Consider the following 257,090-nt stretch of genomic DNA (forward strand, 5'->3'; position numbering starts at 1 on the left):
TTAGCCAGGCTTCCCACAGTGTTTTTTAATTGGCGAGCTAGCCTAGAGTTAGCTTTGCTACCCGGCTAGCTTTGCATTTTTCGACGTAGCCGTTGCTGTTTTTCGTTACCTGCTGTTTGTTTTTGGGCCGGCTAGCCTAGAGTTAGCGCTGGTTTTGCCGTTGATCCTTGGTTTTGCAGTGTCCCTTGGTTAAATTTCTAGCCGGCTTCGAATTTATCTTCATAGCCATTAGAGGTTTTCATTGCTGCCTCCTGGTTACCCTGGCTGCTCACTGCATGCTTTTTTGATCAGCCAGACTGCGGTTAGTGCCGGTTTTGCCGTGTTCCTTGGTTTGTATATTATTGGTCGGGTTCACAGTTATCAGCATAGCCGTTACCGCTTTTTCATTGAAGCTTCTTGGTTAGCCTGGCTGCTTACCCAAGGTTTTTGATAGACTAGCCTGGAGTTAGCGCCAGTTTTACAGTGTCCCTTGGTTAAATTTCTAGCCGGCATTTATCGCCATAGCCAGTGGAAGGTTTTGTTGCTGCCTCCTGGATAGCTTGGCTGCTCACTGCATGCTTTTTGATCAGCTAGACTGCCGTTAGCGCTGCTTTTGCCGTGTTCCTTAGTTTGTTTATACCCGCACAGTGCACAGTTGTCAGCATAGCCGTTACCGCTTTTTCGTTGTAGCTTCTCGGTTAGCCTAGCTGCTTACCGAAGGTTTTTGATAGATTAGCCTGGAGTTAGCGCCAGTTTTGCAGTGTCCTTTGGTTACATTTCTAGCCGGCTTCGCATTTATCGCCATAGCAATTGGAGGTTTTCGTTGCTGCCTCCTGGTTAGCCTGGCTGCTTACTGGATGCTTTTGGGGTGGTCGCCCTACCTTTTTTAAACTGAGACTTTGGTTGCCTTTTGTTGATCAGTCCTGGTTAGCCGCCGTTAGCTCTTTGTGTTTTTTTTTGCCAGTTAGCCCTTTTTTGTAGCACAAAAACTAACAAAACTTAGCTTAAAACAGTCATAACCTCTTCGACTATTCAACACGTACAATATGGGTTTTGGTGTTCCTCTGATGACATCACAGTTTTCAAGATGCATTATTTCGGGAAAATAGTCGGGATATACCGATTGTATGCAAAAAAAGGTGTACTATTTCCTCCCATTATGCATGTTGAAGAATTTGGAAATACCTTTAACCTTCGTTCTCGTTTGTAATTGGTGACTTCATGAAATCATGGCGAAGCAGCAAGAAACGGGTTAAAAATTTCAATAGTATCAGGATCATAAAAAAAACAAGGCAGCTTAGTATATGAACTGAAAACGCAAGTGAACCCCCCAAAAAACCCATAGAACCAAAACTACAAGAGGAACCAGTCCTTTTCTAAAACAAATGAATCATTTCTCATACAGAACAGCAGGAAAATGTGCCATGAAGATTGTAAAATGTAGCATGCACGGGCACACTGGAACACATGGAAATTTAGCAAAGCCTACCGTGTTTATTTGTGTATAACGCGCAAGCCTAATTTTCCAGAGGGATAAACGTTTGCAATGGGAATCGAACCCAGGTCGCGGAGGTGAAAGCCCCAGTGGTATAGATCACATATGAAAAGGCAGTTGATTTTGATCACATCATCACAAGTATACTTGAAAACAAATACGCGTGTATTGTTTACGTTGTTCTTGATGTGGATGTTGTACAGCTAATTTCTGGTACCCTGACTAAAGATAGTGTGATAATAAGATAAAGCCCAATGCCTTTTAGTATTTGATGAATTTCACTGGTGGTTAGACTTTGGTGCTCCTACCGCCGCAACCCGGGTTCTAATCCCAATATGGCGAGTTAGTGGTGGCACAACGAAATAAACATTCGTCTCTGGTACCATGACTAAATGGAGTGTGATGATGAGATAAACACAATGCCTATTAGTATTTGAATAGTATCACGGGTGGTTAGACTTTTGTGCTCCTACCGCCGCAACCCGGGTTCTAATTCCAATACGGTGATGTGGTGGTAGCACAACGAAATAAACATTCGTCTCTGGTACCTTGACTAAAGGTAGTGTGATAATGAGATAAAGCCCAATGCCTTTTAGTATTTGATGAATATCACTGGTGGTTAGACTTTGGTGCTCTCATCTCTGACCGATAACGGATAATGGATAATGAATAACGAAGATAGAACAATAACCCTTAAAAAACCCAAAACCCCCTCCGCAACCCGGGTTCTAATCCCAATACGGTGAGTAAGTTGTGGCAAAACAAAATAAAAATTTGTCTCTGGTACCCTGACTAAACATGGGATGATAATAAGATGAAGCCCAATGCCTTTTAGTATTATCACTGGTTGCTAAACTTCAGAGCTCCCACCACCGCAACCTGGGTTCTAATCCCAATACAGTGAGTTAGTGGTGGCACAACGAAATAAACATTTGTCTCTGGTACCTTGACTAAAGGGAATGTGATAATGAGATAAAACCTAATGCCTTTGAGTATTTCATCAATATCACTGGCGATCAGAGTGAAACACTCTCACCACAGTGACCCGGGCTCTAATCCCATTTCACGCACCAAAACTTGGACAAATTTTTAGGTAAAAAAGGGGACTTATACACGAATAAATAGGGTACTTTTGCCATGTGTACAGTACTTTTTAGTCCCCGCCCCCTTCCTCAAAGTGACACCGGTCTAAAAATACACCGAGTTGGTGGTCAGAGAAAATGCATCTCGAGGAGGTAAAAAGGACTAAGTAACCGACAAGCTGGTGGTTGGCCTGGCTAAACCTGCCGAGTTAAGTGGGAGCGACTAGTCTTCCCTTCGGCTCCGGCACTTGATGACGAAGAGGAACGAGTGAGAGGAAGACGAGAGGTGACCGATGAGAGAAAGAGGTGGAGTGGAGACGGGACGAGGATTATTTCTTTTGAGGCGTGGAGAGCTTCTGCATGCCTCGGATCTTGTCCAGGAGCTCTGAGATGAAGTCCTGCGCCAGAGGAGCACTCCATTAGAAATCGCATAGGGATCATTTCCCATTGTACTTGTGCTTGAGGGTTTTCTTACCTCAGTAGGTTTAAAGCAGTCTACCAGTAAGTCCTGTGAGAGAGACAGAAAAGGTTTTTATTCGATACAGTATTTCCTCGCTGTATTGCACTTTACTTTGGTGGGTTTGATCTGTTGGAGTAAACCAGGGGTGTCCAACAGGCGGCCCGCGAGACGACGCAGAGGGAAGCGCAAGAGAAAAATGAGCTCCACTTGATGTTGCCAAAGCCAGGTGCCTCTCACAAATACACTGTACTTGTATTTATTTCTCTCTCTCTGTCGCTCTCTCTCCCTCTCTCTCTCACCCCTTTTCTCCCACTCTCTGTCTCTGTCACTCTCCGTGTCTCTCCTTTTCTCTTCCATTGTTGCTCTTTGTCTCTTTCTCTCTCTCTCTTTAACTTCTTTTGCTCTAACTTCTTTTTTTCCTTTTTCTCTCTTTTCTCTTTCTCTCTTCCCACCCTTGGCGCTTTCTTTTCTCTTTTCTCTCCTTCTGTATTTCTCTTTCTCTTTGGATTTCTTTCTTCCTCTCCCTTTCTTTTCCCCCTCTCTCACTACTTTTTATCTCTTTTGTTTCTGACGCTCTCTCCTTTTCTCTTTCTTTGTCCCACCCTCTCTCTCTTTTCCCTCCCTCTTTCTCTTATTTCTTTATCTTTCTTTTTCTTTCTCTTTAATCTACTAGTCCGGCCCCCGACAGAATGTTTGTCCTATCGTGTGGCCCCAGAGTTCAAATGAGTTTGACACCCCTTTCGATAATTGTATTTCCAACATTTTACTGCCAATGAAGGCCTTATTTTTAAAATAATACATACAATGGCTTTTAAGACTTTTCAAGGACCCTCGGGGAATTCTGTTAAAAAGTATGAAAAATAAAATAAAAATAAAAATAATAAAATAATAAATACATAAATAAATAAGGGCAGCACGGCGGCGTAGCGGTTAGCGCGTGTGCGGCACAGTTCTGAGGTCATGGGTTCAAGTCCAGCTTGTGTGTGGAGTTTGCATGTTCTCCCCGTGCTTGCGTGGGTTTCCTCCGGGCACTCCGGTTTCCTCCCACATTCCAAAAACATGCATGTCAGGTTAATTGGCCGGTCCAAATTGTCCCTAGGTGTGAATGAGCGAGCGAATTGTCTGTCCCTGTGTGCCCTGTGACTGGCTGGCAACCAGTTCAGGGTGTCCCCTGCCCACTGCCCGAAGATGGCTGGGATGGGCTCCAGCCCCCCCGCGACCCTAATGAGGATAAGCGGCTGATGAGATGAGATGAGATGAGTACTTGATTCTTATCAAAGATTTTGGTGCTCCTACCGCCGCAACCCGGGTTCTAACCCCAATATGGCGAGTTGGTGGAGGCACAAGGAAATAAACATCCGTGCATGTTAAAGAATTTGGGAATACCTTTAACTCTCGTTTTCATTTCCCCTTTAATTGGTGACTACATGATATCATGGCGAAGCAGCAAGAAACGGGTTAAAAATTTCAATTTTTAATAAAAAATTAAAAAAAACACCAAAAAGAACCAAAGTCTATTAATAAAAATAAAATGAAATCAAACCCACCTTGACCCTGGCGGCCCGCTCGACGTCACTGGGCATATCCAACAGTTCGTCCACGTCGATCTCCAGTTCCGGGATGGCCTCCTCCTGGGAAAAAACAAGTCATCGAGTTAGCTTTCCCCCAAAATAAAACGTTTCATGGACTCGAAAAGAAGCAGCAAGCAAAATGAAATCAGTCCTTCTAATTACACACTGCATGCGGTGAGGTTGAACGTTGCCTTTGACCTGTTTTTCTTTGCACTGAAGTACCGAATGTGACCTGAAGGGGGAGACATTTTTTTTCACTAGGAGCAACGGTAGTGAAACAAAGGACGTTTAGAGCAGGGGTGTCAAACTCATTTTAACTCTTTCTCTTTGGATGTATTTATTTCTCTTTTTTTACCCCTCTCTCACTATTTCATATTTTTAATCTATTTTGTTTCTCCCATTCTGCCTCTCTCTCTCTCTCTCTCTCTCTCTTCCTCCCTCTTTTTCTCTATTTCTCTCTCTTTCATTTTTCCCCTCTTTCTCTCTCTGTGTATTTTTACCTTATTTTGCTCTCTCTTCCTTTTTTCCTTTTCTCTCTCTTCTCTCTCCATCTATTGCTTTACCTCTTTCCCTCTTTCTCTCATTCTCTCTTTATCTCATTCTATTTCTCTTTAGATTTCTTTGTCTCTCTCTTTTTCCTTCTTCCCCCCCTCACTATTTATTTTTTATCTCTTTTGTTTCTCCGATTCTCTCTCTCTCATTCCGTCCCTTTTTCTCTCACTCTCTCTCCCTCTCTCTCTCTTTTACTCACTCTCTGTCTCTCTTTTTCTCTTTCTTTGTTCCCCTTTGTCCCTTTCTCTCTGTGTGTCTTTTTATCTTTTTTTGCTCTATCTTCCTGATTTCCTTTTCCCTCGCTTTTCTCTCTTTCTTTCCCCTTCTCTCTTTCTCTCCTTCTCTTTTCTCTCATTCTCTCTTTATCTCTTTCTATTTCTCTTTAGATTTATTTTTGTCTCTCTTTATTTCCCCCTCTCTCGCTATTTCTTTTACTATCTTTTGATTCTCCCATTCTCTCTCTCTCTCTCACTTGCTCCCTTTCTCTCTTTCTTTGTCCCACCCCCTCTCTTTTTCTCTCCCTCCCTTTCTCTCTTTTCCTTTCCTTCTAATCTACTAGTCTGTCCCCTGAAAGAATGTCTGTTCTACCGTGTGGCCCCCGAATTAAAATGACTTTGACACCCCTGATTTAAGCATCACGTCATAGAGGCTTAGGGACCACGTAACAATACATGGGATTCAATTTCAGTTGAACTGTGATTGGGTCCAGGCTAAGAAACACTTTACTTTAGAAAGAGATAGTTTAAGACACTAAACAGAGTAATAAAAATATATTAATTCTTGAAAAGTACCATCTATCGGCCAATAAAATCAAGCAATGATTTACCCAGCCATAAGGCATTGAATGGCCAATTTAAATTGTATTCATCATTTGTTATCTTTTGCCCTAAAGTGATGTCTGTTTCCAGGAATCAGTTGTCCCCCCCGTCCAGAGTTGCCCACACCAGCTGTCCCTGCAGCTGCCTGCCTCCCACAAACAAACCCCGCACTGCTCCTCGTCCGTTACACAATCCCGTCTTTTACCCATATATCACAAACACTAGGACTGCGACGAATCAGGGGTCGGCAACCTATGGCACGCGTGCCAGCAGTGGCATGCGAAGGGTTAACCTGTCGTGTCCAGCACGGTCGCCGTGGCGACCGGCTGGCCCCGCCCCCTGGGCACCGGCTGTAGTAAATCAGCTAATTTGCATGTGTGCTACTTAAGGGTGGGTTGTGGGTATTGCGGGTGCTGGTTCATTGCGTTTTCGGTTCTGTCTGTCTTGAGGAAATCTGTGTTTGCACGTTTTGAGTTAAAACCTGTTTTGTGAGTATTCCCTGGTCTTAGTTCCTGTTTGCCTGTAAAGCCTGTTTTTGTTCGTTTTGTCCCTGAGTTTTGGACGACTTTTATTTTGCTAAATAAAAGTACTAATCGTTAACGCAAACGAGTTCCGTTCTGGTCCGGTCCGCGTGACATAACCAGTGGCACGCGAGCGCACGGCAAAATAATAATCGTGCGCATTTTTAGGTGAAATTTAGACATTTTCAGTTGCGCGCTGTGTTATTCAGAGGCTTTACGGTAGCTACGTGTGTTGCAGAGGAGGAAAGATCTGTGTTTTAACCCACCCACAGAAACACCGGCTCGCGATAAATGAACGAATCACAACAGCTACTCCAGCAAAAAAAATCTCGTTCTTTTCAGCCAGCGTGGATAGATGACTGAGGCTTTGTGCAAAAAAATTACTGTGCTGTTTGTGCATTATGCCTCGAGAGCGTTGTACCTTGCACGTCAAGTGTTAAGTCATTACGAAACATGAACATGCATTCAAGGACGAGTCTGGAAAGGCGGAGACATTAAACCGCATGGCGTTCAGGTACGGCAAACAAACACAAACCCTGAAAACATTTGTCACTGTGACAAACGCCACCACTGAAGCAAGCTATCACGTTGCTCACTGCATGGCAAAGCACGGAAAACCATTTATTGATGTGATGGCGAATATATAAAAGGTGTGTGTGAGTGTTTCAAGTTTTGATAGTTTCTGAAATAAGATTTTATTGATGAATGATATTGAAGCTGTCCATATCACTTGATTTTGATTGTAGTTCATTGTCGATGAAGAATAGTTGAAGTCATGATGTCTACAGGCCTTTCCTCATGTTGCTCACAGTCATTTTTTAGTTTGTTGATGAACAAGAATAGTGGAAGATAAATTGGTCAGTTATACGATTTCAATGTATATCCATGTTGTATATTCGGACTGGTGCAAAATGACAGCTCTGTTGGATACAAAAAAAAATTGTTGTGCGAGTCATTAATCTTAGTGTGGCACACTGATTTACAAGGACATTTAAAAGTGGCACTCCACACCGAAAAGGTTGCTCTGCGGCGTTGACTAAAATCGATATTTGAAATAGTCGACGGTGAATTCCATTGTTGACAATTAACCTCAGACACGTTTTTCCAAAAGAGTGAGGCATCTTACACGATTACAATCTCTGCCAAGTGCCGTTCGAGTGGGAACATACAAAAATGGCGTGTCAACAGCAAGTATGCGTACCGAAACTTCTAAAGTGTGGGAGCATATTAGCCTGGACACAGCCAATAGACCTTGCGTATCATGGCAGTACCTTGATGATGCATGAACATTCGACGAGTCTGACTCGCCTCTGTAAGATTCAAGTAACATTCAAGCAAAGATGGTTTTGATGACATGCATTGTACATTCGGTACGCGTATGTTTTGCTAAAAAAAGAGATTTGGAACGTTATGCCAGACTGTGCCTGACAAACATATTTGAAATAAAAATATTTGAAAAAAAACCCCAAACATTAGTTGTTCAAACATCAAAAACGTCAGTTGTAAAAACTGTACGATTTTAAACTGTTTAAATCATTAAGTACTTTTGTTACAGATTTTTGCAGTTAACAACTGAATGTACTACACAAAATGCACATATTTGTAATATTTGCAACTAACAATAACAGACGCTCTCCTACTTGCGACCATTTGACTAACGAAAATCGGTAGATACAAACATTTTTTTTCGGGATGTCAAAAAATATCCGGACATTGCTGTAAGTTAGATTTTGTATTGTGTATTTGTTTTTTTTCCGAGTACGGGGTATTACTGTAGCGCTTCTTTCCACTGGCGTGTGGTGGCGCTGTAAGAGGTCACCCAGCTTCCACCCCGAAGATGAAATCTCTTCCTAGTTCGTGTGTAAATATTTTATACTGTATCTCCAGCGCGCTAACAACTTTGCCATTTTTATTGTTTAATATCCCGTGCATCCATTCAATATGGTTGGTGTAAAGTGTAAATAAGAGGCGAGCTGTTTCTTTCGCAACGAAAGTGAAATAAGAAAGCTTGATGCGGTTGAGAAAATGGTGGGAATGCTTTTTTCGGCCACTTTTTACTACGGCGGAGGACTTCTTGACTCATCAACTATTAAAATACTGTATTTTCCGCACTATAGGGCGCACCGGGTTATAAGGCGCACACCGAAAAAATAGTTTTTGGTCTTATATTTTCCATACATAAGGCGCACCGGATTATAAGGCGCTACAATGGGAACGTCGACAAAACAGTCAGATGGTTCAGTCCAACCGATTACCCCCTTAATATTCCCGAAGCTTGCAAAGAAGCAAATACGTGTCGTAGACACGTGCGGATGCGGTGTTCGTACGATGTCACTCAAATATCATTCGGAAGGTTAAAGTCTTGGGATTCAAGAAATGCCAACCATTCCTTAGTTTCTATTTTCTTTTTCGCTCGCAACTTGACCGTGCATATGACAATAAACACTTGGAATTGAGTTGAATTCACTCAACTCATCACAGCAACATCGAGATAGTTCTAAAACAAGATACCGGGAAAATATAAAGCCGCATAACTCAACGAAGTTCTCACGTTCAATAATGATACGCAATCATGGTCTTTTTTGGCCATCTAGCCAATCCGAGGCTCCGAATAACTTCAGCCAATAGCGATCGATTTAACGGATGATTGACACATCTTTTCCGGCCAATTGCAGGGTTTGTTTCAGCCCTCTAGCCAATCCGAGGCTCCGAATAACTTTAGCCAATAGCGATCGATTCAAATGATGATTGACACATTGGTTAGCCAATGAAACGCCGGTATATATATATCCCAGCATACACCGCGGACTACTTCACGTTTGGGGGAAAATCGAGTCGGCGGCTGTTGCGTAAGTTGCGAGACCTTGCGAATTAATATTGAGCCATATATAAGGCGCACTGTATTATAAGGCGCATGGTCAGCTTTTGAAAAAAATGAAGACTTTTAGGTGCGCCTTATAGTGCGGAAAATACGGTAGTTGTTAGCTGCAGCCATGATTAAGACACATTCTCTCTCAAGCACACAGAGCTAAGTTGTTAACACCAAAATTAAAATGTCCTTCTGCAGAAGAGAGAAAATAACTTCTGCCTCGTTCCTGTCCGTCCACTCGAATGCATCGAGCGCGCTTGCTCAAAAACAACCGAGTTTGGAATCAATTGGCCAAGCCTGTGTAAAATCTAGGAGGCGGGTGGGTTGGAAAAAGAGAGGGAAAGAAACATCCTCCAGGGAAGGTTCCTAAAACATTCCCCCACCCCGACTGAATTTTTGTCTGCTCTCCGCAGGCGTCCTTTGTGCTGTTTTCATGAATGCTGCCAGAAAATGTGCAGCTTCAGCTTTTTCCCCAAAAAACCTCCACGTTTTGGATCCCGGAGTGATAAGACCCCATAAATATTAACTCATTCAACGCCGTAACGTTTAAATGTATTTTCAGAAGAATAGTCCACGTCGTCATTTGTTTTGTTATTATAATGTGTTTGGCCTAGCTCATCAGTGGGAATTAAGCCTCTGTTTCAGTAAGAGGGGGAAAAAAAAATCACCATTAGAGGCCAGGAGTGGCTTTGATCAGCTCTTTGTCCACACATCAAGGAAGCCCTTACTTAAGAGTGTTGCCTCCTGTATCCATATTATTCTGTATCTCCAGCGCGCTAAGAACTGTTACAGTTTTACTGTTGAATATCTCGTGCATCCACTCAATATGGTTGGTGTAACGTGTAAAGAATAGGCGAGTCGTTTCATTTGAAATGAAAGTGGAATAAGAAAGCTTGATGCGGTTGGGAAAAAGGTCGGAACACTTTTTTTGGCCACTTTTTACCATGGAGGAGGACCTCTTGAAGCGCATCTTCCAAAAGTAAGTTAAACTCAACTATATTTATCTTTATAGAGCATATTATTTAATGAAATGTTTATTTCATAGTACAAAACAAATGCAGGTTACTTATATCCCATGCATCCATTCAATAAGGTTGGTATAACTTGTAAAGAAGAGGCGAGCCGTTTCTTTTGAAATGAAAGCGGAACAAGAAAGCTTGATGCGGTGGAGAAAAAGGTCGGATCGCTATTTTTCAGCCACTTTTTATCACGGAGGAGGACCTCTTAAAGCACATCTTCCAAAAGTAAGTTAAACTCAACTTTATTTATCTTTAAAGTAATATTTTATGAAATGTTTATTTTTTTAGTAAAAAACAATACAGGTTACTTATACAAGGTTACTTATATAGACTTTAAACATACAAAATAAAGCATTGAAGCAACTTACAAACAAAATCAACTTACGATTGATCTCGTTTGTAAGTAGGGCAGCGTCTGTATGTATATGTATATGTATAGGTATGTGTATATATATATAATGTATATCAAAACATTGAATACGCTTTAAGCAGCGCCTGAAATAACGTCTGCCCGGATACCCGGGGCGTGCATCTTTTACGTCGGGCGTACAACTTACAAAACGTCTCCGCCCGGATGGCCGACAACTTTTTCAAGAAAAGAAAAAAAACCAAAAGATTTCTTTTTACATCAAACGTTCGCTTTATTCCGATTTCGAAATCTTCGTTCGGTTTGCAAATTTAGGTTTGGTTGGGAATTTGCATACTCGGTAGCCAATCAGAAGCCTGCATCGAATAACTTCATGCTTCCGGACTTTCCCGAGCGTCATAAGGTCGTGCATTTGCATATCATTTTCCAGAATAGACGCACAGAGAACACAAAAAAATGGAGAAGTGGTTAGGACTCAAGCCAAAACCTCAGCCCTAAAAGAAAGATTCAAAAGAAGCTAACAAAATGTATGGCGCTACAAAACGTAAACGTAAATTAAAAGCATCGTGGAAAGAGGAGTTCACGTGGCTTGTAGCAGACGACGCAACGCAAACATGGCATGAATGAAGATGAGTAAATACAGGTACATACTGATGGCAGATGGAAAACAATGATGTCATATACATGCAATTAATGTTATAGGTAGATTTATCTCATCTCATCTCATTAGCTGTACCGCTTATCCTCATTAGGGTCGCGGGGGGGCTGGAGCCCATCCCAGCCATCTCCGGGCTGTGGGCAGGGGACACCCTGAACTGGTTGCCAGCCAATCGCAGGGCACACAGGGACAGACAACTCATCCGCTCATTCACACCTAGGGACAATTTGGACCGGCCAATCCACCTGAAATGCATGTTTTTGGAACGTGGGAGGAAACCGGAGTGCCCGGAGGAAACCCACGCAAGCACGGGGAGAACATACAAACTCCGCACAGGAAGTCTGGAGCTGGATTTGAACCCACGACAGGTTCCCATGACATGAACTGTGCCGCACAAGCGCTAACCACTGCGCCGCCGTGCTGCCCAGGTAGATTTATAATAAACTTAATTTTAAAGAGTCGTTCTATTATATATTCCGATTATCAAACCTTAATCCTTTGCAATAATGGTTTTTTTGCTTTTTGCGATGAGTCATAATTGTGTGTGCAAGCAACTTTTCAGAGTTGTCTGCCCTGGTGTCCGCTAACTTTTTGTCAAGAGTTCCAGACACTGCTCTCAGCAATTAAAAAGCCTGCCTTTTAATTTCTAACTTCGTCTGAGTAATTTTTCAGCACCATCGACCCATTATGGGATTAAAAACTAGTGATTACGCCAACACGGACGCAGACACGCCGTCTATGGTGTTGTCTGGAGGCAGCCGAAACCAGAACCAAATGCGGCAGCGCGAAAGCAGTTGTGTCAGTGGGTTCCTGGAACGCCATTACTTTTAACGAGTACTGTAACGCGTTATTAATGTCATGATTACCCAAGTGGAGCCACCTGGGGTAATCATGTGGCGCGCTGGAATGTGCTTCCTGATTGGTTAATGCTCCCTTTTTAAACGCGTTACGCGGAGAACTCTTTGTCGGAGGATTACTTCTGTACCCCGTAAGACTCTCCCGATTACATGTGCCTTCTTGTTTACCTGATTCTGCCTGCCTGCCTCCGATCCGACCTGCCTCCGATCCGACCTGCTTTCGTCCCACGCTACGAGCTTCTCTTCAGTCCTGAATTGTACGAACGCTCTGGGGTCTCCTGCTCTGTTCTGGTCTTCCCTGACAATTAATACAATTTTGTAGCTTAACTGTTGTTACAACATGGTGCTTTATTTTTCAATTACAATCTCTTCTAGAATAGAATATACCTTTAATGTCATTGTTACAAAATGGGTTGACCATATTGTATTCTAATACTTTTATATTTTATGAATACTTTTTTAACTACGATGTTATTTGTCATTTGTATATCATATCCAGGGTTGGGTAGGGTTACTTTAACTGGATTACTTTCAATTACTTTTGGATTACTCCAATACCAAATATGCTAATAAAAGACAAAAGAAACTAAATAGGAATAAAATTACTAAATTTTGTGCAGGCTTGGGGAGTAAGGGAATACATGGAACGGCAAAAATGATGTCGGCAAGCTGTTTGGATTTATTTTCATTTTGTTTCTGTCGCATTTTATGTTCGTTTTGCCGGAGATCAAAGAGATCAAAGCCATGAGAGAAAGCTTACCACGTGTTGTGAGTCATAATTTTATTCATGTTTAGGTTTCTTTGTCTTTTATTAGCATATTTGGTATGGGAGTCATCCAAAAGTAATTGAAAGTAATCCAGTTAAAGTAACCCTACCCAACCCTGATCATATCACATATTGTGACAACGAAATTGGACGTGGCACTCCAGTTTCATATTTAACAGTGAGGATAAAAGAAAACAAAGATAAAGGAACAAAGAAGATTAAGGTTATAATTTACACAATATTTACACGAGAAATGTGGGCATGTAGGATGTTCCATTAAGCAAAAATAGGCAAAGTGAGCATAGGCGTAGGCTCAGAGTCCTGACAGCCTGGTGGAAGAAACTGTCCTTGAGCCTGCTTGTTCTTGCTCTGAGACACAGCAGTCTTTTCTCTGATAGCAGCAGGTTGCAAAGGCTGTGCAATCGCTGGGTGGGGTTACCTGCGATCCTTGTGGCTTTTAAGGGTGATCCGGGAGTTGTACATGCCCAGAGGGGGTCTTTTCCACAGTTATCTTGATAACCAGTTGTAATTGTAACCAATGTTCCCTCTAATCTTCCACGGGTCTGCGCGTTCACAAAAAGTCGGTGAGCAACGATTGAAACAACAGTGAGCAACAGCAATCCCAAGTGCGGCAACTAAGTCATTATCAAACATGTCCAAAACTTGACATCAAGTTACATTTTGCTGAGTTTCCGGCAATGCAAAATGATTTTTCTCTTTTGAATGAATTGACTCATGTACCATTGCAAACGTTGTACGGCCTACAAACATCATTTGATCTTACAATTCTTTCACAAGATATCCATTTCTTTTTTTTTTACTGATATATTTTGTCGCATAATATTAACATTTTTGGGGTCTTATTTAGTCGGTTGTAAGATACAGAACTGTATTTAATTAAATTTTTTAGGGGAAGTACAATGTTGGCAACGAGATTGACTTGATATAATTGGAAGTTATTTGAATGCAACACAAACTTTTTTTTCTTTTCCCCTGTTTTTTTCTCCTTTTTTTAAATTCCTTTTTAAAAAAAATTTATTGTGTTTATTTTTTCATAGTTGTTACTTTTTTCTTGCTTTTTTCCTTTATTTGTTTATTTCCTGATCTTTGTTTCTCTCTTTTTCTCTCTCTTTCTTTTGTTTCTTTCTCAGCTTTTCACTACTTTTTCATTTTGGTATTTTTTTCCTCTATTCCCCCCCTTCCTTTAAGTCATTTTGTATATAATTTTACGTAATATTTGGTCATGTAAGGATAAAAGAAGCAAAAATAACCCGTAGAGCCGTTTGAGGCCCGAAAGAGCCGGTTCTTTTTAGTGAGCCGAGCCCAAGAAGCCGGTTCTCGAAAAACTCTGCTGACTTTACTCAACTTCGTTCTACTTCGACCTTGACTTCAAAATACCGCATTTAGAACACAACGTCAGGAACCCGTGTATTTTTTACCTACGTCCACTGTAACTTTGACTTTATTTGCTTCTTAATTAGCAATTTCGAGCCCTGATTTTTGTGAGCTGGCTAGATTTTCTTGTGCGCGGAAAAGCTCTGGGCAATTGCGCATACACGCAGCTTAGAGGGACCATTGATTGTAACTGTATCTAACTTCCAGTAATGCACGAAACACTGTGTCCTTTGTGTGTGTGTACGAGTTAGTACGTGAGAAGCAAAAATAAACCACCCGATAAGATTTCTCTCAGCAGGTAGCGCACAGCCGCTCCAAGCTTGCACAGCTGAAAAACAGCAAAGTACAAAAACGTCATGTACCACAAGCTACATTCAGACTTGACTCATAAAGTGGGTCAACGCGAATGTTGCGCAGGCCCGTTTCGTCACACGGGTGATGAAGCAAGCGAGGTTTTTGCGGCCAACGCTTTTTGCCTTAGCTGGAAAATCCTCCTCATGAGTCAGTAGGATTTAGTGCAACTCCCAAAGGGCCTTAATGTCGTTAACTTCAATGGGTTTCCAAATGGGAAAATCCCAAATGACACTCAGAAGCAGTGTTCCCTCTAAGCTGCGCGCGTGCGCAATTGCGCACTGCTCGCACAATCTCGGCGCACAAGAAAATCTAGCCAGCGCACAAAAATGAGGGCTCAAAATTACTAATTAAGAAGCGACTTAAGTCAAAGTTACAGTGCATGAAGGTCAAAATACACGGGTTCCCCTGACGTTGTGTCCTAAATGCGGTATTTTGAAGTTTAGGTCGAAGTAGAACGAAGTTGAGTAAAGTCAGTAGAGTTTTTTCGAGAACCGGCTTTTTCGGCTCGGCTCACTAAAAGGAACCGGCTCTTCTGGGTCCTAAACGGCTCTTCGGGTTGTTTTTGCTTCTTTAATCCCAACATGACCAAATATTATGTAAAATTATACACAGAATGACTTAAAGGAAGGGGGGAATAGAACAAAAAAGAAAAAAATACCAAAACGAAAAAGTAGTGAAAAGCTGAGAAAAAAAGAAACAAAAGGAAGAGAAAAAAAGAAGGAAAAATTTAGAAAAAAAGCCCGAAAAAAGAAAAGAAAGAAATGTAGGAAAAAAGTAAATAGAGAACAAAAAGAAAAAGTAACAGCTCGGAAAAAATAAACACAATGAGATTTTTTTAAAGGAATTAAAAAAAAAAGTAGAAAATAAACACGGAAAAAAGAAGAAAAAGTTTGTGTTGCATTCAAATAATTTCCAATTATATCAAGTGAATCTTGTTGCCAACATTGTACTTCCACTAAAAATGTGATTAGGTACAGTTCTGTATCTTACAACCGACTGAATAAGCCCCCAAAAATGTTAATATTATAAATTATAAAATATATCAGGAAATAAAAAGAAATTGTTATCTTGTGAAAGAATTGAAAGAACAAACGACGTTTGTAGGCCGTACAACCTTTCCAATAGTACATGAGTCAATTCATTCAAAAGAGAAAAATAATTTTGCATTGCCGAAAACTCATCAAAATGTAACTTGATGTCAAGTTTTGGTCATGTTTGATAATGAATTATCTTGCCACACTTGGGATTGCTGTTGCTCACTGTTGTTTCAAGCGTTGCTCACCGACTTATGTAGAAAGTTATTTCTCATTTAGCTTCACAATTTTTGGATCTTATTTTTCAAAATCACTTAATTTTCACATACTATTAAGAATATTATTAATACAATTCGTATGCGATACTGTGCCGAAGGTCTACAGTCGCAGAGTGAGACATGCAATTCTCTTGCCTCATGGCAGAGGGCGATAGTAAGACCAATGATTCTGTCTACGCACACTCTAGCCCCAGACATAAGAACAAATTATTATATTAGCAAGCTAACAGCAAGTCAATCCATCCAGTTTTTTCTTTCCTCGAATGGACTTGTCTTTTCGTATTTGAGTATTACTAATCTCTTGATACTTTTATTCGACTGAAGATCGCGGAGGCAAGGAAAACACGTGTGTTGAAGCGAACGATTTGACGAAAGACAATAAACAAAAGAATACTCCTAGCAAGAAAAAGGGCTTTTCTGCCAAAATTGACCAAATTATATTCCTCATAACGCTATGAGGAGGATGATAATGGATTGGACCTCGAGAAGGCATTATAACTATGGCGGGACAGCAAACCACGATGAATATATGAACTGAAAAATCAGAAGTGATAACTTGCTTTGTAATTAACTGTGATGATTAAAACTGCATGAATATATAGATGAATATTTCAGCACTATTATTTTGTATAATGTACAATATTGTGAACGGAAAATTTTGAAGTGATAACTGCTTTGTATTACCAATTAACTGTGATGATACGGTATTGCTTTTTTGGGGGAAGCTGTTGACAAATATATTTGGCCAGTTGACTGTAACTGAAAGTTGAATAACTGGGGGTTGGAATGGGCCTAATCTCCCACCAGACAGGAAGTGATGGCAACAGGCTGACAGGAAGTGAGAAAGAGCCCAAACAGTCGGCCACGTGGCGCTCAGACAATGAACTTCATCTCAATTTCCGGCCGATTCTTTCCACTTTGTTCATCCCTACATTTTGTTAGCTAAAAGAAACACGGAACGTAAATAGACTGTGAGTTTTATCCAACACTTTCTAGTGTCAAACTTGTTTTAGCTGGGGGCCACAAATGCTATAAAAAAAAATCTCACAGGGGCCGGACTAGTAAGTTTAAGAGAAAGAGAGAGGGAGAAAAAGAGAGAGAAAGAGAGGGAGGGAAAGAGAGAGCGATAAACAGATAAGGAGAACGAGGGAGACAGAGAAACAGTGAGAGAAAAAGAGAGAGCAGAATAGAGATATGAATGGAGAAGAAGGGGGAAATGAATATAGAGAGAAAAAGAAAGTGAAAAAAAGAGAAAGATAAAAAGAATAAGAGAAGTGAAATGACAGAAAGAAAAGGAGTCAGCAGGAGAAAAAGAGACAAAGTGAGGTGAGAGAGAGAGAGAGAGAGAGGTTGAAAAAGGGAAAGAAAGAGGGTGAGAAAGAAAGAAAAATAGAAAGAAAGAGAATTAAAGAGAGAAAATAGAAAGAAAGCAAGACAGAGAAAAAAAGGAGTTAGAGAGTGAGAGAGAAATAGAGAAAAAGAGAGAAAAAGAGAGAGTGAATAGGAGAAAGAAAAAGAGGGAGAAATAAATAAAAAAGAAGTGAGTCAGAGAGAAATGGAGAAATACAATTGTTTTGCAAGTGTTAACATCCGGTGGAAATAATCAAAACTACAGCTCATTTTCCTCTTGCGCTTCTCTCACTGAGAAGAGAGTCGCGATGTCTGAAAAACTCAATAACAGCAGAGCGCTGATCAGAACAACTTCTCCAAACAATGCCTGCCGTTCTGCGTCAGAGTTCTGTTATCAACAGAAGTAAACAAAACAGCCTGACCTGAAGCCCACTCGGTGAAAATCTTCATTGCACTCGATAAATGTAACTTGTATTTAATCGTATAAAATCCTTTATAGTCAAATGTATAAAATCCTTCAAAACTAATGCCATCCGCCGTTAATCACAAAGAAATGCAATGGAAAAGTGAGGCCACCAGAGAGCCGTGTCAGCATCATTTTTAAGCAGGACTGTTGAGAAACTTGGCCACAATTTCAAACATTTTAAGCACTTCACCCAAAATCCAAGAACTTTTCAACCTTAGAAAACACAACATTAACATTCAAGCATTTTCAAGGAATTTCAAGCACCCTGAAAAAAATTGACTGCCTTAAAATTTTTCTGTCAACTTTCTTCACAAATAACATGAAATTTCAGGTTTGCCTCGCGCTCAGTCCTACAAATCAAGTTACCGTATTTTCCGCACTATAAGGTGCAGCTAAAAGCCTTTATTTTTTGCAAAAGCTGACCATGCGCCTTATAATACAGTGCGCCTTATATATGGATCAATATTAAGTCGCAAAGTCTTGCAACTAAAGCAGACAGCCGCCAACTAGATTTTCCCCCGAAGGCGAAGTCGTCCGCGGTGTATGCTGGGATTTATATACCGGCGTTTCATTTCCTAACCAATGTGTCAATCATCATTTGAATCAGTCACTATTGGCTAAAGTTATTTGAAGGTAAAGGGGGCGTATCCTTTTTATCATTTACAGGCTCGCATAGGCTAAGGGGGCGAAACAAAGCCTGCAATTAGCCGAAAAAGATGAATGTGAATCACACGTTGGGTTGCACTACGGCATAGAGAAAACATGTTTTACTATTCTGTATTTGTAAATATTTGACTCTCCTGGATTTACTACACTCACGGTTGTAAGAAGACCATGGTTACGTATCATTATTGAACGTGATGGCTGCAAGAGAACTTAGGTGAGCTTTGCGGCTTTATATTTTCCCGGTATCTTGTTTTAGAACGATTTTGATGTTTCTGTGATGAGTTTATTTTCAAACTAAATTCAATTCCAAGTGTTTATTGTCATATGCTCAGTAAAGTTGCGAGCGAAAACGAAAATAGAAACTAAGGAATGGTTGGCATTTCTTGAATCCCAAGACTTTAACCTTCCGAATGATATTTGAAACGATGCATTTGAGCGACATCGTACGGACACTGTTTCCGTACATGTCTGAGACACGTATTTGCTTTTTTGCAAGCTTTGGGAATGTTAAGGGGGTAATAAGTTGGACTGAACTATCTGACTGTTTTGTCCACGTTCCCATTGTAGCGCCTTATAATCCGGTGCGCCTTATGTATGGAAAATATAGGACCAAAAACTATATTTTGGGGGTGCGCCCTATAACCCGGTGCGCCTTATAGTGCGGAAAATACAGTAATTAGTCTGGGTCGGGTTGGTCGGGCTTCAAGACCCGCGGGCCAGGATCGAGTCCGATTTTTTTAGACATCCGAAACAGAGCAGCGAACTCTTCGTAGTCTGTCCGAAACGCCCAACCCCCCTTCTGCAATCCCAGACAGCTTTCACACGAGCTATTTCGGTTCCACTCAGCTCACGCGTCATTTGGTGGCTTTATGGTCTTAAAATAATAATAATAACAAAAACCGAGACTACACAAAGTCCACATTCACTGGTATGCCTGCCTGCAAGCGCCTCCCAGTATTATCAGAAAAGATGGCCTCCATGGCCTTATAAATTCAATGGAAGGACCCTAAGCAATATCAAACCATGAATTCAAAGCATCTCAGTAAAACAGGGGTGTCCAACTCATTTGAACTCGGGGGGCCACACGATAGAACAAACATTCTGTCGGGGGCCGGACTAGTAGATTAAAGAGAAAGAAAAAGAGAGAGAAAGAAATAAGAGAAAGAGGGAGGGAAAAGGAGAGAGGGCGGGACAGAAAACAAAAAAAAGGGAGAGGGGGAGAGAGCGTGAGAAACAAAAGATAAAAAGTCGTGAGAGAGGGGAAAAAGAAAGGGAGAGGGAGAAAGAAATCCAAAGAGAAATAGAATGACAAAAGGAGAGAAAAGAGAAAAGTAAGTGCAAAGGGTAGGAAGAGAGAAAGAGAAAAGAGAGAAAAGGAAAAAAGGAAGTTAGAGCAAAAGAGGTTAAAAGACACAGAGAGAAAGAGACAAAGAGCAACAAAGGAAGAGAAAAAGAGAGACGCAGAGAGTGAAAGAGACAGAGACAGAGAGTGGGAGAAAAATGTTGGAAAAGAGAGAGAGAGACACACATTCTCTCTCGCTCTCACTATTTCTCACATTCTCTCTCTCTCACTTTTTCTCACATTCTCCCTCTCTCTTACTATTTCTCACATTCTCTCACACACACCATTTCTCACATTCTCTCTCTCTCACACTATTTCTCACCAATTCTCACATTCTCTCTCGCTCACTATTTCTCACATTCTCTCTCTCTCTCTCTCTCTCTCACTATTTCTCACATTCTTTCTCTCTCTCTTTCTATCACTCTCTCGCTCTTTTCTTCGTATCCCTCGCTTTCTCTCATTTTTCTTTCTCTCTCACACTATTTCTCACATTCTCTCTCTCTCTCTCTCTCTCACCATTTCTCACATTCTCTCTCTCACTTTTTCTCACATTCTCTCTCTCTCTCTCTCTCTCTCTCTCTCTCTCTCTCTCACACCATCTTTCACATTCTCTTTCTCTCTCTCACACCATTTCTCACACTCTCACTATTTCTCACATTCTCTCTCTCTCACTATTTCTCACATTCTCTCTCTCTCTCACTATTTCTCACATTCTCTCTCTCTCTCACTATTTCTCACATTCTCTCTCTCTCTCACACACCATTTCTCACACTCTCTCTCTCTCTCTCTCTCTCTCTCTCTCTCTCTCTCTCTCTCTCACCATTTCTCACATTCTCTCTCGCTCACTATTTCTCACATTCTCTCTCTCTCTCTCTCTCACTATTTCTCACATTCTTTCTCTCTCTCTTTCTATCACTCTCTCGCTCTTTTCTTCGTATCCCTCGCTTTCTCTCATTTTTCTTTCTCTCTCACACTATTTCTCACATTCTCTCCTCTTACTATTTCTCATATTCTCTCTCTCTCTCACACACCATTTCTCACACTCTCTCTCTCTCTCTCTCTCTCTCTCTCTCACACCATTTCTCACATTCTCTCTCGCTCACTATTTCTCACATTCTCTCTCTCTCTCTCTCTCACTATTTCTCACATTCTTTCTCTCTCTCTTTCTATCACTCTCTCGCTCTTTTCTTCGTATCCCTCGCTTTCTCTCATTTTTCTTTCTCTCTCACACTATTTCTCACATTCTCTCCTCTTACTATTTCTCACATTCTCTCTCTCTCTCACACCATTTCTCACATTCTCTCTCTCTCTCTCTCTCTCACACTATTTCTCACATTCTCTCTCTCTCTCACTATTTCTCACATTCTTTCTCTCTCTCTCACACTATTTCTCACATTCTCTCTCCCTCTTTCTATCACTCTCTCTCGTTTCTTTGTATCCCTCTCTTTCTCTCATTTTTCTCTCTGTTTTTCTTTCTCCCCATTTAACTAGTCGGGCCCCGAGAGAATGTTTGTTCTATCGCGTGGCCGAGTTTAAATGAGTTTGACGACCCTGATACAGAGCATAGAAGGCGCTAAATAATACACACGGTCCCTTTAAATCCTAGCACTTGGCTTACAGGCCGAGCGACACCAAACAAAATGACAAGCTCGTCGAGTTAAGCCAGTACTTGAAATGCAACACTGGAAAGAGTGAAGTCATCGCTGTGAAGCTAGCTTGGCTCCATAAAGGAATATCGCCACCTTCGTATTTGCAATCCGGTGGTAAAGTGGATGTACAATTTGACTCGTAGACAGGGTTGGGTAAGGTTACTTGAACTGAATTACTTTCAATGACTTTTGGATTACTCCAATACCAAAAATGCTAATAAGAGACAAATAAAAGAATAATAAATATACAATAATAAAAGACAGGCCCGCTAAGAGATCGAATCAGGCCCACAAGACGACGCTGAAGGAAGCACCAGAGAAAAACGAGCTGCAGGTTAAAACATGTGCGCTTGATGTTACCAAAGCCGGGTGTCTCTCACAAACGTTGTACTTGTATTTCTTTCTAGCTCTCAGTCTCTCTTCCTCCCTTTTTCTCTCACTGTCTTTTTCTTTCTTTGTTCCTCTTTGTCTCTTTCTCTATCAGTCTTTTTTCCCTTTCTCTCTCTCTCTCTCGCTCTCTTGCTTCCCCCTTCACTTTATCCCCTTCTCTCTTTCTCTCCTTCCATTTCTCTTTGGATTTATTTTTCTCGCCATTTCTTTGCCCCTCTCCCACTATTTCTCACATTCTCTCTCTCTCTCTCTCTCTCTCTCTCTCTCACAGACACCATCTCTCACATTCTCTCTTTCTCTCTCTCTCTTTCACACACACCATCTCTCACATTCTCTCTCTCTCTCTCTTTCACACACACCATCTCTCACATTCTCTCTCTCTCTTTCACACACCCTCTCTCTCTCTCTCTCTCACACACACACCATCTCTCACATTCTCTCTCTCTCTCTTTCACACACACCATCTCTCACATTCTCTCTCTCTTTCACACACACCATCTCTCACATTCTCTTTCTCTCTCTCTTTCACACACACCATCTCTCACATACTCTCTCTCTCTCTCTTTCACGCACACCCTCTCTCTCTCTCACACACACACCATCTCTCACATTCTCTCTCTCTCTCTCTCTCTTTCACACACACCATCTCTCTCTCTCTCTCTCTCTCTCTCTCTCTCTCTCTCAATAAATTAAATATGAATACAATGACTAAATTGTGTGCAGGCTTGGGGAGTAACGGAATACATAAAACGGCAAAAATGATGTTGGCAAGCTGTTTGGATTTATTTTCATTTTGTCTCTGTCGCGTTTTATGTTCGTTTTGCCGGAGTTTAAAGAGATCAAAGCCAGGAGAGGAAGCTTACCACGTGTTGTGAGTCATCATTTTATTATATTATAGAGAGATAGATAAAGATTTATAGAGAGATATAGAGAGAGAGAGAGTGAGATATAGAGAGAGAGATGGATATATATAGAGATATACAGATAGAGCTATAGAGAGAGATATAGAGATATAAAGATATATATATATATATATATATATATATATATATAGGAGAGAGAGAGCGAGAGAGAGAGATAGACATTGAGATAGAGAGATAGAGATAGATAGATAGAGATAGATAGAAAGATAGATAGATATTGAGATAAATGGACATTTAGACAGACAGACATAAGACATTGAGATAGATATTGAGATAAATACATATAGAGAAAGACAGACATAGACATCGAGATAGACAGACAGATATTAAGATAGATAGACAGATAGATAGACATTGAGATTGATAGACTTAGAGATACATAGATATACATTGAGATAGAGAGATAGATACATCATATGATACTGATACTTTTTAGGCCATCAGAGAAGGCCTTGCAGGTCCTGACAGCCCACCACTGACAAAAAGTTCCCCAGCCATAGTTTGGAAACTCGCCGAACGGAGTGTCTTATACAGGAAACACGAGGAAATGGCCACGCATTCCACTTCATGACTCACATCCCTCGTTCTTAGTCTTTACATGACTCCTCAAATTTTTCATCCTCAGAAACTGGCTCACACCTTGAGTCAGGTTTCAAAACATACTCCACGCTGACTCCGAATCAAACTGTGTGAGCCCCACGAGGCCTCGTGTAACTTGTTAACGCAAATGTGAGCGACTGTGTGAAAAGGGGGCAGCGAGGGGGGGTCGCTCGCTGAGACAAACCGGGGTCTTTGATTTCCTGCCGTGCAATAACCACTTTTGAGTCACAGGGTTACAGGGTTTCTACAGCTTAAGCCACCGGTGTCGAGCAGGCGGCAAGGAAAAACTCAAAAACCCCAACATGAGGAAAATGAAGAAAGAGAAGAAGAAAGGGAAAAAGAGAGACAGAGAGTGAAAGAGACAGAGACAGAGTGGGAGAAAAGTGGAAGGGATTGAATCCGGCCCGCGAGACAACACTCAGAGAAGCGCAAGAGAAAAACAAGCGGCAGGTTGAAATATGTCAGCTTGATGTTGCCAAAGCCAGGTGCCTCGAACAAAGACACTGTACTTGTATTTATTTATCTCTCTCTTTCTTTTGAAATGAAATAAAATGATCTGCATTTATATAGCGCTTTTCAAGTCAATGACTTCCGAAAGCGCTTTACAATGTGCTTCACATTTCCCAAGAGCGGCCATGATCTGTGCAGCCATGTAAGGCGCTAACCTGCTTATTGGGGGTAATTGGGGGTTCAATGTCTTACCCAAGGACACTTCGACATGTAACATGGACAAGCTGGGATTCGAACTGGGATCCCTTAATCGTAAGACTATCGCTCTACCTCCTGAGCTACTGCCGCCCTTCCACCCCTTTTCTCCCACTCTGTCTCTTTCACTCTCTATGTCTCTCTTTTTCTCTTTCTTCTTCTCTTTCTTCATTTTCCTCATGTTGGGGTTTTTGAGTTTTTCCTTGTCCTCATGTTGCTTTCAGATCAGGGGATGGTCTAATAATAGTCTGATATAATAGTCTGTGCAATAACCTGTGCAGCCCTTTCATACTCGTGATTAAGGGCTATACAAATAAAAATGACTTGACTGTTCATATTTTGCTCTTTGTCTCTTTCTCTCTCTGTGTCTTTGAACCTCTTTTGCTCTAACTTCCTTTTTTTCCTTTTCTCTCTTCATCCCCATCGCACTTTCTTTTCTCTTTTCTCTCCTTCTGTCTTTCTATTTCTCTTTGGATTTCTTTCTTCCTCTCCCTTTCTTTTCCCCCTCTCGCATGACTTTTTATCTTTTGTTTCTCACGCTATCTCCCTCTCTCTCTTTTTCTTTCTTTGTCCCGCCCTCTCTCCCTTTCCCTCCTTCTTTCTCTTATTTCTTTATCTCTCTTTTTTTTTCTCTTTAATCTACTAGTCCGGCCCCTGACAGAGTGTTTGTTCTATCGTGTGGCCCCCGAGTTAAAATGAGTTTGACACCCCTGGCTTAAGGCAAGTTCAATTCAGGACTTTTAGCCAGTGTTCATTTTACCTGTGAAAAGTGATGGGTCCCGGGGACCCGTATGCTCAAAAATCTATGGGTCCCAGCAGAGATCTACGGGTCCCCAAAATTTAGTCTTATCGAGGTTGAAATAGTAAATCGGCGACAAATATATAATATAAATCTATATATTCATTCAGTTTTAATCATCACAGTTAATTGGTAATACAAAGCAGTTATCACTTCAGATTTTTCAGTTCACAACAATATTGTACATTATACAAAATAATATTGCTGAAATAATTATATTAATCTATATTTTCATTCAGTTTTAATCATCACAGTTAATTGGTAATAAAAAATACATCTTTTATTGAAGATACTGTGGATGCGTACAAATACTAAATAAAAATACTCTATCTAAAACTAATTAGGCACAGTGCTCTGACAATAGAGACATAAATCCAGCTGAGAGACGGGCACTGGAAAAGCTGCGCTCAATCATGGACAATTCATCACATCCACTACACAGCATCATCTCCAGACAGGAGAACAGCTTCAGCGACAGACTGCTGTCACAGTCAGGCTCAATGGCAGCAGTCGAACAGTTAATAAAATAAATATGATGTGCATTTTGGGAAGTACATTCGGTGGTCAACTGCAAAGTCTGTCACATAAGTACTTAGAGATTCTCGCCAGTTCGAGATCAAATGTATGTCATCAAAACTGTATTAACTTTAATTTGACTTGATTCTTACCGAGGCGAGTCAGACTCGGTTTTATTCAACTGTCCAACTGTTCTCCTTGAATGTTCGTGCATCACAGAGGTAAAGCCATGATATGCAAGGTCTGATTTGCAAACTGCAGCACGGCGGTGCGGTGTTTAGCGCGTGTGCGGCACAGTTCTGAGGTCACGGGTTCAAATCCAGCTACCAAACTTTCTGTGCGGAGTTTGCATGTTCTCCCCGTGCTTGCGTGGGTTTCCTCCGGGCACTCCGGTTTCCTCCCACATTCAAAAAACATGCATGTCAGGTTAATTGGCCGGTCCAAATTGTCTCTAGGTGTGAATGAGCAAGCAAATTGTCTGTCCCTGTGTGCCCTGTGATTGGCTGGCAACCAGTTCAGGGTGTCCCCTGCCCACTGCCCGAAGATAGCTGGGATGGGCTCCAGCACCCCCGCGACCCTACTGAGGATAAGCGGTACAGATAATGGATGGATGGATTCTCAAACTTCGCAATCAAGTGTTTTTATGTGCTAAAATGTCCCCAAACTTTTGATGTTTCGGTACACGTACTTGGTGGTAAGGCCGTCATTTTTGTATGTTGTCGCTTGAGACAGAGACGCTATTACAAATTATATTCATGTAAAGATGCCTCACTCTGTTGGAAAAATGTGTCTGGCGACAATGGAATTTATTGTCGAGTATATCTCTTCCCAATCTTTGTCAACAATGTGTTTCTATGTAGATCACAGGTGTCAAACAGGCGGCCCGCGGGCCGGATCAGGCCCGCTAAGGGATTGAATCCGGCCCGCGAGACAACACTCGGAGAAGCGCAAGAGAAAAACAAGTTGAAATATGTCAACTTAATGTTGCCAAAGGCAGGTGCCTCTCACAAAGGCACTGTACTTTTATTTATTCCTCTCTCTCTCTCTCTCTCTCCCTCTCTCTCTTTTTTTTCCTTTCTCTTCTTTCTTTCTTTCTCTTCTTTTTTTCTCTACTTTCTTTTCTTTCTCTTTTTTCTTTTCTTTCTTTCTCTTCTTTCTTTCCCTTCTTTCTTTCTCTTCTTTATTTTTTTTTCTCTTCTTTCTCTTTTTTTCTCTTCTTTCATTCTCTTCTTTTATCATCTTCTTTCTCTTCTTTCTTTTATTTCTCTTATTTCTTTCTCTTTCTTTCTCTTCTTTCTTTTCATTCTCTTATTTCTTTCTCTTCTTTCTTTTTCTCTTTCTCTTTCTTTCTGTTCTCTTCTGTTCTCTTCTTTTTAATCTACTAGTCCGGCCCCCAACAGAATGTTTGTTCTATCGTGTGGCCCCCGAGTTAAAATGAGTTTGACACCCCTGATGTAGATAGTTTTGGTCTTTGTGAGACAAATTTTGTATTTGAGGCTTGCATAATTAAGAGATTAAAATCAACAAGCTTCTTGTGACCTGGAAAACGTTAATTATTTCTGCTAAGAGGAAGCAAAATGTAATTATTGTGGTAATTATTCATCGTCTACATTGTAGACTTATGAGAGGGTGACCTAAAGGCAACAAAGTAAGTCATGAAATCGTTCTTTGTGTTGAATTTGTTTAAAACAGAGGTGTCAAACAGGCGGCCCGCGGGCCAGATCAGGCCCGCTAAGGGATTGAATCCGGCCCGCGAGACAAGACTCAGAGAAGCGCAAGAGAAAAACAAGCTGCAGGTTGAAATATGTCAACATGATGTTGACAAAGCCAGGTGCCTCTCACAAAGGCACTGTACTTGTATTTATTTCTCTCTCTCTTCCTTTCTCTTCTTTCTTTTCTTTCTCTTCTTTCTTTTCTTTCTTTCTCTTCTTTTCTTTCTCTTCTTTCTTTCTCTTCGTTTTTTCTTTTCTTTCTCTTCTTTCTTTTCTTTCATTCTCTTCTTTCTTTCTTTCTCTTTCTTTCTCTTTCTTTCTCTTCTTTCTCTTCTTCCTTTCTCTTTGTTTTTTCTTTTCTTTCTTTCTTTTCTTTCTTTCTCTTCTTTAATTCTCTTCTTTCTTTCTTTCTCTTCTTTCTTTCTCTTCTTTCTTCCTCTCTTTCTCTATCTTTTTCTTTTTCTCTTTCTTTTTCTCTTTCTCATTCTCTCTCTTTCTTTCTTTTCTCTTCCCTTCTCTTTAATCTACTAGTCCGGCCCCCAACAGAATTTTTGTTCTATCGTGTGGCCCTCGAATTAAAATGAGTTTGACACCCCTGGTTTAAAACGTATTCACGCGAAGAAAAGAAAGAGACAAAAGTCGCGTTAGCAAAACTTGGCATGCGAGTTTAGCATTGGATGACATCTTTTGTTTAACTTCCGCGAAAGAATTCATTCTTGTTCCCCCTACGGATAATTTTTCTCATTTTAAGCATTATTTTTCTAATTTCACTCATGTTTTTTGTTTGTTTGTTTTTACAAAAACAGTGAACTTGCTCTTCAGTTCTTTGGTATATATTTTAATTTATGAAATTTCCCATTTAATTTTCCAACTGTCCTGTTCCACCGACATATAATATGGCTCATTTTAACTATTGTACTATGTTTTTGGACTTGTTTCTTTTGTTTTAAAAAAGGAAAATATTACCGTATTTTCCGCACTATAAAGCGCACATGAAATCCGATTTTTTTTTTTTAAAGCTGACTATGCGCCTTATAATATGGTGCACCTTATATATGGATCAATATTGAATTGCAAGGTCTCGCAACTAAGAGATGCAGCCACCGACTCCATTTTTCGCGTAGAAGAAGAAGTGCGCTGTGCATACTGGGAAATATTAAACAACGATTCTCTTTTATTTGTGCGTTTGTATAAAGACCCTAAAATGGCTTCTATTAAGAGACACGCTTACAACGCAGAGTTTAATCTCAAGGCGATCAGTCACGCAGTAGAACACGGAAATAGAGCAGCAGCAAGAGAGTTTAACATTAATGAATCAATGGTGCGGAAGTGGAGGAAGCATGAGGATGAGCTGTTTACATTTTACATCTTACAGTTATTTTGTTATTGCTTTATTGTTATTGTTTTGCACTTGTTATTGTTTTTGCACATTACGAGTGTCACTATATTGCGATTGCACTAACGTTTAATTTACCATAACAGTATCAGACGGTTTTTTGCGTGTTGACTAAATGGAGGAAAAGTAAAATGTTATGCCTTGCTGTTGTTCAAAGATGTTAAAGATGTGTCACGAAAATGCTTTACCTCAGAGAAAATAATAAAACAGCTGTTTATTCATTTTGGGAGTGAATGGAGTTGTGGAAAGCTTGTTTGTTAACTATTAATAAAGTTTGACTGACCTATCTGACTGTTTTGTTGACATTCCCTTTAGCGCGGCACCATCTAATGGTTGCATAACGTAACTACAGCCTCTACTGTAGCCAAGTCAAGTCAAGTCACATTTATTTATATAGCCCTTAATCCCAAAAATGTCTCGAAGGACTGCACAGGATTACAATTACAAAATTGCACAATTACCTGATCTTAAACCAGCATGCACTTATAGCGCCTTATAATGCGTTGCGCCTTATGTATGGAAAACGTTTTAAAATATATCATTCATTGAAGGTGCGCCTTGTAACACGGTGCGCCTTATAGTGCGGAAAATACGGTACTCACAATTGGAAACTATTAATAAAAACAACTGAAATAGAATAAATAAATAATACTTGAAATATCTGTTGGGGTTGGTCATTTTGATCAGCCTAACTTTTATTATCATTTATTTTAATGATAGTGAAGTGTACAAACAATGCCCCCATCTGACTCCACTAACTACGAACGCCCATGCACAGGAAGTGATCAGACTCTCCAGCTGTGTTGGGGTCTGGCATACCTCCCACCACCAGAGGGCCCCTACTGGACTTTTGAAGTGGACGCAGATGTGTGCAATTATCACAATCCTGTGCCCAATCATCTTGTTTAGATCGCCAGAGGACAATGGCGACCAGCAAGGCTGAAACCCACAGCCTGGTCTCCCCAGCCGGGAAACATGGCAAAACCAAGCCATGGTTCTCCTTTTCTCTATCTCTCGGCTGAGGGATGCAACAAAAGGGTTTGAGAGACTTGTCTGTGGAGGGTTTTGTTTTTCCCTATGCGGTCATGCTACTTTGTCAGACCCCAAGTTAGGGAAGAAAGAGTTTCACAACAAACCGTTTGGTGCTGGGCACATAATAATTCATTTCCTGAAAATTCATTTAAATGACTTGATTATCTTAATCGGGTTTATGGATCAATCATTTCATTATAGCCACCGATGTTTTTCTCCCTGTTTCTGTTTACTAAGACTATGAGGGCGTGTGTCAACAATGTCCTTTTAATTATTTTGTTTGATTCATTTTTTTCTCATGTAGGTTTAAAATGTGTATTTCTAATCTCAGAGTTTTCTTTGCTTCTTTGTTTCCCAGGATGGATCGTAGTTTTTTCTTTTTTGTCTCTGCCCAGTTGGGATTGCAATAAAAACATGAGCAAGGTAGAGAGAGACGGGCTAAGAGGAAACTCAAACCTTGAATTCTCTCTCCCAAATGCAATTGAGAAAATACCAAAAGTCTTTGTCTGAATTTCTCCTACGCTCAGGCAATATTATTAAGCTCTCCCAGACGCAAACGCTCGCTTTAGATCTAACACTCATCATTAAAATAAATGTAGTTTATTCGTATCAAACAGTGCATTATTTATTTGTAAGACTCTACTATTTTCCTTCTTTGCTGATCAATCAGTATCCATATCAATGAACTGAAAAATCGATAATTTAAGCTAAATATAAAATATATTTACAGTATTGTTTCATTCCTGATAAATGCTAGACACAATATGAGGCTATGTCAAATAAATTTGGGTAGAAAACCGTTAGCAGTACCTGCTGGCCAAATTGGTATTCACCAAATTAGATTTCTAAAATCTCATCAGCTGCACCGCTTATCCTCAGTAGGGTCGCGGGGGTGCTGGAGCCCATCCCAGCAATCATCGGGCAGTGGGCAGGGGACACCCTGAACTGGTTGCCAGCCAATCGCACGGCACACGGGGACCAGACAACTCACTCGCTCATTCACACCTAAGGACAATTTGGACCAGCCAATTCACCTGAAATGCATGTTTTTGGAATGTGGGAGGAAACCGGAGTGCCCGGAGGAAACCCACGCAAGCACGGGGAGAACATACAAACTCCGCACAGGAAGTCTGGAGCTGGATTTGAACCCACGACAGGTTCCCATGACTTGAACTGTGCCGCACATGCGCTAACCACTGCGCTGCCGTGCTGCCGATTTCTAAAATAAATAAAGCAATTACTCGACGGACGAAAAGAAAAATATTCTGAAAATAAAAAGTTGAGCGCCCATATCTACCATTGGAAGAAGAAAATTTCACTTTGAGAGTTGATGATTTTACTTATTTTACTAAATGCATTGTGAACTTCTAATTGGAATTTTCTTAGAGTTAAAAAAACAAAATTTAGGTTCAAATGCTCTTAAGTCCCAATCATTTCGGAAAAATATTTTCACGTGCAATAATAAGTTACAATGTATCCGAAGCTGAATGAATAATTCGAGGCATTCTCGGAGATTCGTAGAACATCAACTTCTGGTTGCTATGGTGCTAATCCAGTGAATGAGCAGGTGGCGGGCAGCGATGCCAGCGCAATTGCCCAACGCTGGCACTCTTTCAAAGAAATGATATGAATAAGGAACATTACCCATGCATTTTGGAATCATGTCAAAGCTTTTCTCTCCCAGTATAAAAAGCAGAAATGACCTCAGTCAGATGCTAATACAACGTTGCTGACACCTCTTCAGCATGTGAGTTGCTTACAAAATGACGATGTCAAAATGATTTACCCACCACAAAAAAATGGAGTTTTAAGAGCAGTCTAGCATTAAAATGGATCCCAAATAGTGGAATTGAATGCTCAATAATATCCCAATGCACGCTTAAATCAATCACATACATTTCATCAAAAAAACAAAAACAAGAAACACATAAAATAGTAAACACAATGACTCAATTACCGTAAATTCCGGACTATAAGCCGCTACTTTTTTCCCTAACTTTCAACCCTGCGGCTTATTCAGTGATGCGGCCAATTTATGTAATTTCTCTAACGGCCGCTCGAGTGTTGCTACCATTAACTGCCCTGTCAAAGCTATATTATTATTATCAAAGGTTTGAAAACTCTCTCGGTGTACCGTCTTTCTTTGTAAATATGTGTAACCCATGTATAATATGTATTTGCAACTGTATATTTTTGTAATGTATTTATTTTAGACACTTATTCTGATATGTTTTGCACGGGTGAACAAAAATGAGGGGCGGAACAAACGCGAGGTGCCGAGTTTAAGTGGGGACCGCTAAAGGTGAGGGACAAACAAGGAAAGAAGAGGGGGTAAAAAGTTGGTTAAAGAAAAAGGAGTTGCGTGAGTAAATGTGTTCATCTGATATATTTTTCCCATCCTTACCTTAGGAAATATACACTTCCTTGGATTACTTTCACGGGACCCGGACTCTGCAGGTCTGCATCAAACCTTAAGTACCGGTATCATTTTCCGTTCATTTTGCGGGCTGTGATTTTTGGACTGTGGACTTTAATGAAGGACATTTAGTTTCAATCGCGGGACTCGAAGTCGGGTTTGGGTTAATTTTGTGTTTGTGTTACATGTTTAAATGTGGGCGCATGCGGCTTATATACAGGTGCGGCTTGTGTATGTACAAAATCGGTTTTCCTCTTAAAACGTGGTGGGTGCGGCTTATAATCAGGTGCGCTCTATCGTCCGGAATTTACGGTAAATAGTCTTTTTTTAATTACTAATGTTTTGGTGCAGTAATGCTCTTGCAGGAAATAAGTTTAACTGTACTACTATAATCAAAATTCCCTAATTTATCCCAAAAGTAAATTAATTAACAGTATGTTTTCTTTATTAGTAAGGCGTATTGATCTACTCCAATGTCATGTTTTACAATATATAAATGCGGATATTACATTTCATTTAGAATTTTAATCATATCATAATAATTAAATGATCAGCAAAAAGTAAAAACAAATGAAATTACACCTTACATAAACAACATTTGGAGTTCTCCATTTTGCTACTGCTTCTAAGCAACATTGATGTCTATCCTGAAGTGCTGCATTAGAGTGCTAGATGGCAGCTCACACTAAAACAATGCACTGAAAACTGCTCTGAACATTGACAAATGTAAGATCACCCAGAGTGACTCGGTTAAAAATGTAGGTGTCATATTTGACCCCGATCTGTCCTTTCAAACACACGTGAAGGATATTACTAGAACAGCTTTTTCCATCTTCGAAACATTGCTAAAATTCGTCCTATGCTGTCTCAGTCAGCTGCAGGGATTATAATTCACGCGTTTGTTACTTCCTGTCTCGATTACTGTAATGCACTACTCTCCGGTCTCCCGAAGTCCAGAATCAAGAGCCTTCAGCTGGTACAAAATGCTGCAGCGAGGCTATTAACTAGGACAAAAAAGTCCGATCACATCACGCCGATTTTGGCTAACCTGCATTGGCTCCCTGTTAGCCTAAGATGTGATTTCAAGGTTCTTTTAGTATTATACAAAATCATACATGGACTTGCTCCTTTATATCTTTCAAATTGAATCTCCCCCTATGTTCCGGTCTGGAGCCTTCGCTCTGAAAACGCTGGTCTACTAGTGATCCCAAGAGCCAAGAAGAGATCCGCAGGTTCGAGAGCGTTCTCCATCCGGGAACCGGTGCTGTGGAATGCTCTTACCCCTGAGATCCGATCTGCAACCTCAGTGGAAATGTTTAAATCTAAGGTGAAAACACACTTCTATTCTGTAGCATATGAATAAACTATACTTTATGTTGATAATATGTGTATCGTTTACCCTCATGTAGGTTAATAGTCTGTAATAATAGTTTGCAATGGTCTTTGATTTGTGGAGCCCTTTGAGACTCTTTGTGATTAAGGGCTATACAAATAAACATGACTTGACTTGAATACCGTAAATTCCGGACTATAGAGCGCACCTGATTATAAGCTGCACCCACCACAAGAGGATAACCGCTTTTGTACTTACACAAGCCGCACCAGTATATAAGCCGCATGCGCCCACATTAAACCATGTAACACAATCAAAAAAGTAACCCAAACCCGACTTTAAGTCCCGCGATTGTAACTGAATATAAAATACACAGTCCGAAAACCACAGCTGGCAAATGAACGGCGAATGATACCGGTACTTAAGGTTTGATGCAGACCTGCAGAGTCCGGGTCCCGTTGAAAGTAATCCAAGGAAAAAAAGTCTATATTTCCAAAGGTAAGGGTGGGAAAAAAAGATATCCACTATCGTCCACTGCGTCCAAAAACACGTCTCACCTTTACTCCACTTCCCGTCAGCCCCCTTTGTTTTCGCCCCTTCTTTTTGATTCGCCCGTGGAAAACATATCAGAATAAGTCTCTAAAATAAATACATTACAAAAATATACAGTTGCAAATACATACTATACATGGTTACACATATTTACAAAGAAAGACGGTACACTGAGAGAGTTTTCAAAGATTTAATGATAATATTATAACTTTCATCCCAAACCGTGACTGTGACAGGTAGCAACACGCTACTAGCAACACGCTCGAAAAACAGTAAACGGTAAAAAAATATACCGTACTTGTAAATATCACGGTAAACAGTCCTCAGCTTTCTCCTTATAACTGACGCCATCAAAGTCATTTTCCTCAGTATCGGAAAGAAAGTTTGTCAAACAGACGTCGTCCCACGCTCCCTTATTCCAAAACACGCTTGCAAAGTAAAGTTTACGTGCAATAGCTCTGTTTCCTTCTTTATCGGATTGCTCGATTGCTTTTAGCTTGAAAGCTGCGTCATGTGCCTTTCTTTTTGCAATTTGCATGATGAAGTTTAGGCTAATTTAATTTGTGCACAAGCTAAGAAGTTGCAGTCTTCCTCGGCGCATATATTCCACCGGTCTAAATCTTACCTTTTGAACTCGAGCGCCGCTGGCGGCTGTTAGAAAAATGACATAAATTGGCCGCATCACTGAATAAGCCGCAGGGTTGAATGTTTGGGAAAAAAGTAGCGGCTCATAGTCCGGAATTTACCAGTATTACCTCAGTGATCCACCGGTAGATCTCAATTTACCTAATAAGCACACTTGCACGAATACATAGACGCAACGTGGCCAATGAAAGGAGAGGAAGGCAACCGCGCCAGGGTTCTCCTGGTATCCGCCACAAGCTGGAGTGGCCTCTTTGGTTATACAGCTTCGCAGCACGTGCTTGGTTTTTCCCCCCGGGGGCCAGGGGGGGCCCGACGTGTCCACGTGATTGAAGCAATGAGTATTTCACTGCTTGTGAAATGAAGCCACAGGCTACTTCTTTGAAGAGACAAATGGCGTACAGCCACATGAGGACAATTGCTTGTTCTCATCGACATGTTGGCCTGAGTTGGCGTAGACCTGAATTTTCCTCGAACTTGAACCCTTTTTAGGTCAAGTCAAGTCAAGTCATTTTTATTTGTATGGCCCTCAAGAGTCTCAAAGGGCTTCACAGGTTAATACACAGACTATTTTTTCAGACTATTATTACACCATCCCCCGATCTGGAACCAACATGAGGGCGAGGAAAAACTCAAAAAACCCCAACAAGAGGAAAATGAAGAAACCTTGAGAAGGGTCATAATTTCGCATGACTCCAGCCATAATCAAACCAAGATTCTTTACCCAAACCGTATTTATCATTTTCTGGTATTTAGAACCATTGTCCAAGCCTGGATGACCCACACAAATGTCATTGTTCAGTCAACAGGGTTGGGTAGGGTTACTTTAACTTGATTACTTTCAAATACTTTTAGATTACTCCAATGCCAAATATGCTAATAAAAGACAAAATAAACTAAATATGGATAAAATGATGACTCACAACACGTGGTAAGCTTTCTCTCCTGGCTTTGATCTCCTTGAAAATGCTTGAATTTTAATGTTGCGTTTTCAAAGATTGAAAAGTTCTTGGATTTTGGGTGAAGTGCTTAAAATGTTTGAAATTGTGGTCAAGTTTCTCAACATTCCTGCTTAAAAAATGATGCTGACATTCCTCTCTGCTGGCCTCACTTTTCCACTGCATTTCTTCGTGATTAACGGCAGATAGCATTAGTTTTGAAGGATTTTATACATTTTACTATAAAGGATTTTATACGATTAAATTTAAGTTACATTTATTGACTGCAATGAAGATTTTCACTGAGTGGGCTACAGGGTTGGGTAGGGTTACTTTAACTGTATTACTTTCAATTATTTTTGGATTACTCCAATACCAAATATGCTAATAAAAGACAAAAGAAACAAAATATGAATAAAATGATGACTCACAACACGTGGTAAGCTTTCTCTCCTGGCTTTGATCTCTGGAAAAACGGACATAAAATGCGACAGAAACAAAATGAAAATAAATCCAAACAGCTTGCCAACATCATTTTTGCCGTTCCATGTATTCCGTTACTCCCCAAGCCTGCACAAAATTGAGTAATTTTATTCATATTTAGTTTCTTTTGTCTTTTATTAGAATATTTGGTATTGGAGTAATCCAAAAGTAATTGAAAGTAATCCAGTTAAAGCACAGGTGTCAAACAGGCGGCCCGTGGGCCAGATCAGGCCTGCTAAGGGATTGAATCCGGCCCGCGAGACAACACTCAGGGAAGCGCAAGAGAAAAACAAGCTACAAGTTGAAATATGTCAACTTGATGTTGCCAAAGCCAGGTGCCTCGAACAAAGACACTGTACTTGTATTTATCTCTCTCTCTCTCTCTCTCTCTCTTTCTTTTCCACCCCTTTTCTCCCACTCTGTCTCTTTCACTCTCTGTGTCTCTTTTTCTCTTCTTTTTTTCCTCTTTGTCTTTTTCTCTCTGTGTCTTTTAACCTCTTTTGCTCTAACTTCCTTTTTTCCTTTTCTCTTTTATCTTTCTTCATACCCTTGGCGCTTTTTCTCTCTTTCTGTCGTTCTATTTCTTTCTTCCTCTCCCTTTCTTTTTCCCCTCTCTTACTTTTTCTCTTTTGTTTCTCTCTCCCTCGCTCTCTTTATCCCCCTCTCTCTCTTATTTCTTTACCTCTTTTTCTTTCTCTTTAATCTACTAGTCCGGCCCCCGACAGAATGTTTGTTCTATCGTGTGGCCCCCGAGTTAAAATGAGTTTGACACCCCTGAGTTAAAGTAACCCTACCCAACCCTGCTAATGGACCAATTCTGGGACGGGCTCTGAATATGAGAAAACTGAATCCAATCGGCTTCCAAGTACAATCAGACAAGGCCTTATTCCCCAATCTGTATTGGGCAAGAAACAAAACATATCTTCCACGCTTCTGTCCGAACATTACGATGTGACTAGACTTTTATTCCCGCCTGTCTGACTCAAGCGAGCGCGTATTAAATCCATTATTGGCAGACTGTCAAAGCACATTGATCCTCGAATCCTCTGCGGATCACTTAATCTCCTTAAATAGCGGTTAGAGTTTCCCTTCAGTCATTTTCTGAATGGAGCAACAACTCTACGTAAAATTCTAGGTAAACCCTAAAGGAAGATGGACTATTTCTTCTTCTGTATTTGCCCTCATGTAGGTTAATAGTCTGTAATAACAGTTTGCAATGGTCTTTGATTTGTGGAGCCCTTTGAGACGCTTTGTCATTAAGGGCTATACAAATAAACATGACTTGACTTGAATACCTTAAATTCCGGACTATAGAGCGCACCTGATTATAAGCCGCACCCACCACATTTCAAGAGGATAACCGCTTTTGGACTTACACAAGCCGCACCTGTATATAAGCCGCGTGCGCCCATATTAAACCATGTAACACAATCACAAAAGTAACCCGAACCCGACTTTAAGTCCCGCGATTGCAACTGAATATAAAATACACAGTCCGAAAACCACAGCCGGCAAATGAACGGAAAATGATACCGGTACTTTCAGATTCAGATTCAGATTCAGATCTACTTTATTGTCATTCTAGTACACGTGTATACAGAACGAAATGTCGATGCATCTGACCCCCACAGTTTCCTTGAATGTACAGATATAAATAAAGTTGTATTGTATTTTGGCTACGTATAGTATTTTACCATAGTGCCGATAGTGCAAGAAGAGTAGCTAACCAGATGTGCAAAATGGGCAGTCAGGTTAACAAGTCAGGTACACAGTAACATTAACACTGTAACAATAACGCTGTAATTACAATAGTGCAGAGAGCAATGTGCAAGGAGTGGCAAGCTATTAAAAACTGCCAGTAGTGCAAAAAGTCAGATTAGCAGCCGTTTAGATTTAAGTTAACTATATGTTAGATTGACCATTTAACAGTCTAATGGCCAGGGGGACTAGACTATTGCGGAGCCTGGTGGTCCTGCACCGCACACTGCAGTACCTCTTCCCAGAGGCTAGCAGAGTGAACAGTCCATGATGGGGGTGAGAGGGGTCCCCGGTAATGTTCTTAGCATGGGATAGGCAGCGCTTCTGGCCAATGTCCTGAATGGAGGGAAGTGTAGTCCCGATTATTTTCTCTGCTGTCCTCGTTACCCTCCTCACACTACCCCAGTCGGTAGCGCTGCAGCCTCCACACCACACAGAGATACAGCTGGTCAGGATACTCTCTATGGTGCCCCTTAAGGTTTGATGCAGACCTGCAGAGTCAGGGTCCCGTTGAAAGTAATCCAAGAAAAGAGAGTCTACAAACTCAATTCCAATGAAGTTGGGAAAGTGTGTTAATTGCAAATAAAAATTGATCCAAGTAAATTGCAAATTCTTTTCAACCCATATTTAAATGAATGCACAGCAAAGACAACATATTTATTGTCTTCACTCATAAACTTTATTGTTTTGGGAGAAAATCATCAACTCTGTAATTTGATGACAGCAACACGTGCCAAAATAGTTGGGACAGGTGTCAATAACTACTCAGAAAGTGGATGAATGGAAATCAACCAACTATTTGCAGGTGAACAGATGAATTAGCAACAGGTGAGAGTTGTTACTGGGTATAAAAAAGGGAGACCCGAACAAGCTAAGTCATTCACATGCAAGGATGGGGCGAGGTTCACCTCTTTGTGAACAACTGCGTGAGCAAATTGTTGAACAGTTTAAAAACAACATTCCTCAAAGTACAATTGCAAGGAATTTAGGGATATCATCATCTACAGTCCATAATATTGTGAAAAGGTTCAGGGAATCTGGAGAAATCACTGTGCGTAAACGGCATGGCCGTAAACCATTATTGAATGCCCGTGACCTCCGAGCCCTCAAGCGGCACTGCATTAAGAACCGACATCAATGTGTAAAGGACATCACCACATGGGCTCAGGAACACTTTGGAAAACCACTGTCAGTCAATACAGTTCGACGCTATATCCGTAAGTGTGGGTTAAAACTTTATGTTGCAAAGCGTAAGCCATTCATCAACAACATCCAGAAACGCCGCAGGGTTCTCTGGGCCCGAGCCCATCTAAAATGGACTGATACAAAGTGGAAAAGTGTTCTGTGGTCTGATGAGTCAGTTTTCCAAATTGTGTTTGGAAATTGTGGACGTCGTGTCCTCCGGTCCAAAGAAGAACAGAACCACCCAGACTGTTATGCACGCAAAGTGCAAAAGCCAGCATCTGTGATGGTATGGGGGTGCATGAGTGGCCAAGGAATGGGTAACCTGCACATCTGTGAAGGCACCATTAATGCAGAAAAGTACATTCAGGTTTTGGAACAAAGTATGTTGCCATCCAAACAGAATCTTTACCATGGGCGCCCTTGCTTCTTCCAGCAGGATAATGCCAAGCCACACACTGCACGTCTCACGACAGCGTGGCTTCGTAGTAAGAGGGTGCGGGTGCTTGACTGGCCTGCCTGCAGTCCTGACCTGTCTCCCATTGAAAATGTGTGGCGCATTATAAAGCGCAGAATAAGACAAAGGAGACCCCGGACTGTTGAACAGCTGAAGCTGTACATAAAGCAAGAATGGGAAAGGATTCCACTATCAACGATTCAACAACTAGTCTCCTCACTTCCTAAACGTTTATTGAGTGTTATTAAAAGGAAAGGTGATGTAACACAATGGTGAAGAAGCCCCTTTCCCAACTACTTTGGCACTTGTTGCAATTATAAAATTCTAAGTTTATCATTATTTGCTTATGGAAATAAAGTTTATGAGTTTGAACATGGATAATCTTGTCTTTGTGGTGTATTCATTTAAATATGGGTTAGAAAAGGTTTGCAAGTCATTCTATTCTAATTTTACTGACATTTTAAACTTTTTCCCAACTTCAATGGAATTGACTTTTGTATATTTCCAAAGGTAAGGGTGGGAAAAATAGATATCCACTATTGTCCGCTGCGTCCAAAAACACGTCTCACCTTTACTCCACTTCCCGTCAGCCCCCCTTGTTTTGCCCCTTCTTTTGATTCGCCCGTGGAAAACATATCAGAATAAGTCTCTAAAATAAATACATTACAAAAATATACAGTTGCAAATACATATTATACATGGTTACACATATTTACAAAGAAAGACGGTACACCGAGAGAGTTTTCAAAGCTTCAATAATAATATAACTTTCATCCCAAACCGTGACTGTGACAGGTAGCAACACGCTACTAGCAACACGCTCGCAAAACAGAAAACAGTGAAAAAATATACCGTACTTGTAAATATCACGGTAAACCGTCCTCAGCTTTCTCCTTATAACTGACGCCATCAAAGTCATTTTCCTCAGTATCAGAAAGAAGGTTTGTCAAACAAACGTCGTCCCACGCTCCCTTATTCCAAAACACGCTTGCAAAGTAAAGTTTACGTGCAATAGCTCTGTTTCCTTCTTTATCGGATTGCTCGATTGACGAGTGTGTTCGGATCAACATCCGGGTCGACAACATCCGAGTGAGCAGTTCCGTTGAGGTTTTTGTTACAGTAAAACAAATAAAACCGAATATTCTGGGCTAGTGAGTGCAGAACAAGGCTTTACCAGTGTGCTTTCAAAATGTCTGATAATCATTTATATACCAGAGGGACGGAGGATGGCGGGCTGTGGCAAGAACAAAACATAACTCAGTGGAAAATTATCAAATTCCAAGCGTCACACCAGTCTTTGGTCTAGCCGAATATTGCAGGTAATCTGATAAGACTCAATGCAAGACCCCTCCAACACTAAATGAAAACACCACTTTGAACAATGTAGATACTGAAGGATTTTATACATTTGACTATAAAGGATTTTATACGATCGAATACAAATTACGGGGCGGCAGTAGCTTAGGCGGTAGAGCGCTCGTCTTGGGATCAAGGGATCCCAGTTCAAATCCCGGCTCGTCCGTGTTACATGTCGAAGTGTCCTTGGGTAAGACACTGAACCCCTAACACCCCCAATTAGCAGGTTAGCGCCTTACATGGCTGCAAGGCCGCTATTGGGAAATGTGGAGCACATTGTAAAGCGCTTTGGGAAGTCATTGATTTGAAAAGCACTATATAAATGGAGATCATTTCATTTTCATTTCATTTCATTACATTTAATGCAAAAGATATTCACTGGCTGGGCTGTGGTGCGAAGTCAGGGCACCCTGGTAGAAAATGTTGTTTACAGGAACGGCGGGAACGGGACGTAAGGCTGATAAGATAATCAGCACATCCGGACGCAGAAAGGCCCTGATGACGTAGAAACGCCGGTGTTGTTTTGAGTATTCCAGACATCGCGACGCTCTTCGACGAGATTGTGAAGCCCAGGAGGGGCTTCCTTGGCATGCCCATGGGAGGAGCCGGCACGCCATTATGCGGGGAGAAGATGGCCAGTAGGAGAAAGCTAACGTACTTGAGAAAAAGGCTTTACAGAGACTCAAACGTCACTAATTCGGCCGTTTTCGATGAAGTACACTTAGTTAAATCTAGCCCCGTGTGAAAATGTCGGCTTTTCTGTTCATCTTTTCCATCAAGAAACGAGCGCGCATTGTTGGGTGAATTGGATAACTAATTCGAACAATTTGGTAAACGGTACATTTTGATATTAATTCCCAAAAATACCGTAAAAAGACTAGACGAGTGGATACATTGAGACATCAAGTAAATGAAATAAGCATAATATAATAAGGATGATAATAATAAGGATAATAGTGGGATGTTGTTAATTACCAATCAACAAATGAAGAAGATATAAATGACTGGAATAATAAAAAAGGTATTCCTGAAAACTCATACAACCATTACTAAATATGTAGTCCATGAAGTGGTGGTCATCATGGAAATATAGTATTTTATTTATATATATATATATATATATATATATATATATAGCCCTGGTCGCTGATTGGCTCCTTGCCACTTTTTAAACCCCCCGGCTCCCTGTTACCGGCGTCAGACCGTTTGTGAACCTATGCTCCCAGCTAGGCAAGCTCATACCTTCCGACATTTTCCTGCCCTGTTTTCTCCTGCCTGATACCTGTTTCTGGACCCGTTTCTGCCCTGCTCTGCCATCCGACCACCGACCTGTTTTGCCCCGTTTCCTGCCGACCTCTTTTCTGAACTCGATACCGCCCTTGCTCTCCTGTCCCGGCTAGGGACCAGTATCTCTGCTGCCTACGATTATCCCCGCTCGACACGGAAGTGCCACTTCCGCGTTCCAGCCACCTGCGACCCGTGTCTGCACTGCTTTCGTTCTTTATCAATAAAACTGAGTAAAAGAACGCTACTGGGTCCTGTCCCCGTCTCTGGCTTGTGACAAAATATAGATTAAATGGTTATTTATTCAGTGTTAAAGTTGATTTGGGAAATTTCTATTCCAAAATGCTGAATTTTTACATCATATTTACAATATTAATACAATTAGTATGCAACGTATTACTGTGCTGAGTGTCTGCAGACGCAGGGAGAGACATGCAATGCTCTTGCCTCATGGCAGAGGGCGATAGTGAGACCAAGGATTCGGATTTGGCGCACAACAACAGAATTAGCGAGAGTCTTAGCAAGCTAACAGCTAACTTATCTCTTGACACTTTCATTCAAGACACATCGAAATGTTGACCCCTCACCGATTTAGTGACACATTGAAATATTAAAATGATCCTATACGAAAGAAGAACATTCTCTCTCTCTCTCTCTCTCTTCCCCTCTCTCTCTCTCTCTCTTCCTCCCTTCTACTCTCTCTCTTTTCCTCCCTTTTCTCTGTCCGTCTTTCTTCCTCCCTTTTTCTCTGTCTCTTTCTTCCTCCCTTTTTTCTCTCTCTCTTGCTCTTCCTCCCTTTCTCTTTCTCTTGCTTGCTCTCTTCCTCTCTTTTTCTCTGTCTCTTCCTTTTTTTCTCTCTTTCCCGCTCCCTCTTCCTCCCTTTCTCTCTCTTTCTTTCCCTCTCTTCCTCCCTTTTTCTCTGTCTCTCCCTTTTTTTCTCTCTTTCTCACTCTTTCTTCCTCCCTTTCTCTCTCTCTCTCTCTCTCTCTCTCTCCCTCTTCCTCCCTTTTTCTTTCTCTCTCTCTCTCTCTCTCCCTCTCTCATCCATTTTTATCTCTCTCGCTCTCTCTCTTCCTCCCTTTCTCTCTCTATTCCTCCCATTTTTTCTCTCTTCCTCCGTTTATCTCTCTCTTCCTCCCATTTTATCTCTCTCTCTCTTCCTCCCTTTCTCTCTCTCTTCCCCCGTTTTCTCTCTGTCTCTCTCTTACTCCTTTTCTCTCGCTCTTTCTCTTCCTCCCATTTTTTATCTCTCTCTCGGTCTCTCTTTCTTCCTCCTTTTTTCTCTCTCACTCTCTCTCTTCCTCCCTTTTACTCTCTCTCTCCCTCCCTTTCTCTCTCTCTCTCCCTCATTGTCTTACTTTCTCTCTCTCTCTGTCTCTCTTTCTCTTCCTCATTTTCTTACTCTCTCTCTGTCTCTCTTTCTCTTCCTCATTTTCTTACTCTCTCTCTCTCTTCCTCATTTTCTTAGTCTCTTTCTCATTTTCTTTCTCACTCTCTCTCTCTCTCTCTCTCTCACAAAAAGAGTCCGACCGAAAAATTTAACATCAAAGTAAAGTCTAAAGACGAAAATTAAAGACGACCCACAGCGCATTGGCATCATCTGCTGGACACCCGTGGTAACAACAGGTCCCCTGCAAATTCATAGAAGGTCCTAGCAGCCACGCCATCTTCCCAACCCGTTAAGCATTCTTCACGCTAGGAATAGCATGTGGGTCATTGGCAGCTCAGTAAGAGTTGACGTGAACTTCCGAGCTTACCCGCAAGTGAGGGTTACGACACCGGGTGCCTTTCATTGGATTCACGTATAACATCAAAGAGGAATGCTTTAGAACAGGGGTGTCAAACTCATTTCAACTCGGGGGCCACACGATAGAACAAACATTCTGTCGGGGGCCGGACTAGTACATTAAAAAGAAAGAAAGAGAGATAAAGAAATAAGAGAAAGAGGGAGAGAAAAGGAGAGAGGGTGGGACAAAGAAAGAAAAAGAGAGAGAGGGAGCGAGCGTGAGAAACAAAAGATAAAAAGTCGCGAGAGAGGGGGAAAAGAAAGGGAGAGGAAGAAAGAAATCCAAAGAGAAATAGAAAGACGGAAGGAGAGAAAAGAGAAAAGAAAGAGCGAAGGGTATGAAGGGAGAAAGAGAAGAGAGAAAAGGAAAAAAAGAAGTTAGAGCAAAAGAGGTCAAAAGACACAGAGAGAAAGAAACAACAAAGAGCAACAAAGGAAGAAAAAAAGAGAAACACAGAGAGTGAAAGAGACAGAGACAGAGAGTCGGAGAAAAGGGGTGGAAAGGAAAGAGAGAGAGAGAGAGAAATAAATACAAGTACAGTGTCTTTGTTCGAGGCACCTGGCTTTGGCAACATCAAGTGGACATATTTCATCCTGCAGCTTGTTTTTCTCTTGCGCTTCTCTTAGTGTTGTCTTGCGGGCCGGATTCAATCCCTTAGCGGGCCTGATCTGGCCCGCGGGCCGCCAGTTGGACACCTGTGCTTTAGAACCTCGCTCTTTAACTAGTCTGATTTCATGCTTATCACAGCCGTTTTTGTTAGTGTAGCGTGAAAACGGTGAAAGTCAGAGAGGCCCGTTTCAAGTAAAGTCCGAATTCCAACCAAAACCCTAAAAAGATATACAGTGGAACCTCGGTTCTCGACCATAATCCGTTCCAGAGCCCTGTTCGAAAACCGATTTGTTCGATCACAGAAATCATTTTTCCATTAAAAATAATGTAAATCGTTTTAATCCGTTCCAACACCCTGAACGTTTACCTTGAATGTTTAACGTAAACATGAAGCTAACCCAGGCTAATCGTACGTTCGCGTTATCGTAATCTTATGAATAGGATTTCTTAGCTTTGTGGTGGTCAGCAGAAGGCCCTCGCACACCTCCTTCATATTTGGCTACTATTTCTTTCTTAAATGCAATAGTTGTACGCACTACTTTTCTTTTTTCACCTGTAGCAACTTTGCTGCTGGCACTGACTTTCGCTCAGCATCGCACCCTAGCGTACGCACTCACGCATTACCGGCGTTTGAACTCCGATTTTTTGACCGAACAGCGAAGCAAGAATTTCTCGAAATTTTTGGTCGGACACCGATTTGTTCGAGCTGAGAGGCGTTCGAAAACGAGGTTTCACTGTTGAAAGAAGAGTGTTTAAGAAATGCACGTACTTGTACATGCATCATGAACGAGCTAAGGTTGCAATCGTGGTTTTAAACCAGGAGATGGCATCAGTGAGTAGAAAAGTTCTAAATTCCGGACGGCACATTCAAGGAGTTTAAATGACCCTCAGTTCTTTTTTCTTGCCATTATTTTACCAAGACATAGGCCCGTGTCCCAGTAAAGTCTGATGCCCGTTTTAGGGTCCCAACCCACAGGTTTAGAACCACTGCTTTAGAGCCCCTAGCTTCTATGCGTTGATTGGTTGAAGATTGGCATGTCTTGGACCCATAACAGAGGGAAACTCATATTCACACACTGGGTGGCTTTTACACAGGTGTCCTTTATCGCAGTGGTCCCCAAACTTTTCTGACGATAATCTTGAGCCCCAGCCCAATAAAAAATATTAGTGATAATAACAATAATGGCAATAACAATAATAACAACAATAATAGCCTTAATCCATTGTGTAGTATTCAGCATTCACCCCGCCGTGGTCCAGGTTCAAATCCTGTTGCATTCAAATGTGCTCAAGGATATTTTTCGCCCAATCAACTATTGCTCAAATATAGTATTAACTACTGTAAGATTTTGTATAAAATGTGCACCCAAACTTTGAGTTATTTATAAAATGTGCAGTAGAAGCAAAAAAATAAGGCAACTAATTGAGATTTCCCAGGAAATGTGCAAGTTTTCATCCTAGGGCGAGTACTTTGGATTTTTGTTTTTATTTAGTCTCATTTGACTCGTTTAATTCATCACAATACAGACGACAACGCTCAGAGAAGCGAAAGAGAAAAAGGAGCTGCTGGTTGAAATATGTACACTTGATGTTGCCAAAGCCAGGTGCCTCTCACAAACGATGTACTTGTATTTCGTTCCCTCTCTCTCTTTTCCTCCATTTCTCTTTCTCTGTCTACCTCCCTCTATCCATTTTCTCTCACTCTATATCTCTCTTTCAGTCTCTTTCTTTGTTCCTCTGTCTCTTTCTCCCTCTGTGTCTTTTACCTTTTTTGCTTTCTCTTCATTATTTCCTTTTCCCTTTTTCTCACCTTCTCTTCTCTCTCTTTCTCTCTTTCTAGTTCTCTTTGGATTTCTTTCTTACTCTTTCTTTCTCCTCTCACTATTTCTCTATCTCTTCTGTTTCTCACATTCTCTCTCTCTCTCTCTCTCTCTCTCTCCCTCCTTCCCTTTTCTCTCACTCTATCTCTCTCTATTTCAACCTCTGTCTCTCCTTTTCTCTGTTCCACTTTGTCTCTTTCTCTCTCTTTTTACCTTCTTTTGCTTTCTCTTCCTTTTTTCCTCTCTCTCTCTCGCTTACTTCTCACTTTCTCCCCTTCTCTCTTTTTCTCTCCTCTTTTTCTCTTTGAATTTCTTTCTTCATCTCTCTTCCTTTTCCCCTCCCTCACTATTTCTCTTTTTATCTCTTTTGTTTCTCACATTATCTCTCTCTCTCTCCATCTTTCTTTGTCTCACCCCATTTTTCTCTCCCTCTCTTTCTCTTATTCATTTTTCTCTCTTTTTCTTTCTCTTTAATCTACTAGTCCGGCCCCCGAGAGAATGTTTGTTCCATCGTGTGGCCCCCGAGTTAAAATGAGTTTGACACCCCTGGTTTATATAAATATGTTTAAGGCTTGTATAAGTAACCTGTATTGTTTTGTCCTGAAAAATAAACATTTAATAAAATATTATGCTCTATAAAGTGAAGTTCAACTTACTATAGGAAGATGGGCTTCAAGAGTTAGGCAACTTCCTCCTCCGTGGTAAAAAGTGGCCGAAAAAAAGCAATCCAACCATGTTCTCAACCGCATCGAGCTTTCTTATTCCACTTTCGTTTACACCAGCCATATTGAAGGGATGCACGAGATATTAAACAATGAAAATGTCAACGTTCTTAGCGCTCAGGAAGAGGAAGTTGATTCCTTCTTCGGGGTGGATGCTGGGTGAGCTGTCACAGCGCCACATGCCGATAGTGGTGGAGAGAAGCACTACAGTACTGTCCTGTTTTCTGGCATAGCTTTTAAGCCTGCCGTGTTCTTTCATAGTACAGTGGAACCTAGGTTTTCGAACGCCTCTCAGTTCCAACAAATCGGTTCTCGACCAAAAATTTTGAGAAATTCTTGCTTCGCTTTTCGTTCAAAAAAATCGGAGTTCGAACGCCGGTACGCTAGGGGCGATGCTGAGCGGCGTACGAGTGTAGATTGCCCCCACCCCTCGTGAAGAACTGTTGTCACGGCAACGCGGACTCCTTTTCTGCTTTCGTTTCAAAAAGAGGTGAAGAGAGTGTTTTAACCCCTAATTATGCCTCGGAAGAAGGTTGGTGCAAGCAGCAAAGTTGCTACAGGTGAAAAAAGAGGAGTAGTGTGTACAACTATTGCATTTAAGAAAGAAATAATAGCAAAATATGAAGAAGGTGTGCGAGTTTCCCTTCTTTCAGGAATAGAGCATGGCTTCTGCCGACCGGTAAGAAATCCTATTCATAATTCTTTTCTTTATCCTTTAACCGCTCACCACTTGTTGTGGAGACCCGGGTGCTAAATGACGTGTAAACGACCTGATTTTTTTATTTTTACACGTTCACGTTAGCGTAATCTTTCGTACGGAAGATTACGATAACGCGAACGTACGATTAGCCTGGGTTAGCTTCATGTTTACGTTCATGGTAAGCATTCAGGGTGTTGGAACAGATTAAAACGATTTTACTTTACTTTTAATGGGAAAAACGATTTTCGTGATCGAACAAATCGGTTTTCGAACAGGGTTCTGGAATGGATTATGGTCGAGAACCCAGGTTCCACTGTATCTTTTTAGCATGGTGTTTGTTAACTACAGTAATCACACAGTGAATGTATACATGTCAACATCATCGGTAAAAGTTCTGTTTAAAACAATTCGGAGTATCAGTGTTGCTGGTTTACTTGATCGTACAGAATACAAAACTGCTGTTAGATTAATACCAAATGACTTAAGGCAGGGGTGTCAAACTCATTTGAACTCGGGGGCCACACGATAGAACAAACATTCTCTCGGGGGCCTAACTAGTAGATTAGAGAGAAAGAAAAAGAGAGTTAAAGAAATAGGAGAAAGAGAGAGGGAAAATGAGAGGGGGCGGGACAAAGAAAGAAAAACAGAGAGAGGGAGAACGCGTGAGAAACAAAAGATAAAAAGTCGTGAGAGAGGGGGAAAAGAAAGTGAGAGGAAGAAAGAAATCCAAAGAGAAATAGACAAGAGGAGAGAAAAGAGAAAATAAAGCGCGAAGGGTAGGAAGAGAGAAAGAGAAAAGAGGGAAAAGGAAAAAAGGAAGTTAGAGCAAAAGAAGTTAAAGAGACACAGAGAGAGAAAGAGACAAAGAGCAACGAAGGAAGAGAAAAAGAGAGATACAGAGAGTGAAAGAGACAGAGAGTTGGAGGGAGAAGAGGTGTGGAAGAGAGGGAGAGAGAGAGAGAGAGAGAGAGAGAGAGAGAGAGAGAGAGAGAGAGAGAGAAAGAAGGAGAGAGCGTGAGAAACAAAGGAGATACAAAAGAGAAGTCGTGAGAGAGGGGGAAAGAAAGGGAGAAGAAGAAAGAAATCCAAAGAGAAATAGAGAGACAGAAGGAGAGAAAAGAGAAAAGAAAGCACAAAAGGTAGGAAGAGAGAAAGAGAAAAGGAAAAAATGAAGTTAGAGCAAAAGAAGTTAAATGACACAGAGACAAAGAGACAAAGCGCAACAAAGGAAGAGAAAAAGAGGGACACAGAGAGTGAAAGAGACAGAGAGTGGGAGAAAAGGTATGAAAGAGAGAGAGAGAGAGAGAGAGAGAGAGAGAGAGAGACAGGGGAGAGATAAATAAATACAAGTAGTGTCTTTGTGAGAGGCACCTGGCTTTGGCAACATCAAGAGGACATATTTCAACCTGCAGCTTGTTTTACTCTTGCGCTTCTCTGACTGTTGTCTCGCGGGCCGGATTCAATCCCTTTGCGGGCCTGACCTGGCCCGCGGGCCGCCTGTTTGACACCTGTGACTTAAGGGCTCGGTACTGCTCTGTGGCCCGAAGGTTGCGGACTAATGCTTGAGCGTCAACTCCCTCTAATGTTCAGGATATTTCCTGTTCTTAAAGGCGCGGTGTGTCATTTGAGGTATCCCTAAAAAGTTACAAGTAGGATATCTTCCCTATTAAGTATGTGTCAACAATCCCCAACTGAGTTTAAAGAGCTTTTATCATTTTTAGCCCACTGAGCCTAGCTGCTCTGGGACTGGCTACACATGAGGTAGGAGGAAAGGGGAGAATGGAGGGTGGTTTAAAGAGTGACTTTATGCTTGTTTTGCAGGTTTTTGTTAGTGTAGCAAGACAATGGTACTAGTAAGAAAAGTCCAAACGCCCAAAAAGATGATAAAGGAAGAGTTTATTCCAGCGCGTCTGAGATATGCATGTACGTCTGTCAGGTTTTCAATGTAAATCTCTTGAATTTCTGTCTCAAGGTAATTAGCTTGTTTTTATATAATAATAATAATAATAATAATAATAATAATAATAATTTCCTTGTATTGTCATTCTGTGTAACAATGTACACAGAACGAAATGTCGATTACACCTGACCCGTTGTAGCGAGCCGATGCAGCCGCAGCCAACAGAGGGCGCCGCCGACCACTAAATATAAAAATAATGTTTCTCATACACACACACACACATAAAGTAACGTTTCAACAATGAGTGTAATTATATCTCTTGTACGTTTATTAATCTTGTACTCTTTTATTTTGAAGTCATGTTCTTGTGTGTACTGATTTCTCTGACGCAAAATAAACCACTCCCTCTCTCTGTTTGGACCTCATCCAGGACGGACGTAAGTTCTTTTCTGCCATCATCATGTAGAATTAAACTATATACATGTATTATATCTGTGCAAATATAGCCACCAAATAGTCTTAATAATGTCGATCTCTGACAAAGACGCTGCCCGACTTAAGAAAGAGATAGGTTCCGGACAATCGTTCGTAAATTGAATTTGTTCCTAAGTTGCTTCAGTGCTATATTTTGTATGTTTAAGGTTTGTATGTTTGTAAGTATGTTTAAGGCTTCTATGAGTAACCTGTATTGTTTTGTACTAAAAAAAAAATGTACATTTAGTAAAATGTATCACTTGGGAAATTTTAGAAAAAAAACATTTCATAAAATAAAGTAAAGTTAAACTTACTTTTGGAAGATGAGCTTCAAAAATTAGGGTAAAAAGTGGCTGAAAAAAAGCGATCCAACCATTTTCTCAACCGCATCAAGCTTTCTTATTCCACTTTCCTTTCAGAAGAAATGGCTCACCTCTTCTTTGTACTTTACACCAACTATATTGACTGGATGCATGGGATATTAAACAATAGAAATGTCAAAGAAAGTTCTTAGCACGCTGGAAATAGTATAGAATATTTACACACAAACTAGGAAGAGGATATTTTTACTTTTCAACCGCATCAAGCTTTCTTATTCCACTGTCGTTTCAAAAGAAACGTCTCGCCTCTTCTTTACACTTAACATCAACCATATTAAACGGATGCAGGAGATATTAGACAATGAAAATATTAAAGGTTTGTCGCGCTGGAGATACAGTATAGAATGTTTACACACAAACTAGGAAGTAGGAGCCAAATTTCTTCTTCGGGGTGGATGCTGGGTGACCTCTCACAGCGCCACACGCCGGTAGTGGCGGAAAGAAGCACTACAATAATGTCCTCTACTCGGAAAAAGGTGCACACACTACAAAATCTACCTTAAAGCAATGTCCGGCTATTTATCGACATCCCGAAACAAATATTCGTAGCTCGAATGGTCGTAAGTAGGGGAGCATCTGTACTCATGAATGAGCTCACTGAAGCTGCGATCATGACACAAAACCAGGAGATGGCGGCAGAGATGAACACATTTTCAAATTCCGGACAGCACCTTTGAAGCATCAACCTTCAACTTGTTTTTTTCATGTGTTGCTTGGGGCGGCATTAGGTCAGGAGGTAGAGCGCTCGTCTTGGGATCAAGAGATCGCAGGTTCGAGTCCCGGCTCCTCCGTGTTATATGTCGAAGTGTCCAAGACACTGAATCCCTAATGCCTCCAATAAGCAGGCCGGCGCCTTGCATGGCCGCAGGGCCGCTATTAGTGCAGTGTTCTCGTTTGCCCGCGTCCCGGCGTCCTAGACGCATCATTTTTGTTGGGGACGCATAGTCTCAAATCAACCTTTTTGCCACAAAATTTTCATTATTACCCGATTACTTCTTTTAAACAAAGATTTACTGCACTCCAAACTTTTCTTCAGGCAGATCCCGCCATTGTTGTTTTGGTCTCGCGGTTCGAGTTTTCGTCTGCACGCCGATCTCGGCCAATCAGATCTCGTTGTGTAGTGAAAGGAAGTCTGTCTTTTTTTTAGAGAACCGGCTTTTTTGGCTCAACTCATGTTGGAGAAATTGCAGGTTCGATAATCGAGAGAAAAGTCTTCTCATATGTGGATAAGGAAAATGGACAGGAGCCAGCCTCGACGGAGGGAGATACAACTTTTATTGATGCGTCAATGAAGATCTCGGAGAGCTGGGAACATGACAGTGTTTTTAAAGCTGGTAGCGACGATTAAGCTTCGATTACACCCCAAAAGGCGGTCCTGTATCACGTATCAAGTACAGAGCGTCCCGTCCCTTGCACGCTATCTTCAAGGAAACTTAATGTCTGCCAAGAGTATCTTCAAGGATGTCTACCCGACCTTTTCCCACAACTGTAAGCAAGTCTTTCTACATTTCTACATGTATGCAAATCTATTCTACAAATGCAAGTGTATTTACCACAACACTCATTAAAAAGAGCCAGCTCTCAAATGGCTCACTTGCTTTGATGATTGATATTACGAATTATGTTGTATAAAGAAGTTAAGAAAAAAAGGAAGTATAAAAGGAGAAAATTTTAAAAAAGACAGGTTTGTGGTTGTCCCTTTAATCGGTATATTACAACAATAATTTGATGCAGAAAATGAATTAATAATTTGATGATTAAAACTGAATGAATATATAGATTCATATTATATATATTTGTCGCCGATTTACGATTTCAACCTCGATAACACTAAATTTTGGGGACTCATAGATCTCTGTTGGGCAGCACGGCTGTGGTTAGCGCGTGTGCGGCACAGTTCCAAGGTCTTGGGAACCTCCTGTGTGGGTTCAAATCCAGCTACTGGACTTACTGTGCGGAGTTTGTATGTTCTCCCCGTGCTTGCGTGGGTTTCCTCCGGGCACTCCGGTTTCCTCCCACATTCCAAAGACATGCATTTCAGGGGGATTGGCCGGTCCAAATTGTCCCTAGGTGTGAACGAGCGAGCGAGTTGTCTGTCCCTGTGTGCCCTGAGATTGGCTGGCGTTCAGGGTGTCCCCCTGCCCACTGCCCGATGATTGCTGGGATGGGCTCCAGCACCCCCGTGACCCTATTGAGGATAAGCGGTGCAGCTAATGAGATGAGATGAGATCTCTGTTGGGACCCTTAGATTTTTGAGCATGCGAGTCACTTTTCAGAAAAATGAACACTGTTGGTGTGTGTGCGAATGGGTAAGTGTGAAGCACATTGTAAAGCGCTATGGGAGGTCTTCATTGGCTTGAAAAGCGCTATAGAAATGCAGATCATTTGCCATGTTTTGGACCCATCACTAGGGAGAATCAGAATCCTAGCCCTGGGCGGCTTTTAGACAGGTGTGCTTTAAAGCTTTTTCAACCAATCAGATCGCAGAGCTGCCTCCCCTTCTTTGGGGCTTGCCTATAAAGCCGACTTGAGCTATGAATAGCCAACCTGTAGTTGCACACGATTGCTAAATTACGTTTCATTCATTTCTTTTGCTCTGTGGGACCATGCAATGTTGATAGGTTCATGCACATGAATCCATGCATCCTAAAGGCTCAAAAAGCCATGAGATTTTTGAAAAAAATATATCACTTTTGCAGGAATGAAGCGATCTTTAGGTAATTAGAGGTACCGTACCTCGCAGTCGTAGAGGTCCGTCAGTTGGTCGATGATCCACTCTTCCAGATTGAGTCTTTTCCTCAGTTCCTTTCGGTCGTATTTAACGGTGACGCGTCCCTGCTTGCGAACCGGGGTCTCGGGCTCCCCTTGTGCGCCGGCCGGCGTCTGGAAATACACCCGGGGCTGAGGGCTGGTCTCCGGGCTGGTCACGGCCGCCATGCTCGCTCGGTTCTGGGGTGGCCAGGCGGCGAGAGATCCGATGCAACCCCCACCGGAGGTGCAAAAAGTGGGGGGTGGAGGGGAGATCGACACTCGATTTTACCCTCTTGAAATAAAAAAAGGAGAAAAAAAGAAATCAGTCCTGCTGGAATGATCCTTTGTTGTCCGGGCTGCGGAAAGAAAACACGCACACGGACAAAGGGTAAACCGGCTTATTGGCCTATTTACAGCATGCAAACTCGGCTTATATAAAAAGGAAGGCAGTCAACTCTTCTTTATCCGGTACAAAGAGAAATCCAACCTCGCTCTTTTTTTTCTCAGTCTCTCTCTCTTCTTCTCTCTCTCGCTTCCTTTCCACGCGTCCGTGGAAATGCGCCTTGTAGTTCCCTGGATGGACAAGAGAGCAACAAACGTTACGTAGCCCGGGGACTTTTTTGGAGTGTGTCTTCTTTAAAAGTCAGTCCACACCCACTTGTATGCATCCTGAAGCCCTTTTTAATCCCCGCCCACTTTTATGCAAATAATCGAGAGTCGCTTTGCAGTTTGCATCCACCCCTTGCAAAAAGGACGATCTTTAACTTCGAATTTCCTAATCTAAGGGCCAAATTTAACACATACGTGAAACTAAATGCAGTTGAAATGTACTGTAACTACTCTTTCACGTAAAGCATCCATATCCATCCATTTTCTGCACCGCTTATCCTCAGTAGGGTCGCGGGGGTGCCAGAGCCCATCTCAGCGATCTTTGAGTAATAGGCAAGGGACACCCTGAACTGGCTGCCAGCCAATCAGAGGGCACATAGAGACAGACAACACACTTGATGATTCACACCTAGGGACAATTTGGGACATGTGGAAGAAAAAAAACAGAGTCCCCAGAGGAAACCCAAATAAGCACAGGGAGATCATGCAAACACCCCCCTCTTTCTCTCCTTCTCTTTTCCCTCCTTCTCTCTTTCTATTTCTCTTTGAATGTATTTCTTTCTATATCTTTCCCCCCTCTCTCTATTTCTCTTTTTACCCTCTCTCTGTCACTCTCTCTCTTCCTCCTTTTCTTTCTCTCTCTATCTCTCTCAGTCTCCCTACTGTCTTCCTCCCTTTATCTCTCACTTGCTATCTCTCTCTCCCTTTCACTTTCTGTCTTGCTTTTTCTCTTTCTTTGTTCCTCTTTGTCTCTTTGTGTCTTTTTACCTTCTTTTGCTCACTCTTTCGCTTTCTCTTGCTTTACCTTCCTCACATTCTCTCCTTCTCTTTTCCCTCCTTCCCTCTTTCTATTTCTCTTTGAATTTCTTTCTTTCTCTGTTTCCCCCTCTCACTATTTCTCTTTCTATCCCCGTCTCTCTCTCTTTCTCTCTCTCTTTCTCTCTCTCTCTTTCTCTCTCTCTTTCTTTGTGTTGCCTTCTCTCTTTTTATTTCACTCTCTTTCTATTATTTCTTTCTCTCTGATCTACTAGTCCAGCCCCGAGTTAAAATGAGTTTGACACCCCTGGTTTTGGGGCAGCACGGCGGCACAGTTCATGTAATGGGAACCTGTCGTGGGTTCAAATCCAGCTCCAGACTTCCTGTGCGGAGTTTGTATGTTCTCCCCGTGCTTGCGTGGGTTTCCTCCGGGCACTCCGGTTTCCTCCCACATTCTAAAAACATGCATTTCAGGTAAATTGGCCGGTCCAAATTGTCCCTATGTGTGAATGAGTTGTCTGTCCCTGTGTGCCCTGCGATTGGCTGGCAACCGGTTCAGGGTGTCCCCTGTCCACTGCCTGGAGATGGCTGGGATGGGCTCCAGCCCCCTGCGACCCTAATGAGGATAAGCGGTACGGCTAATGAGATGAGATGAGATTTTTTGCTCATTTTTTAAATCAATGTTGTTTTTTTTCAATGAATGATTTTTTTTTAACCAGTAGGAGGCGCCAAATAATACACACTGTACCAATAAATAGGAAGCTTGACTAGCTCACAATGTGAACTTTTTGAAAGGGCACCAAAAGATAGTTTTACCACAGCTATTGTCTATATTTCACATTTCAGGTCATAAATCAAACTCGCCCGAGTCTGTATAGCTTCCTTGCTAACAAGACAAAAATACGTGAATTATTCATCGGGTTGGTCTGAAATTTACGGTTGGCTGAGCTTAAACCTTGACTCTGATTCTGGGACAGAAATCCTGCTCTTTTTAGACAACACACATCGTTTCCCATCTATTGAAAATGAATCATTTCGCTTGGATGTTGCTGTGTATTATTTATGGATTTCTCAAAATTGCTTGCATTGACTGTTTACTTATTTGTTTAGTGTTTTTTTTTGTCTAGATATCGGGTGAAAAGCTATATGAAATATGTGTGAGGAATGTTCTTTCTCTCTTCCTTTTGTCTTTTCTTTCTTTCTCTCTTTCTCTTTTTCTTTCTTTCTTTTTCTTTCTCTCTATCTTTTGTTCTGTCTTTCTTTAGTTTTCTCTTGCTCTTTTTCTCTCTTTCTTCCTTCCATCCTGCAGCCCTTTGAGACACCTTGTGATTAAGGGCGGCACAAATAAACATGACTTGACTTGACTCATTCAGTGGTTTTTGAGTTTTTCCTTGCTCTCGTGTAGGTTTTAGATCAGGGGATGGTGTCATAATAGTCTGTGGTTTGCAATAATTTGTGATCTGTGCAGCCCTTTGAGACTCTTTGTGATTAAGGGCGTCACAAATAAACATGACTTGACTTGACTCATGCTGAGGCTTTTGAGTTTTTCCTTGCCCTCATGTAGGTTTTAGATCAGGGGATGGTGTCATAATAGTCTGTGGTTTGCAATAATCTGTGGTCTGTGCAGCCCTTTGAGACTCTTTATGATTAAGGGCATCACAAATAAACATGACTTGACTTGACTCAACCAGTGGTTTTTGAGTTTTTCCTTGCCCTCATGTAGGTTTTAGATCAGGGGATTGTGTCAAAATAGTCTGTGGTTTGCAATAATCTGTGGTCTGTGCAGCCCTTTGAGACTCTTTGTGATTAAGGGCGTCACAAATAAACATGACTTGACTTCTATCTGTGTAAGGCCACTTTAAGCGAATCAAAATCAATATTTTTAACTCATAATAAACACACCACCTTGTTTTTACCTAAATCTTACTTTTATTCAAGAAAAGCAGAGCTTTTCTGAAAATATATTTCATAATTCCACTTTTCGTTCATACAAAGAATATAAAAAAACAAAGCATCATGGGTCTTAAATTCATGGCCCTGGGGCCAATTTCAGAACCCAGGATGATAGTGTAAGGCCCCTACTTTCGTTAAAGGGACAGGGTGTATTATTTGCCCGCTAGATATCACTGTATTTTGTCGTGCTACCGGAAACAAGAGCTAAAAGCATAATGAAATGAAATGATCTGCATTTATATAGCGCTTTTCAAGTCAATGACTTCCCAAAGCGCTTTACAATGTGCTTCACATTTCCCAATAGCGGCCTTGCAGCCATGTAAGACGCTAACCTGCTTATTGGGGGTATTAGGGGTTCAGTGTCTTACCCAAGGACACTTCGACATGTAACACGGACAAGCCGGGATTCGAACTGGTATCACTTGATCCCAAGACGAGCGCTCTACCTCCTGAGCTACTGCCGCCCTAACAGAAGAAGACAAAATACGGAGACTCAAAGTAACCAAAACACACCTTACTACTTTGGAAAAGAAGATTAGTAAGAAAGTGAAATGGAAAAGAAATATAAATAAAAGAAAAAAAGAAAAAAAAAAAGAAAAGAGTAAAAGGAAAAAAAATGACAAAAACTAAAACTCGATTAAAAAAAATGATAGGAAAAATGAAAAAAGAAAAGACAAAGAAAAAAAAATTAAAAGAAAAAAGAGAACATTTTATTTTTTCCCCATTTTTGTCGTTTTTTGTCCTTTCTTTGTCACAATTTTCCTTTTTTTTTCCCTCTACTTTTCTATTTATTCCTATTTTCCTTTTTTGCCTCATGTTTTCCTTCATTTTTATTTTCTCATTTTTAGGTTTTTGGTCACTTTCAGTCTCAGTAGTTTGTAATCTTCCTTTCCTCCAGGTACTCCGGTTTCCTCCCACTTTCCAAAAACGACGTTTCAGGTTAATTGGTTGGTGAAAATTGTCCCTAAATGTGAATAAGCGAGTGACTTGTCTTTCTCCGTGTGCCCTGTGACTGGCTGGCAACCAATTCAGGGTGTCCCCTGCCCACTGCCCGAAGATAGCTGGGATGGGCTCCAGCACCCCCGCGACCCTACTGAGGATAAGCGGGTCGTGTGAAAAATTGTTTGTGTTGTTAAAATTTCAAAAAAGCGGTAGATTTTTTTTTATTTTTAATCAATCGGTAGTCTCACGCGCATTACTGTATTAGCCAGGGTTGGGTAGGGTTACTTTAACTTGATTACTTTCAATGACTTTTGGATGACTCCAATACCAAATATGCTAATAAAAGACAAAAGAAACTAAATATGAATACAATGATGACTCACAACACGTGGTAAGCTTTCTCTCCTGGCTTTGATCTCTTTGATCTCCGGCAAAACTAACATGAAATAGAATAGAATAGATTATGCCTTTATTGTCATTGTTACGACATGGGATATGCTGTGACAACGAAATTGGACGACTCCAGTTCCACATTTACAGTGAGGATAAGGAAACAAAGAGATAAAGGGACAAAGAACTAACTGTCTTTGTTGTAAGTAGGCTTTGTTTTCCTTCGGGGGGGTTAGGGGGGTTGAGGGACAAACAGAGTTGGTGGATACAACCGGAATGTTTGATCTTACATTACACATAGTCCAGTGTTTTTCCCGAATTGCTCAGTCCACATATTGAATGGATTTGGGAGTCCAGTACATAAACATGCCCGATTAAAGGCGCCATCGACCAAGCTCCGTTGGGGTGTGCAAAATGCGACAGAAACAAAATGAAAATAATTCCAAACAGCTTGCCAACATCGTTTTTTGCCGTTCCATGTGTTCCGTTACTCCCCAATCCTGCACAAAATTGAGTCATTTTATTCATATTTAGTTTCTTTTGTCTTTTATTAGCATATTTGGTATTGGAGTAATCCAAAAGTCATTGAAAGTAATCCAGTTAAAGTAACCCTACCCAACCCTGGTATTAGCGTCTAAAATCCGAAATTTTAGCAATAGGGATTGCAACGCCGTCAAAGGACGCTAGATGTCAGCGTATTCTCAATGATGACTAGTTTCCAATGATAGAAGGAATATTGTATCCTTGTATGTGTGTGGGCAGTCGAAAACAGAATCTATTTTATGTCTCCACACACAATATGTCTTTGTGGCCCCCCATTTGGCTCCATTGGGAGGAAAAATCTTCCTGTTGCTGCACTCCTACTAAAGGAAGTAGGTGAAGGTCTTTCAGGCAATTATGTTTCATTATCTCTCCTTTCTTATCAGCAAATACTTCACTATCAGGCTTGTAGGGAACTCTTAAAATGGAAGACTTTGCTTCTTTGACTTGATTTCATTGCCGAAAACTTGAACTGGGTTTTATGCTACAAAGTTCTAGCTGTTTTAGAAATATATACCGTATTTTCCGCACTATAAGGCGCACCGGGTTATAGGGCGCACCCCCCAAAAAATAGTTTTCGGTCCTATATTTTCCATACACAAGGCGCAACGGATTATAAGGCGCTACAATGGGAACATCGACAAAACAGTCAGATAGTTCAGTCAAACTTATTACCCCCTTAACATTCCGAAAGCTTGCAAAGAAGCAAATACGTGTCTCAGACGTGTACGGAAACAGTGTCTGTACGATGACTCGGGAAAATATAAAGCCGCATAGCTCACCAAAGTTCTCTTGCAGCCATCACGTTCAATAATGATACGTAACCATGGTCTTCTTACAACCGTGAGTGTAGTAAATCCAGGAGAGTCAAATATTTACAAATACAGAATAGTAAAAAGAATTTTCTCTATGCCGTAGTGCAACCCAACGTGTGATTCACATTCATCTTTTTTGGCCAATTGCAGGCTTTGTTTCACCCCTTTAGCCTATGCGAGCCTGTAAATGATAAAAAGGATCCGCCCCCTTTACCTCCAAATAACTTTAGTCAATAGTGACTGATTCAAATGATGATTGACACATTGGTTAGGAAATGAAACGCCGCTATATAAATCCCAGCATACACCGCGGACGACTTCGCCTTCGGGGGAAAATCTAGTCGGCGGCTGCTTGCCTTAGTAGCAAGACTTAATATTGATCCATACATAAGGCGCACTGTATAATAAGGCGCAAAAAAAATCAAAGCTTTTAGGTGCGCCTTATAGTGCGGAAAATACGGTACTCAGTAGATGTGGGTAATACAGGGATTCTCGTTTCGATGGGATCCAAGTAAAAATGAGTATCGATCGATACCGATCTGATACTTTTTGCCTGAAAATATCATGACTATTGAATAATCCTCAGACCTCAGAACTGTGCCGCACATGCGTTAACCACTGCGCTGCCGTTTTAGACATTGATATTTGGTGATTAGGTCTATTTTTTAGAACGGGCAAGCGGGCCCGTGATAATGGCGACCCAGGGTATAACGGTTTTTGTTGTTGATTACTTTTAACTGACCATACCCATTGTTTACTCCAGATTACTACCGTCCGTCATGGTGTTGTCTCGTGGTTAGGGCAGGTATCTGCAAAGGGTCAATAGATATAATTAAAATTTTAAAATGAATAATTTTCCAGTACGGTAGCCATTTGTAAAAAATAAGTAAAGAAAGTTAAGAACTTTTACTGTTGAACATATGCCACGGCTTGTAAATTGGGTTTGTTCTTTGGTTTCAATGTATAATTTACTCAATAAATGAAAAAAGGTTTTTACTTTTTGGGTTTTGACTATTGTGGCTACTTTTTAGAATGCGATCCAACCGAAAAACAAGGGTTGACTATAGAAGGATTTTATACATTTTATTACAAAGGATTTTATACGATTAAATACAAGTTACATTTATCGAATGGGCAGCACGGCAGCGCGTGTGCAACACAGTTCATGTCTTGGGAACCTCCTGCGTGGGTTCAAATCCAGCTCCAGACTTGCTGTGCGGAGTTTGTATGTTCTCCCCGTGCTTGCGTGGGTTTCCTCCAGGGCACTCTGGTTTCCCCTCACATTCCAAAAACATGCATTTCAGGTGAATTGGCCGGTCCAAATTGTCCCTAGGTGTAAATGAGCGAGTGAGTTATCTGTCCCCGTGTGCCCTGCGATTGGCTGGCAACCAGTTCAGGGTGTCCCCTGCCCACTGCCCGATGATTGCTGGGATGGGCTCCAGCACCCCCACGACCCTACTGAGGATAAGCGGTGTAGCTAATGAGATGAGATGAGACATTTATCGAATGCAATTAAGATTTTCACTGAGTGAGCTTCAGGTCACGTTGTTCCAAATTCCGAATGTTTTGGCTGGGGAATTTTGATAACAGGACTCTGACGAAGGACGTCAGGCATTGTTTTGATAAACGCTCTGCTGTTTGGAGTTTCTCCAGACATCGAGGCGAGGGGATGGGCCCCACGTGGGGTTTTCCCTGGCACGCCCATGGGAGGAGCCAGCACACCAGCTTGCGGAGAGATGTGGGTCGAGAAAAAAAAAAGGAAGATCGAGAGAGGAGGCTTGACAGCGACTTGAGCGACACTAATTCAGCTAATTCGATGGAGTTCACTTTGTTAAATAATCTAAGAAATTAAATCCGCCCCCGTGTGAATATGCCGGTCTCTTGTCCATATTTCCATCAAGAAACGAGTGCGCATTGTTAGGAGAACGTAGGTTGTGTTTGGTTAATGGAGTCAGATAACTAATTTGAACAATTTGGTAAACGGTACATTTGAATATTTAATTCCTAGCACTATATTCTCAACAGTTTTCCCCCAGTGAGGTTTCATTAGCAATGATGTAGGAGAGTGAGGTTAAAAGAGAAAGAAAAGCAGAAGAACTAAAGAGGTGGTTGGTCTATTGCAGGGATGTCAAACTCATTTTAACTCGGGGGGCCACACGATAGAACAAACATTCTGTCGGGGGCCGGACTAGTAGATTCAAGAGAAAGAAAAAGAGAGATAAAGAAATAAGAGAAAGAGGGAGGGAAGAGGAGATATGGCGGGACAAAGAAAGAAAAAGAGAGAGAGGGAGAGAGCGTGAGAAACAAAAGACAAAAAGTCATGCGAGAGGGGGAAAAGAAAGGGAGAAGAAGAAAGAAAACCAAAGAGAAATAGAAAGACAGAAGGAGAGAAAAGAGAACAGAAAGCGCAAAGGGTATGAAGAGAAAAAGAGAAGAGAAAAGGAAAAAAGGAAGTGAGAGCAAAAGAGGTTAAGACACAGAGAGAGAAAGAGACAAAGGGCAACAAAGGATGAGGAAAAAGAGAGACACAAAGAGTGACAGAGACAGTGGGAGAAAAGGGGTGGAAAAAGAGAGAGAGAGAGAGAGAGAGGGAGAGAGAGCGCTATACAGAGAGATGGAGATGGAAACAAAGAGAGAGAGAAAAAGAGAGAGAGAGAGAGAGACGCACAGAGAGAGCTATACAGAGAGACGGAGATGGAAACAAAGAGAAAGAGGGAGAGAGAGAGAGAGACGCACAGAGAGAGCTGTACAGAGAGACGGAGATGGAAACAAAAAGAGAGAGAGAGAGAGAGAGAGAGAGACTCAGAGAGAGAGAGGGGCACAGAGAGAGAGATAGACACAAAGAGAGAGAGATAGATAGAAAGAGAGATAGAGAGGGAGAGAGATACAAAGAGAAAGAGGGACGCAGAGAGAGGGAGATAGATACAAAGAGAGAGAGAAAGAGAGACACAGAAAGAGACGCACAGAAAGAGAGTGGGACACAGAGAGAGAGAGATGGATACAAAGAGAGAGATAGAGAGAAAGAAATACAAGTACAGTGTCTTTGTTCGAGGCACCTGGCTTTGGCAACATCAAGTTGACATATTTCAACCCGCAGCTTGTTTTTCTCTTGCGCTTCTCTGAGTGTTGTCTCGCGGGCCGGATTCAAACCCTTAGCGGGCCTGATCTGGCCCGCGGGCCGCCTGTTTGACACCTGTGGTCTATTGAAAGCGCAGGTGCTTGCTCTTCAACACAAAAACATTGTATGTGTGTCTCACAGCAACACACTCTCCTTGCTTATGCACGTGGCATTTTAGGGTTGAGAGCAGTGTTCCTATCTAGCCAGCGCACAAAAATGAGGGCTCAAAATTACTTATTAAGAATAGAATATGCCTTTACAGTGCATGAAGGTAAAAATACACGGGTTCCCCTGACGTTGTGTCCTAAATGCGGTATTTTGAAGTCGAGTCCAAGTAGAACGAAGTTGAGTAAAGTTAGTAGAGTTTGTTGAGAACCGGCTTCTTCGGCTCGGCTCACTAAAAGGAACCGGCTCTTTCGGGTCCTAAACGGCTCTTCAGGTTGTTTTTGCTTCTTTAATCCCAACATGACCAAATATTATGTAAAACAATGCACAAAATGGACTTAAAGGAAGTCGGAATAGAACAAAAAAGAAAAAAATACCAAAATGAAAAAGTAGTGAAAAGCTGAGAAAAAAAGAAACAAAAGGAAGAAAAAAAAGAAGGAAAAATTTAGAAAAAAAGAAAAGAAAGAAATGTAGGAAAAAAGTAAATAGAGAACAAAAAGAAAAAAGTTACAGCTCGGAAAAAATAAACACAATGAGATTTTTTTAAAGAATTAAAAAAAAAATAGAAAAAAAAACACAGAAAAAAGAATAAAAAGTTTGTGTTGCATTCAAATAATTTCCAATTATATCAAGTGATTCTTGTTGCCAACATTGAACTTCCACTAAAAATGTGATTAAGTGCAGTTCTGTATCTTACAACCGACTAAACGAGCCCCCAAAAACGTTAATATTATGCGACAAAATATATCAGGAAAAGAAATAGATATCTTGTGAAAGAATTGTAAGAACAAACAACGTTTGTAGGCCGTACAACCTTTGCAATAGTCTCATCTCATCTCATTAGCCGTACCGCTTATCCTCATTAGGGTCGCGGGAGGGCTGGAGCCCATCCCAGCCATCTCCGGGCAGTGGGCAGGGGACACCCTGAACTGGTTGCCAGCCAGTTGCAGGACACACAGGGACAGACAACTCATTCGCTCATTCACACCTAGGGACAATTTGGACCGGCCAATTCACCTGAAATGCATGTTTTTGGAACGTGGGAGGAAACCGGAGTGCCCGGAGGAAACCCACGCAAGCACGGGGAGAACATACAAACTCCGCACAGGAAGTCTGGAGCTGGATTTGAACCCACGACAGGTTCCCATGACATGAACTGTGCCGCACAAGCGCTAACCACTGCGCCGCCGTGCTGCCCATCCTTTGCAATCGTACATGAGTCAATTCATTCAAAAGTGTTTTTTCTTTTTTTGCATTGCCGGAAACTCAGCAAAATGTAACTTGATGTCAAGTTTTGGACATGTTTGATCATTAATTATCTTGCCACACTTGGGATTACGGTTGCTCACTGTTGTTTCAAGCGTTGCTCACCGTCTTTGTGTGAACGCTCAGACCCGTGGAAAATTACAGGGAACATTGGTAGAGAGAATGCAAATACGCTTCGTGGCCGGCGCCATATGTTTGCAGCACGTCCTTGTCGGGTCAAAGAAAAAGTCCAGTAAGTCAGCGGGCAGTGGCATAGCAGACATTCCAGCCGGGTGTATCTGGGAAGGGTTGATACGAGCGGCCTGGAAAAAAAACTCCCCAGTGAGTGTTTTATGTGAGGTCCGGCTATAATGTTGCCCGGCAGCAGGATTTAGACAGACCCGAACCTCCTGCACCTGTTCCACCTACAATTCCCGAATCGTATACCATAGTATGCACCCAAAACCCCCAAATGGGACAGAAATTCGAAAGTGTGCCTTAAACAGTGGAACCTCGGTTTTCGACCATAATCCGTTCCGGAACCCTGTTCGAAAACCGATTTGTTCGATCACCGAAATCATTTTTCCCATTAAAAGTAATGTAAATCGTTTTAATCCGTTCCGACACCCTTGAATGTTTACCTCGAATGTTTAACGTAAACATAAAGCTAACCCAGGCTAATCGTACGTCCGCGTTATCGTAATCTTCCGTACGAAAGATTACGCTAACATGAACGTGTAAAAATAAAAAAATCAGGTGGTTTACAAGTCATTTAGCACCCAGGTCGCCACAACAAGTGGTGAGCGGTTCATTGGAAAGGGGGCTGCGTTCCAACACCCTGAAAGTTGGGCTCCGTTCCAACACCCGATAAAGCTAACCCAGGCTAATCGTACGTCCGCGTTATCGTAATCTTCCGTACGAAAGATTACGCTAACATGAACGTGTAAAAATAAAAAAAAAGGATAAAGAAAAGAATTATGGATAGGATTTCTTACCTTTGTGGTGGTCAGCAGAAGGCAAAGGTGGACGGCCGTTGCTTGCTTATAGCACTAACTCTCTTAGCCGCATCACTAGATTTCACAGCCTCCTTATTCTTTAGTATCGTACTGATCGTAGATTTAGCCATGCTGTATTCCCTAGCAAGATCAGACACTTGCACACCTCCTTCATATTTGGCTATTATTTCTTTCTTAAACGCAATAGTTGTACGCACTACTTTTCTTTTTTCACCTGTAGCAACTTTGCTGCTTGCACTGACTTTCTTCAGAGGCATAATAAGGGGCTAAAACACCCGTACGCCGCTCAGCATTGCACCCTAGCGTACGCAACCTAGCGTACGCAACCTAGCGTACGCAACCTAGCGTACGCACTCACGCGTTACCGGCGTTCGAACTCCAATTTTTTGGACCGAACAGCGAAGCGAAGCAAGAATTTCTCGAAATTTTTGGTCGGACTCCGAACTGAGAGGCGTTCGAAAACCGAGGTTCCACTCTAATCAGTTGCAGCTAATACAACCCCTCACAAAAAGTATGGAATCACCAGTCCTGGTGATGGATTTAAACTGTAAATAAGTTATTCTACTGCTGCATACTGAGCTCTATTCTTGCTTAGTGTGTCATTCTCGCCTAGTTCAATAGTAGTAAAATTGTTGATACGATAACATGATGTTGTAAGTCCAAACAGGTGTTGATACGATAAGATGTTGTTGTGAAAACAGATCTCAAACTGTTTTTTTGTCAGTCGCCCTCCCTTTAGCAGAAGAAACATGTAAATTAGGGCGTTCCTAATACAATAAAAAGGCAAGGACGAAATATACATTTTCAGAGTGTCTAGTAGACTGCAATAGGCAGACTATGGTCATCTCTCCTTGCAAGTAAGTCAAATTCACATCTCTGTGTTTTCTTTGAGTGCAGGTTTTTATTACAAGTGTTGGGGTTAACCTAACACCTGGGCAAGCCTTCACTCAGACATTTTATTCTGTAGAAAAAAACTCAGATCACAGATATGAAATAATCATGAGGTCATTCCAAAGTGTAATTTATTGGCATTCAGAAACACTAAAAGAAATTAGGAAAAACATTGCAATGGTCAATAAATGTTACTTTTATCGAGCAAGTGCAGGGAAATAGATATAGAAACACCCCATTCTAAGGGAAAAAAATTGGAATCAGTGTATTTTGAATAAAAAATAAGGACACACCCAGTGAAGGATTTTATACATTTGACTATAAAGGATTTTATACAATTGAATACAAGTTACATTTATTGAGTTTAATGCAAGATATTCACTGACTGGGCTTCAGTTTAATGACAGGTCACGCTGTTCCAAATGCAGAATATTTTGACTAGGGAATTTTGATAACAGGACTCTGTCGGAGGCGTTGTTTTGAGAACAAGGGCCTGATGACGTAGAAACGCTAGGTGTTGTTTTGGTTTGTCCAGACGTAGCGGCGCTCTTCTCAGAGATGGTGGAGCCCAGAGGGCTTCGTTGGCGCGCCCATGGGAGGAGTCGGCACGCCATTGCGCGGGGAGAAGATGGCCAATAAGGAGAGAAGTAAAAGACTTCAGAAGAAGGCTTCCCAGAGACTGCAACGACACTAATTCGCCCATTCTCGATGGAGTAAAATTGTTAAAGAAATTAAATCTGTCCCCGTGTGAAAATGTTGGCTTTCTTGTTCATCTTTTCCATCAAGAAACGAGCGTGCATTAATTGTTGGGTGAATGTAGGTTGTGTTTGGTTAATGGAGTCAGATAACTAATTCGAACAATTTGGTAAACGATACATTTCGATATTTAATTCCCAACACCAGTCAATTTCCTTTCCTTATTTAGGTACCTGGCTTAGATTACGTCTTCTCATTAGTCAGCAGTTAAAAACAGTGTAGTTATCACACCTTGGAGGGCTCCTGGACTAAGTGAATTGGCAAGAATCATGGTTCCAACAAGACATATGTATCTTGAGACCAAAGACCGGATCGTCAGACTTCTTGAAGAAGGTAACTCTACTCATATGGTTGCCAAAGATGTGGGCTGTTCACAGTCAATTGTATTAAAGATATGGACCAAGCCCCCTGGGCTTCACCATCTCATAGACGAGCGTTCCGATGTCTAGGGCCAACAAAACAACACAGCGTCATCAGGGCCTTTCTGCGTCAACAGCGTCTGGGAGTGCAGATTATCTTATCAGCAGTACATCCCGTTCCTGCCGTTCCTGTAAACAACATCTTCCACCAGCCTGCCCTGACCTTGTACTACAGCCCAGTCACTGAATATCTTTTGCATTAAATGTACCGTATTTTCCGCACTATAGGGCGCACCGGGTTATAGGGCGCACCCCCAAAAAATAGTTTTTGGTCCTATATCTTCCATAGATAAGGCGCACCGGATTATTAGGCGCTACAATGGGAACGTCGACAAAACAGTCAGATAGTTCAATCAAATTTATGACCCCCTTAATGTTCCGAAAGCTTGCAAAGAAGCAAGACACGTGCGGATGCGGTGTCCGTACGATGTCACTCAAATGCATCGTTCCAAATATCCTTCGGAAGGTTAAAGTCTTGGGATTCAAGAAATGCCAACCATTCCTTAGTTTCTATTTTCTTTTTCGCTCGCAACTTTATTGTGCATATGACAATAAACACTTGGAGTTGAGTTTAATTTAAAAAAAGACCCATCACAGAAACATCTGGATCACTCTGAAACAAGATACTGGGAAAATATATAGCCGTAGAAGCTCACCAAAGTCGTTGTGTTCAATAATAATGTGCAACCATGGTCCTCTTATATCCGTGAGTGTAGTAAATCCAGGAGAATAAAATATTTACAAATACAGAATAGTAAAACATGCTTTCTCTATGCCGTAGACAACCAACCAAACTTGCTAATCACATTCATCTTTTTCGGCCAATTGCAGGCTTTGTTTTGCCCCTTTAGCCTATGCAAGCCCCTAAATGATAAAAAGGATCCGCCCCCTTTACCTCCGAATAACTTTAGCCAATAGTGATCGATTCAAATGATGATTGACACACTGGTTAGCCAATAAAACGCCGGTATATAAATCACATCATACACCGCGGACTACTTCATGTTCGGGGGAAAATCTAGTCGGCGGCTGTTGCATTAGTTGCAAGACTTTGCGACACACCATTGAGCCATATATAAGGCGCACTGTATTATAAGGCGCATGGTCAGCTTTTGAAAAAAATTAAGACTTTTAGGTGCGCCTTATAGTGCGGAAAATACAGTAATTTGTATTCAATCGTATAAATTCCTTTATAGTCAAATGTAGAAAATCCTTTATATATATATATATATATATATATATATATATATATACACACACACACATACAGTACATACATATATACATGTTTTTTAAATGTGGGTAGAAACTGAGAAAAATCCACCCGGGTAAAAGGGAGAACAGGCAAGCTCCACACTAGGAGGCCGGTAGTTGGAATTTAACCTCGGGCCCCTGAATTGTGAGGAAGACACGTTAACCTTTCATCATTCGCCACGTCGCACAAATTTGTGGTTTAACGGATCACTATTTATGTAAAGGAATCTGAAATTGTAATCAATTACAAGCAAAAAAAAAAAAAGGAATTATACTATGATACATGTACCGTAAATTCCGGACTATAAGCCGCTACTTTTTTCCCAAAACTTTCAACCCTGCGGCTTATTCAGTGATGCGGCCGATTCATGTAATTTTTCTAACGGCCGCCAGCGGCGCTCGAGTACGAAAGGTAAGATTAAGACCAGTGGAATATATGCGCCGAGGAAGACTGCAACTTCTTAGCTTGTGCACAAATTAAATTAGAGTAAACATATCCTCATCATGCAAATTGCAATAAAAGGCACATGACGCAACCTTCAAATTAATCGCAATCGAACAGTCCGATATAGAAGAAAATTTTACTATGCGAGTGTGGGACGACGTCTACATGATAAGGTCCCTTTCCCATATTGGAGGAGGACGACTTTGATGACGTCAGTTATAAGGAGGAAAATAAGGACGGTTTACCGTGCTTGTCTGAAGTACGGTAGGTTTTTTTTAACAGAGTTGTTTACTGTGTTGAGAGCGTGTTACTAGTAGCGTTTTGCTACCCTTCACAGGCACAGTTTGGGATGAAAGTTATAATATTATTATTGTTAAAGCTTTGAAAACTCTCTCGGTGTACCGTCTTTCTTTGTAAATATGTGTAACCATGTATAATATGTATTTGCAACTGTGTATTTTTTTGTAATGTATTTATTTTAGAGACTTATTCTGATATGTTTTCCACGGGCGAATCAAAAGTAAGGGGCGAAAACAACGGGGGCTGACGGGAAGTGGAGTAAAGGTGAGACGTGTTTGTGGACGCGGCCGACAATAGTGGATATATATTTTTCCCACCCTTACCTTTGGAAATATACACTTTTTTCCTTGGATTACTTTCAACGGGCACCTGGACTCTGCAGGTCTGCATTAAATCTTAACTACCGGTATCATTTTCCGTTTAATTTGCTGACTGTTTTTTGGACTTAATCGGATATTGGTTAATTTCGTATTTGAATTGCGTTTTTTCAATGTGGGCGCATGCGGCTAATACACAGGTGCGGCTTGTGTATGTACGAAATCGATTTTCCCCCCGAAATGTGGTGGGTGGGGCTTAGGTGCGCTCTATAGTCCGGAATTTACGGTAATTCAAGGATTGGAATAAATATCGAGTGGAACATTTATATGAGTAATTCGCGGAGTAAATTTGATTAAAGCAAAAAAAAGGGCCTTTAAAATTATACTTAAACTTATATTCATCATTTCGTGTTTTAGCAATCAGAGTTGGATCATGTAACATACATTGAATTATTTTCGATACAGAATTTTTTTTCACCCATCTCAAATATCTTTGATTTTTCACAGGCACAGTATTCTCTCTTTTTTTTTTTTAGCTAAGTCTCCGTGGTTTGTGTTCTTACTTCGGTTTTTAAGCACTCGATTGAGGTTGCACTAAATCAGGGGTCTTCAACTTGGACAACCCGAGTTGCTTGCGGACTGAAAACATATCGTGGGTCATTGTGATTTTCTAGGAAATTTGATTTGTAACTGGCATGAGATTAAGAGGTCGACGGAGCCTATTCTCACTTCTAATAATTACAACTTGGTAATAACATAGTAACATAGTAGTAACATGGTTTTCGGAATGTATATTAAACTGGTAGCCCTTTTGCGCTGATTAGTAAGAAAAGTAGTTTCCAGCTTCAAAAAAGATTGGAGACCACTGCAGTACATAGAACAGTGACATCTAGTGGTCACATATTACACTTTATCCCTTTAAGGATCGATCGAATATTAACTGTACAGACGCTCCCCTACTTACCACCATTCGACTTACGAATAACGGTAGATACGAATATTTTTTGGGGGGATGTCATAAAATATCCGGACCTAGTTATATTTTGTATCGTGTGCACCTTTTACCAAGTACAGGACACTCCTGTAGTGCTTCTTTCCACCACTACCGGCGTGTGGCGCTGTGAGAGGTCACCCAGTATCCACCCCGAAGAAGAAATTTGGCTCCTACTTCCTAGTTTGTGTGTAAACATTCTATACTGTATCTCCAGCGCGACAAACCTTTAATATTTTCATTGTCTAATATCTCCTGCATCCGTTTAATATGGTTGATGTTAAGTGTAAAGAAGAGGCGAAACGTTTCTTTTGAAACGACAGTGGAATAAGAAAGCTTGATGCGGTTGAGGAAATAGTTGGATCGCTTTTTTCGACCACTTTTTACCACAGGGGAGGAGGTTGCCTAATGTAGCGACCCTCTTTCATGCACGACACAAGGTTTCACAGTCTCTGGGTTTATTGCCTGCATTCAGTAAACAAAACAATACAAAAGTCAGGGGCATCTGTTCACGACTGCAATTATCTTCAGCGCTTACAAATTCACTAAAGCTACGGCAAGCAGACAACATGCGAGCACATTAATAATGAAACTTCCATAATAACAATGAACATAACTTTCCCACGTACCTGCATTCAGTAAACAAAACAATACAAAAGTCAGGGGCATCTGTTCACGACTGCAATTATCTAAAATATTAAAGATACAAAAAACGGGTCATCACTTAACAGGCCGCACCTTGTGGCGTGTTTGCATCAAAACACGTTGCATCATCGTTTCAAGCTGTATTGCTTTACTTCTTATTTAGTGCTTTTTTTTAATATACATCATTTAGCACAACTTATATATCTTTATATACAAAAATAATTTGCGAAAGCAGCTCATATGTCTGGCAAAATATGCAGTTTTTATCCAACTGATATTGGCACATCTTACCTACAGCGCTTACAAATTCACTAAAGCTACGGCAAGCGCTGAAGCCCATAAAGTGCCAAACGAAAAAGACAGTCGCAGACGCCCATGACTTAACAACTGAATGAGGTACCGGAATATTAACAGTAATACAACAAAAACACAGATTTTGTGAGAATTCAAAAAAACATTCAAAACTATCAAATTTTAACTCTGTTACACTAACTCTTGAAGCCCATCTTCCAAAAGTGAGTTGAACTCAACTTTATTTATCTTTATAGAGCATATTATTTTATGAAATGTTTTTTTTTTTCAGTACAAAACAATACAGGTTAAGTGTACAAGCCTCAAACATACTTATATGATCCTTTAACACACAAAATATAGCACTGAAGCAACTTACGAACAAATTCAACTTACGAACAGTCGTCCGGGTCCTATCTCGTTCGTAAGTAGGGGCAGCGTCTGTATTGTTTTTCTCCAGCCCTAAAGATATTAGTTTGTATTTTTCTCGGTCGCACTACTCATTACAGTGACATCAAGAGGTTAAATAATACACACTGTCCCTTTAAGTCTTTTTTGCATTTTATATATTTCCAGATGTGAATCACGAATCAGTTTATTGCCCACGGAATTCTGCTCAATGAAAGCAGATGTAGAATGTCGATTCTACTGTAAGCAGGCAGGGATTGAACATTTTGTGCACTCTGCAGGAAAGTCAGGGGGAAATGTTTATGACTTTTTAAGAAAACGACGTGGCAAAATCCACGTTTTGCGCGCAGTGAGTAATATTTTGGAAAGGGGGTGTTTTGCGGATAGGTTTGCAAGAAACACGCGACACCTCCCTCCGCCGATGAGTCCTTCGCGAACGAAATGGCTCTTTGAAGTGATCGACGAGAGCCGGCTCCTCATCAATAATGAGCCGGTTGCGTTTGAAACTCTTTCTTTCTCTCTCTTACTGCACATTTTCCTCTCTCAATATATTTCACTCTTTCCTTCCCTTGTTTAATATCTTTGTCTTTTTCATTATCTCTATATTTCTCTCTCTTGCTATCTCCCTGTCTTTCTCTCGCCCTCTATCTTTCTTTCCCTCGCACTCTTTCCTTTTCTCGATCACCAACTTGTTCTCCCTTTCTCTCTCCAACACTAACTTTTTATTCCTTTCTCTCTCTCATTCACGCTTTCCATCTTTCTCTGCCTTTATCTTGCTATCACTCTTTTCACCTTTCTCTCCCTTTCTTTTGCTACTTCTCTTTCCATCTTTTTTTCTCTCTCTGTCTCAATGTTTCCATCTTTCTCTCTCTCTCTCTCTTTCCATCTTTTTTTCTCTCTCTTTCTGTGTCACTCTTTCCATTATTTTTCTCTCTCTTTCTGTCTCACTTTTTACATCTTCTTTTCTCTCTGTGTCTCACTCTTTCCATATTTCTCTCTCTCTTTCTGTCTCACTCTTTCCATCTTTTTTTCTCTCTCTCTTTCTGTTTCACTATTTTCATCTTTCTCTCTCTTTCTGTTTCACTCTTTCCATCTTTTTCTCTCTCTCTTTCTGTTTCTCTCTTTCCATCTTTTTCTCTCTCTCTGTCTCAATGTTTCCATCTTTCTCTCTCTCTCTCTCTTTCCATCTTTTTTTCTCTCTCTTTCTGTCTCACTTTTTACATCTTCTTTTTTCTCTGTGTCTCACTCTTTCCATATTTCTCTCTCTCTTTCTGTCTCACTCTTTCCATCTTTTTCTCTTTCTCTTTCTGTTTCTCTCTTTCATCTTTTTCTCTCTCTCTTTCTGTTTCACTCTTTCCATCTTTTTCTCTCTCTCTTTCTGTTTCACTCTTTCCATCTTTTTCTCTCTCTCTTTCTGTTTCACTCTTTCCATCCTTCTCTCTCTCTTTATGTCTCACTCTTTCCATCCTTCTTTCTCTCTTTATGTCTCACTCTTTCCATCCTTCTCGCTCTCTCTCTCTCTTTCCATCTTTTTTTCTCTCTCTTTCTGTGTCACTCTTTCCATTATTTTTCTCTCTCTTTCTGTCTCACTTTTTACATCTTCTTTTCTCTCTGTGTCTCACTCTTTCCATATTTCTCTCTCTCTTTCTGTCTCACTCTTTCCATCTTTTTTTTCTTTCTCTCTTTCTGTTTCACTATTTTCATCTTTCTCTCTCTTTCTGTTTCACTCTTTCCATCTTTTTCTCTCTCTCTTTCTGTTTCACTCTTTCCATCTTTTTCTCTCTCTATTTCTGTTTCACTCTTTCCATCTTTTTCTCTCTCTGTCTCAATGTTTCCATCTTTCTCTCTCTCTCTCCCTTTCCATCTTTTTTTCTCTCTCTTTCTGTGTCACTCTTTCCATTATTTTTCTCTCTCTTTCTGTCTCACTTTTTACATCTTCTTTTCTCTCTGTGTCTCACTCTTTCCATATTTCTCTCTCTCTTTCTGTCTCACTCTTTCCATCTTTTTTTCTCTCTCTCTTTCTGTTTCACTATTTTCATCTTTCTCTCTCTTTCTGTTTCACTCTTTCCATCTTTTTCTCTCTCTCTCTTTCGGTTTCACTCTTTCCATCTTTTTCTCTCTCTCTTTCTGTTTCACTCTTTCCATCTTTTTCTCTCTCTCTGTCTCAATGTTTCCATCTTTCTCTCTCTCTCTCTCTCTTTCCATCTTTTTTTCTCTCTCTTTCTGTGTCACTCTTTCCATTATTTTTCTCTCTCTTTCTGTCTCACTCTTTCCATTATTTTTCTCTCTCTTTCTGTCTCACTTTTTACATCTTCTTTTCTCTCTGTGTCTCAGTCTTTCCATATTTCTCTCTCTCTTTCTGTCTCACTCTTTCCATCTTTTTCTCTCCCCCTTATGTTTCACTCTTTCCATCTTTTTCTCTCTCTCTTTCTGTTTCTCTCTTTCCATCTTTTTCTCTCTCTCTTTCTGTTTCACTCTTTCCATCTTATTCTCTCTCTCTTTCTGTTTCAGTCTTTCCATCTTTTTCTCTCTCTCTTTCTGTTTCACTTTTTCCATCTTTTTCTCTCTCTCTTTCTGTTTCACTCTTTCCATTCTTCTCTCTCTCTTTGTGTCTCACTCTTTCCATCCTTCTCTCTCTCTTTATGTCTCACTCTTTCAAACTTTCTTGCTCTCTTTGTGTCTCAATGTTTTCATCTTTTTGTCTCTCTCTCTCTAAGGCGATGGTGACTGGTGAATATGCACAATTTAAATTAGGTAGAATTTCCTTGTAGATTGTAACAAAAAGGGCTATTATAATATAATAATAATAATAATAATAATAATAATAATAATTTCCTTGTATTGTCATTCTGTGTAACAATGTACACAGAACGAAATGTCGATTGCACCTGACCCGTTGTAGCGAGCCAATGCAGCCGCAGCCAACAGAGGGCGCCGCCGACCACTTTTTAAGTCTTAGGAATGACTCGGAATAGTAGTAGCATAATATATATATTTTTGAAATATGAATCTATTGGTGCAAAATGCTTCATTATTATTGGTAATACTCTATATTTGAATCTAATCCAAGGACAAATAAACTCCTTTATAAATCCTGATTTGTGTGTGTGTGGTTCATAAACGGCTGCACCAATTTTCGTGAAAATCTACAAAACATTTGCTTTTGTGTGGCCGGCTTTCATGGGGTCTCTTACACCCTCCGATGGCCAAATTGGGTAATGCAGCTCCTGACCACTGACCACTCCAAGCAGCTGAATACAATCTTTTATGGTCCCTGCAAGGCAGGGCCAGTTGGTTGCCGATTAAAAAACAAATTCTGATGAGTTGTTTGGGAACAAAAAAAGCTGGCTCTTTTCAATGAGCCGAAAAAGCCGGTTCTCAAAAAAGAGCCGTAATTCCTATCACTATTTTGTTGCTCTTGTCTTCTACATTTTTCAAGCCTCTAAAAGGCAAGCTGGAGGAGATGAAGAGAAGAAGAGAGGGGGAGCAGATGAGGGGGAGAGAAGAAAAAGAAAGAGGGAGGAAGCTGAGAAAGTAAGGGATGTTCAACCAGTTGTGATGGGAAATCCGGCTCTTTTTAGAGAACCGGCTCTTTTAATTCTGTTCACTAAAAAGTGCCGGCTCTTTTGGCTCCCCCTCAGCTCTTGAGATTTTGTTTTTAATAATGTATTACCAACAATTATGAAACATTATTAACTATATCCGTTTGAAAAAAAATACTAAATGAGAGAGAGAGACAGAGAGAGAAAATGTATATAGAGAGAAAAACAAAAAGAGACAAGAGAAAGACAAAATGAGAAGGAAAAAGGATGACAGAGAAAGAGAGAGAGTAAGATGGAGAGAAAAGGAGCAAGAGAGAGAAAAAGAGAAGGGGACAGGGAGAAGAGAGAGAGAAACATAAAGAGTATGAGAGAGACAGAGAGAAAGAGAAGGAAAGAGAGAAAGGGAGACAGTGGAGGAAAGGGAAAGAAAGAGAAAATGAGAAGGAAAGAGAGCAAGACAGGAAATTAGCGAGTGAAGGAAACAGTGATAACGAGGAAGAAAGAGAAATAGGGGAGAGAGAAGCAGAGAAAAGCAGAGAAAGAGAGACAGTGAGAAGAGAGCAATAAAGAAACAGATTGAAGGTGAGCGGGAGAGGAAAAAAACAGACAAGGTAAGAGAGAGAAAGACCAGGAAAGAAAGAGAGAAAAAGAATGAAGGATACGGATAGAGAAGAGAGCGAAAGGCAGAAAAAGAAACGCGGAAAGAGAAAAACAAGAGAGAGAAAATGAGGAGGAAAGAGTAAGACAGATCATTAAAGAGTGAATGAAACAGAGAGAGAGAGAGAGAGAAAGAGAAAGAGAGATGGGGAGGGATAGAAAAACAAAAAAGAGACAAGGAAAGGAAAGACAAAATAAAGGAAAAAGAGGATGACAGAGAAAGAGAGACCAAGATGGAGAGAAAAGGAGAAAGAGAGAGAAAGAGGGAAAGGGACAGGGAGAAGAGAGTGAGAAACATAGAGTATGAGAGAAAGAGAGAGAGAGAAAGTGAGAAAGGGAGACAGAGGATGAAAGGGAAAGAGAAAATGAGAAAGAAAAAGAATAAAACAGAAATTTAGCGAGTGAAGGAAACAGAGATAAAGAGAAAGAAAGAGAGATAGGGGAGAGAGAAGGAGAGGAGAAGAGAGAAAGAGAGACAGTGAGAAGAGAGCGATAAGGAGAAGGAGAAAGAAAGAGGAAGATAAAAGGTGAGTGAGCGAGAGAGTAATAAACAGAAAAGGTACAAGAGAGAAAGAAAGAAAGAAAAAGAATGAGGGATAAGAATAGAGAAAGAGAGAAAAGCAGAAAAAGAAACTCGGAAATAGAAAGACAAGTGACAGAGAAGTAGAGAGAAAATAAGAAGGACAGATCATTAAAGAGTGAAGGAAACAGAGATGGAGAGAAAGAGTGAGAAAGACGGGAGAGAGAGTAAAACAAAAAGCGACAAGGAAAGGGAAAGACAAAATGAGCAGGAAAAAGAGGGTGACAAAGAGAGAGAGAGTAAGATGGAGAGAGAAAAAGGGAAAGGGACAGGGACAAGAGAGAGAGAAACACAAAAAGTATGAGAGAAAAAGAGAGAGAGAGAAGGAAAGAGAGAAGGGAGATGGAGGAGGAAAGGAAAAGAGAAAACGAGAAGGAAAGAAAGTAAGACAGAAAATTAGCGAGTGAAGGAAACAGAGATAAAGAGAAAGAAAGAGAGATAGATGGAAAGAGAAAGAGAGACAGTGAGAAGAGAGCAATAATGAGAAGGAGAAAGAAAGAGGAAGATAAAAGGTGAGTGAGCGAGAGAGAAAAAAAAACAGACAAGGTACGAGAGAGAAAGGCCAGGAAAGAAAGAAAGAAAGGAAAAAGAATGAGCGATAAGGATAGAGAAAGAGAGAAAAGCAGAAAAAAAAACAGAAAGCGAAAGACAAGAGACAGAGAAATAGAGAGAAAATAAGAAGGAAAGAAAGAGAGAAGGGAGACGGAGGAGGAAAGGAAAAGAGAGAAAATGTGAAGGAAAGAAAGTAAGACAGAAAATTAGCGAGTGAAGGAAACAGAGATAAGGAGAAAGTAAGAGAGATAGGGGGAGAGAAGGACATAAAGAGAAAGAGAGACAGTGAGTAGAGAGCGATAATGAGAAGGAGAAAAAAAGAGGAAGATAAAAGGTGAGTGAGCAAGAGAGTAAAAAAACAGAAAAGGTATGAGAGAGAAAGGCCAAGAAAGAAAGAAAGAAAGAAAGAAAGAAAGAAAGAAAGAAAGAAAAAGAATGAGGGATAAGGATAAAGAAAGAGAGAAAAAAGCAGAAAAAGAAACGTGGAAAGAGAAAGACAAGAGACAGAGAAATAGAGAGAAAATAAGAAGGACAGATAATTAAAGAGTGAAGGAAACAGAGATAAAGAGAAAGAAAGAGAGATAGATGGAAAGAGAAAGAGAGACAGTGAGAAGAGAGCGATAATGAGAAGGAGAAAGAAAGAGGAATATAAAAGGTGAGTGAGCGAGAGAGAAAAAAACAGACAAGGTAAGAGAGATAAAGACCAGAAAAGAAGAAGAGAAAAAGAATGAGGGATAAGGATAAAGAAAGAGAGAAAAAAGCAGAAAAAGAAACGTGGAAAGAGAAAGACAAGTGACAGAGAAATAGAGAGAAAATAAGAAGGACAGATCATTAAAGAGTGAAGGAAACAGAGATGGAGAGAAAGAGTGAGAGAGTTAGGGAGAGAGAGAGAAAATAAAACTGAAAGAGAGCCTTTCGGAAGGGAGCTCACTTCAAAGAGCCGGTTCACAGAGCCACTCCGTTCCCAAAAGGCACACCAATACTCTCAACTTCAGTCTTACTTTCTCTCGTATTTTTTTCAAGCCTCTAAAAAGCACGCTGGGAGGAGATGAAGAGAAAAAGGAGGAGGAGGAAAGGAAGAGAAAAAAAATAGAGAGGGAGGAAGCTGAGAAAGTCGGGAGCAGATGGGAGGACGGAAGGAAAGGATCTCTCCGTGGGCTTAAAGGATCCCCACGCCAAGAAACCCCAAAAGCCTTCCCACTTACTGTCAAGTTTCTCGGCATCCGCGTGGGGTCTGCCGCGTGGCGTGTACACCCTCCGTCACCCTTCGGATCCAAACTCGTCATGTCGCTCCTCGGAAGTCCCGCAGAACGCCCGTGACCCGCTTCGGAACACTCGGGACCGTCTTGACGCGCGCCCCGGAAGAGAGGAGACCGAGGAGGAAGCGAACGTCGAAGAGAGGCGTCGATAACCCGGGTCAGAGGCGTCGATAACCCGGGCTAGAGGCGTCGACAACCGGGCAGGATTCATTCGCCATGGCCGGGGCCAAACCGGGAGTCCACGCGCTGCAACTCAAACCCGTGTCCGTCCACGAAGCTCTCAAGAAGGGGGGAAAGTTCATTAAATGGGACGAGGTGAGGAAAAAAAAGTTTTTTGTTGTTTTAGGTGTTAGAAGTTCTTGGTTCTGTGCTTCAAAATGGCAGCGTGGGGTCATTAGTGACAGGTTGTGAAGTGCAGGTGTGTAAGTGTACATATCCGATGTTGGGCGCGTTATTGAAATAAATACATAAATAAATAAAGCAATTCGTTACAGTTACTTCTTTCTAAACTCACCAAAAGTATCGCATTACTGAATGCAAATGTCTAGTTACAAATGAATGTACAAGTAATCCCTCGGTTATCGCGGTTAATGGGGACCAAAACCACCCGCGAAAAGTGAAAATCCGCGAAGTAGCGACGCCCCTTCAATTATTAATTATTTTTAAAATTATTTTTAATTATTTTTTAAAATAATTATTATTTTAATTATTTTATTTTATTATGATTATTCTTTAGACCCGCAAATCTTTGAACCCGCGAAGTAGCGAGGTCCCACTGTATACGTACATTGCCGTCCTCTAAAACTGCTTAAAAATAGCAAGCGTACATACACAATATTGGGCACGTTGCTGAAAAAAGTAATTAGTTATTGTCACTAGTTTATATTTTGGTTTCTTTTTCTCTTTTTTTTTCCCATTTACATACCTGTCAACCTCCACGGCTGCATGCCCGTACAAACTGGCGTATTCTCCCGCACAAAATACAAAATAATCTTACACCATATTTTTTTTTCGGAATGATGCATGATGGGAAATCCCCAGGCGGCAGTTGCATGCGAACATTAGCATCAAACCGCTCGCTTCGTTTGCCACAAAAAAACGATACAGAGATAGAGGCTACTGCGGCGAACTCGTTTGACTTGATTCTTCCTTTTTTTCTTAACTAATTTATACAACACAATAATTCTTAATATAATGCATCAAAGCAAGTGAGCCGTTTGAGAGCCGGCTCTCTTTAATGAGTTGAGCCGAAAAAGCCGGTTCTCTAAAAAGAGACGGACTTCCTTTCACTACACAACTACCACGGAATGATGCATGATGGGAAATCCCCAGGTGGCATGCGCACAGTAGCATCAAACCGCTCGCTTCGTTTGCAATGAAAAAAACGATACCGAGATAGAGGCTACCGCGGCGAACTCGTTTGACTTGATTGATTTGCCGTTTGGTGATAGTCGGTGTATACCGGATGGTACCCATAATTGACAAATTTGCGTTTTTCCGTACAGATTTTCTTGTACGTCGTACACGTCTTAAAATGCATAATAAACGTACTTTGTACGCCAAAAACATACAGGTTGACGGGTATGGTTACTAAAAAAAGTAATTGGTCACGGCCACTAGTTTATATAGTTTTATTACTTTATCTCTCAATTTTTTTCTTACATTTTATATACTTTATCAGCAAAAGGCTTGGGAAAAAACTGTCTTGGTTTATTCACCTTCAGTCTCCATAATATGTATTCTTTTTTATGCTTTTTGGCACTCGTTTTCAGTTGCACTACACTAAACAACAACTCCTTGTGGTCAAATATTAAACACTGTCCCTTTCAACGAAAGTAGACCATAGAAACACGACATTAGTGCATACCTGTCAACCTGTACGTTTTTGCCGTACAAAGTACGTTTATTATGCATTTTAAGACGTGTACGACGTACAAGAAAATCTGTATGGAAAAACGCAAATTTGTCAATTATGGGTACCATCCGGTATACACAGACTATCACGAAACAGCAAATCAATCAAGTCTAACGAGTTCGCCGCGGTAGCCTCTATCTCGGTATCGTTTTTTTCGTTGCAAACGAAGCGAGCGGTTTGATGCTACTGGGCGCGTGCGTCTGCCGCCTGGGGATTTCCCATCATGCATCATTCCGTGGTAGTTGTGTAGTGAACGGAAGTCCGTCTCTTTTTAGAGAACCGGCTTTTTCGGCTCAACACATTAAAGAGGAGCCGGCTATCAAACGGCTCACTTGCTTTGATGCATTATATTCCGAATTATTATGTTGTATAAAGTAGTTGAGAAAAAAAAGGAAGTATGAAAGGAGAAAATGAAACAAAGACAGGTTTGTGGTTATCCCTTTAATCAGTATAATACCAACTATAATTGAATGCAGGAAATGAATGAATAATTTGAATAAAAAAATGTATTATATCCTTCTACAGTGAACGTTACCATGAGCCGGTTTATAGAGCCGTTTCGTTTGCAAAGCTACTTAATTTTTGAACTTTTTTTTTATAATAAACCTCATTCATGTTGAGCAACTCAGTATCTGACAACAATATAACAATATATATGATTTAAAAAAAACTCATATACAATATAACATGTTAAACTTCATAAACACGTTTGAAAAAAAAATATGGTGTAAGATCATTTTGTAAGGCAAAATACGAATGTTTGTAAGGGCATGGAGCCCTGGAGCTTGAAAAGCACGTTACTGAAAAAAGTAATTGGTTATCGTCACTACTTTATATTTTTTGATTTTTTTTCTCTTTTTTTCCATTACATTTACTTTATGAGCAAAAGGCTTGGCATAAAACTGTTGTTTTCTTCACCTTCTTTCTCCATAATATGTATTCTTTTTTTGTGGTTTTCGGCACTCTTCTTAGTTGCATTACAAAAAACAACAACACGTAGTGGCCAAATATTACACACTTTTAGCGAAAGTAGACCTTACAAACACAACTTGAGTGCCATGTCTGATCCCCTTGCAAACAATGGAAACAATTTTGAACAATATTCACGACGATCTAAATAACAATACGGAAGCTCCCCTTCTTGCGACCATTCGACTTACCAAAAACGGTAGATATGAACGTTTTTTTTCGGGATGTCGTAAAATATCCAGACATTGCTGTAAGTTAGGTTTTGTATTGTGTGCACCTTTTTCTAAGTAGAGGACACTACTGTAGTGCTCCTTTCTGCCACTACCGGCGCGTGGCGCTGTGAGAGGTCACCCAGCTTCCACTCCGAAGAAATTCAGCTCCTACTTCCTAGTTCGTGTGTAAACATTCGATACTCCATCTCCAGCGCGCTAAGAACTTTGACATTTTTATTGTTTTATAACCATTCAATATGATTCGTGTAGAGTGTAAAGAAGAGGTGAGACGTTTCTTTTGAAATGAAAGTGGAATAAGAAAGCTTGATGCGGTTGAAAAAAATGGTCGGAACGATTTTTTTCGGCCACCCTTTACCACGGAGGGGGAAGTTGGCTAACTCTTGAAGCTCATCTTCCAAAAGTAAGTTAAACTCCACTTTATTTATCTTTATAGAGCATATTATTTTATGAACTCTTTATTTTTTAGAACAAAAATATACAGGTTACTTATACAAGCCTTAAACATACAGAATATAGCACTGGAGCAACTTACAAATTCAACTTACAATCGTCCGGAACCGATGTCGATCGTAAGTAGGGCAGCATTTGTAAAGACAATTGAATTTATCCATCCATCCATTATCTGCACCGCTTGTCCTCAGTAGGGTCGCGGGGGTGCCGGAGCCCATCCCAGCTATCTTCGGGCAGTGAGCAGGGGACACCCTAAACTGGTTGCCAGCCAGTCGCAGAGCACACAGGGACAGACAATACGCTCGCTCATTCACACCTAGGGACAATTTGAACCGGACAATTAACCTAACATGCATGTTTTTGGAATGTGGGAGGAAACCTGATTTGATTTAAATCAATTAACACACTCCCATGCATATGAACATGCAAACATACACAAAATGAATGTTGAAGATGTTCCTGGTTGGAAAACAGCCAATACAGCAGGGGTTTCAAACTCAATTGAGTAAGGGGCCGCTGGAGCTCAAGTCTTGTTGAGGTTGGGCCCAAAGAAAAAAAGAAAAGCTCTGATAATAAGATGTGAGTAGATACGGTAGGGAGAATATCATTATATCATTTGGGAGAAGTTCAGCTTTCTAGAACTCTGTGCTTGAGACTTTGCCACCATTACTGTTTCGAGTAGTGCTTTGTTGGTACATGTATTTAGTGTTGTGCTGCTGGCAAATTGAGTGTTAAAGGTAACAAAGATGGTTGACGATCGGAGGATTTTTTACTTCATGATCTGCTTTTAATAAGTAGCGGAGTATTTCACCACGTTGTAACGACAGTTTAGTTTTGTTTTAGAGTTTTTGCTTTCCAGGAACATGTTCCTTTGTAACGTGTTACTCCCAACACTGCATACATGACAAGAAAGTTCCTATACAGTTGCAAAATGGCAGCAGTTCGTGAACGTGTTCGTTCTGTGCTCCATTCTCGTCGAGCCGGTTCTCCTCAGTCTCATGTTCATTCCACCCCCACTTTCTTCATCTGCTTTATTGGGGGAGAGCTGAGATGATCCTCTTACCCACGTGAGTGAATACATTGATTTCACAGGTACAAGAACCTATCGATTGATCGAAAACTGATTCATTGACCACTATAGTTAAAATCCACAAAACGAATTGGTTTGAATTTCAGAAGCTTTTAATCAGTTCATGGATTGCTTAACTGCATGTGTCGTCTGGTTACCAATGAGGACGCAACTCTGGACAGCCTTCTCCACTGTTGACTATCCGTGGCCTGTTCTTGGGTTGTGGCAAAGTTGGAAGCAGTGTATTCCTTAATGTCAGGGTTGGGTAGGGTTACTTTAACTGGATTACTTTCAATTACTTTTGGATTACTCCAATACCAAATATGCTAATAAAAGACAAAAGAAACTAAATATGAATACAATCACTAAATTTTGTGCAGGCTTGGGGAGTAACGGAATACATGGAACAGCAAAAATGATGTTGGCAAGCTTATCTCATCTCATTAGCTGCACTGCTTATCCTCAGTAGGGTCGCGGGGGTGCTGGAACCCATCCCAGCAATCATCGGGCAGTGGGCAGGGGACACCCTGAACTGGTTGCCAGCCAATCGCAGGGCACACAGGGACAGTCAACTCGCTCGCTCATTCACACCTAGGGACAATTTGGACCGGCCAATCCACCTGAAATGCATGTCTTTGGAATGTGGGAGGAAACCAGAGTGCCCGGAGGAAACCCACGCAAGCATGGGGAGAACATACAAACTCCGCACAGGAAGGCCGGTAGCTGGATTTGAACCCACACAGGAGGTTCCCAAGACCTTAGAACTGTGCCGCACACGCGCTAACCACTGCGCCGCCGTGCTGATGTTGGCAAGCTGTTTGGATTTCTTTTCATTTTGTTTCTGTCGCATTTTATGTTAGTTTTGCCGGAGATCAAAGCCAGGAGAGAAAGCTTACCACGTGTTGTGAGTCATAATTTTATTCATATTTAGTTTCTTTTGTCTTTTGTTAGCATATTTGGTATTGGAGTAATCCAAAAGTAATTGAAAGTAATCCAGTTAAAGTAACCCTACCCAACCCTGCTTAATGTACATGCCTCTTCAGACGTTTTTTTTGGGTTGAAACAGATAGCATGGATTTCCTCAGTATCTCACTGTTATTCACGGCCCCTTCATGATGGTTTATCTTTTTGTCCAACGGGAATCAAACGTCGGAAGCAAGGGTGTAGTGTTGCCATGGATGGAGGGGATTCCTCCCCAGCAATATCGAGCTATCATTGTCCTCACCTGCCATGCTTATCTTTGTAAAATGCACACCTCTAATATTTGATTCAAAAACGTAATAAACTTTAGTTTCATTTTTTCTCAAACCAAGCATTTTAAGTGACAAACGTTGGTGCATATACCAGCCTTTTTTCAGGTAGAGGTCCTCAGAATACTGTTAAATGGTCAATCTAATATATAGTTAACTTAAATCTAAACGGCTGCTAATCTGACTTTTTGCACTACTGGCAGTTTTTTATAGCTTGCCACTCCTTGCACATTGCTCTCAGCACTATTGTAATTACAGCGTTATTGTTACAGTGTTAATGTTACTGTGTACCTGACTTGTTAACCTGACTGCCCATTTTGCACATCTGGTTAGCTACTCTTCTTGCACTATCGGCACTATGGTAAAATACTATACGTAGCCAAAATACAATACAACTTTATTTATATCTGTACATTCAAGGAAACTGTGGGGGTCAGATGCATCGACATTTCGTTCTGTATACACGTGTACCAGTATCAGAAATTATTTTCCCCCCATTTTATTAACACTCCACTTATTGAAACATAAATATTTTGTTTGTTTGTTGTACATGATTCAATTGTTTGTTTGTTTGTACATGATTCAGATTGAATCGTTTCTTGTACATGATTCAATTGTTTGTTTGTTTGTACATGATTCAAATTGAATCGTTTCTCCGGCGCCGTCACGAATGGCAGCCACTCCAGCAGCTCCCGTGTTATTTTCGATTGTTCTCAGTTATTTTCGATTGTTCTCAGCTTAGGGATGCTGCTGGAAAAGTGAATTTCCCTTCGGGGATGAATAAAGTATCTATCTATCTATCTATCTATCTAGAATGACAATAAAGTAGATCTGAATCTGAATCTGAATTTGAATATGGTGTTATTAGGCCTTCAGAAATTAGGAACATGATATCAAAGGAATGGTAGTTTGCCATTAAATAAAGCAACCATCAAGGGAATATGTTGGGATAAAAAAAAACATGATTTTGCAGGGGGATTTTATATACAGTGGGACCTCGCTACATCGCGGTTCCACGTTCTTGTTTTCAGAGCTTCGTGGGCATAAAATAAATAAATAAAATAGAATAATAATTTTATTTATTTTTATGTATTTATTATTATTTTTTTTTTTCAAGCATATTTGAAGGGGCGTCGCTACTTAGCGGATTTTCACTTTTCGCAGGTGGTTTTGGTCCCCGTTAACCGGGTCTAAAAATAAAATAATTAAAAAAAAAAAAAATATATATATATATATATATATATATATATATATATATATATATATATATTTATTTTTTAAGCATTTTTGAAGGGGCGTCGCTACTTCGCGGATTTTCTCTTTTCGCAGGTGGTTTTGGACCCCATTAACTGCGATAACCGAGGGATTACTGTAGTAATATAATCTATACTGATGATCTTTTCAATCAAAAAATATATACATTTAATCAAAATGTCAGTTTCTCTTGGCCTTCATTGATTCATGAAACATTTTCATCATGACTGTATTGCGTTATTCTCAGACGTCCAGTCAAGTCATGTTTATTTGTACTGTATAGCCCTTAATCACAAAGAGTCTCAAAGGGCTGCACGGACCACAGATTATTGCAAACCACAGATTATTATTACACCATCCCCTGATCTAAAACCTACATGAGGGCAAGGAAAAGCTCGAAAACCTCAACATGAGGAAAATGAAGAAACCTTGAGTAGGGACCGCACATGATGACCAGTCTGCAATGGATGTTGCAATCACAAATAATACACAGATATTGTCAACATAAAATATAGGTTATTCATATGCTATAGAATAAGTGTGTTTTAAGCCTAGATTTAAACAGAGATGTTTTTTTTCTTAGACTATTTGAAAGAAAAGCATTCTTGTTCTAAAATTTGCTTGACTTGTATTTGTTGTCAGCAACCCTGGCATGCGGCAATTTGGGTCATTCTGCCTTCAGGCAGAACTAAAAGGTGTAGCACTCTGTCAATAATTAACTGGGCGGCTGACTGATACATTGCCTTATGCCCTCCCTGACCTTCTCTTTGGTTTATAAAATAAATCTACAAAAGGTCACCATATCATAAATGATTATTTGAAATGTTTCTTTTTAGTGGTGACTGTTTTTGGTCTTTATAGCCAGCAGGTTATATTTTTCTGGATAAATGCGGAGGTGGAAAAAAAGGGTGTGGGTTGCCACAGCGACGGGCAAAGTTCGTTGTTGGCAACTTGTGAGGGCCGGTGGCGTTTGCAATGTGCAAGCAGCAAAAAGTGTGATACAGACGCTGCCCGACCTATGAACGAGTTAGGTTCCGGACGATGGTTCGTAAATTGAATTTGTTCGCAAGTTACTTCAGTAACCTGTATTGTTTTGTCCTAAAAAATAGACCTTTCATAACATAATATGCTCTATAAAGATAAATAAAGTGAGGGTTAACTTACTTTTGGGAGATGCGCTTCAAAAGGTCCTACTCTGTGGTAGAAAGTGACCGGATAAAAGCCAACCATTTTCTCAACCACATCAAGCTTTCTTATTCCACTTTCATTTCAAATGAAACAGCTCGTTTCTTATTTACACTTTACACTAACCATATTGAATGGATGCACGAGATATCAAACGAGTAATGTCAAAATATTTAGCGCGCTGGAGATACAGTATTATATGTTTACACACGAACTAGGAAGTAGAAGCCGGATTTCTTCTTTGGGGTGGATGCTGGGTGACCTCTCACAGCGCCACCACACGCCGGTAGCGGCGGAAAAAAGTACTATAGTATTGTCCTGTACTCGGAAAAAGGTGCACAAAATACAAAATCTAATCTCTTACTGCAATGTCCGGATATTTTTCGACATCCTGAAAAAAATGTTTGTGATTAAGGGCTATACAAATAAACATGACTTGACTTGAAGTAGGGGAGCGTCTGTCTAGTAATGTGTTGTTCATGAATGAAACGGCTCTATGAGCTGGCTCGTGGAAGTGAACAACAGAAACTCGTTCCTGATTGGTAGGGAACCGGCCCCCCATCAGTCACTTCCAAGTGACTCTTAGAGCCATTATGAAACTTTTAAGAGGGTTGGTGGCGTTTGCGGTTTACAAGAGCAGAGTATGATGTAGTGACGTGTCGTTCACAAACGAAACGGCTCTATAAACCGGCTCTTGAATGCAATCGTCGGTTACGGGCTCCTGATTGATGGGGAGCCAGTTACCGTGGTTCACTTCCAAGTGCCGGCTCATAGAGCCATTTTGAAACTTTTGAGAAGGCTGGTAGCGTTTACAATTTGCAAGCAGCAAAGGGCACAATGTAGTGAACAAAACGGCTCTATGAGCCGGCTCGTGGAAGTGAACGATGGAAACTGGTTCCTGTTTGGTAGGGAGTTGGCTCCCCTTAGTCACTTCCAAGTGTTGACTCATAAAGCCCTTTCGGTAGCTGGTGATAGCTGCAATCTCTAAAAGCAAATCTCTATGAGCCGGCTCTCGGAAGGGAACGAAACCAGCTCTTCACTGGTGGGGAGTCAGCGCTTGTCCTTCACTCCCAAGAAACGGCTCATTTTTAAATTCTTTAGTAGGCTGGTGGCATTTACAATTTGCAAGGAGCAAAGGGCATGACGTCATGTGTGTCGTTCAGGACTAAAACGGACTCTTGGAAATGAGCGACAGAAACCGGCTCCTGATTGGTGGGGAGTCGGCTCCCTTTGTTCACTCCCAGGAGAGCCATAGAGCCATTTATAAACTTTTGAGAGGGCTGGTGGTGTTTACAATTTGCAAGCACCAAACAGCCTGATGTCATAATTCACGAATGAAATGGCTCTATGATGCTACCCATGAATCAGACTCTTAGAGATGTTTTTCTCTCTTGGGATTTGTCAATATGCATATATTTTTTTAGTGATTATGTGTTGATGACTTTAAATTTGTTTAGTGTATAAAAAGGTTAAAATTGCTTTGTATTTCATCCTGTTATGCTTCCTGTGTTTTTCTGAGATATGTTTCACAATTAGCTTTTAAAATATAAAAAGTGTAGTTTACTTATTTCTTACATCGTTGATTTGTTGTTGCACTGAAAAGTCAATCATTTTGATTGACATTCTGAATTGTTTGATTTTGAAGTTAGTTAGTATGAAACGGTTCAAAGTTTAAATGAGTTCACGGTCGAGTGAAACAATTCAATTCCGTTTTAATTTTTTTTAGAATTATTAGTTCTTTTTGTGATTAATTATACATTATTGGTAATTTACCAATTAAAGGTACCTTCAAAACATTTTTATCTTCATTTTTTTCTTAGCTATTTTTCCCCCTAGATTTTTTTCTTTTTTTTGTTTCCCCTCCCTGGTTTTTCACTTACTTTTCATTTTTTTTCAGTTTTCTCTCTTTTCCATTTCCTTTGTTTTGTTTTTCTTGCTTTTTCTTTTTCTTTTTTCTGTATTTTGTATTTTTTTGTTTTCCTTGATTTTCTTTTTACTATTTTTCTTGCCCTGTTTGTTCTCTACTTCTTTTCTTTTTTCTTTTTTTTCTTGGTTTCTCTTTTGTCTTTTTCTCTTTTTGTTTCTTTTTCTTCGCTTTTAACTTTTGTCTTGCTGCTTTTTCTTCCTTTGTCCTATTCTATTTTCCTAGCTTTTTTACTTTTTGTTTTTTCCATTTTTCTTCTTTTAATTTATTCTATTATTTTTTTTACCTTTTTTTTCTTTGTTTCCTCCCTTTTTAAGTCATAATGTGAATAATGTAACGTAATAATTGTTTTTGTTGCTTTAATCCACATATCAACAATCTAGAGACCCATTTGAAACCCGATAGACTGCTCTTTTTAGTGAGTGGAGCTGAGAAAACCAGTTCACAAAAAAAAGCCAGAACTCCCATCACTAAATCAAATCAAATACTTTTTTGGGAAAACACTTTGACACCGTAAATTACCGACCAAAGTACTGCATAAAAACAATTAGCGTACAATGAATCATCTCCTTTCTCCCCACCTGACAACCTGAAGCACCTAACACACTGACACACACAACTTTTAAAATAATAGAATAGAATGGAATAGAATATACTACCTTTATTGTCATTGTTACAAAATGGGTTAACATTTGTGACAACGAAATTGGGCATGACACTCCAGTCTCACACATTCACAGTGAGGTAAAAAAAAAACAAGAAGATAAAGGAACAGAGAAGATAAGGTTATAAAACAAGGATGATAAGGTTATAGTTATAATTTACACAATATTTACACAAGAAATGTCCGCATGTAGGATGTTACATACAATTTGGTATCGTAAGGGTTTGTGCAATATGCATTTGGTGCAAAAATAGTCATCATAGTGCAACAAATAGTCAACATATGCATTTGGTGCCCATAACAATAGAAATAAAACATAATTATGGTAAGGCACAGACTAATCATGTCGCGTGATAGAGGTTCAGAACGTCCTCGTTCGCAGGACGCTAGTAGCCGCAAGCTGAAAACTAACACAAAACTCCCTTATAGAAAAATATCATATGATTTGTGCGGCAGCGTTCCCTCGCAGCCTGTAATGTGATGTGAATTCCGCCAAGCTTTTTGTCAGCGATCGGGCACACATGGGGACAATGAAACCATCTGGACATGGAAGCCAATTCTTGTCACGCGAGCCGTTTCTTTTTGATCCTTCCGCCCACATCGCCACCCTTCACCGACACTTAAAACGCCATCTAAAGGGAATTACCAGGAAATGTTGTCGATAAAGTGAGCCAAAATTCCAAAAGACCTGAATCCATTTCCCTCTGGGTTTTGAAAAAGTAACAAATGGGTCCTCACCGGTAATATAAAACTATTTAAGAGAAATAAATTTCCTTGTGTTGTCTGCATTAAAAGCAGCTCCTGCAAATATTGCCAGGCCTTCTAACAAATAATGCTTTGTAGACTGAGAAACATAAGCAATATTATTATATCCCTCCAACAAACGATTCTTTTAGAATTTGATTAATCTGACGATTAACCAGATAAGGTAAAAAATGTATAACGTCCATCCCTGTATTCTGAAACAAAGCAATTCCTTAAAACAATGGCGTGCCGTAAATTTGACACTTGGGCCTTCAGTACTCCCAGTCTGAATTAGTGATGAGCTGGTTTGTTCGCCATACATTATTTTGAGGGATTCGGTGTTGTTGACTTTAAATCTGTTGAATTTAAAATTCCATTAAATGTGTGAAGCAAAAAAACAAAACTCAAAAAGCCAGCAGTGCGCTCTCATTAACTTAAATCTGCACTGTATTTAATCCAGAATACATGACATTTGCACTGTCATAGCACTTTTGTTTCATAGATCATAACAGAAACAAAGGTAAATGCCCCTGGTAGATGCTACAAGTTTCTTAAAACAAGGACTAACAGGCTCAGAGACAGTTTCTTTCCCAGGGCCATCACCACCCTAAACAAGCGCACGGAACTTAGTTGGGGATTTCTGTTGCTGCTGTTGGGAATTAAATATCAAAATGTACCGCTTACCAAATTGTTCGAACTAGTTATCTGACTCCATTAATCAAACACAACATGCATTCACCCAAAAATGTATTCGTGCTCGTTTCTTGACGGAAAATATGAACAGGAAAGCCGACATTTCCACATGGGGGCAGATATAATTTCGTTAACAATTTAACTAAATGTACTCCATCGAAAACGGCCAAATTAGCGTCGTTGGAGTCTCTGGGGAACCCTCTTCTGAAGTCCTCTTGCTTTTTTTCTCCTTGGCCCACGTCTCTCAGCAAGATGGTGTGCCGGCTCCTCCCATTGGCCTGCCAAGGAAGCCCAACGTGGGGCTTCTCAAAACAACGGCGAGCGTTTCTACGTGATCAGGGCCTTGTTCTCAAAACATCGCCTGCCGTCCTCTGTCAGAGTCCTGTTATTATTATTCCCTAGTCAAAATTTTCTGCATTTGGAACAGCGTGACCTGTCATTGAACTAAAGCCCAGTCAGTGAATATCTTGCATTAAACTCAATAAATGTCACTTGTATTCAATCGTATAAAATCCTTCATAGTCAAATGTATAAAATCCTTCACTTCACTACTGTTCATTGCGCTGTTGTTACCATGCACTCATCTTCATCACACTCAGGCCAGTCTCTAAGCACTACGTTTTAAATATTTTGACTATCCCGAGAGTGTTTAATCTTTAGGTGTTTACCCTAGAGTGCCATGTCCAATCCCGTTGTTATTGATGACACCCACGAAATTGAAGTAATAAGGTTGTTTGTCTGAACATTTTTTGACAAAGTCCAAAAATTGTTTCGGTGAAACCTTCTACCTCATAAACAATCTCTTACTGTAGAGAAACGGAAATTCAAAAGAATTTGAGAAGCTTTTTTAAAAAAAAACTATTTAATCAAAAAATTGCCTGTTTATTTCATAGTCGATTGGTTACTAACACGCCCCATAAACTCTTCTCGTTGGACATCTCAAGTTTCCATTAATGCTGCACACATCCCGTTAAATCCCTTTGAGGCCATGTGTCTGTACATCCGCCATATTGAATGTGGCAATTGCGGTAGAATGACATCATGCACTCAAAACCAAAGTATCCTTCTAAATCTAAAGCAGCTTGGTTCACTTCTCAATTGATTAAGTGAACGAATAATCTCCAAACTGCAAAAACAAGTGAGCAGTGATTGCTCGTTGTCATAGCCCTGAGCATGTTCGATGACGTCTTCAGTTGACTTAACTTATTCTCGTTTACAAACGAAACTAAGCAAACACTGGAGTATAAATAGAAATGGGCCACATAACTCGAATGCATGACACAGTGTTTGTTTTTAGATATGACCCTTTTAATTTCTCTTTTGTTAGTTAGTCCTAAAATAGTTCAGAAATAAGCATTCCATTGACCGAAACAGACATTCCTTAAAGGACTTCAGGACTTGTCGCCTTCAGGCGTTGTAGAAGACTCGACAATCCCCAATTCGGCCCTCTTCGGGATCTCCCGTGTATGTTTTTAGATATGACCCTTTTTGATTTCTATTTTGTTAGTCCTTAAATGGTTTAGAAATGAGAATGCCAATGACAAATAAAAACAGACATTCCTCAAACCCTTAAATTCCTGTAAAATTCGTTTAAAATCTCAATCCAAGACGTACCCGAAGTAACTTCAATGCTGTTCTTGAAGTATTTGGAGAATATGGAAGGTTTTGGTCTCTTTTGAAATGTAACTCCCTGAAGTCCTGTCCCAAAGTGAAATAATCACTGCAAGTCCTACTTACATTGAGATATCGAAGTTGGAACACACAGAAATACAAGATTTTTATTCTCGCCTGAATTATTATTATTATTGTTTTTTTCAATCACATCCCTGCAAGAGTGTCGCAGTTGCATCTTAGCTGGAAAAAAAACCCCTCCCTGGTCCCACGTCAAACTTGATAGCAATTTAAGAAACTAAATATTGTATTTTAAACCTTTTTTAAAAGTATCTCAGACAGTTTCAAATGGTGTTCATTTGTAGACGACCAGTTTACAGCCCTAAAAACTTTGCAGCCGTGTACTTTACTTTGGCCAATTTTTTAGACATTTTGAAAGAGTTGTAAATATTTGACTTCTCTTTCCAGAAGTCAATCACTGGTTTTGCACACTTGCGCGGTATAGTTACGCTCGGTTTTGAATACACATTGTAAATATGAATACATTTATGTTGGCAATTTCACTGTGTAACCAATGTGTCAACATTTGAACCGGTCACTATTGGCTAAAGATTTTTGTAGCCGAAAACAAGCAAAATCACAATAAAATGAGTTCTCAAACACAATCGGGGCAGAGCCAATTGACCTTCGTTTTTTTTCTTTTTCTTTCTTCTTATTAGCATTAGTTTGTCTAAGGCAAAGGCCCGTGGCCCACTGAAAACTGGTCCGTGGTCTACTTTTGGGTCTTGACCCACCAGTTGAGAAAATCATCTGTAGTAGACTCGACAATCCCTAATTCTCCCTTTTTGGAATATCCCATATGCGTTTTTTAGATGTGACCCTTTTGAATTTCACTTTTATTTGTTGGCCCCAAAATAATTCAGAAATGATCATGCAAACAAAAACATCTGCAGTTGAATCGACAATCCCTGTTTCGGCCTTCTTCGGGATCTCCCTTTCTGTTTTTCCCTCTTTTTTTGTTTTCTCCTCACTTCCTTTTTGCTTTGTTATTTCCTCGTCCGAATGTTTCAAAACAGGTTGGCGTCACAACAGGTCCTCTGTATCTGCAATAGCTTTGGGCGTTTTTCAGCTTGGCACATCAAACGACACAAACACACCTAATTGTGTACGTGAGGGCTGGAAGGCAGAGGAATGCATTCCGAATGTGCTTCCGTTTAGTTCCTCTTACAACTTGCTTGAGTTTGTCGTAGGTGTGTGTTTTTTAAATCCAAAAACTTCCTGCTGCGTCCTGACGAGATGGAATTGTTTTCGATCGAGATGATTTTTGAGTTTGTTCGAAATTCCCTACCGTAGCAGCAAACAGACTTTATGGAAAGGGGTTGTAAACAAGTCTTTCTGCATGCTCTCGGCTTTAGCTTGTTGGAACTTGTTCCCTTATTTTTTTGCCCTTTGACGTCCACGTTTTCAACCTTCAGTGCGATTGTAACCTCCTTCTTCCATGTAACCCTGAAGCGTCTGATTATAACTGCAACTCTTTGCTTTCACACAAAATATGGCCGGAAAAGAGAGACTGATTCATTCGTACTTGAGAGGCAGGCGCGTTTTGACACCAATTTGAGGAACACTCTCAACACAGTCACACAAGGGTGAGAAACAAGGGTTGTATGGGGGGGGTGTTGCTGGGGGAATTGTAGGAAGGTCAGGCATGCTCTCACACTTTGCATGCAGTTGTGGTTGACATCCCATCACCTTTACTCCTGATGCAACATATATTATTAAGAATCAGCATTTTGCCATCAGAGCAAAACCTCATTGGTCAAATTTTGGTAAACGTATCCTTTAAACGCATAGATTTCTTTCAGACATCATTTTTCTACTTTGAAAAAAAAAAAAATCAAAAAATAATTACCGTAATTAACAATTAAGTAGAAAAATAAATAAATACAGTTTTGGGGACACATTAGGGTATACATGTCAAACTGGTAGCCTGAAAGCCAATGCTGAGAAAAGCACAAGGGAAAAATGAACTGAAATGTCTCGGATTTTTAGATATGTCGCCAAAGCCAGGCGCCACTCGCAAAGCACCCACTGTAGCTGTATTTGCTGACTACCATTAATCAACCAGAGAACATTGAAGACACCCACCCCCCATGTCATTTTACCTTATATAAAATTCACAGACACACTGTTTCAGGCAATATGAAAATTACAAAATTAAAAAAAGGAGCACCTGAGTGGCTTTGCAGAATTTTAATGAAGATTTAGCTCTTTGTTGATAGATAACATATATTTTATAGAATAAAATATATGTTATCTATCAACAAAGTTCCTCAATTCAGGTGAACATTTTCATAAAATAATAAAAAGTAGAATGACTTTTCAATTATTCATTTGAACAAGTATTTGTATGCTACTTTTGTCTCTTTCCAGTCTGCCTGAGTTTCCCCGACATAAATAAACAGGAGTAGAAATGAATTAAATTGTTATTTTGCCTTCTTACAAAAGCTACCAAAAATTAGATTTTACTGAAGTAAAAAAAATAACAAGGACATCGAACCCCAGTAGTTAATACATCTTAAATCCTTGAAATACAATACAATACAAGACAATTGTGAGCCTCCAAAAAGACCCCCAGACCTCCAGCTGAGGCACACTTTTTATCCCATTAATTTACTAGTCGAACCCTGTGAAAGTGTTTGAGGCCCTGAACTAAAAACAGTTGGACACCCCTCCATTAAGAGGTGAACCATTCACCTGGATTTGTGTATTTAAATGCTAAATTGGCATTTTTTGTTTTAATAATAATCAATGAGTGCATCAACTGATCAAGCGACTCATTGAATAATCGTTTGCCTCAGCCTCAATCAAACTGACTAATGGTATCGGTACTTTGTGTGAGTGAATGTTTAAGAGTAGGGCTGGATGATAAGTCCAAAAAATGAAATTTGTTTTTTTATCAGTCAGCTTGGACGATTACAATGTTAGCGATTCTTTAAATATAAGCCCCACTGATTTCCATTTACTTAAATAACATTTTATCAATGACAAAAATGCTGTGCGAGTTATATAGGCAAAAATAACCAATAATAAATCTGTATTAAATGAAAGTTATCAGGTCTTATAAAACCGGCTACCATGTTCACTGACTGCCACAATTAACTAGTAAGTAACTGTTGTTTGATAATCAGCAGCAGTTTTCAGTAATTCAAATCCAACTCTTAATTTTCTACTCTCGATTCAGCAAATGGTCAGATTGACGAATTTTAAAATGACATCATAATCAAATTGACATACAAATATCCTAAATTCCGGACTATAGAGCGCACCTGATTTTTAGCCGCACGCACCACATTTTAAGAGGAAAACCGATTTTGTACTTACACAAGCCGCACCTGTATGTAAGCCGCATGCGCCCACATTATAAAGTGTAACACAAAATTAACCCAAACCCGACTTTAAGTCCCGCGATTGAAACTGTATGTCCTTCATTAAAGTACACAGTCCAAAATTCACAGCCGGCAAAATGAACAGAAAATGATACCGGTACTTAAGGTTTGATGCAGACCTGCAGAGTCCGGGTCCCGTTGAAAGTAATTCAAGGAAAAAAGTGTATATTTCCAAAGGTAAGGGTGGGAAAAATATATATCCACTATTGTCCACTTCGTCCACAAACACGTCTCAACTTTACTCCACTTCCCGTCAGCCCCCGTTGTTTTCGCCCCTTCTTTTTGATTCGCCCGTTCAAAACATATCAGAATAAGTCTCTAAAATATATACATTACAAAAATATACAGTTGCAAATATATATTATACATGGTTACACAAATTTACAAAGAAAGACGGTACACCAAGAGAGTTTTCAAAGCTTTAATAATAGTAATATAACTTTCATCCCAAACGGTGCCTGACAGGGCAGTTAATGGTAGCAACACGCTCGCAACACAGTAAACGGGTCTGTTAAAAAAACATACCGTACTTGTAAAAATCACGGTAAACCGTCCTCATCTTCGTCCTTAGAACTGAAGCCATCAAAGTGGTCTTCCACAGTGTCGGAAAGAAACTTTGTCATATAGACGTCGTCCCACGCTCCCATCCACTCCTGATTCTGTGCCCTCCTCTCCGTCACGCAGCAGACCGGCTTTTCGGAACCCGTTGGTGATGGTGGATTTTTTGATGTGCCTTTCTTTTTGCATTTTGCATGATGAGGGTATGTTAACGCTAATTTAATTTGTGCACAAGCCAAGAAGTTGCAGTCTTCTTCGGCGCATATGTTCCACTGGTCTAACTCTTACCTTTTGTACTCAAGCGCCGCTGGCGGCCGTTAGAGAAATTACATAAATTGGCCGCATCACTGAATAAGCCGCAGGGTTGAACGTTTGTGAAAAAAGTAGCGGCTTATAGTCCGGAATTTACGGTACTTCCACATGTCTGAGGCTGAGCAAAAAATAGCATCAAACATCCTGAGAGGAGAAGCCGAAGGGTGGTCATTAGCTGTTGGGGGTTGATCATTACGGCCAGGTAATAAGCTACCATGTCAGAAGGTCAACGCCAGAAATGTGGCCCCAGCAATCAATTAGTGGGGAGAAATATGTGGCAAAAGTCCTATTCACAAACAAGAAAGTCAGTACTATGATTTTCACAGTGTGCTGGTTAGCGAGTATCTCCAATTAAAGAGCCGTCGCCTACGTACAAAGAACTACAGGATATCAGGAAAATACGGCACTTGTCTTGAGTGACCTTCTCTGGAACTGAATTGTGAGCTGGTCCCCAAGTAACAAAGCAAGATGCTGTTTTTTGGTCACGTGATCTTATCTATGGCATTCCTGTTGGGCGATGTTGGACTGTGTTTGTGTGGACATTTTTGACCAAAAAAGAATGAACCATTGACTGACACAAGGTCGCAGCCTTGTGTCGAGTACCGGTAAATTTAGGTCACGGGTTTAAAGATTCTTGCTATGTGGGACACGGAGAATTCTTGCAAATGGAGGTTAATCAGTTTTACTGTTAAGCGAGTCTCATATTTGGTCACGATAAATCGAATTTTTCTGTTTATCAACTAGAATGGGGATTGAAAACTGAATAGTTTATAAGATGTTGTATTTTTGTATTTATGTTCTTTGAGTCTTTTTGTGATTAAGGGTTATACAATATAACCTGACTTCACGTGAATATAATTGACTCTTCATTTTAAATACTGATATATATAAAATTTTGGATTGACACGCTACATTAATCGGACATTTACAATTGTTAGTGTTTAATGCAATGATTATGCATGTCTGGTTTTGAAACCACTCCAGTTTGTCTATGTTATTAACCAGTTAATACTGCCATATATTTGTGCCTAATAATTTCTATAAACTTGTGGTTTCTTAGCATCCGGAGGAAGCATTAACGTGTAGAACAGAAATTCTTCTGCACAGGTCGACTCCGCCTGGTTTTTAAAAAAAGTAGATAAGAGTTAATGCCAACTTAATAGATCTCAAGCTCCACCAATGCTATCTTTTACCACCCTCGCTCCTACTTAATGTCGCTAGTCGCTAATGCTAGCCACTGTAGGAGAGCTTGAACTTTAAACATTTTCAAATTTCACACCTTAAGCGTAAATAGTTGCTAGTGCTAGGCGAAGCGTCAATGACACTAGCTTATTTAACAGTAATGGTGGGCACTTTTTATAGAATTAGAGATGAAAACTTTTGTTTTCAACAAGTTTAGGTTCGAGAGCGTTCTCCATCCGGGCACCGGTGCTGTGGAATGCTCTTCCCCCTGAGATCCGATCTGCAACCTCAGTGGAAATGTTTATATCTAAGCTTAAAACACACTTCTACTCTATAGCATATGAATAACCTATACTTTTTGTGGACAATATCTCTGTGTTATTTGTAATTGCGACATCCTTTGCTGTCTGGTAATCCTGAAAGGGGATACCACATGTGCGGTCCCAACTCAAGGTTTCTTCATTTTCCTCATGTTGAGGTTTTTTAGTTTTTCCCTGCCCTCATGTTGGTTCCAGATCAGGGGATGGTGTAATAATAGTCTGAAGTAATAGTCTGTGCAATAGCCTATCCAGCCCTTTGAGACTCTTTGTGCTTAAGGGCTATACAAATAAAAATGACTTGAAATGACTTGACTAGATGTTGTGCAATTACATATTTGACCACGCTAGAGGCTAAGATAACTGTGCATTGAACTTTCATATGTCTTCTGTCTCTACATTTGAAATATTTTCCTTTTTTTTTTTATATTGTGTCCTATGCCAGCCATGCCTCGAACCCAAACTCAAGGTATTTCCTATGTTCAGGTCAACACCTAAGATCACAGCTTTGTCTTTTGGACATTTAGTTCCCTGATTTGCTTTTCGAGAACAAGTGAGCAAGATTGCCATCTCAACACCATCTTTGATATTGTTGCCGTCATGTGAAAAAAATGAATCTCAAATTTTGTATTTGTTATTGTCCAATGATATTTAAAGAGTAATCATTTTCTACGGCTGGCAATAATTAAAATATTGTTGCTTTCATGTAAAATGGGAATATTTTGTATTCATTTCAGGGGATCATTTGACTTTTCGATTATTTTTTACACATGAAAGCGATGCTGTGCTAAACGGTGCTAACAGGAAACAGATTTGGCTTAAGTAGCGCATATTAGAGACTCGAACTGTCGGGCAGACTCCGCTGATGATGCTTGTGAGACTCGTGATGTCAGTTCCTCTGTCGCCCTGTTTCGCAACATCCCTCCGCTGAGATTCCTGGCTGTAATGAAAGTGTGGAGATGGGGGCGTGTGCGAATGACTTAATGGTCATTAATGACATACTGTCGCACTATTATGAGATTATTGTTGCACATGGAAATAAGCACCTCTGACGTCTGGGCGCTTTTCAGCTTGACAGGTTTCTTGTTGCACACATATTTAAATGAGGCCTCTCCTGAAAATAGTGGCGTACATTAACTATAAAGCTCAGAAAGGGCATGAGTACACTTTATTTTTTTGTTTTTGTTCATTTGTTGATTTTGTATTCCTATATTTTCTGTACAACGCGCACTTAAACACCACACTTTTTCCAGAAATGAAGGTGCGCCTTGTCATCTGGTGCGCCTCATATACAGCAGAATACGGCTGATACGATTGTAAATGCCAAACATGGTTTGACAATATGTCACACTATCGGAGCAATTGATATGCAATGATTGATTAAATCGCCAAGCATCACTGATCTAAATTGCAAAACATTGTACGCACCAGGAATCAAATCCGAGTAGTGGCGGTGAGAGTGCCAACACTTAACCACTAGACCACCATTGGCACAAAAACTTATCATACAGCATTAGACAAATTCTCAGTATCAGGCTATCTTTACGGTGCAAGAAACACTGATATACATAGTGCATTCTGATAGGTTACACCAGTGTTTTTCAACCCTTTTTGAACCATGGTACACTTTTCTTTACAAAAAAGTTTCGAGGCACACCGTCCGTCGAAAATGTTTGAAAAGTTATGTCAAATATTTCACTGTACTACCTCATAAGCAGATAATTAGCATATAAAAAGAAGAAAATAATACTTAAAATAAAAAAGAATGATGTGCTGTATTAGTTTTTATTTTTTACAGTGCAATCTTAAATTACATTATTAAATGTACTGTGCTACCTCATGAGTAGATAATTAGTATATAATAATGTACTGCCACCTACTGATATGGATGACTATTACAGTTCCTCGTCTGAAGACGGCAATAATACTGAATAATGGCCTGATTCCAGCGGCACACTAGTTTGCCCCGGCACACTGGTTGAAAAACACTGGGTTAAACAGTCTATCTACTTATTCATAAACAAATGTTAGAGAATGGAGAAAACAAAGCCAACAAAGTATTATATGAAATACAAGCTCTTTTACTTACGCATACAAATTAAATCCATAGGTTATTGATGCACAGGTGAAAGAGCGGAGACTGTTACACCAGAATGCACTATGCTAATCAGTGTTTTGGCACTATGACTAAAAATAGTGTGATAGTGGTATAAGCCCCCCCGTATGTCATTTGTATCATTGGTGGTCTAATGGTAAAGTGGCGGCACTCTTGCCACGACTATTTGGGTTCGATTCCCATTGCATACAATCTATTGCGGGTTTGGTAAGCGGCAGATATTAAAGGATTGCATTAGTATGTACCTGTGTACACTGAAGGTCTTACTGTAGTCCTAATTTCATGTGCTTTAGGTGTGAAATATATATGAAAAAATATTATTTTCAGGGGGTGCACCTCATGTTCACCTCTAATAAACTCTGTCCCATTCCTAGGAGCCCAGCAGTGGGCCCCCCACCTTGGTGACCCTAAAAGTGGACCCAGATGGCTTCTTCCTCTACTGGACGGGAGGCGCCAACATGGTGAGCAAAACAATGTGCCACGCTAACATGGAAAGGGTCTTGCCAATCAATGTGTCCCTGTCTTCGTCTCTCCCGTTTCCCACCTTGATGCGCTAGTCATCATTTTCAGTCTATCATTGCGCTTCCTGTCCTCTGTTGCTTCCAGCCATTATCGCGACCATATTAGATCTGACGTCGGATGCATTTAGCAGTCGTTATTAGCCGATTGCTACATGCAACATGATAGCAGGATGTGGGCTGAGAGAAAAGGAAGACTTTGCGGTGCCATCTTTGGGACATTTATCCCATTATCAATCTGTCACCAGGAAATAAAGGCCCTCGGTACACACGTCATTCTAGGCGAAACACATGTTCTCTTGTTCCGGATCCAAGTCAAGTCATTTTTAGTTGTATAGCCCTTAATCACAAAAAGTCTCAAAGGGCTGCACAGGTTATTGCACAGACTATTATTTCAGACAATTATTCAACCATCCCCTGATCTGGAACCAACATGAGGGCGAGGAAAAACTCAAAAACCTCAACATGAGGAAAATGAAGATCGAAGTGTTCCAAGACAGTATGCTTTCCATCGCCGGTGGTGAAACCGTGACACTATTCTGCAAAGATTTATTTAACGATAGAGGTGAGGATGTCAGCGGGATGACAAAGTTTGGAATTTGGACATGCAAATTGCAAGGTGAAAAGCGCGAGCTAGCTTGGTGCTGTTGAATGTGTTTTGTCACCACTTTTTATTTGTTGCCAAAACAAACTGCACTACTTGGTCCACGTTGCCTAACTCAATAAAGCCAAACGTGCTGAGCAAAGCATTGCTGTTTTTTTTTTTCCAACAAAATAATAATACAGTACAGTCTATACGACAACAAAAACAAATAGGGCAGCAACTAGAGTGACGACTACAACAATAACTTAAATGATAATTAGATGGTAATATATTATTATTATTATTCACCTAAATGGTAATGGTAAATGGTCTGCATTTATATAGCGCTTTTCAAGTCAATGAAGACCTCCCAAAGCGCTTTACAATGTGCTTCACACTTACCCATTCACGCACACACTCACACACCAATAGCAGCCATGCAAGGCGCCGACCTGCTTATTGGGGGCATTAGGGATTCAGTGTCTTGCCCAAAGACAATTCGACATACAACACAGAGGAGCCAGGAATCGAACCTGCGATCTCTTGATCCCAAGACGAGGGCTCTACCTCCTGAGCTAATAATAATAATAATAATAATAATAATAATTTCCTTGTATTGTCATTCTGTGTAACAATGTACACAGAACGAAATGTCAATTGCACCTGACCCGTTGTAGCGAGCCGATGCAGCCGCAGCCAACAGAGGGCGCCGCCGACCACTTTTAAGTCTTAGGAATGACTCGGCCGGGGCGCGAACCACCGACCTCCCAGTCTCAAAGCGGGCGCCTTACCATCTAGGCTACTGAATGCCGCCCACTTAATGATGAAATAAGAAATAAAATATACAAATAAAAAAAAATAAAAAATAAAAATTAGAATAAACAAAACCAGGGGTTATCAAACTTTTTTAAGTTGAGAAATAGAAGTACGGTTGAAATGGGCTCATTTATCTACTGAAACATCTGCCTTGTATAAGAGCATAGTGATCTACAAATATAAATTATAGTCTAGTTTTAAAAATAATTCATTGTGTATTTAAAGACTGGATTGTGTCAATGATTTATCATACCAGTTAGAAATCCCACTTCTTATAAAATCACAATAACTTTTGACTGGTGAGCTATGTGTGAGTGTCATGCCCAATTTCGTTGTCACAATATGTTAACCCATTTTGTAACAATGACAATAAAGGTATATTCTATTCTATTCTATTCTATTCTATTCTATTCTATTCTATAGTCAGACCTGTTCCATTGGCTACTCTGGTGTTCTAAGGGGTCTACCTGGTACCTGGAGGCACCACGCTGTTGACGCCTGAACTTAAATTCCAAGAAATTCAAATGATCAAATTGAGAAAGTAATAATTGAATAAAAAAATAGAGACCAAATAAAATCAAGTTTGCATTATGTATAAATTATTTTATCATATAATGCTTTTGGTTTATTTCCTTATTTGAAGCTTGATTATTTAATAAAATACATGATAATGTAAAGCTCTATACTAATGAATAGCTAGATTAAAGCTAAGGTAAAAAAATACAAGTTTTGCTTGGAGTTTGGCCTCAGTTGTAAAAATTTTGTTGAAATTGTGCAATGTAAAATAGTGTATTGTAAAAATAGAGTAATGAAAAGTAGTACAATTAAGTTTTGCAGCAACAAATACCTAAAAAGTCGAAAAATAAGATCTGAAAACCCAATTTTCAAAACAACTGTCAAGATGTTTACGTTTCAGTCTTGCTCTCTTGTTTAGTGTGGTGATGCCCCTTGGGAAAAAACAGTTTCCTAGCCTTTTAGTCTTTGTTTTAGGAGTCCTATGGAGTCTATCAGAGGGCAACAGCGAGGTGGTAGCTAGGGTGAGAGGAGTCTTTTATAATGTTGTCTTATACAACTGTCACGGACCAGGAACGGAGACGGGACCCAATTGCGTTTGTTTTACTCAGTCTTTATTTAGAAGGAAAACAGGACTTGCATCCACGATCCGATGATCGTCGGTCACGGGTAGCAGATAGCAGGAACACGATCTGTGTCGAGCGAAGGTAGTTGTTGACAGCGATAAAAACAGGTCGATGGCCGGGGTGGAGGAGCAAAAAAATAAATGGGTCCAGAAAAGAGGTCGGCAACGGGAATCAGACAGAAAACAGGGCGTGATAGAGTCGGAGAGTCACAAGAGCTTGCCTAGCTGGGAGCATAGGTTCGGAGACGCTCTGACAAGTTCTTTCAGGAAGATGGGAGTTTAAAAAGAGTCCAACAGCCAATCAGGGTGTAATCAAGTTGTAAATTATCTGCAGGAATTGTTTTTTGACATCTTCATTGTCTTAACAATAAATCGCAGTCGATTGGTTCTGAAGATTAAAAGTTATTTGTTTTTTTTCACACATATGCAATATTTAAATGAATGAATAGACCAAGGAGGACGGATCCCATACAATGCATCTTTGTTGCCTCTCTGCCACGTTTCACTTTAGAAATTCCAGCCTGATATTTTAGATACATTCCGGCCTTTAATTTGGTTCCGTGGCCCCAGAGGAGAACTTGTGGGCACAGTGGAGAATCAGAAAAGAGGACGCAGCAGCACAGATGTGCGTCTTTCTCTTATTAATGAGAACGCGTTTACACGGATGAGAAGAGGATATTCTGGGAATAGCGGGACCTAAAATATTCAAACGACGTTTTTTTTTTTTCACTTTAAATCAAGCAGATCTTTCTTTGAAGGACCGTTGTGGGTTCACGTTGTTGGAACAGATGGCTTTTAAAGAAGATCCCATGAGCTATGACTTTGAACACCAGCAATTACCGATCAGAGATCACAACACGGTTTCTTTTTTCCCTTTCCGGGTGAAAACTTCACAAGGAGACATGGCGCGTACAAGGAAGTTGGCAAACGATCTCCGAGAAAGATTTTAAGAGTCGCACTCGGAGGAATTTAGTCACCGCTTTTCTGTGACTATTTCAAGATTCTTTAGTCCATCAATCATCCCTCAGATCCTTAAAAAGTGCCGTTGTGTACGATCTGTTTCTTTCCTTTCTTCCTTTTTAAACATCCACTATCTAAACTTCTTTGACTCGAACCTTTATAGCTGAACTGGTAATTTATGTCCTACCGGCTCTGGTAGCTTTGAGCGGGCTTTGAATTCAAAATATTTAAAAGTACGACAGCTGGACTCACTTACATCATGCTCTGTACAGTACAGGCTGGTCTTGTCACATGCTTGACACTATGTCTCCCCCTCTTTTTTGGGACGTGTCACATTTAAGCTATGCACATTTTTTGCCGTTAAGCCATTCTCCGCCATGCTATTGAAAACATATTTTTGCAAATGCTATGTGAATTCTTTAGTAAACACTCAAAATAAGGCGAGAAGACATTCATGGATTTTGAACTTGCAAGGAGGACCATGAGAAGGGCTTTTAGATGATAGATTTCTATCCCTTCCAAAAGCCCTCCTATGAGCCCACTCATCTCATCTCATCTCATTAGCTACACCGCTTATCCTCAGTAGGTTCGCGGGGGTGCTGGAGCCCATCCCAGCAATCATCGGGCAGTGGGCAAGGGACACCCTGAACTGGTTGCCAGCCAATCGCAGTGCACACGGGGACAGACAACTCACTCGCTCATTCACACCTAAGGACAATTTAGACCGGCCAATTCACCTGAAATGCATGTTTTTGGAATGTGGGAGGAAACCGGAGTGCGGAGGAAACCCACGCAAGCACGGGGAGAACATACAAACTCCGCACAGGAAGTCTGGAGCTGGATTTGAACCCACGCAGGAGGTTCCCAAGACATGAACTGTGCCGGACATGCGCTAACCACTGCGCCGCCGTGCTGCCCTCTCTTTTAGCTAAATATTCAAGGTAACAAAAAACAGATCAGTCCTTAAAGGTGTGGAAACAAAAATCAGCAACATGACTGGCTGATAGCGACAATGATGTAATAGTCAAAACCATGAACATCAGCGAGTCAAAATAAGGAACTGATATTCAATGAAACCTCCTTTGCGTTAGTCCAATATTAAAAACAAGTCAAGTCATGTTTATTAGTATAGCCCTTTATCACAAAGAGTCTCAAAGGGCTGCACAGACCACAGATTATTGCAAACAACAGACTATTATTACACCATCCCCCGATCTAAAACCTACATGAGGGCAAGGAAAAACTCAAAAAAATGAAAACAGAATAATCTTATCAGCCAATGATTAAAAAAAGCCTTATTCTGCTTTGTGACAACCAATACTGGATCCTCTATAGCAGGGGTGTCAAACAGGCAGCCCGTGGGCCCGGATTAGGCCCGCGAAGGGATTGAATCTGCCCTGTGAGACAACGCTGAGGGAAGCGCAAGAGAAAAACGGGCTGCAGGCAAAGCCAGGTGCCTCTCACAAAGACGCTGTCGTTGTATTTCTCTTTCTCTTTCTCTTTCTCTTTCTCTGTCTGTCTCTCTGTCTGTCTCTCTGTCTGTCTGTCTCTTTTTTTCTCTTTGTCTTTCTCCCTCTGTGTCTTTTTACCTTTTTTGCTCTATCTTCCTTCTCTTTCTCTCTCTCTCTCTCTCTCTCTCTTTTTCTCTTTGTCTTTCTCCCTCTGTGTCTTTTTACCTTTTTTGCTCAATCTTCCTTCTCTTTCTCTCTCTTGCTTTCTCCTTCTCTCTTTCTACCCTTCTCTCTTTCTCTCCTCTTTTCTCTCCTCTTTCTCTTTCAATTTCTCTTTTCTCTTCTTTCTGTCTCTCTTCTTCCCCCTCTCTCACTATTTCTAATTTTATCTCTTCTTTCACACATTCTTGCATTTTTCTTTCTCGCTCTCTCTCTCCTTCTCTCTTGCCTCGTCCCACACTTTTTCTCTCCCTCTTTCTTTTATTTCTTTCTCTTTTTTTCTTTCTCCTCAATCGACTAGTCTGGCCCCCGAAAGAATATTTGTTCTATCCTGAGTTAAAATAAGATTGACACCCCTTCTCTATAGAGACCTATTTTAGTATCGCCGATTTTAGCGAAAACTAAAACCAAAAATATCATAAAAAGGATACCTTGTAATTTTAAAGACATATTAAGCAATATTGAAATAATAAAAGTCTTGCAATATTCAGTTAATTTTTAATGAATCCAGAATGTATGCCATTGGTTTATATTTTTTTAAATTGCATTACTGAAAATAAACAAGTTTATCTCAATATTCACATTTTCTGAGTCCTTTTTGTATTTTAAGGTCATCTTCTATTAAAATATTATTTAAAGTTTAAAAAAAATGTGTGCCTGTATAAATGAATTATAAAAGTATACAAGTGTGTATGGGCAGCACGGCGGCGCAGTGGTTAGCGGACTTCCTGTGCGGAGTTTGTATGTTCTCCCCGTGCTTGCGTGGGTTTCCTCCGGGCACTCCGGTTTCCTCCCACATTCCAAAGACATGCATTTCAGGTGGATTGGCTGGTCCAAATTGTCCCTGGGTGTGAATGAGCGAGTTGTCTGTCTCTGTGTGCCCTGCAACTGGCTGGCAACCAGTTCAGGGTGTCTCCTGCTCACTGCCCGATGATTGCTGGGATGGGCTCCAGCACCCCCGGGACCCTACTGAGGATAAGCGGTGCAGCTAATGAGATGAGATGAGACAAGTGTGTATGTATCTACCTTTCTCTCTCTCTTTCTCTCTCTCTCCTTCTCTCTCCCCCCTCTTTCTCTCTCTTTTTCTCTTTTTCTCAATTTCTCTTTCTCTTTCTCTCTCTAATATGCAATCACTGTGGGAATTTTTTGGTAGGGGAATGTATCATAAAGGAGAAAAAAAACTCGATTCTGTTTCTAAACTTTTGTTGGTATTCCAATTGTACATTATGCGTTACACACACAGTATATATCATAGAATGTAAGGGTGCACAAATCTCTTAGTCAAATTTGGCACGTAATACTTTATTACCATCGCGTTTTTGATATTTCCTGTGAATGTTCTGCATTCTCATCTTCATGGATCTTTTGGGCATCTTCACTGGCTCTCCTTTCCTATCCTTCCTTCGCAAAAACTGCAATTCCAATTGTGTCTATTCAAACTGTATACATTATTTAAGATTTTTTTTTTTAATACATTCATTTAAAAAACATATACAGTGGAACCTCGGTTCTCGACCATAATACGTTCCAGAACCCTGTTCGAAAACCGATTTGTTCGATCACCGAAATCATTTTTCCCATTAAAAATAATATAAATTGTTTTAATCCGTTCCAACACCCTGAATGTTTACCTTGAATGTTTAACGTAAACTAAAGCTAACCCAGGCTAATCGTACGTTCGCGTTAGCGTAATCTTTCGTACGAAAGATTACGCTAACACGAACATGTAAAAATAAAAAAAACGGATAAAGAAAAGAATTATGAATAGGATTTCTTACCTTTGTGGTGGTCAGCAGAAGGCGCAGGTGGACGGTGGGGTATTCCCTAGCAAGATCAGACACTCGCACACCTCTTTCATATTTTGCTATTATTTCTTTCTTAAATGCAATAGTTGTACGCACTACTTTTCTTTTTTCACCTGTAGCAACTTTGCTGCTTGCACTGACTTTCTTCGGAGGCATGATTAGGGGCTAAAACACTTAGTACACCCATATTAAAAGCTAAAGCAAAACAAAGCACGTCCGCACGCGATAACAGTTAGTCACGAAAAGAGCCATCTACACCCGTACGCCGCTCAGCATCGCACCCTAGCCTACGCACTCACGCATTACCGGCGTTCGAACTCCGATTTCTTGACCGAACAGCGAAGCAAGAATTTCTCGAAATTTTTGGTCGTACTCCGATTTGTTCGAACTTAGAGGCGTTCGAAAAGCGAGGTTCCACTGTGCGTAGATAATTAAAATATTTATAGACTGTTAACTACTTACAATACTGTACGTATTTGTGTGTGTGAGAGGCATGTATTTACAGTATTTGCATGTTTATTAGTGTACATTGGTACTAAAACTTTGGTTCTGCAAAAACTGACTGAATTATAGTGTGCTTGATGACCGAGTACCTCCCTTTCTCCAATGACTGCTGGAAGTCCTCACCCACACACACTCGACGTGACATTTGCTAGCACTTCTTGCCCCTCCGTCACTCTATAAGCTTTGCTTTCACATATTTATTTCCTTCCTTCTTCCCACCTCAATTGCACATATGCTCCCTCTTTGGATCGTTTCCCCTTCCACGATTCCTTGAAACAACACTACTAATCTTGCTGGGTCTCTGCGCGGCCGTGGGAAAGTGGGCAGGAAGTTGCACAAACGGCATATACGATGAGGGTAATTTTTTTCGTCCGATGTTATGTATTCCTCTCCCCGTCCCTCCCACAAAGTCTAATGGACATGTCAGCAGCACCTTAGGGGGCAGCCCCAGGGACCGAATAACCTCACCACAGACCATTTAGCTTATAATGGAGCCAAATTGATGGTTTAGACTCATACAGCGTACAATTTCAAGTGTGTGAGCCTTTGACACTAAAAGCATTTAACTGAACTAAGTGTGCAACAAATAATCTGTTTATCGACAAATCGTTGATTTCCACATTAATTGCCAATGGTTTTAATAATTACTTAGTAACTTTGTGATTAGAAGTTCTCTAAATCCTCAGATCTACACATTTTCTGCGGGAGATTTTCTGTTTTTTTAATGGTGACATGAAGAAGCCGTCATCATTGCAGTCTCTGTGCAAGTAACTGCATTTCTTAGACGCACTCGAATAAACACTTTGTTTTTTATATTTCTTGGGGTCAGGGTTAGCGTTTCGACTTAACTTGAAGCAGGCCTTTTCTGACTTTCACCATTTTCTTGCTCTGTTACAAATGGAAATAAATGGTAAGGGCGAGCGTGACGTCATTTTACAGCACTCGCCCAGCCCCATTCCTCCACACCTAATGTGTTCTGTCCTGAAAAGCTCTATGAGTAGTAATAAAAGCAGATAAATCGTTAACACATCCCTGATAGAGAAAATAGTTACCTTTCAGCTTTTTAAGGACACTTAAAAAGACGTGCCCTACCTTTAAATATTAAAGAAAAACTATAACTTTCCTTATATCGCAAGTTTCAGGCTGAACTTTCTAGATTTCTTGATTTTGATCAATATTTTTCGAACACAAACTCTGTTTGTTATTATTACAACATACCTTGTAGTGCAAAATATTACCCTGAATTATTTACGCCCATTTTCTGATATTGGCTAATCTCGCTACTCAAATATTTTTTTTACAATGGTAGTAATATTCTGTTTTCACTAAAGGACTTGTATAAAAACTCCATCCACTTCATTACCTATTCTAATTAAAGGGACATTGTGTATTATGTAGCCATAGTGGTCTAGAAATAGTTAATTTTGGCAGAATTATGTTTTACTTTATTTTTTTGGATTTGATTAACAACTTCAAATACATGAACTATCACATAGACACGCATTATTTTAAATATTCGTAGGCTGAGAGATTTGTAGCTTTAGGAGGTAGAGCTCTCGTCTTGGGACCGAGAGGTCCGATTCCCGGCTCCTCCGAATTAAATGTCGAAGGGTCTGTGGGCAAGATACTGGACCCCCAATGCCCCCGATAAGCAGGTAAGAGCCTCCCATGGCTGGCGCTGCTATCGGTGTGTGAGTGTGTGTGTGTGAGTGGATAAGTGTGAAGCACATTGTAAAGCGCTTTTGCTGGTCTTTAAAAGTGCTATATAAATGCAGACCTTTTACATTACCTAAGTCTCAGAGAAGGAGCTGACATGATCGTCTGCCATATGCCCATATGCAAAATCACAAACGTTATGAAAGTCTTGGCAAAACATGAGAAGACAAATTATGTAGTTTGGTCACTTTGAGTCTCCAAAGTTTGTATTCTTCCTTTTGCTTTGTAGCACTCGTTTATCAGTTCCACTACAAAAGACAGCGACAGGTGTCAAATAATAAACAGTGTCCCTTTAAAGATCAATCTATTTCTTACTGAACTGGTTTTGCCTCCCTAAACGGAAATTATATTGCATAGCTTGAGTGGTTGAATAAACAAAACTGACAAGGAATTTTTAATAGGGCACTTCTGTGTCCAAACAATACTTGACGTCCTGTCACAAGTATTATATTCACCCAAGACATAATCTGTCTTTAGTCTTGACAAACTTCAATTCTCCTTACTTTAATTAGACTGTTTTGTGTAACCGTCCGGAACTTTGAACCAATGCTCAAAGTCTATTCCAAAATTATGGCCCAATTAGTGTCTGTTTTTATCAGCATAAGCCCATAAGATTGTCTGTGTGTGTGTGTGTGTGTGTGTGTGTGTATGTAATATAAGCCAGATGGATGGTTGGAGACACAATTGTTGGCAGCTACAAGTAGCTCAACTGTAACTCACAAGGGATCAACTTGGAACAAAAGGTTTAGACGCACACGCGCGCGCACCTTGTGGGTTTTGAGGAAGTCGAGGGTGCCATTTGATAATGTGACGACTTCCTCCTCGCTTCCACATTGCGATTATCTGCTGGTGCACACAATCCGCACACAAACGTTGAACTTCAAGTGGAACTTCAGTTAGCGCTTATGGTTAATGACCTTGATTAAAACGGGACACTGTCGTATTTGACCACTAAATATGTATGAATTGTGTGGTTCAACTACTCGGGATAACGAGAAGGACAACTACTACCTACGACAACTAGATGGAGATATAGGACAACTAGGATGACAACTAAAATGACTACAACGACAACTAGTACGACTATGATGACAACTAGACTGACTATGACAACGACAACTAGAACGACAACGACTAGAATGGCTACGACGACAACAACTTGGGTGGCTACGACGACGACAACGACTGAGGTGGCTACAGCTACGACGACGACAACTGGGGTGGCTACGACGACGACAACGACTGGGGCGGCTACAGCTACGACGACGACAACTGGGGCGGCTACGACGACAACTAGACCGACATTGACGACAACTAGACCGACATTGACGACCACCAGACCGACATTGACGACCGACATTGACGACCACCGGACCGACATTGACGACCACCGGACCGACATTGAAGACAACTGGGGCGGCTACGGCGACAACTAGACCGACATTGACGACAACTACTACAGCTACGACAACTGGAAAAACCTCAACAATGACTTTGACAAAGACTATGACAACTAGAACGACTAGTAATATATATATATATATATATATATATATATATAGTGTATACCACAGTCATATCCCCCTTGTGGGAGGTGGCTAGAGTCATTTCTGACTCTTTTGGGGAGATTGATTCAGAGGAGGGGATTCCCAGCCCCCTCGCTCAACCCAACTGAGGTGTTGGGAGTCATTAGATGATCAAACCCCCCAATTCCAACCCCTAAATGCTGAATGCCAAGCAGGGAGGCAACGGGTACCAATGTTTAAGTCTTAGGTATGACTCGGCCGAGGCTTGAACCACAACCTCCCAGTCTCGGGGCGGGCGCCATACCCCCAAGCCACCAGCTGGTAGAACATGATATACAAATTAAATACATCCACAATTAATAAAAAATAAGCAATACCAAGGGTCATCAGCCTTTTTGAAGTTGAGGGCCAACTGATTGGTATGGATCAGGAAGCCGAACACCATGCACTATGCAAATCCGTGAAGTAGCGAAACAATGATGCGTTAACTGAGTTAGCGAGGGTTCATTCCTTTAGGACAAAACAAACAAATAACCTCAAAAGAATTGTAGTGTAACAGTGCCAGAATTTGAAGTGAGACCAGAGTTAGGCTTTACGGGAAATGATTGACTTCTGATCAAAATGAACACCGTGTGTTTTGGAGCCAGAGCTATTAACGGCTAATGAGCTCATAATCGAAGCTTATTTAGTCTTTGAAAGACTGTGGGAAAACCCGTTTTGAACGTTACATGTGTAAACGACATTTTCGCCCAAGGATTGTTTTGTTGTTGTTTTTTGTCTCTGTGGATTCTGTGTCACAGGTATTTTCTCCCCGCCCATGTTAATATTACTTTATTTCCCTTTACAGTTTGTGTCATTTTAATAGTTTACTTGTTCAGTTTCATTTTTTTTTTTTTTTTTGCATGCACTTTAATTTTTTTTCTGCTAAATTGTGAAATTATTAAGCAGGCTTTCAAAGTGACACTTAATAAATATTGGGAATGGCTTCTTGTTTTCTTATGGTCCACTTTGTAATTCCGTCACAAAGTTGAAATGATGATGAAACCAATTGAATGCAAACAATGATAATTTCCTAGGTTTAAAATCTGAAGTCAATGATCGTGTTTAGGTTCTTATTGTGAGGTAACAAAAAATCGTGCAAATTTTGGATGCTCTATAATTGATCATACGTGAAAAGTATAGGGACAGTGTGTAATATGTAGCACTTCGTTGTGGTAAAAAAACATACTCTAAATACACACATACATTTCTCTAAAATGGAAAAAGCCATTGCCAGCAAACGTTTACCCTTTTGACTCCTATTTGAAGGCCTACAGAAAATTATTACTATATCTATAGTACTATGCAAAGAAAGCTAGAACCCGCATGTTTTATTCGAAAAAAATATTTGTTTCTAGCTTTTAATTTGACCATTGTTTGCTAAACAACAGTTGAACATTGCTAAGTTTCTTCAAAATACTTGTTTCTAGGAAAACATTTTAGAAAACAACTTTTTGTGAAATGATACATTTCGAGCTGAAATTTTCATTCAGTGCCATAACGCAAAAAAAGGAATAAAAGGACAAACACGAAAAAAAAAAAATCAATGAAAATTAGTACAAAAAAAGTAAGGAAAAAGCAGCTTCTTTGGGTATTTGTCACAGCTAGGGTAGCCAACCTGGCTGCCTGTGTAAAATGGTGGTCATTTCTAGACACCTCTCCCTTTTTCTGGCATGGACAGGCACACAATCAGACAACCATATATATATATATATATATATATATATATATATATATATATATACACATGAATTGTTTTTCGCAGTGGTTACGTTCCAAAAGACGTCCCAATTCCTGAAGTGAAAACCTTTATTTTTATTTACTACTCAAGAAAAACTCCAATTTACTGACTAAAATATTAGTTTGAAAAATAAAAGTACCATACTCAAATTTATTCTTTTAAAAAATAATCTTGCGGTTTTATTGCACAACTGTGTGGATTAAGGAAACAATACACTTTACTTTGCATGGTACTTTGCCGCCATCATGTAGGCGTTAGGGAAAATTGCATTTACCTTCCAGTTCTGTGTTCCAGAAACCATATATTTTTCGATTATCACAAATATTTAAGAAAAAGTGGGAGGGAACAATTGGGGGCCCCAAATTATTATTAGTCCTTATGAGTAGATTAGAAAATGTGTGATTCTCCACCCTCACAATTCCCCATCCATTTATTTGTCTAAAGTTAGTCGGTGGGAATAAGAAGTCATTTTTATTACGCCCAGCAGACGGCAAAACTATGCCGCAAACTGAGGCCAAAATCTTGTTTTAGACTTGATTTTTACTCTTTGTTAGAAGGGAACAATTACAGCGCTTGTTAAAGGTCATAGGTCTGGGGAAAGAGGGGGGGGGATCGGTTTCTAAAAGCACGACATTTGAACCCGGAAGCCATAGGTCACGTTTGGAGAGTTGATCTTCAATAAGGCGCTTGTTGGGGCGCGGCACAGGAAAAGGTGTGCTGCTACCATGATTGTTTTCTTGGCCTTTAATATTTCATATGAGGAGTGCAGATTGTGAATTGTGGGTCAACGTGTCCGACAGCCTTATCAAAAGATAGACCTTCACTAACTTTTGCCTGCTAAAAAAAGATTCTGGACTGTGCAATTACTTCAGGGTTCGTACAGGTTCTTGAAATCCTTGAAAATGCTTACATTTTAATGTAGTGTTTTTATGGATAGAAAAGTGCTTGAATTTTGGGTGAAGTGCTTGTTTCTCGACACGTCTGGTTTTAAATGACGCCGACTCTGCTCTCTTGTGGCTTGGCTTTGCCATTGCATTTCTTCTTCCCTCATGATTAACAGCAGCTGGCATTTGTTTGTACTCCGTTGTCTTATGAAGCTTCATCGCCCCTTGCCGGTCGTTCTCAAGAGAACAGGTATATTCCACACCTGAACAGTGCGTTGTGTAATGTATATTAGTGCAAGTATCAATTAGGGACCTCCATCCATCCATTATCTGCAACGCTTATCTTCAGTAGGGTCGCGGGGGTGTTGGAGCCCATCTCGGCTACCTCCGGGCAGGGGACACCCTGAACCGGTTGCCAGCCAGTCACAGGGCACACAGAGACAGACAACTCACTCGCTCATCCACACCTAGGGACAATTTGGACTGCCCAATTAGCCTGAAATGCATGTTTTTGGAATGTGGGAATAAACCGAAGTGCCCGGAGGAAACCCATGCAAGCACGGGGAGAACATGCAAACTCCGCACAGGAAGGCGGGTAGCTGGATTTGATCCCATGACCTCAGAACTGTGCCCCAGACGCGCTAACGACTCGGCAATTATGGACATATCCGATGAAAAAGAAAAAGCTAATAGTTAATAGAACCAAAAGTGCCAAGTCGGCTTATTTGGGTGTTTTTCACTACTATGGTAACCAACCTGGCTGCCAGCGAAAGATGGTGGACATTTCTAAACTCCTTTTAGAAATGCCCTTTGAGACTCCTTGTGATGAAGGGCTATACAAATAAACATGACGTTTATTATGTTGCATGCAAAAAATAAAGGTAGCGTTTCCTTGTGGTAAATTGTAATGGGAAGTACTTCCTGCAGCTGAAAATGTAAGCTACATATTACTGTCATTTTTACCCAACACCTACAGGTATATGTGAAGAGATTTGTCTCCAGTGTTTGGTAGGGTTACTTTAACTTGATTACTTTCAATTACTTTTGGATTACTCCAATACCAAATATGCTAATAAAAGACAAAAGAAATTAAATATGAATAAAATTACTAAATTTTGTGCATGCTTGGGGAGTAATGGAATACATGAACCGGAAAAAATGATGTTGGCAAGCTGGATTTATTTTCATTTTGTTTGTCGCATTTTATGTTAGTTTTGCCGTAGATCAAAAAGATCAAAGCCAGGAGAGAAAGCTTACCACGTGTTGTGGGTCATAATTTTATTCATATTTAGTTTATTTTGTCTTGTATTAGCATATTTGGTATTGGAGTATTCCAAAAGTAATTGGAAGTAATCAAGTTAAAGTAACCCTACCCAACCCTGTTTGTCTCAAAAACAAATTTATTTCCGATTGACTTAAGATCTAAAAATCATACATCTTGACTTATGCACACACAAGAATAAAAATGACTTATGTAAAAAACAGATTCATTTGTTGCTCCGGATTTTTTCTCATAATGATACTGGAGAAATTGGAAAATTGGCTCACGAACCCTGTGACTAGCTTTAGCACAGGCAGGCAAGGAATGTATTTGTCGCAATTCTACAGGGCCATAACCAACACGAGTTCCTGCCTATCTAATGTTATTTTTTCAGGATATTTTAAATCATGGGTGAAAATGTATTTAAGCCACATAGAAAAAAAAGTGTTGGTACGTGTGATTGAAATCCTAGCAATTGTTTAAATCGTAATGTTGTGTTTCCAAGGTCAGGAAAATGCTTGAAATGGTTGCCTTTACCATGTTTCTGGGCAGTCTGACTCTACAGACCATGCAATAAATGAATACAGATATATTTGTGAAGTGCGTAAAAAATGACGCCGGCACACCTGTTCTGGTGGCTTGTCATTAAGGGGACAGCTCTATTTAGAAATCTGGCACTTTTGGCTTGGCTCACTGAGAAGAGCTGGCTCTTTCGGCTCCCAAATTTGTTTTTCAATCTACTTTTTAAATTATCAATCAAAATAAAATATTATACACCAAATTCTAATAATTATTAATTTCACATGTTTTGCTGGGGATCCCTAAAAACACACAAAATGTTAAATAAAATATCTAGTTCTACAAAAAATGGCAAAATACAAAACCATTGTAGTGTTTTAAACACTGAACTGATTTAAAGTAAAAAAAACAACAACAAAAATCCTGGAGGAGGTAGAGCGCTCGTCTTGGGATCAAGAGATCGCAGTTCGAATCCCGGCTCCTCCGTGTTACATGTCGAAGTGTCCTTGGGTAAGACACTGAACCCCTAATACCCCCAATAAGCAGGTTAGCGCCTTACATGGCTGCACGGACGCTAATGGAAAATGTAAAGCACACTGTAAAGCGCTTTGGGAAGTCTTGACTTGAAAAGCGCTGTATAAATGCAGATCATTTCATTTCATTTCACTTAAGTGCTTTAAATAATGAGATGCAAAAAACCCGAAATATTTACAATTGTATTTTACCCAATTTAGACACAGTTCCTCTTAAAACTACAAAATGAAATAAAATTAATAGATCAGCAGTCTCTAAGATTGAAAGATTAAATGCACTCTGCTTCGGAACAATGAACATCATCAAAATGAGTCAAAATTCGACACATTTTTTTAAATACTTTTTTTGCATACAGTATTTAGTTTTTTGTCTTCCATATTGAACTCAATTATTACCCAAAGGCTTTCTGTGTTTGTAAACAATTGTGACATTTTGAAGCTGCGCGTGCATTGTTGATGCAGAAGAACAACAGTATCGGAACAGCTCAAAATAGCACAAAGTATGTGCTAGCAGCAAGATAGACAACTTTGTTTTAGTCATCGAAGTCAACAAAAAAAAACATTCTTTTGATCACCATTGGATTTCTTCCTTTGTATGTACTGGAAAAATTGAAAAACTGGCCTTAAAGTGCTTGAATTTGGCCATGATAAACGTGTACGAACCCTGTTATTTAATTATTTAAAAGCATTTCGTTTTTTTTTTTTTGTATGAATTGTGAAAATGGGAATTTCGTGTGATTTATCATACTGAAATCATTCCTAGAGGCTTGATATTTACTGATGAGCTGCGTGAAACCTTTTATAAGCCTTTAAAAAACAAAACAAAAACATTTTTCACAGTTAGGCACTTCTAAAAATGTATTTATACGTTATGGCAGTGTTTTTTAACCAGTGTGCAGGGGCACACTACTGTGCCGTGAGACCCTGTCTAGTGTGCCGCTGGAATTTGCCCAATTTTATTTTTCCCAAAAAATCAGGCCATTATTCAGTATTTTTGCTATCTTCAGACGAGGAACTGTAATAGTCTTCCATATCAGTAGGTGGCAGTAGATTTTTATATACTTTTTATATACTAATAATCTGTTCATGAGGTAGCACAGTACATTTAATAACTTAATTTGTTTAACAAAGCGGTTTAAGATTGCACTGTGAAAATGAAAACATAAAGCATATAATTATTTTTTATTTTAAGTGTTATTTTCTTCGTTTTATATACCAATTATCTGCTTATGAGGTAGTACAGTGAAATATTTTCAAACATTTTCGACAGACGGTCTGCCTCAGAACTTTTTTATTAATAAAAGTGTACCTTGGTTCAAGAACGGTTGAAAAACCCTGCGTTATGGCACTGAATGAGTTAAAATAGTCGTTAGTTGCAGTGGCAATTTGATTAAATCTTGAAGTAGTGAACCCTAACATAGCAAGGGACCACTATTTGATTTTAAAGCTTACCGTTCCAGTGCATTTTTCGAGTTTTGTTTTGACTATTTTCCTCACATGTGACTGCCATACAGTGAAACATTATAACTGTTGGGTTCCATCGAGGCACACCACTGTCAGTCGAATGGAGCTGCAGCTCAATATTGCACAGTGAGACATGCAGGCCAGCTGAGCACAAGGCCGGAATATTTCAGGAATGCACTCGCAGAACTGGCCGACCTTCTCGGCAAGCGCGCCCCCTACCAGCGCCCGGGTGAACAGCAGTGTGCACGAAACTCTTCTGTTGTTCCTCTTTTCTTTGAAAGTCGCTTCGCTAACCCACCCACTCAAACATGCACACCATCTTGATCAACAGTGATCTTACTAAATCACCGGCTCTATACGGCTCTACAGATTGTTTTTGTTGCATTGATCCATATAGTACCAACTGTTATGTAACATTATGCACACAATCAATAGAAAAAGGAACAAAAAGAGGAATAGAGACTAAAAGGAAAAATGAAATAAAAGAAAACAAAGGGGGGAAAAAAGAGAAAAAAATGAGAAGAAAAAAAAGCAAGGTAAAAATATGAAAAGGAAAGACAGGTTTTTGGATGTTCCTTTAATCCGGAGATGTCAAACTCAGTCTGGCTCTTGGGCTGGAACCAGACTTTCTGTGTTGAGGCGGTCCAGCAAATTAACGTCAACCCACGGATTTTCCTCATCCCGCCCCACACTTATTTTAACAATTGAGTGAATTTAATTTTACACCTGAACCAACTCGCAACACTATGCAAACCCAACACTGCCCTCAAACAGCCCGAGAAGGCATTTCATTAGCTTTTATTTAAGAAATCATAACTTTGGATAGAATTTACCTGGAGACTCGCTTCTTTTTTGGACTAACTCAGAAATATAGGGTACAGGCCCTATGTTTGTCATGCCTGCTTTGATTGGTGTAACATTATGCATATAACGATATAGTAATCGAAAATAATATACAATTCAATTATACCGGCATTTATTTTTTAACTCTACAGCAGGGGTCACCAACCTTTTTGAAGTTAAACTACAGAAAGGGCTACAATTTGGATACCCAGTGCTTTAATAACATGTCATTACTATGTTGTTATGTTTTTACCACGTTGTAATTATATTATGTTAATATAGGCTCTGTCAACCACTAAATATCACGCCAGTTAGAAATCAAATTCCATATAAATTCACAATGACTGATGATATCATTTCAGAACCAGTCCCCGGGCTACTTGGGTGGTCATAGGCGACCACCTAGAGCCCCCGAGTACCACGTTGGAGACCACGGGTCCACATTTAACTTTTGAATAACTTAAACTTTTTTAAATTGAGCAACTTTTAACCCAAGAAACTCAAAATATCCCCCAAAAAATAAAAATAAAAAGATAGGAAAAAAACAAAACTTTTTATGTAAAAGAGGTAAATCGTGAACAGGGTTGGGTAGGGTTACTTTAACTTGATTACTTTCAATTACTTTTGGATTACTCCAATACCAAATATGCTAATAAAAGACAAAAGAAACTAAATATGAATAAAATCATGACTCACAACACGTGGTTAGCTTTCTCTCCTGGCTTTGATCTCTTTGATCTCCAGCAAAACTAACATAAAATGCGACAGAAACAAAATGAAAATAAATCCAAACAGCTTGCCAACATCATTTTTTGCCGTTCCATGTGTTCCGTTACTCCCCAAGCCTGCCCAAAATTTAGTAATTTTATTCATATTTAGTTTATTTTGTCTTTTATTAGCATATTTGGTATTGGAGTAATCCAAAAGTAATTGAAAGTAATCAAGTTAAAGTAACCCTACCCAACCCTGATTGTGCAACACATTTTCTTTGAAACAACACAGCAAACATATGTTTAAATATTTACAGATCTACCGAAACTATATATTCAAATCTCATCTCATCTCATTAGCTACACCGCTTATCCTCAGTAGGGTCGCGGGGGTGCTGGAGCCCATCCCAGTAATCATCGGGCAGTGGGCAGGGGACTGACATACATTTTTTATTTTTTTATTTGACATACTAAAATGTTTTAAAGCCAACGATATGGAATGCCTAATGATTGCATTTGACCCAATCATAAGAGAAAAGAAGCATCTCGAAGAAACCAACTCTTGATTGACAGGGAGTCGACTCCCGTCGTTCACTCCCGGGAGCCAGCTCGTAGAGCCATTACGTTCATAAACGCCACATCAGTCTTGCTCAACTGTCAGGATATTTCACAAGTTTGGGCCTGTATGTCTGCGAATAGAGTTTTTGAAGGGCAAGTCGCGAAACTGTCAAAACGCTCATGCACACTTGCTAGCTCGCTTCTCGCCCTCTTCAAGGAGTCGCCATGGCGATGGCAGAATGAAACCGCAGCCTGTGGGAGAATTTTCTGTGTCTTTTTGTGTGGTGTTCAATGATTGCCAGTGTGCGTGTCCTACAGACCCAGAAGCACTCTATTCCCCCCGGAACTGATGTTATTATCTACAGGACATCGTTTGAGTGCAACTCGACTTGCAATTCTTTCTGAATACTTCTTGGAATTGATGCTGCTCGTTCGCTATGTTTATGCAATGTTTAGTAGTGATGTGTCTTTCGTGAACAAAATGGCACTAGGACCCGGCTTTTGGAAATGAACAACTGGAGCCGGCTGCCCACCAATCAAGATGCGGTTCTCTTTTGGTTGTTCAATATGCATTTTTTTCCATGGATTCTGTGTGGCTGAGTATATAAAAAGTGACAAGTGTTTTAGGGCTGCAACAATGGATCGATAAAATAGAAACATGATTGATGAGACGAGTCAACGTGTTTCAATCCGAGTTTTATGTGCCCTGCTCCACAAGAAACACTGGGTGGCGCTATTTATGTTCTGTTGTTATGAGAGAAGCCAAACAATTCTGATTGGCTTGCATTCATTTATTTATAGTCGTTCATTCATTCATTCATTCATTTTTTCTCCTGACTGCCAATCCTCAATTTATCATGTCATTTCTTCCAAGATTCACGTAACCTGTAAAGGGGGATTTCATTTCCTTGTGGTACATGAAATGTTTTATATAGCACTTTTGAGTTGCAATTCGCTGCCTAAAAAGTGCTACCAAAAAATAACAGTTTGAATAAATTTTGTCTTGATCTGGCGACAAACTTAGAGTAGCTCTTCAGTCCGACAGAGGGTGCTCCAAGACCGTATTTTGATCCAAGAGATTATCTTGATCCAAATCCAAATTAATTTATATAGCACTTTTCAGACACCGAAATGCAACTCAAAAGTTCATCTCCGATGTCTCTTTTTTTTTTGCGCTTCATAATAAAAGCATCTTACATATTTGCAGGTGTATGCATTTTCATTAATAGGCCATTTGACAAACATTTGAATTTTTTCATTGTTTTATACTATAGAATATACTTTTGTATCGTGCACTCATGTTCTATCTGTCCAAAACTGAAATGTTTAAATAGAGGAATAAATTAAAAATGTGTTCTTTTAAAAAGAAATCTTAAAAAAAAACAATCCTGAAATAAGAAATTGACTGGTTGTTTAAATGAGCAAAAGTTCCTGTCATTGGTATAGGACTTTTTTTCCTTGCAATGCGTGATTCTTTTTTGTAAAATGATTTAATCCCCTTCTGTTTGTTAAAATAATTTTTAGGAGGTGGAAATTCTGGACATCAGCACTATCAGGGACACCAGAACTGGAAAGTACGCCAAGCAACCGAAGGTAGGTTTTGTGTGGAAGATCTAGTATGACAAAATTAACAAAGTTGAATTTTAGGCATCGGTGAGTGTCTTGGTTTTGTGTCAAGGGACCCCTAATAAATACCAACAAAGTTTAACACTCGCAGAGGCCTAAAGTACAACTGTGTAAACGTTGAATCATTTTTTCAAATTCATATTTTTTACCTCGCGACTTTTGGTGGCCCGAAAATTTGCATGCGTATTGGCGTCGCCTCCTACTGCTGACGAATGTGTGCCGCTTAAGTGTGACTGCCACCAAAGTTTTTGAGAGAACGCCATGTGCCCATGTAGCAAAAGGTGACAACGCACTAATGAGCCACAGCACAGATGGAGCGGGAAATGATATAAGCAACTACCAAGGCCAAACATCATCTCGTCTGCACTGCATGAAACCGATATTGGAAAGAGTCATGATTGCTGTGTCACGCTGTCAAAACGATAAGACCTTTTCACTTGCTATCCCGGTAAAATAAGGCAATTTTATCGTATCTTGCAGTTGGTACATTTTGCCTATATTAGATATCGATCTAATATAGGAAATGTAACATATAGGTATATAATAGTAATCATCCATCCATCCATTTTCTGCACGGCTTATCCTCAGTAGGGTCGCGGGGGGTGCTGGAGCCCATCCCAGCCATCTTCGGGCAGTGGGCATGGGACACCCTGAACAGGTTGCCAGCCAGTCGCAGAGCACACAGGGACAGACAATACGCTCGCTCATTCACACCTAGGGACAATTTGGACTGGACAATTAACCTGACATGCATGTTTTTGGAATGTGGGAGGAAACCGGAGTGCCCGGAGGAAACCCACGCAAGCAGGGGGATAACATGCAAACTCCACACGCGCTAACCACTGCGCCGCCGTGCGGCCTAATAATGATGACATTTCTAATAATTATGATAACCAATCAACAAAGTAATTTGTAGAGGCCGACTCTCGCCTTTTGGAGCACCACACCTCTTTTTAGTTATTTCATCAGGAAAACTACAGAAAAACTTTGTGATTGAACTTATAACCCGAAGTATAGCTACATGCACAATTTAATCTGTAAAAAAAATAAAAATTTTAAGACTCACGCCCGAAAAAACATGGGAATTCGTTTACAACAAATCAATGGAAGAATATTGAACAAAACACGAAAATGGAGACTAAATAATAACATGTAGGGATAGGGATAGAGAATGAAGATATGAAGAAAGATGAAGGTGAACACGACAGTTTGTTTAAACCTATTATACTAACCAGATCAGTATTCTCCGATCGCTCGATCAATTCATAATCTGTTCAATTTAATTTGTCTTAGGTCAGTTTTTGTTCAGGAGTTCGATTCGGAGATGGGTCAGGGAAATTTAGAAAAAGCAGACCAAAATTAAAGAGCAGCAGATTGTCCAAAACAGGAAAAATAACCCCTTTTCTGGGCAGAAGATTGTGGGTAACGATCACGGAGTCCCTTGAACTCACTGATTTACTGCTTTCGGCAGCAAGACTAAACTAGAGGCTATGAAACGGCATGTCTTATTTATTTTCCCCACAAGCTGTTTTCTCGCAGCATGCATTAGCGTTTACACTAAAATCCAGCCTGAGAACTGCGTAAGAGGAATGCAAAGTGGAAAAATTTAACAAAATCAAAAAAGAGAAAGGTCCCAAAAAAAAAAGAAGCGCATGTCCCTAAATAACTGTTATACTTCTCAGACCCAATAGAATCTAAGAGCAAGAAAGTTTTCCCTCTTTCCTCACACACCAACTTGGTGTTTTCATTAGCACGGGGAGAACATGCAAACCCTGCACAGGGAGGCTACGGTAGCTGGACTTGAACCCTGAACATCTGCATGGTGGGGCTGTGCGCTAACCACCCCAGACCCAATCATTCTTTTATCAATTTATTTCCTTTTTGTGTCCTGTGGAATCTAGCGGGACATATGTTGAAAGTTGGAATGTTCCCTACAATAGAGAAAAAAGTTCTACAAATTAGCACAATCTACCATCTAGATGGCATCCTTTTGCTTATTTTAGGGATGTTTTTTTTATTTGTTATCCTAGAAATAAAATAAAATACCTTGAAGTAGGAATAAATAGACTTAAGAAAAAATGTTTTGTGGCGATGGGGTTAGATTACATGTTTGCACATGGTAGAGGCGAAAACGTTTTTCTTTTAAGTCAAGTCAAGTCATGTTTATTTGTATGGCCCTTAATCACAAAGAGTCTCAAAGGGCTGCACAGACCACAGATTATTGCAAACCACAGACTATTATGACACCATCCCCTGATCTAAAACCTACATGAGGGCAAATAATACACAGATTTTATCAACATAAAATATAGGTTATTCATATGATATCGAATAGTAGTGTTTTAAGCTTAGATTTAAACATTTCCACTGAGGTTGGAGATCGAATCTCAGGGGGAAGAGCATTCCACAGCACCAGGGCCCGAATGGAGAACGCTCTCGAGCCTGCGCATCTCTTCTTGGCTCTTGGGATCACTAATAGACCAGCATTTCCAGAGCGAAGGCTCCTTTTAAAACTAAGGAACTGAATCCATAACTCGGATCCTCCACCACCCGACACAAAGATAGAAACAAAACCATGGAGGGTAGATAATTAAAAAAGGCTGCTCTGAATGTAATGATTAACCACTGAATGCTCGACAACTGAATTTATTTATTTAGAAATGAAGAACAATGACAGGTGGTTCTTTTTTTTTTTTTTTTTAAAGTCGATGAAAGAGAAGCCCAGCCCGGCTTTCACAAATAAAACATGACAATTCTGGTTTGTTTCGGGCTTGTTCCCTCAAAACAATATAATTGGTCGGGCTCTGGCTTAAATACCCGCTGGGTGGGGTTGGGCTGGATTTTTTTAGGCCCGATCATACCTCTAGACTGCATTCAATGTATCTATCTATCTCTATCTATCTATCTATCTACCTTGGTCATATCCCTCAAGAGGGGTGACCAACAGCAAGACAAACACATACAATAACAAAGAAAATAAAAGGCAAAAAACACATACAATTTTTTGGACCATGGCCAACCCAAATGCCCAAACACCCAAACAAGTTAGGCACCTCGGCACCTAAATTGGTCATGCTTTCGTCCCTCCAGATGAAACGGGACACAAGAAAGTGGCCATGTCACTTTGGTGACACAACACACTCTTTTGTTCAACAGCAGGGCCTGACAGCTTTCACTGGTTTACCCCTGCTGCATCATACAGGTGCCCTGCCCATCCCTTAGAACGCGCCCAAACATCCCACTATCCTTTTACAATACCTCTCCACTCATTCCTATCACCAACAATAGCTCTAGCTTTAACTAGATTTAGATCTCTTATTCATGGTTTCAGAAAGTACGAGACATGCTTCACTTGGAGCAAATGTATTTGTCACGACTTCAAATGGCCAATCATTAATATTAAGTCACTAATAGAGTAAATGGATAACCTCTAACTACCAACACGACCTTGAACCAGCACAGAGTGGAGCCTTTGAATAGGTACCTACTATGTTCACTGCCTCAAAGACAAAATGAGGTCGAAGTTAAGCATAGAACGTGAAAAAAATAAAGAGAAATATCTCAGGCAACTTATCGAGGTCATGCTGTGGGTCTGCTTCAGGACCCGAAAGTGCGAGATCTCCTCGGCTTCGGAAAGGGCGACAACGTGGAAGGGAAGCTGGTCACCGTCGTCCACGGCAACGACCTGGTCAACATCTCTTTCCTCAACTTCCAGGCCATGCAGGAAGACACCGCCAAGGTAACCGTAGCAACCGTCCGATCATCCGTCTTTCACTCCTTCCTCTCCACCCTTCCATCTGCCCTTATTCCATCCTTCCTTCCTTAACAATCGCGGGCGTGGTGCCAATCGGAACTTTTTCCGCTTTTGGCAGATTTGGACCGATGAGTTGTTCACTTTGGCCACCAACATACTCTCCCAGAATGCATCAAGGAACACGTTCCTCTTCAAAGCGTAAGAACTCACATGTCAAATTTATAGTGTATGGTTTGAAATATATTACCTACAACAAAACCCCCAAAAAACATTACCTCATTTACAAAAAAAACACATTTTTTTTCAAGTTTTTATTTACTAGCTTTAAAAATGGGGTGCATTGTTTGAGGTGTCCTAACAAAAGTTGAAAGTTCAATATTTTCTCCATTAAGTATGTGTTAACATCGCCCAACTGTGTTCAAAGTGCCCTTATAGTCCACTGCGTCTATCTGCTTTTATCTTACTTTTAGCAAAGCTGCTCGGCGTGGAACACATTAAGTAGGAGGAATTGGAGTGAGAGGGGTGCTGTAGGGTGATGCTCATCCACACGGTCTTTTTTTTATTGTTTTTATTTGTTAGTGTAGCGTGAAAATGATAAAAGTAAGAAGAGGTCTTCTTCAAGTACAGTCCAAATGCCAACCCGAACCCTAAGAAAGGTAAAATAAGATGAGTTTTTTCGAGCGCACTAGCTGACAGAGGCTGCACTAATTTATTTTAAAAAATATACTAAAGGCTAGCAACATTTTCTAGTTTATGGTTTGTATATCAAATTACTATCTGCTAGATAAAATGAACTAACTTGCCTCAAAGGGACCGTGTGCATGATTTGACCACAAGATTTTTGTACTACAACCGGAAACGAGTGCTACAAAGCAGAACCAAAGTACAGACTACAGAGACTCAGAGTGACCAAAATGCACCATTTTGCTTTTCATTTTTTTGCCCGGCCTTTCTGAGGTTTTTGGGTGTTCCGTAGCAGCAAGATGATGGAAAGTTAGGTCAGCTCCCTTTTAGATGAGGCTCATGTTTTGTAAAGTAAATTCCAATTTCTCGATCTATGAGTAATTAAAAGAAATGCATATATACATAACAGTTTTTGTATTTTTCTTTATTTTCAAAGATATTGTATTTTAAAATTGAGTTCATTACCACTGGGAGGTGCTAAATAACACACAATGTCCATTTAAGTTTTATTTTTCTTACTATTTGGACTCTTTTTCAAATAAAATAAGAAAATCTATACTTGAAGCAAACTATTTAGTTCCGGTATAGCAAACAAATTACCTTTAATCTGCTCTATAAAATAAGCAAACATTGACCAATGTTTTTTTTTTGTTTCTTTTCAAAAAACAATTCAGATTATCTTAAAAACAAAAAATATAAAATGAGAAAAACATTCTGGCAATGCGTAAGAATCCATTTTTTGTAGAGTGAGATATTTTCTTGATGGAATTTTTCAGGTACACCAAGTTAAAGCTGCAAGTAAATCAGGAAAGCAAGATCCCAGTGAAAAAGTGGGTGACCACATCAGCAGCATTCTTTATTTTATTTAAGAGGCTATGACTCAATAATTTTTCGTCTGTCTTTTTTGCAGTTTCCACAAGATGTTTTCTGACAAAAGGCGGGTAGATACAGCTTTGGAGCAGAGTGGGCTCGTTAACAACAAGGTAATTCCACAAAGATAATGATTCAGTCAAAAATCAGTTTTAATTAACTTTTTTTTTACCATGGGGGCGCGGGCGCCCCCGTTTTACAAGCCCTATTTAAATAACAGAAACTCCGCGACCATATAAAAAAAATGTAATCAAAGTAGTTTTTTTAAAACACCCACAAGTTAGCAGCAACGTTCCACAGTTGTATATCACAGGCATCCACGTGTGGCAACATACCAATCACAGGCAAGAAATGACACAGACTGGGCATAATGAGTAATGCAATTTATAAAGTATTTTTGTTATCTATAATCAATAAAGAAAAAGAGAAGAATCTTTTGAACATTATTAGCTTTAAATTTAAAGGGGCTACGAATTGGGGTACTGATGAGTCATGTATGATGTGGGTCTCTGTCTCCAGGAATTGGACAACTTAGAGAGCAAGACATTTCAAAATTTACTAAGAAACAATAGTTTTCATTAAGAAAAACACGTTAACTAGTTAGACTAATTGATAGAAGAAGGGTCCAAAGTTCATACTTGTAAACATCTACGTTTGCCTGTATTTTATACGTTTTTTGATCATTCAAATTGTGCACCCCGTATGAAAAGTATTGTCCGGGTAATATTTTAAGAAAAACATTGAAAAAGTTTTTTTTACTCATTTCGTCTCTAACCTGGATTGTCTCGGTCACTGATAGCAGGTGATAACGCCATTTTGAAAGACATTGGGAACTAATACATGGACATATTTCCTTCCAAACAAAATAAATTGCAAATGTTTGGACGGGTGCTTGAAAACCTTGAAAATGTTGTTTTCAAGGATTGAAAAGTGTTTGAATTTTGAATAGAGGGCTTGTAAACACTTAAATTAGTGTCCAATTTAAGTTGTTTCTTAACAAGTCTGTTTAAAAATGATGCCAACCTTGCACTCTGGTTGCTTTACTTTGCCATTGCATTTCTTCTTCCTTTATGATTAAATGCAGCTGGCATTAATTTGTACAGCATTTTCCTAGGAAGCATCATTGCCCCCTACTGGTCTCACCCAAAAGGACAGCTGCATGCTCCACCTAAACTGGACGTAATGACATTTCTATTAGTGCAAGGATTACGTATCTATTAAGGACAATTATTATGGGCCTTGCAAAAAAATAAGGTAGTGTTTCCCAGTGGTAAATTGTAATGGGAAGAACACACTGGGACTAAAAAGGGAAAGCTACATTTATTAGATGTCATGTTTACACCATGGGAAGAGATTTGTATCAAAAACAAATATATTCGCAATTTACTCAAGATCTGAAAACCACATGCCTTGATAAATGCATACGCAAGATTGAAATCGCATATGTAAATTGCATATATATGTGTGCCTCTGCAAAATGTATAATGCACATCCGATATTTTAACGGTACTTGAGAAATTTGAAAATTGGATGTAAACTCCTTAAAAAGTGCTTGAATTTGGCCATGAAAAAGGTGTATGAAACCTATTTGTTGCAATATGTCCGAAAAGAAAAAAAATAAATGCGGAAAAAACACAACCGCTCTGTAGTAAACAATCTACTATTTTATTCTACTGTTTACATTGTAAGTGACAAATAAACCCTTCTTCTATAAAACAAAATAAATTATGACTTCTTTTGAATGGGTTGTGTCACAAAATACTCTAACATTATAAGATGCGGTGCTTACAGTTTGTGGCTCAAACTGTGTTTCTTTTGTCTCCATTATCTCTTTCAACCATCAATACGGAGTCACAAGACTAGAAGCATAAGGGCAGACTTGTGCACCCGTCACTGTCAGCGCTTCTCTTCGGCTTCTTACTCTGAACACATGGGCCCGATTTGTTCTGCGTGTTGCGTTATCTCAGACCTGTTTAACAAAGATTCCTGGATTATATGTGATGCTTTTTCTTCTCCTTTGCAGTCAGATGGATTAAAGCCAGACGATTTCACGTGGGAGGCCTTCCAGAAGTTTCTCAACATTCTATGCCCGCGGTCTGAGATACAATGCATTTTTGTGCAAAGGCAAGCGTTACACTGTTTGCACACTGTTGTTTTTGTTCGTATGATGGGGGTGATGTGTGCAGTGGTACCTCTACATACAAGCTTAATTTGTTCAAGCTCGTAGCTCGAATTGCTTGTGTAACGAGCGAATTTTCCTGATATAAAATCATTTAGAACTAAATGGCCCTATCCCGACCTCCCAAAAGGATCAGTCTGAACTCTCAATAGCTATGTTATAAAATGGTCACTGAAACACTTTCAAATGGTAATTAAAGATAAAATATACAGTAATAAGATTATATTATATATATATATATATATATATATATATATATATATATATATATACCACAGCCATATCCCCCTAGTGGGAGGTGGCTAGAGTCATTTCTGACTCTTTTTGGGAGATTGATTCAGAGGAAGGGATTCCCAGCCCCCTCGCTCAACCCAACTGAGGTGTTGGGAGTCATTAGGTGACCAAACCCCCCAATTCCAACCCCTGAATGCTGAGCGCCAAGCAGGGAGGCAACGGGTACCAATGTTTAAGTTTTAGGTATGACTCGGCCGAGGCTTGAACCACAACCTCCCAGTCTCGTGGCGGGCGCCATACCCCCGAGGCCACTGAGCTGGTTAAAGATTAAAAAGATTATATTAACAAAATAAAATGTGAGTTTATTATGACCACTCTCCAAGGAGGGAGTCGGCTACTCTTAAAATTCAAGATACTGCAACTTCAAATGATCCTGAACACACCAAATTCTTATTTTGCCCGTTTCAGTTTTCATTCTTTACTTTTGTTTTGCCCTTTTAGCTGGACTCGCAACACTATCACCTTCTACTGGTATTTTTGAAAAAGAGAAAAAAACTTATCCGAGGAGGTGTGTCGTTGCATCCCCTTGAAAATGTTAGGGAAATTTAAAGGTTAAGTGTCATTAAAGAGAGCTGTTGCACAACCAATTGCCACTTTTTCAGCATGTTAGGGTTAGGGGTTAGGGTTAGGGTTCAACAATTTCCTCCCACTTAGCCGGAACTTCTCTAATCTCCGTTGTAGACGCCAGCTCCTCTTGTTCATCTTCCTTTTCGCTGTTTTTTTGCAACAGTAATATAACCTCCCTTGGAAATTATTGCAGTGAAGCGCGGCGTAAATTCTTCCACGGCTTTGTGATCGGCACTCGCTGCTTCCCAAATGTACTCCTTGGCTTGGTCACTCACACGAACATTCATGTTTTTCTATTATTTCTTGCTTCATTTCGATTGCCATCGTTCTCCTTTTTTTCTCAGACTCTTTACTTATTTCCTTTCCCGAACTCATGGCTAAGGTCATAAAAAGGAGATGCTGTCGAATGCAATTAAAGAGATTAGACCAAAACAAACTTCTGCAGAATACAGATACTATACTGGTTTAACCAAGCGCGCAGAATTTGATAGCAGGAGTGTGCAAACTGGACTGAAATTATTCAGGCAGTGAGCGGTCATGAGAGGTCTCTAGTGGTAGCATCTGGTACTGCTCGTGAACTGGGTTTTCCTTCGTAAAGCAAGCATGTTTTTTGTTAAAGAAAAAACTCGTATATCGAAACTCTCGAGTGTAGAGGTATTCATATTATGAGGTACCAATGTATTTCACCTTCCTGTTTTGGCCACTTCAGCGGCTCCAAGGGGAAGCCTTTTAACTCAATGGACCAGCTGACCGACTTCATCAACCGCCGCCAGCGAGACTCTCGTCTGAACGAGGTGCTGTACCCACCGCTCAAAAGAGAGCAGGTCCGACAGATCATGGAGAAATACGAGACCAACATCAGCCAGCTGGAGAGAGGTCAGTGTTGGATTGTGGGAAAATATGTTAACCAAGGCTCGAAAACCACATCTTGCCTACAGACGTTTGATAATAATCAAATTTGTAATGTTTACAGATAATTGTGTTTTCTCAGGGGAAAGCGTCAAATAACTATTACAAATTGAATAAAGGGAATTAATTGTGCTCAAGATAGTACTTTGATTGTAGTAAGTCATCATTACCGTAAATTCCGGACTATAAGCCGCTACTTTTTTCCCAAATGTTCAACCCTGCGGCTTATTCAGTGATGCGGCCAATTTATGTAATTTTTCTAACGGCCGCCAGCAGCGCTCGAGTACAAAAGGTAAGATTTAGACTGCAACTTCTTAGCTTGTGCACAAATTAAATTATCGTAGATGTAATCTCATCATGCAAATGGGAAAAAGAAAGGCACATGACGCAACTTTCGAGGTCAACTCAATCGAGCAGACCGATATAGAAGGAAACAGAGCTACCGCACGTAAACTTTACTTTGCGAGCGTGACGTTAGCGTGTTTTTGATATAAGGGAGAGCGTGGGATGACGTCTATATGACAAAGTCTCTTTCCCATACTGAAGGAAGACGACTTTGATGACGTCAGTTATTAGGTGGAAGATGAGGACGATTTACCGTGCTTACTACAAGCACGCTATGTTTTTTTAATAGAGTTATTTAATGCGTTGCGAGCGTGTTCCTAGTAGCATTTTGCTACCCTTCACAGGCACGGTTTGGGATGAAAGTTATAATATTATTATTAAAGCTTTGAAAACTCTCTCGGTTTACCGTCTTTCTTTGTAAATATGTGTAACCATGTATAATATGTACTGAATATTTTTGTAATGAATTTATTTTAGAAACGTATTCTGATATGTTTTGAACGGGCAAATGAGAAAGAGGGGGTGGGGCAAACGCGGGCTGACGGGAAGTGGGTTAAAGGTGAGACTTGTTTGTGGACGCGGCCGACAATAGTGGATATATATTTTTCCCACCCTTACCTTTGGAAATATACACTTTTTTCCTTGGATTACTTTCAACGGGAACTTGGACTCTGCAGGTCTGCATTAAATTTTAAGTATCGGTAACATTTTCCGTTCATTTTGCCGGCTGTGTTTTTTGGACTGGGTATGGCTTAATTTCGTGTTTGTATTGCGTATTTTCAATGTGGGCGCATGCGGCTAATACACAGGTGCGGCTTGTGTATGTACAAAATCAGTTTTCCTCCCAAAATGTGGTGAGTGCGGCTTATAATCAGGTGCGCTCTATAGTCCGGATTTTACGGTAATTAAAAATACGCTTTATGTAGTTTTGTCGGGGCAACTCTGCCCACAGAACTAATACTGGCCCAAATATGACAAAAAACCCGAACTGGAAATCAGTTAACACATTGTTTAACATTTATGGACAGTGTACATTAAGAAACACTATAGAAACTGTTTCATGTACAGGGTATGTACAGGTGCTTGGCATCCTTAAAAAACCCTAAATTTTAATGTTGTTTTCAAAGATTGAAAACTGCTAGAATTTTGGGTGAAGTGCTTGTGGATGCTTGAAATTGTTGCCACGTTTCTCAACAAGTCCGTGTAAATAATGGCGCTGACACTGCTCTCTAGTGGCTTGGCTTTGCCTTTGTATTTCTTCCATCGTTATTAATGTCAGCTGGAATTTGTTTTTATGGCATCGTCCTACGAAGCCTCATCGCCCCCTACGGGTCTCGCCCAAGAGGGCAGATGCGTGCCACAACTGAATAGGGCACTATGAAATGTGTATTAGTGCAAAGATTACATATCAAATATGGACATTTATTATGGATCATGCAAAAAACTAAGGTAGAGTTTCCCAGTGGTAAATTGTAATGGGAAGAATTCCTGCAACTGAAAATTTAAGATTCATATTACGGTGTTTTTAATCAACACCAAATTGGGAAAGGTTGATTTAAAAAAAATATTTACACACAAGATTTTTCAGATTCACAAACATATTCAATAAAAAAAATAAAATAATGTCTTTATGTACACGCAAGAATAAAAATTGCATACGTAAATCACAGTTGTATTTGTGGCTCTGCAAAATAGATGTGTCACACCTGATATTTTTTCTTAGTGGCACTGGACAATTTAGAGAATTGGCATTGGAAGGTCTGAATTTACAAAGCCTGAGTCCGGGGTTTACAGTACTTCCTCCTACTGTTTTTTTGAACATGTTGAGGGTTTTTTTCCAATGTATTCTTTCTTTTTATGGCTATTTCAAAATAATATCTAATGATTCATTTATTCATTCATTCAGACCAAATCAGTCTGCAGGCCTTCACAAGTTATCTGGGAGGGGAGGAAAACAGCATCGTTCCTCCGGAGAGATTGGACAACATCGACGATATGAATCAGCCGCTGTCACACTATTTCATCAACTCCTCGCACAATACGTACCTCACTGGTACGTCGGCGGAGCACTTGCTTTCTGTTCCGGCACAACTCTCACTGCCTTTTTCTGTCTACTTGCAGTGGGTCAGATAACCGGCTTGTCTTCGGTGGAGATGTACAGGCAAGTGCTGCTCACCGGCTGCCGCTGCGTCGAACTGGACTGCTGGAAGGACCGGACCCAGGAGGAAGAGCCCCGCATCACCCATGGCTATACTATGACCACTGAAATACCCTTCAAGGTGGGTTTTGTGCATCAGGATGCGACCATATGGTGGATAATGGTTACAGCAAGCACGCTGTGGGTTTTTTTCTGATTGCAGGAGGTGATTGAAGCTATTGCAGAAAGTGCTTTTAAGACCTCGCCGTACCCTCTCATCCTGTCCTTTGAGAATCATGTTGATTCGTAAGTGTCAGTAGAGCGAACTGGTTCATCACAGAAGAGGGATATAAATTATACAGTGAGCCTTGCAAAGGGGAAGTTACTGTACCACATATCAGATATATAATCAATTTCAAAACAACCATTCAAAAGCATAACAATTTCTCACGTTTAGGAGGAATTCACCGTTTTGAAGTAAAAAAGGTTGACCTATGTATAGAACCGAGGACAATATTTTTATTGTTCGCTTTCCCAGAGTGAATCGGGCATTTGAATAAAATAAGTGTAGTTCGCGTGGGCAGGATTATTCTATTTATTGTGTAACGTGCATAGGGTTTAATCTCATTATTACACTATTTGTATTCACGGTACCAGAGACAAATGTTAGAAAATGGAGAAACAAGAGAGACTTCCTAAAAGAAACGCAAAAAAAAGCATAACGAGGGAAACAACTCTTTTGTGTATGATGAATCGGACTTTGAAGGACATTCAATAAAATGTACATTAGTTATGTGTTCATATTGTCAATAAATAATTTGAATCATGGCCACAACAATTGTCACAATCAATGCTTAGTTTGAGCAGTGAAAAAGTCATTTTTGTACCAATTTTTAACCAAAAATTAGGGGTGCGTGTCATACACAAATAAATATGGTATTTCGCCCTTAGCCTTCTCAACTTTTTAAGCCTTGGCCCACTTTCATGTCTGCATATACCTTTGTGAAGTTACCGAACTCCATTTATTTTAATGTAAAAAAAATCCTTAAAAGGGGCCGCAAGGGCTCGAATAGTAGTCAAATATATATGCCATATTTTCCAAGGCGCACCCCCAATAAAAAGTATTTTGTGGGGGTTCCCCCCCCCCCCACTGGACTATAACATGGATTTATTTAAGTCAGGTCATGTTAATTTGTATAGCCCTTAATCACAAAGAGTCTCAAAGTGCTGCGCAGACCACAGATTATTGCAAACCACAAACTATTATTACCCCATCCCCTGATCTAAAACCTACAAGAGGGCAAGGAAAAACTCAAAAACCTCAACATGAGGAAAAAGAAGAAACCTTAAGAAGGAACTGCACATGAGGTAATCCCCCTTCCAGGATGACCAGGCTGCAATGGATGTTGCAATAACAAAAAATACACATATTGTCATATATAGGTTATTCATATGCTATAGAATAGAAGTGTGTTTTAAGCTAGGATTTAAACATTTCCACTAAGGTTGCAGATCGAACACAGATCCACAGCACCGGGGCCCGAATGGAGAACGCTCTCGAACCTGCGTAACTCTTCTTGGCTCTTGAGCTCTCTTATTTAACAAAACTGTAAGAGCTAGAATTGCATACAAAATGAATAAATACATTTGAATTCAAATGATTTATTTCATAGTATATGAATTAAAATTTAAGACATCTGATTGCATCACAAAAAGTAATTTTAGCAACCAGATATTAACATGTTAACCAAGAAGGGCACTCAAAGACCACTCTACATGTTTCTCAAAGGCAGAACAGTTTCTGTATGCAGAATCATTTAATTGTAGCTATGCATTTCCAATTTTATCATGCATATTTCCCGGTATATACGGCGCATTGGATAATAAGGCGCTGTTTCAAATTTCTGGGCAAGTTGGGGTTTTTAAGGTGTGCCTTATATTCTGGAAAATATGGAATATACAGTATATATATATATATTTGAGAGAGATTTAGATATAGATAGGTATAGATATTAGATAGATGGATAAATGTTCTTGTGAAACTTCATATAATATTGATGGATTCAAGTATATTAGATTTACTGAATATGGTTTTAGAATGAGTGAAATAGGTAAAAATGTTTTTAATAGTCATTTTTAAGTATTAAAACTATTTTATGACTGATAATCATTTTAAGAATGTATTTATTTTTTACAGTTTTTATTTTCCTATGTTTTTCTTATTTTCACAAGTAACTTAAACCAAATTCTACCAAAAGCTAAATTGTTATGATGCCGAACATTTTGAAAATTGCAGGCTCATAAAGATATACAATTTAATTAATTTGAAATGAAATATATCTAAAACAATTTGAGTACTAAAAAACCTATTGTAAAATATTTGTATTTCTGTTATATTGCAATAATCATTGCATACTTACCGAAGTTTACTGTATAAACCACATCCAAAGCTTTGAAGGAGAATAGGTCCAAGAAGTTAAAAATGTTTTTCAATTTGTTTTTGATTTTCAGAGCCAAACAACAAGCAAAGATGGCGGAGTATTGTCGGACCATATTTGGAGACGCCTTGCTTATTGACCCACTCGAAAAATATCCGGTAAATTTCATCTTAATTCAAATATGTCTTTGTTCTTTGGAATGTTAATACCCGGGCAATGTTCTTTGATATTTCTTGTGAATGAAACAGTCCAAAGATCATACCTGTCATCCTCAGCCAATGGCTCCCCATATTATGTGATAAGCAAAGGCTCGGTCCTAAGATCTTACATCTAGTTCCCGTTGTCTTCAGATACTCATTATGTACTTTCCTCACATGACTGAAAACCCTCACTGTTGGTATAAGAGTGAGGAAGGTAGAGCAATACACGTGAAAAATAAAAGCTTGTCCTCTGCAAACATTGACCAAGACGATTCAGACTGGAGCCTAAATGGGAAAGACGAGATCGGTCTAACAAAAAACATGTTAATTATGTTTTAATTTTCCCATACAATAACTGTTGTAGGCCGTTTACAATTTGAAATAATTAAAAATGGTATAAAATACAGTGGAACCTCTCAGTTCGAACCAATCGGTTCTCGAACAAAAATTTAGAGAAATTCTTGCTTCGCTTTTTGTTCAAAAAATCGGAGTTCGAACGCCGGTACGTTAGGGTGCTTTGCTGAGCGGCGTGCGGGTGTAGATCGTGTAGATTGCCCCCACCCCTTGTGAAGAACTGTTATGACGTGAGCGCGCACTTCTTTTCGCTTTCGCTTTTAATATCGGTGAACGGAGAGTTTTAGCCCCTAATTATGCCTCGGAAGAAGGTCGGTGCAAGCTCAAAGTTGCTACAGGTAAAAAAGAAGAGTAGTGCGTACAACTATTGCATTTAAGAAAGAAATAATGGCAAAATATGAAGAAGGTGTGCGAGTTTCCCTTCTTTTGAGGGAATAGAGCATGGCTTCTGCAGAGCACCACAAAAGTAAGAAATCCTATTCATAATTCTTTTCTCTATCCTTTAACCGCTCACCACTTTTTGCGGCGACCCGGGTCCTAAATGACGTGTAAACGACCTGATTTTTTTATTTTTACACGTTCATGTTGGCGTAATCTTTCGTACGGAAGCTTCATGTTTACGTTCATGGTAAACATTCAGGGTGTTGGAACGGATTAAAACGATTTTACATTACTTTTAATGGGAAAAACGATTTCGGTGATCGAACAAAGCGGTTTTCGAACAGGGTTCTGGAACGGATTATGGTCGAGAACCAAGGTTCCACTGTACATAGAAAACGTGTTGACAGGTATGAAAGGAGCTTGATTAATGTAGGACTTGAAGTCTTCAGAATAAAGTTGAGCAACGGAGGGTTCCTTTTTCTGTTTTGCTTTTGGTGACAGCTAGTCCCAGGCCAGGCACTGCCCTCGCCACAAGAAATGATGGGCAAGATTCTCATCAAAAACAAGAAAAAGCACCAACACAACCGACCCTCTAGCGGTGGCAGCATTCGGCGACGCGAAATAGAGGAACAGTCGTCACCTCACACAGGTTGGTACAACGACCAAGAAGAGGAAAATGATCAAAATCTTGCATTTGAAAGCTGAGGGGTTATTTTTTGGGTGTAGAGTGCCCTCTGCTGGACGGTGAGGTAGGGCAACTCCTGTCCAATGCGGAGGAGAAGCTTGCCGAGAGGATGGTCAAAGACGCTGATCCTCGCAAGTCTATCGGTGAGACAGGTGTCAGCGATAATTAAAATGCAACCGTCCCGAATGGAGCGGATCCCACTGTTTGTCTTGTGTGCCCACCTTGCTATTTGACTGACAGCATAAACCAGCCTATGACACTCGCACACACAGTTACGTCCACCCAACACGCAAAGCCCCCTCTAACCGGTCCCCATAATAGCATTTGCTATTGGTTATATCAATGACGATAAATAAAATTTATTCAAAGCAGTGAACGAGCGATAACCTAAGTGCGAAGTAGCAAGAGGTCTCTGTACAAGGTGCCCTGCTTAATAAGAGCTTCCATATTTATTCATGTATAAACATTGTTATTTTTGTACACTTACTGTATTTATCAGTGCAATGATTGATCAGTCAAAAAATCTCGCTGACCAAAAACGCAAAAAGATTGCAACGGAAATCGAACCCTGGTTGCGGATGTGATAATTCAAAAACCTAACGACTAGACCACCAATAATACAAATGACATACGACAAGGCATTCAATTTTATCTCATTTTCAGACTTACGGTGCCTTAAACGAATGTTAGAGAATGGAGAATACAGAAATTTGTCCTGAAAGATCTAAGTAAATGCAAAAAAGGACAAAGGGACAAACAAGTATTTGGTGTTTCTGATGATAAATCATACTTTGCGTTTATTAATATGTTTCTATTTATGTAAATGTGTTTTCTCCATTTTCTAATATTGGTTTCCGAGCAAAAAATGTTATAATGAGATCAAATCGAATGCCTTGTTGAATACAATGCTTTGTGATTATGGTCAGACATGATTTCGGATTGATCAATCAATACACAAAATGGTAGTATACTGTAAAACCCCCTTTGTAAAGCACATGTTTAAATACTGTATGCATTTCCATTTGTATCTACCAGATTTTGCAACTATTTATAAGGCGCACTTTCAAATTTCTGGCCAATTTGGGGTTTTTAGGTGCGTCTTACAGTCTGGAAATAAAACAATACAGTATATATTTGCTCTTTCTCAGGAGGTGAGGGAGAAAGCGAGGAAGAGGAAGAAGAAGAACCGGTGACTGAACTGAAAAAAGCCAACACTGATGAGGTAAGAACCAGGAACGCTGGATTATGGGCAATTTTCAGACCGATTGACCAATTTATCTTCTAGGGGACGGCCGGCAGCGAGGTCAACGCCACAGAGGAGATGTCCACGCTCGTCAACTATATTGAACCGGTCAAATTTAAGAGTTTCGAACTGGCCACCAGTGAGTGACTGCGATCTCGTATCTACATATTCGTGAAAGACTGTCTGAAGCTAATACTCAAGATCACTGTTAATGAAAAACAGCAATTACTTACGTTTACTAGTTACTTCATTTAAAAAGTAAATCAGTTACCCCCCCAGATTACTGACACCAAAAAGTAGCGTGTTACTCTGAGAGTAACTATCCAGTACTAAGTACCTTAGCGCCCTTGGCTTATGCAATCTTGAGAACATCAGACAACCACCTAGCCAGGACACTCCATATCCATTTTGATCTCTGGGTTTCAATCCACTCGAAGATTTCCTTCTCCGTTTCTAGATACTCTCCAGGAAGCATTGTTTTTTTTTTTTCCTCCAGGCATGGTGTATTGCGAAAAAAAATAACGAAACAAAAGACCTAAATTCAGCACACATTTACCGTTGATTATGTGTTCATGTTTAACACATGAATTTAGTTGTTCCTGTTCAAGCCACGCCCCTTTTCCCGCGCGCTGCCTTCCACTAGATTTTGGTGATACACAACCAAATATGCACATATAGACTGACCCGCTGATTTCAATATTTTATTTTATATTAGGAAAATCTGCTTAGTTGTGAGTATATGCTGTTGGGAGATTATCTTCATTAAGAGAAATTCAGTTGTACTTTGTAGGTGAAAATAAACATGGCAGAAATGAGTGCTGCAAGAGTATTCAGCAATTAGAGGACACTGTAACTGATAGTCTGCATTTAATAAATAGCAGAAGAACAGAGTAGCAGAGTTACACAATTTCAATAATAACTCTTTGCCGGAAATAGTATTTGTATTCCCAGAACGCGTTCCTTTTTAATCTCAACAATGCTCAGGATACACTTGTTTTTCTTTTATTCACCAGAAAAGAAGAAGTTCTTTGAAATGTCTTCATTTGTGGAAACCAAAGGCATGGACACCCTAAAAAGCTCACCTATTGAGTTTGTTGAGTATCCTTTGAGGATTGGCAACAGGCAGAACCATCTTTGTTCTTTGTTGCTTGGCATCTCACATCTAATCATTCCCCAAGCGTTTTGAAATGTTACAAATCTTAACAGAGCTCCTCCAGGTACAACAAGAACCAGCTGAGCAGAATTTATCCGAAGGGAACAAGAGTGGACAGCTCCAACTACTTGCCGCACCTCTTTTGGAACGTGGGCTGCCAGATGGTGGCGCTAAACTTCCAGACCCTCGGTGAGCTTGAACCTAAACCATAAACAACAGGGTTCGTATAGGGGCTTGAAATCCTTGACTTTTAATGTTGCGTTTTCAAGGATTGATTTGATTTTGGGTGAAATTCTTGTTTATGTTTGAAATCGTTGCTATGTTTTTTCTTTGATGTGATTAACGGCAGCTGGCATTAGTTTGTAAGGTATTGTCCTCTGACGAGTCATCGGCCCCTACGGGACAGGTGCATGCTACACCTAAACACTGTGAAAATGTGTATTAGCGCAATGATTACGTCATAATTATGGGCATTTATTTTGGGCCAGTACTATTTCCTAGTGATAAATCGTAATGTAGCCATATTGTTCGGATCCACAAATACTTTACAGTTGCAAATTACTCAAGATCTAAAGCTTATATGTAAATCGCAGATGTATTTGTGGCTCTGAATAATACATGGTCCTGGTGAAATTGAAAATTTGGCTTTAAAAGTCCTAAAATTTGTGGAGGAAAAGTTGTACAAATTCTTAAAGAAGCAAGACAGGTCTGCTGTTTTATTTATCGCTTGTCATCTGGCTCCTAGATCTACCCATGCAGCTCAACATGGGCGTGTTTGAGTACAACGGCCATAGCGGTTACCTCCTGAAACCAGAGTTCATGAGAAGGACGGACAAGCACTTTGACCCATTCACGGAGAACATTGTGGATGGAATAGTTGCCAATACAGTCAAAGTGAAGGTAAGAGCCCATGTGATATAAACGCTAACTAGGTTTTCTCTAACGCTGTTTTAAATGGTATCCCCCACATCTGTTAGGTGATCTCAGGCCAGTTCCTCAGCGATAAGAAGGTCGGCGTATATGTGGAGGTGGACATATTTGGACTTCCTACGGATACAAAACGGAAATACCGAACTAAAACCTCCAACAGCAACTCTCTGGATCCCGTTTGGGATGAAGATGCTTTTGTCTTTAATAAGGTGAACTCAATTTGTCTTTTTATTTTTTTTTCTTCTACATTTTAAACAATGCGACTTTAAAGGTGAGGTGCGTTGTTTGAGGTGTCGTTATAAATTTGAAAGTAGAATGAAAACTTTTTCTATTATGTGTTGAAAATGCCCCAAAAAAATCCACTGCACTTATCTGCTTCCATCTTACTTTTAGTACCGGTGTTCCAGAACTCGTTAGGAACAAGAAAAGGGGGGAGGCGAGGGTGGAGAGTGATTTCATGCTCCTTTTTGTCAGTGTAACCTGAAGATGGTCAAAGTAAGAAAATGCTTGTTTCAAATACAGTCCAAACGCCAACCTAAACCCCCAAAAAGATGAAAGAAGAAGAGTTTATTAGTAATGAGGATTGAGCTAACTGTGGCTGCAATCATAACTTTAGGCCAGGAGATGGTGGCAGAGAGTAGCAACATCTGATGTTGTGCACACCACTTTTAAATATAACGTGGCTTGTTTTTTTTTTCCATTTTTAAAATCCCCACCTGTAATATATTTCTGTGTAAATAGTTCAGCAATGCAGACGCTGGCAGACTTGCGAACGTTCATAAGTTGAATTTGTTCGTAAGTTGAATTTGTTCGTAAGTTGAATTTGTTCGTAAGTTGCTTCAGTGCTATATTTTGTATGTTTAATGTTTGTATAAGTATGTTTAAGGCTTGTATCAGTAACCTGTATTGTTTTGTACAAAAACATAAAAAATTCATAAAATAATAAAGTTAAGTTTAACTTACTTTTGGAAGATGGACTTCAAGAGGTCCTCCTTCGTGGTAAAAAGTGTCCGAAAAAAAGCTATTCGACCATTTTCCCAACCGCATTAAGCTCTCTTGTTCCACTTTAATTTCAAAAGAAACGGCTCGTCTCTTCTTTACGCTTTACACCATATTGAATGGATGCACGAGATATTAAACAATAAAAACGTCAAAGTTCTGAGGGCGCTGGAGATTCAGTACACGTACCACTGTATGTTTACATATGAACTAGAAGAAGTAAGCAGATTTTTTTACTTCCGGGTGGTGCAGAAAAAAGCACTACAGTAATGTCCTCTTCTCTGAAAAAGGTGCACACAATAAAAAATCTCTTTCAGCAATGTCCGGATATTTTTCGACATCCCGAAACAAATGTTCCTATCAACCGTTTTACGTAAGTCGAATAGTCATAAGTAGGGGAGCGTCTTTACTTGGGAAAACTGCGAGTGTACCAAATGCCGCGTTGATGTCTGGAAACATTAGTCCAGGTTTTTGCCAACACTATTAATATAATGGAAAGCAGTCGATAATTTATTCAATATTTACAACGTACCCCCAATAGTCCGACTTTTGCTTACACAAATCAAGCCTTCGATTTATACATCTGAATAACAAGAAAATGCAATTTGGTCCATTACCGCTGTAACTTCCAATAAGAAAAACACAGTTCTCATTTTAGTGTTTTGCCGCTATAGTAAATACGTGCTCGCGTTTGTAATCGCTTCTTTGAATGGTCACATGATCCTCAAAAATTAGCATGGAGAGGAGAACAGTGCTGCTGAAAACGCCACTCTCCAAAAGCTCGCTCATTAGACTTAGTCGGGCATTTTTAACACAAATATTACTTAATAGAGAAAATATTTAACTTTTTCAAGGACTTTTCAATCGATGCACTCCACCTTGAAGCCCGCAGCTTAGAATTTCGGGGTGGCTTTTACAAAAACAAAATTGAGTTTTGTTCCTATATTAGCGCCTGCAGCTTTTAACTCATTCAATGCCATAACATATGAATGCGTTTTCAGAAGCATTGTCCCAGAGTTTTGTAAAAAAACGATTATAAAGAGTTTGGTGCAGTACATCAGTATCAAGCCTCTTGTTTCAGTATGATAAATCACTATTAGATGGAGTGGCTTTGATCAGATCTTTGTCAGGGAAGCCTCCACTTTCTAGTGTTGCTTCCCCTATCCAGCGATTGAAGTATGTGTAGGCGTAGTCGGGCAGGTTTGTGAGAGAAGCATACATATGGAGTAAGACAGAGAGTTAACGCTTCAACAGAGCTTTTTTCTTTCTAAAAATGTTTGCTAAGTTTGGGGCAGAAAGCGATCATGTTTCCTGCACTTTTGCAGGAACGAGATCGCAATGGTCACCTAAAACATTGGGCGCTGAAAACTTCTCGCAAAGTTCATGCTTTGTTCATGGGCAAGTTGAGTGTTCTTGCAATAAAATGTTATTTTGCAAAGAAAGCGCACTTGTGTTTATGTAAAGCATTGTTTAGTTATTGGAGGTATCAGAAAGTTGGCTAAAAAAAAGGCAATAAAGGGAAAGTTCTGCTTGAAATGCATCCTTTCACAAAAAGCCATTTTTCTCAGTTTTCTCTGAAACAAATATTTTCAAGAAACTTAACAATGTTCTACTGTTGTTTACTAAAAAACTTTGAAGAGCTAGAAACTTACTTTTTTCGAATGAAAAATGAGGGTTCGAGCTTTCTTATATAGCTACAAAACAAAATTTTCTGTAGGCCTCGAAACGGCAAAAATTGGCTGGCACCGACTCTTCCCATTTGAGAGAAACATCGGGCATTGAATGAGTTAATCGGGTTAGCTATTTGATCCAGAATTTACAGTAATTGTGTTTGCCGCTTCAAACCTAAAACTTCCACCCCAGGTGGTCCTCCCAACGCTGGCCTCCTTAAGAATCGCCGTATTCGATGAGAACAACAAGTTCATCGGACATCGCATACTCCCAGTGTCTGCCATAAGACCAGGTCAGCTCGCGGGTGGGGGCAACCCGGGTAAGGTTCAAGCTTGAATTGGAACGCCTTCTCGTTTTAGGTTACCACTACATCAACCTTAAGAACGAGTTAAATCAACCCCTCCTGCTGCCTTCTCTGTTGGTCTACACCGAGGCTCAGGACTATATTCCCAACGAACACCAGGGTGAGTGGACGTTGAAAACAATTATTGCGAAATACAGCAAAGATCCATGTTTTATTCCAAACTGTGTTTCCAGAGTATGCAGAGGCACTGACCAATCCGATTAAACATGTCAGCCAGCTGGACAAGAGAGCGACCCAACTGGCTGCGCTTCTGGAGGATAACCACGAGGTGCATGCACCATCGCTTGGCAATTTTTAAAAACTTTTAATTCACCATCAAAGGAACAGTGTGTATTATTTTGCACCTTTTATTGGGAAAAATAACTTCATCATACCTGTCAACCTGTACGTTTTTGCCGTACAAAGTACGTTTATTATGCATTTTAAGACGAGTTCGACGTACAAGAAAATCTGTACGGAAAAACGCAAATTTGTCAATGATGGGTACCATCCGGTATACACCGACTATCACGAAACGGCAAATCAATCAAGTCAAACGAGTTCGAATTGTGTAGTGAAAGGAAGTCCGTCTCTTTTTAGAGAACCGGCTTTTTCGGCTCAACTCATTAAAGAGAGCCGGCTCTCAAGCGGCTCACTTGCTTTGATGCATTATATTACGAATTATTATGTTGTGTAAAGAAGTATAAAAGGAAGTATAAAAGAGAAAATGAAAAATGACAGGTTTGTGGTTATCCCTTTTATCAGTATATTACCAACAATAATTTAATGCAGTAAATGAATTAATAATTTGAATAAAAAAATGTATTATTCTCATACTGTCAACCTGTACGTTTTTGTCGTACAAAGTACGTTTATTATGCATTTTAAGACAAGTACGACGTACAAGAAAATCTGTACAGAAAAACGCAAATTGATCAATTATGGGTACCATCTGGTAAACACAGACTATCACTAAACGGCAAATTCATCAAGTCTAACGAGTTCGCCGCAGTAGCCTCTATTTCGGTATCGTTTTTTTCCGTTGCAAACGAAGCGAGCGGTTTGATGCTACTGTGCGCATGCGTCTGCCGCCTGGGGATTTCCCATCATGCATCATTCAGAAAAAAAAAAGATGGTGTAAGATTATTTTTTATTTTGTAAGGGAAAATACGACAGTTTGTTCAGGCCGTGGAGGTTGACAGGTATGCTTCTTTTACTGAAAAGAAACAAGATTGATTGAAATGGTTAGCAAAAATACATGCACTCTCGTATAAACATGCCTTTTTAAAAATATTCATATAAGAAAATAACTTGAGTAACGTGGGCCTTGCCAAGAGGCAGCTGACTTTATTGTACACCATCTTGCTGCTGCGTGTACCTGGGAACCTCAAAACTGAATAAGTCGGTGCAATGAAAATCGGTAAAGCTTTTATTCTAAACTTTTTTGGAATAGTGCAATTGCACCTCCACTTCATTTGGGGGCAGTGGCACTCTTAGTGTTTTGTTTGCATTTAGCATCCGCGCTTTGAACATAGGAGAGTATTAAGTGTAGACACAAATTAGATAGATAGATAGATACTTTATTCATCCCCGCAGGGAAATTCACATTTCCAGCAGCATCCCTGAGCTGAGAACAATACAATAATAAAGCAAAGAGAATACAATATAAAGTAATCCAAAGTGCTATTGTTGCACACCCTTAAGTGACCCTTTGGGGGGATGCGAGAAGTTTTCGTCTTACTTGGGGGAGCATGATGGAAAATAATTGAGAAACACTGGTGTAGAGTAACATCTAGTGGTCAAATGAGTGGACTGTCCCTTGAAGAGTCGAACAAATTTAGCTAAAAATTAGGTTTGGAATGGCATTAAAATCAATTGATGTACTGTCGAAGCGAGGATAAAAACACATGTCCGTCTTAGTTCGAATGTGCAACATGAAACACCAATCCCACCATCTAACAAGAGTTGCCTTCGTACCAACTTTCACTCACTAGTCCTTTGGCTCCTTTTAGCATTTTCCCAACCAGACCAAAGATGGTGAGACCAAGAAGGAGTGCGAAGTCATGCCAGGGCGCATCTCATCACCTTTCCCCTCTCCTTGCCCACCGGTACAATGCCCCGACATCATCCAGCCAGGTAGCCGTAAGTGCAGAAGTTTGTTACTTTGTATTTTTTAATCCCTTGTTTTTCTTCTCCTTTTCACACGTCTGCTTGTCCCTTGTTTCTTTGTTTCTTTAGCTCAAACCCAAAAAGAAGACCTGATCGCTGCTGTCCTCTCAGGTAACCCCTCCATATAACGTTCATGTAAGACCTGCTTATGAAAATGAAAGTACCGTACTTTCCATACTATAAGGCGCACCTATAAAACCCAAATTGGCCTGAAATTTGAAAGTGTGTCTTTTAATTCGGTGTGCATTATGTACCGCGAAATATGATGAATAAGATTAGAAATGCATACAGTGTTTTAACTTGTGGGTTACTACACATGGTCTTACAGTATACTACCATTTGTGTGCAACGATTGAAAAATCAGAAAACACTGCTGACCTATGCATAACATAGCAATGGGAATAGAACCCAGACCGCGGCTGCGAAAGCGCCAACACTTATCCACTAGACGACGAGTGATGCATATAACGTAGCATAGGCATCTGTAACCATAGCTGCTAATTTTAACTTCAATGACGGTGACAATATTGCTTGCGCTAGCTTCCTTGCTAGCTCAAATATTCACTGAAACCAGAATTTCAACTAGCAGGTACTCAAAACACACAACCTAGCTAAAGCCATACAGCGCTAATGAGAGTAGGACTGAAGCTACAGTAACTCTGATTAACAAATCCTACGAAGTTGAAGAATGTGCTGCAGCTATTTTTTGAACGAAAAACAAAATGTATGTATCTAAAAAGAAATAAATCAATGTATCAACCATGTTTCATCTTACCCATTTTGATAAATGCCCATTATCTGTCTCATCTCTCAGACGTGCACGCTCAATCGATCGAGGAGCTAAAACAACATAAAAACTACTTGAAGCTCATTAAGAAGCAAAGCAAAGACTTTAAAGAGTTGCGAAAGAAACACCTGAAAAAGGTAAGCATGTAACCTTGACCAACTGGTAACATGTATTAAAAAATGGCTGTCACGGGCCCCATCTGTGCCTGTAATATAATAAAGCAGGGGCGTCAAACTGACTTTAGCTCGAGGCAAAATGTTAAAAAATAACATTTTAACGGGGGCCAGACTACTAAATTCATTAAATAAAACATGTGACTGGGCGGGTGGGCTGGGGGTCTTTTATGAGGCTCACAATTAAATTATGATTAAGGGATGTAAGACTTAATCATAAAACGATTATTGAGGTTTTTTTTCACCCCAATTTTTTGTTCAGATTTAATCTTTTGTAGTATTTATCAACTTTTATTTTAAAGCTTGGGTGCGTTTGAGGTGTCCTTAAAAAGTTGAAAGCAGAATATTTTCTCTGTTAATTATGTGTTATCAATACCCAACTGAGTTCAAATAGACTTCAAAAATTGTTTCCACTGCGCCTATCTGACTTGATCTTACTTTTAGCAACACTTTTATGGGATGCGCAACACATTAGGTACAAGCAAAGGGGATGAGGGGGCAGGGGGTATTTGGAGAGTGACTTAATGCTTGTCATTCCAGTTTTTTTGGTCAGTGTAGCGTGAAAATTGTAGAAGTAAGAAAAAGGCCCGTTAAAAACCCAAAGCCAAACCCCCCAAAAAATAGTCAAGTCATGTTTATTTTTGATGGCCTTAATCACAAAGAGTCTTAAAGGGCTGCACAGACCACAGATTATTGCAAACTACAGACTATTATTACACCATCCCCTGATCTAAAACCTACATTAGAGCAAGGAAAAACTCAAAAACCACAGGTTGAGTCAAGTCAATTAATGTTTATTTGTGATGCCCTTAATCACTAAGAGTCTCAAAGGGCTGCACAGACCGCAGAATATTGCAAACTACAGGTTATTATGACACCAACCCCTGATCTAAAACCTACATGAGGGCAAGGAAAAACTCAAAAACCTCAACATGAGGAAAATGAAGAAAACTTGGGAAGGGACCGTACAGGTTATCCTCCTTCCAGGATGACCAGGCTGCGATGGATGTTGCAAAAATAAAAAATACACAGATATTGTCAACATAAAAAAAAGAAGTTTATTTGAGTGTGTCTAAGAAATGCACTTACTTGATGAAAGAGCTAAATGATTTTAAGGGAGGAGATAGCGGCAGAGATTAACATAGTTTCCTAATTCCGGACAGTACCTCTAAGTAAAATAACATCAGGATGGGTTTCCTTAATGTTCTCTGGTTGATTAATGGCAGTCAGCAAATACAGCTACCATTGGGCGAGTAGTGCCTACCTTTGGCGACATCCAGGAGACATATTTAAAACTGCAGGTCAATATGTGACACCATGCAGCTCATTGTTTTTTGTGCCTCTCTGCATTTACTCACAGGCCATATAAGAATGATGTGGCGTGGCAGGTCACGTTTGGCCCACGGGCCATATGTTTGTTGCGTGTGCTCTCATATGATGCCTGTATGACTTTGTACATGCGAGGTGTGGAATCTCAGTAAGGAGCAGAAGAACCGAAGTAGCCAGCTGGACTGCGATGTGCAAAGGAGGCGCAGCCAGATGGAGAAGCACTTGAAACGGAGTCTCAAGAAGAAGTGAGTATCTGTACGAAAGAAGCGCAGCGTGATCGTGTGACGCCTCCTTCTTTCGCTTTCTCAACCAGCGAGCCCCCGGAGCCCGTGCGTCGAGAATTATCGGCCTTGGATCAAGAACACGAGAAGAAGACAGTCCAATTGGTGGAGTGGCAGATGCAGGAACTTTTGAAGCTCCGGCAGCAGCAGCACCTGCTGGAGAGGGAGAAGCAACACGCGCACCTGCAGGAAGTGAGAAGAGAACCTGCAAAATTTTTCACGATTTGTACCTTTGCGGCTTCTAATTACACGTGTTTGGATCTTTTCAGTCCTTCCAAAAGTTGAAGGAAACGGCTTACGAATGTCAAGCAGCTCAGCTCAAGAAACTCAGAGAGATTTGCGAGAGGTGAGGCAAAAGAGGAGCATCTTGTAGAGTCGTCTTTATTTGTATACTTCCTTGACTTAAACGAACCATCTCCTGGATGCAACTGGGACACATCATCAATGATGCAGCCTGGGTTCATTGAATTTTTCGGGCTTCGCAACAACAGACACTCTTGCCCAGGTGACCCGAGGTTGATCACGCCTCGGCTTGCGTCCCAGTAGCAGCCCACGGATCTGCTCTTTTGAGCCATAGCCACCCAGTTGCTTTCTCTGTGGCTTCGTTAGCTCATTTAATGACCTTGGCCGCCTCGTCCCTCCAAAACGTCCTACGTCTTTGCATACGGATTGTACACCCATGAAGACGTTTTCTGACTTTTTTTTTCTTTTTACCATAAATTCCGGACCACAAATTGCTACTTTTTTTGCAAAATTTTGAATACTGTAGCTTTGAAAATGGTGCGTCCTATTCTTTTTACTTTTTGCGACAGCACCGAAGCAAACGATGAACTGCTCTTTTTCACAATACATGCACTCTGAATACCAAACACCGTGGTAACTTTTGGAAAAATTCGAGAGAAAATAATCAAATGTTTTAGCCAACATTACTCATGTATTACATACAAACAGGAGCAAAACTGGAGGTTTGGCAGTAGTGTATTAAATATTTACATACGACCGATAGTTCAACTGCATAAGCTCAGGAGGTAGAGCGCTCGTCTTGGGATCAGGAGGTTGCAGGTTCGATTCCCGGCTCCTCCATGTTATATGTCGAAGTGAATCCCTAATGCCCCCAATTAGCAGGTATGCGCCTTGCATGACTGACTCCCTATTGGTGTGTGTGTGAATGGATAAGTGTGAAGCACTTTGGGAGGTCTTCATTGACTTGAAAAGCGCTATAGAACCATTTAACTGTTCACCCACAAATCTTCAATGTATACATCCAAATTGAATAGCAGTAGAAATGATCAAAAAATGCTTTTCTGCTCTTTCCGTATTATAGACGTCAATGTCAGGTCGCTGAAGTTTCCTTTAATCCTCAAGAAACGATAACAAGCCAATGTTATTTGGTGCATCACTACGGCAACAACCAATGACAACAACACAAAAAGCACTGTGGCACTATTTCTCATACTAAATTTGGCCGGTCTAGAAATATAGGGGTCACATCTTACGCGACGCGGCCCTCATTCACGATTAAGAGTAAATAAGTGCTCATCTGTGTAAACGCCATCTTGAGTGGTCATCTGATAAAAAAATGTGGCTTTTAATCAGGTGGGCTCTGTTGTCCGGAATTCACGGTATTTGTTTGCTTCTTTTGTCCGCAGGGAGAAGAAAGACCTGCAGAAAATCATGGACAGAAAGCGTCAGAACAGCATCAGTGAAGCAAAGAGTCGTGACAAAGACAAGGCGGAGCTGTAATTGCTCATTCCTTTATCCTGTCTTTTTATATCGTCTGTCTTTTTTTCAACTGCTTTTCTTCCCCTGTTTTATCTGCAGGGAACTGAATGACATCAACAGGAAGCACATTCAAGACACAGTCAATTTAATACACAGTGTAAGTAGTAACATTTGATATGGAGGACCAAAAATGCCCAAATAATTTAACTAAAGGAAAATAAAAATCATGAGATTAAATTGAAGAAAAAAAAACAACTACATATATGCGAATACAAAATTAATATAGAAACAAATATCAAATGAAATATTGAAATTAACACAACAATATTTATTTCGACAGCACTAAACGTTAATCAATTAATCAAATGTTCCGCTCTTAATATATTTAACACTGCAGGTCACTGTTTTAACAAAAGGTGTGTCTTAAAGGGACATTGTGTATCATTAAAAATAATACAGTGGTACCTTGGTCCTCAACCATAATGCGTTCCTGGTTGTTGGTTGAGTACCGAAATTTTTTCCTCCATAACAAACGTGTACAAAACTATTTGGCCACCTTGAATTTTTTGACCTTTTGCCACATTTCAGACTTCAAACATCAAGCTATATATATATATATATATATATATATATATATATATATATATATATTGTGAATCATCAACAATAAGTTCGATAATAATCATGAAGTGGAACACACTTTATTGGATATTTTAAAAAAAATTTTAACAACTAAAAAACGAAAAAGTGGGGTGTGCAAAATGATTCAGCCCCATTGAGTTAATACTTTGTAGCGCCACCTTTTGCTGCGATTACAGCTGCAAGTCGCCTGGGGTGTGTCTCTATCAGTTTTACACTTCGAGAAACTGATATTTAGGAAGAGAATTATTATTCGGTGTAGATCAGGGGTCAGGAACCTTTTTTGACACAAAGAGCCATAAAAGCAAAAAAATGTTTTAAAAAGAAATTGAGCGAGCCACATCATATATTTTCAGACAAAATTGAAAAAACTGCCAAACACGCTCTCTAGACAAAAGCTTATTCTTCAGCACATTTTATTTCACTGTGTGTCATTTGATGATTTCATCAAATGTATGAAATGATAATAATGCCAAATCCTGTGTCCCAAATCATTGTAAATATACCATTTACAATTTGTCTTCCACCTTCAGAGTGTTGAGGCAATTTTTTTCCATGAAATTTGTCCTTAATAACGTTTTCAAAACAATGTGCATGCAAAGTTCTTTTGTAAAAATGTCACAAATTACTGCAAACGATAAGCATATCGTCATATTCACTTTCGGTGTAGACTGCCCTGAGCGAGAGAGAGAGAGAAGGAAAGTGCCTTGCGCTGTGTGCAGGGATCCGCCCACCTGTACTGCTCATCCAATCAAAGTCGTTTGCCAGCGTTATTATTCATCAGTTCAAATGGTTTCTTATCAAATTTCTGCATTCGGCTTTATATGGACCAAAATCGGGATGAAATCACATGACTTTCGAACGCCACAGAGAGATGTGCAATAGTTACATTTTCTTTCTGAGCCATGTGTACTCATGAAAAGAGCCATATATGGCTCCCGAGCCATAGGTTCCCTACCCTTGTAGATGCTGGGTGAGCTCTCACAGCGCCACCACACGCTGGTAGCGGCGGAAAGAAGCACTGCAGTGATTTCCTGTGTTAGGATAAAAGGACAAAGGTGCACAATACAAAATCCAACTTACAGCAATGTCTGGATATTTTTCCACATCCCGAAAAAAAATGTCCGTATCTACTGTTTTACGTAAGTTGAATGGTCGTAAATAGGGGGAGCGTCTTTACATAAAAAAATGTTCATAGCCCATTATTGTTTGTTTTCCTCCATCACAGCTGGATGAGGCCCAGAACAAGAGGCTGGACAAGTTGAAGCTCCGGCAACGCGAGGTGCTGCAGTATATCGATGAGGAGCTGCCGGTGGTAGGCAAAAATATCGTATTTTTTCCACTATAAGGCACATCCCCAAAGAAATTGTCTTATGTGATATTTTTTATATACAAGGCGCACAGGACTACAAGGTACATGGTATTAAAACTATAGGAAGGGCTAGGGTTGCATAAAAAAACCAAGTATGGTATATGTGCATTGAATAATCAGTTTGAATATAACAATGCACAAAGTTCATTACATTGGATGCAAAGGGAAATGAACCTACTCCTAGATTGCAGTGTAGAGTGTGCCGGATCCTATTCGTGAAACTACTAGAGATACAGATGACGCATGAAAGGGCATTAGGTTTTATCTCCTCATCACACTATTTTTAGTCACAGTAGCACATTGTTAATTATTGGCCCTGGCCTTGAGACTTTTGTCAGACATTAAAGCACAGTTTTTTATGAATACTATAAGTATGAAGCTATGGTTCGTACTGGTGCTTGAAATCCTTAAATGCCTGAATTTTAATGTTGTTTTCAAAGTTTAAAAACTGCTTGAATTTTGGTTGAAGTGCTTGTAAATGTTTGAAATTGTTGCCATGTTTCTCAACAGTCTGACTTGATAGACTCTGGTTAAATGAAGAAAAATGCAACCGACACTGCTTTCTGGTGGGTTGCTGGAATTAATTTGTATGGCGTAGTCTTGTGAAGCGTCATCGCTTGAGGATATCAAACCAAGATGCTGGGAGCGGTTACTGTTTTAATGAACGATGGCTCAAAAATGGAAAATACAAACAATGGCTAAAACCACTCAAACAAAAACCTATCCACACACAGTATGCTGACAAGTATACCAAAAAGAGATCTAACCTCACAGTGGGAGTAAGCTCTCTCCAGTCATATGAAAGGTAATTCACGGAGATGACTAGCTTAACTATGATATTTTTTTTTTGCTAACCGTTTGCTACATGCTACACACACAGAGCGCTGTGAAATGTGCAAGAATAACATTCGTGTTGGTGGATCAATTCTAACGATCATAACTGAAATTCTTGCAAAAATCTCATACAGATGTATGAAATGAAAATGAAACGATCTGCATTTATATAGCGTTTTTCAAGTCAATGACTTCCCAAAGCGCTTTACAATGTGCTCCACATTTCCCAATAGCGGCCTTGCAGCCATGTAAGGCGCTAACCTGCTTATTGGGGGTAGTAAGGGTTCAGTGTCTTACCCAAGGACACTTCGACATGTAACACGGACGAGTCGATCCCTTGATCCCAAGACGAGCGCTCTACCTCCTGAGCTACTGCTAACCCTAACCCTAACCCTAAAAGCGCTTACTGAGCTACTGCCGCCCAGTAAAATTGTATTCATGCCTATGCTCACTTTGCACAATGTTGACTATTTTTGCACTACCGCGTATTGCACTAATATGATCCCAAAACTCACTCAGTGAAAATCTTCATTGCACTCGATAAATGTAACTTGTATTTAATAGTAAAATGTATAAAATCCTTTATAGTAAAATGTATACAATGGGCAGCAACCCTGGGCAGCACGGCGGCGCAGTGGTTAGCGCTTGTGCGGCACAGTTCATGTCATGGGAACCTGTCGTGGGTTCAAATCCAGCTCCAGACATCCTGTGCGGAGTTTGTATGTTCTCCCCGTGCTTGCGTGGGTTTCTTCCGGGCACTCCGGTTTCCTCCCACGTTCCAAAAACATGCATTTCAGGTGAATTGGCCGGTCCAAATTGTCCCTAGGTGTGAATGAGCGAATGAGTTGTCTGTCCCTGTGTGCCCTGCGATTGGCTGGCAACCAGTTCAGGGTGTCCCCTGCCCACTGCCCGATGATTGCTGGGATGGGCTCCAGCCCCCCGCGACCCTAATGAGGATAAGCGGTACGGCTGAGAGATGAGATGTATACAATCCTTCACTTTTCATGTGTCGTCTGTATCCCCGTGGTCTAGAGGATAGGATCTAGCGCTCGCCCCGCCGCAATCTGGGTTCGATTCTTCTTGCATTCAATGTTAAGCATTTGTGAACAACCATACATATCCTTAGAGGCCTGCGGATAGAGATCCCATTTTGTCCATGGACAAATCTCTTTTGTGATTTGGGGTTTTTGGGTGTGGTGTATATCCTTAGCAGTGATGATTCATACCATTTTTTTTCCGTTTGTAGCTCCGAGCCGAACTGGACAGCAACCTGGATGTCGAGTTTGCTCGCCTTGCGGAAGAAATCCGGCAGCATTTGCAGCTGGAGCTCCATAACAAAGGCTTGCACAACAAATCCCTGCACTCGCCGGCGTCCAACAACAGCAGCCCGGGTTCGGGTTCAAACCCGGCCTCCGATGGCTCCACACCTAGCAACCCGTCCACGCCCAACCGCATCGCCTGGAAGAGGAGCTCGGACAATATCACGCCCTCTCTGGCCGGCTCCTCGTCTTCGTCCTCGACGGCTTTCCTATCTGAGGTGGAGATGTCCTTCAGCTGAGGTTTTCAGGTTTCCATGTTCACGCCGGGGTTGTAATGAATAGAATGCGGGATATTAATTATTCAGATGATTCTTCTTTTTTAATCGAAATCTTGTCTATAAGGCTTTCATTTTTTTTTCGTCAAATGAAATATAAAACATGACAGTTTTACGATTTACTTACTAGATGTTCATGGTAACCATTGTTGGATTTTTCTCTATTTGCGGTACTGTTTTGTGGGAACGCTGCGAAATGACCGTATTTTCCAGACTATAAGATGCACCCGAAAATCCCAAGAAATTAGAATGTACGTTTTATAATCCGGTGCGCCTTTTATGCGGAAAAAGCATATTTGTGCAATTATTGATTGAAATTTTATCGCTGACCACATTGACATAACACTAGTGACAATGGGAATTACATAATCCTAACCCCCAATCCACAAAGAACATGGATGGTCCACAATTGCATTACATCAGATGCAATGGGAATCGAACCCGGGTTGCGGAGAGGAGAGCGCCGATCCTATCCTCTAGAAGTTCTCAACAGGTGTGACTTCAAAGGATTACCTTTCTAACCTAATGCCATGCTGCGACCCATGTATAGAAAGGAATTCCCCTTTCTCATAATTATCCATTGAAATTTCTGTGAAGCTAAAATCAGAGATAGTAGAATATATTCTCCCCCTTTTTTTTTCAAGAGACCAGCAAAACTAAAACAACTTCAACTATACTCGCAAGTAAGCCTAAAAGCCCCCCTAAAACTGATTTAGTGAATTTTTTTTCAAATAGTATTAAAACCTGTAAATACATATTGATAATTACTCACTTATGCCGTTAATAAAGATTAATATAGGTGTCAAAAGCTAAAAATAAAACCTTATAAAACCATTTACTGTACCTACCAGTAGCGCTTTATTCGATTAAATTTTCCTCCCCTTATCACTTATTTTTTTGGGACCCATTATTATCGCCAGAAAAAGGAAATGAAACCCAAAAAATCACAATAAAATGTGATGTGGTCCCTCTCAATCGGCTCAATTGACTGAATGGGTAGAAGAGATCGAGCTGGAGATTGCCATGTATTGGTAAGGAATGTAATTGACCCGCAACTCGCTGAAAACGGGTCGGCGAGCTACCAGTTGAGCAACAGGGATTAGGCATTAGGCTTATCTATAAAAGGCATTAGGCTTATCTATATATTACACTATTTTTAGTCACAGTGCCAGAGTTTGGTATAAAATCGGTAGAAAATGTTCAGCTCAATCTAAATAAGCATTGTTAGTGCCAAATGTTGTTGAATGCCGCTATATGCTGATAAATTTCAGGACGACCGAATTACTTCCCACAATCCCCTTTCCTTCATTCAGTTCAGAATCTTGCGCACTACGTAAAGACTGCGAGTCAGTGATACAATACTGCATTGCAGTGTTCTCCAACCTTATATGACAATATTCTCGCTGCCTGGCTCAATTGGCCAAATGTTCTCTTTCTCTCTGTGTGTCTCTACCTCTGTCTCTCTCTTTCTCTCTCGCTCTCTTTCTCTCTCTCTCTCTCTCTTTTTCTCACTTTCTCTCTTTTTCTCATTCTCTCTGTTTCTCTCTCTGGTTCTCTCTCTGTCTCTTTCTCTCTGTCACTTACTCTCTCTCTTTCTCCCTCTCTCTCTTTCTCTCTCTCTCTCTTTCTTATTCTCTCTGTTTCTCTCTCTTTCTTTTTCTCTCTCTTTCTTTTTCTCTCTCTCTTTCTCTCCCTTTCTCTATTTTCTCTTACTCTCTTTCTTATTCTCTCTGTTTCTCTCTCTTTCTCTCTGTTTCTCTCTCTGTCTCTCTCTCTGTGTCTCTCTCTTTCTCTGTCTCTGTGTCTGTATCTCTCTCTCTCTCTCTCTCTCTCTGTCTCTGTCAGACTAATTTGTGAATTTTATTTAGTTATTTCTAAAAACAGACTTAAAAATATCTATAAAATAGTAAACTAGTCGCATTTACAGGACATACAATGAAAAAACAAAAAATTCTGTTAGGTTTTATCTCATCGCCACACTAATGCCTTTTCGTGTGTCGTCTGTACCCCTAGTGTTTAAGTAGATAGGATCCCGCTGATCCAATGTTATGAAAATGTGATGAGTGATAAACAAACACTGATCAATCGCACAATACGGTACTTTTTCTTTTTTTTGTGCAAACCCAGCCCTTAGTGTTGTTTTAATTCCATGCGCCTAATACTCCAGTGCGCCTTATATATTAAAAACATCAACAGATTATTTCTGGGGGTCACCTTATACTGCGGAAAATACGGTCGCTTGTCCGCTGTGATGGCAAAAGTCAGCCGCTAGGTGGCGCTACAGCTCCAGTTTTCCCACTTGCACTGTGTCTTTTGTGAAGGCAGTTTGAATAGACGCATAACAATTCTTCTTTTATCCATCAAATTGTGTAGCAGAGGTATAATAATACTCTAATTTATCAATGTTCATTTTTCATAAGCTCCCGCCTACTTCTCCATATTTAGTGTTTTATCTTCTCCCCAAATATTTTCCTGTGGTAATTCGGAGGTGAAGCAATGGTACACTTTTGTAAATGTTCCCTGTTAATATGTTTCATGTGGATTTTACTACTGACTTGCGGGTGTTGGCGCAGGAGGTCACTCGAGCTGCCTCTTTATTTTTTTTCATTTTTTATTTTTTTCTGGGGGGGTGTCATGTTCACTCCTGACACTCACTCTTATTAGCACTGGCTGCCTGTCTGTTTGAATGTCCCCCCCCCACCCGAAAACGCCTCCTTTTGTCTACCCTTACTTTTTATTTAAACAGGATTTCAACAAGGTCTGCTGTGTCTCTGTGTGTTTGTTGTCTGCACTTGGAGTTCAACAACTGATCTCCACTGAAATGTAATGTGACCACAAGAAAATCTAGCCAGTGCACAAAAAAAGAGGGCTAAAAATGACTCATTAAGAAGCGATTTATGTCAAAGTTACAGTGCATGAAGGTAAAAAGACAGGGGTATCCCTGACGTTGTGTCCTAAATGCGGTATTTTGATGTCGAGTCGAAGTAGAACGAAGTTGAGTAAAGTTAGTAGAGTTTGTCGAGAACCGGCTTCTTCGGCTCGGCTCACTAAAAGGAACCGGCTCTTTCGGGTCCTAAACGGCTCTTCGGGTTGTTTTTGCTTCTTTAATCCCAACATGACCAAATATTATGTAAAATTATGCACAAAATGACTTAAAAGAAGGGGGAATAGAACAAAAAAGAAAAAAAATACCAAAATGAAAAAGTAGTGAAAAGCAGAGAAAAAAAGAAACAAAAGGAAGAGAAAAAAAGAAGGAAACATTTTGAAAAAAGCCGGAAAAAAAAGAAAAAGAAATGTAGGAAATAAGTAAATAGAGAACAAAAAGAAAAAAGCAACAGCTCGAAAAAAATGAAATGAAATATAATGAGATTTTTTTAAAGGAATTGAAAAAAAAGTAGAAAAAGTTTGTTGCATTCAAATAATTTCCAATTATATCAAGTGAATCTTGTTGCCAACATTGTACTTCCACTAAAAAATGTGATTAAGTACAGTTCTGTATCTTACAACCGACTCAATGAGCCCCCAAAAATGTTAATATTATGCGACAAAATATATCAGGAAATAAAAAGAAATGGATATCTTGTGAAAGAATTGTAAGAACAAACGACGTGTGTAGGCCGCACCTTTGCAATAGTACATGAGTCAATTCATTCAAAAGTGAAATTTTTTTTTGCATTGCCGGAAACTCAGAAAAACATAACTTGATGTCAAGTTTTGGACATGTTTGATAATCAATTATCTTGCCACACTTGGGATTGCCGTTGCTCACTGTGGTTTCAAGCGTTGCTCACCGACTTTGTGTGAACGCTCAGACGAACGTCATGATACACAGATTACACGTGGCGACGTGACAATAGCGACCAGAATATGCTTCAGTGAGTCGGCGGGGAGTTACTCAGGTAGGTGTTGCACACAAGTGGAAGATAGAAATCCAGGATAACTGATTTACCGCAGTTGGAAGTTGTCTGGCCGGCACTATCGGATTAATCAGGTGCAGGTTTGCCAATTCTAACTCATTCTAGTTTTTTTGTCCTTCAATTTAATTCCATTGATCCTTCAAAAAGAACAAACACAGTAACGGAGTCGAGCTAAATTTAACCTGCTTTCATGCAAGCGATTTGAGGCTAAATTCAGCCAAGATAATAAACATGCCATGTTTATTTGTGATGTCTTTAATCACAGAGTCTCAAAGGGCTGTACAGGCCAATGCAAAGTACAGACTATAGACTATTATTACACCCTCCCCTGATCTAAAACCTACATGAGGGAAAGGAAAAACTCAAAAGGGGACAAACAGATCATTGGAAAAGATGGTGATACACTGAAATTCACCCAAAATGAGAGAAGATGTTCTGTAAGGAGATAATAACGACCATTTATAGTGTTTTTCAAATGTCTGGATATTTTTTGTCTAATTCTCTGTGACCTTATTTTCTAATTTTGTTTTTTTTTTTTTGGTTTCAAAAACTACAACGAATTGAATTTAGGAAACACTTTTTAAAAAAAATAGATTTAGAAATATTAATTACAGTAATTATAAATACCCCTCCCAAGGAACAACGTATCTCCTCCACATGTTTTTAACCAGCTAGCCATTTTCGTGCTAGAACTTTTGTACTGTCAAATTATATTTTTTTAAAATACTCTTGCTGCTTCACTGTATTGCAGTATAACAATGAAAATGATTTTAGGACCACAAAGTGATTGCCCAGTGCCATGACTGGCAGTGTTTTTATACAAATGAGTGGAATTGAGGAAAAAATGATCCCAAAAATATCCAAAAAGAAAAATTGATGTTCTGCAGAAATGGGAAAGTGAATACTTGTGCTTCAAGAAAAAATACACAGGTTCCCCTGACGTTCTATCCCGGTATTTTCAAGTCATAGAAAAAAGTTGAGTAAAGTTAGAAGTGTCGGTCGAGAACCGGCTTAATCCGCTCGGCTCACTGAAAGGAATCTGCTCTTTCGGGTCCTAAACGGCTCTTCAGGTTGTTTTTGCTTCTTTAATCCCAACATGACCAAATATTATGTAAAATTATGCACAAAATAATAATATAATAATAATAATTTCCTTTGTATTGTCATTCTTTGTAACAATGTACACAGAACGAAATGTCGATACACCTGACCCGTTGTAGCGAGTCGATGCAGCCGCAGCCAACAGAGGGCGCCGCCATTATACCAATTAGGTATGTCTCGGCCGAGGCGCGAACCAGCGACCTCCCAGTCTCAAAGCGGGCACACTACCATCTAGGCTACTAAATGACTTAAAGGAAGGGGGGAATAGAACAAAAAAGAAAAAAATAATACCAAAATGAAAAATTTGTGAAAAACTGAGAAAAAAGAAACAAGAGAAATAAAGAGGGAAACATTTAGAAAAAAAGAAAAAAAAGAAATGTAGGAAAAAAGTAACAGCTCGGGAAAAATAATCACAATGAGATTTTTTTAAAGGAATTGAAAAAACACGGAAAAAAGAAGAAAAAGTTTGTGTTGTATTCAAATAATTTCCAATGATATCAAGTGAATCTTGTTGCCAACATTGTACTTCCACTAAAAAATGTGATTAAGTACAGTTCTGTATCTTACAACCGACTAAATAAGCCCCCAAAAATGTTAATATATGCGAGAAAATATATCAGGAAATAAAAAGAAATGGATATCTTGTGAAAGAATTGTAAGAATAGTACATGAGTCAATTCATTCAAAAGAGAAAAATCATTTTGTATTGCCGGAAACTCAGCAAAATGTAACTTGATGTCAAGTTTTGGACATGTTTGATAATGAATTATCTTGCCACACTTGGGATTGCTGTTGCTCACTGTTGTTTCAAGCGTCGCTCACCGACTTTGTGTGAACGCTCAGACCCCTGGAAAATTACAGGGAACATTGCCCACGACCCTACTGAGGACAAGCGGTGCAGATAATGGATAGATGGGTGTCATATATTATCGTGAATATTAAATTGATTTTGCATAGCTATCAATCATTTAGTTACATTCGTAAATTATGACCCTTTGAAGACTACTCTAACAATGATGTGGACCTCGGTCACAATGAGTTTGTCAACCATGCCTTAGGCACGGAACTTTAGAATGAGAAAATGTGTACAGTATTTTTGCAAAGGTTCATTTGTTGTATGTGATGAACAGGGTTGGGTAGGGTTACTTTAACTGGATTACTTTCAATTACTTTTGGATTACTCCAATACCAAATATACTAATAAAACACAAAAGAAACTAAATAGGAATAAAATCAAATTAGTTACTTTTGTGATTGTGTTACATGTTTTAATGTGGGCGCATGCGGCTTATACACAGGTGCGGCTTGTGTAAGTATAAAAGCAGTTTTCCTCTTAAAATGTGGTGGGTGCGGCTTATAATCAGGTGCGCTCTATAGTCCTGAATTTACGGTACTTTCAATTACTTTTGGATGACGCCAATACCAAATATGCTAATAAAAGACAAAAGAAACTAAATAGGAATAAAATGATGACTCACAACACGTGGTAAGCTTTCTCTCCTGGCTTTGATCTCTTTGATCTCCGGCAAAACTAACATAAAATAGAATAGAATAGAATTGAATATGCCTTTATTGTCATTGTTACAACATGGGATATGCTGTGACAACGAAATTGGACGACTCCAGTTCCACATTTACAGTGAGGATAAGGAAACAAAGAGATAAAGGAACAAAGAACTAACTGTCTTTGTTGTAAGTAGGCTTTGTTTTCCTTCGGAGGAGGGGTTGGAATGAGGGGGGTGAGGGACAAACAGAGTTGGTGGATACAACCGGAATGTTTGATTTTACATTACACATAGTCCAGTGTTTTTCCTGAATTACTCAGTCCACATATTGAATGGATTTGGGAGTACAGTACATAAACATGCCCGATTAAAGTCTCTGTCGACGATAAAGCTCCGTTGGGGTGTGCAAAATGCGACAGAAACAAAATGAAAATCAATCCAAACAGCTTGCCAACATCATTTTTGCCGTTCCATGTATTCCGTTACTCCACAAGCCGGCACAAAATCTAGTCATTTTATTCATATTTAGTTTCTTTTGTCTTTTATTAGCATATTTGGTATTGGAGTAATCCAAAAGTAATTGAAAGTAATCAAGTTAAAGTAACCCTACCCAACCCTGCATTTTATGTTGGTTTTGCCGGAGATCAAAGAGATCAAAGCCAGGAGAGAAAGCTTACCACGTGTTGTGAGTCATCATTTTATTCATATTTAGTTACTTTCGTCTTTTATTAGCATATTTGGTATTGGAGTAATCCAAAAGTCATTGAAAGTAATCAAGTTAAAGTAACCCTACCCAACCCTGCATTTTATGTTAGTTTAGCCGGAGATCAGAGAGATCAAAGCCAGGAGAGAAAGCTTACCATGTGTTGTGAGTCATCATTTTATTCATATTTAGTTTATTTTGTCTTTTATTAGCATATTTGGTATCGGAGTAATCTAAAAGTAATTGAAAGTAATCCAGTTAAAGTAACCCTACCCAACCCTGCATTTTATGTTAGTTTTGCCGGAGATCAAAGAGATCAAAGCCAGGAGAGAAAGCTTACCACGTGTTGTGAGTCATCATTTTATTCATATTTAGTTACTTTTGTCTTTTATTAGCATATTTGGTATTGGAGTAATCCAAAAGTCATTGAAAGTAATCAAGTTAAAGTAACCCTACCCAACCCTGCATTTTATGTTAGTTTAGCCGGAGATCAGAGAGATCAAAGCCAGGAGAGAAAGCTTACCACGTGTTGTGAGTCATCATTTTATTCATATTTAGTTACTTTCGTCTTTTATTAGCATATTTGGTATTGGAGTAATCCAAAAGTCATTGAAAGTAATCAAGTTAAAGTAACCCTACCCAACCCTGCATTTTATGTTAGTTTAGCCGGAGATCAGAGAGATCAAAGCCAGGAGAGAAAGCTTACCATGTGTTGTGAGTCATCATTTTATTCATATTTAGTTACTTTTGTCTTTTATTAGCATATTTGGTATTGGAGTAATCCAAAAGTCATTGAAAGTAATCAAGTTAAAGTAACCCTACCCAACCCTGCATTTTGTTAGTTTTGCCAGAGATCAAAGAGATCAAAGCCAGGAGAGAAAGCTTACCATGTGTTGTGAGTCATCATTTTATTCATATTTAGTTACTTTTGTCTTTTATTAGCATATTTGGTATTGGAGTAATCCAAAAGTCATTGAAAGTAATCAAGTTAAAGTAACCCTACCCAACCCTGCATTTTGTTAGTTTTGCCAGAGATCAAAGAGATCAAAGCCAGGAGAGAAAGCTTACCACGTGTTGTGAGTCATCATTTTATTCATATTTAGTTACTTTTGTCTTTTATTAGCATATTTGGTATTGGAGTAATCCAAAAGTCATTGAAAGTAATCAAGTTAAAGTAACCCTACCCAACCCTGGTGATGAATGAAATGAGAGCATTTTCTGCTTCTTATCTAACGATGACCCATTAGAAACACGGGGCTACACTAAAAATACCCAAAGCACAAATAATTAAGGGAGTTTATCCACTTAACTTCCTTAAACTTAGTCCTTCAAGCATCTACGTAAACTCGACCAAACAAGCGTCAGAAAGATGATTTGATTGCCACAATAATGCAAATTGTGTGGTTTTAGCACTTTATGTTGGGAAGCCATTGCATAGGTTGATGTCACAGTCGAGCGCAAGCCATGACTTTGTCATCTTGCTCAATCTGCTGACAGTGGGAGGGTTTTTTTTTCAGAGAGAAGATATCGAAAGCAGAGTCTTGCTTTTTGTGGGGAACCATGAAGCGTCTGCTGAGCTGCCTGCTTCTCGCCTCCCACTGCGTGTTCTCATTACAGGGTAAGTAGAAAATCTGTTCGAAAGACGCTGGTCTGTTTGTTTCTTCAAATACAATTTGGCGGGAATTCTTGCTTATTTTATGTGTCCATTTATCCATCCATCCATTATCTGCACGGCTTATCCTCAGTAGGGTCGCGGGGGGTACTGGAGCCCATCCCAGCCATCTCCGGGCAGTGGGCAGGGGACACCCTGAATTGGTTGCCAGCCAGTCGCAGGGCACATAGGGACAGACAACTCACTCGCTCATTCACACTTTAGGGACAATTTGGACCGACAAATTCACCAAGCTCGGGGAGAACATGCAAACTCCGCACAGAAAGGTTGGTAGCTGGATTTGAACCCGTGACCTCAGAACTGTGCTGCACACGCGCTAACCACCGCGCTGCCCTATTTTAAGTGTCATTTTTCGTCATTTAAATGAAAAGTATCGGTAGTGTGTGTGGGAGAGAAGGAAAACCACAGTAAATGAAATGAAATGAAATGATCTGCATTTATATAGCGCTTTTCAAGTCAATGACTTCCCAAAGCGCTTTACAATCTGCTCCACATTTCCCAATAGCGGCCTTGTTTTGCAGCCATGTAAGGCGCTAACCTGCTTATTGGGAGTATTGGGGGTTCAGTGTCTTACCCAAGGACACTTGGGCATGTAACACGGACAAGCTGGGATTCGAACTGGGATCCCTTAATCCTAAAACGATCGCTCTACCTCCTGAGCTACTGCCGCCCAGTACAGATTTTTAATCCGTGCATCCTATCCAACACCAGAGAAACCTCTATTACATCTTTGTGGATTTCAAGGAGGCCTTTAACAGAGCTTGGTGGCCACCATGTGGAGATACAACATAGGCTAGAAACTAGTTCAGACCATTGAAAAACTGTATGACTATGCCAGTCAGGACTGTGTGGTCCTGATCCATGGTACCATTGGAGCGTGGTTTCAAACCAGAGTCAACGTAAGACAAGACTGCATTCTCTCTCCAATTTTATTCAAAATCTTCCTGGAGAGGATCATGACTGAAGCCCTAGATCAGGGGTGGCTCACCCGGTCCTGGAGAGTCTCATGTCCTGCATGTTTTGGAGGTTTCTCTGCTCCAAAACAGGTGATTCCAATCACCTGGATCATTATGAAGCTCTCACAAAGCCTCCTGAAAATTGGCGTCACTTGTGTTGGAGCAGAGAAACCTCCAAAACATGCAGGACCCATGTGTCCAAACACGTCAAGCACCTCGGCAACCAAGTTGGTCATGCTTTCGTCGCTCCAGATGAAACGGGACACAAGAAAGCAGCCATGTTACTCAAGTCAGGGTGACACAACAGCAGGGCCCGACAGTTTTCACTGGTTTACCCCTGCCGCATCATACAGGTGCCCTTCCCATCCCTCTCCAGGACCGGGTTAGCCACCCCTGCCCTAGATCAACATGAAGGTATGATCAGCACTGGTGGACACACAACATCACTGACCTCCATTTTCTTGGTGATATTGCTGGACTCGCAGGAGAAAAACAGGAACTCTGAGATCTGTTCAATCGTGTAGACAAAGCATTAACACGGTTTTGGATGGAAATCAGCACATAAATAACAGAAGTGGTGACTAACAACTACCAAAGTATCACCTCAGACATCACCACAAAGAGATTGAAACTCACCAAATTTAACTACCGTAAATTCCGGACTATAAGCCGCTACTTTTTCCCCAAACGTTCAACCCTGCGGCTTATTCAGTTATGCGGCCAATTTATGTCATTTTTCTAACGGCTGCCAGCGGCGCTCGAGTACAAAAGGTAAGATTTAGACCGCTGGAATACAGGGAGTGCAGAATTATTAGGCAAATGAGTATTTTGACCACATCATCCTCTTTATGCATGTTGTCTTACTCCAAGCTGTATAGGCTCGAAAGCCTACTACCAATTAAGCATATCAGGTGATGTGCATCTCTGTAATGAGAAGGGGTGTGGTCTAATGACATCAACACCCTATATCAGGTGTGCATAATTATTAGGCAACTTCCTTTCCTTTGGCAAAATGGGTCAGAAGAGGGACTTGACAGGCTCTGAAAAGTCAAAAATAGTGAGATATCTTGCAGAGGGATGCAGCACTCTTAAAATTGCCAAGCTTCTGAAGCGTGATCATCGAACAATCAAGCGTTACATTCAAAATAGTCAACAGGGTGGCAAGAAGCGTGTAGAAAAACCAAGGCGCAAAATAACTGCCCGTGAACTGAGAAAAGTCAAGCGTACAGCTGCCAAGATGCCACTTGCCACCAGTTTTGCCATATTTCAGAGCTGCAACATCACTGGAGTGCCCAAAAGCACAAGGTGTGCAATACTCAGAGACATGGCCAAGGTAAGAAAGGCTGAAAAACGACCACCACTGAACAAGACACACAAGCTGAAACGTCAAGACTGGGCCAAGAAAAATCTCAAGACGGATTTTTCTAAGGTTTTATGGACTGATAAAATGAGAGTGAGTCTTGATGGGCCAGATGGATGGGCCCGTGGCTGGATCGGTAAAGGGCAGAGAGCTCCAGTCCGCCTCAGACGCCAGCAAGGTGGAGGTGGGGTACTGGTATGGGCTGGTATCATCAAAGATGAGCTTGTGGGGCCTTTTCGGGTTGAGGATGGACTCAAGCTCAACTCCCAGTCCTACTGCCAGTTTCTGGAAGACACCTTCTTCAAGCAGTGGTACAGGAAGAAGTCCGCATCCTTCAAGAAAAACATGATTTTCATGCAGGACAACGCTCCATCACACGCATCCAAGTACTCCACAGCGTGGCTGGCAAGAAAGGGTCTAAAAGAAGAAAAACTAATGACATGGCCTCCTTGTTCACCTGATCTGAACCCCATAGAGAACCTGTGGTCCCTCATCAAATGTGAGATTTACAAGGAGGGAAAACAGTACACCTCTCTGAACAGTGTCTGGGAGGCTGTGGTTGCTGCTGCACGCAATGTTGATCGTGAACAGATCAAAGCACTGACAGAATCCATGGATGGCAGGCTTTTGAGTGTCCTTGCAAAGAAAGGTGGCTATATAATAATAATAATAATAATAATTTCCTTGTATTGTCATTCTGTGTAACAATGTACACAGAACGAAATGTCGATTGCACCTGACCCGTTGTAGCGAGCCGATGCAGCCGCAGCCAACAGAGGGCGCCGCCGACCACTTTTTAAGTCTTAGGAATGACTCGGCCGGGGCGCGAACCACCGACCTCCCAGTCTCAAAGCGGGCGCCTTACCTATTGGTCACTGATTTGTTTTTGTTTTGTTTTTGAATGTCAGAAATGTATATTTGTGAATGTTGAGCTGTTATATTGGTTTCCCTGATGAAAATAAATAATTGAAATGGGTATACATTTGTTTTTTGTTAAGTTGCCTAATAATTATGCACAGTAATAGTCACCTGCACACACAGATATCCTCCTAAAATAGCTAAAACTAAAAAAGCCCCACTCCAACTTCCAAAATATTCAGCTTTGATATTAATGAGACTTTTGGGTTCATTAAGAACATGGTTGTTGTTCAATAATAAAATTAATCCTCAAAAATACAACTTGCCTAATAATTCTGCACTCCCTGTATATGCGCCGAGGAAGACTGCAACTTCTTAGCTTGTGCACAAATTCAATTAGCGTTAACTTACCCTCGTTATGCAAATTGCAAAAAGAAAGGCACATGACGCAGCTTTCAAGCTGAACGCAATCGAGCAATCCGATAAAGAAGGAAACAGAGCTATTGCACGTAAACTTTACCTTGCGAGCGTGTCTATATGACAAAGTTTCTTTCCGATACTAAGGAAGACGACCTTGAGGGCGTCAGTTATAAGGAGGAAGATGGGGACAGTTTACCGTGATTTTCAAAGCACGGTATATTTTTTTAACAGATCCGATTACTATTTTGCAAGCGTGTTTCTAGTAGCGTGTTGCTACCTGTCACAGTCACGTTTTGGGATGAAAGTTATATTATTATTATTATTAAAGCTTTGAAAACTCTCTCAGTGTACCGTCTTTCTTTGTAAATATGTGTAACCATGTATAATATGTATTTGCAACTATATATTTTTGTAACGTATTTATTTTAGAGACTTATTCTGATATGTTTTCCACGGGCGAATCAAAAAGAAGTGGCGAAAACAACGGGGGCTGATGGGAAGTGGAGTAAAGGTGAGACGTGTTTGTGGACGCAGCGGACAATAGTGGATATATATTTTTCCCACCCTTACCTTTAGAAATACAGATTTTTTTTTCCTTGGATTACTTTCAACGGGGCCCGGACTCTGCAGGTCTGCATCAAACCTTAACTACCGGTATCATTTTCCGTTCAATTAGCCGGCTATGTTTTTTTGGACTGTGTACTTTATATTCAGTTACAATCGCGGGACATCAAGTCGGGTTTGGGTTACTTTTGTGATTGTGTTACATGTTTTAATGTTAATGTGGGCGCGTGCGGCTTATATACAGGTGCGGCTTGTGTAAGTATAAAAGCAGTTTTCCTCCTAAAATGTGGTGGGTGCGGCTTATAATCAGGTGCGCTCTACAGTATAGTCGGGAATTTACGGTATATTGAAGCTGAGAGGGGATCAAAACCAGAAATCATGGCCAGGATGGCGCAAACCACAGCTGCACTTGCTAGACTTAAACCCATCTGGAGGTACAAGAACATAGCAGTGAAATCAAAGATCAGACTCATGCAAGCGTTGGGACCTGGACTCTTAGAGCAAAGCTGTAAAGAAATATGAAGATGCAATGCAATTGGAAACTTCTTGGCATCCGCTACATAGACATGTGACAAAAAAAAAAAAAACGGTATACAACCTCATTAGAGTGGACATTGAGATCTACGAAGAACTGTTGTCAACTGCGCGGACGAAAACTGCAGCAGTATGGTCATGTCACTAGATCATCAGGACTGGCCAAGATCATTCTCCAGAGCATAGTCCAAAAAGGTAGAAGGACAGGAAGACCAAAAAGAACTGGTCCGACGAGCCAAATGCAGGCCAGGAACCATCAGCAGTAAAAAAAAAAGCTGTCCAGGGTTATGTCTTCAGTGGTGCCTTCACGGACTAGACCAGGGGTCGGGAACCTTTTTGACTCAAAGTGCCATAAAAGCAAAATATATTAATTTTATTTTGGGAAAAAAGCCACACCATATATTATGAGACAAATTTACTAAATTGCTAAACCCGCGTCCCAGACAAAAGCTTAGTCTTCAGCACATTTATTTTTGATGATTTGATGAAAATTATGAAAAGAGAATAATGCCAGAGCCCGTGTCCTAAAATCAACAAACATACCACTTTAAACTTGTCTCTTTCTTGCAATTACTCAAGATCGGTTAAACTCCTTTTGACCCTTTTTTTCATACATATTGGTTTCAAAACCAGATGCAAGCAGTTATTTTGTAAAAAACGTCACAACATTCTGCAAACAGGGAGCCTGATGTGCTTACCTTTGGCGCAGACGGAGTAGGGCGAGAGATGGGAGGGAGTGCTTGCACTTTTTGCATAGCTCCACCCACCCTCCCACTCACCCAATCAAATACCTTTAAGTTCTCTTCCGGTGTTTTGGCGTATTTACAGTTTGTTCTGTGGATTTCATCATAAGGTATCTGAACACTGAACACAGATTATATAGTGCGCTTTTATATAAAGGATTCTTTAGCGTTGTACAACCAAAACGAGTTGCTAACGAAGATCTTTGTGGAAGTATTTTTTGCACAACTTTCGAGTTTTAAAGAAAAACATTATCTTCCTTTCAGAAGTAACTTCGGCTTTGAGCATAAACCAGAATCCCAAAGTGAGTGTCTTGGAGGGCCAGCCTGCCAGCATTACTTGCTGCTGGGAGGGAAACTTCACCAGAGTTCGAATCGAGTGGCTGAAAAACGGCAGTATCTACCGTGTCTGCCAACGACCGCCCCAAATTTGCCAGCCAGAGGGTGCTGGGGAAGATTCATGCGCCATCTTGTATTGGGCCAACATTACGGCAGAGGACTCGGGCATATACGTGTGCCAGGTCAGCTTGGAAATACCGTTTCTGAAGGAACTCGCAGGAAACGGTACAATAGTTACAGTACTGCGTCAGACGTTCGACGACACTATGGAAGGAGGTAGGCAAGACAAGTTTGAAGCCAAATTTTCTTATTCAAAAAAAATTCCCGACCGCAAGCCACTTTTTTTTTTAGATGTGATGTAATTTCTGCCTAGTGCTCTTAATGATAAAGTGAAGATACTCAAGTGCGGTCAAGCAGCGGGAGTAACTATGAACAGCAAAGTAACACATTGTGCCACGATTAAAACACATTTATTTACGGACTCCGTTCGCAGCGGTCATTTTTTATCAAATAGCGCAGCAGTTAATATTACCGTAAATTCCGGACTATAAGCCACTCCTTTTTGGAAATATAGACTTTTTTTCCTTGGATTAGTTTCGGGTACCCGGACTCTGCAGGTCTGCATCAAACCTTAAGTACCGGTAGCATTTTCTGTTCATTTTGCCGGCTGTGGTTTGTGGACTGTGTACTTTATACTCAGTTACATTCACGCGACTCAAAGCCGGGTTTGGGCAAAATTTGTGATCGTGTTACATGTTTTAATGTGGGCGCATGCGGCTTATATGCAGGTGCGGCTTGTGTAAGTACAAAATCAGTTTTCCTCTTAAAATGTGGTGGGTGCGGCTTATAATCAGGTGCGCTCTATAGTCCGGAATTTACGGTAATCAAATTGAAATGAACATAAGCAGGGGTGTGACAAATACATTGTCAATATAAAACTCAATGTACTGTAATGACTAAAATTCAGAAGCCCTTTACACATGCTGAGACATGCGACTGATCTTAAGCATTCCCATCCTTTGCGCACATGACAGAGATAGAGAGGACAGTCCAAGTATTAATACTGCTACATAAAAAAAATCATGAAAAATGCCGACACTAGTTACTAACTGACAGTTATTGGACTGATAACAGTTGTAAGGTTTTAACATTTCTTAACCTGAAATCTGACTCCGAAGACACTTCACGTGTTTTGTCCAAACTCTTAGAGTTGGAGAATTCCCAAAAGTCGGATTAGTTATTGAGCCGAGTGTAGTGCATATATTAATTTATTAGCTGAATCAAAGAGTTAAACACATTGGATCTTTCCCCCTTGCCGATTACAATCGTGTGTAGAAAGACGACGGGGGCTTCCGGGTTGCCCACTTTTATGACACATGGCGATGAAATGTTCATGCCCTATGACCAAGCCTCTGGCTGATTGGTCCGCGCCGTCTTCGATGCAAATTTCCCAACCGTGGTTGAAGAATGGGAAGAGGGGTGATAGGACGTGCCATTCACATTTTCCTCCACTCCAGGCGAGGTGATAAATCATTATTATCTGCACAGAATGGAAGTAAAGGCACATTCCAAGGCAAAGTGCGGTTCACTACAAACCTTCTTATGACACATGGCGATGAAATGTTCATGCCCTATGACCAAGCCTCTGGCTGATTGGTCCGCGCCGTCGTCGATGCAAATTTCCCAACCGTGGTTGAAGAATGGGAAGAGGGGTGATAGGATGTGCCATTCACATTTTCCCCCACTCCAGGCGAGGTGATAAATCATTGTTATCTGCACAGAATGGAAGTAAAGGCACATTCCAAGGCAAAGTGTGGTTCACTACAAACCTTCTCTCATAGTTTGCTCTCAAACACTGAAGTCAGATTTTAGACCAAGTATATTTGACTTTACGTAAAATAAAACAGTATATAACTTCACAGCCTAATATGACGTTACCGTTTTTATTATTGATCTTAAACAATCAATCAGCCGACACTACTTGTTATATATGGATGGTTAGATTCCAAGCATTTATGTATGTTGATTTCTCAGCATGTTGTGATTTTAGTCCATTTCGTACATTGAGTTTTGTTTTGAGAATGTATTTGTCGCACCCCTGCGTATATTCATCCATCCATTATCTGCACCGCTTATCCTCAGTAGGGACGCGGGGGTGCTGGAGCCCATCCCAGCTATCTTCGGGCAGTGGGCAGGGGACACCCTGAACTGGTTGCCAGCCAGTCGCAGGGCACTCAGAGACAGACAATGCACTCGCTCATTCATTCCTAGGGACAATTTGGACCGTCCAATTCACCTAAAATGCATGTTTTTGGAATGTGGGAGGAAACCGGAGTGCCCGGAGGAATCCCAAGCACGCACGGGGAGAACATGCAAACTCCACACAGGAGCCCTGCGTATGTTAATGCCAATTTCAGTATTATCGATTGCTGCACTATTTGAATGACAGCCGAAACGAGTGTCCTGATCACGGCACAATGTGTTACTTTTCTGTACTGGACATTTCCCCGTTGATTAAATTAAAATGTAAGAAATGGATGTGAAAGAGATCATATGGCTGTTTAAACTTGCGGCTTGTACAAAAAACGAGTTGACTTTCATGCTAAAAACGTACGCACCCGTTTTTTTAATCATGTGCAGTCTGTAGTCCGGAATTTAAGGTAAATAAAAATGGCCTTTTGCAGACGGGCCTCCCTGGCTTCAGCTTGGGATTTCTCTGTCTTCGCTGGCTTTGTTGCTCCTTTTGGTGCTTGCCTGCATCTACAAACTCAAACAAGCGAAAGGTATGTCAAATGACTTTATAATTGAGTGAATTGAAACTTTAAAAATGTATTTTTTATAAAAAGACAAAATCATTAAACATGACAATAGTACATGGTTTTGTTTTTCTTTCCCAATGCAAGAAAAGATAAATAATAAGAACTTGTGACATCCAATTTTCTCAATTATTTTCTAGTTACGAACGACATACATTCCGGACGATCATTCGTAAGTGGAATTTGTTCATAAGTTGCTTCAGTGCTATAAATTGTTTGGAATGTATGTTTAAGGTTTAAGTAACCTTGTTTTGTACTAAAAAATGAACATTTCATAAAATAATATGCTCTATAAAGATAAATAAAGTTGAATTTAACTTACTTTTGGAAGACGAGCTTCAAGCGTGAAGAAACTTCCTCCTCCGTGGTAAAAAGTGGCCAAAAAAAAGCGATCCAACCATTTTCTCAACCGCATCAAGCTTTCTTATTCCACTTTCATTGCAAAAGAAACGTCTGGCCTCTTCTTTACACCAAGGAATTTGAATGGATGCACGAGATATTAAACAATAAAAATGTCAAAGTTCTTAGCGCGCTGAAGATACAGTATGATATGTTTACACACGAACTAGGAAGAGGAAGCCGGATTTCTTCTTCGGGGTGGATGCTGGGTGAACTCTCACAGCGCCACTCGCCGGTAGTGGCGGAAAGAAGCACAACAGTACTGTCCTGTTCTTGGAAAAAGGTGCACTGTACAAAACCTAACTTACAGCAACGTCCGGATATTTTCCGACTTACAAAAAAATGTTTGTATCTACCATTTTTCGTAACTCGAATGTTCGTAAATAGGGAATTATCCTTAACTCAATATTCATAAAGAAGTAAACAACCAAAACAAACAAAACGTAAAAAAAAAAGAAAATCCTTTTTAGAGTTAAAAGTCACCAAACCCTGAAATCCAGGTCTATTATACTATGTTGTCAGGTGGAAGCATTCCAAAATAGTGGAACAAGCATTAAAGAGAGGATGACTGGGGCCATGTATTTTGAGATGCAACAAACTATATGCATCTATAACCATATATTCCCATTGCCCCGGAGACACATCAGTTATTACACTTTATATCCTTGAAACAAGTCACTGGAAACGCTAACACCACATAAGGGTTAAACAAACATACAGGAATCTCTCGTCACATCTCGCTTTGCGGATTTGGAATTGAATTGAATTTTTGAATGTCAAAATATCATGCTGAGTTCTGAGCAGACAGCTCACATCAAATACTATCACAGGGAGGGCTTTGTGTGTTGGGCGGGTGTAAGTGTGTGCCCGACTGTGATTGGCTGGTGTATGATGTCAGTCAAATAGCGGGGTGGGCGCACAACTCAAGGTGGCCACTGCCCAGCAAAACAAAACTGCCTTTTTGTTATCGACACGGGAAAGGAATAAGGCGGCGTCAGGAGAGAAGGCATTAGCGAGACTGCTACGGCTAGGCTAACAACTCTCTTGTGGCACCCTTGCACAGCCTCATCATCATCTCATCAGCCGTACCGCTTATCCTCATTAGGGTCGCGGGGGGTGGGGGGGCTGGAGCCCATCCCAGCCATCTCTGGGCAGTGGGCAGGGGACACCCTGAACTGGTTGCCAGCCAATCGCAGGGCACACAGGGACAGACAACTCATTCGCTCATTCACACCTAGGGACAATTTGGAGCGGCCAATTGACCTGAAATGCATGTTTTTGGAACGTGGGAGGAAACCGGAGTGCCCGGAGGAAAGCCACGCAAGCACGGGGAGTGACATACAAACTCCGCACAGGAAGTCTGGAGCTGGATTTGAACCCACGACAGGTTCCCATGACATGAACTGTGCCGCACAAGCGCTAACCACTGCGCCGCAGCCTTGCACAGCCTGTATTTCACAAATGCCAGATCCATTACCCATGGGCAACCGCTACAATCGGGACGGTTGCATTTGAATAAACGTGGAGACCTGGCTCAATTCGAGGTTACCCTATGCTAGCGCACAGCTAGCCACCTGCTCTCTAAATCTCTCCCTTGCACTGAAAGGAGAAGCCCTCTTGCATTTTGTCTCCAAATCTTCTTTAGGAACCGTTCTTTCGGACGACACCAAGAGACGGAATAAACGATAAACAAACAGATTCTCTCTTTTATATTGTGAGTGTTCTTCTCAGTGACTCGAGTCATCTACGAAAGTCCCCACTTGGATTCGGACGACGCCGATACGGATAAACGCAGCAACGGCAGTTCCTCAGAGGGCTCTTCCCATTGGGTGAGTCCACTCGTACTACGGGGAAGAAAACATGGCGGTGCACATTTAACACGCCCGCATTTCGCTTTCAGTGTCAAGTGGTCGTGTACGAATCCGTCGATTACTTTGAGCGTACGGAGATGAAGCAAAGCTGCTGAAGAAGACTGGATGCAAGGATTTCAGCCATTGTCATGGTCAACCATCTTGAAAAAAAACGAAATCTATTACTTTTTTACTGCTTTTAGGGCAAGTGGTGATTTGTTATCGCCAGTTACTCCAAGTAATTAGTTACAATAACTAGCTACTTCATTTAAATCAAGCGTCCAGCTACTTTCAGTTACAAATTAGCGCAAAGGCACCCACTTTGATATACATTTCTAAAATAGCTAGATGGCTTGCTAAATGGCTAAAAAGTGGCGTGATCGTTGGCTAGAATAGTAATCAGGTAAAAATAAATAAAAGGGAGCTAGATGGCTAGCTAAAAGAGTACAAATCCATCTAAATAGCCAGATAGAAAGCTAAAAAAAGTTCGATGGCTAGCTAAAATGTAGGCCAAATATTAGCTCAATAACTAGCGAAAAGGGTAAAATGTTAGCTTGATAGCATTCAGAAAATGTTTCATGGTAGCTAGATGGCTTGCTTGATAGCTAAAATGGTAGCAAAACAGCTAGCTGCTAAACTAAAAATATAGCCAGATAGAAAGCTATGATTAAAAAAAAGAGAGTTAGCTAAAACTTAGGCCAAATTTTAGCTCAATAACTAGCGAAAAGGGTAAAATGTTAGCTTGATAGCATCGAGAAAATGTTTCATGGTAGCTAGATAGCTTGCTTGATAGCTAAAATGGTAGCAAGACAGCTAGCTGCTAAACTAAAAAGATAGCCAGATAGAAAGCTATGATTAAAAAAAAGCGAGTTAGTTAGCTAAAACATAGGCCAAATTTTAGCTCAATAACTAGCGAAAAGCGTAAAATGTTAGCTTGATAGCATCGAGAAAATGTTTCATGGTAGCTAGATAGCTTGCTTGATAGCCAAAATGGTAGCAAGACAGCTAGCTGCTAAACTAAAAAGACAGCCGGATAGAAAGCTATGATTAAAAAAAAGCGAGTTAGTTAGCTAAAACGTAGGCCAAATTTTAGCTCGATAACTAGCGAAAAGCGTAAAATGTTAGCTTGATATCATCGAGAAAATGTTTCATGGTAGCTAGATAGCTTGCTTGATAGCTAAAATGGTAGCAAGACAGCTAGCTGCTAAACTAAATAGATAGCCAGATAGAAAGCTATGATTAAAAAAAAGCGAGTTAGTTAGCTAAAACGTAGGCCAAATTTTAGCTCAATAACTAGCGAAAAGCGTAAAATGTTAGCTCGATAGCATCGAGAAAATGTTTCATGGTAGCTAGATGGCTTGCTTGATAGCTAAAATGGTAGCAAAACAGCTAGCTGCTAAACTAAAAATATAGCCAGATAGAAAGCTATGATTAAAAAAAAGGGAGTTAGCTAAAACGTAGGCCAAATTTTAGCTCAATAACTAGCGAAAAGGGTAAAATGTTAGCTTGATAGCATTCAGAAAATGTTTCATAGTAGCTAAATGGGTTGCTTGATAGCTAAAATGGTAGCAAGACAGCTAGCTGCTAAACTGAAAAGATAGCCAGATAGAAAGCTATGATTAAAAAAAAGCGAGTTAGCTAAAACGTAGGCCAAATTTTAGCTCAATAACTAGCGAAAAGGGTAAAATGTTAGCTTGATAGCATTCAGAAAATGTTTCATGGTAGCTAGATGGCTTGCTTGATAGCTAAAATGGTAGCAAAACAGCTAGCTGCTAAACTAAAAATATAGCCAGATAGAAAGCTATGATTAAAAAAAAGAGAGTTAGCTAAAACTTAGGCCAAATTTTAGCTCAATAACTGGCGAAAAGCGTAAAATGTTAGCTTGATAGCATCGAGAAAATGTTTCATGGTAGCTAGATAGCTTGCTTGATAGCTAAAATGGTAGCAAGACAGCTAGCTGCTAAACTAAAAAGATAGCCAGATAGAAAGCTATGATTAAAAAAAAGCGAGTTAGTTAGCTAAAACATAGGCCAAATTTTAGCTCAATAACTAGCGAAAAGCGTAAAATGTTAGCTTGATAGCATCGAGAAAATGTTTCATGGTAGCTAGATAGCTTGCTTGATAGCCAAAATGGTAGCAAGACAGCTAGCTGCTAAACTAAAAAGATAGCCGGATAGAAAGCTATGATTAAAAAAAAGCGAGTTAGTTAGCTAAAACGTAGGCCAAATTTTAGCTCGATAACTAGCAAAAAGGATATAATGTTAGCTTGATAGCATTCAGAAAATATTTCATGGTAGCTAGATAGCTTGCTTGATAGCTAAAATGGTAGCAAGACAGCTAGCTGCTAAACTATAAAGATAGCCAGATAGAAAGCTAAAATTAAAAAATGCTAGCTAAAAAGTAGGGCAAATTTTAGCTTGAAAGCTAGCAAAAAGGGTAAAATATTAGCTAGATAGCATGCAAAAAAATGTTAAAAGCCAGCTAGATATTTTGCAAAATAGCTAAAATTGTGACAGTTGCATTTGAATAAAAGTGGAGACCTGGCTCAATTAAAATTGTTGGAAGAAAGCTAGCTGCTAAGCTAAAAAGATAGCCAGATAGAAAGCTAAAATAAAAAAGCTAGTTAGCTAGCTACAAAAGTAGGGAAAATTTTAGCTTGAAAATTAGCAAAAAGGGTAAAATGATAGCTAGATCGCATGCAAAAAAAAAGTTTAAAGCTAGCTTGATGGCTTGCTAAATAGCTCAAATGTTAGGAAGATAACTAGCTGCTAAGCTAAAAAGATAGCCAGATAATAAAAATAAGAAGCAAGTTAGCTAGCTAAAAAGTAGGCCAAAGTTTAGCGTGATAACTACCAAAAAGGGTCAAATGTTAGCTAGATTGCATGCAAAAAAAATGTTAAAAGCCAGCTAGATAGCTTGCTAAATGGCTAAAATGTTAGGAAGATAACTAGCTGCTAAGCTAAAAAGATAGCCAGATAATAAAAATAAGAAGCAAGTTAGCGAGCTAAAAAGTAGGCATAAGTTTAGCGTGATAACTACCAAAAAGGGTCAAATGTTAGCTAGATTGCATGTAAAAAAATGTTAAAAGCCAGCTAGATAGCTTGCTAAATGGCTAAAATGTTAGGAAGATAGCTAGCTGCTAAGCGAAACAGATAGCAAGATAAATAGCAACAATAAATGAAGAAGCTAGTTAGCTAACTAAACAGTAGGCCACATTTTTGCTTGAAAACTAGCAAAAAAGGGTAAAATGTTAGCTAGATAGCATGCAATATTTTTTTTAAATCTAGCTCGCTAAATAGCTAAAATGGTAGGAAGAGAGCTAGCTGCTAAACTAACAGTGCAAGTTTGAAATGATCAACAAATGGCGCCCTCCTGTGTTTTTGTGTAAAAATAACATATGAAATTATATACCTGGTAGAAATGTGTTCATAATTTCACCGGAGTATAAGTCGCACCCCTGGTCAAAATATGAAAAAAAACGGATTTATAGTCCAGAAATTACGGTAATTGTGTTCCCCCCAGATTATTGACACCCAAATGTTTTCGTCTTTTACTGTGAACACCCTCCAGACTGTGTTTCAATTTATTTGAACTTTGCCAACTCAGCTATTTTTGTATTTTAGCAATAAGCTAGCATACAATGTTTGAGGACAATGTTCAGTTTCGTTAAACAATTTTGTTCTTGAACGTTTCATGCTATGGCGATGCTGTTTGTTCCACGTGTGATACTTATGAGTAATAAATTTGATAGCGTGCATGGTAAACCTTCACATCTATTGGCTTGTGCAATCTTAGGAGCTTGCAGACTAACACGGCTGAGACATTCCATATCCATGTTGCCTTTCGACTTTCGTCATTTTATCTCCCTTTGGGCACTGTGTATTTCAAATTTTTAGTAACACAAAGACGAAAACTCTGCACACTTGCACCGTGAATTCGGTGTTTACGTTTGCCTCATTGATTTTGTGGTTCCTGTATAAGCCACACCCCCTTCATGCGGACTGCCTCTCATTCGCTACCGGTGACACACTCTCAAATATCCACATATAAACTGACCCCCTAATTTCAGTTTATTTTATAGTTGTAAACATAGCTTGGCTGCGAGTACAGGAGAATATCGGGAGGGAGAAATTAACCTACCTAGCTTTTTTTTTTTTTTTTTAAGATTTCTATCCGGCTATTTCTTTAGCTTAGCAGCTAGCTTTCTTCCTACAATTTTAATTGAGCCGGGTCTCCACTTTTATTCAAATGCAACTGTCCCAATTTTAGCTATTTTGCAAAATATCTAGCTGGCTTTTAACATTTTTTTTGCATGCTATCTAGCTAACATTTTACCCTTTTTGCTAGCTTTCGAGCTAAAATTTGCCCTACTTTTTAAAGCTAGCTTTTTTTATTTTAGCTTTCTATCCGGCTATCTTTTTAATTTAGCAGTTAGCTGTCTTCCTACCATTTTAGCTATTTAGCGCTTGCTATCTAGCTAGCTGTTAATGCTATCTGGCTAGCTATTAACATTTTTTGCATGCAATGCTAACATTTTACCCTTTTTGGTAGTTATCGCGCTAAAATTTGGCTTACTTTTTAGTTAGCTAACTAGCTTTTTTACTTTAGCTTTCTATCTGGCTATCTTTTTAGCTTAGCAGCTAGCTATCTTCCTAACACTTTAGCTATTTAGCAAGCTATTTAGGTAGCTTTTAACATGTACTTTGTGCTTGAGATTCAGTTGTATGTTGCATGCACGGGATGCTAGACTTTCATTCAATTTCATTCTCCTTAAATTTGTATTCTCACTTGACTCGTTTTCGGTCACAGTACAATTTACAATGTTATCTAGAATGAATGAGTTGTGTACTGTCCCTTTAAAGGTGGGGTCCTCAACTTGAAAATTTGCTACTCTAAGCCGCCATCTCCTGGCTTAAAGTCATGAACGAAACCTTAGATCATTCCTCAAGAACTAATAAACAATTTTTTTCATCTTTTTGGGTGTTTTGGCGTTTGGACTGTATTTGAAACGGGCCTTTTCTTACTTTCACCATTTTCAGGCTACACTTATGGAAAACCCGGTAGCGAAAATGAAATCCCTCTCCGACCCCGCTTCCACCTATTCCCTTTCCTGCTTTCTAATGAGTCGCAAGTCCCGAAACAGCAGTGCTAAAAGATCGGAGCAGATAGGCGCGGTGGAGAGAAATTCTTAAGGCTCTTTGAACTCAGTTGGGCTTCGATAACACATACTTAAGAGAGAATATTATACCTTCAACTTTTTCAAGGACACCTCAAATTACTGAAGGGTTTTATATATTTGACTATAAGGGATTTTGTACGATCAAATACAAATTACATTTAAATGCAAAAGATATTCACTGGCTGAGCTGTGGGGCAAGGTCAATGCAACCTTGTGAAGAATGATGGTTACAGAAAACCGCAGGAACTGGGACGAAAGGCTGATATGATAATCAGCGCTTCCCGGCGCAAGAGGGGGCCTTCGTGACGCAGGGGTCGAGACATCAAGGCGACGAGGTGGAGCCCAGATGGGCATTCGGCCCGCCCATGGGAGGAGCCGGCACGCCAGCTTAGGGGAGACGTCGAGAGAAGAACTTCAGAAGATCGGAGAACGCGAGGGACAATCGAGAGAAAAGGCTCGACGAAGACTCGAGCGACAACAATTCGGCTAATTCGGCTATTTCGATGGAATTCACTTAGTTTATTATTTAAGAAATAAAACCTCTTTTCATAACTTTTGTTCACTGTTGAGATATTTTATGATAAAAACCCAAAGAACACACTGCAAACACCCAAAAACACCTGCTAAGCACACTGAGCAATTGGATTGGGTGAGCGGTAGGGGTGGCTGGATCTCTGCACACAAAGCATGCTTCCCCTTGTCTCTCCCACGTGCCCACTTCTCTAAAGGGAAATCAATTGTGAACTTTATTTCAATTTATTTGAACTTTGCTATATTACATACATACTTTTAAGCTATTTTTGTATTTTGTGGAAATGCCAGTCTTTTGTCCGTCTTCTCACACCAAGAAAGGAGCATGCATTGTTAGGTGAATGCAGGTTATGTTTGGTTAATGGCGTCTACGCACCCCTAAATATGTACAGTTGTACACTGGCCCTTTAAATAAGGGGTCAGCAACCCTTAATACACAGAAATGTTCTTGTTTTGGATTGCAAAAGAAAAATACTGGTCTGCGGTGTTGATGGTATGCAATTTCCGGGCCTTCGACTTCATGTGTGCGCTTGTATGTCTGTGGCTGCGAATGGCAAGTCAACAACAGGAAGTGGAGAAAAAAAACGCCTACGCCGTTGCAAGTCGATTTTTTTGTTGAAATGAAAATTTGAAATGTATACATATATTTATAGTTAGGCACAGAACTTGTTCTATTCTTCATCACGGTGACGCAAATATGATTCAAAATAGTACTTTTGTCTTAGAATTCACCCATCTTGCTTGTTTATGTCATTAAAGGAACACACTTTCAAAATGGCGAATCCCATTAACACAACATGTGTTGACAGCTCAGACAGCGATTGCATACTGCTCATTTCGGATTGGGAGTAAGAGATTGTGACTTCTCATTTGTGTTTTTCGCGGTTGGTAACATTTTGTCTGGCTAGCTCAATGTTAGCCACTGCGCTGCTGAGGGCTTATCTTTTTTGTTTGCACTTGGTGGCGGCCCGGGGTGTGTTGTTTGGCAGGCTAACCTGGCGTTAGCGCCGGTTTTGCAGTGTTCTTTGGTTTTTTCCCAGCCGGCTTTACATTTTTCGATGTAGCTGTTGTCGCTTTTTGATGTTGGCTCCCGGGCAGCCTGGCTGCTCACTGCATGTTTTTTGTTTGGTGTTTTTCTGCCGAGGCTATACATGAATATATAATATATATATATATATATATATAAAATATAATGCATATGCAGGGTTGGGTAGGGTTACTTTAACTGGATTACTTTCAATTACTTTTGGATTACTCCAATACCAAATATGCTGATAAAAGACAAAAGAAACTAAATATGAATAAAATGACTAAATTTTGTGCAGGCTTGGGGAGTAACGGAATACATGGAACGGCAAAAATGATGTTGGCAAGCTGTTTGGATTGATTTTCATTCTGTTTGTCGCATTTTATCTTAGTTTTCCCGGAGATCAAAGAGATCAAAGCCAGGAGAGAAAGCTTACCACGTGTTGTGAGTCATCATTTTATTCATATTTCGTTTCTTTTGTCTTTTATTAGCATATTTGGTATTGGAGTAATCCAAAAGTAATCGAAAGTAATCCAGTTAAAGTAACCCTACCCAACCCTGTGTATATGTATACATATGTATATGATTCGATAGAGTTCATCTTTGAAGGGCAGGATGATGCTTTTGAGAGTAAGACAGAGAAAAGGGCTTGCCTGAATAAGTAAATATGTAATATTGGACAAACTTTCTCCGCCTAAAAAATTAAATTATATACACAGTGAATAAAATAAGTATTTGAATACCCTGCTATTTTGCAATTTCTCCCACTTTGAAATCATGGAGGGGGCGGAAATTTCCATCTTAGGCGCATGTCCACTATGAGAGAGATAAAAGAAATATCCAGAAATCACAATGCACGATTTATGTCTTTGATATAGCTGCAAATAATTATTTGAACACCTGAGAAAACAAATGTTAATATTTAGTACAGTAGCCTTTGTTTGCTATTACAGAGTTCAAAAGTTTCCTGTAGTCTTTCACCAGGAGGGATCTTGGCCTACTCCTCCACACAGATCTTCTCTAGATCACTCAGGTTTCCGGGCTCTCGCTGAGTTTGAGCTCCCTCCAAAGATCTTTGATTGGGTTCAGGTCAGGAGACTGGCTGGGCCATGCTTGAACCATGATATGCTTCTTACGGAGCCACACCTTGGTTTTCCAGGTTGTGTGCTTAAGGTCAATGTTGTGTTGGAAGACCCAGCCACGACCTATCTTCAATGCTCTGACTGAGGGAAGGAGGTTGTTCCCCAAAATCTCACAATAAACGACTCCAGTCGTCCTCTCTTTAATGCAGTGCACTCGTCCTGTCCCATGTGCAGAAGACTGCCCCCCCCCCAAAAGTATGATGCTACCACCCCCATGCTTCACAATAGGGATGGTGTTCTTCGGATTTTACGTTTCATTCCTCTTCCTCCAAACATGCTTAGTGGAATAACTACCGTAAATTCTGGACTATAAGCCGCTACTTTTTTTTCCCAAACATTCAACCCTGCGGCTTATTCAGTGATGCGGCCAATTTGTCATTTTTCTAACAGCCGCCAGCGGCGCTCGAGTACGTACAAAAGGTAAGAATTAGACAGGTGGAATATATGCGCCGAGGAAGACTGCAACTTCTTAGCTTGTGCACAAATTAAATTAGCGTAGACATATCCTCATCATGCAAATTGGTAAAAGAACGGCAAATGACGCAGCTTTCAAGCTAAACGCAATCGAGCAGTCCGATAAAGATGGAAACAGAGCTATTGAACGTAAACTTTACTTTGCGAGCGTGTTGCTAGCGTGTTTTTGAATAAGGGAGCGTGGGACGACGTCTATATGACAAAGTCCCTTTCCCATACTGAAGGAAGACGACTTTGATGACGTCAGTTATAAGGAGGAAGATGAGGGCGGTTTACCGTGATTTCTTCATGTACAGTATGTTTTTTTTTTTACCTGTTTACTGTGTTGGGAGCGTGTTGCTAGTAGCGTTTTGCTACCCTTCACAGGCACGGTTTGGGATGAAAGTTATAATATTATTATTAAAGCTTTGAAAACTCTCTGTGTACCGTCTTTCTTTGTAAATATGTGTAACCCATGTATAATATGTATTTGCAACTGTATATTTTTGTAATGTATTTATTTGTATTTATTTTAGACACTTATTCTGATGTTTAGCACGGGTGAACGAAAAATGAGGGGCGGAACAAACGCGGGGTGCCAACTTTAAGTGGGGACCGCTAAAGGTGAGGGACAGACAAGGAAAGAAGAGGGGGTAAAAAGTAGGTTGAAGATAAAGGAGTAGCCTGAGTAAATGTGTTCATCTGATATATTTTCCCACCCTTACCTTTGGAAATATACACTTTTTTCCTTGGATTACTTTCAACGGGACCCGGACTCTGCAGGTCTGCATCAAACCTTAAGTACCGGTATCATTTTCTGTTCATTTTGCCGGCTGTGATTTTTGGACTGTGGACTTTAATGAAGGACATTTAGTTTCAATTGCGGGACTTGAATTCAGGTTTGGGTTAATTTTGTGTTTGTGTTACATGCTTAAATGTGGGCACATGCAGCTTATATACAGGTGCGGCTTGTGTATGTACAAAATCGGTTTTCCTCTCAAAATGTGGTGGGTGCGGCTCATAATCAGGTGTGCTCTATAGTCCGGAATTTACGGTATATATCCATAAATCTGTCTCTCTTTCAGGCAGAGAGACTTTGGCCAATCTTACTTATTCAGGCAAGCCCTTTTTTCACTTTTACACACAGTAATACTACATCAACGCCCTGTCATATAAAAAAGGCCGCTCCTCAAAGCCCGCGACGGGCAAACAACAGCAAGGCAGTCCTTGTCCCAACATGTACATAGGGTGTGTTTCATTCTTCCTCTCGTCAATGAATCACCTCTCATCATAAACTTCAACTGGAATAACCTGATCTTTTGCTCAATGCCGCATACACCTGGCACACCTTTTGTCCCACCGAGGTATAAATCCAAACGCCCTTCCGCCGGCTCTCATTTTACGGAGAGGAATCAACGAAAATGAGCGCCCAACCGACCCACTTGGAGCTGGCCATGTTCACGCTCTGCGAAGTCTTTGAAAAATACGCCTCGGCCGACGGAAAACCGGAAACGCTCAGCAAGGCGGAGGTGAAGACGCTGTTGAAGAAAGAGCTGCCACAAATTTTTGAGGTGATTGAAGATTATAGTGTATATTCAAACTTTGTCTGGCCCTGTGGTCGGATCTATTCTATGTATTCTAGAATAAAACAGAATAGAATATACCTTTATTCTGTCATTGTTACAAAATGGGTTGAATATATTGTGACAACGAAATTGGACGTGGCCAGTGTTCCCTCTAGGCTGTGCGCGTGCACACTGCTCGCACAAGAAAATCTAGCCAGCGCACAAAAATGAGAGATCAAAATGACTAATTAAGAAGCGACTTCAGTCAAAGTTACAGTGCATGAAGGTAAAAATACACGGGTTCCCCTGACGTTGTGTCCGAAATGCGGTATTTTGAAGTCGAGTCGAAGTAGGACGAAGTTGAGTAAAGTTAGTAGAGTTTGTCGAGAACCGGCTTCTTCGGATCGGCTCACTAAAAGGAACCGGCTCTTTCGGGTCCTAAACGGCTCTTCGGGTTGTTTTTGCTTCTTTAATCCCAACATGTCCAGACTTCCTGTGCGGAGTTTGTATGTTCTCCCCGTGCTTGCGTGGGTTTCTCCGGGCACTCCGGTTTCCTCCCACGTTCCAAAAACATGCATTTCAGGTGAATTGGTCGGTCCAAATTGTCCATAGGTGTGAATGAGCGAATGAGTTGTCTGTCCCTGTGTGCCCTGCGATTGGCTGGCAACCAATTCAGGGTGTCCCCTGCCCACTGCCCGGAGATGGCTGGGATGGGCTCCAGCCCCCCCGCGACCCTAATGAGGATAAGCGGTATGGCTGATGAGATGAGATAAGATGACCAAGAATTTAAATTTTGCACAAAATAACTTAAAGGAATTGGGGGAATAAAGGTATATTCTCTTTCGTGCTTGGCATTGAATGCATTTTCTAGATTATTTAACAGTTTTACACCTGCACCAACTCACCATGCTATACAAACTCAAGTAGGAGCTATAAAAAGTAGTTTTTCGCAGTTTTTCTGTATTATGCCTGATCATTTAGCCTACTTAAATAGCCTATCCTACATACAGTGTCTGAAATAACATCTGTTCGGACGCCCGGGGCGTGCATCTTTTACGTCGGGCGTACAACTTACAAAACGTCTCCGCCCGGATGGTCGACAACTTTTTCAAGAAAAAAAAAGAAAAAAAGAAAAAGATTTTTTTATCAGATCAAACGTTTGCTTTATTCCCATTTCAAAATCTTTGTTCGGTTTGACAATTTCGGTATTTCAGCTCATTTAGCAATTTGCATACTCGGCAGCCAATCAGAAGCCTGCATCAAATAACTTCATGCTTCCAGACTTTCCCGCGCGTTATAAGGTCGTGCATTTGCATATCATTTTCCAAAGTAGACGCACAAAAGAACACAAGAAAAATGGATAAGTGGTTAGGAATCTAGCCAAAACTTCAGCCTCAGAAGAAAGATTCAAAAGAAGCTAACAAAATGAATGACGCTACAGAACGTAAACGTATATTAAAAGCGTCGCGGAAAGAGGAGTTCACGTGGCTTTTAGCAGTCGACGCATTCAATCCAGTCAATACAGGTACATACTGATGGCAGATGGAAAACAGCGATGTCATAAACATGTAATGAATGTTATAAGTAGATTTATAATAAACTTAATTTTAAAGTGTTGTTCTGTTATATATTCTGATTATCAATCCTTAATACTTTGCAACAACGTTTTTTTTTTTGCACACATTTATTCTTAATTATAGGGAGAAAATGATTTTCATGATTGGCATTGCATACGTAAACTACATTATTTTAACAGTTTTACACCTGCACCAACTCACCCTGCTATACAAACTTAGGTAGGAGCTATAGAAATATATTTTTTCTGTATTGTATTTTATAATTTTTATTTCAACACTTGAGTGAAAGCAGTTTTACACCTGCACCAACACACCATGCTAAACAAACTCAAGGAGGAGCTATAAATGCGTCTACTAGATTATTTTAACAGTTTTACACCGGCGCCAACTTACCATGCTATACAAACTCGAGTAGGAGCTATCAAAACCTTACATTTTAGTTGTTTTTCTGTATTATCCTTGATCATTCAGCCTCCTTTACCAGCATATCCTACATATCATACATAACAAGGGATACTTTCGAAGCATAACCCATTTATTCACAATAATGTAAAAAAAATGATTTTCACGTTTGGCACTGAATGCCTTTACTGGATTATTTAAACACTTGAGTGCATGCAGTTTTAAACCTGCACCCACACGATAGAACAAACATTCTGTCGGGGGCCGGACGAGTAGATTAAAGAGAAAGAAAAAGAGAGATAAAGAAATAAGAGAAAGAGGGAGGGAAAAGATGAGAGGGCGGGACAAAGAAAGAAAAAGAGAGAGAGGGAGAGAGCGTGAGAAACAAAAGATAAAAAGTCGTGAAAGAGGGGGAAAAGATAGGGAGCGAAAGACAAAAATCCAAAGAAAAATAGAAAGACAGAAAGAGAGAAAAGAAAAAAAAAGCGCAAAGGGTACGAAGAGAGAAAGAGAAAAGGAAAAAAGGAAGTTAGAGGAAAAGAGGTGAAAAGACACATTGAGAAAAAGAGACAAAGAGCAACAAAGGAAGAGAAAAAGAGAGACACAGAGAGTGAAAGAGACAGACAGAGTGGGAGAAAAGGGATGGAAAAGAAAGAGAGAGAGAGAGAAATAAATAGAAGTACAGTGTCTTTGTTCGAGGCACCTGGCTTTGGCAACATCAAGTTGACATATTTCAACCTGCAACTTGTTTTTCTCTTGTGCTTCTCTGAGTGTTGTCTCGCGGGCCGGATTCAATCCCTTGGCGGGACTGATTTGGCCCGCGGGCCGCCTGTTTGACACCTGTGTGCAAAATGATCAGACGATGACTGATCAAATTACTAGGCTTGGCCTACTCAAGCTGAGAGTATATCCTTTACTGCCCCCTACTGGCCCATGGAGAATTACTTACAAAATAAATAAGCACCGACAAAATAATTATTTAAAAATGAAATTCAGTACATATATATAAAGTAATTGTCCAGTTCAAATCAAACAGTCGTTCCAAAAATAAGGAGAAAAGACATTGATGAATTTTACTTGCAAGGAGAACAGGGTTGGAAGCCTTCAGATAAGGGATTCCAACCTCTTTGGCAAATATAATAAAAACAAAACCTCGCAGTGGTATGGAAGCAAAGAAACATACAAATGTCTCCAACTTATTCTCCTTATGCTTGTTTATTTTGCACATACAGGCCGCACAAGGGCAAGCAAAGGGCGACGAGCTTCTAAGCGGTCTGGACGTGGATAAGGACGGAGAAATGAACTTCGAGGAGTTCATGATTTTTGTCACTTGTCTCACTTGCATCTTTAAATCCTGCTGTCCCCAAAAGTGAAAACACAGGCACAAGACTCAATGCTATGAATAAAGAGATATATATACTACATGCCACGCTTTTGACTATCTTCTATTTATCAGGGGAAAACACAATCCGTGTCCAGAATATTCAGGAAATAATCAAGACGAAATCTAATGCGATGGTTGCACCTTCAAAATAAAGCAGCCGTAGACTAAAATATTGAATCCGTTTTTTTTTTGTTTTTTTTTACTTGTTTTGCACTTCCAATCCATCCATCCATTATCCTCAGTAGGGGGTGCTGGAGTTATCTTCGGGCAGTGGGCAGGGTATACCCTAAACTGGGTGTCAAACTCATTTTAACATTTTGTCGGGGAGCGGACTAGTAGATTAAAGAGAAAGAAAAAGAGAGATAAAGAAATAAGAGAAAGAGGGAGGGAAAAGGAGAGAGGGCGGGAGAGAAAGAAAGAAAGAGAGAGAGAGGGAGGGAGCGTGAGAAACAAAAGAGATAAAAAGTCGTGAGAGAGGGGGTAAAGAAAAGGGAGAGGAAGAAAGAAATCCAAAGAGAAATAGAAAGAAGAAGGGAAAAAAGAAAAGAAAGCGCAAAGGTTAGGAAGAGAGAAAGAGAAAGGAGAAAAAACGAAAAAAGGAAGTTAGAACAAAAGAAGATAAAAAGACACAGAGAGAGACAGAGACAGAGAGTGGGAGAAAAGGGGTGGAAAGAAAGAGAAAGAAAAAGAGAGATAAAGAAATAAGAGAAAGAGGGAGGGAAAAGGAGAGAGGGCGGGACAAAGAAAGAAAAAGAGAGAGAGGGAGAGAGCGTGAGAAACAAAAGAGATAAAAAGTCGTGAGAGAGGGGGGAAAGAAAAGGGAGAGGAAGAAAGAAATCCAAAGAGAAATAGAAAAGAAGAAGAGAAAAGAGAAAAGAAAGCGCAAAGGTTAGGAAGAGAGAAAGAGAAAAGAGAAAAAAGGAAAAAAGGAAGTTAGAACAAAAGAAGTTAAAAAGACACAGAGAGAGACAGAGACAGAGAGTGGGAGAAAAGGGGTGGAAAGAAAGAGAAAGAAAAAGAGAGATAAAGAAATAAGAGAAAGAGGGAGGGAAAAGGAGAGAGGGTGGGACAAAGAAAGAAAAAGAAAGAGAGGGAGAGAGCGTGAGAAACAAAAGAGATAAAAAGTCGTGAGAGAGGGGGGAAAGAAAAGGGAGAGGAAGAAAGAAATCCAAAGAGAAATAGAAAAAAGAAGGGGAAGAGAAAAGAAAGCGCAAAGGTTAGGAAGAGAGAAAGAGAAAAGAGAAAAAAGGAAAAAAGGAAGTTAGAACAAAAGAAGTTAAAAAGACACAGAGAGAGACGGAGACAGAGAGTGGGAGAAAAGGGGTGGAAAGAAAAAGAAAGAAAAAGAGAGATAAAGAAATAAGAGAAAGAGGGAGGGAAAAGGAGAGAGGGCGGGAGAAAGAAAGAAAGAGAGAGAGAGGGAGGGAGCGTGAGAAAAAGTCGTGAGAGAGGGGAAAAAGAAAGGGAGAGGAAGAAAGAAATCCAAAGAGAAATAGAAAGACAGAAGGAGAGAAAAGAGAAAAGAAAGCACGAAGGGTAGGGAGAGAAAGAAAAAGGAGAGAAAAAAGAAAAAGGAAGTGAGAGCAAAAGAAGTTAAAATGACACAGAGAGAGAAAGAAACAAAGAGCAACAAAGAGAAAAAAGAGAGACACAACGAGTGAAAGAGACAGAGACAGAGAGTGGTAGAAAAGGGGTGGAAAAGAAAGAAAGAGAGAGAGAGAGAGAGAGAGAGAGAGAAAGAGAGAGAGAGAGAGAGAGAGAGAGAGAGAGAGAGACCAGATCAGAGACAGGACCCACTTGCATGCGTTTCTCTGAGTTTTATTAGGAAGAAGGGAAAGGGTAGAATACAGGATCCGTTGATCGTGGGGAGCAGGTTACTCAAATGTGGAAGTGGTATTTCCGTGGCGAGTGAAGGCAGTGTCGAGAGTGGGGAAAAACAGATCAATGGCCGGGACGGGAGAGCAAAAATGTAGTCAAGTTCAGAAAAGGGGTCGGAGCCGGGAATCAAACAGGAATCGGGACAGAAGAAAGTCAGGGTCGAAAAGGCTTGCCTAGCGTGAGCTGAGGTTTGCAGTCGGACTGACAACGGGTGACAAGAAGACGGGGGTTTACACAGAGACAAGCAGCCAATCAGCGTCCGAGGAAGTTGGCGCCAAAGGAGCAGACTCAGGTGCCTCGCCTCAGTAATCATGACATAAACTGGTTTAACATGCAAGGCTATGGCAGCTGGACTTGAACCCTGCACCTCTGCACCGAGGGGCTCCGCGCTAACCACCCATCCACCATACTGCCTCATTAAAAATCCATACTATACCAGACTCAACTTCCATGTAGTATTATTTAAAATGGATGCTAGTATGAAGTGTAAAGAGACAGTCTTTGTGTAGCTAATGAGCAGGGTTGGGTAGGGTTACTTTAACTGGATTACTTTCAATTACTTTTGGATTACTCCAATACCAAATATGCTAATAAAAGACAAAAGTAACTAAATATGAATCAAATGACTACATTTTGTGCAGGCTTGGGGAGTAACGGAATACATTGAACAGCAAAAATGATGTCGGCAAGCTGGATTTATTTTCATTTTGTTTCTGTTGCATTTTATGTTCGTTTTGCTGGAGATCAAAGAAATCAAAGCCAGGAGAGAAAGCTTACCACGTGTTGTGAGTCATCATATTCATATTTAGTTTCTTTTGTCTTTTATTAGCATATTTGGTATTGGAGTCATCCAAAAGTAATTGAAAGTAATCCAGTTTAAGTAACCCTACCCAACCCTGTCAATAAATGGTTTGTTAGAAGAATTACCGCCCATATTGGCTATAGTAGTTATACTAGAAATAAACGTTTATTCAGAACTTTTATTGGGTAGAGAAAAAGAGAGAAGGGAAGAGTGAGAGAGCAAAAAAATGAGAAAGACAAGAAAAAAAGAGAAAAAGCGCTTTTCTGAGAAATTTGAGAGTAAAAATCGGAGCCCTTTGAGACTCTTTGTGATCAAGGGCTATGCAAATAGACACGACTTGACAAAGGAAGAGGAAAACTCGAAAGCCACAAAACACAAAAGCTCGGTGGTTGCAAGCCGAAAGGAAGCAGATGACCGAAAAGCTCACAGCAGAAAGTCCCTGTGAAATCATTCATTCCAACCACTAGCACTCATTTGGAGACTTAAAGGGACAGTGTGTGTTGTTGAAGAGGGGGGGATGTAGAATTTCTGTTTATTAAAAGAATGTTCTTCTTTGTTGGTATTACGCTTTATCATTCTGCCGACACTACGGATTTATGTGTTAAACTACAGTGGAGGTCTACAACCTGGAGCCCGCAGGCACCCAGGGGACCCCTGAGGACAGCGGAAAATACCTTAGCCGTGCTTGGTCATTGTGTGTTTCTAGTAATGGGTTTGAAGTGGTTTTCTCTTTCTTTTTCTCTTGTTTTCTGTGTTTCTTTCTTTCTTCATCTCGCTCTTTTTCTCATTCTTCATCTCACTTTTTATCTCTTTCTTTCTTTATCTTACGCTTTCTCTTGTTCTCCCTCTCACTCGTTTTCTCTCTCTTCGTATCCCACTTTTTCTTTCTTTCTTTCTCTCTTTCTTGATCTCCCTCTTACCCTTTATCTCGCTTCCGCTGTGTCTCTCCCTCTCTCCCTCTATCTTCTCTTTTTCCTTTTTTTCTTCTCTTCAGCTTCCCTTTTTATCTTACTATTCTCTTTATTATAGCCTTTCTTTCTCTTTCTCTTTTTTCCCTTCTTTTTCTGTTTTTCTTTTCCTCCCTTCTGTATCTTTACTTTTCTTTCACTTTCTTTTTCTCTCTCTCCTTCTCTCTCTCTCTTTCCTCTCCTTTTTCCCTTTTTCTTCTCTTCAGCTTCCTTTTTTCTGTCTCATTCTTTTCTTTATTACACTCTTTCTCTTTCTCTTGTTTTTACCTTCTTTTTCTGTTTTTCATTTTCTCCCTTCTCTATCTTTATTTTCTTTCACTTTCTTTTCCTTCACTTTATTTCTCTCTCTCTCTCTTTTTTCTTAACTTCAGCTTCCCTTTTTTTCTCTCTTACCCTTCTTTTTATTACACCCTTTCTTTCTCTTTCTCTTGTTTTCCCTTTCTTTTCCTGTCTTTCTTTTCCTCCCTTCTCTATCTTTATTTTTCTTTCACTTTCTGTTTTTCCTTCTTTCTTTCACTTTCTTTGCTTTCACTTTCTTTATCTCGCTCTCTCCCGCTCTTACTCTCTCGCTCCCTGCCTTGCTCTCTCTTTCTTTCTCGCTCCCTATTCCTTTTTGTTTTGCTCTCTTGCTCTGTTTCTCACTCCTCTTTTTCTTTTTCCCTTCTTTTGTTTCCTCTTCCCTTTATTTTTCTCTTTCTTTTCTCCCTTCTCTATCTTTCTTTCTTACTTTCTCTCTCTTGGTATCCCTCTTTTTTTGTCTCTCTTCTTACTACTTCCAATAATTGGTCCTGTTTCACGTGGGGGAGCAAACCCCTAACTACCTGTAAAGGGGTGGGTGCCGCTAGGCTGTACCTGCCCAAGACACACCACAGGTAATTGTGCCCCTATAACTCAGGTGATTAAATCATCCGTGAACCGTTTTTTTAACACTAGAAGGGGGGTAAAAAATCCCCACTGCCCCTTTAAACACCCAAAAAATTGATAACATGTTGTTTCCGGGCAGTTTACTACTTTTTATGAACGTTTTTTTACTTCGCTTGTGTAAATATAGACCTTGGCTACTTCATCCCCTTTCGGTGCTGCTCTCTAGCGGCTAAATGATAAATTGCATCAGATGACAGCAGTAAAGGATTACGCAATCGTTTACCGGAAATTAACGTGAACAAAATCGATTTTTGTCTTTTTTTTAAACTATTTTTTCCTTTTTTTTCTTTGGATAAACTCACCAAAGTTTTGGAAGTCAATATTTTTAGTTTTGTTTGGTGAGTCACTTTTCAATTTTGGCTTTAATGAATGCGTACCGACCAACACTACGGCTTTTCTCTCCCTAGGGGGCAGTGTGTATTCTTTAGTGCCTCCTAGTGGTTAAAAATTATATTGATTTGAATAATAAGCAAAAGTACTTGATTTATGATATAAAGTGCATTTTTTAATTATCTCAGGTAAAGACAATAATATAAAGTTTACCTAGACCAGGGGTTTCAACCCCATTTTAACTCGGGGGCCACACGATAGAACAAACATTCTCTCGGGGGCCGGACTAGTAGATTAGAGAGAAAGAAAAAGAGAGAAAAAAAATAAGAGAAAGAGAGAGGGAGAGAAAAGGAGAGGGTGTGGGACAAGGAAAGATAGAAAGGGAGAAAGAGAGAGAGATAATAGTGGGAGAGTGAATGTGAGAAACAAAATAGATAGAAAGAGAAATAGTGAGAGAGGGGTTAAAAAGAGAGAGAAAGAAAGAAATCCAAAGAGAAATAGAAAGAGAACGAGAGAAGGAGAGAAAGGAAAAGGAGAGGAAGAGAGAAAAGAGAGAAAAGGAAAAAAGGAAGAGAAAGCAAAATAAGGTCAAAGGACAGAGTGAGAGGCAAAGAGGAACAAAGAGAAAAAGAGAGACTGTGAGAGTGAAAGAGAGAGAGATAGAGTGAGAGAAAAGGGGAGGATGAGCGAGAGAGAGAGAGAGAGGCCGAAAGAGAAAGAGAGAGAGTAAGAGAGAGAGAGACCGAGTGAGAAAGAGAGAGAAACAGAGAGAGAGTAAGAAAGAGAGACCGAGAGAGACCGAGAGAGAAAGGGAGGAAGAGAGAGAGATAAAAGAGGGAGAGTGAATGTGAGAAACAAAATAGATAGAAAGAGAAATAGTGAGAGAGGGGTTAAAAAGAGAGAGAAAGAAAGAAATCCAAAGAGAAATAGAAAGAGAACGAGAGAAGGAGAGAAAGGGAAAGGAGAGGAAGAGAGAAAAGAGAGAAAAGGAAAAAAGGAAGAGAAAGCAAAATAAGGTCAAAGGACAGAGTGAGAGGCAAAGAGGAACAAAGAGAAAAAGAGAGACTGTGAGAGTGAAAGAGAGAGAGATAGAGTGAGAGAAAAGGGGAGGATGAGCGAGAGAGAGAGAGAGTAAGAGAGAGACTGAGTGAGAAAGAGAGAGAGAGAGAGAAAGAAAGAGAGACCGAGAGAGACCGAGAGAAATAGAAAGAAATACAAGTACAGCATTTGTGAGAGGCAACAGGGTTTGGCAACATCAAGTCGACATATTTCAACCTGCAGCTCGTTTTTCTCTTGCGCTTCCCTCAGTGTTGTCTTGCGGGCCGGATTTAATCCTCAAGCGGGCCTGATCCGGCTCGCGGACCGCATGTTTGAAACCCCTGTCTTACAATAATACACTGGAGCCTCCACAGACTCTGCCGCTATGCTGCAAACGACACTAGCCCAGCAAAAGAGGAGCTGGGCTAGGAATCAAATGGACTCGTCCATTTCAAGGCAGTGGAGTATTTCCAACGCTGCATTGTTCACATTTCATTTTAGTTTTACCTTTTTTAAATATTATCCAGCTTTTTTTTTTTAAATCATACATAAGCTTATGCTGTCTTTTATTAAGATAAATAAAATATCAAAATAAACACTAAAAAACTACTCTTAAGTCGATTTTACTGAATTTACCGGCCAATTAACCTGACGTGTTTTTGGAATGGGGGAGAAAACCCATGCAAGCACAGGGAGAACATGCAAACTCCACACGGGGAGGTTGCGGTCGCAGGACTTGAACCATGAACCTCCGTGCCGTCGAGCTGCCCCCGAACCACCAATCTGCCGTGCTACCCTGAGAACAAAGTATGTGAAGTTATTTCATGTTTCTTTATCCTGGAATAATCTTCTTGTCTGTTTTGAATTCACATTCATGTTAAAATGTAAATGTTCTGCATTTATATAGCACTTTTCAAGTCAATGAAGACATCTCAAAGCGCTTTACAATGTGCTTCACACTTTTCCCTTTTACACACTAACTAACCGATAGTGTCATGGTTGCCACGGTGCCCAATTGGCCCCGCCCCTGTGTGTCACGGTTGCCATGGTGCCCAATTGGCCCCGTCTGTGTGTGTCACGGTTGCCATGGTGCCCAATTGGCCCCGCCCGTGGGGCACCAGCTGCGGCTCGTTGAGAGATTGGATTTCAGTCAATATAATGCTCAGCGCTCTCTTGCTTCGGTTGTCAGCCCGTCAAACGAACTTCTGCGTGGGTCCTGACTCGGTCCTGTTTTCCTGTTGGTATTTCCAGTCTGATATTGTTTCCGCTTATTTTCGTCCTGTTTAATTCCGGGTTCCAGTTTTGTTTCCGTCTGTTTTTTGTCCTGTTTGTTAGTTTATTTTCGTTATCGATCTCGTCGGTCTCTGGCTTCCCGTCTTTCCACCCCAGACCCGTAAAATAAAGGCTTGTGTGAGAGCGTCACGCGATTGGGTCCTGATCCAGTTCTGGTTCTGACAGATAGCAGCGTTAGCCATGCAAGGCAATTAACTTTGACCTATAACTCAGAGGAGCAGGGAATCGAACCAGGGACCTTCTGAGCTACCGCCGCCCCTAAAAGCACGCATTCTCGGTGAAAATTGTATTTCTATTTCTATTTTTTTCAAATTGGTCTAGTTTTGACAGAATATATTTTCATGAAGAACAAAGTATGTGAAGTTTTTTGATGTTTATGTTCATTTGTTCTGGAATGATAACCCACGCTAGCACGGAGAGAACAACAGGATTTTATACATTTGACTATAAGGGATTTTATACGATTGAATACAAGTTACATTTATTGAGTGCAATGAAGATTTTCACTGAGTGGGCTTCAGGTCACACTATTCCAAATGCGGAATGTTTTGGCTGGGGAATTTTGATAACAGGACAGGATGACGTAGAAACGCTCAGTGTTGTTTTGAGTTTTTCCAGACATCGAGGCGAGGTGGTGGAGCCGTGGAGCCCACGTGGGTGCTTTCCTAGCCCATGGGAGGAGCCGGCACACCAGCTTGCGGAAAAACATGGGCCGAGAAGGGAAGCGAGAAGATCGAGAGAGGAGGCTTGACAGAGACTCGAGCGACACTAATTCGGCTAATTCGATGGCGTTCACTTAGTTAAATTGTTTAAGAAATTAAATCTGCCCCCGTGTGGAAATGCCGGTCTCTTGTCCATCTTTTCCATCAAGAAACGAGCGCGCATTGTTAGGTGCATGTAGGTTGTGTTAATTGAATCAGATAACTAATTTGAACAATTTGGTAAACGGTACATTTTAATATTTAATTTCTAACAATATCTTATTCATTTTTTCCTATTCTGGAGACGGATTGCGTTTTGCGCTTTTATTGTCAAAAGGTTGGCATGCAACCTTGCTCAAAACCAAGGGGATCAATCCCATCTGCTCAGTCAGAATCAGGGTTGGGTAGGGTTACTTTAACTTGATTACTTTCAATTACTTTTGGATTACTCCAATACCAAATATGCTAATAAAAGACAAAAGAAACTAAATATGAATAAAATGATGACTCACAACACGCGGTAAGCTTTCTCTCCTGGCTTTGATCTCTTTGATCTCCGGCAAAACGAACATAAAATGCGACAGAAACAAAATGAAAATAAATTCAAACAGCTTGCCAACATCATTTTTGCCGTTCCATGTATTTCGTTACTCCCCAAGCCTGCACAAAATTGAGTCATTTTATTTCTATTTAGTTTCTTTTGTCTTTAATTAGCATATTTGGTATTGGAGTAATCCAAAAGTAATTGAAAGTAATCAAGTTAAAATAACCCTTCCCACCCTGGTCAGAATGTACATTCCTCTCAAGATACCATCAATGAGGTATTTTGTCAAACAGGATGTTTCGTGTTCTTCTGATAACATAGCACAGTGCAAAGAAGGCACGCACTGTAAGTGCAAGTATGAACGAGTCGAGTGCCGTTCCAATTGGAAGTGTAGTCGCCATTCAAATGATGCTGTTTTATACCTGTCAACATTAGCCAATTACTCTCTTTTGTGAAATATAATGTCAGGATAAGCCAGCTGTTCTCAAATAGTTGGGTGGGGCCCCCCTGGGGCAGCACGAGGATCCCTGCAGGAAAGCCAATGCGCGTTTGATTATGGGGAAGTTTTTTTCTTTTTAACTTTCCTAGAATAAAGTGCAGTGCGATTGCACTGGACCCCCTACAGCACATGTGTCAAACAGGCGGCCCGCGGGCCAAGTCAGGCCCGCTAAGGGATTGAATCCGGCCCGTGAGACAACACTCAAAGAAGCGCAAGAGAAAAACAAGCTGCAGGTTGAAATATGTCAACTTGATGTTGCCAAAGCCAGGTGCCTCGAACAAAGACACTGTACTTGTGTCTCTCTTTTTCTCTTCCTTTGTTGCTCTTTTTTTCTTTCTCTCTCTGTGTCATTTTAACTTCTTTTGCTCTAACTTCCTTTTTCTCTTTTCTCTCTTTTCTCTTTCTCTCCCTACCCTTCGCGCTTTCTTTTCTCTTTTCTCTCCTTCGGTCTTTCTATTTCTCTTTGGATTTCTTTCTTCCTCTCCCTTTCTTTTTCCCCTCTCTCACGACTTTTTCTCACGCTCTCTCCCTCTCTATCTTTCTTGCTCCCGCCCTTTCTCCTTTTCCCTGCCTCTTTCTCTTATTTCTTTATCTCTCTTTTTCTTTCTCTTTAATCTACTAGTCCGGCCCCCGACAGAATGTTTGTTCTATCGTGTGGCCCCCGAGTTAAGATGAGTTTGACACCCCTGCGCCGCAATGTCTGGAATAACCAAAAACAACACAGAGCGTTTCTACGTCATCAGGACCTTTCTGCGTCTGGATGTGCTCATTATCTTATCAGCCCTTTGTCCCGTTCCCGCCGTTCCTGTAAACAACATTTTCTACTAGAGTGCCCTGACCTCGCACCACAGCCCAGCCTGTGAATATCTTTTGCATTAAATGTAATTTGTATTCGATCGTATAAAATCCTTTATAGTCAAATGCATAAAATCCTTCAGTACGCAAGTGGGTCCTATCTCTGTTCTGGTCCTGACAACTTATGCTTAATTGATTTTGTTCATGTCTACTTTTATGAATTTAGTGTTTATTAAAGTACCGGTACTTAAATTGACCTATATTATTTTAATTCATCTTGAAATTAACTGTAATTTATTGTTGATGATTTCGTCACAGGGGGAGCAAAGGTTTGAATTGAGAAAATAAGGTCGCCTGGAATTTGTTGATAATGTCCGCTGTGTGTACTACATTACATTTTTGGACCTCTCCAGTGCCTTCAATACCATACAGCCTCTGCTACTGAGTAGGAAACTGACATGGATGGGAGTTAGCTCACACCTTGTAGAATGGATTACGGACTACCTGACAGGCAGACCCCAGTATGTGAAACAGGGGGGCTGTATATCGGACACTGTGGTTAGTAGCACAGGATCTCCGCAGGGGACCGTTCTCTCTCCGTTCCTATTCACTCTGTATACATCGGACTTTCAGTACAACTCTGAGTCCTGCCACGTGCAAAGGTTTGCTGATGACACTGCGATCGTGGGATGAATCAGAAGTGGGCAGGAGGAGGAGTTCAGGAAATTGATTCAGGACTTTGTCCAATGGAGCGACGCAAATCACCTGCACCTGAACACCACCAAGACCAGGGAGATGGTGGTGGACTTCAGGAGAACTAAAACTCACCCGGTTCCTGTAACCATCAAAGGAGAAGGTGTAGAATTTGTCCAGACCTAAATACCTGGGTGTGCAACTGGACAATAAACTGGACTGGACTGGCAACACAGAAACTTTATCTAGGAAAGGTCAAAGCCGACTTTACTTCCTCAGAAGGCTGGCGTCCTTCAACATCTGCAAAAAGCTCCTGAAAATATTCTATGAGACAGTTGTGGGAAGCGCCCTCTTCTATGCAGCAACGTCAAGAAGAAAGATGCCTCTTGTCTCAATAAACTGGCGAGGAAAGCGGGCTCTGTTGTGGGCACAGAGCTCGACAGCCTGACAACCGTAGCTGAGAGACGGGCACTGAAAAAGCTGCGGTCAATCATGGACAATTCATCACATCCACTACACAGCATTATCTCCAGACAGAAGAGCAGTTTCAGCGACAGACTGCTGTCACTGTCTTGTACCACGGACAGACTGAAGAGATCTTTTCTTCCTCATGCCATGAGGCTCTTTAACTCCACCCGGCGGAGTAAAGGCCCACATTAAACCACACCCCCTACATTGCATATTACCGTACTTTTACTGCAGTGTGTATTCTATGTTGCACTATTTAAATACTCTATACAACAAGCTACAGTGGGTATTAGCACGTCACATTGGGTATTTGTATATTGTATTCCTTTTGCTTTATTATTGTATGGTTCTCAGCGAAGGGATGCTGCTGGAAATGTGAATTTCCCTTCTGGGATGAATAAAGTATCTATCTATCTATCCATCTACATGACCCTTTACCTTGAATGACTGTGACGTCATCAAAGGCAGCTTCTTTATCGCACCCCCTGTAAAAACCTGTTGAGATTAGTCAGTATTTGATTGACTTTTAGTCAGTATTTGATTACATTTTATTTTTTTTAATGCAGGCTCATAGCCATTTTATGACAGCCCTTCCTGAATAACTGTCCAAAGTCCAGACGGTCACCCTCTCCATAACTACTTGTACTTCTACTTACGAATTGAATTCATTCTGGTAGTATCTTGGTAGCCTGAAAGCTTCATAAGTTGAGACGCATTTTGAATGTAAATGCCCTAATTCGTTCCATCCATTGTCTGCACCGCTTATCCTCAGTAAGGTCACGGGGGTGCTGGAGCCAGGGGACACCCTGAACTGGTTTCCAGCCAATCGCAGGGCACATCGGACAGACAATTCACTTGCTCATTCACGCCTCGGGACAATTTGGACCGGCCAATCAACCTGACATGCATGTTTTTGGAATGTGGAAGGGAACCGGAGTGCCAACTCCACACAGGAAGGTTTGATCTCATGACTTCAGAACTGTGCCGCACACGAGCTAACCACTGCGCTGCCGTGCTGCGCAGCCGTTTTCTCATCAACCCAAATAAAAGACATTTTATCAAAATTCCATGAAATTCCATTATGCGGGGAGAGGATGGCCAATAAGAGAGAGCTAAAGGACTTCAGAAGAGGGCTTCCCAGAGACTCCAACGTCACTAATTCGGCCGTTTTCGATGGAGTACACTTAGTTAAATTGTTAATGATAATAAAGCTGCCCCAGTGTGAAAATGTCAGCTTTCTTGTTCATATTTTCCATCAAGAAACGAGCGCGCATGAATTGTTGGGTGAATGTAGGTTGTGTATGGTTAATGGAGTCAGATAACTAATTCGAACAATTTGGTCATCGGTACATTTTAATATTTAATTCCCAACAGAATCAATATTGTGGAAAAGCAATAAAAAGGTTATTTTTATTGTTGTTACACTGTTCGGAGTTCTAGTTAGGTTTCTGATGCAATACCCGGCGGAAGAAGCCCGTATCAGGTCACAGGACAGCGGAGGTTCGCCCCGTTGCCTAGTAACCAACCCAGGAGGTGGCGCATGAAGCGTCTCTCTTTCCCTGCAACTGGCTTCCGGTGTCGGCCATTGCGGGTCTGACGTCAGTTGGCTGTCTACGGGCCGTCCTTCCGCCTGTTTGAGCCGGAATGTCGCCACTTTCCCCGTCGCCTCGCTAGTGGCACTGGACGTGAAAACAGCGCCATTTCTGTCGGCGTCCATGATACGCTATGCTACCGGAGCGGATTCCGAAGGCAGCGAGACCGAAGTAGCCGCTCCCCCTTTACGGCCTTCCTTCTCCTCTTCAGCCCGCTCGCAGGTATGTCAAGCGGCTCTCTGTACGTGTGCTGTCGTGTGTTTTGATCGTCGGGCGCGTCGTTGGCTTTTTACCGTGTGACGACATGGCGCACATTTTTGAAGAGCGCAACTGTCAGTCGTCAACTGTTAGAGGCGGCTATCTACTCCATCCACCCGCAACAACCATCCTGCTTGGAAACGGGTGTTTCTACCGTATCGCCCTATTTTAATATTCTATTTTGAATCCTCCGGTGCCCCCTCCGAAGTAAGCGACTTGGCCTAATGTCAGCGGGTCGTTGCTTGCTAGCTTGACGGTTGCGCTCGGGGGTAGCTCGAATGTCACCGCGCATTAACGGGTAACTCACTCTTCCGTCAATCGGCAAAGCCAAAACAAAAATTCTAAAGTTTAAATTATCGGCAAAGTTGTTGATCCTAACGACTTTCCCGGTTAAAAGAACGAAATCGGCTAGCTTGATGTGTAACATGATTAGCCAAATGGCTAACGTTAAAGGTCGGTAGTCCAGCTAACCTTGTTTGACTGCATATAAACGCGTTTAAAATGTCTTTTTTGTTCCTAAAAGTGTGAAATTCCACTTACATAATGGCAGAGTGTGACTGTGGTCGACGTCTACATGAACTCGAAATCGACAAAAATAAACATTGCAGCTCATGCCCACTTCAAACCTGTTCTGGGTTGTTGTGACCGGCAATTCTGCGTCATTTTGTCGTGAAAAGCGTTTCACTCTGATAATATTAATACTGTTTTTTATAAACAGCACCATAAAAGATCCATGAGATATCATAAACGATCTGATTAATCTGGATCCCACATGGGAACAGTGGTAAAGCATTTGTTGAAATAGGAAACATTTTACATGGGGCTTTCGGGACTTTGGCCTGGACAGATCTATTGACACTAACAAAGATGTTAAAAATGTCAGGAAAAAATGTTAAAACGTCATATTGCCAGACATAACGAAATTGTGAATATGCTTGATTGCTGGTAAGATTGTCGAGAAGGGTTGTTCAAACCTCACATTGTTTGTTTGTTTGTTAGTGTCAATAAATTTGTTCAAACCAAAACCAATCCGATTTTTGATTAGGCCGGCTAAGGTAACTTAACAGGACTTGATTGTAACATGTGTTGGTCTTCCGCACACAGTTAAGCTTCTTACCTTTGCCCTTTTAACATCCCATAACCTCTAATGGGCCGTCCTGGATTGACAGTCACACAGGCGAATGACCTCCATTTTTTTTCCTCTATACATGATGGAGCCTACGAAACACATGTTTCTGACAAGAAGTGTTTCCCTCTCGCCACTTGTCAATGCAGAACATGTCACAATCTCATCTTCTCGGCTAAACCAGTACCACTGCTGCTCTTTATCAGCTTTTTAGTATGTGTTGAGCTCTAAAATTGATTCAAATGGTCAGATGACATGGCACTTTTCTGTCAAACTGAATCATTAAGTTGTAAAGAGTGCTTGTTTGTGGCGTCTACCTCCAGGGTGTGTTTTCATGAATAGGCATTTTGTAAAAGGATTTTAACTGAGAACAAGCTTTTCGCTGAAACATTTGATTTCTGCATTTCAGGTGGCGCTGGTGAAGTAATCCCTGCACCATGGACACTTCTGTGTGAAGGAGACACTTAATGTGTTTTTCCTGCAGCTGATATCTATCAGCACCACAAGCCATGCCTGACGAATAAAAAAAGAAGCTTTTTGCTAAAAGCCACCAAACAGGGGCTAGGGTAGTAATCCCACATGCCTCCTCACGTAGTACCCCTTCAGTGCTTCCCGCTGGAGTGATTAACCCACATTACAGAGGTTCTAGGTTCTGTCTCACCCTCCTTTTGCGCTTGTTCCTCCGACCATCCAACAAATCCTCACCATGCCAGTCCATCTTAGAATGACAAACACCTGAGGTCTCATGCGACCAGTGAGCAACGATTCGGACGGTCGTGTTCCTCCCAAGAATCTCTCGTGCCCCAACCAACTCGTTGCCCCTCCACCTGCTTTAGAGATGTCCCGTCTGCAGTCACTAGGCCCAGTGCAAAGCTGGCTGGGCCAGGAGCTTGAGAAGTGCGGGATTGATGCCATGATTTACACCCGCTACGTCCTTAGCCTCCTCCTGCATGACAGCTACGACTATGACCTGCAGGACTACCTCCAAGTAATGTTTTAATATATTTTATGACCTTTTATAATGGAAGCCATTCTGATCTGTTAAACATTTACTTTGTGTTTGATAGGAGAATGACATCTTTCTGGGCTGGGAGAAAGGAACCGGAAAGAAATGGGGCAAGAGTAAGAAGAAGGGAGGGACCGACCTGAGTCTTGAGGAAATGAAGAAACAAGCGGCGGTGCAATGTCTTCGTTCTGCATCTGATGAAGTAAGCCTGAGGATCATGTAAATTATAAAGTGCTTTATTGTTAAATTTATCGGCAATGGTAGAAATATATCAAATGGTTTGAAGCAACTTCATGTGTGAGAAGAAAAGCCTTCAGCGAGCTTTACTGCTTTCTCTGCATTCATAGTGACGCCAAACAAAGTTAAAGCTTTGTGGGGGAGTGTATACCGGGGTTTTGATCTCTGGAACAAGCCCTCTGAGGACTCGACTGTGTTGTCTATTTTTTAACCAGCACAAACTATGCGGGATTGCAGCAGTCATTTGGCTATCAGCTGACCAGCATTAGCACTATGATGTAAGGGTGACCATTGGACTAAAGGAAATTATATTTTGAGCAGGGGCTGTTGGCAAAAGAGAAATATTACTTCGGGTTTTGGGTTATGGCTTCAATGTGTTATTTTAGTACTTAAGACATAACAAAATATATCAGTCACTCTCAACATCTAGTTCTTGCACATTTGCTGCTGTGACCCTCCCTTTTCAATTATTTATTATTAAACATTGACACAAGTAATTTTATGTATTGGACCCGAGACTGGGAGGTTGCTGGTTCAAGCCTCTGCTGGGTCATACCAAAGACTTGTAACATTGGTACCCATTGCCTCCCTGCTTAGCGCTCGGCATTAGGGGTCGGAACTGGGGGGTTTGGTCACCTAATGACCCTCAATGAGATGTCTCAATACATGGGTTGGGTTGAGCGAGAGGGCTGGGAATCCCCTCCTTTTTATCAATATCCCAGAAAGAGTAAAAAATAGGAATATGTTCTTGACTCTAGCCACCTCCCACTAGGGGGATATGGCTCTGGTATATAAATAAATATATAAAGACCAATACTTACAACAACTGCCACTGATGTATTTTTTTTTCCATTTGCAGAACTCTGGAATTGAAAGTTTGGTTGAGGAGCTTTGGTCTAAACTTCGGGACCTTCAAAACAAACAGAAAGGTCTGTTCTTTTAATGCTGTGTCCCTTTGAGTTTTGTTAAAATAACTTGAGAAATAAGTAGTGTGTGTGTGTGTGTATTTAGCTGGGCACGTTTTCACATTTTTATATGCATTTGCCAATTTGTCGGCCTACAGAGGAAAAACAGATCCAAAAGAAGTCTGACAGTGCACATTCTCCCGAACGAGTTGAATCTCCCTCTTCAAAAGACCAGGTGGAAATGTAAGTCAAGTCACGCAAAAATTATATATTTTAGAAGATTTAAACGTAGTAACTTATGGTTGTTTGAAATTGCTTTTTTGTTCATTGCGGTTCAGGTATTATGAAGCCTTCCCACCTTTGTCAGAGAAGCCCGTTTGTCTCCAAGAGATCATGACCGTGTGGAACAAAGCCAAGGCCTGCGCATATTCAAGTTCATCATCTTCGGTCGCTCCACAGACAAGCACCGACACTTCCTCCCCAAAAGATTGCAACAGCGAATGTGAGGCTGCTAAGGAACGGAACCCTGAAGTCTGTGGTACAATCACCAGCGGGACAAGCGAGCGAGGTCACCAGCGTCGAAGCAAGAAGGAGAAAGAGAACCGATACCGCGGGGGTGTGGCGGGAGAAGATAACAACACGGTCCACTCCAAGAGACAAGCGAGACACAGATCAGAGGGCAAATATCTGGCCCGGTCATGGTCTTCGGGCTCTAGCGAAGGGGGCTCAAGCTCAAGTGGGAACCAGGGTGACAAGTCGCTCAGAAGCAAAGCGATTAGAGTAAGGCACAAGTCCAGAGAGTTTGGAAAGAGCAAGAGACAGAGAAATAGTGGGCAGCTGAAGCTTCAGTTAAAGGCTATTGACAAAGAGGAGCAACAAAACACAGGGGGGAGCAGTGTGACTGCTGCTGCGGGGAAACCACAGCTTTACAAAAAGGGTAGGAGGTCCATGAAAGGAATTCATAAAGATCCAGTCTGGTCGCAAAGAGATGAGATGGGGTTTGAAGTCAGAAATGCAAAGGAATACATGGAGGAGCCTCTTTGGTACACCGAGCCACTCACAGAGTATTTTGTACCGTTTAGCAGCAAGCAAAGCAAGCTGGAAACAAAGTACAGATGTCAAGATGGCTCGCCTGAAGACTTTGCTTTGTCAGCTGACATGGCGCCGCTGTCGGAGCGAATCCAGGGAATCTGCGTTGCCAATGAGAACTGCCAGAGAACATATTTTGCTGCGGGCTCATTTGTGGACGGCCACTTTGTAGAAGCGCCCGGCGAAGCAGAGAATGAGACGGGAGAACTTATTGGGACCTCAAGCTGCCGTCAGCCAGAGGATAGTGGAGATTTAGATGACAAGCATCTGCCAGAATTCACCGACTTCTATGAAGTTGATATTTATCAATCCATATTGGATACTAGTGCCTCAGACTCATTACAAGAGAGTCGGATCCTCAGTATGATTCGACAAAAAAGTAAAGAGCAAAGAGAACCTTGTTTAGTGTTAGACGGCCTCCAGCAGCAAGGGAAAAGTGCAATAAGTACAGACTTGGAGGATGTTTCTGAAACGAATGAGATCCTAATGGCGGATCTCAAAAGTATGGCTCAAGTGTGGAGATGTTACTCGCCATCCACTTCTGACGATATTGACGGAGAAAGCTTCATGGGCGACTCACCCGTACGGCTCTCTCCCCTCCTCGATAGTGTTTCCCTCACCTTGAGCAATCTCTCTCACAGTCTGGTGGAGCAACAAGTTCCTGAGACTGCCAGCGAGCCGTCTGGCTTGAACTCGTCTTGCTTTTCTCTTTTTGAGCTGCAGTATGACAGTCCTACTCTTTCTTGTCCCCGTGACTCGCTCTGTGTTGCACACGAAAGCAACACCAATGCCAGTAGCTGTCATGACCCCCATGCTAATAAACAGTCTCGTCTGCTAATATGGACCAAAAACAGTGCCTTTGATGAAACGGAACACTGCTCCAACCTTTCAACGCGAACATGCAGTCCATGGTCACATTCGGAAGAGACTAGGTCTGATAATGAGCATGGCAATATGCCCGCAGAGGAAGCTGTGGCTCCAACGGGCACTGAAAACATCGATTGTATCGTCCCTCCCATTTCTGGTACATATCTAGAAGAGGAAATCTTGGACTTCTTGCAAGAAGATTCTGAGTGCAAATGTGAGCGACAGAGTATTTGCACAACATCAGGTCAAAGTTACACCAAAAAATCCAAATTAGAGTCCCTTTGTGGAATAGCGCTGGAAGAGGAAGAGTGTAAACAGTTCAGTGCAAGAATGTTCTCTGACAACAAAAATCAACATAGGGGCGAATACAGCTCAGGAATAATTAAAGATATCTGGTCTGCAGCTGGGGAGGTTACATCAGTGGCAACGAGACAAAGCGGCGAGAAAATGAGCGAGAAGGTATTTTCTGAAGACTCAGGGGCTTATAGTGGCAGCTGTCTGGAGGTGCAGGCCAAGGGCGTTCCGGTTGGTACACCTCAGAAAAGAGCCGTGCAACGCTCAGAGTACCATCTCTGGGAGGGAAAGAACGAAGAAGTCTTAGCCAAAAAACTCTCCAAGCCAGACGGTGCCGGGGATTACATGACTCCGTCCAAACCCTGGGACTTTAGGTCAGATAAAGATGGTACATCTTTCATCATCGGCGGAGTGTACGGAGAGTTAAAAAATCTAAGCTGTGAAACGAAATGGGCTGTGGTGCCACCAAATGAATCTGAGCATGGATTGCTCCAGTCTACTGCCGCCTCTGCTTCTAGTTCAGGAATGCTCACCATCACTGGGACTGATGTGATGGTGAACAAGGGTGGCTGCTTTTCTCCGGGACACCGGTGCCTGTGGAGGCCCCTCGTGTCCTTTGCCCAAAGTGAACAAGCCTTCGGCAGGAATCGGGATGGACAAAACAAGGGGTTTTCTTTTATCTTCAGAGAAGATCTGCTGGGATCTTACGACGGTTTCCGCAGTCAGGAGCAACACCTTGAGTACCCGTTTGCATCGTTCGACTTGAGCAATCCCTTCTCTCAAGTTCTCCACGTTGAGTGTTCCTTTGAGCCCGAGGACATGGCTTCCTTCAGTCCGGGTTTTAAACCCAAATCCATTCTTTGCTCTGATTCAGAGAGCGAAGCCTTCTGTCCGCAAATTTATGGCATCAACCAAACGCAGTACAGGGCCATCCGCATTTCCCCTAGGACTCATTTCCGGCCGATATCGGCCTCAGAGTTGTCTCCTGGAGAGGTGAGTGACTCTGAGGTCGAGACTGACAAAGAGGAGACAAATTTCCCTGTCCCGGCACCTGTGGACGTCTTTGATGACCCTCGGGCAGATATCAAACCACTAGAGGAGGATGCAGAATGCGAAGGCCCGTATTATGGGAAGTCTGAATTGGAATCTGGGAAATTCCTGCCCAGGTTAAAAAAGTCTGGGATGGAAAAAAGTGCCCAGACCTCTTTGGATTCACAGGAAGGGTCTAGTATCCTTTTGCCCATTGCAGAGCAAGAACAATGTTTGGAATGCCAAACAGTAGAAGATGCGTCCACTGCAGGTGGGCAGACCAACACATCAGTTGGTCTGTTCCAAAAAGAGGCTTCTCTTGTGGAGAAACCGAGCTACTTGTGTGCGGCGGCGGGAGAGCAAATCCCCAAATACGGGATTGCGTACGACTTTGTCAGAGATGTGCCAGAGGTGAGTTGTTTTCTTGAAAACATGTGAGGCAAGCATTCACTATTTCGTAATGCCTCTGCGTCCTATTTGTGTGTAGTTCCCTCTGTCAAATATAGGTGGACAGAGACTAAGCGGCAATCAGGACGCTGAGTACTGGTGGCAAAACGCACTCTGCCCTCCCTTGTTCCCTGGATCCCAATGTACAGGTAAGCCTCAATAAGAAAACTGTGCTTTGAGATGTGAGAGACCCAACTTAAATGGGAAGGAAAGACGAACCATTATACAATGCTCCTAGTCTAAATATTGAATTAAATATGGATCATATTGCAAAGAACTTGGGTTAACTTTGTTTTTGAATGTCAGTTTGGAATTGTGAAAATCATTGATTTGAAGGCAACTGTTGAAAAGTTTGTTTTCCCCCCTAGGGAGCAGCAACGTTTGAGTTCTTCATTTAGCAGTGGACTTGTGTTGAAAAGAAGAGACGTTGCCCAATTGGTGTGGCTTGACCGCTACCAGCTTTTATTCAGGTTCATCTCCGAGCCCGAAAAGCTGACGTAGGCTGATTTCTTGCTTTCCACAACCTGCCCGCTCCCACAACACACGCGTAACCGCTGGTTTTTCATTTACTAATTCAATGCTTGTGTAATCAACAATCAGAATAATTTGAAAAAAAAGAGTTAAAATAGAAAGAAAAAAAAATGAATGAGTGATGCGATGTGCAGGTATGCATTTAAAGCGATTTAGAATCTGATGCTGTGATCAAACCACCCTTTTCTTTCAGTTCTGCTCCCTCCACCATCTTGCTTTTGAGCTATGATACTGGATAGTTGGCGGCGTATGAATCCTTTCTTGCATGTTTGTTAGTCTGGCCAGTATCACTCCCTTTTTTATATTTATTTTATTTTGGGGGTATTTCAAACATAATTCTTCAACTCGAGTTAAATCCCCCAACGCTCCAGTTATTGCTTTAAACTTGCTCACAAATAAAGCAGCTTTTGGGCTTTAACATTTGAGTTCATGTTTTAAAGTTTTAGCTCATACCACACTATTAAATAAAAAAAGCAAAACAAAAAATAATTGCAGTGTAATACAACTGTAATTCCTGGCACTACTCCATTCTTTTTGATAAGATTGAGCAGATGTTGGAATATTTCGGTTGTGATTTTCTCAAGTTAGTTTATGAAATAAGTTGAGTGTGCATTTTTTTTAAATTGAATTGGCCCAATGATTTTTTTTTAAACCTTGTACAGTTATGTTTTATGAGAAGAAAATAAGAAACAATAGTAAGACACAATGACATAACTGCCTCCTAAATGGCTTACATAGAAAAATACCCACAACAGGTGTCTACCCCCTTATGCCATTCAATTGGTTTTGATAAAAGTTTATGACATTGGTGCTATCCCTATTTTCCCTAATTTGGCTGTAATTATTGCTGAAATAGCGTTTTATTAATGGTCAATGACATTTTCCTTAAATTAAAAAAAAAAAAAGAAAAACGTTTATTCTGGATTCTTGTCTAGTGTTTCCTTTTAAGAAATTTTAAGTCAATGCAATCTTTTGAATTGTCAGGCCACCATAGCTGGACATTCATTCCCTTGCAGTTCATTATCCGAGGCAAAAAATACAAACATTTATGCTTGGATATCATATTTGCGTTGCTACCGATTGGATCTAGCAGACACGAACATCATATGAAAAAAAACCTAAAAGGTTCAGCTGATTATTTTTTTTTTCTTTGATATATGGTGTGTTTTTTCATTTTAAATTAGTTCGTTATATATCTTGTTGAAATATCAAGTTATATTCTGATGTGTGAACAAAAAACGTGTCACAATAAGTGTGGTTCAACTTGGATGGTGAATATTTGCGAAAATATTTGGAAAACAAAAACTATGATTTGGATTTAGAGGTTCATGTTTTTTGTTATTTTGATGAGCCATAGAACTTTGGATTCAGATTCCTATTAAGGTTAGGTGAAAAAAATCTGCTCTCCTTGTTTGGCATTTAGCGAGGCCACCTTCCTTTCCCAATTAAGATTACATTTTGTTCTGGTAGAAAGGAAATCGGTGAGTCCTATATTTAAAAAAAAAAAAATCCTAACCGTAAGTCTAAGCACAATTTTTTTATCAGTGCGCTGTTGCTTGGAAATGAATGTGTCAATATTGTGTTGACCTGCCAGGCAGGTGCTTGTAGAAATGGCTTTGAGATGTGAAACCCTTCTCCAACTTTTGGGTTTTGCCCACCTGTCTTACACAGTCATCCAACACTCAGGACTTTTTTTCATATACTTTTGTAAACACGATCTACAATCGGCAGTGGCAGTGCGTTGATGAAACATTGTAGACTACACATCGACATTATTTCCAAGCAGGCCACTAAGATGAGTATTATTTTTTTAGAGATATATAATATACGGAGAGGAGGGAGATTGAAAAAAAAAAAGTTATTATAGACTGCATAAGCAATGTGGAGGTTTTAGTTTTCAAAACTCCTCCAAGGTCTCTATGCAATGAGATGAGTTAAGACGAAGTAAATAATGTGCATGGTTTTCACAGGACCTCCTTGGTTAAAACCCAGGAAGTCTTTGAAATGCAGCATGCAAAAAACAGTCCATCCTTTTTGGGTGAAACAAAATGTTTGAATGAAGTGATAAGTTTGAAGGTATTTTGATTTAGATTGGGTGATGACACAACCTGTCAATGAATAGGAGTCGAAGACAAAAACGTCGGTGTGAGTTTGTCGAAAACTCTCTTAGTTGAGAGAAAAGCATCACATTGTTTGCCATGAAATTCAATTCTTCCACGTTTGTATGCTGCATTTAAACGAAAAAAATAAATGAATTGTCAACAATCCATGTTGAGAAATATCAGTGAGGGGTCATGTTTAGTTTGGATCTCATCAAGGATCAAACGGCATAATCCCGCACTGATGACAACTTTTTAGTCATTTCATTCCTCCTGGTTGTCCCCATCTCCCTCAAAGTAGCCGTGTGTGTGTTTTCTGATTTCATGTACACCCTGAGTAAATGATTTTGTTTCATTGTGGATTTCATTAACATCTAATAAAAGGGTCGACCAAACATGTCCACTTGCTTCTTTCTTTCAAGCTTTTGCATTGTATTAAACACTAGTAGGCAGATTTGAATTACTAAAAAAACTTGTCAATTAAATGGTCTGCATTTATATAGCGCTTTTCAAGTCAATACAAACCTCAAAGCGCTTTCCAATGTCACACTAACCCATTCACACACACACACACACTTACACACCAATAGGGATTCAGCCATGCAAGGCGCCTACCTGCTTATTGGGGGGCATTAGGGATTCAGTGTCTTGTCCAAGGACACTTGGACACAAACACGGAGGAGCCGGGAATCGAACATGCGACTTCCTGATCCCAAGATGAGCGCTCTACCTCCTGAGCTAATACCGCCCTACAATCCGTCTATATGTATTTTGAATAATGTTATTACAGCTGGGGATATTCTGCTATTTTTAAAATTTTCAACATATGTTTGAAATTGCCTTTAATACCAAAAGAAAAACAAACTATTGGACGAATATAATTGTCTAGATTTGATTTATACCTGTCAACCTCATTAATACGTTTGTTTGATCATTTCAAATTGTTCTATTCCATTATCTGCACCGCTTATCCTCGGTAGGGTTGTGAGGCCGATGGAGCCAATCATAGCCGTCTTCGGGCAGTTGGCAGGGGACACCCTGAACTGGTTACCAGCCAGTCGCAGGGCACAAAGAGACGGACAACTTACTCGCTCGTTCACACACTACTTGGACTGACTTACCATGCATGTTTTTAGAATGCGGGAGAAAACCGGCGCGCCTGGAGGAAACCCACACAAGCACAGGGAGAACATGCAAACTCCCCGCAGGAAGGCTGGTTGCTGGATTTGATCCCATGACCTCAGAACTGTGACACAGACGCTAATATATTATCAAATTCATATCACTTGTTATCTTGTTTGACTGATCTCATCTCGCCCATTTCAGTAGTAATCTGTATTGTGTCGGTCACTGATAGCAGATGACACCTTCATCTTAGATTGATAATTGCCCAAAACACACCACAGGTAATGGTGCCCCTAAAGCCTTAGTGGTTATGGGATACACCTACTCACCATTCTACATAGTTTGTCTTGCTGGGAGTAAATAGTCAAGTCATGTTTATTTGTATAGCGCTTAATCACAAGGAGCCTCAAAGGACTGCACAGACTACAGATTATTGCAAACCACAGATTATTTTACACCATCCCCTGATCTAAAACCTACATGAGGGCAAGGAAAAACTCAAAAACCTCAACATGAGGAAAATGACAAAAACTTGAGAAAGGACCGCTCATAAGGTAATTGCAACCTTTAATACAGGGAGCAATTGGGATTGCTAGTGGACAGTGAGACAATGTTGAGAGCAGCACAAGAGAAAAACGAGTCAACAACCTGAATTTTTGAATATGTCCACTTGCTGTAGCCAGAGCCATGTGCCACTTGTAAAACACCCATTGTAGCTTTATTTGCATACTACTATTACTAAACCAGGGAACATTGAAGAAACTCATTCTGTTGTTATTTTACTTACCACGCGCTGTTAAAAGCAATACGAAAAAGCAAAATTACAAATATTTAGCACCTAGGTGACCATGCAGACGTTTATGCTTTGGCTGCTTTCGATAATATATATGAACTAAATTATTGAGTGAATGCTATTTTGGTAACTTTTCAATCGGTAGGAGTTTCACAGAGTTAAATAAGTGGAAACGAATTGAATTAGTGTTTTTTATTTTTTTTTACACAAATGCACAGTTGATTAACACTCTCAGGGTCGCCGTACTGTTTCTTGTGGTGTGTCTTGGGCAAGTACAACCTCACTGTGCCCATTCCTCTCCAGGCTCCATCTTCTTGAGGCTGAGTTGCACTGGTTTCCATGGTTACTGGTAGCAATATAGGGACCAAGACACAAGTACAGAACCTCTTATTACGTCATCTCGCTCCTAAAAGATGAGCTGCACCTCGGCAATGACAGGTGATAGCCCTTGTGGGACAATACTGATACTGGATCCTTAATCACTGCGAAAAACCTATTTTGTTCTGAAAGTTTTGGTATCGCGTTGTACAATACGCATTGCATCATTTATGGCTTCCATAATTTTGTTGAAAAAAAAAACAGCAACTTGGTGGCGATGACATGTCTTTTGCCCTTGTGACACATTAAAGGCAAAGGCACTTTGTTTAAAGTAAATTATTCAAAATAAATTCCTCATATCCAATTATTTTAAGTCACGGCAAAGGATAAAATAAGGACCACAAGTAAAATGATAACCGACAAACTTAAATCCTCTTTAAAGCATTTGTGCATAGTGCTTGCTTGCTTTACTTTTAAATCATGTAGGCAAAATTATTATTGTTTGAACAATGTAATATTACCTAGTACCGAAGTGATTAACACTACGAGATTAAATCTTAGTGAATGATGAAAAATAACCCGCAATGATCGTTTTATAGTCAAATTTTACATCCCTGACGGCTGATTCATACTTAATTGAGAACCTCCGAAAAGACCCCAGCCCTCCAGCTAAGGCACACTTTTTATTTTATTAATTTATTAGAATATTTTTATACCGTGTAGACTCCAAGCTAAAATGAGTTTCACACCCCTGCTCTAAAGAATAAAAGGTAAGCGTTTATGGAAACTGTTGTCGTTTATTATTAGATAATTTCGAAGTGTATCGTATTTTGCGAAGTTGATTAGTTATGTCTTAATCTTTGGACAGGTGCTTCTATACGTCGTCAACACTCAGGGCTCGATTACACGCCGTCGCAAGTTTGTTTTAAAATGGCGACGGAAACAGTCAGGCAGGTACGATATGCCAACTAAAACAACCAAACTTGTTCATTTTCTGTACTCGTGTGGAACACCTAAAACCTTGGGGGTGTTCCTGTGCTTTCGACGGCTTTCGAAACGGCTTCGGTTCCGCTAAACGTCAAGTGGACGTCAACGAGAGAGTCATAATCCTATTTTATTTTATTTATTTATTTTTTACCCCCCACGTCACTAAATGACCTCGCGGCGTTCGTGTTTGTTCACGTCGGCTTGCGAAGAGGAGACGCCGGGGAGGTGATATTGGTTTCCGCATCGCTATGGAGCGTTCCAGCGGGCGGAAGACCGCAGGCCACCTGTAGCTTGGAGCGGCCCCCATGGCGAACCTGACCCACTGTGACGGGGACAGGACGGAAAGCGGCGGCGGTAGGTTGTCAAGTCAAGTCATTTTTATTTGTGACGCCCTTAATCACAAAGAGTCTCAAAGGGCTTCACAGGTTATTACACAGACTATTTTTTCAGACTATTATTACACCATCCCCTGATCTGGAACCAACATGAGGGCAAGGAAAAACTCATAAACCTCAACATGAGGAAAATGAAGAAACCTTGAGAAGGGACTGCACATGTGGCATCCCCCTTTCAGGATTACCAGACAGTAAAGGATGTTGCAATCACAAATAATACAGAGATATTGTCCACAAAAAGTATAGGTTTTTCATATGCATTAGAGTAGAAGTGTGTTTTAAGCTTAGATTTAAACATTTCCACTGAGGTTGCAGATTGGATCTCAGAGGAAGAGCATCCCACAGCACCGGTGCCCGCATGGAGAACGCTCTCGAACCTGCGGAACACTTGTTGGCTCTTGGGATCACCAGAAGACCGGTGCTCTCGGAACGAAGGCTTCGGACCGGATCATAGGGGGTTATCAGATCTGAAGGCCTGTGGCTGCTTGCCAACTTCCAATTTAGACTTTGTCAACTTGCAATGCTTTGTTTTTAGTGGACTGCCTCATAACATTGAAATATTGCGATCAAGTTCTTTTATTTTTTTGTAGTGCAAAAAAAAAAAATTACAAGTCAGCTAAAATATTGCTTGTCTTGGGGATGAACTCATGTGCAGTCTCTTCTAAAGGTTTCTTCATTTTCCTCATGCTGAGGCTTTTGAGTTTTTCCTTGCCCTCATGTAGGTTTTAGATCAGGGGATGGTGTCATAATAGTCTGTAGTTTGCAATAGTATGTGGTCTGTGCAGCCCTTTGAGACTCTTTGTGATAAAGGGCGTCACAACCAAACATGACTTGACTTTTAATATAAGATCATATATTCCGTCTGAAAATATTGCAATACCTTGAAAAGCATACCTGTCAACCTGTACGGGTTTGCCGTACAAAGTACGTTTTTTATGCATTTTAAGACGAGTACGAAGTACAAGGAAATCTGTACGGAAAAACGCAAATTTGTCAATGATTGGTACACAGACTATCACGAAACTGCAAATCAATCAAGTCAGAGGAGTTCGCCGCGGAAGCCTCTAACTCGGTATTGTTCAAAAGAATATATATATATATATGGTGTACGATTATTTTGTATTTTGTACAGGAAAGTACAACAGTTTGTACGGGCCTGGAGCCGTGTAGGTTGACAGGTATGAAAAAGTATACCTAAGACTGTAAACCACGTTTTCAAACATACGGCCCACGGTCTAGACCCGGCCCATTGGATGATTTAACACGACTCGTCATATATTTGAGTAAGTGAAAAAAAAGTTCATTTCGATCAAAAGTTATGAGTTATATATAAATCCAAACCAAATGGTCCCTCTGGCCACTAGAGGACAGTAAAAAATATAGTAGTTTGATATGATGTAGTCTAATGCAGTGTTTTTCAACCTTTTTTGAGCCAAGGCACGTTATTTTTACATTGGAAAAAATTCGCGTCACACCACTAACCAAAAGTGTTATAAAATGACACTGAACAGTATGTTTAATTACAATATAATTTATAACATTCACAGTTTTTACAGCACAGACATTTGATAATGACATACTATTTGCAAAAAATGATTCATAAATGTTTTATAAAATTGACATTGGAAAATTTCTCACGGCACACCTGACGATCTCTCACGGCACACTAGTGGCCGCGGCACAGTGGTTGAAAATCACTGGTCTAATGTAATTGCCCATGCACCACTAAAACATGTATTTTGTCTTATATTTTTATTCATTTAATACTAGTAGGACAATTAAGGCAAACACATATCTGACCTGATAAAAAGAAAGAGGAGACAATTTATGAATATCAAACACACATGCAGGAAGTTGTTTTCAATTTGGAAACCAAATTCCTAACGTCTTTTTTTAAAACCAAGCTTGTATATATATAATGGTAGTTTTTACACTTTTTTAAACCTTTCATTTGCCTACGTAAATGTTATGTTTTAGCACTGATCTGGGTTGAGTCATTTAAATTTTCTTAGAATTTTACATTTCCCCCTGTGTATGGCAAAAACTATATGTATTTATTTTTACAATACAAACAATAAATTGTCTCTTACGATCTAGAAGTAGCAGAGTTAATTATTATAGACATAAATGTATTTATTTTAAAGGTAAATATTTTGTTTAATTCAAGACTTAACACCATATGCCCACTTTTCAGTTTTTTCTGGATGTGTCATTGTCGAAAACGGTAACCTTGCAAGGAGCTCCCCTGTCTCCGGCTACCAAGACGTATCTGTGCAGCACATTTCCCAGCTTAGCACGGTGCTACAAGATGAATCCACACCATGCCCCCCTTTAACCTCGATCCTCTGCAGCAGCCCACAGAAGTCCTCTCTCGACCTGGACAGCCACAGTCTAACTTCCCAGGACTCTGGCATTCCAACCCTGGAGCTCAACCCTCCAGATCTAAGTGGGGGAGACTCTCCTGCCACTTTAGCGTTGGATGACTCCTTCTCCGACGGCTTGCCTAAGTCGTCAAGCTTCCCTCGCAGCGGCTTCGATGCCCGTCTCTTCAGCCCGTGCCTTAAAATGCCTGCCACCGCTGCCCACCGAGGCTTGAACCGCAGCGACGATGTCTCGGTGTGCAGCGCATCCAGCATGAGCACGGAGCTCTCTGCATCCAACGAGGACATCTTACATTTCACCGTCACTTCCGACTCGAGCGCCATCGTCACCTTGGAGACGGATGAGAGCTTTGGAGCTCCCTTTTCCGAAGTTGCTCTGGCTTCGTATCCCGGATGCTCCAAGGAAATTAGGGGTCCAATGCAAGTGAGCTTCCCTGCAACGATAAGACAAGAGGATGGCAGGCAGAGGAAACTGGGATCTCTTGCTAGCTTGTTTAACAGGTAGGTTTGTTTTACTAGACATACCATATTTTACCGATTGTAAAGCGCACTGAAAAAAACACAATTTGGCCAGAAATGTGTGCACCTTAAAACCCGGTGTGCCTTGTGTATCGCATAATACGTCAGATACGATTGTATTTATTGGTATGCGTTACCATACAAGGTTTTACGTGAATATCGTATCTGAGCAATGATTGATCAAATTACCACCTGACCGACAGTGGTACAAATGACATACAACAAGGCATCAGACCTTCTCATTATCACACTATTTTTATGGTGCCAGAAACACTTATTTGCATAGTGCATTCTGATAGGTTAAACCGTTCACCAATGAATGTTGGAGAATGAAGAAAACTTAGTCTTTCAACAAAATACCATACAAGTTCTCTTATGTACACATATGCAGTTTATTAAACCGAGAGGGTATTGGATTACAGGTGAAAAAGTGGAGAGACTGTTTAACCTATCAGAATGGACCATGCAATTTAGTGTTGTGGTACCATTTGTAAAAAAAAAGTGTGATGATGAGATATGCTCTAATACCCTTTCAAATGTCACTGGCACTCACTCTTACCAACACTTCTCAGGTTGAATTACCATAGTAGCACATTATAATGCGTTGTACACACGTAAGCTCTTGCTGTAGTCTCGATTTATGGGCCTTATAGTCCCGTGTGCCTTATGTAAGAAAAATATATGACTAAAGATTTTTTTTTTTTTTGGGTGCACCCTAAAATTTGTAAAATATGGTCATTTTTAAAAAAAAATTTGTAAATCCTTAGAAAAAAACACTTTATCCTATTAGAAAGAATGGCTTTTTTACTGATTTGTTTTAGCCTCCCCCAATATCAACATTTAAATTACAGAAAGTAGCACTTGAATATTTATTTTGCAAGACATAATGGGATCAATCAAGGGCGCCTGAGTGATTAGTGTATCTGTGGCACAGTTCTGAGGTCATGAGATCAAATCCAGCTACCAGCCTTCTTGTGCGGAGTTTGCATGTTCGCCCTGTGCATTTCACCGGCTACTCCAGTTTCCTCCCACAGTCTAAAAACATGCATGTCAGGTTAATTGGCCGGTCCAAATTGTCCCTAGGTGTGAATGAGTGAACGGTTGGCTGTCCCTGTGTTCTCTGCGACTGGCCAGAAACCAGTTGAGGGTTTCCCCTGCTCACTGCCCGAAGACTGCTAGGATTGGCTCCAGCACCCCCGACACCCTACTGAGGCTAAGCGGTGCAGATAATGGATGGATAATGAATCAATCAAACATAATATAATTGTTTATGCATTATGATCAATTTGTTGCAAGTCCTCCTTTGTGCAACACTTGGGAGTTGTATGATGTAGTCGTGAACACTCAAAGAAAGACTACTTTCGCATCCACTCTGAGTTGATAAGTGATACTTGTATTTAAGGCTGTGCAATATTGGAAAATAGAACATCGGTCTTGGATAATTTTATATGAGTTGATCTATAATTATTAATGAAAAAACACCCAATTAAGTAGTTTCACTGCATTATTGTCAGCTAACACATTTTTCAAACATTTTAATTCTTTTGTTTTGTGTTTTGTAAAAACATTCAAAATAAGTTGTCAAAATTCATTTTGTACCAAGATGAAACGGTGTGTGCTGTCATTTCCTAAAAAACGGAGTTACATCTAAGTTAGCAAAGTCTGCGCTGTAGTGATGTCCTCCTAAGAGAATGTTCTCCAAAACAGGGCAGATATTTTCCAAATGAAGAAAGCAGATCAGCTCCTTAAAGCTCGAGGTAAAGACGTTTTTATAGTTTGTTGTCTTGGAGTGGTTCGGCTTTGTCTCGCTTTCATCAAAACAAAGCTTATAGTGCAGGAATGTTATTCAAGTGTTAAGTCATGTGCACTAATAACCTAATAAGTCAGCACCTTGTTCATGTATTTTTTTTTGCACCAGCCTAATTACTGGAAAATCCTTTTCCGCTTACTCGCATGTTTCGAAGCATGGCTTGCTGCTTTTGTCCCTACGATGAAGAGGGCACTGCACGTGTGACCCCCCCCACGCTCTTTATACGCACACAATCCCATACAGTGCATTGTGCTCTTATCAGCCATCCCTGTTTTAAAGTTAGTTACACATTCTCTCGCTGCCCTTCAGACCTGTCCACCCTCCCACACTGCAAAGGGTGGAGCAGCAGGGAGTGAAATATTTCTTCAGCGCGTAACTAACTAACACCCTGGATAAAAACTGTTCGATGTACACTTCTGGTTCTCCACACTGGCAACTTTCTTGGTTTAATTTGAGGCTCCTGGGTTGAGTCAAACCAGGATGATGGCCTCGCAGCTTATTCTGTACATCGACAGGTAAGGCGGTTGTGGTCGTTCTTTTGGCTGCAAATGTTTGACAGTTGTGATTTACTCACAAGTTGATCAGGCTCTCACTTTAAAACACAAATCTCTGGAATGAGGTAGTATTTGCAGTAGTCTTTACAATCTTAATCGAGGAGGAGGAAAGCAAACCTTGTTTACTTCCAAGCCTTTGTCCATTTTAAAAGGTGCTTTTCATCTTGTGAATGCTTAAGCCTATGTGTTTTCTAATCCTTTGTTAGAGGACGCGTCATTGTGAATTGATCTCGTTATTTTCAATCAAACCGACCTGTTTGAGTGCCATGATTGGTCTATTCAACCTCCCCCCCAGCAGGATCTGTTAAAATTGCAATTAAAGGAGGTTCACAAATGAACAACAAAGGGTCAATAAGTTTGTTTTTCGGCACTGTTACACTTTTTCTGTGTAAAAGTTAGTTGGGATTAGTCAAACAAGCATTAGGTTAGTGAGTTATCACCATGTTCATGTTGGCTTTTTCTAAACCCTACTTACACAGGCCTGCCTTCTGTTTTGCCATCCACTCTTCAAATTAAAGCCCCGCTTGTACGTGTGTGATAAATGGATAAAATGGAGGATTTCTGCTCTCAGAGTTACTCTTCGTGTCTGGGGTTTTTCTGTATAGCTCATTAAATGTTTGTGTCCTTCCCCCAGGAGTCTTTTTGCCAGGAAGGTGAAAGACAGTTGCCCGGTGGAGCAGAGGGATGCTGGATGGAAGCTCTTTGGGAAGGTCCCACCACGTGAGGTTCCCATCAAGGACCCTAAACGAATACAGAAGGTACCATTTACTTTGACAGAACACCAATAAGAATGGAAGCTGTCCTCTCTTACATTTTTGCCCAGACTAAAGATTTAGGGATTTTTTTCTTCTTCTTCTAAACTATTTTTGTAGTTGGTAAAGATAAAGCGTTACTGTTTGTAGCCTTTGGTAGAAAATGTTACGTCTTACTGTCCTGTACCCAGCTTATCATTGTTTAGCACCCTATCATGATAAATCCCAAGTGTTATGATGAGCCCTCACTAAAGATAAAAACATAAAAAACGGTTATGCAAGGATCGTGTCTGCTGGTACGTTTAAGGGGAAATCATCTAGTGCTTATTAATCAATTGTAGTCATTATTGGTAGTATTGCAACCTATCACAAACCCATCCATGTGTCAAAGTAATTCGAGATCAGTGTTAGTTTGTTATTTTCTCCCTCATCTGGGCATTTTGGGGACTAAGATCCAGGATGGAGCGTTTGTTTCACAACCCGATCTGTGGCTGTAACCTCATCCAACCCGGAGCTCAGATTTCAAACCTTTTGTTTTGGTGCTGCTTGGAAAACCCGTGTGGTGCCCAACACGACCGTAGTGCCTTTTGAAAGTAGTTATTTCATTTACTGCTCTGTTTGTTTAAAAAAAGTCTGAAATTGAGTCATGTACTGTTGTTGTAGAGTAGGAGTGGCCAAACTACAGCCCACGGGCCGTATTAGGCCTGCCAACAGATTTATTCCGTCCCACGGGACGATCCTGAGTGAAGCAAAGAAAAAAAGGAGCCGCTTCTTGTCAATGACCTGCAGTTTTAAATATGTCCACTAGATGTGACCAAAGCCACCCACCGTAGCTGTATATTTAGACGACCATTACCGACAGAACATTTGTCGAAACGCCCATCCCGATGTTAATTTATTTAGAGAATAGTTTTTTTATAAAGACAAAACGATTGCACTTACCTGGATTTTTTTTTAGCCTGTTTCCTTTTGTGTTACCACCATAAAAACTGTAATTTTCATTACGCTCATGGCCAACATTCAAATAGCTGGCTAAATATTTCTTTAAATGTTTTTAAAAAAAATCAAATCCATCAAACTATTACATTTCATGCAATATAACACTTTTCAAGTAGCACTATTACATGATCAAATCGAGTGCTTTAAAAAGAAAATGTACACGCCATCCTTACAAAAATACAATAATCAGCAATTTTTTTTCTCCGTCCCTCTGTTTTCAAACCTATATGGCCTGCGACTCAAAATGTATGCCCACCCCTATTCTACAATGTAGAATACGATGATCTGTTTGTCTGGGATTGATTGGAAAGGCTGGTAGGGCACAGCGGAGCCCAGATTGTTGCGGTGCAGTGGCACACACATGTGTTTACACACACACAGACACTCAGCAGTTGCTCCCGATCTAATGCAGAGCAGCTGGCCTGAGCATCCCTTTTCATATCGGCGGGGGAAGGGAAAGGTGCTTACGGGAGCCACCATGTTGCCGCGTTTTTTCCCCTGCCGGGGTTTTCCCTCTGGTAGTCGCACTACCGTGCCAGCGGGTCCCGGTGGGCAACAGTGCCCGTAGCAAGCCCCTTGGGAGCGACCAAGATGTTCGGCTACGGTTTGGCTTAGAGGCAAATTCAGAGTTGATCTATTTACCTCTCTCCCTGGAGGATCGTCGTCGTGCTTGGAACTGCTGCGTTCATGGTGAGCTATCGTCGTTGCTACCGGGAGTCAGCCGGTGGTTTGTTTTGCTTGCTGGTGAGGCGCACGGATGACTCCGCTTTGGCACAATGGTGCCTTTGAGTTCCTGGAAGATGCTTTGTGGGAGCAGGGAGCAGGTGGATGACTCAGATGTATGCTATGTGCAGTTGTGGCGGAGAAATTCAGTTTTTATTAAAATTGTTTTGGGGTTCATGTGAACATTAGTGTAATAATATCTGTCGTTTTGTTATTGTATGTTGCCATGCACATGTCGAGGCTCATTTTACAAGGCATTTGCTGTTTGGCTCTATTGAATTGAAAGTGTCTTTTTTGTCATTCATATAAACATGTGAAACATTTTATGCAACAAGATTAGACATATCACTTTAGAGTAAATGTGATATAGACTTTAAAGTGGAAATTGGGCTGTCAGAATCAGGGGACACCCAGAACTGGTTGCCAGCCATAGGCAAATATATTTACAAAGAAGTGCTTAGAGATTGGCTTAAGTTACAATAAAAGTGCAATGGAAAAATGGTGCATCGTATCAGCAGCAACAAAAAACATTAAGCAGCAAGAACAACAAAATCCCAAATAAGTCGCAAGATATGTATTTTCACAGTTTTGCAAGCTTGTTTAGGGTAGTGATGGCCCTGAGGAGGAAACTCTCTCAGCCTCTCAGCCCTTGTTTTAAGGGACCTGTAGCACCTACCAGGGGGCAACAAGTCAAAGAGGCGGTGCTCGTGGTGGCAAGAGTCTTTATAATGTTGATGGCTGTTCTGCGGTATAGCAAGACAGCCTGGTCTTCCAGACTGGGCAGAGAGCACTAAACGATGTTCTGTGCTGTGGTGATTACTCTTTGTATAGTTTTCCTGTCTGCTGTCGTTCTCCAGCATACCACATGTATGTCTGAATGCTCTCTATTGTGGCTTACAAGAAGGACACGAGCACCATCTAGCTTCACCTTATTTTCTTTTATAAAGCTTTAATGCGTTCTAAAAAAATATGTTTTTGTTAGATTCGTGCCCCAGCAGGCTGTCGTCTCTTCTTAGTGCCTGATGGAAATATATATATATATATATATATATATATATATATATATATTTTTTTTTAAACATCCTCAGGATTCGATCTTGAGTTGCACGTTGCGACTGTGTCGGCACGCTAAGCTGATTGCCGGTCGGTTACCCGGCCTTGCATTATTAACTAGCACCACAGGAAGATGTGTGTGTGATCACATTACTTTTGACCTATTTACAGAAGCGCTCGGCTTAGCCCAGAAAAAAATGTGCGATTAAAAAAGATGAAATTGCTCACTCCGACGTCCTCATGTTTTTTGCTGTGTCAGGAATATGAGACAAAGACCGGCAGAGCTGGCCACGGCAATCTGACGTCCCCCAGGCAGAATGTGAGGAAAAATCTTGACTTTGAGCCTCTCTCCACCACCGCACTCATACTGGAGGACAGACCTGCGTATGTAAACACACTCCTGTTGACCCTGAGCTATCAGTTAGACTTTTGCTCTAGGATCATGATATAATATTGTTTTTTTTTTTTTTTTAATCCTCACATTCCACACATTGTTTTTGTTTTTATGTATCTTTTGTCCTCAGGCAAACCTCATTCATGAACTCCAATACTACAAATATATCACCTAGCTAGCCAAATTCAAAAGTGCATCGGCAGGGTAATGGAAATTATCCTGCTAAGTTAAAAAAACTATTACCTTATCACTATGGAGGGAACAAAAATGGTAAAAGCTTTCTGTTTTGATACTTAATAATATGACAGTTGGAATAACAACAGCCCGTTTAGAAGGTAATTCCTTTTGTGGAATTCCAGGACCCTACTATGGCTACTTTATTCGTGTTGTTTTCCACTGCAATAGTTAAGACTCATATTAAAACCCTGACAGTATTTCTTTTTTATCACATTCATAAAAATAACATTTTTAACAATGGAATTATAATTGGAATTATATTTTATATTATTTGTATGCAACTTCTTTACAATTAGGTCATATACAGTAATCCTTCGCTATAATGCTTTCAACCTTTCATGGTCTTGCTACTTCATGGATTTTTTTAGCATACTACGTGTTCTGCATTCTGATTGGCTAAACAGACCCCAAGAGAGTAGTTATTGGTAAAATAAATAAATGTTTACAGGTACTGATTCTGTACTTTTATTTATTAAGCAAATGCTGGGGCCAGTAAAAAGGGTGTGTTCTTTGGTTTTAATGTTCAACTGAGTATCTAATTTTACAACCATTTTTACTTCTTACATTTTGCCTTTCATGGGTTCTTTTTGGAACGTAACCCCCGTGATAAATGAGGGTTCTCTATATCGATAATTATTTCTCTTTTTGTATAGCACTTCATATTCTTCCTTATAGGTGTGCAGTCCAGTGCTATTGCAACTGAATGTGTTTATATTCTAGTAATCTTCCTGCCAAGCCTGCCGGGGAGGCAGAGAAACACAGGCAGCAGTATGAAGAGATGGTAGCCCAGGCCAAGAAGCGAGGTAACAAGATCTTTATTCTTCTGCTGTCTCGCTCACCCAAGTCCAACGTCACCAATTTTTTTTCTTTTTTTTTAACGGACGCAGAGCTTAAGGAGGCTCAAAAGAGAAGAAAGCAGCTGGAAGATCGCTGCAGGCTGGAGGAGAGCATCGGCTCGGCCGCTCAGACGTGGAACCAGGAGATCCTGCCTAACTGGAGTTCCATGTCAGTCTCGCCTGAGTTTGTAAACAGTGATGTTTACCAGTCCCCCTTTGACCTCTCCGTCGCTAACCTCCTGCAGGTGCACGTTGCGACGAGTGAGGGATTTGTGGTGGCAGGGCATCCCGCCCAGCGTCAGAGGCAAAGTGTGGAGCCTGGCTATCGGCAATGAACTCAACATCACGCATGGTACCGGTTCAATTTCGACTATTTAAAACGGCAAGAACCAGTTACATTCGTTTTATCTGAGATGTAATTGCTCTTTGGGTGTTAAGCAACTGTGAGTGGCTACATGACCACACCCTGAGTTTATTTGAGGATAAAAGATCTTAACTAAAGAAGCAAGAGTTACGTCTTGTCACCTCTTTTGTTTCGGCAGACAGAGTAGTTACTTATAAAAGCCACAAAGTCTATCAAACTGCTGAGAACCACTTGGGTCATTCAAGCAGTTGGACATATCAGTGAAGCTTGACTGCAATTTTTTTGGGGGGGTTCTGTTTTTGCACTAAATGACATATGGAAGTCTGAGCAGTGTTTTGACTTTTGGGCCTTGTGGTTTGGCCTGCCAACATTTTTTTGCCAGCCCAAAGAAGAAAATAAAAAGGTTTAGACTGTTTTTCTTTATATTTTCTATACAAAGCTGCATATTAAAAGGGCTGTATGGAATTTGGAACTTGTTTACTAGCTGCCGCGATCTCTTGGCTTGTGTTACAGCCTTGGTCAGCTCGTTCATAATGCACGTGCAAATATCAGCATTTCGTTAAATAAACTCTTCTTTTTTTAATCTTTCTTATGGTTTGGACTAGCGTTTGGACTTACTTGAAGCTGGCCTATTCCTACTTTCACCATTTTCATGCTCCACTAACAAATATGACAAAAAACAAAAACCACACAATACATTCCAAAGGCTGTGTATACTGTTCTCAGAGGTCCTTAAGGGCAGCTCACAGATAAGCTGTCTAACATTTCGTACCGGCCCACACAGAGAGACGGAGCAAAAAGATTTATTGACGATCAGAGACCGATAAAAAGGACCATCAGCGGCAACTTATCAGGGTAACGAGCTGCTTTTTATCTTTCCCCGCAGAGCTTTATAATATTTGTCTGTCTCGGGCCAAAGAAAAGTGGAGCAGCTCGCAGGTCAGAGCACCGGACACCGAAAACCAAGGTCGGTATTGCAAACCCAAGCAGTACATAATCTGTCTATTTATGGAGTTTTTAACTTGTGCTGCCCTTATACTGCCCCCTCTCAGACGCGGGCTCGTCCAATCGGGAGTCTAGCTTGGAGCTAATAAAGCTGGACATCTCCAGAACGTTTCCTCAGCTCTGCATCTTCCAGCAGGTTGGTAGAAGGCGCACAAATCGCCGCTTTGGGATGGGATTGATTTTCCTTTGCCTTAACGCTCATTACCATTATTTTGTTGTCAAGGGCGGTCCCTATCATGACGTGCTGCACAGCATTCTGGGAGCTTACACTTGTTACCGGCCTGACGTTGGCTATGTAAGTGAAGGCCTTTCTCTTTTTGCCCACTTTACACAAATTAACCCATTTTAAGGACCTTGCGATAGTTCTACCACTCTACTAATTCCTTGGTTGCATTGCAAAAAGGTCCTTAAAAATATCTTATTTGTGCATAACGCACATTTTCGTAAAAAAAATAAAACCTCAGTTTGGGTCCGCGTTATACACGAGGTCTTATTGTTATATTACTGTTTTTGTAATATGATTGATCGGTAGAAAATATTGCTGACCACAAAGTATTTTCGGTAACAATATTCAAATAATTTGCATGAATATTTATAATAAGTTCCATAATTTTCAATGGCTTGTGCGCAAAGGCAAGGTGCCTCCTCATTTCTCTCATCACCTCGCCCACACAAAAACCTGAGTTAGGCATTGATGTTTTACGCTATTACCAATATTTATCTTATAAAGCTTAAATTCTTTCTTCTTCATATTTTTTATCATATATTGGTACCCTTTAAATGGAAACTTAGTCAGTAAAGAGGAAAAGTTTTGCATGTGACGCCTCTTTCACGTGCAACGTTGCAGATCGTGCTGTAATTCACTTATATCAAGCAACTAACCGAAAATTGAATGTACCAGAGACTAATGTTTACAGAATGGAGAAAAACTATATCGTGCTGAAAGATATGAATAAAAACAAAGAAAGCACAAAGAGAGAAACAACTCTTGTGTGTAACTGATGCTCAATCGGACTTTGAAGGACATTTAACAACTATTGTAGGTTTGAATTTGATATTGTCTTTGTAGTTAATGTTGTCAATGACTAATTTTGATCATGGTCCCATGCGTTCAACTTTTGTCAGTCACAATTCTTAGTCTGAGCCAAGCAAAAGTGAAATAAAACTGGATTTATTTTTAATAAAAATTAGGGTAGTGCCTTATACACGAAGCATGCGTTTTTACTTCAAATGATGGGTTCATCTGTTTTGAATGACTTACAAAAATAGGCTCATTTAAAAAAAAATGAATAAAATAACTCATCTCATTTATAATAATTTTCAAACCGATTTGATTACTTCAAATGAACTCATTCAACGGCTATTATTTATTATTTATTACCGCCTACTTTAATGCAAAACGGAGCGTTGACGTCTGAGGCCGTCAATGGCACTGAATTTCAAATGGATCTTTGACATCTGCAGCTGTCATCGATAGTGAATAAGTCAAATTGTTTGATTTTATTTATTTTGTGGTTGACAACTCTACTCTCGCAGGTGCAGGGAATGTCGTTCATCGCGGCCGTGCTCATCCTGAACCTGGACACAGCCGACGCCTTCATTGCCTTTGCCAACCTGCTCAACAAACCTTGTCAGATGGCCTTCTTCCGAGTGGACCACAGCCTTGTCAGTGCTCCCAAAATGAAGCTTCCTGTCGCCCCACACGTCTTCCTGACACCCGTTTACTCTTGTGTGGCCGCAGATGTTGACGTACTTTGCTGCATTTGAGGTGTTCTTCGATGAAAACCTACCAAAGCTCTTTGCACATTTCAAGAAGAACAACATGACCCCTGATATTTATTTGATCGACTGGTGAGTTGTTGTTTTTACATGCTTTAAATCAGTGGTGCGCAACCTTATCTGTAACAACAAACCAGTGTAATGTCTGGCAATATATTATATCAACAATACTACTAATAAAATTCTTAAATCCACTGTGTAATCACAAGACTACTAGAGATCTACAGAATATAAGAAAATGAATTAGATTTGATTACATCATCACGTTGTTTTGGCTAGACTCCAATTACTATGTTAGAATAGAAAAGAATAGGGGCGGCACTAGCTCAGGAGGTAGAGCGCTCGTTTTGGGATCAAGGGATCCCAGTTCGAATCCCGGCTCGTCCGTGTTACATGTCGAAGTGTCCTTGGGTAAGACACTGAACCCCTACTACCCCCAATAAGCAGGTTAGCGCCTTACATGGCTGCAAGGCCGCTATTGGGAAATGTGGAGCACATTGTAAAGCGCTTTGGGAAGTCATTGACTTGAAAAGCGCTATATAAAATCATCAGATCATTTCATTTCAATAGAATTTACTTTTATTGTCATTCTTTGTAACAATGCACACAGAACGAAATGTCGATACACCTGACCCGTACAGTTAAACTGTAGCGAGCCGATGCAGGCGCAGCCAAACAGGGCGGAGCCATTTTAGTCATTAGGTGACCAAACCCCCCAATTCCAACCCTTAATGCTGAGCGCCAAGCAGGGAGGCAATGAGTACCAATGTTGTAAGTCTTAGGTATGACTCGGCCGAGGCTTGAACCTGCGACCTCCGAGTCTCAGAGCAGGCGCCCTACCATCTAGGCTACCGAGCTGGTAGATCATTGTTGTAGACTGTGGTGCCGTGAGTAAAATTGTGTGATGAGGGTATAAAATCTAACTCCTTTTACTATGCTGTCTACATTCCTAGTCGTCTAATAATTAGGGTTCGGTGCACTTACCGCCGCTATCCGGGTTCAATTACCGTTGTATTTATTGTTGAGTTAACGTCAGCAGTAATTGTCAACTCAACAATCATTGCTTAAGTAACTTTGTGGATTAAAATGTGTGTTTACATGAGTAAATTTGAGAGTTTGATGTAATTTATAGTCTGTAGTTTGCAATAATCTTTGGTCTGTGCAGCGCTTGTGATTAATGGCGTCACAAATAAACATGACTTAAATTCTGTATGTATAAAAGAAAAAGGCAACCATTTTTTTATTTTTGCTGCCTACTACCAGTTTGCACCCCTGTGGTTTCTGAGCACCATTTTAAATGATCTAACTTGAATTTTCATGTCATCTTCAGGCACCCTTTTTTGAGTTACTGAGAAAACAGGAAATGGTTGTTTGTTCAGTATTGGGGGATTTCGGGGACAATGCGTCACTTTGAAATCTTCATTTTCTCCTTTCATTTGACCATTTCTTTTCCTTTCATTTCATTATTGATTTTTTTTTCGTTTTATTTGGATTTTTTTTAAACTTAATACTGCCCCCAAAAAGTTTCTTTTTCGAGTGAAAACTTTTTAATTGTCTTAAAAAATGTTTGCTTTTAAAGTCTTGGAAGTCTACTCAATACTTCAGGTTACAATTCGTAGTTCACTAAAAAAAACTTATAACATAAAATGGTGGTGAACGGTAGAATTTCATTTGAAGATTATAAAAGTCAATGGAACTTAACTAGTTATAGTGCATGTCACACTAGAAAACACATTTTCCATTAAATTTGGAACATTTTTACTCAGCTGGCTTTCGTCATAATTGCAGCCTCTCTCAAGCTCCTTATGTTGTGTGTGCAAGTTTGTGCATTTTTTTTTAGATGGGTTCAAATTAACTCATCTTCTTAGCGGTTTGGGTTAGCGTTTGGACTGTTCTTGAAACAGGCCTTTTCTTACTTTCACCATTTTCATAATGCACTAACAAAAACAACTTTGTTGGGCATTGTTTACACATAGTTAATAGAGAAAATATTTTACTTTCAACTTTTTAAGGACACCTCAAACAACACACTGCACCTTTTATGTATACGTTTTCATTAAAAAAGTTAACTAAATTGGTATTGCGGAAAATAGTGCTTATTTGAGGCATTACTTTTACCTTATTTTGTAGTAAAATAGCAAAAATCTATATTGTAAAAATATATCCGTTTTATCTGGAGGGACGAAAGCATGACCAACTTAGGTGCCGAGGTGCCTAACTTGTTTGGTTGTTTGGGCATTTGGATTGGCCATGGTCCAAAAAATGTATGTTGTGTATTTTATTTTCTTTGTTATTGTATGTGTTTGTCTTGCTGTCGGTCACCCCTCTTGAGGGATATGACCAGGGTGGGTAGATAGATAGATAGTATTTATTTGTAACCGACTGCTATTCAACACAAACAAATTAGCATCCCAGACTAGTCAACTGGGGTGTTAAAAGAAAAAAATCTCTACAGAAAATAACAGCATCCTCTCCAATCCCCCTTCCAGGATCTTCACCTTGTACAGTAAGTCCCTCCCATTGGACCTTGCCTCCCGCGTGTGGGATGTTTTCTGCCGGGACGGAGACGAGTTCCTGTTCCGAACAGCGCTGGGCATCCTGCGCCTCTTCCAGGACGTTCTGACCGGTATGGACTTCATCCACATGGCTCAGTTCCTCACTCGCCTGCCTGATCTGGTCCCCGCGGAGCAGCTCTTTCAGCACATCTCCGCCATCCACATGACCAGCCGCAACAGGAAGTGGGCTCAAGTAAGACACGGGCATTAGACTGACTTCGATGAGTTGGTTTTTGATAAGACTGTGTGTGTTTTTTTAGGTTCTGCAGACGTTACAGAAAGATCCCGAACGAGGGAGTCCTGTGCTGAAACGCTGAAGGAAAAAGGATTTAGAGAAAAGACAAAACTTGATGTCGGTGATGACGCGGATGAGTAATGGAGAATGGTTGCCTTATTTGAAGAAAATCCCAAAACGACACTCCCGGATTCTGTGGGACCACCAATATACCTTTACGTTGTCCCTCCGTTATCTTTAAAGCCCGTTTTGTATGTTGTGTTCTTTTCTATTGTTTTTTTTTGGTCATGCCTTATGTTACATGTGGAGATCCTCACCGAGCGAGGTCAAAAGCTGCCTTTCAATCTTTTTCAATCTACTGGTTTGCATTTTATTTGTGGGAGGTTTTTATTTATTGAATGGGGCAGCCTCCTGGAGGTTCCTTTTTTTAATTTTTTTTGCAATTTCAGTCCTCTCGGGGCTTATTGATCATCTCAACAGTTTTGCACTATTCATAAAAGCTTTGTGTGTGCTATCATGTGTACATCAGCACTTGAATGTCAACAGAAAACGTTTTATTTTATTTTATTTTATTTTTTAAATACTGTTGGTGTGGTTTTGCACTCGTTTCCCAAGCAACAGACCGCAGAACTGCAATAAGACACTTTGCACATTGGACATCCGGGTGCATTATAAGTCGTCCCTGAGGCTCTTTTCGGTTCGGTTATTTGAGTTTGAATAAGTGTGTGTGTGTGTTAAGTAGTATTTCCATTATGCGGCACATTCCTGTCGTAATATTTTGTTACACATGAGTGGTTTTTTTCATCCACAGGGGTTCAAAAGAACTAAAAATCAGACCACCAAGGAAATGAATGTAAACTATAATTGCACTTGTCTTGTCTTTAAATTTGCTGTCCTCTTTGGGGTTATGTTTTTGGGGGCTTTGAAATAAAAGGACTTGCAATTATTCATGTATTCACACTGTAGGGTGATGTTTATAGGAACATACGAGAGTAACGGGTCACGGCAAGTTTCGTTTCTGTTGCCGTTTTGAAAGCGGAGGGGAAAATTTGAGGTCAGAGGAACTAAAACCGCAACAACAACCCACTTTCTTCCATGATGCAGAATGTACTGTCCTGCATGTATAAAAGGTGTTTGGTGCTTTTCATGAATTTTATGACTGTCTCTAGAAGACAATACAATGAGGGCCATCCACGTCTTTCTGCTTTGCGTGTTAGGAGCTGCGATGTTTGCAGTCGTATTCGGCAACAGTGAGAACCCAACAGAATGACATTTTTGGTTTCTCCGTACCTGCAAATTTCAGCTTGTGTTTCTCCGCCAGATTCCATCAGCCCTGAAGATTGCTGCTTTAAACACTATCCAGGTAGACTTGGCTCAAAATACATTAAGTCCTATTATGTGACCGACACCAGATGTCCTATGATGGGAATCATGTAAGTTTTACATTATTCATATAACTTTAAGATGGCTTTTTTATCATGTTATCCCTCTTTCAGTCTGGTGACTCAAAAGAACCACCGCATTTGTGTCAAACCAACTCTTCCTTGGGTGGAAAAAATCATGAGATCTTTGGACGAAAAGACCCTCTGAATAGTGCGTGCTCACCTACATCCTTAAACACCTTGTTATTTGCTTGTTTTAGTTTTCTTAGAAAATGGAAACAATTTTTTTTTTTACTGGTTATTTGCTCTTAAGTATATTTAGCAGCTTCATTTTAGGGTGTTTTTAAAGGCTACAGGACATATTCAACCTTGTTTGTATCATTCTATAAAATCAGCTGAAAGGCCAAGTGAAAGAAAAAGAAAATTTAGTTAAATTTTTCGTTATATATTTGTACAACTACATATTGTTTAATGGTGTAGTCCAACTGAAAACTGCTAAAAACAAGGACAAATACAAACTGCAGAGACTCAAATCACACCATTTTTATCTAATTTCCTTTTCCAGGCTTTTTGAGGTTTTTGGTGACCTGTAGCAGCAAGATGGCCAACAAATTTGTCGGCTCCCTTAAGGCCAGGCTGGTCAAACATTCCGCCTGTTGGATGATTCAATCCGGTCGGCCGTACGTTTGTTTTCTGAGCATGTGAACAAAAGCGAGTCTTTAGGTAATTTCTATCAAAATAATGAGTTTATAGTTAAATGGAAACCAAATGTTATCTCCGGCTGCGAGAGGGCAGTGTTGAGTTTGTATAGCGTGGTGAGTTGGTTCAGGTGTAAAAGGGCATTCACTCAACTGTTAAAATAAACCAGTTAACATATTCAATGCCAAACATGAAAATCTTCCCCCTCCATTGTTGGTCAATAAATGAATTGTGTTTAAATGATCCCTTGTCATTTAAGCTGAATGATAAAACATAATACTGAAAAACCAAGATAAAAAATTTGAGCTGACATTTTTTAATGATTCGTCCCACCTGAGAACTAAAAGTCTGGATCTGACCCCACAGCCAAACTAGATGTGAAATCCTTGATTTAGATGATAATCATTCTATGTAAAATACATGCTAATTTCTTGATCTTCATGTTTTTGTAAACAAAAAAATGCCTGTTTTTCGTGTACTGTATTTTTTTGCTCATTGTTTAAATCAATATATTTTATTCGAATGAGGTTTTTTTTTACCATTCATAGGCGCTAAATATTACACACTGTCCCTTTAACAATAAAATCCCCCTCACATTGACCCTTTCTGACATTGATCCTTCAGGGAGGTTATACACAAATACAGTTGAATATTTGTAGTTGCTAGCTAGGAATAGAAATACAATTTAATATAGGAGGGCATCTTATTTTTTTACCCTTATGTTTTTAATCAACAAAGATGTTCTAAAAACTAGGTGTGTTGCATTAAATCTTTAACAATGAATCTGGAATGAATGTGACGAAGATGTTTGATGGACAAAATGTATAGGCTATAAGCTCAGATGGTTTTCACTCGGCAATCTGTAACTTTTACCATTTTTTTTTTAATTAAGAACTCAAGCCAAGATGATTTTTCCCCCATATAAAGCTTCCTCGAACCATTATTGTGTATTAGCGACCCCTACCTGACTCAAGTAGTCAGGAAACCAGTAGAGGTGAAAGGCAGACTCATACCTGTAGACCGCAGCCTATTGCTCCCCTTGACTGCAATTCTCCTTATTAAACAATAAGAAACCCTACAAAAGCAACATAGCATCTATTTACTCACAGCAAGATGGACTATGTAGGATAAAAAACAAAGATCATTGATGAAAAAATATTTTATTTACCAAATAAACACCTGTTTCTGACCCCTGCTTGAATGCCATTTCCAGTTTGTGCTTTTTTGTTTAACTGAGTCAAATATCTGTACGTATTTTCTCATGATAAAATCAATAAAAGTGTTGCTATCAGATGAATGCTAAACCTCATTACCATGCTAATGCTACTTGTGTAAGGTCACAAAACAAACTTATTTCAAGTTATCGATCATAATTGAGATCAATGGTTGATGTTTCTACCGGCACGGTGGGGAGTGGTTAGCGCGTCTGTGGCACAGTTCTAAGGTCATGGATCAAACCTTCCTGTGCGGAGTTTGCTTGTTCTCCCCCATGCTTACTTGAATTATAAACATTTTCCTTTTTTAGTAGTATAACCGTATTTGTGTCTTGCCTCTTGTTCAATTTCGGGATACTCACCGAATATTTATACCAAGAAATGAGTTGATGAGAGCAGTTCTTTTTGGATATTTATTACAAAGAAACCAAATGAAACTGAATATTCTGGGCTTGTGATCATAACAAAGTCATCCCTAGACCAGAAAGCGACGAAAAATGGCTGACTACTGTTTTGTTTTTTCAATGAGAAAGGGATGTGGATTGACAAAAATTTAAACTTCCTAAAATGGAATTTTCCAGAATCTCAGAGAATCGCATCTTTCAGAAGAAACCTTTGTTAAGACTGGACGCAGCCAGATTTTAAAGGTTATATAAGACGAGGGCAGACCAATCAGAACAGCACTTGGAAACATTGCTGGGAAAGTACTGAATGAAAGCATACGTTGAAACATCAAATGAAGTAAATACTTAACTCAAATATGTAGATAAACAAAATACATTTAAAACAACAAAATAATAATGTAATTAAAGTAGTGATATGCTGATTAAATATTAAAAGTAATATAACTGAATTCATGCACTAGTGAAAACATAATGTCACATTTAATACCTGTATACAACCATACCACCCTGAGAACGTCCAATCTTGGGAAGCTAATGAGGGTCAGGCCGGGTTAGTACTTGGATGGGAGACCGCCTGGGAATACCAGGTGTTGTAAATCGGCCATTTGGCGCACGCTCTGCTGTGACAGCACTGACTGTACCTGGCAGGCAGGGTTGGGTAGGGTTACTTTAACTTGATTACTTTCAATTACTTTTGGATTACTCCAATACCAAATATGCTAATAAAAGACAAAAGAAACTAAATATGAATAAAATGATGACTCACAACACGTGGTAAGCTTTCTCTCCTGGCTTTGATCTCCGGAAAAACGAACATAAAATGCGACAGAAACAAAATGAAAATAAATCCAAACAGCTTGCCAACATCATTTTTGCCGTTCCGTGTATTCCGTTACTCCCCATCCTGCACAAAATGTAGTCATTTTATTCATATTTAGTTTCTTTTGTCTTTTATTAGCCTATTTGGTCTTGGAGTAATCCAAAAGTAATTGAAAGTAATCAAGTTAAAGTAACCCTACCCAACCCTGCTGGCAGGTAAAGTCAGTGAAAATGTCTTTCCATAAGTGGACCAAATAAATATAATTATTGTAGTTAACAGACGTCATAAAGAGACCCAACGGTCTTAACTAGTTCGAACTGGATAATGTGTGCAAGAATGCTTTTAGATAGGAAGACACCAAGCAAGGAAGGGTAACAGCAACCTAGCGGGTCAGCTCAAGTCCTCCATATAATATCTAAGAGGCCTAATCTAACAAAACTAACCATACTACAACGTAGCAATTTCTTCTCGCCGACGTCGGAGCTTCTCCAGTTTCTCCTGCAGTATCTGGACGGCGCTTGTGGTCGCACCAAAATCCCTCAGGAGGAGCGTGTTCCCTAATAGACCGCGGGTCCGCTTCATCTCCGCGTTGTCCCTGTGCAGACCAGCAGTGGCCCGCTTAGTCTTGGTCTGGAGCTCCCTCCTGGCAGTCCAAGTGGCCTCCAGCCGTGCCAACTCCTCCTGCTTGGCCTGAACCTCTGAAAGTTCCCAGTGAAGCCGTTCCTTAATGTTTGATAGAATCTGTGATAAGAAGAGAATAGAATAGAATATACCTTTATTGTCATTGTTACAAAATGGATTGAACATATTGTGACAACGAAATTGGACGTGGCACTCCAGTTTCACATTTAACAGTGAGGATAGAAGAAAACAAAGAAGATAAGGTTATAATTTACACAATATAAAGCGAGCGAGCGAGTCGGTGTGTTGTTTTTTTTGTGAAATTAAAAAAAAACAAGGCTATGAGTAGAGCAAACATTAAATTATTATTATAAACTAACTCGGTACCATAACGTATAAGCATCTTTACAGAAATATTGTCCCTGAGTGCCAAAACGTAAAAATACATTATTTTGTTTTACTTAAAAAATAAAAGTTTTGGTGCAGGCCATCAGTAAGTTTCAAGCCTCTGGGAATGATTCCAGTTTAAAAAAATCACCATAAGATAGCAGATGTAGCTTTGATTAAACTTTTGACCACACATCTAGGAAGCCCCCACATCCTAGTTTTGCCTCCTGCATCCAGCAAATGAGAGTGTGTAGGCGGCCCATATGGCGAGAAGTTGTAGTGAAACAGTACGGTGAGAAAAGCGTATCATGGATGGTAATAATAATACATTATTCTTCAAAGTGCCTTTCAGGACACACAAGGTCCCTGTATATATAGTAACAAACAAGAATAAAACAAGTAAGTAAAAATAGTAGAGTCAAAAAGGGGGCGGATGTGAGACAGATGATCAAGAAAAAGTCTGAACTGGTGAATTTTGAGTCCGGAAAAGGACAGACAGACGCTTCAACAGAGTACTTTTCCATCTAAAAAGACAACAAAGTCACTTTGAGTCTCTGTACTTTGTATTGGCGCTTTTTAGTGCTCGTTTTTGGGTGCACCACACAATACAGCCACATCTAGAAGTCAAAGAATACAGGCTGTCCCTTTCATTAAAGTGCAGCCCACATGGATTAATTTATTAGCGATTGATAGATTTAGATTTAGATTAGATAGATAAATCAATCTATCCAAATTGCCTTATAAATCCAGATTTGTGTTTGTGTCTTTGATATTATATAATTTATAGGCTACAGCCACATCTAGAAGTCAAAAATTGCACGCTGTCCCTTTCATCAAAGAGCAGCCCATGCAAAATATGGATTCATTTATTGGCGATTGATTTATCCATCTAATCCTAATTTATCTATTCAAATTGCTTTAGGAATCCAGATTTGTGTTTGTGTCTTTGATTTTATATAATTTATAGGCTACAGCCACATCTAGAAGTAAAAAAATACACGCTGTCCCTTTCATCAAAGAGCAGCCCACACAAAATATGGATTCATTTATTAGCGATTGATTGATTTATTTATCTACCGGTAATCTGAATCTATCCATCCAAATTGCTTCATAAATCCAGATTTGTGTTTGTGTCTTTGATTTTATATAATTTACAGGCTACAGCCACATCTAGAAGTCAACAAATACATGCTGTCCCTTTCATCAAAGAGCAGCCCACGCAAAATATGGATTCATTTATTAGCGATATATTGATTCATCTATCTAATCTAAATCTATCCATCCAAATTGCTTCATGAATCCAGATTTGTGTCTGTGTCTTTGATGTTATATAGTTTATAGGATACAGCCACATCTAGAAGTCAAAAAAATAGACGCTGTCCTTTTCATTAAAGAGCAGCCCACACAAAATATGGATACATTTATTAGCGATTGATTTATTTATCTATCTAATCTAAATCTATCCAAATTGCTCTATAAATCCAGATTTGTGTTTGTGTCTTTGATTTTTTATAATTTACAGGCTACAGCCACATCTAGAAATCAAAATAATAGATGCTGTCCTTTTCATCAAAGAGCAGCCCACATGGATTCATTTATTAGCGATTGATTGATTTATCCATCTAATCTAAATCTATCCAAATTGCTTTATGAATCCAGATTTGTGTTTGTGTCTTTGATTTTATATAATTTACAGGCTACAGTCACATCTAGAAGTAAAAAAATACACGCTGTCCCTTTCATCAAAGAGCAGCCCACACAAAATATGGATTCATTTATTAGCGATTGATTGATTTATCCATTTAATCCAAATCTATCCATCCAAATTGCTTTATGAACCCAGATTTGTGTCTTTGATTGTATATAATTTATAGGCTCCGAAAGTGTCTTTTTAGCTAACTCTTCGCTAACTTTTATCGAGCCTTTTTGCCTGTTTTTATAATTTCCACAGTTTTCATTTAATTTTTAGAGCTTATGCGCGGCAAATTTTTAAAAGGACATTTGAGAATGGTGATTTTTGGTTTTGTGGAAAACCCAATTTCAAAGAGTTTGCACCTCCAAGACACGTTTTAAGTTTTCCCGGAGCTTGGAGGCCTCTTTATATCTGTGCTCCTCCACTTTTCTTTGCTGAATCTTTTGAGCCAGCATGTGGTTAAATTGTCTGCGGAGAAGGTCCCGCGCCGCCTCCTTCTCCTGCCGGCAGAGCTCCGCCTCCAGATGCTGAACCCTGACCTTGGCTTCGCCGTAGATTAGGCGCAGCTTCCTTAGCGCCGGGCGGTGGACACTCTCGCACGACAGCATGGCGTCTACCTTGGCTTGGGCTTCTTCTGCAGACATATGTCCTCTCAGCAACTTCTTTTTCAATGTCGACAACGATCGCCACTCCTCTTCTACCTGAGAGTAAAACAAAAATAAGGAAAGCCTTCTAATGGTTACCGTATTTTCTGGACTATAAGCCGCACCTGGCCATAAAATGCACCAATACAGTACATACAAAAGGTTTACCTCACTGTACGCCGCAAATACTACATTTTAAAGGCAAAAAATATTGTACATACATAAGCTACACCTGTCTATAAGCCGCACCCTATACATTTCAAAAAGGAAACACCTTTGTCCATATAAAAGCCGCACCTGACTATAAAATGCACCCAATACATTTTTAAGGAAAAAAATTGTACAGTACATACAGAAGCTTTACCTCACTGTATGCCGCAACAACTACATTTTAAAGGCAAAAAATATTGTACATACATAAACTGCACCTGTCTATAAGCCGCACCCTATATATTTTAAAAAGGAAACACATTTTGTTCATACATAAGCCGCACCTGACTATAAAATGCACCCAATACACTTTTAAGGAAAATATATTGTACAGTACATGCAAAAGCTTTACCTCACTGTGCGCCGCAACAACTACATATTAAAGGCAAAAAATATTGTACATACATAAGCTGCACCTGTCTATAAGCCGCATCCTATACATTTTAAAAAGGAAACACATTTTGTTCATACATAAGCCACACCTGACCATAAGCTGCACCTAATACATTTTAAAAAGGAAAAAAAGGTAAATACATAAGCCACACCTGACTATAAGCTGCACCCATTGCATTACTAAGGAAAAATTATTGTACATATAAAAGCTTCACTTCACTGTAAGCTGTACCCAATACATTTTAAAGGCAAGAAAATTGTATATACATAAGCCGCATCTGACTATAAACCTCATCCAATACATTTTTAAAAACAAAAACATTTTTTACATACATAAGCCACCTGACTATAAGCCGCACCTAATATATTTAAAAAGGAAAAGACACAGCCCTTTGAGACTCCTTGTGATTAAGGGCTATACAAATAAACAAGACTTGACTTGACTACATACATGAGCCGGCCCTGACTATAAGCCACAACCAATACATTTTAAAAAGGAGAAAAACCTTTTTTGTACATGACAGAGTTTAAATACTGACAGGGAGCCAATCTCTCAACAAGCTGCAGCTGGCGCCCACGGGCAGGGCCAATTGGGCGCCACGGCAACCGTGACACAGCTCCTTCGAGGTGAGGCTTATATCATGGCAACTTTCTTAACATATGAGTATTTGAAAAATTCATGGTTAAATACTAGTTCACATATTTTCTAATCAATACAGTTTTTTGACCACTAGGAGGCGCTCACTAATAGAAAATGTAGTATAAAGAGGATATACATAATTTTAGATAAAGTTTTTTTTTTAATTGTTCAAGATATTGTATCTTAAAACATATGACTATTAATCCATTAATAACAACATTAAAAAGTACAATTCTGTGTTATATAGTACCTGGTCCAGGTCCTCCTGGTTTTTGAGCTTAAGCTCCTCTTCCAGTTGCTGATTCTTCTGCATCTGCATTGCCGCCTGCTTCTTCAACTGCGCCAGGCTCTCCAGGCACTCCTGGTACTCCTTCATGCTCGGGTTGCGTTCTTCTTCAGATGGTGTCGTCCCCTTCATTTGAAGGGCCACTCGGACCTGCAGCTCCATATTGCGCCGCCTGAGTCGGAGGTTCTCTTCTTCCAGGTCCTGCAGGAGTAGTATTTGGTTACTTTCGGTGTCTTCAACATCTCCAAGATCCTCAATTTTACTTAGAGGTTGCGTTCTGGGGGAGGGAAGGTCCAAATTCTCAACATCTCCACCAAATTTCCCACTTTGACTTAATGGTTTGGTTCCGGGGGCAAAACGGTCCAAATCCTCTACATCTTCTCTAAGATCCTCACTTTTACTTAGAGGTTGCGTTCTGGAGGATGGAAGGTCCAAATTCTCAACATCTCCACCAAGATCCTCACTTTGACTTGATGGTTTGGTTCCGGGGGCAAAACAGTCCAAATCCACTACATCTTCTCTAAGATTCTCACTTTTACTTAGAGGTTGCGTTCTGGAGGAGAGAAGACACACACCTTCCACATCTCCAAGATCCACACTTTTACCTAGAAGTTGCGTTCCGGAGGAGAGAAGGTCCAAATTCTCAACATCTCCACCAAAATCCCCACTTTGACTTAATGGTTTGGTTCCAGGGGCAAAACAGTGCAAATCCTCACCATCTTCTCTAAGATCTTCAGTTTTACTTAGAGGTTCTGTACTGGGGACGAGAAGACCCTCACTTTCAACATCTCCAAGATCCTCTCTTTTACTTAGTGGTTTGGTTCTAGAGTCAAGAAGGTCCAAATTCCCAACATCTCCACCAAAATCTCCACTTTGACTTAATGGTTTTGTTCCAGGGGCAAAACAGTGCAAATCTTCTCCATCTTCTCTAAGATCTTCGCTTTTACTTAGAGGTTCTGTACTGGGGACGAGAAGACCCTCACCTTCAACATCTCCTCCAAGATCCTCTCTTAGTGGTCTGGTTCTGGAGTCAAGAAGGTCCACATCCTCACTCGAATCTCGTTCCAGCTCACTTTTTGATGAATCCCCTGGACTTGCAGACATTTTTTTCAATTTAAATCTAAAATCGGGTGTATTTATCGAACTTTTAGACTTGCTCCCCCTCAGACAACTCAAGTTCTGTTTTGGTTGGCCTGGCAACAAGCTGAACGACAGCTGTAATGACAAATATCTGACACTAGTCGGCAATGTTTCACCAAAAAAGAACGCCTCATTAAAGGGACTATTGCCGTAATTTCGTGTGTGATATATTATTTTAACCATAATTGTCAACCTCTGTGAATAAATCCCCTTACTAATAATTGCAATTACTCTAATTAAGCGTTAATAACAAAAAAAAAAAAAAAACAACGCACCTATTTACTCACTGCATGACTACGTAGAATAAAAACAAGGCGAATTTGCGAGAACACGTTTATTTTATAACATAAACTGCATCTTTCTTAGTCTTTCAGTGATTTTTTAAAATACTTTTACACATTTTAAATGATAAAACGTGGAAGGAAAACGTATAAATACGTCTATGTTTTAACCCTCGTGTTGTACTTATGTTAAGGGCGATATGTGTACTTTTATATACAATGTACATAGACATTTAAATAAAAACCAGATTGCATGTTTTGTTCTGTTAGGACCAATTCAGGATAAGTTTTAACGTTTTAAGTAAGTTGCACTCCTTTTAATTTGTTACGATATTTAAATATATTTTTTTTTGTTTGGGTTAGGGTTTGGATAGTGTAATTTAGACCAGTCTCTAAGGAGTTTTTGGGGGAAATATTTCTGCCTATTTATCCTAACAGTCTTTAATCTATATTTTTAAATATTTTATCCAGTATGGTGTTTATTACATGTTTACCCTGGAGTGCCATGTCTAATCTCGTTGAAGTCAAGGACATTAAGGACAATTCAATTCGACCCTAAATACGATATAATTTAGGGGCTTCTTTTTCTTTCTTTCTTTCTTTCTTTCATTCTTTCTTTCTTTCTTTCTGTCTTTCTTTCTTTCTTTCTTTCTTTCTTTCTTTCTTTCTTTCTTTCTCTCTTTCTTTCTTTCTTTCTTTCTTTCTTTACTTCTCTCTTTCTTTACTTCTCTCTTCCTTTTTTTTCCTCCTTTCTTTCTATATTTCTTCATTTCTTTGTTTCTTTCTCTCTTTCTTTTTGCTTACTCTCTTTCTTTCTTTTTATATTTCTTTATCTCATCTCATCTAATCTCATCAGCTGCACCGCTTATCCTCAGTAGGGTCGCGGGGGGTGCTGGAGCCCATCCCAGCAATCATCTGTATATCTTTCTTTCTTTCTTTCTTTCTTTCTTTCTTTCTTTCTTTCTTTCTTTCTTTCTTTCTTTCTTTCTTTCTTTACTTCTCTCTACTTCTCTCTTTCTTTACTTCTCTCTCCCTTTTTTTTCTTCCTTTCTTTCTATATTTCTTTATTTCTTTGTTTCTTTCTCTCTTTCTTTTTTCTTTCTCTCTCTCTTTCTTTCTTTCTTTCTTTCTTTCTTTCTTTCTTTCTTTCTTTCTTTCTTTCTTTCTTTCTTTCTTTCTTTCTGTATTTCTTTATATCTTTCTTTCTTTCTTTCTTTTTTTCTTTATTTCTTTATTTCTTTATTTCTTTATTTTAAATAACACAGTGGCGGGTTATTTCGACCCGAAAACCACAAAAGGGTAAAATACAATTTTTGAAAATTAGACTGCAAAGAAGTAAGTCAAATTCTTATTTTGGGGGGTTAAGTTTTCAAGATTAAATCTTTAAAGAATCATTATTTTTAGCTGAATACTCATGGGGTTCGTACTAAGGCTAATACTACTACTACGACCTCGACTACTACAACTACTGCTATTAGTAATAATAAAGATATATTTTAGTATTAAAAATTATCCTGATAATTTCTGCAATTTACTTTACGAGAAGCCATCAAAATGTTGCTGACCTCCGGACTATTAACAATAATATAACTATTATATATTTTTTTTATTTAAACTTATTTCTAAACGTATTTACACTTTGTCAGATTCTGATTGTGATAATATCCCGATATATGAGTTTAAGTTGAATATTATGTTTTGTATTTTTATCCTAAAGCTGAGATTGTTGGCTTTGTATTATGTCTATTTTAAAATGATGAACTATTTTTTCTATTTGAATTGAATGCTATTTATTTTCAAAACCAGCAATATTTTTATGTTTATCTCATATGATTTCGCGTCAAAGTCAAATTGAGGTAATATGATATTTTTGCGAGTGTTTGTATGTGCGTGGACTCGTATTTGTCCCCTTCTGAGGCCTCTTTTCACATTTCTGTGATCTAATGTGGCTATACTTATTTTTAAGGGTTGAGACATGGTTTTAGGATTTAGGGTTCGGATCCAATGATGGTTATGGGGTAAGATTCGCATCTTCTGCTTTATTTTTATGACAGTGTCATTTTTTTGGAACATTATTTAAATTATTTTTATTTTTCATGTTATATATTGGGTATTTCTGTATTCTATATCTCTTATTTTATTGTATTCTTTAGCATGAGGATTCTGCTAGAAATGTGAATTTCTCTATGGGGAGGAATAAAGACTATCTATCTATCTATCTATCTATCTATCTATCTATCTATCTATCTATCTATCTATCTATCTATCTATCTATCTATCTATCTATCTATCTATCTATCTATCTATCTATCTATCTATCTATCTATCTATCTATCTATCTATCTATCTATCTATCTATCTATCTATCTATCTATCTATCTATCTATCTATCTATCTATCTATCTATCTATCTATCTATCTATCTGGGGTTGAATGTAGAACCCAAATATAATGAAAATGTATCAAATTATCAAATCATTCTCTTTTTAAACTATTATGAAGTTGCTGCTTAACCTTATATACAATCTGCTTTAAAGGGAAAGTGTGTATCATTTGACCACTAGATGTTGCTGTAGGGTGTAAGGCAGAAATAAGTGATAAAAACCACGAGGAAGAATATAAACTATTGAGACCAAAAGTGACCAACCCACACAGGTTTTCTCTAAATTTATTTGCCCAATGTTTCTAAAAGTGGGTCATCCTTTTTATTTTATATTATACTTTCATTATTTTATATTTTGTTTTTAGTTTTTATTGTTTGTTAATGCAACATCCATTGCAGCCTGGTCACATCGGAAGGGGGATTACCTCAGTCCCTTCTCAAGGTTTCTTCATTTTCCTCAAGCTGAGGTTTTTGAGTTTTTCCTTGCCCTCATGTAGGTTTTAGATCAGGGGATGGTGTCATAATGGTCTGTAGTTTGCAATAATCTGTGGTCTGTGCAGCCCTTTGAGACTGTCTCTCCTCAAGGTTTCTTCATTTTCCTCATGTTGAGGTTTTTGAGTTTTTCCTTGCCCTTATGTAGGTTTTAGATCAGGGGAGGGTGTCATAATAGTCTGTAGTTTGCAATAGTCTGTGGTCTGTGGAGCCCTTTGAGACTGTTTCTCTCAAGGTTTCTTCATTTTCCTCATGTTGAGGTTTTTGAGTTTTTCCTTGCCCTTATGTAGGTTTTAGATCAGGGGATGGTGTCATAATAGTCTGTAGTTTGCAATAGTCTGTGGTCTGTGGAGCCCTTTGAGACTGTTTCTCTCAAGGTTTCTTCATTTTCCTCATGTTGAGGTTTTTGAGTTTTTCCTTGCCCTTATGTAGGTTTTAGATCAGGGGATGGTGTCATAATAGTCTGTAGTTTGCAATAGTCTGTGGTCTGTGCAGCCCTTTAAAACTCCTTGTGATTAAGGGCTGTAGCCACTTTACAAATAAACATGACTTGACAAGGTTTTTGATTAGGTACCCGTAGCATCAAGATGGCCAGGAATTATATTAATTCTCTCTAGGAGAGCTTTCTCTGAAGAGTGGCTTGCCTTTTTTTGCAAAGATAAAACTGAGTAATTTCCTGTAGCACACTAAACAAGGTCTCACGGCACACTGTTTGAAAAACCCTGGTCTAGACATCTTCCAAGCGCTGCTTTTAAGATGATCAGGGGTGCTAAAAGTGACACCGAATCTGAGATGCAGCTTTAAAAAGACACAGCTCGGGGCTCATGTCCAAGCTCAGGGTTCGGCATATTTTAATGCCCGTGCGAGTCGCAATGTAGCAATGTGAGCTGTTGGATAAAAAAAAAAAAAAAAAATCTGGTACAGTCAAATTAAATTTATTTGTAGCGCACAATAAAATCAAAGAGCTGTATAAAACATTCAATTAAAAAATAAAATCCCTTACTTATTACCTCCCAATAACCCAAAACACAGACACACACACTGGTTAGAATGCAATAAAAACACAATAAATTGTAATAGATATCAAATAAATCATGATTATGGCAAGGCACAGACTAACCATGTGAGGAAAGAGACCTGAGGGGGGCTTGTTCAAGATTCAAAGTGTTTAATGTCATATGCACTGTAAAGAACCACGATTCCCTGCATAATTAAATTCTTACACAGTTGCCAGCGTAATAAAACTAAGAAACTATATATGTATACATAAAAGAATAAAATGATGACTCACAACACGTGGTAAGCTTTCTCTCCTGGCTTTGATCTCTTTGATCTCCGGAAAAACTAACATAAAATGCGACAGAAACAAAATGAAAATAAATCCAAACAGCTTGCCAACATCATTATTGCCGTTCCATGTATTCCGTTACTCCCCAAGCCTGCACAAAATTTAATAATTGTATTCATATTTAGTTTCTTTTGTCTTTATTAGCATATTTGGTATTGGAGTAATCCAAAAGTAATTGAAAGTAATCAAGTTAAAGTAACCCTACCCAACCCTGTTCTTATACGCTTAAGGTTTATATAAGTATGTTTAAGGCTTGTATAAGTAACCTGTTTTGTTTTGTACTAAAAAAGACATTTCATCAAATAATATGCTCTATAAAGATAAATCAAGTTGAGTTTAACTTACTTTTGGAAGATGCGCTTCAAGAAATCCTCCTCCTTGTTAAAAGTGGCCGGAAAAAAACGTTCCGACCATTTTCTCAACCGCATCAAGCTTTCTTATTCCACTTTCATTTCAAAAGAAATGGCTCACGTCTTCTTTACACTTTACACCAACCGCATTGAATGGATGCAGTTCTTTGCGCGCTAGAGATAAAGTGCAGTGTGTTTACACACGAACTAGGAAGTAAAAGCCAAAATTCTTCTTCGGGGTGGATGCTGGGTGACCTTTTCACAGCGCCACACGCCGGTAGTGGTGGAAAGAAGCACTACAGTTCTGTCCTGTACTCGGAAAAAGGTGCACCCTATACAAAATCTAACTTACAGCAATGTCCAAGTATTTTTCAATATCCCGAAAAAAATGTTCGTCGAATGGTAGTAAGTAGGGGAGCGTCTGTATTGTTCGATCAACAGTTGTTTAAGAGTCTGATAGCTGAGAGGTAAAAAGTTCTATGTCCTCCATTTCACACTCCTGTACCTCCGTCCTGAGGGTAGGAGTGTAAACAGTCCGTGTTGAGGGTGGGTAGGGTCCTTAATGTTAGAAGCAGCCCTCCTGTGGACTTTTGGTATATGCTTTGAAGAGAGGGCAGTGAAGTCCTGGTGATCCTCTGAGCGTCATCCTTCACACTGATATTGACACAAAACGTGATCCAGGGATTTGAGGCGGTGCGTTTGAATTCAAATCAGTGTGGTTCGCACAGGCTGGTGCAACTGTCCCGTTGGAAACAAGGATTCAGATTTGGGTTCGTTGTCATCGAGGCCTGTGCAGCTTGTAGTGACTCTTTTGGATGAAGGTCTATATCAGGGGTCAGCAAACTTTTAGGTGTGGAGCAGTGTTCCCTCTAAGCTACGCGCGTGCGCAATTGCGCACTGCTCGCACATTCTCTGCGCTCAAGAAAATCTAGCCAGCGCACAAAAATGAGGGATCAAAATGACTAATTAAGAAGCGACTTAAGTCAAAGTTACAGTGCATGAAGGTAAAAATACACGGGTTCCCCTGACGTTGTGTCCTAAATGCAGTATTTTGAAGTCGAGTCGAAGGAAAACGAAGTTGAGTAAAGTTAGTAGAGTTTTTCTAGGATACGGCTTCTTCGGCTCGGCTCACTAAAAGGAACCGGCTCTTTGGGGTCCTAAACGGCTCTTCGGGTTGTTTTTGCTTCTTTAATCCCAACATGACCAAATATTATGTAAAATTATGCACAAAATGAGTTAAAGGAAGGGGGGAATAGAACAAAAAAGAAAAAAATACCAAAATGAAAAAGTAGGGAAAAGCTGAGAAAAAAAGAAACGAAAGGAAGAGAAAAAAAGAAGGAAACATTTAGGAAAAAAAAAACAGAAAAAAGAAAAGAAAGAAATGTGGGAAAAAAGTAAATAGAGAACAAAAAGAAAGAAGTAACAGCTCGGAAAATTTAAACAATGAGATTTTTTTTAAAGGAATTTAAAAAAAAGTAGAAAAAAACACGGCAAAAAGAAAAAGTTTGTGTTGCATTCAAATAATTTCCAATTCTATCAAGTGAATCTTGTTGCCAACATTGTACTTCCACTAAAAAATGTGATTAAGTACAGTTCTGTATTTTGCAACTGACTAAATAAGCCCCCAAAAATGTTAATATTATGCGACAAAATATATCAGGAAATAAAAAGAAATGGATATCTTGTGAAACAATTGTAAGAACAAACGACGTTTGTAGGCCGTACAACCTTTGCAATAGTACATGAGTCAATTCATTCAAAAGAGAAAAATAAAGGAAAGGCCTGTAGACATCCATGACTTCAACTATTCTTCATCATCAATGAACTACAATCAAAATCAAGTGATAAGGACAGCTACCGTATCATTCATCAATAAAATCTTATTTTAGAAACTATCAAAACTATCAAAACTTGAAACACGCACACACATACCTTTAATATATTCGCCATCAGTAAATGGTTTTCTGTGCTTTGCCATGCAGTGAGCAATGTGATAGCTTGCTTCAGTGGTGGCATTTGTTCAGGGTTGGGTATGGTTACTTTAACTTGATTACTTTCAATTACTTTTGTATTAGTCCAATACCAAATATGCTAATAAAAGACAAAAAAACCTAAATATGAATAAAATTATGACTCACAACACGTGGTAAGCTTTCTCTCTTGGCTTTGATCTCTTTGATCTCGGGCAAAACTAACATAAAATGCGACAGAAACAAAATGAAAACAAACCCAAACAACTTGCCAACATCATTTTTGCCGTTCCATGTATTCCGTTATTCCCCAAGCCTGCACAAAATGTAGTCATTTTAGTTAAAGTAACCCTACCCAACCCTGCATTTGTAGCAGTGACAAATGTTTTCAGGGTGTGTTTGACGTACCTGGACACAACGCATTTTAATGTCTACGCCTTTCCAGACTCTTCCTAGAATTCATGTTCATGCTTCGTCTCGTAATGACGCTTAACACTTGACGTGCTAGGCACAACGCTCTCGAGGCATAATGCACAAACAGCACAGTCATTTTTTGCACAAAGCCTCAGTCATCTGTCCAGGCTGGCTGAAAAGAACGAGATTTTTTAGCTGGAGGAGCTGTTGTGATTCGTTCATTAATCGCGCGCTGGCGTTTCTGTGGGTGGGTTAAAACACAGATCTTTCCTCCTCTGCAAGGCGTGGCGCAGACACGCTCACACACGGAAGAGAGGAGGACGGGCGCTGCCGTAAAGCCTCTAAATAACACAGCGCGCAACTGAAAATATCTGAATTTCACCTAAAAATGCGCATGAAAAAAAAAATCATTATTATTTTGACGTGCGCTCGCGTGCCAATGGTTAACCCCTTGCGTGCTACTGCTGGCACGCGTGCCATAGGTTGCCGAGCCCTGGTCTATATTGTACAAATAAATGTGACTTGACTTGTGTTTATGGCATGGGCGTAACAAGTCTGTCATTGGGGGTGCCCAAGCACACCCAAATTCAACCCAGGCTAGGACCTTAGCTTGGCCTTTTGGCTGAGAGTAAGTGTCCCGGCTCCTAGGCTTTGTAGCGTATTATGAACTGACCGATAACGGATAATGGATAATGAATAACGAAGATAGATCAATAACCCTTAAAAACCCCAAAACCCCTTTAGGGCTAGGACCTTAGCTTGGTCTTTTGGCTGAGAGTAAGTGTCCCGGCTCCTAGGCTTTGTAACGTATTGTGAACTGACCGATAATGGATAAGGAATAACAAAGATAGAACAATAACCCTTAAAAACCCCAAATATGATGTTGAAAATGTCAGAAAAAATTGATAAAACGTCATATTGTCAGATATAACAAAATTGTGAATTTGCTCGATTGCTGTTGAGATTGTCGAGAGGGGTTGTTCGAACCTCACGTTGTTTGTTTGCTGTTATTAGTGTCAATAAATTTGTTCAAACCAAAAAAAGTCACAATTGTGGAACTTACAGCCTGGTCTGGGTTAAACTTAATATTGTGTGACAAGTATTAACGCGGGCACACGCGGCTTATACATGGGTGCGGCTTGTGTAGATACAAAAGTGGCAAATCACCTAAAAAGTGGTGGGTGCGGCTTATAATCAGGTGCGCTCTATAGTCCGGAATGTACGGTATGTCTACAGTAATACCAAAGTGAAATCAATAATTAGGGTTTAAAAATATGGTTTTAGCAGGACACCCAAGCATATACGTAAATTAATATCATGCCTTATGTCAAGTGTGCGCATGTGTCCGTGTACGCTACCTGCAGCGTAAAATTTCCCTGACACAGACAGTGACCTTGGGACCACCCACATGTCGGACCACCATCAGTGAGACAAGCCTGAGATCAGTTGAAAAAAATGAAGCCAACTATCTGCAAGAAACAGTGGAAATGATTAAGAAACGAGTCAGAGTTTGGATTTTTTTTCCGTTTTATCATCGCATGAAAAGCTAGTTTCGTTTTTCAAATTTTCAAAGGTTTATCGTGATTTTGTGTGACTCTTTATATCAAGGAAAATAAATAAATGGGGGGAGGTCAGGGGAAGGTCAAAGTTCACCCCCTGGGGCCTATTAGGACATTTTGGTGATTCTTATGTGTCTAGACTTCATTTTTAGGGTTAAGACTTGGTTTTAGAATGTAGCTTTCAGTTGGAATTTGGTTCCGATCAGTTAGGGTAAGGATCTAGAAAATTCATTTTGTGAATGGAATGTCTTACGAACAGGAAAATGTTTTTTTGGTGTGCCATAAAATCATTATTTTGAAGTAGAGTCAAAGTTTTTTTTTGATGAATGTGAAATCAAATGTCAAGAACCAGAACCGGATCAGAACCCAAATGCGTGACGTGGCTCACACAAGCCTTTTTTTTTACTGGAAATGGGGAGTCATACACGTTAGACAGCAGTCTGGCGTGAAATGATAGGAAGCCAGAGGCCGACGAGATCGATACCGATTGCCCGAGTAGATATCGGACAGATGGGGTCGATACTGCACAGGACGGGACTGACAGGATTGCTAATGAAACAGGATATTGAAGTAAAACAGGACAAACTAGACGGGAATGAAAACTGTAGAGAATAATAAATGATACAAAAATAGACGGGAACGATACCGGACAGGAAATGCAGGCTGGAAACCGGACAGAGTCAAAACCCACATCTTGCGGGGCAGAGGTTCGTTGATGGACTAACAAAGGGAGAGTGAGAGCTTAAATAGAAGGGAAGCCAATCTGTCAACGCACCGCAGCTGGCGCCACACGGGCGGGGCCAATTGGGCGCCATGGCAACCGTGACACTACCTATCTATCTATCTATCTATCTATCTATCTATCTATCTATCTATCTATCTATCTATCTATCTATCTATCTATCTATCTATGTACTGTATTTTCCGCATTATAAGAGTTAAATGCATTGAAGCAAAAAAGATAAAAAATTGTCAAGAACCCAAATGCGTGACGTTTCTCACACAAGCCTTTTTATTTTACGGGAAATGGGGAGTCGTGCACCTTAGGCAGCAGTCTGGCGTGGAATGACAGGATTCATATTGAAACAGGATATCGAAATAAAACAGGACAAACTAGACGGGAACGAAAACTGGAGAGAATAATAAACAGGACAAAAATAAACGGGAACAATACCGGACAGAAAATGCCAAAAGGAAACAGGACAGAGTCAAAACCCACGTCTTGCGGTGCAGAGGTTCGTTGACGGACTGACAAAGGAAAAACGAGAGCACTGGACTTAAATAGACGGAAAGCCAATCTGTCAATGAGCCGCAGCTTGCGACACATGGGCGGGGCCAATTGGGCGCCATGGCAACCGTTACATCAAAACATTATGCAAATTTATCAAACTAGCAAACGTCTCCATAATATGACATTGAAGAATAAAGTCAGGCATTTTTATTTTAAAAACATTTAGGATTTCCGGCTTTGACCATTACGTTAAAGCTTTGAAGCTACTTTAACACTTGAGTTAAAGGGATAGTGTGTATTTTTTAAGCACCTCCTAATGGTAAAAAAATCCCTGTGCTTATGTAACCATTAATCAAAAATACATGAACCATCATATAATACCTTTAGCTTAATTCATTTGCATTTATTTGACATAACATGAGACTCACCTAAAGGAAGCTGACAAAATTGTCCGCCAACTTGCTGCTACAGGTACCCCAAAAAAGGCAAAAACCTCAGCTTGGTAAATAAATGCTTGGTAATAAATGCTAAGAAAAATGGAGCAGTTTGGTCACTTAGATTCTCCGTAGTTTGCATTCTTCCTTGTGCTTTAAAGCACTCGTTTTTAGTTGCACTACACAGTACGGAAACATTGCTTTTTGTTTTATAATCACATGAAAAGCTAGCATGGTTCTTTAAAAGCAAATAAATAAACAGAGAGGGAGGGGGGGAGGTCAGAGAAAGGTCAAAGTTCACCTCCTGGGGCCTGAACTCGCATTGGTTTCGGTTCAAATCAAACAAGGCAGGGTTCACGGTCTCTCGAACACACACAAGCAGCCGCCCGTTACACTCGTCCGCCACCTGGACACGCCGGGCTAGTGTTACCCGCTTCCCCTCCCCCTGAGTAGTTTTCCTTTTGATAGTTGGCCCCGGTTCTCCCGATTCAAACAACTTAAAAAAAACAAAAAAAATCCCGTGCTCGTAAATCAAGCAAGTCCCCTTTGAACATGAAGCCCGCAGACGAGCGACAACAAAGCAACAAGCTCCCCGCCAGCAGGCTAACAAATTAGCACAGCCTGATATAATGGAAACAGAATAGAATTAATTAAAAGCAGTCATGTTTTGAAGAGTGAAATGAGAAAATAGACTCCCCGTTTACTCGGTTACGTAGTAGCCGAAATTAAGGCCGTGCGGGAGGGATTGAGAAAAAAAAACGCCTGGCGGGCTCTGTAGCTGCTAATCTGAACGGGATTGTGTTGCTAGCAGCAAGACGGCGGGGGATTGACCTTCGATCTTTCAGGTTAACAGAAGCCGGCAACCCTGAAAAAAGGAAAATCAGACCGTGTTACCTTATAATTACAAATTCTGGACTTATTTGTTTCCAATGTTCCCTCTAATTTTCCAGGGGTCTGAGCGCTCACACAAAGTCAGTGAGCAACGCTTGAAACAACAGTGAGCGACCATAATCCCAAGTGTGGCAAGATAATTCATTATGTCCAAAACTTGACATCAAGTTACATTTTGCTGAGTTTCCGGCAATGCAAAAAAAAAAATCACTTTTGAATGAATTGACTCATGGACTATTGCAAAGGGGCAGCACGGCGGCGCAGTGGTTAGCGTGTGTGCGGTACAGTTCTAAGGTCTTGGGAACCTCCTATGTGGGTTCAAATCCAGCTACCGGACTTCCTGTGAGGAGTTTGTATGTCCTCCTCGTGCTTGCGTGGGTTTCCTCTGGGCCCTCCGGTTTCCTCCCACATTCCAAAGACACCAAAGAAACCAGTTCAGGGTGTCCCCTGGCCACTGCCTGATGATTGCTGGGATGGGCTCCAGCACCCCCGCGACCCTATTGAGGATAAGCGGTGCAGCTAATGAGATGAGATGAGACTATTGCAAAGGTGCGGCCTACACACGTCGTTTGTTCTTACAATTCTTTCACAAGATATCCATTTCTTTTTATTTCCTGATATATTTTGTCGCATAATATTAACATTTTGGGGGGCTTATTTAGTCGGTTGTAAGATACAGAACTGTACTTAATCACATTTTTTTAGTGGAAGTACAATGTTGGCAACAAGATTCACTTGATATAATTGTAAATTATTTGAATGCAACACAAACTTTTTCTTTTTTCCGTGTTTTTTTTCTAGTTTTTTTTAAATTCCTTTAAAAAAAAATCTCATTTTGTTTATTTTTTCCCAGCTGTTACTTTTTTTGTTTTTGTTCTCTATTTACCTTTTTTCTTCATTTCTTTCTTTTCTTTTTTTCTGTTTTTTTTCTAAATATTTCCTTCTTTTTCTCTTCCTTTTGTTTCTTTTTTTTGTTTTTCACTACTTTTTCATTTTGGTATTTTTTTTTCTTTTTTGTTCTATTCCCCCCTTCCTTTAACTCATTTTGTGCATAATTTTACATAATATTTGGTCATGTTGGGATTAAAGAAGCAAAAACAACCCGAAGAGCCGTTTAGGACCCGAAAGAGCCGGTTTCCTTTTAATGAGCCGAGCCGAAGAAGCCGGTTCCCTGACAAACTCTACTAACTTTACTTTTCAACTTCGTTCGACATTGACTTCAAAATACCGCATTTAGGACTCAACGTCAGGGGAATCCGTGTATTTTTACCTTTAAGCACTGTAACTTTGACTTAAGTCGCTTCTTAATTAGTCATTTTGAGCCCTCATTTTTGTGCGCTGGCTAGATTTTCTTGTGCGCTAAGAATGTGCGAGCAGTGCGCAATTGCGCACGCGTGCAGTTTAGAGGGAACACTGTTTGCCTCACATTGCGTCAGTGAAATAATCCGCAATCCAACTGCTAAATACACTTTGATTTAAGGGTTCGGGTTGCTTGGAAATGTTATTAGTTTTAAGGAAAAGCACTGTTTTTCAATACAGACTGATTGTATACATTTTACTCCAAAGCACAGGTGTCAAATAGGCGGCCTGCGGGCCGGATCAGGCCCGCTAAAGGAATTGTATCCGGCCTGCGAGGCAACGCTGAGGGACGCGCAAGAGAAAAATGAGCTGCGTGTTGAAATATGTCCACGTGATGTTGCCAAACCCAGGTGCCTCTCACGAACGCTGTTCCCTCTCTTTCTCTCATTTTCTCCCTCTCTCTTTCCTCTTCTCTCTCTCTCTCTCTCTCTCTCTCTCTCTCTCTCTCTCTCTCTCTCTCTCTCTCTCTCTCTCTCTCTCTCTCTCTCTCTCTCTCTCTCTCTCTCTCTCTCTCTCTCCTTTTCTCTCAATCTCTACCTCTCTCTTTCACTCTCTCCGTCTCTTTCTTTGTTCTTCTGTCTCTTTCTCTCTGTGTGTCTTTTTACCTTATTTTCTCTGTCTTCCTTTTTCCTTTTCTCTTTTCTCTCATTAGTTTTCCCTTCTCTTTTTCTCCCTTTCTTTCTCTCCTCTCTTTCTCTCTTACTATTTTTCTTTGGATTTCCTTCACTCTCTTTTTTTCCCCCTCACTCACTATTTCTTTTTATCTCTTTTGTTTCTCACATTCTCTCTCTCACTTTCTTTGTCCCATCTGCTCTCTTTTCAGCTTCCTCTCTTTCTCTTATTTCTTTCTCTCTCTTTTTCTTTCTCTCTAATCCACTAGTCCAGCTGCCAAGAGAATGTTTGTTCTATCATGTGGCCCTCGAGTTAAAATGAGTTTGACACCACTGCTCTAAAGGATTTTATACAATTAAATACAAGTTACATTTATTTTCACTGAGAGAGCTCCAATGCGGAATGTTTTGGCTGGGGAATTTTGATAACAGAACTCTGACAAAGGACGTCAGGCATTGTTTTGATAAACGCTCGGTGTTGTTTTGAGTTTCTTCAGACATCGAGGCGAGGGGGCTTTCCTGGCACGCCCATGGGAGGAGCCGGCACATCAGCTTGCGGAAAAAAACGTGGGCCGGGAGAAGAAAGGCGGAAGAACGAGAGAGGAGGCTTGACGGAGACTCGAGCGACACTAATTCGGCCATATATTCGATTGAGTTCACTTAGCTAAATTATTTAAGAAATTAAATCTGCCGCCGTGTGAAAATGTCGGCTATTCTTGTCCATCTTTTCCCATCAAGAAACTAGTGCGCATTGTATGGTGGTGTTTGGTTAATGGAGTCAGATAACTAATTCGAACAATATGTTAAACGGTACATTTAGACAAAAGAAACTATAAATATGAATAAAATGACTACATTTTGTGCAGGCTTGAGGAGTAACGGAATACATGGAACGGCAAAAATGATGTTGGCAAGCTGTTTGGATTTATTTTCATTTGGTTTCTGTCGCATTTTATGTTCGTTTTGCCGGAGATCAAAGAGATCAAAGCCAGGAGAGAAAGCTTACCACGTGTTGTGAGTCATCATTTTATTCATATTTAGTTTTTTTCGTCTTTTCTTAGCATATTTGGTATTGGAGTAATCCGAAAGTCATTGAAAGTAATCAAGTTAAAGTAACCCTGCCCAACCCTGCATGTTACTCCCGAACCTTCGTCCTCGATCGCATTTTCTTTCCTGTCCTCGTGAACGGTAGTCGACGTGTGAAGAACATGGCGACGCGGGGGCCGCGGCTGCCAGGCGGGCTTAAGTTGTCTGTTAGTGTCTGTGTAAGTGTATGCCTTGAGGGACTTTGGGGGGGATCAAACGCTCATGTCGTCGGGCCCTGCCGAGAGGAGACGGCCGCTGACAGGTGCTTCCTGCCAGGCCCGACGTGGCAGGTGGGCGCATGCACGCACATGCACAAACGCACCCTGAAGGCCAGATAGTTTGCCTCCTAAACATGCTGGGGAACCGGTACTAGACCGTGGGTAGTTTGGTACTGAGCAATGTTCCCTCTAATTTACCACGGGTCTGAGCGTTCACTCAAAGTCGGTGAGCAGCGCTTGAAACAACAGTGAGCAACCATAATCCCAAGTGTGGCAAGATCATTCATTATCAAACATGTCCAAAACTTGACATCAAGTTACATTTTGCTGAGTTTCCGGCAATGCAAAATTATTTTTCTCTTTTGAATGAATTGACTCATGTACTATTGCAAAGGTTGTATGTTCTTACAATTCTTTCACAAGATATCCATTTCTTTTTATTTCCTGATATATTTTGTCGCATAATATTAACATTTTTGGGGGCTCGTTTAGTCGGTTGTAAGATACAGAACTGTACTTAATCACATTTTTTGTGGAAGTACAATGTTGGCAACAAGATTCACTTGATATCATTGGAAATGATTTGAATGCAACACAAACTTTTTCTTTTTGCCGTGTTTTTTTTCTACTTTTTTTTAAATTCCTTTAAAAAAAAAATCTCATTGTGTTTGTTTTTTCCGAGGTGTTACTTTTTTCTATTTGTTCTCTATTTACTTTTTTCCTACATTTCTTTTTTTCTTTTTTTTGGGGCTTTTTTTCTAAATGTTTGCTTCTTTTTTCTCTTCCTTTTGTTTATTTTTTTCTCAGCTTTTTACAACTTTTTCATTTTGGTATTTTTTTTTCTTTTTTGTTCTATTCCCCCTTCCTTTAAGTCATTTTGTGCATAATTTTACATAATTTTTGGTCATGTTGGGATTAAAGAAGCAAAAACAACCCGAAGAGCCGTTTAGGACCCGAAAGAGCCGGTTCCTTTTAGTGAGCCGAGCCGAAGAAGCCGGTTCCCCGACAAACTCTACTAACTTTACTCAACTTCGTTCGACTTCGACTCGACTTCAAAATACCGCATTTAGGACACAACGTCAGGGGAACCCGTGTATTTTTACCTTCATGCACCGTTTTGACTTGAGTCGCTTCTTAATTAGTCATTTTGAGCCCTCATTTTTGTGCGCCGGCTAGATTTTCGCGCTGAATATATATATATAATATTTGCGCTGAGAATGTGCAAGCAGTGCGCAATTGCGCACGCGTGCAGCTTAGAGGAAACACTGGTACTGAGCTCCAGAGAAAGAAAAACAAGTTTCATTATATTTTACCAGTGTGTGAAATAACTTCTGCCCGGGGCGTGCATCTTTTACGTTGGGTGTATAACTTATAAAACGTCTCCGCCTGTGTGGCCGAAAAAAAAAAAAAAGAGAAAACCAAAATATTTTTTCAAATTAAACGTTTGCTTTATTCCGATTTCGAAATCTTCGTTCGGTTTGGAAATTTCGGAATTTCGGTTTGTTTACGCGGCAACCGGTCGGAAGACTGCATCGAATAATTTCGTGCTTCTGGAATTTCCCGAGCGTTATGAGGTCGTGCATTTGCATATCATTTTCCAAAGTAGGCGCACAGAGAACACTAGAAAAATGGATAAGTGGTTAGGAATCAAGCCAAAACCTCAGCCCCAGAAGAAAGATTCAAAAGAAGCTAACAAAATGTATGACGCAACAAAATGTAAACGTACATTAAGAGCATCATGGAAAGAGGAGTTCACGTGGCTTGTGGCAAACAACGCAAACATTGCACGAACGAAGATGAGTAGATACAGGGACATACTGATGGCAGATGGAAAACAGTGATGTCATGTACATGTGTGTGATAAGTAGATTTCTAATAAACTTAATTTCAAGTCTTGTTCTATTATATATTCTGATTATCAATCCTTAATACTTTGCAACATTTTTTTTGTTTTTGTGATTAGTCGTCTTATTGTGTTTCAAGTTGTGAAAAATGGGGCAGGCAACTTTATGGCTGGGCAGGCAATATTTCAGAGTTGTCTGCTCTGGTGTCCGGTAATTTTTTGTCATGAGTTTGAGACACTGATTTTAACTATTTTACTGACACTTCTCTGCTTAAGACCAACTTGAACCGGGGTTTATGGTTTGAATTCAAACCAGTGTGGTTAGCACAGGCGGGCGCAGTTGCCTGTGAGGTATTTCAATGTAGTTCCCGCCCACCAAAGGTGCAGTGAAGGATAAATTGAACCAGACATTTTCACTTCTAGCCAATCAGCTTGAAGAATGGTAAACTGTGTCGTGCTAGAACACTAGCTTCTATTAAAAAAAACATTGTTTTTCTGTATTG

The 257,090-nt window shown here is 40.2% G+C and overlaps 8 protein-coding genes across 14 annotated transcripts; 6 read left to right on the forward strand and 2 right to left on the reverse strand.

Moving 5' to 3' along the window:
- Nucleotides 1-2,740: 2,740 nt before the first annotated feature.
- On the reverse strand, nucleotides 2,741-53,773 carry ppp1r14bb (protein phosphatase 1, regulatory (inhibitor) subunit 14Bb). The gene is made up of 4 exons (XM_088347641.1): nucleotides 53,151-53,773; nucleotides 4,564-4,647; nucleotides 3,032-3,064; nucleotides 2,741-2,954 (listed from the first exon to the last, which is right to left on the reverse strand). The coding sequence occupies exons 1-4, from the start codon at nucleotides 53,349-53,351 to the stop codon at nucleotides 2,886-2,888; spliced, it is 387 nt and encodes a 128-aa protein (XP_088203767.1). The 5' UTR covers nucleotides 53,352-53,773; the 3' UTR covers nucleotides 2,741-2,885.
- Nucleotides 53,774-77,772: 23,999 nt separating this feature from the next.
- plcb3 (phospholipase C, beta 3 (phosphatidylinositol-specific)) lies at nucleotides 77,773-154,725 on the forward strand. Of its 2 annotated transcripts, none has more exons than XM_088348749.1 (34): nucleotides 77,773-78,336; nucleotides 100,288-100,374; nucleotides 121,226-121,294; nucleotides 124,929-125,066; nucleotides 125,200-125,279; nucleotides 126,542-126,595; nucleotides 126,676-126,748; nucleotides 128,659-128,759; nucleotides 130,385-130,551; nucleotides 132,836-132,982; nucleotides 133,051-133,208; nucleotides 133,290-133,372; nucleotides 135,578-135,662; nucleotides 136,941-137,088; nucleotides 137,166-137,267; nucleotides 138,273-138,346; nucleotides 138,410-138,506; nucleotides 139,381-139,465; nucleotides 139,585-139,709; nucleotides 140,266-140,420; nucleotides 140,498-140,659; nucleotides 143,313-143,412; nucleotides 143,480-143,584; nucleotides 143,658-143,752; nucleotides 145,476-145,605; nucleotides 145,702-145,743; nucleotides 146,447-146,556; nucleotides 148,057-148,166; nucleotides 148,235-148,394; nucleotides 148,472-148,548; nucleotides 149,852-149,941; nucleotides 150,024-150,081; nucleotides 151,792-151,878; nucleotides 154,016-154,725. In XM_088348749.1, exons 1-34 carry the CDS (start codon nucleotides 78,238-78,240, stop codon nucleotides 154,325-154,327), a joined length of 3,765 nt encoding a protein of 1,254 aa, XP_088204875.1. In that variant the 5' UTR covers nucleotides 77,773-78,237; the 3' UTR covers nucleotides 154,328-154,725. The 2 variants fall into 2 exon arrangements, with proteins under 2 accessions (XP_088204875.1, XP_088204876.1); XM_088348750.1 differs by having other exon boundaries at nucleotides 145,476-145,599.
- Nucleotides 154,726-163,149: 8,424 nt separating this feature from the next.
- Nucleotides 163,150-175,036, forward strand: LOC148356358 (uncharacterized). The gene is made up of 5 exons (XM_088347364.1): nucleotides 163,150-163,207; nucleotides 168,961-169,308; nucleotides 171,717-171,815; nucleotides 173,979-174,076; nucleotides 174,148-175,036. Exons 1-5 carry the CDS (start codon nucleotides 163,150-163,152, stop codon nucleotides 174,211-174,213), a joined length of 669 nt encoding a protein of 222 aa, XP_088203490.1. The 3' UTR covers nucleotides 174,214-175,036.
- An 8,673-nt stretch (nucleotides 175,037-183,709) lies between these two features.
- LOC148356359 (protein S100-G-like) lies at nucleotides 183,710-187,397 on the forward strand. Its single transcript, XM_088348753.1, has 2 exons — nucleotides 183,710-184,000; nucleotides 187,206-187,397. The coding sequence occupies exons 1-2, from the start codon at nucleotides 183,851-183,853 to the stop codon at nucleotides 187,344-187,346; spliced, it is 291 nt and encodes a 96-aa protein (XP_088204879.1). The 5' UTR covers nucleotides 183,710-183,850; the 3' UTR covers nucleotides 187,347-187,397.
- Nucleotides 187,398-199,881: 12,484 nt separating this feature from the next.
- On the forward strand, nucleotides 199,882-210,169 carry kiaa0232 (KIAA0232 ortholog). 4 transcript variants are annotated; one of them, XM_088348745.1, is made up of 8 exons: nucleotides 199,882-200,104; nucleotides 201,676-202,254; nucleotides 202,334-202,474; nucleotides 203,369-203,438; nucleotides 203,573-203,657; nucleotides 203,753-207,104; nucleotides 207,181-207,289; nucleotides 207,509-210,169. In XM_088348745.1, the coding sequence occupies exons 2-8, from the start codon at nucleotides 202,012-202,014 to the stop codon at nucleotides 207,523-207,525; spliced, it is 4,017 nt and encodes a 1,338-aa protein (XP_088204871.1). In that variant the 5' UTR covers nucleotides 199,882-200,104; nucleotides 201,676-202,011; the 3' UTR covers nucleotides 207,526-210,169. The 4 variants fall into 4 exon arrangements, with proteins under 4 accessions (XP_088204871.1, XP_088204872.1, XP_088204873.1 ...); XM_088348746.1 differs by lacking the exon at nucleotides 199,882-200,104 and adding an exon at nucleotides 200,202-200,347; XM_088348747.1 differs by lacking the exon at nucleotides 199,882-200,104 and adding an exon at nucleotides 200,250-200,438.
- A 2,229-nt stretch (nucleotides 210,170-212,398) lies between these two features.
- tbc1d14 (TBC1 domain family, member 14) lies at nucleotides 212,399-230,530 on the forward strand. 2 transcript variants are annotated; one of them, XM_088348752.1, is made up of 15 exons: nucleotides 212,399-212,776; nucleotides 212,875-213,347; nucleotides 215,583-216,270; nucleotides 219,287-219,410; nucleotides 222,439-222,563; nucleotides 223,531-223,613; nucleotides 223,698-223,815; nucleotides 223,892-223,998; nucleotides 224,897-224,977; nucleotides 225,063-225,151; nucleotides 225,239-225,310; nucleotides 226,552-226,680; nucleotides 226,757-226,866; nucleotides 229,284-229,542; nucleotides 229,610-230,530. In XM_088348752.1, exons 2-15 carry the CDS (start codon nucleotides 213,299-213,301, stop codon nucleotides 229,664-229,666), a joined length of 2,091 nt encoding a protein of 696 aa, XP_088204878.1. In that variant the 5' UTR covers nucleotides 212,399-212,776; nucleotides 212,875-213,298; the 3' UTR covers nucleotides 229,667-230,530. The 2 variants fall into 2 exon arrangements, with proteins under 2 accessions (XP_088204878.1, XP_088204877.1); XM_088348751.1 differs by having other exon boundaries at nucleotides 212,399-213,347.
- A 143-nt stretch (nucleotides 230,531-230,673) lies between these two features.
- ccl36.1 (chemokine (C-C motif) ligand 36, duplicate 1) lies at nucleotides 230,674-232,958 on the forward strand. 2 transcript variants are annotated; one of them, XM_088348755.1, is made up of 4 exons: nucleotides 230,674-230,834; nucleotides 230,906-231,017; nucleotides 231,081-231,177; nucleotides 231,532-232,958. In XM_088348755.1, exons 1-3 carry the CDS (start codon nucleotides 230,765-230,767, stop codon nucleotides 231,172-231,174), a joined length of 276 nt encoding a protein of 91 aa, XP_088204881.1. In that variant the 5' UTR covers nucleotides 230,674-230,764; the 3' UTR covers nucleotides 231,175-231,177; nucleotides 231,532-232,958. The 2 variants fall into 2 exon arrangements, with proteins under 2 accessions (XP_088204881.1, XP_088204880.1); XM_088348754.1 differs by having other exon boundaries at nucleotides 231,081-232,871.
- A 1,592-nt stretch (nucleotides 232,959-234,550) lies between these two features.
- On the reverse strand, nucleotides 234,551-240,081 carry cfap184 (cilia and flagella associated protein 184). Its single transcript, XM_088347365.1, has 4 exons — nucleotides 239,961-240,081; nucleotides 238,942-239,210; nucleotides 237,167-237,505; nucleotides 234,551-234,844 (listed from the first exon to the last, which is right to left on the reverse strand). Exons 1-4 carry the CDS (start codon nucleotides 240,079-240,081, stop codon nucleotides 234,551-234,553), a joined length of 1,023 nt encoding a protein of 340 aa, XP_088203491.1.
- Nucleotides 240,082-257,090: the final 17,009 nt, after the last annotated feature.

This window comes from Urocampus carinirostris, chromosome 11 (genome assembly GCF_059441175.1).
Source record: "Urocampus carinirostris isolate Australia breed hairy pipefish chromosome 11, RoL_Ucar_1.0, whole genome shotgun sequence".
Lineage (NCBI taxonomy): Eukaryota > Metazoa > Chordata > Actinopteri > Syngnathiformes > Syngnathidae > Urocampus > Urocampus carinirostris.

Coding starts and splice junctions, on each gene's coding strand:
- ppp1r14bb (XM_088347641.1), bottom strand. CDS start 53,351: ATGGCGGCCGTGACCAGCCCGGAGACCAGCCCTCAGCCCCGGGTGTAT. Junction 3,065..4,563: donor AGCGGGCCGCCAGGGTCAAG/GTGGGTTTGATT, acceptor TCTCTCTCACAG/GACTTACTGGTAGACTGCTT. Junction 2,955..3,031: donor ACTGCTTTAAACCTACTGAG/GTAAGAAAACCC, acceptor CCTCTGGCGCAG/GACTTCATCTCAGAGCTCCT.
- plcb3 (XM_088348749.1), top strand. CDS start 78,238: ATGGCCGGGGCCAAACCGGGAGTCCACGCGCTGCAACTCAAACCCGTG. Junction 137,268..138,272: donor TGATCCTCGCAAGTCTATCG/GTGAGACAGGTG, acceptor GCTCTTTCTCAG/GAGGTGAGGGAGAAAGCGAG. Junction 148,167..148,234: donor AAACGGAGTCTCAAGAAGAA/GTGAGTATCTGT, acceptor TTTCTCAACCAG/CGAGCCCCCGGAGCCCGTGC.
- LOC148356358 (XM_088347364.1), top strand. CDS start 163,150: ATGAAGCGTCTGCTGAGCTGCCTGCTTCTCGCCTCCCACTGCGTGTTC. Junction 163,208..168,960: donor CTGCGTGTTCTCATTACAGG/GTAAGTAGAAAA, acceptor TCTTCCTTTCAG/AAGTAACTTCGGCTTTGAGC. Junction 169,309..171,716: donor CGACGACACTATGGAAGGAG/GTAGGCAAGACA, acceptor GGCCTTTTGCAG/ACGGGCCTCCCTGGCTTCAG.
- LOC148356359 (XM_088348753.1), top strand. CDS start 183,851: ATGAGCGCCCAACCGACCCACTTGGAGCTGGCCATGTTCACGCTCTGC. Junction 184,001..187,205: donor AGCTGCCACAAATTTTTGAG/GTGATTGAAGAT, acceptor TTGCACATACAG/GCCGCACAAGGGCAAGCAAA.
- kiaa0232 (XM_088348745.1), top strand. CDS start 202,012: ATGCGACCAGTGAGCAACGATTCGGACGGTCGTGTTCCTCCCAAGAAT. Junction 202,255..202,333: donor ACCTGCAGGACTACCTCCAA/GTAATGTTTTAA, acceptor TGTGTTTGATAG/GAGAATGACATCTTTCTGGG. Junction 203,658..203,752: donor TCAAAAGACCAGGTGGAAAT/GTAAGTCAAGTC, acceptor ATTGCGGTTCAG/GTATTATGAAGCCTTCCCAC.
- tbc1d14 (XM_088348751.1), top strand. CDS start 213,299: ATGGCGAACCTGACCCACTGTGACGGGGACAGGACGGAAAGCGGCGGC. Junction 219,411..222,438: donor ACCCTAAACGAATACAGAAG/GTACCATTTACT, acceptor TTGCTGTGTCAG/GAATATGAGACAAAGACCGG. Junction 223,816..223,891: donor CTGCCTAACTGGAGTTCCAT/GTCAGTCTCGCC, acceptor AACCTCCTGCAG/GTGCACGTTGCGACGAGTGA.
- ccl36.1 (XM_088348755.1), top strand. CDS start 230,765: ATGAGGGCCATCCACGTCTTTCTGCTTTGCGTGTTAGGAGCTGCGATG. Junction 230,835..230,905: donor TGCAGTCGTATTCGGCAACA/GTGAGAACCCAA, acceptor TTTCTCCGCCAG/ATTCCATCAGCCCTGAAGAT. Junction 231,018..231,080: donor TGTCCTATGATGGGAATCAT/GTAAGTTTTACA, acceptor TCCCTCTTTCAG/TCTGGTGACTCAAAAGAACC.
- cfap184 (XM_088347365.1), bottom strand. CDS start 240,081: ATGTCTGCAAGTCCAGGGGATTCATCAAAAAGTGAGCTGGAACGAGAT. Junction 237,506..238,941: donor ACCAGGAGGACCTGGACCAG/GTACTATATAAC, acceptor TTTTACTCTCAG/GTAGAAGAGGAGTGGCGATC. Junction 234,845..237,166: donor ACTTAAAACGTGTCTTGGAG/GTGCAAACTCTT, acceptor TTCTTATCACAG/ATTCTATCAAACATTAAGGA.